At 41.3% G+C, this 288,358-nt stretch overlaps 3 protein-coding genes and 3 long non-coding RNA genes across 9 annotated transcripts; 3 read left to right on the forward strand and 3 right to left on the reverse strand.

Moving 5' to 3' along the window:
* Positions 1 to 44,538: 44,538 nt before the first annotated feature.
* LOC116039332 (inositol polyphosphate-5-phosphatase A) lies at positions 44,539 to 232,945 on the reverse strand. Of its 2 annotated transcripts, XM_031284068.2 has the most exons (17): positions 232,422 to 232,945; positions 174,714 to 174,755; positions 160,668 to 160,768; positions 158,732 to 158,819; positions 122,388 to 122,451; positions 119,839 to 119,942; positions 111,393 to 111,445; positions 110,078 to 110,197; positions 96,289 to 96,373; positions 78,218 to 78,313; positions 77,178 to 77,252; positions 71,082 to 71,155; positions 60,281 to 60,392; positions 56,955 to 57,023; positions 55,977 to 56,013; positions 55,520 to 55,604; positions 44,539 to 44,631 (listed from the first exon to the last, which is right to left on the reverse strand). In XM_031284068.2, the coding sequence occupies exons 1-16, from the start codon at positions 232,497 to 232,499 to the stop codon at positions 55,555 to 55,557; spliced, it is 1,248 nt and encodes a 415-aa protein (XP_031139928.1). In that variant the 5' UTR covers positions 232,500 to 232,945; the 3' UTR covers positions 44,539 to 44,631; positions 55,520 to 55,554. The 2 variants fall into 2 exon arrangements, with proteins under 2 accessions (XP_031139928.1, XP_035847834.1); XM_035991941.1 differs by lacking the exon at positions 44,539 to 44,631 and having other exon boundaries at positions 53,964 to 55,604; positions 55,926 to 56,013; positions 232,422 to 232,944.
* nkx6.2 (NK6 homeobox 2) lies at positions 47,367 to 50,989 on the forward strand. Its single transcript, XM_031284069.2, has 3 exons — positions 47,367 to 48,222; positions 48,923 to 49,095; positions 49,461 to 50,989. The coding sequence occupies exons 1-3, from the start codon at positions 47,784 to 47,786 to the stop codon at positions 49,707 to 49,709; spliced, it is 861 nt and encodes a 286-aa protein (XP_031139929.1). The 5' UTR covers positions 47,367 to 47,783; the 3' UTR covers positions 49,710 to 50,989.
* On the forward strand, positions 177,667 to 193,795 carry LOC118493177. The gene is made up of 3 exons (XR_004895152.1): positions 177,667 to 177,676; positions 180,883 to 180,887; positions 193,687 to 193,795. It is a non-coding gene; the product is annotated as an uncharacterized LOC118493177 (long non-coding RNA).
* On the forward strand, positions 211,985 to 215,071 carry LOC116039335. 2 transcript variants are annotated; one of them, XR_004102375.2, is made up of 5 exons: positions 211,985 to 212,045; positions 213,315 to 213,378; positions 213,572 to 213,645; positions 213,765 to 213,919; positions 214,909 to 215,071. It is a non-coding gene; the product is annotated as an uncharacterized LOC116039335 (long non-coding RNA). The 2 variants fall into 2 exon arrangements; XR_004102376.2 differs by having other exon boundaries at positions 214,935 to 215,071.
* Positions 232,946 to 253,902: 20,957 nt separating the features above from the next.
* Positions 253,903 to 275,387, reverse strand: LOC116039431. The gene is made up of 3 exons (XR_004102394.2): positions 274,400 to 275,387; positions 267,589 to 267,599; positions 253,903 to 253,913 (listed from the first exon to the last, which is right to left on the reverse strand). It is a non-coding gene; the product is annotated as an uncharacterized LOC116039431 (long non-coding RNA).
* Positions 275,388 to 276,169: 782 nt separating this feature from the next.
* Positions 276,170 to 287,791, reverse strand: pwwp2b (PWWP domain containing 2B). 2 transcript variants are annotated; one of them, XM_031284278.2, is made up of 3 exons: positions 287,277 to 287,791; positions 283,342 to 285,066; positions 276,170 to 276,767 (listed from the first exon to the last, which is right to left on the reverse strand). In XM_031284278.2, the coding sequence occupies exons 1-3, from the start codon at positions 287,414 to 287,416 to the stop codon at positions 276,731 to 276,733; spliced, it is 1,902 nt and encodes a 633-aa protein (XP_031140138.1). In that variant the 5' UTR covers positions 287,417 to 287,791; the 3' UTR covers positions 276,170 to 276,730. The 2 variants fall into 2 exon arrangements, with proteins under 2 accessions (XP_031140138.1, XP_031140139.1); XM_031284279.2 differs by having other exon boundaries at positions 283,338 to 285,066; positions 287,277 to 287,788.
* Positions 287,792 to 288,358: the final 567 nt, after the last annotated feature.

Here is a 288,358-nt window from a genome sequence, read left to right on the forward strand (position 1 = left end):
TCATTCAGTCATCCTGCTTACAATTAAATCAAAGAGGCACGTGTAGGTCAGACAAATATAACATAACATTTATAATGAAATAACCACAAATGTCTTTTCTGTGCTCACATTATTATCAGTTTTATTCAACCCCCAAGTGACATTCAATCTTAGTACTTAGTACAACATCCTTTTACAGTTATAACAGCTTTTAAACGTGAAGCATAGCTTAACACAAGTGTCTTGCAGCGATCTACGGGTATCTTCGCCCATTCATCATGGGCAAAAGCCTCCAGTTCAGTCACATTCTTAGGCTTGCGCACTGCAACTGCTTTCTTTAAGTCCCACCAGAGGTTCTCAATCGGATTTAAGTCTGGTGACTGCGATGGCCACTTCAAAATGTTCCAGCCTTTAATCTGCAACCATGCTCTAGTGGACTTGGAGGTATGCTTGGGATCATTGTCCTGTTGAAAGGTCCAACGTCTCCCAAGCCTCAGGTTTGTGACGGACTGCATCACATTGTCATCCAATATCTCCTGGTACTGAAGAGAATTCATGGTACCTTGCACACGCTGAAGCTTCCCAGTACCTGCAGAAGCAAAACAGCCCCAAAGCATGATTGACCCCCCGCCATGCTTCACAGTAGGCAAGGTGTTCTTTTCTTCATAGGCCTTGTTCTTCCTCCTCCAAACATAGCGTTGATCCATGGGCCCAAACAGTTCTAATTTTGTTTCATCAGTCCACAGAACACTATCCCAAAACTTCTGTGGTTTGTCCACATGACTTTTGGCATACTGCAGTCGACTCTTCTTATTCTTTGGAGACAGCAAGGGGGTGCGCCTGGGAGTTCTGGCATGGAGGCCTTCATTACGCAGGGTGCGCCGTATTGTCTGAGCAGAAACTCCAGTACCTACATCTGACAAATCTTTTCTCAGTTCCTCAGCAGTCACACGGGGACTTTTCTCCACTCTACGCTTCAGGTAGCGCACAGCAGTCGAAGTCAGCATCTTCTTTCTGCCACGACCAGGTAGCGTTTCAACAGTGCCCTTTGCCTTGAATTTGCGAATGATGCTTCCTATGGTGTCTCTTGGTATGTTTAACATCTTTGCAATCTTCTTATAGCCATTGCCCTTCCGGTGAAGAGTAATCACCTCTTCTCTTGTCTTCCTGGACCATTCTCTTGACTTCACCATGTTTGTAACCACACCAGTAAATGTCTAGAAGGAGCTGAGTATCACAGTCATTTTCAAGTTGCCCAATTACAAATGTACACTAAATTCCCTAAAACCATTTACAGCATTGGGGGGGTTGAATAATTTTGAACACAACTGTAGATATATATTTAACATTTAGATTTAGATTTAACATTTAGATTTAGATATAACATTTAGATATATATTTAACATTTAGATTTAGATATAACATTTAACATTTATATATATATATATATATATATATATATATATATATATATATATATATATATATAATTTATGTCTCAAATGTGAGGAAAATGCGGTAAATGTGAGGAAAGTGAGCTAAATGTTGAAAATTTATCAGCTAAAAAATTGTAACCAAACTTTTACATTTTACCTTCGGCACCCCATAGATAACAGCCTAATTTCAAGTCCATGTGAGCTCATTGTCAGTCTGGGAGACAGCATGCTCAGAGATCGGCTAACACTGACACTGAAAAGTGGGAAAACAAACAAATTTCTCTGATTTTGTATCAGCGTGCCTCAATATTTGTCTTGAGTCTAAAAGTTTCAGCAGACTTAGAGGGAACTTCAACTTCAGCCCCCGCAGATCAACCAGGGAGAGTTGTTCAGATCAAATTTGCTTTGTACTCCTCACTCTGATTTCTCTTCCTTTGAATGAACACCTATTGACTTTGCAGACCCCAAGTATGTGAAGCAGAGATGACCTATGACAGAGTGTCAATATCATTTCTGCACCTTCTGCCTCAGCTAATTTCTTCCCATACTGCGGACCTTTCAGAGATCAAACAGCCACGGCCCTGACTGTGTGTCTAGTCAGGGAAGACAGGGAGGTGACGGAATAAGATTTTGGCAAATTGTTTTGATGACACTCATCCTGGAACCTTTCTTCATATGCCAGTCCGCCAAATGGCATTACACGTTTCTCTCTCCCAGTTTATATGCAGACGCTCTTATCTGCCACATGAGAGGCCCAGACAACCCCCCATCAGGAGGCAAATGATAATTGTCAGCGCCTTTCCAGGAAAATGCAGGTAAGGGAAATGGATTGGCATTTAGTGTATTGGTAAAGCCGGAGAAGATGGAATCGAGGCTATGGGAAGCTAGAAACAATTTGATTGTGTCTCTCTAGCAGAGTGTATATGACAACCTCAGAAACTTCATTTCTTTCATGAATAATATATGAATGTGAAGGTTCAAATTCTTTCCTTCATGTCATTTTCATACTAAACTATTAGATGTCAGGCTCACCAACGTATGTTAATTAATCTGAAGCGGAAAGTAGCGTAATAGAAAAGTGGGACATACAATGCTATCATAAAGTCACACATGTCGTTGGTAATCAGACCTCAGCCTTTACCCCTCCTGTAGTTACTTAATCATGTTCCTCTGGCACACTTGGAACCTATATAAATGTTAATTGCTCTATTGTAATTGTACACAATGCCAGACGTTCCCTGCACATGCTAACAATATGCCCCATGAAGCTGCAGCAACCTTTACGATCTTACAGATACATGACTTTGGTGTTAAACAGTTTATTTGTTGTACCCTTTTAGCACCATGCTGAATCAAAGAGCATGGCATTATGCTGTTCATTTGGTGTAATGTGACATTCACACAAGCGGGCCTCCACTGGTGTTGCAGTGGCTTGACCTTTCCGAACTACTCTCCGGGGGCATATTTGTAAATGTCGGATCACTTCCTATTATAAGAAAAAAGCTACTCATGTCTAACTTCTTGTTATCCCACTCTTGTATAGAGCAGGTATGTGCAACATGCTACGGTGTGGCAGAATTATGTGCATAAAACAATAAATAAACCCGCCTATGGTCAGTCTGGGGCAGTGGTGGTCTAAAGGTTAAGAAGCAAGCTTGGGACCGGGAGGTTGTCGGTTCAATCCCCAGACCAGCAGGATAAAATCTGGGTGGGGAAAGTGAAAGAGCAGCACTTGTCCCTTCCTCATTAACACCACTGAGGCCCTTAACCCCAACTACTCCATCAGACTGTGGTTGTACTGGGCAGCTTCCAGGTATGAATGTGGAACTGTGTGAATGTGACAGGTCGTCGTTGCAAATGAGAATATGTTCCAGGTAATCGACTTACCTGGATAAATAAAGGTAAAAAAAAAATCTTTGCTGGACATACCTCTAATACAACCCACAGGACCGTTTCCTAAATTAGCTCATCTACCGGTGAAATGGAGTTCTACACGTCCTCATACATAACAGTTGCGGTTTTAAACACACGTGGTAAATGCTGGGAATCGGTCGCACCAAATCGACTTGGTTAGGTTTAGGAAAAGAATCAATCAATCAAAATCAGTTAACGTCATCAGTTACGCTACGTCAGTTTACCGTACGTAAATAAATGACATAGAACATGATGTTTTTCCATTTGTTATGTCAAGTTAAAATAACTACATAATGTTGACAGTTGACTTTTAGTTTCAAACAGGACACGAACACCAGTCAAAGTTCTGTGTTTGTTTGTGTACGCGGTCTTTATGCTAAGCTAAGCTAACCGGCTTTAGCTTCATACTTAATGTACAGATAGGAGAGTGGTGTTCTCTTTGCAAGATAGTGAATACGCGTATTTCCCAAAATGTCAAACAGCTCCTTTAAGAAATTTTAAGATTGGAAAAATTAACGTATTATACACTGTCTGGCAGTATCATGAATGGGTTACTGAATGGACATACCAGCACAGGCCCAGGGGAACTAAGACGACCAGGGGCCCCTAGCCTGAACCTCTGTTTGAAGTGATAAAGTGAATTCTTGTTGAAAAATCAAAGAGTTTGTCAATGTATGGATGTCCAGATCTTTTCCCTGATCCTCATCTAAATCCGTATAAATCGTACAATCTGACATTTTTTATATTATGTTTGTTCATTTTTTCATTACAGCTGGACATTGCTTACTAAGGCTACTAAATTAGTAAAACATGTTAAATATTTGACTATATTTTGTATAGTGAGTTAGACAGCCTCTCTTTATCTTCAGAATGAACAAAAGTATAAAACTATGATAATACGTTTAGGTGTGATTTACAACCAACAGCAGCCCTTTACAGTTGTGGTTAAGCCATTAAATACCACTGATATTGGAGCAAAATTATCCACTGCTGTATGTGTCTGTGTCCAGGGGCCCGTCATCTCACAGCTGTCCAAGTACAGTGTTACTTCAACTCTTCAGTGGAGCTATATACTATAGTATAATTCAAACCCACTGCACATTTAATAGACTTTGAATTGTATACACATTTCCTCAAAATCCAAACTGACACATTTGGTATCTTTAGAAATGTCCACTAGAAATTCAAATAAAGATCTATGGATTTGAACAAAGTTTGGCTACACAGCATGAGTTTGTAATGATTGGTCCACAGGTGGGTCAATGAAGTTTAAGTTAAGTGAAGACTTAAGAGCTTCCAGCATTATCTGAGCTTTCTTTTCCAAATAATGACTTAAGGCTGTGGTCAGGTCAGAGCCGGGCATCAGAGGTGAAAACACTGATTAGAGGAATGTTGCTGTAGCTCCCCATGTGGCTGTTTGGAATACCTCAGTGTTGCTAAATAAGTGTGGCCTAAGGTGAAGAGCGTGATGGAGCAGCTGGCTGGCTGTTGGGACCGTCAGCGCCGCTGGAAATCCAGACTGGATGCCCCTAATGCATGTCTCAGGCCACAGATGATTCTAAAAAAGTCATACAGATTTATTCCCCTGCTGTGTGTGTGTGTGTGTGTGTGTGTGTGTGTGTGTGTATTTTTCTTACATACACAACATATGCTTCTCGTGTAGGCATATGGTGTACTTACTTATGTGCTTTGACTGGCATTTCCTTTTCCTCGTCTTCCATCAGAAAAATTCAAATTTTCATATTCTGGCCAGTATGAGCTAATGTAGAATTGTATATGTATATTTATATTGTTCTTAAAACATACAAATGATATTGCTTTAATTATGTTTAAATAAAATAAAAACTGCAATTACTTTTGCAGAAACAATTGCAGAAAACGAACAAAGCACTTGTCCATATAAGTATTTTGGAAGCAGATGCAAATTACAGTTTTAGTATTAAATATGCTAATTGCACATTTGTGTGCATGACCATATGCTTTGAAAGTATGATTTCTTTTAAAACATATCAGAATTCTTATTGGGTTCAATCTAATAGAGCTGCAAAGATGAATCGATTAATTGATTAGTTGTCAACCATTAAATTAATCGCATACTATTTTGATAATCAGTTTGAGTTATTTCTAAGAAGAAAAAAAGATTCTCTAATTCCAACTTCTTAAATGTGAATATTTTCTAGTTTCTTTACTCATCTGTGACAGTAAATTGAATATATTTAAACTGTGGACAAAACAAGACATTTGAGAACATCATCTTGGGCTTTGGGAAACACTGATCGTCATTTTCCACCATTTTCTGACATTTTATATAGCAAACAACTAATCGATAATTGAGAAAATAATCTAGAGTCTAATAGACAAAAACATCTTTAAGGGTTATCAGCTTCGTAATACTCCCCAAAATGCACCAGAACGATTCAGTTGTAACTTTGCAATTTCAAGGTCACAAGTTTATCCATTCCTTTAATGAGGCGTGCTAACACAAATCACTTCGAGAAGACAGCGGGAAGGGCGAGGCGGGCAAGGACGGAGCTCCAGAAATGAGGCCAGTCTCAGCTGTTCGCCTGGAGACTCGAGAAGGCCAGGGAGATGTTGATCTGTCTGCGCTGAGAAAAACCATGTGTCACCTCAAAAACACATCCCTCCTCCCCCTCCATCCCACTGTGGCCACATGGGGACCGGGCAGACATGATGTTCCTCCCTCTCCTTCCTCTGTATTACACAACATGATCCACTTTGTTCTGCTTATCCAGATAAGATAAGGTCATACTGGTAATGGCTATGCGCTGGATGGAGTCTCTAAAGGCCCTGACACACCAACCAGACGGGCCGACCGTCGGCAGAAAAGCCAGTCGGACTGATCAGTCGGGTCCCGAGGTCCAAAAAATGCCTCAGAACACACTGAGGCGACGCCGACTTGAGCGTACGCGAAACGTAATACGTCTCCATACCAGCAGGCGGCGCTGCTCTGTATTGTTTCCATTAACAGTCTGATTATTTCCCAGAAAATGAAAACCGGCAGCTGATTGGACGAACGCGTCACGTGGTTCTTTTTTCTCCGGAAATTCACAGCCAGACTGTCATGGCGGCTTGTTCAGAATACGATCTCATATTGTACTAAAATAGTTCACCGAAACGTGTTTCTAAAAACATTTTAAGCGAGAAATAGGCCGTGCAGTTTCTGAATCTGTCTTCATTTCAGATTGACAAAGGTCAGTTTAAAAGATTTTCGTCAGATTTTGAGCGGCTCATCCGCTCCCCATTTCCGGGTGAGTCCCGACTGCCCTGTCCCCGACTGAACATGTCGGGTCGGCCCAAATGAAGGCCGACGGCTCCTCGGACGGCCGACGGCACGGAACACACCGCACAGACTCGAGTCATGGACCTCGCCAGACGGCCCGACGCCCGATTATCGAGCTGGTGTGTCTTCTCTCTAAAGGCAAAACATCAAACAACTTGAACTGACTTATGAAATAACAAATTTCAAATATCTTGAAGTTTGTTTTTGTTTGTTTTAGAACATCTGGTATTTTAGTGAGTTTACCTCTCTGTCTCTTGCTGACACTGAATAACCATTAAGTCTGCTGGTGCTAATTTTAACTTTTTTTTTTCAACTAACTACATAATTTCAACTAATTACGAGCCTCTACCAAACGGTATAGATGTCCATCAAAGGCATATTCCACTTGCTCTACTTTTATAAAGTTGGGGGACATGCAAGAGACACATTGAAACAGAATTGTCAAAATCTGTGCAACATTAGGACATCCTAACATGGGTAAAGCTCCAGAAACATGTCCCATATTGCAACTTAATATATCCTCCTAAATGCCCACTTTAAAACTATGAATGTTTTAAGGAGAAAAACTGCATCCCATTCATTCCTATAAAATAAAAAGTCTCTTCATCCTTCCGTTTTTGGCCCTATAGAGCATGCAGTACAGTTCTTCTCTAGCTGAGCATTCCCCTCTGAGACTTCTGCTGATAGAGTCTGGTGAGATCCCCCATGAATGGGATAAAAAAAAAAGCATGTAATTCTTTTTTCATGCTAAACAAAGCATTTCATGCGCACAACAAATTCATTCACGGGAGAATAACCCGAAAATGCGTCGTTTAATAATATATATAGCTTATAAAATAATGCTGCACAATAATGTTTAGAACGTTTTTCAATCGTTTTATAACCTTTTTTGCTATCTTTCTGCACCTCAACGCCATTCGATCGAAACCTTTTTCTGGGACCATACAATGCAATGGAGAGGTGAGTACCATACAATTTATATTGTTCTTGGGTAAATTATTCCTTCAAATACACAACACAAAATGTGCTCTACTAAACGGTTGCAAAGACACAAAAGGGTTAACATGTGATTCCTTTTGTTCCATACCTGTTTTCTATGTGCATATGACCACATTCAGTCTGCAGAACATTACACATGATGTCCAACTGAACAAGTTCATTGTTAGAATACGATGTAATCCACTATCCACCAGGACACATCAGGCAGTTGTTGTTTTGTTTGTTTTTTAACAATGTTTTTATTAATTTGTCATTGCAAATACAATTTTCAACAACCCCATGTCCCAACCCACAACACAAGTTCTCTCTCAACCTCTGCAGTACTACAACAATCAAAAAACAAAAAGCAAATTATATGACAGTATCACAGTAGCAGCTCCCCTATGTCTTTCACAAACTGGTCAAATGGCCTCCAGATTTTCTCATACACCCCCAATTTGCTTCTCAATACATGTCAGTCTCTCCATGGACATACATTGCGCCATATTCTTGATTTCTATGCATTTAAAACAAAGCAACAAACAGGTATATTAATGTTGTATTTATTCAATTTAACAGGAGTCGTTTATGTCTGTATCAGCCAATTATATAGGAGTAGCTTTAAACTAGAGTTTGCTGTTTTTTTTTCTGTGATGTGTCACAGCATCAGGTAGTTTGAAAAGAGTTGGCCTGTATTCATTCTACTGCAAAACCACTGTAGGAAAATAAAAATACATTAGCAGCCTAACAGATTGGTATGACGGGCCAGTGTCCAAGTTAGGAGTTGAAGAGAACAGCTTGAAGGCTAATGAGCCAGTCAAGTGGATATCCCCAGAAAAATATGTCAGGAGCTGCTCTCATCTCGCCGATGTGCTCAACTGAACTATGGCTTAATTCCTCTTTAGACATTCAGAGCCTTCTTGGAATCTTCAGCCAAACGAAGCAGAATAAACCTATTAACCTGTTGGACAACATGTGAAAAATGCGGCATGACTACGTTGAGGCTCCACAAATTAAGGAAACCCCCTATAAAAAGACATAAGAAGGAGCAGTCAGACATGCAGGAATTCATACAAAAAGCTAAGATCATTCACTTGTCATTCAGTGTTACAGAAACAGATTGGAAGGTTTATGGCACCACTGCTCGTTGACCATTTTATTCGGTTCAGTTCTACTCAGCATGTAGGATTTAATATAAAAACAATAAAGTGAATCAAAAAAAGAATGCTCGGTCATTTATCATGGAATTGCAGTTTCGCTCTCCATCGTCCACTGATTAAAATGAAAGTAGAGAGCCTGTTGACACTGTCTTGCAGATAAATGAACAGGAAAGATGTAAACTACCCATAGTTCTTTCTGTCAGTTGTCTGTGCACTCAGCAGAGGTTATATCCTGCTCTATCAGCAGGAAGTCTACCAATTTGACTTTCAGAATACACAGCACATCTGTACAGAACTAAAGTCATAAATAGGTGGTTGGTGTACAAATCAAGTCCTGTGTATGGTTTAAGCACCAAAAGCACTTTGGTTGAGATTAGGGAAAGAGCTTTGTTTTGATTATTTATTAATAAAGTGAACACAATGTGTTTTATGCTTTAAGTCCCTGGAGACTTTATGTTTTAAAGGGCACCTATAATGCTCATTTTTTTAGGTTCAGACTTGTATTTTTGGTTTCTACTAGAACATTCTTACATTCTTTAATGTAAAAAAACACATTTTTTCCATACTGCCAATGGCTTGCCTTCATACGCTCTGTTGTAGAATCTGACTCTTTAAGCTCCCATCCTGAAAAAGCCTTGTCTGCTCTGATTGGTCAGCGTTTACGAGTCAGCCGCATCTGTGCTCCTGCCGTCTCTGTACCGTCTGTCATTGCAGCCGGGGAATGAGTGTAAATGAGTATAGCAGCATTTTCTAAAGTGAAAAATCATCAATAAATGCTTCTAAAGGCTGTGGTCTAGGCCTACTTTTTATATGTAAAGTGCCCTGAGATAACTTCTGTTATGATTTGACACATTTAATTGAAATTGAAGTTTGTTGTGGCATTTTAGGGTTTTATTTTAACAGGACAGCTTTAAACATGAAAGGGGAGAGAGAGGGGGAATGACATGCAGCAAAGGGCCGCAGGACGGAATCGATCCCTCGGCCGCTGTGTCGAGGACTGAGCCTCTGTATATGGGCGCAGGCTCTGCCAGATGAGCTACCCAGACACCCAATTGAAATTGAATTTAACCAAAAACTACACAATCAAACATGTTCCAGCAGGAATGTGATATGAAATTGTTGAGAAATTAACATCGGCAGCCAAGATTTCAGCTTTCCCTGACATTGCATGTAAACTGCAGCCTGGAGCAGATGACCATATAAAGAAATCCAGCACAGGTTACATCAGTTTGAGCCAAGAGTAGAAAAATATGTTGGAAGTGGAGTGTTCAGAACAGTCTGAAATCCAAAGTTTTTGCTCACACAGTTTGTTACACAGAACCATAGGCAGCGCTAGGCTATTTTTAGGGGTGCTGAAGCACCCCTAAAAATTATCTCAGCACCCCTGAAAAATAAAGTCCTTATCATTGTGATTTTGTGAAATCATGTAGTGCTCAAACCTTATTACTTTTGCAAACCTCATTTTAGCGATGGAATAGGATAAATGACGACAGGCTCAGCTCAGTTGTAGCCTAAAGTCAACAGCCTATCTGTGATTCCCTGAACGAGGGCGCCTCAGCCTACTGTTCAGTCTGCGCAGATAACTTTGGGGAATTCGGTCATCAGAGTATGGCTACTTTCAACCACTAAAAAGGTATGGCTAATGGAGTGAAAATCTAAATCTAATCGAATGAACACGTTAAGTAGGCTACAGGTGTAGTATTTGTGGAACCAATCTGTGATTCCCTGATCACTAATGATGGCAATCATATCTGAATTAGCCTAGCTTATTCACCACAGAGTGCAATTTTGTTGTGCAACATTAGACAAAATTGCTAACTGTAGGCAAATGTAGCTTAGGAGTAGCCTACAACGAGTTTTTAAAGTGTGCTATTAATAGCACACTTTAACACTTTTGCTCAAGCCATAACGGCTTGAGCACCGCTAAAAATAGCATAGCGCCGCCGCTGCAGTTACGTCCCTACCAGACACTTTTTTATTTTTAACTGTCAATGCCATTGAAAAATAAATAATTCGACCTGACGGATCATCAGACCCATTCATATCAGAACTAAAAAACTGCAACAACAAACCCTGACTCACAGTCTGTTTCCCCATATATGGATATACATTTCTTTTTTTTTTTAAAAGAAAACAGACAGATTCAGGTGATAAAGTATAAGCCTTTAACATTATCCCACTGCACTGAACAGCAACCCCATATTCACATATGTTATAAATAGGTGAATGTATAACCTTTGGTAGCCTACACGATACATTCTCTGTTGATTAGTCGATTACATTTGCCTTCTGGTTGACAGCACAAAGGAGTGAGGAGAATAGAGAGGGAGAAGGGCAGAGAGCAATATGAACAAGGTGAGAAAATGGCTAGGTAGCCTATAAGACATATATATATATATATATATATATATATATATATATATATATATATATATATATAGTAGGACTACTGTGTTTTGTTTTCTCTTTTATTTGAAGATTATTTTCTAGTTGATTACAAAATGTTTTGTATGTGATTGTCAGTGATATGACGGAGGGAGGGGGATAGAGGGAGAGAGGAGGATGGAGAGAGAGTGGACAAAGAGAGGGACCTGGAAGAACCAGGTGAGAAAGTGGACATATATTGTACGGGCAAAAACACTTAAAGCACTTAAAATATTCCATTCACATTATATTTACATATGCATTTCATGGATTTTTGCTATATACATCCTATTCCTGTATTGCATAATATTGTTTTGTGGCTCATCATTAAAGTTGGTCTTCTCAGATGTATTGATGTCTAACTTATCATATAATGTAGTTGTTGTATTAGAGTAAATGCTTTTATTATCAGACCCAGGCTCTTAAGAAAAAGAGATGTTGGATTTTCCCCATCTGGTTCAGAGGCATTATTAGATTATTCATAATTTAGCTGTATAACCATATCAGTTTCTATCATTGATGTAAATGAAAAAGTTGAAAATTAACCGCAGAAAAAAACATGAATAATCCTGTCTAAAAATATGTTAAAAAATATTTTACCAATTCAAGGTATGTGCAGGGGCGTAGCTCAAAATTCTGGGCCCTGTAGAAAGGCATTTTCTATGGGCCCCTCCCTGCATCCACAGCTATTCATTCTGGCATCTTTTTGGGGTCTCCTCACATGAGGGCCCTGGGTACTCAGTCCCCTTTTTCCCCCCAGTCCGACGCACCTGGGTATGTGCTGCAATAATCATGCTTTGTAGTTGACATCTTTTTTCACAGCAGATGCCTTGAATCTGTTGATAGTTTGTCATAATTGCATGTTTAAAGCTGTCTATTTCTTTCCCCAAATCTCACCAGAAGTTATGATTTAAGGGTTTAAAAAATAATAATAATCGTACGGGGGCATGCCCCAGACCCCCCTAGCTTAACTGCTATCAACTGCTCATTAGGGGCTGAGCCCCCCCAAAGGTCAGATCCTAGAATCGCCCCTGCACAGAACCATCTGAGAAGCTGTCATTGAAAACTGTTTGGAAAATGGCAGGCACTTTCAAAAAATACCTGCCAGGTGATCGGATTAACCATCTGTCTATCCCGTCCACCAGTGTTGTTTTAAACGAAACAGTCGTGGTCGTCACACACAACTAAAATACACCATAGCTGCCAGTAGCTCATCACAGGACGCTGATTGGTTGAACAGCTGGTTGTTTAGACACAAACGCATTACTTGAAGCCTAGTCTCGCATTGCCAGACCTTCCTCCACAGCGCTGCGAGGAAGGTTTGGCGAGTCCACACAGCATTCCGGGATGGGAGAAAAACATACTCTGGTTTATTGGCATTTCTTTAAACCAATCACAATCGTCTTGGGCATTGCTAAGCGCCGAGCGGAGCCACGGTGCTGCTGCAAAATATCCTCGGGAAGGAACTTGTTTTGTTGGGACGGGTGTACGTTCAAAAGTTGTTTTAGTTGTGCAACAGAAAACTCAGATTGGACAGATAGTCTAGCTAGCTGTCTGGATTTACCCTGCAGAGATCTGAGGAGCAGTTAACCATAGTCCTCATAAATCGACCGGAGTTTAAAATTACAACACAAAGAAAGCGGAAGGTGACGGGACATCCGAAAACGGACATTGGAAAAGAGTGACATCCGGCGGAATTTTCGGCAGAACGAGAGCAATCCCAGAAGTGGAACGTTGTGGAAATAGACTACTTGAAACATGACAAGATCAGATTTTCGTGGGATATGTGATCTCGCAATTCTTGTGTAATCTCGCGAGAATCCAGCTGTCGTGCAAGCTAAGCCTGGAGTGTGGTGGAATTTCCAGTTTACGAACTCATGCTATGTAAGTTAAGACAGCGGTACCCAGGTCTTATTCAGGTCAGTGTCCAACATAACCTCATAACCTTTCCATGCAGAGGAGCATTTCAACTTTGTGCCTCCATAGATGACGGGAGACGTAGCAGCTGTATAATAAGACAGTGCTGCTCACCCTGCCAAGGCGATGAGGGCCATGCTGAGATATTTGGACGCCCGCGATATCTTCAGCTAAAGGTTCAGCTAAACTTACCGCTTCCAGCAGGAGTTTCAATACACCTTCAGGAAGACAGGAACTTCAGAAGTTGGGATGGCACCCACACTGTACTGTGTGATCCTAAACTCTCCTCAAATGAGTGTTCATTAAATGCTCCTGTGTAATTCATCAAAGTCTCCCGAATCTTCTTCTTATATGTGAAATGAGTTTTGATGCTCCTGAGTTTTTCCTTAACATGGAGCATCCATTATGGCTAACTGCCTAGTTGCCAGATACGTCAATCAACATTTACTAATTATGTTGATAAAAAAAAATGCGAATTTGTGTTATATAAATGTCATTTCTAGGACACAGGGTTGTTCACACTGTCCCCTTTCATACACAATTCCAGTGTAAGTAAAACTCCACATGCCTCAGTCTGTGCAAAATGCATTCTGAAGTTAAAATGACACTCCAGCAATCTAAGTTAGATGAATCAAGTGGATATCTTCCAAAGTTACAGTTACATTGCCAAAGTCCCTCTTTGTGTTTCCGCACACACTCTGATTCAAGAAAAACTGTAACATTGGAAGACAACTAGCCAACAATTGAAATTGCATTTTGCGTGACACGCAACATTACTTCCTTGTTTATTATCATTCTGTGGGAAGAAGGGATTTAGTCGTTTTCCGAGTCAGTGAGATTTTGGAGCTGGAGCACGGTGGAGGAAAACTTCCTCAGACTGCTGTGTGTCTGATGAATATAGGCAGTAAGTGGCGTCGGGCACACCAGCCTCTTGGGAATTCATGAGGGCAGGGAAGTGGGAGTGACTTTCCCCTCATGGTGACAGCTCTCCTGGAGTAAATCACTAAATGGGCCGTGAGCAGCAGCCCTCGGGGGAGAGAGCTCACCGTGGAGCCGCTGAAACACATCCACGGCTCCCAACAGAGGGTCACCTGGAAGAGGAAATTCAATCTAAATCCTGACATTGTTTCATAGTAAAGCAGGGATAACAGGCAGTATACCTCTGTATCTCAGTATCATTCCAGATAGCTACACTTGCAAAGAAAACCTCAAGGGAGCTGTGGGAGAAAGAAAACAGCAGGGATTAATAGAGGTTCTGCATTGGGTACTTTTAAGACTCTCTGAGTTCTCTGCTGTGGACTGTCACATGCTCTCCTTCACTGCATCCACATGCAAATGTCACCTGGCAAACAGAGCACCGTGTTATAAGTCAAAGTTAAAACCTTGGTTTATCTCTTTGCATTTATGGGAAAACAAACAGCAGCATTTTCCCTTTTTTTCTCTCCCATTAAATCAAACCTGGTGCTGAGGAAAATCCTAACACTGAAGCTGAGGTCAAGCTAATTAATACTACTGTAAGTCATGAAATGATGAAAGTGATAAATGAGATCACAGGAATATAGGAAAGTGGGCTACTGAGGTGCACTGGTCCAGTACTTAAAGCTATAGTGCATAGTTTCTGTCTGCCCCATGAGGAATTCTAAGTAATGACAACAACACTGCATGGTTGCATCCATATGAGACAAGCCTTCTGTGATCACAAACTACCCCCACCCCTTCTTCACGCAGTTGCTTGAGCAAGGAAACATGATGGACTCAAGATTCTGCGTGCGAATGTCGCCGGACTACACCATTTTGTAAACACAGCCATTCTCTGAAAAACAGAGTTTTCTGGAGCTGATAGTCTTAATTAGCTTTGTATCAACTCATTTGGCAATGACTTGAATGTAACGGACGTTCATTATTAGAAAAAAGTTTTGGACTAAAGTTTTAAAGCTGCATGCTTTAATAGACATTTTGGAGACACGGAGCAATATATGCATTAGCTTGGAGTTGCATTTCAGGCCCCCTGATGAATGAAAGTCAGATATTCACTCTTCTTTTAGCTCGGTTTTGGTCTCCACCAACTCCTGAGAAAAAATACTTTTTAGCTGCTAAATGCTCCACTAACGCCCCTTTCCCACCAACTCGGTCTCACGCCAGTTTGTGAAATAGTCACGTTATTTTGATTTATTGATTCGTGTACAGGTCACGATTTTCTCGTTTATTTTGTGTACAGGTCACAATTTTTGAACGTTACCATTTCACAAACTGCCATGACACTGGGCGGCTCTAGGGGACGCAAACAACGGGGCAATTAAATGCCACAACAGGGAAAATAAACACCACACGCCGGCCGCAGGGACACGATCCGCAGTCTCTGTGGCACGCAACAACGGGGACATGAAACGCCACAACAACGGGACGGTTGAGGTTAGGAAAAGAAGATACTGGGAAAGGAACCATCACACGCAGGACACAACGACAACAACGGGACAGTTGTGGTTAGGAAGAGAATAAACGCGGAAAGGAACTGCAATACGCCAGATGCAATCCATGGCTCTCCAGGGTGAAAGTCCTGTATTGTTTGACCCATCCACCACCCCGACCAACCTCCCTACGCGGATTTTCTGCTTTTCATACTACTCCCTACCGTTGTCGTGCTGTGATCACGAAATATGCTTCCCATTTAAATACATTACGTAATCACCACACGAAAAAAACGACATAATCGTGTCATGTTCACGAATCAATAGATTCAATAACGTAACAATTTCACGAACTGCCATGAGACTGGGCTGTTTCCACTGATCAAAAAACACTAAGACCCACTAACATCTGGCCTTTGTCTGCTGTGGGAAAGATTGCAGTCAAAATTTATGCAGGCAGAAACACACACATACACACAGACGCAATGGTGTGCTGTTCATCTGCATGTATATTAACAACAACCATGTATTGGGGAGTTTATGAGCTGATTGATGGGCGATAGCGGAGGTAAAAACCTGTGTCGCGCAAATACATTTTGAAAGGGCAACAGCCAATTGGGAAACACAAACACTCACATCATCACACTTAACACCGACCAATGGTGGAACTTTATAACTCAGTGACAGAGCAACAGCGTTTGGAAGTCCTACGGCTGGTCCCTGTGATCCAGCCAAAGTTAGGTTTTGATAGAGTCAGTGTTTGAACTCAATGAGAGTCTGTGGTCTCAAATGTGCTGAGTACATGGTGTAAGTCAAAGTGTGGTAACCAATGGCCGATTTTAGACCCTTTTTTAGGGGGGCTCTAGGGCTCAAGCCCCTAATCTCAGCCCCTCCCTTTTTTTTTTAAATCAATTTTGGTGCTTCAAGTGAGAGTTTGCGAACTTGTCTGGTAGTGACAGAGGACAAACAATTACAGATTTAAAGGGTTTGAAACAGGTTTAATATCCTGTGTCGCTGTTACCGATGCTATGCATCTGTAACCCCATCAAGAAAAGCGTTAACAGAAACGTAGTTTTGGCCAATCGGAGGTGGTTGTGCCAGACTCCCACCTTTGGCTGAGTCTCTATCTAATCTGTCAGAGGGAGAGCAGGAGTGCGGTTGTAAAGTTTAACGTTGGTAGTCCCTAGAGAAGAAGTTGGTAATTCCATGGCGCAGATTAGAACCCAAATTGAAACGTAAGCAACTAAAATTGCTGAATGTTAGAACATTGTGTCAAATTGGTCGTTATTATTGTGATTTATATAAACGTTAGCTGACATTGTTGTTAAGTAGCTAGCTCAGAGATTATCGGCTAATGAAATTACTGATTCAGGTTTAACACTTTTGCAAGGCACTGTATCCGTGTCACAATCTCATTAGGGACTGAGTCCCCCTAAAGGTCTGATCCTAGATCTGGTAGACTAGTGGCAACAGTGCAGGACAGTTGTCTCAGTCACTGCACATTACTCACTGATTACTGCTCTAAATTATGGAGTCATGTTTTGTACTATACTTGAGCCGTATAATAAAGTTGTATAATTGTCTTGTGACTGGAAAAAAGTGAGCAAGTAGTGTGTATTGTATATGATGTAACTTCAAAGAACAATGCAAGATGTAAATGTGGTTTGATACATTTTTGGAATAATTGTGGTAGAAATTTTTTTAACTTATTTTTATTGAGGAAAATGCTTATCTGTGAAATATTTCCCTGGTTTAAAATGAATCAATACGGTACATTACTAACTTTTCTGAGAAGAATATGCATGTGGCTCTGATTGATCAAGTGTAAAAAGAATTAGCTTTGAAGAAGGATGAGACGAGATATGTAGCTGAACAATGAATCAAAACTGTCTACAGTGAAATCCCTGTTTCGGTATTAAAGGAATAGTTTGACATTTTGGGAAATACTCTTATCCTTGCCGAGGATTAGATGAGAATATTGATACCACTGTAAATCATTGCCCAAAAACTGGGATCAAAGAAATGTCACAACATTTTATTAATAGTATAAAAGAAGGAATGGTGAGACTATCTAACTAGTGCTGTAATGGAATTACAGTATTTGATCATTAACTCCAAGATGTTTTGGTTCTGTGTCATAGCTGAGATTGAGAGTGGTCATTTTTCCTACAGGGCCTTTGAATCTGTAATGAACAAACTCATCAACCTTAAGACTCAGTGTTCATTATGAAAATGACCTTGCAGGGTATGAAGCTGACAGCGCAGCAGGGAGCAAAAGCACTATTATGGATCAGTTGTCATTGGTGTCACACACCCTCCTGTGGTCATTGCAGTGATTACTTAAAAAAGCCACAGGGGAGAGAAGAAACAAGGAGAGTTTACATTGAGGTCTGTGGATTATCCTCCACTGTTACTAGGACATTGCTTCTGAGAAAGATATATATTGTATATACTGTATATATTGTCTAAAAACAGAAAACGCGTGCAGTTCTCTTCATACTATATTGGGTGTCTGTAAAGGGGGCGTATTAACACATTATTGTTGGTGCATATGATCCATCCGTTTGCACCCTAATATGACCGTGTGGACACTACGTGCGGACCCTCGCAGAGATGGGCAGATGATTTTGGAAAAATAAAATCAAAATGTGAGGGTTCATTCGTGAACTAAGACATTTTAGTTTGACAAAATAATCTTACTTCAAAATCAATTTACAAGCTTTTCCTTGAGCTTTCAGCCACATCTCATAGTCTTTATCTGTGAATGGAGTTTACTCAGTTGTCATTGAGTTGACAATTCCCATTAAGTATAAATACGCAGAGGACACATTCAAATCCATTTGCTAGTGAAGAGCATGAGACGTGATTGAAAGCTCTGGGAAAGCTAGCGTGTGGACCTTGAGTTAAACCTGCAATAACTGACCTATTTAGCCATCCAGCAGATACGTAGCGACATAAGCACTTATTCAGAGTCGTGATTCGTTTGTAAGTCCAACATTCACTTTCCTTTTAGCTTGGTTTTGGTCTCCACCGACTCCTGATCTCTGTAATCTGTAATTGCCGCCCTGCCACTAAATGCATCAAAGTCAAGCAATACTTCAATATCAGTTGCACAGTAATGGCAGTTCGTTTGTCTCCTATGTCCTTTAATTTATATGCTGACTGGCATAAAACATTAGGTGAATCTGTTTTCTGCTTTGTGCAGCACAATAAAGTCATAATCAAAGCTTTGAAAGGCGATATGATCTGTTCTGGATCTGTGAAGGAAACTCATCACCCTTCTTTGCTGTCACCTAGAAACTTTTATTTTTCATTATATATTAGCCTCTGTATTCTGAATGCATGATGTGAGCAGCAGCACTTCCATTGTTAAAGTCAAGCAGGATCTTGTTTAGAATATTGCATTATTTCAGTCAGTGTATATTTCAACTGAGGTCTGGATGCTTTTCATGCAGGCACACACTGACAATACAAGTCATTCACAGCGAAACTCAATGAAAAATAATAGTTTCACTGCTGCACTAGAAGCTGAAAAGAAGCCAGGTCACTGTGCGGTTCAATCTAATGCTGCTTTTCTGTTCCTTTGCAGTCAGATTATACAATGAAGTATCTGTCTGAGATCAATGGTAAGAGAATGGAAAAAGAGCCCCCTTGTGACAGGTCCCCATCATCTATAATGCTTTATTCTTGACCACACAGACCTCTATCAGGCCTGCTTCTATAATCAGCCATGACATTAGCGTGTGAAAGCTCATCACCTTACAAAGGAAAATAAGTAGCGCTAATGGCGCTCTAATATGATATTGAATCGTATGTGTTACGCACAGCTGCACATGTTTACACATCACCATGATCACACATATATTGGACATGGATGGAGATGGAAGTTGACAGTTGTTTTTTATCCTTGGCAGCTAATGTGTCTTCATTTGAAGGCTGACATGGGCTACGCTACCCAGGCACCAGTTTTATACGTTACAGTAAGGTGCTGCGACATGCCGTGATGAATGTAATCAATTACAGACAGTGGTGATGGTAGGGAACCTGCAACCACATCACCCCTCCTCTGTTACCCCTCCTGTCTGGAGAAAGCAGCATCTCCCTCTCCCTCTCCTTTAGACTATCCCCACCAGTTCATCTCTATTAGGGAGCAAATGAGCTGTCGAGCTGCTTGCTTGCTGCTAAACAATATTTTTGATGCAAAGTAACAAAAAATAGCCAGTGCAACACAGATGTCTTCTTACTTGATAGTTTTATTACTTAAGGTGCAAAACAGTGACTATTTTTGATGCCTTCCAATCAGGATTTCGACCTCACCACAGCACAGAGAAAGCTCTTGTCAAAGTTTTTAATGACATCCACTTGAACACAGACAGTGGTAAAACTGCAGTCCTAGTATTATTCGATCTCAGTACTGCATTTGATATGGTTGACCACAACATACTTTTGGATCGATTAGAAAACTGGGTCGGCCTCTCTGGCTCTGTACTAAAGTGGTTCCAATACTATTTAAAAAATAGGAATTACTTTGTGTCCATAGGTAATTATGTTTCTGAGCACAAAGACATGACGTGTGGAGTTCCCCAGGACTCTGTCCTGGGGCCTCTCCTGTTTAATATCTATATGCTTCCACTGGCCCAGATAATGAAAAACAATAACATAAGCTACCATAGTTATGCTGATGACACACAAATCTACATAACGCTGTCGCCAGGAGACTACAGTCCAATACAAAAACTGGCTAGGTGCATTGAACAAACTAATGATTGGATGTGCCACAACTTTCTGAAATTGAATGAAGGAAAAACTGAGGTGATCATTTTTGGAGCAAAAGAGGAACGATTAAGAACTAGCGTCCAACTTCAAACAATAATGTTAAAAACAACAGACAAAGCCAGAAATCTTGGTGTAATTATGGACACTGACCTGCATTTCAGCAGCCATGTTAAGACAATAACAAAGTCAGCCTTTTACCACCTTAAAAATATATCAAGGGTAAAAGGACTTATGGTCAACAGGATTTGGAAAAGCTTGTCCACGCCTTTATTTTCAGTAGACTAGACTACTGTAACAGTGTCCTTACAGGTCTCCCTAAAAAATCTGTCAGACAGCTGCAGCTGATTCAGAACGCAGCTGCTCGAGTCCTCACAAATACAAGGAAAGCAGATCACATCACTCCAATTCTGAAGTCTCTGCACTGGCTTCCTATACCCCAAAGGATAGATTTCAAAATTCTTCTGCTGGTTTATAAGTCGCTAAATGGTTTAGGGCCAAATTACCTTTCGGATCTACTTGTTAACTATGAACCGCAGAGACTTCTAAGATCATCAGGGACAGGTTTGCTTGCCATCCCCAGAATCGGAACAAAAAAGGGGGAAGCTGCGTTCAGTTTCTATGCACCACGTATCTGGAACAAACTTCTGGTAAACTGTAGGTCGGCACCTACGCTCAGTTCTTTTAAATCAAGGCTGAAGACCTTTCTTTTCAATAATGCCTTTGTTTAATTCTTTGCACTGCAATGTATTGGGAATTTTATTCTTTTAATCTGTTTTTGATTAACTGTTTTTAATTTTGTATGAATTACTTTTAATTTTGTATTAATTATTTTTAATTGTGTATTAACTTGTATTAACTTCTAACTGTGTTTTAATGTTTTATGTAAAGCACATTGAATTGCACCGCTGCTGAAATGTGCTATACAAATAAAATTGCCTTGCCTTGCCTTGCCTTGCCTTGCCTTGTGGAAGTGCTCAGACGAACAAAGAATGGGACTCAGTCAGTCAGAGGCTCCTGTCACCCCGGTATAGGCATCTACCTTCCAACTCTGCACGCAGAGGCTACTGATGGATCAAAAACCCAGACACTAATTGCTTCTTTAATAAAAGAAAATTGTACGTCTTTAAAAGCTACTTAAAAACATTGATAACAAATGTAGTTCCGCAAACTTACTCATTAGGGTACTTTGGTAATAGCAATGGGAATTGCTCATGAAATATCCCTGTTGTGTGGGTAATTGTAAGTTCTGACCCAGAAACTAAAGCTTAGAGGACAGACAATGACAATAATACTCTGTCTCAGACAAATGTCTTCAAGATTGAAGAATGCTAAATGTTTTTTTAAGGGCAGTGGAAAAGAAAAGTGGTTGCTGAGGCCTTCGGGCTGCTTCAGAGGCAGGAGAACCCTAGCAGTGCTGACCTTTGGGTGTCGGAGCGATCAATCAGACCGGCCTTGTGGGCGCTCCAGCTCTCCTAAACAGCCTAGTCTGTACCCTTGATATCTGCCTAACAGGAGGCATCACATTAATCTCACTGCTGACACTGGTTATGAAAACATCGAGACACTGTGTGAAACTTCCTGGGTGCTCCAGCTCCACCTTCTTAACTCAAATCATCTTGATAACCAAAGAACTCTTTTAGATTCACAAGCCTGCATCCCCTTATGCAGGCTTGTGAATCGGAACGTTTAGTCCCCCTTGACTAAACGTTCCAAACAATTCAGCACAGTCCCAAATTACAAGCAGTTGTCCGAATCCCAAATCCTTTCCTGCTTGTCCCGAATATAAGACTAAACCCAAGTTTTTATTAGTTACAGCCTAATGAAACATTAAATACTGATCAATTTAGAACTATGAAATTATTTTGCACGGGCACTGTTGTCTGTAGCCTACATAATTATGGCTGTAGTACATCAGTGTCAGAAATTGATAAACAGCTATGCATAGTGGCAACGATATGATGTTGAAAACATTTACGGATGAAAATTAAACCATCCTTGGCTGACATGGACTGTGTGTGCTACCTGTGGATCATCGCTTAGATCAAAACAAAGCGTTTTGCAAAGTCTGCAGGAAAGACTTTGGAATTTTACATGGACGTCACTGTTAAATACAACAGTCATTGTGTTGCTTTTTCCTAATGAACAAATATAATACATTTTAGTGTTACGTTAGTTGACACACTGAATGTAATGTATTGGATCTTTTCTTGCTGTCTGTTCCAAAGGTCAGAACTGAACTGGGAAGGAAAAGTCGTTTAAGTATGCTGCTCCCACTACCTGGAACAAGTTAGAGAAATCCTCAAAACTTACTGAGCTGGTCTCATTGGTCGATTTTAAGAGGATGCTAAATGACTTGGAGGCAGACACATCTGGCTGTAGATGTTTTTGATGTATTTATGATTGTGGTTGACTTTTTGCTACTTTAGTTGTTATTTTACATTTTTCATGTTTTTGTGTACTTTGTGTTTGTGTGTATGTGTGACTGTACTGTGCCTGTCTTGGCCAGGACACAGAGATTTTTTTAAATCTCAATAAGGTTTTTTTCTTGGTTAAATAAAGGTTAAATAAAATTAGAGAAGAAAATATGGAGGCCACATTCACCCCCAACTCTCCTGTCCCGAATTTTTGCCCATTCTCATGTGGTCACCCTAAACCCACATCATTTTAATCTTGCTGCTGTAATTATAGAACTCGTCCCTTGGATGTTAATGCTCATGAATTTGAAAATAATGTCTTTTAGATCAATAAAATTGTCATAGTGAACATTTTTTTCCCCCAACTGGGTTAGTTGAAATACTGTGACTCATCAAAAGGACACAGACATCATTTGTTGGAAATCATTGACAAATGAACTTTCAGAATACTCTAAACCATTTTTTTTTCTCCAGGCATTAACATTTCAGGAAAAGGTTAATGTTTCATGATTGACAGATATTTCATTTCAATAAAAGTTAAATCAAAACACCCTGAATCCAGACATCTCGAGGGAACCTGTGTTGCATTTGACTGTTCTGACTAAATCATTGCTGCCTCATAGCTGTTTGGACATTTAAATAAGAGCTAGTGTTAATTAAAAGTGTATCGTGAAAGTTTTCACTTGTATTGACAAACCCACACAGATAACTCTTTACAGTTCCTCACATTTCTACAAAACCTATTAGCCTCTTTTAGCTTTTTCTTCTTTATAGCTATAGCTTATGGCTAAACTAGTTTGATAAAACCTCTGTACACTACCTACCCAGCACCAAATGGCAGACAGAGACAGTTGGAGACTAGCTGGTGAACATAGTGGAGCATTTAGCAGCTAAAGAGACAGATATTTCCCTCAGGATTGGTGGAGACCAAAAATGAGCTAAAAAGAGAGTGAATCTTGAACTTACATTCATCAGGTGAACACAAACATGACTCCAAATGAGTGCTCATGATGCTCCGTGACTGCTGAATGTGTATATAGGAAGTTGTTTGCTAAGACATTGAAGAACTAAGTCTGAGACTGCCCACTGTCATTATCTGATATCTTATTCTGGCTTCAGGTCTCTCCACAGTTGGTCTGCACCTTTGTAAAACTGCCATCACAAAATTGGTTAAGAGTTTACTTTGTCCTTAAAGTACTCCCCCAATTCAGGTGCTATTCACTCTTACTGTCAGTCTCAATACAGCTGATCTCAATGTGCTCCTGAACCATTTACAGGCTGGAATATGTGCTCCAGCACTTTCTTGGCTCATTTCCCACCCATGTGATGAAATGCAATGTGTGGATATCTGAACACTCCAAAGTTACCTTAAAGTTTGGTGCCTGGCCCTTTATAATTTTTCATCCTAATGTTATACAAACAATATTTCAGAGACAAAGCACAACTAAAAAGTTTGAAATTGGTCTCCTTCTGCAAGGACTGTTGTGAGCAACATTTAGTTCTGGAGCAGTTTTCCTCACCTACCATAGACAGCACTGATACACTGTAAGTAAGGTGGGACCTTAGTGAAAGACTGTAACCGAGCAGTTCAACCTCTATATTTATTCTCTATATGCCATCCAATTATATTCAGTCTGTGTGTGTGTGTGTGTGTGTGTGTGTGTGTGTGTGTGTGTGTGTGTGTGTGTGTGTGTGTGTGTGTGTGTGTGTGTGTGAGAAAGAGAGAGAGAGAGAGAGAGAGAGAGAGAGAGAGAGAGAGAGATTGGATGTAGGATCTTTGCTGCAGTGGCTCCCCCTGCACATGTATACAGATTCTGGCAATCCTACCAATCCACCAGATTACGTGTCCCACTCTGGCTAATAAGACCTTTAGTCAGGTTGAAGTTGAGTGGTGCCATGATGGAAGTTACGGGATGTCACCAAACTGAAAATGAACTAATAATGACAATGGTGTAAACTGTCCTGCCTTAACAGGTGCAACACAGTTAACAGGAGAGTGAGAGAGCTGTCAATCATTCCCAATTTGTACACGCCCACAAAGTCCTGGGAGGAGGTCTCATTAGGCAACATAGAAAAAAAACATCTGTGTGCGCTTTAGGTCACTTTTTCTACTGGCTGAGCGTGTGTTTTCCAGGCCAGAATTACCCAAACAATAAACACATTCTTGAATTTGTCACTTAAAGTGGCGCTATGCAGTTTTGGCCATTTCTTCGCTGTTTTCTCGCTTTTTGCTCGCAGGTATCTCTATAGAGCTCCCCCTACAGCTTCGGAATATATATTTGGCAGCTCCTATGTTTACTCTTGTCTGACTCCTCGCTCGGTCAGTCTGCCGTTTCCCCTTTCTCTGTCCCTCCTACAATGCTTTCCTAGCTTTCTGCTTCTTTTTTGCCGGCTCAGCCATGACGATAGTGTGAAAAACTCCATCGCTACCTTGTTAGCCGGTTCCTGAATAGGCATATGTGTGCAGTGCCGTGAAGCAATTCGTTACATCGCGAGACCTGATATCACGTGATACTTCCTGGCGCTGAAGCTGGCGGCTCGCCGGGCGAAAGTTGCAAGGGTGGTTTTTCCGCTCACAGGCGCTAGGGGAGAGCGAGACGACCACCATTCAACTCGAAAAAAGTCATATAACCATTCCAATGACTCCGAAGCTGTTCAGTTAAGGTAAATTAAGCTAAAAAACTGCATAGTTCCCCTTTAAATTGTTTTCAAGTGAATGGGAGGTAAACCAAATATTATTTTGGACTCTGATGAATACACAGTATCTAAACAGTCTGTTTTCACCACCACAAGCTGCAAATGTGTTTCAGTCTTTTTCTTCCCTCTGAGATTTGTTGTCCTTGATCTGAGAAGCATTAAGTTGCACATTGCTGGAAGATGTGTGAAAAAAGAAGCTTTGCACAAACCAAATATTTTGTTGGTATTAGGACCTAAATCCTAACAATGGAGAAACACCTGCAAACAATTGACCAACAAGCATTCAAATAATCAACCGTGATCAGGATGTTAGGCTTTCCAGAACTGTATGATGTATGAACTTTTTAGTAGAACGACCACTGGGTCATTATTTTAGCCATCTTATATAGCACGATTCCCAATTTGTTCCTGACAATGTATCTTTAATTTTCAAAACATCTTTATATTTTACATAGAAGTCAAACAAACTTGATTAGCCAAACAAAAGATTTGGTGGTTGGCAAGGGTTGAGCTGCGCCTTAAAAAACATACCTTTGTTTGCCTTCTTTTCTGGTGCAGGAGTTAGGGATAAAGTATAGTGCAACAAGGGAGGACACACACAAGCACACACAGAGAACCAAAAAAGATATTTAATCTGGATTTTAAATGTTTCTATTTGATATATTACTGTACAGACAGTGAAAAAAAAGTTTTAGTCCATGTTGGACTTTCCTCAGTACATTATGAGTTGCCCTGTATGTGGGTCACCCTGCAAGTGCACCTAGTCAATCATCTAGGGCTTGATTGAACACACATGAAGCCAATTGCCAGCAGGTCACACATTTGGATGTATCAGTATGTGTTTGACAATGTGTCAATGAGATGGATTTGTATTGTTCTGGTATTTGTAATGACTTGACCGGCTGGCATTTGGCTGGACATGGACTGAAACTTTTGCACCTTTATGCCATTTTTTCACTCTTTGTACAGCCGTGTAATGTATAAATCCCATAAGGACTCACGCTGACACTGGTGTCAAACACTCTTTAAATGTTCTGGAAAGTTTCTCATTCAGCTTTATCCTTGATTTTATTTCATTTATTTTTATTTCCTTTGCAATCAAGCAGTACAGTCAACTGTTCAGAGACACAATACAGGCATAAATGTCAGTCCATGGATTTTAGCATCACCTTATCATCCACTTATATTTCGCAGGGATGAGCGACATTCCTCCAGCAACACAAGGAAGAGACAAATGTAAACAATTTATATATATAAATAATAATAATAATAATAATAATAATAATAATTAAATAGTAGTGTTCACTTTTAAGTAAGCTTTCACGAGAATTGTTTCACTAACACTTAGGTTATATTATTTGAAAAAGTATGTAGTAATCAGAGACCATGTAGTCAGAAATACTTCTATTTTTAGTTGTAACCTTGCGGTTATACATTCTATGTGGTATACCTCCTTAACTTTTTCCTTCCATTGTGTTGCCGTGGGGGGGTGCGGCCTCAGCCAGAAGACTTATCATCTTTTTAGCAATTAGAAGAAGGACTCTCAGTAATGATGCCTGACTATTCTCCTCTACATCTTCTGGTAGTAATCCCAATACAAAATAAGATGGTTCTAATGGCAGTTATATTTCCAAACATGTTCTAATTTAATTGTGTATGTTTTTCCAATATCCTGATAGTTTTGGACAGTCCCAAAATATGTGTGTGTGGTCTCCCAAAAGGCCACAGCCCCTCCAGCACTGATCCGAGGCACCACCAAATTTTGATATGACAAGAGGAGTCCTGAAGAATCTCATTTTGATTTTCCATTCGAATTCCCTCCAGACGGGACTATTTGTTATTTTATGTCCCTCTCTGCATGATGATTCCCAGTTTGTATCTGAGATAATGGTGTTCATCTCCAATTCCCATTTTTCTTTAATATCCAAACTATTATTATCTGACTCCTCCTGTAATATCTTATATATATGTGATACAATATTTTTTTTTATAGTCCCTTTAATTATCAACATAAAGAAATGTTCTATATTGGATGGTGGTGTACATAATTTATCCCATTCCTCGTGCTGTAGGTATAAAAAGTCATGGACTGGAAGATCATGTTTATCTTGAAGCTGTTTGAAGGACATCAGAGGCCTGTACTACAAATCAAGATCAACATGCCCTGGATTTATTTCAGTTACCCGGCTTCACCTAACCTAACAACCGTGGTCCCGCATAACCTGTGTCACGATGGTGGTTAACAACTAGTTCAATCAACCCAGGGCTTCCCAATCCAGTGGCGCGCATTCAAATAAAAGAGGCGGTGTTTGCACAGCACGACCAATCGCAAACCAGGGCCGCATATTTTACATAAGAAGAGCAAACTATAATTTTACATAAATATGAAGAACACAGACACGGGTTTACAGGCAAAAGGCAGGAAGGAAAGCTGGCAAAAAAAGTCGACGCTGTTAAGCGTAAATCGCAACGCTTATCAATATCACTTCCCCATCAGTTAGGCACAAGATCTAACCATAATTACACTTTTGCTTTCCATAAACTGTCGTTGCTTTAGCCTATTATAACATCAGCTGCAATCCTGGCAGTGCAGTGGTAAGCGATCGTGAGAGAAAATAAAAAATATAAAACCATAATTCAAACCGATGTGTGGCATTGACAACATATGGCTCAAGAAGCTGACAAATAGCCTATACGTAATTTCCTCCGCTGAAAATCTATATCTTTCATAAAAATACCAATCAGGGAATGTTAACGGGGCTGTCGGTCTCTAAAAGTTTTAACTTTTATGAGCGCACCTCTCTCTCGCCGCGCATCGAGCTCCAAGAGCAGGTTAGGTGTTCAGCATAAGTTACCACGGTGATTTAACCCGGTAACAAGTGATCCACAAAACCCTGGGTTGAACCTGAAGTTACCTCGTTAACGCCAATTCTTGCTTTGTACAGGCCTCATGTCTCCTCCTTCAAATACTGTAACTGACCCAGCATGATTAAACCTTTTTCTCCCCACTTTTTGAACCCCACACCTAATTTGGATGAAGTAAAGTCAGTGTTATGTGCAATTTTCATTGCTCTAGATATTGACATGGCTAATCATAGCTTCTTCCTCATCATAGACCATATTTTTAAAGTGGTTCTTACCCATTGATTGCTATTTTTATTTATTCTCCAGGTAGCCTGATTCATAAATGGAATCATGTCCAAGTGCACTTCTGGGCAGTCTGTCTGTTCCATCTAGGGATGGTCGTCTGGTTAACACCAGTTTTTAGCTGTGACTGTCCTTCCTTTGCCGTACCTGAAGTTGCTGCATTTTGGCTGCTGTCTGTAGATTCCTTCATGCACGACTCGTATTCTTTTGGATGTTTCATACGCAAATGTTTTAACAGCGGTGATGTTGTGTATTGTTTAGGGTCCTTGCCACCACGAGACAAATCGGCATTGCAAATTGAACATGTAGCTCGACTTGAATCGCCTTCTTTGACTGAAAGTACTGCCAAACAAAAAAACACAAAAACACTTTTTCTGCTCACACGTTCCATTTTCACTTTCTGAGAGCCTACTGCATTGAACGGTCCACTACGTAAACACCTTCCCGTAATCAACGGCGGCGTCATTACATCGACCAGCGTAGCGCGCGTAGTGCAAACGTAAGGTTCAGTTCGGTGGAAAAAAAGTCTAAGGTTCAGCAGAAACTGAATCCTGTCAAAAAACTCAATATTCAGCCGAATCTGAAGCCGAATCCTAGATTCGGTGCATCCCTAGTTACATCCCAACTCATATGTTATCTTTATCTTGAGATATCCACGTTGTTTTAAATGTAGAGATAGGGAACTCTAGGGGTAGAGATTGGAACAGAAAGAGGAGCCTTAGCAAAATGTTCATTCGTATTGTTTCCACTCGCCCTATTAGGGATAAAGGGAGAACTTCCCATCTCGTAAGGTCATTTTTAATTTCCCCCATCAATTTTCCATAGTTGGCCTTGAACAAATGTAGCATGTCAGAAGTTATGACAATTCCTAGGTATCTAAACCCTTGGTTAGGCTAGTGGAATTTAAATCTTCCAGTTAGTTGGGTAGGACATTTCCCCACCAACATCAATGCCTCAGATTTTGATTGATTAATTTGATAACCTGAGAGTTCTCCATATTCTTTTAGAGTCCTTATCAGTGAAGGGACAGAAGAAACTGGGTCGCCGATATACGTCAATATGTCGTCCGCATAGAGCGAAATCTTGTGCACGGTCCGCCCATCATCTTTTATACCCTTAATATTATAATTTTGCCCGATTAGAGCTGCTAGAGGTTCAATATTTATAGCAAAGAGCAAGGGACTGAGACAGTCACCCTGTCTGACCCCCCTCTCAAGGTGGAAAAAATCCGAACAGCACCCGTTCACTCGAACACATGACCTTGGGTTTGTGTATAACACTTACACAGTCCACAAACCTGTGTTTTATCCAGAAATTGCCAATTCACTGTGTTAAATGCTTTCTGTGCATTGAAACTGATTAACATAGAGTTTTGCATACTTTTCTTGGCACATGTTATAACATTTAGAGTTCCCTATATTATTAGCTTCTTGTCTGCCTGGGATAAAGCCTGTCTGATCTGGGTTAATCAGTTTATATATAATATTTTGCATCCTTTTTGCCAGGATATTGGTCAATAACTTTTGGTTGTTACATAGCAGGCTAATAGGTCTATATCCTTTGCAGAATATCGGGTCTTTACCTTCTTTGTGGATCACCGATATGATGGCCTCTGACCATGTAGTTGGTGGGTCGTTTTTGGAGAGGGCGTAGTTAAAAACTTTAGTTAATATTGGTACTAGGTCGTCTATAAAGCATTTATGAAATTCTCCAGGGAGTCCGTCTATCCCTGGAGATTTGTTGTTTTTTAGTTTTTTTATGGCCTCCCGTATTTCTGTCTCTGTGATATCTGATATCATTTGCAATGCCTCATTCTCTGAAAGTGAGGGTAACTGTAGGCTTTCCAGAAAAGTCTCAGAGTTATCATTTGCTGTTTTCAATTTAGGCTCTTCGTACAGGTTTTTATAAAACAATGCAAAAGCGTCTGGATCTAAAAAAAAGATTTTGATGACAAAGTTCAGCAGTAAAGTTATAATGTTGACATATGTTGTAAAACAGCAAATTAAAAGGCAAATCTGTGAAACTAAGCAAAAAGACTGTCAAGCTGATGTATGAGGAAATGAGGAAAAAAATTACTCTAAACGCCCAATGTGACATACAGTATATGTCACATTTCATACAGTATATGTCACATTTCATACAGTATATGTCACAATTCAGATCTCTGACACTACAGTTTTTTTTGGGAGGGGTTTATCTCAGAAATGTGTTCTAGTCGGTCTATTTAGTCTGTGTTATGCCCCCCATCATTTTCCTTTAAGGGGGAATAGGTCCGGGTTCTTATGGGATAAAATAGAAACATTTAAAATTAAATCTCTTTTTGGATCTCTGTGTGTGCGTCCTCCCTGGCTGTACTCCATCTTCTTCTCTTGATCTCCTCTTCCACAGGTTGTTGGCCTGTTCTCTGCCAAAGATCCTTGTTGCTGATGGTATCTGGCAAGTGGATGCTCAAGAATCACCTCAGGCAGCTGTTGATGAATGTTAATGGAGCTCAGCGCAAATTCTTTCAGGAAGACTTCTAATCACCGCTCTCTTCCTAAAACTATTAAGCCGTTTAGAGGCGTTCACTTTTCAGTAAACCAACCAGAATTGGCCACGAAGTTCATGCTCCAATCACAGCATGACATCCTGCTTTAAATGTCTTCTCCGTGCTGTCAGCTGTCTTTTCAGGCAAACGTGCAACCCTCCTCCTCCCCTTCCACCTCTGGTCATCGTCTACCACGGCACCCTGAGTCCCCTTCCGGCAGACAACTCCTTTGTTCGGTCTTTGGGTTCCTTCTCCACCATCACCAGTGTCTAGGCTCCATCGGGGGGGATATGTCTTGGCTTCTCTACCCCTTTAAAAATTATTTTATAATGATGGAGTCTAATATCCAAAGACTCTGTACATTTCATATTATGCATATGTACAATAAATCTTTGCATATCTGCAACAAAGTCTCTCCTGATTGAATTGTCATCGTGGTCCTGGTTCTCCTCCACGTCTCTGATCCACAGAGTAGTATGAGCTCCAAAATGTTCTTTTTCTGGATGAATGCCTTGCCGATTCTGACTCTGATGTGTACTGACTAACAGACTATGGGAAATCTTTGTTTTGTTTGATCGGCCACACACTCCGGAAACCAAATACACGCACCACCAGGCAGGCCTTTAGAGGGAATCCCCAAGGCACAAGAGCGAGAGGCAGGCCATAGAACACCCGGCAAAGGGACCTCGAAACTGACATCAAGCAGAGCAGGCTGACATGGAAACAGCTGGAAAGGAAAGCCCAGGACAGAAGACTATGTCGAGCTGTGGTCAACGGCCTATGCCAAATCTGAGTTTTCCATTGCACGACTATAACAACTTTTGAACATGCCCATGTTCCACCAAAACAAGTTCCTTCCCGAGGCTATTTTGCAGAAGCTCCGTGGCTCCGTCTGGCGCTTAGCTCTACCCAACACGATTGTGATTGGTAAACCAGAGCACGTTTTTGTCCTATCCAGGAATGTTGTGTGAAAGGGCCAGACCTTCCTCCGCAGCGCTCTGGAGATAGGTCCAGCAATGCGAGACTAAGTTAAACCTCAATGCTTGAATATCTCTTTTTTTTTTATTTCTCACATGTACAGTATGAGAAGATTAAAAAGTGAAACTCTAGGTAACCAGCTGTCAATCGACTCTAGATCTCATTCAATGCAAATTCCTTGAAAATTCCTTTTTAACTCATGGCATGATGTTACTATTTCCTTCCACATATTCACCCATCAAACTGCATTTGTAGATGTACAGTATATTAAAATGGATTTTCATTTGCAAGCATTCAATGAACACATGGTTTGCTGTATCCAGTAATCCCCACCTGATTAGATCTTTGCACAGATTACTCTGGGCAGCTGGGATGCACCAGGCTGCTTTTCTACGTTAAATCAGTACCTCAAGGTGGCTGGTTTTCCCTTCATCTCCCAGGGGAATTTCATCAAACATAGATCTGTAATATCAGCCACAACATGGGGTGGTGATGGCACAGTGGATATGAGACATGCCTTTGGTGTGGGAGACCTGGGTTTGATTCCCACTGCGATACATCAACTAATGTGTCCCTGAGCAAGACACCTAACCCCTAGGTGCCCCAGAGGTGTGCAACCTCTCACATATATAGCAATTGTAAGTCCCTTTGGATAAAAGCGTCAGCTAAATGACATGTAATGTGACAACATCTCCATTAGTTATGTGAAATTCTGCCTGCAAATGCAAATCAGTGTCATTAAGAAATCATGAATCTGATGCTCTTTCCATTCAGATATTAGGCCCACAACACTGACAGACAGTTTATAAAAATGTGACATCCAACATCAAAAATAGCAGAGCAGTGGATCGAGCATGATCAATTACACCTGCAGCACATTCACAAATATGATGGAGTCCCATTTTGCATTACAGGTTCCATGAAGTTATTTTCATCCTTGTTGTTTGTGTTGCAAACACGAAGCAATAAACTGACCATGCCTTTGTTAAACCAGCGTGCATGAGGTATTTATGGGAAATTTAAACGGGATTACATTCCAAAATCCTCAAATATCCATGAAGGTATGGTTCTCTGCCTGAGGGTTTGGCCAAAAACAATGTTTTTCCAAGCTGTGGTCAATCCCAGCTGAGATGCACCACCCAGCACTTTTATTTCCCTCAAGTCCCCCAAGTTATTGCTCCATGATCTGTGCTGTAATGCAGCTTTCACTCTCAGATTTCCAAATGGCCACATAACATGGAAACAAACAATAACAAGAAACTTTTGTCCTGACAAAAATAAATGAATGTCACTCATCATACGGCAACGTTTACACTAGTTTTAGCAGGCTAATTTCAATGATAAAATACAGTTGTTTACTTTCATAAAATGACGAAGAGAAAAAAAACATTAACTTACCCAGTTTACGCTGGAGCAGAAGGCAGGGAAACATTGTGGAATGGTTGCCATGGAGAAAACTAGAGGACGTGGAGGAAATTAAAAAGAGACGGCAGCAGGCCATGAACCTGCTGCTTAACGGCCTATTTGCAGCAAGACACTGAGCTGTCATGGCATCTAGAAACTCTATAGAAGTTACATCAATAGCACTTCAGTTGAAAAAGGAGGTTGTGCTTCAACAATGGACATTCCCAATGCAGTGCTAAACCCAATATCCAACAGACATGTTCCACAAAGTGAAGAAAAGGTAGCACAGCTCAAGTTCCCAAGTTAAGGAGGACAAAATACTGTCATTTCACTTGTTCAATTAGGTTCACATCTCAATAAATCCACATCTGATTGATTTATTGCTTGATGTGAGTCTATTTTGTCCTCCTTAAATTGGGAACTTGAGATGTGCTACCTTTTCTTCGCTTTTTGGATCAATAACACTTCATTTGGAAGTTCAACTAACTGGAACTTTCATAAAAATTAAATGTGCATTCATAATTTTGTTTGTAAAAAATAAGGTGCTCCTGTGTGGCTGGGTTGGCTCAGTGGGTAGAGCAGGCACACATATACAGTACTTGGAGGTTTATGCCTTGATGCAGAGGTCTAAGGTTCGAGTCCAACCTGTGACGATTTCCTGCATGTCTTCTCCTTCTCTTTCCCCCCTTTTCACCTAGCTGTTGTATCCATTAAAGGCAGAAAAGCCCAAAAATAAAAAAATAAGGCGCTCCCAGTGAAAAAGGCTGCAGTCTGTTTCTTTCAGCCCAAATGTTCCTTTTGTGATACAACCACTAAGGGGCGCTAAAGTCACATTTTCATACCCTAAAGTGGCTTTTATTTTAAAAAGCACAAGCTATTGGTTGTTACATAGACTATAAAGTCTCCCTTTATTGTTCTGTGTTATATATCTGGTTCATACAGAAGTATTTCACTGTCAAAAAAAAGGGTGCAATACTAAAAAAAAAGAGCTAAGTGAAAATGATTTTATAGTAAGAGTTATTTAGTAGCAGTAAGGGATATGGACAACATTGTTGGCTGTGTTAAGTCAGTTAAACAACCTAAACTCCTGTTCATACACAGTCTTAAAGCATGAAAAATAAACGACACAGACTGGGCAAGTTCAACGCTTACCTGCTTTCACTCGGTGTGACCAAGATAGCCTCTGTTGTTTTTCTCCTTCTCTCTATTTTACATGGTACTCACACTACACAGAAACATACAGTATATCATCTTCTGCCCATCACACTTTTAGGAAAAAAAGAAAATGCAGCTTAGCCCAATGTATTTCAAATGATTGTATCAGTATACTTCATTGTCACTTTATTATAAATTAACACTAGAGTGCAGTGGTGGAATGTAACTGAGTACATTTACTCAAGTACTGTACTTAAGTACAAATGTAAGGTACTTGTACTTTACTTGAGTCTTTTCGTTTCATGCCACTTTCTACTTCTACTCTGCTACATTTCAGAGAGAAATATTGTACTTTTTACTCCTCTACATTATTCTGACACCTTTAGTTACTAGTTACTTTACAAATTACGATGTTTGCACACAAAACACATGTAGTTTATAAAATATGATGTTTTATTATAAATTAAACTACCCAACAATATATAGGCCTTCAAGTCCAGCTGAAATGATTAGCAAATTGATTAAACTCTTAGTTGATTGACGGAACTGTTTTGATCGTTTCCAATTTCTAAAATGTGAGGGTTTTTCTGCATTGAGTATTTTACTTTTAATACTTTAAGTTCATTTTCCTGACGATACTTACATACTTTGACTTAAGTAACATTTTCAATGCAGGACTTTTACTTGTAACAGAGTACATTTGTGTGGTATTAGGATCGGAATACTTCTTCAACCACAGCTAGAGCGGCTCCTTGATGAATGACCTGCCTTTTATTTACAGCCTCGGCTCACCACTGACGTACTGTATGTCCGACTGATGGATGACCTCAGGGTGCCTCCCACTCATCTACCCACCACCAGGAGGCTCTCACACTTCCTTGTCCTTCTTCTTGATGCAGGTTGCCATCTAGTGGTTTCACTGGGTCCATTCCTCCACTGTGTTTAATGAGGTTTCACAACACAGATTGGACACTTTGTATAAGGTTTGCAAATGGTATTCCTGTGAATTCAAACAATATAGTTAGTATTTAGATAATGACCAACTCACTCTACACAAATAGTAAAAGATATATCACTAAAACATGTATTCTGTAAAGTAATCACAATGTTTCCCAAGAGCCATTTCAGGCTGCTCCAACATGAGCTCAGCTAATAATGTGGAGTGACCAGTGGTGGAAGAAGTATTCAGATCCTTTACTTAAGTAAAAGCACTAATACCACACAGTAAAAATACTCTGTTACAAGTGAAAGTCCTGCATTGAAAATGTTAAGTAAAAGTATGTTAAGTATCATCAGGAAAATGAACTTGAAGTATTACAAGTAAAAGTACTCAATGCAGAGAAATCCTCACATTTTAGAGACTGGAAACGATCAAAGCAGTTCTCTCAATAGACCTGTTGACAGACATGTTGACATGTCATAGTAGGAAAAGCACAGGTGTATTCAAAACTTAATGATGGCTGCATTCCACTTAGGAGAGGCCCTGGTATTGTGCATGCTGACTCACTGAAATAGCTCACTGGGACACTTGATGGAATTGTGCCATTGTTAAGATTATCAATTTCAGCTGTGCTCTTCCTACTATGACAAATCAAAATGTCCACTGTGAAAAAGGTCCATAGCGGCGCCTGGATTGAGGGTGCGCCCCATTTACGAAGGCTTAGTCCTTACCGCAGCGGCCGTAGGTTTGGCTCCAACCTGCGGCCCTTTGCTGCATGTCATTACCCCTCTCTCTCCCGTTTCACTTCTCAAGCTGTCCTGTCTAATAAAATAAAAAATAAAAACAGTTCTGTCAATCAACTAAGTGTTTAATCGTCTAATCATTTCAGCTGGACTTGTAGACCTGTATGTTGTTGGGTAGTTAGTTCAATTTATTAAAAAGAATCATATCTTATAGACTACATGTGTTTTGTGTGCAAAAATCTTAATTTGTAAATTAACTAGCAACTAAAGATGTCAGATTAATGTAGCGGAGTAGAAGTAGAAAGTGGCATGAAAAAAAAAGACTCAAGTAAAGTACAAGTACTGAAGTACAGTACTAGAGTAAATGTACTCAGTTACATTCCACCACTGGGAGTGAAGCTAAAGTTGAATGGAGCTGTCGAACACAGCTGTCACTAATAACAACACTGATTGCTGCACTGCAACAACAGCTGGATCACAGTGATAATTCATGTTGATTAGTTCCACCTGTGCTTACAGTCCAAATGGCACCGATGGAGAAACAGGAGAGGGATGCAAACAATCTGTCATGGTTGTGTATGTTTCAGTTTCCTGTTTTATTTTGTAGTCTGTTTTTCTCCCATTCAATTCAATTCAATTCAATTTTATTTATAGTATCAAATCATAACAAGAGTTATCTCGAGACACTTTACAGATAGAGTAGGTCTAGACCACACTCTGTAGTTTACGAAGCCCCAACTATTACAGTGGTTGCCTCAAGAGCAAGCATTAGCAGTAGCTATTGCGACAGTGGCAAGGAAAAACTTTTTTTTTTTTTTTGTTAGGAAGAAACCTCGGACAGACCCAGACTCTTGGTAGGCGGTGTCTGATGGCACCGGTTGGGGACCATGTGTTGCTATGCCATGAACTACTACAACTACTATTTCTAGTCACTGTTCCATTATCTTTATTGTGACTGTTATTGCCACTATTCATCACACCCCCAACCGGCACCGTCAGACACCGCCTACCAAGAGCCTGGGTCTGTCCGAGGTTTCTCCCTTTCCTCGCCACTGTCGCACTAAATGCTTGCTCTTGGGGGATTTACTAGAATTGTTGGGTCCTTGTATATTCTAGAGTGTGGTCTAGACCTACTCTATCTGTAAAGTGTCTTGAGATAACTCTTGTTATGATTTGATACAATAAATACAATTGAATTGTTTTACTTCCTGCCTTGTGTTTTCCCACCTTTGTGATTGTCTGCCCCACCCTGATGTGTTGCACCTGTTCCTGAGCCCTCGTGTCACCTGTCCCTTGTTTACCTTGTTACCTGGTGTATTTAGTCTCTGTGTTTTCTTTGTCTGTTGTCAGATCGTTGTATTGTTTTGGGTGTTAGTGTGTGGAGTCTACCCCCTTTGTCTCGGTGTTCCAGTTTTTGTGATTCCTGTTCTTTTGGTTTCCTCTACGTTTTGGAACTATTTTTGCTTTCTGTCTTCAGGACTCCTTTTGTTGTATGGATTTTTATTTTATTAAATCCTCAAGCTCACCACTGCCCCGCTGTCTCTGCATTTCTGAGTCCGCCATTTCCCTAAACCCTAACACAATCAAGATGTATAATCTATTGTTCCTGCAAAAATGTTTAAACAACCAAGTTACACCAAGTGCACCACTCTTTTTTTAAATTGCAGTTATTGACTATTTTTGATATCAACATTCTTCAATGCTGTACATTTGCGTTTAAAACAAAATATAAAAACACAGATTTACCTTTATAGTTTAGATATTATATTTTTGTTAACAATTCACATTTCCATAATTACCAAACTAGACAGGCGAAGAATCTTCACTTTGTATAAAACATCCCGTTGTCACTTTTCTATTCAATTTCGTGGAGTTATCTTGTGGAATGAAAATGTACATTTAATGGATTCCTCTGTCTCATTTTTTAAAATAAAAAATAGACTTTAAAATTTCCCTGCTGTCAAAGTTATTTGGTTTGGGAAAAAAATGATCACTCTTAGTGACTGTTGTTTATACTGTAAATACGGCTTACTTCTGTTTCTCTGCATTTATTTCTCTCTTTTTTATTCTTCAACATGATTTCATTTTATAAGAAACTTTTGAACACTACCACTTCACATATAATGGTGATTTTGTACCTAAATTGTACCTTTGGTGGGTCCTTTGAGTGTGTTTTTTTTATACAAGCTATTAATTTACCACACCCTCACATGGATTTTATATTTCTTCATATTTGTGATATGTATTCATGTGTGTGAAACAAACACATAAACACATAACACATAAATAAACATAAAAAAACAGGTGATATTCACCAATCGAACAGCAAATTTCAGTCAAATCCAATTATGAAGAAGATGATGCTCTGGAGTTTACTGTTACTACGTACCAGAGGTGTCAAAGGTATTCAAAGTAATGTAAGGGGAAAAAAATGCCATTATGGACAAAAGCTTAGGCTGCGCCACAGGAGCCTATAGTGCACTACCCCACCTCCACAAAAAAGGCCATAATGACTATAATGTTATATTAAAATGTTAATGTTGAAACATTTGGGATGCACCTGTTTCAGCCACATTTATGCCCAATGAAAATGAACGCATTTTTGTACAATGCAAATACATTAAAGAACCATGTATGTGTACTACTGAGCATTAACATGTGTTTCATGGAGCGGAAGATACATGACTAGTTGCCTATAAGTATTGTAATGGTTCAAAAAGTCAAACTTCAGAGGCATGTTATCAAATAGCCTTTATTGGAATGTAAATGTACATCCAAGCTTAGCTACAGGAATCTGTGAGGGCAACAGATGTAGATAACAAAACTGGACAAGAAGATTGGTGTACCCAGGGCAGGCTTAGTAACAATTACCCTTGTATGGTTGTCTATATAGGAGTAACAAGGCTATTTTTAAAATGTAAGGAGTAGAAAGTACAGATAGAAGTAAAAAGTCTGTTGTAAAATAATGACTCCAGTAAAGTATAGATACCCAAAAGTTCTATTTAAGTAAGGTAACGAAGTATTTGTACTTCGTTACTTGACACCTCTGCTACGCATAGGAGGCGAGTCTCTGCCAGTTTAGACAAACTTGTATTATTCACTTGCACAACAGAACCTAATGAAAAACACTGTTGAAAAGAAAAGAAAAGTGCAGTTTATTAGGGTTGTATTATTTCAATGAAAGGTTACCAGTTTTCACAGTGTTATTACCAGATGATACCATTTTTTATCTGTTTTTGTCCCGAGCGTATTTTCGACCTCCAGAGGAGATGTGAAAGAAAATAATTGGGACCCAATGAGCAAATGTTATAGATTGATTTGCCATTTTTTCAGAGATCTAGAACCAGGCAACTATGTTTAGAGCAATCAACTTTTTTTTTTACACTTAAATTCACTGACTGAGATTTTGATATCTGTGTGATATATGAGTAATTAAAGGCTCAATCAGAAGGTTTTTGAAAATATATATATATTTGTGGAATATTACATACAACATTTAAAATACTTTGATTTATAGATGAAACATAATCCATTATGTTGTTGAAAAATACAGGCTTTCTAGACACATTGAGGGTGACATAACATCAACTCTATTTATTGATATATTATGCCATATAATTTTATTATAATTTTTGTTTTTTTATAATTTCTTTATTGACATTTTTATAAAAGAAGTGATAACACAAGGGTGTAACAAAAGACCATGTCATTTTAACTTTTTTTTTAACCCCCCAAACCCAACCCTGCATTGCTCAGGAAAGGAAATAAAGACAGAGTAGTGATGGCAATTGCAGTTATAACTCAACACCCAAACAAATAGTAATAATTATAAGTAATGACAGTAGTATTACTAGTAACAGTGATAATACAAGGCAAGAAAAAACTTTATAAAAAAAAAAATTTTAAATTAAAAAAAAAAAACTAGGAATTCCAGTTCAGCACAGCAAAGTCAGGGAGCTAAGGCACCAGTAGTAGCAGGGTGAAGTGAGTTACTTCCTTGCCTATTTAACACCAATGGAAGAGACTGCCCAGCAGGCTGGAGCGTATTATTAAGGTACTGCCTAAAGTCCTTCCAGCAATTTACAAATAGATGAGGTTTCTTTTTGAGATAAAACATAATTTTTCTGAGGCCATATAAGAGGTAACCTCCTTCAACCATAAGGAGACAGGAGGGGGAAGTTCACTTTTCCACATGATAGCAATGAACTTGTTTCCAGCGATCAAGACTAGTTCGATGAAGCGTATATTTTTCCTCCTATCAGCTGGCAGAGCTGTTGTGTCCCCTAACAAAACAAGTCTTGGCGAATGAGGAATTTCGACTCTTATGACCTTTTTAAGTATATCCAAAATGGAGCCCCAATAGTGTGTTAGTTTTGTACAGCTCCAAAACATGTGCATCAGGTTGCCTGTGTCTGTCTTGCACCTAGGGCAGGTTTCTGAGATAACACTGTTCATTCTATGAAGTCTTTCTGGTGTGTAATAAATACGATTAAGATTAAGCTGTAAGAGCTTATGGCGGCTGTTGTAGGAGAAGTTTTGGGCTTCTGCACATATTGCCTCCCAGTCACTATCCCTAAAGGTGTGATCCAGATCCTGTTCTCATGTGACCTGGGATTTTAACACATTATTTGCCAAAAGATCCAACATTCTACCGTAGGTTAGGGACACAAAGCCCCTTAGGCTTTGGATGTCTCTTAAGACGATGTCGGTTGGGGGAGAGGCAGAAGACGTTACGTGCTCATTCTTCTGTGAACTAATAAAGTGTCTGATCTGCAGGTATTTAAAAAAGTGTGTTCCGGGGAGGTTAAAGGCACTTTTTAGCTGTTCGAAAGATTTAAGTATGTTGTTTTCATAGAGGTCGCCAAATGATTTGACTCCGTTCATAAACCACATCCTTGTAAGCCCGTCTCTAAGGGCCGGTGGAAGAGCAGGATTGGTATGGAATGGAGTGTTCCTGTGTAGGGTCATTAAGCAATTGTGGCGGGATTGTATAATGGGAAAACAATTTAGAGGTGTGGTTTATAAAAGGATTACTTGTGCCAGTTTTCAGAGCATAATATGAGCGTATAAAGGGAATACCAGCCAATGATACTTCAGCTGCACGGAACTGCTCAATCTGCTTCCAAGCAGGGGAGTTATCCAATTCCGTCTGCCAAATCCAAATGGCTCTTAGCTGGGCCGCCCAGTAGAATAGTTCAAAGTTCGGGAGCTTTAGACCTCCTTGCTGGGGAGTGTTGTATAGAGTTTTCATTTTAACTCTGGGCACTTTACCCCTCCATAAAAAAATAGATATCATGCTTTCTAATTTTTTAAAGAACTTACTAGGGATCAGTATAGGAAGAGTTTGGAACAGATAGAGGAACCTAGGTAGCAGATTCTTCTTTATGCAGTTAACATGCCCTATCAAAGATATAGGTAGATGCCTCCATCTGTCCAGATCCCTCTCCGCCTTTAAAAGTAGAGGGTTGTAATTAAGCGAGAAGGTTCTATCTAATTGAGTGGGGATCGTCAGACCCAAGTATGTCATACACTGGGCGTCCCATTTAAAGGGAAAGTTTACTTGTGGAAATTGCTCCGCTGGAGGATTAACAGGCAAAGCCACGCTTTTTTGCAGATTTACTTTGTATCCTGATATGCTGCTGTAAGTGGAGAGCAAGTCGATAAGAGCTGGCAGGGAGGAGTTCAAATGTGTTAAAAACAGGATCACGTCGTCTGCATATAGTGAGATGGTGTGGTCTATTATACCATATAATTAACTAAAGGAGCTATATGACAGACCGAGTCCCAAAGTTTGGTTGAAAAAAATAAAGAATCTTACATTTGTTTTGAAACAGCTGGAAGAAGACACTCTCTGTGGTGTGCTACAGTGCCTCCAGTGGTGAACACACACATGTAACTATTCAGTAGTATGCTACATGGTGGCCCAATGGTTAGCACTGTGGCATCACAGCAAGAAGGTTCAGTTCAGTTTATTCTTTGTCCCAGAAGGGCAATTTGTATGCAGCAGGAAGACATCACATGGAAATATACAACAATAACCTTGTTTTGAGCCTGTTTAAGAGCCAAGGGAGTGCTAAAACGTAAGCCAGATGGTAATAACATGTATTCTCCGTACAGAGGGTGAGTGGTGTCCTTGCAGATAGACATGGCTTCTGGGTTTGAATCCAGGTCATTCCGGGTCTTTCTGTGTGGAGTTTGTATGTTCTCCCCATGTTTGCGTGGGTTTACTCTGGGTGCTCCGGTTTCCCCCACCATCAAAAAACATGCACTAGGTTCTCCAGTCAGTGTCCTTGATCAATCAGATCTGGAGTTGGTCCCCGGGCGCTGTAAATGGCTGCCCACTGCTCCCTTGAGGGATGGGTTAAAAGCAGAGAATGAATTTTGCTTTGAATGTATGTGTACGTGATAATCAAGTACCTTACCTTCACCAAACAACAGTCCCCACTACAACAAGTGGTTTATCTTAACTATTACATGCAATGTGTTGAAAAGTTGTAAATGAATGGACCCAATCAGAAGTAAATGTTAAATGGTCTGATTCACTTCATAAGTACACGAGCTGAAGATGCTTTGGAAAGAAAAATAAGACACCTTGTTGAATTCAACAGAAACATGTTTGTCATGTGAGTATATTTTTAAAATGTAACATTGACAAACTGTTATGATTTATTATTCTATGAATTAGGAGGCAAGTCAAACAAGGAATTTAAAGTAAATCTATTCTAGTAATTATTCTGGAAATTCTGTGATGTCATTTAATGAAATAACCAATGCTGTAAAGAAACTAACTATATAGGCCTCTGTGACACTTTGACACAGCGCCTCAAATAAATGACAAAAACACATGTTTGGCTTCAGTGTAACAGAAGTGAACATAAACAGAGAAAATGGGCCTGAAGAGGCCTCTGCTCTTCTCTCACTGTTGCACTCAGCAATGAAAAGAGTTCTGATTTTGTGTCTGTTTATTTTGGGGAGTTTTTTTTTTTTTTTTTATTTACTTGTCATTTTTGCACCTCATGCACTTGAAGACTTAAAGTCTTTTTTGTTTTGTTTTTGTCTTTGGTATATTTGGAAAACAGTTTCCATTCTTGATGAGGAACCAGTGCTGATTTGATATACTAACCTAGTCATTAGAAGGATTAACCCTCTTACGGTCCCTGACATCATTTTGTTTTCACTTGCAGACATTTTAACTCCAAATTCCACACTTAATTTAGGGAGAATTTATCAAATCACAATTTTCTTTCAGGAATACTCATTTTTTGAATGAGATTCTACATCGTTTTCCTTCAGCTTTTATATCGAATTAATATAGAGTCCTAACTCTATATTCTGTCAGCAGGGTTGATGATGAGCATCTTTGTTCAACCAGGGAAGGCTGAGCACGTGTCAGCTTCTGCGTGTTAACAAGGTGGACTCAAACCACCGCAAAAAAAAAAAAAAAAAAAAAAAGCCAATATGAGTTGATTTCAATGTGTGCCACTAGAGGGCGATCTTGGCCAAATTATGCAGCCTTTTATTTGGATGTCCTGTGCACGGACTCATTCACATGTGATCACATGTTTAAAAGGGGGGGTCCCAGTTCATTTTCTTCCATTTCACTTCCCAGTGCGTGTGTAAAGTGAAAGACTATAGATGTAGGCCGTCTGACAACAGTTAGCCTAATACATGTTTTACATTCTAGCTGATCTACTTGTGAAATTCTATGATTGTTTAGAAAATAATAATACGCTTTTATACTAAGTACTTTTATTTTGTATTTTATAAATGTTGTGTAATTGAGATTGAAGCTTATGTATGTGTATGTTTGTAATTTGTGTGAGTGTGCTGCTGATTGTATATAGGCCAGAGCCAGGGCGTAGGTTTAGTTTCAACATGGGGGGCGGGACACACACACACACACACATTATAACCGGGCGGGGGGGCTCAGGGGGTCATACCCCAGAAAAGATCTGAGCGTCAAAAACGTCATTTTCTGCACTGTAAGAAATAAATCCGTGAAATACCAGAAAAAGTTCTGGCAGTTTAATACCCGGACTTTGGCCCATAATAAAAATAATAAAAAAATAAAAAATAAAATAATGTGTGATGTGTGAACATTTTCTGTTAGGACTTTATCAAATTCTCTTTCAAAGCTGCTCAAAAGCGACAAAAACGTCAGAAAAAAAAGTGACGTGAGACTTAATCGCCCAAAATCAATCATATTTTTTTGAAGGGGACAAATCTACCTCTTCTAAATATTGTGTGTGTGTGTGTGTGTGTGTGTGTGTGTGTGTGTGTGTGTGTGTGTGTGTGTGTGTGTGTGTGTGTGTGTGTGTGTGTGTGTGTGTGTGAAATCTATACGCCTATAGGCCAGAGAGAACAGGCAATGAGTGGCGATGAAGCAGCTGGACGCAGGCTCGCTGATTCTGAGCACATAGATCTACTGACTGCATGCAACAAGAGTCTTTTTGTCCAAACATGTGCTTATCTTTCCCTGTCACTGCTCTGTCAATTCCCATTCGGGTCGAGGTTGTACACTCAGATAAGATTATCTTTACGCTGTTTATTAACCCATTTCCCCTCCAATAGGAGGACAAAGGCCCGCGGTAGCCATACGCGCCATCAGCAGGCCAACAAGCCATTATTAAAACTCACAATAGCATCTATACCGCATAAATCAGGCTTATATTCATCTGCACTGCATTATCATGACTTGCTGCGGTGAGCAACAGGTTCACAAGTTACTACAGTGATTTCAATAAATAATAAAAATCAAATAATTTCCTTGCTTAATGAGCTCTTTTATTCTTTATTATTGTCGGTAGACTATTATTTGTTAGTAGTAGTAGTAGGGCCAGCATCATTGTTTTTGTTTATATTATTTTACTAATTAATTATCATTGTATTATCTTAAAAAAAAACAAAAACAAAAAAAGAATATTAATTATGTAGGCTAGGTGTCAATCTCTTGGTCTTTCATCGTAGGAATAAAAGTAATTTTATTGGTTTAATAATCTTTCCTATAATTAGGCAATTTATCAAGATCTTTTTTCACCCTCCATTCGTTTCAGTGCAGCGCCACGTCCTTATTTCTGTAACAGATTTGAGTTTAAGAGTTTAAACTTTAAATTACTCGTGAATGTAGGAGATAAAAATTCAAATCATTCATTATGTTAAATTGCGATTATGGTTTTACGGCGACGGGCTGCTTGGCAGCTCTCGTCTTTTGGCTGCAGATGGAGAAAAAAAAGTGCCAATCTTTCTGTCATTGATCTCACGCTGGGTCAGCGCGAGCGGCCGGATTTAACTCTGTCATTTTGCGAAAAAAAAAAACTAAACTAAACAAAAAAAACCACTAAGAGATTGAGCAACGGTTGTCAGCTTTGCTCTTTGACAAATCACAAGGCGATATTTATTATTTTCAAAAGCTCCTCCTATGATCATTTTAGAAAGACTTTAAAACAAGGTAATAAAACAAATGTATATGCCTATATGATCAGGGGGGAAATACACGGATATGAATTAGAAATAGAGGGCCATTTGCAGAATTAGAAAACGTGTGTATACCGCATTCCCTTCAACTTGAAGAAATACAGGCAAACTTGTGAATCACCTCGCGTTGAAAACCTTTTAAAACCCACAATCTTCCCCCGGTGAGCAAATGGGCAGCAAGGTGCATCTGTTGAAGCCTTTCAAACGCTAACGTGGCCATATTTCACTCTTACAACCTTCTCACATCTCCATAAAATATTACAGCACTCAGAGTGATGACTGGAGCCTGGCGCTTTTTCTCACACACTTTCTCCGTAATAACGCAGTTTATCTCAGAAAAACACTTATTATCTCACTCTTATTAAACCCAGATGTGTCCTTTAAAGTTATTATGATCCACTTCTGTTTTATCTGAAAATCCACTGACTGCTCTTTTTATCCACTTCTTCCAAATAGGCTGCCTGATGTAAAAATATGAAATGATATGAAATAATGGCGATGTTCAAGATGGGGTAAAGTGAGTGAAACTGTAATCTTTTACGAAAAGCATATTACAACGCGCTGGAATAACTCAGTTTATTTTCATTCTCCAAAGTACCGGTATTCATCGCAAAATAGTGTGCAAAGGAAATAAAAAAAATAATAAAAAAAACATGCTGACTGGCCGAAACGCCCTTACCGCATATCATATCAAAGATATCAACAAAAATAAATTAAAAAATAGTAAAAGAAACAAACAAAAAACAATCAAGTAGAATCGGTTTATTTTTTTCCGTGGACTTATCTTTAAAATGTAATCTTCAATCGGCAACCATTAGGAGTCCGTCCTCACCCCGGCCGGGTCTCGTTTCTACTTTAATATACTTTCACTGTCTGCGTTACAGCTTATAATGTAAATGTATATTCTTTGTCATTTGTGGAAACAAAGATTTCCACGGTGTGAGACGCATCATTAACAGCAGAGCTAAAGATCTTAATAGAGTGTGGCCGTTGATGCATTCAGGGTCTCCTCCGACACCATGGCTTCCACAATTTCAAAGTCTTTAACACGGCTATATGAGCAACAATCAAGTGGTTTCAGTCGATGCTGAAAAAGAGTTAGGCCTATAGTTTCTATTTGCTAGCCTATAGCGCAGCTATTTGATTCTGCACAGAAAAGTCGGACAATTGTAGCCTACATCACGCGTGGCCATTTAGAACACATTAATGTGTCAAATATGCTACAAAGGAAGGAAAAACGTGAACAACTTTTATATAGCCTAGGCTAGCCTCGGTCTGAAAATTAAATGAACTATTTTTTTAGGCTGTGTACCCGCTCTGAAACGTCACAGTCCGCAACAGTGAACATATCATCTATCATAGCCTAAATAAATCCAGTCAATCATTAAAACCACCGAGTAGGGTCGTTCATATGCAGTTTAACTGGAAGCTATTATTTCCGACAGCACGTCAAGGCAGCACCCGTCCTGCGAAGACGCACGTGTGAAGCAGTGGAGTTCCTGTCTCCTCCAATCAGGGCGCTGTCTCACTCAGCCCCGTCCAATGGGAATAGCGCGCGTGCAGGTGGCTGCGCTATTATCAGCGGGTCCCGCTTCACCCCCAGCCTAGAGCGAGTCAATTTATGGAAAGACAAGTCGACCCCTTTAATGGTTCCCATCAAAACCACTAAAAACATCATCAGAGCGGCCGACTTCCGCGAGGATTCCTGTGGCGGACGCTTGCAACCTTCTCCCAGCTGACAGACTCCGACCAAAACAAATCCGCGGAGAGACATTTGTGGGAGTTTGACCAAGCTCTTCACTTCCCAATAGAGAAGAGAAGTTCGCTTTTGCTCAAGTTTTTCAACATTCAAGAGTCTGCTTCTTCCTCATCCAGGATACTTTCGCAGAAGGCGGCAGAAGTGGCCTGGCTCCTGAATATCACCAGTCCGCTCTGCGCCTTTATTTACTCTTATTAGGTTCTTTTTATTTCCCGTTTTTATACAAGCGACTTTGGTGGTTCATGTTCACAAATGTTAGCGGTCGGGCAAATGGAGGCTAACCGGCAGAGTGCTTTCGTCCTGGGCAGCACCCCGCTGGCGGCGTTGCACAACATGACCGAGATGAAGACTTCCTTGTTCCCGTATACGCTGCAGCAGAGCCCTGCGGGCTTTAAGGCGCCTCACCTCTCCAGCCTTAACTCCCAGATGGCCGGGGGGACCCCGCACGGAATAAGCGACATCCTTGGGAGACCCATCACCTCGGCCGGACAGCTGCTCTCCGGGTTCCCCAGGATAAACGGCCTGGCCACCACCGCAGCCGCCGCGGCGGCAGCAGCAGCGGGGATGTACTTCACCCCGGCGATGTCGCGGTATCCGAAGCCGCTGGCCGAGCTGCCGGGGAGGGCGCCTATCTTCTGGCCCGGGGTGATGCAGGGTTCTCCCTGGAGGGACCCGCGAGTTCCTTGTCCTTGTAAGTCCTGTCTGACTGGCTCTGTTTGTACACGTTTAGGGGGGAGTTTTTTCAATTGTTAAATTCCGAAAAAGCCACGGCACATTTGTGGGGTTGTATAATGTTTTGTTGTAGAGCTACTTTGCTTGTCTTGTGATTTTAGACATTATTTCGGCCTGTCACTACGTAGCAAACACAGAAAACAAAACAACTCCACTGTATTTTACACAGCCGTCACAGGTCATGTAAAACTATTAGGCTATAATAAACATTAGCTGTACGAAGGGATACACATTACACTGCATGGTTACCATAAAGGCAGACATACTTTTGGCTATCACACTACAAGTTCCTAATAGAACATTTCATTCTAATGTGATACTTGGTAGGACTTTTAAACTTTTAAAAATAAAAATACAACTATAGGCTATTAGTACCATCGTAAATAGTTTGGAGCTCAGACACACACACACACACACACACACACACACACACACACACACACACACACACACACACACACACACACACACACACACTTCGATGCTTTTTAGATTTTTCGAGGCTCATTTTGAGTTAACTTATGAGCATCACATTTCAAATAGCATGTGGACTTTATCAATGGAAGTTTTTAATTTGTAGTTAATTCAAAATAAATGAAGTGAATTGTCTGAACTTCCACTCTGTATAAAACCATAGCTTCTTGTGTTTCTCCTTCCAGCTCAAGCTAATATGATGTTGGATAAGGATGGAAAGAAGAAACACTCCAGACCGACCTTTTCAGGACAGCAGATTTTTGCACTGGAAAAAACCTTCGAGCAGACGAAATACCTGGCCGGCCCAGAGAGAGCCCGCCTGGCTTACTCTTTAGGAATGACCGAGAGTCAAGTCAAGGTAAAAACCTGCTTAATTGTTGGCAAATATGGAAAATATTATTTGGTCGACTTTCTCTTTTTTTTTTTGCAATCTGTAGGCTAAAATTCCATTTTGGCTGCACGCAGAGGGCAAGAAAATACGTTATTTGTAATCGATGACATACAACATGTATTATTCAAAGTATTATTATTGATGTTGTTGCTATTATTATTATTATTAATTGCAATTGTTATTGCTGTTGATAGCCTGTAGCCGATTATTTGAGTGTATCCAGGATGATTTACACACCTGCTGTGATTAGTTTAATGGAGCGTTTCTGTTCATTACGTGTTCATATGTGGACCTGTTGAGCATCTGTGCGCATCTGTCCCCCTCCTCAACAGGTTTGGTTTCAGAACAGGAGAACCAAATGGCGGAAGAGACACGCAGCAGAAATGGCCACGGCCAAGAAGAAGCACGACTCCGAGACGGAGAAGATGAAGGAGAGCTCGGATAACGAGGACGACGACGAGTACAACAAACCCCTGGACCCAAACTCAGACGACGAAAAAATCACGAGACTGTTGAAAAAGCACAAGGCCAGCAACCTGGCGCTGATCAGCCCCTGCAGTAACAGCTCGGACACCTTGTGATGCACTCATTTTTATTTTTTTTTTATTTTTATTTTTTTTTATCCCCTTTCCACCTGACACTGCGAACATGCGCCTGGGGGGTGGGGGGCGGGGGGTGGTCGCATTGTGCTCTGACAGAGCAAGAAAAATGCGTAAAAACCGAATAAGACGCACGGAAGACGCGCTCACCAAACTATGGCCAGAGACGCATTTGGCTGCATCCAAAACCCCCACTCACAGACACTGTAAACACGGAGATATAACTCCTGTCAGCAATGGACTTCATGAAGACTGATAATGACAAGTTCATGTCAGGTGAAAGGACAGAAATATTGGGACAGGAAATTGTTTCGGCGACGCAAATCCGTTTTTACGCATCCAACTGGAGTTTTAAACAACAGGTGTAAATGTAAACAAATTATTATACACACACACACACACACACAGACACAATCCGGATCAGTGTTGGGCTTATTACTGTGACTTATTCCACAAGTAATGCTGCTTTGCTCTACCCGTGCAGTGTAATTCATGACACTTGTTAACATTATTTCCCGCTACACTGCCCGCTACAATGATTAGCAGCCTCAGTCACCTTTACAAGCCAGGATGGCCATTCATTTGACTCTGAATGAGACCGTTGGATGTTCTTTTTAATTGGTTTTCAGTACTCATAATATTTTCATCTGCAGACAAAAAAAAAAGACATTATTGCCAGTCCTTTTTTTCATTCTGAAGTGAAGAAAGTGCACCATGTTATAAAATTCAGCCTTTATCCAATTTTGGGTTTAAAGAAAAGCAACAGTTTGTTTGGTGCAGCTTTGAGAGGTGACTGTAAGCTGTTAGTAGAAGTGATTTATTAGCAGCACAACTCTGATCCGGATCCCAGACGCATGTTTAAAATGACAGGTGTAAACGGGGCCTGTGACGCTTCTAAAGCTCAGTTTAACCAGGGTATCCACTGTCCTAAAAGGCGAGAGAATGACATTTGGTGGGGGGTGGGGGTCGCAGGTTGGAGATGAATGAATGATTTGTGCTGTAGCCTAAAGATGAAAATGTACGTGAGATTGTATATATTTTTTACTGAATAAGTTATGTTGTTTCAACCAGTGGAAACGTGGCAGCCTTTCTCCCTCCGCAGCCCGGACGCGCTTATTGCCTCTCAGATATATCACGCTATCTGCTGCTTTGTTTTTTTTATTCCTGCAGAGTAATGTCGGCCCCTTTTCTCCGCCTTTTACAAATTGCCAATTCAGTACCGGCACACACATGTATAGACGCAAAAAAAAAAAAAAAAAAAATACTGTAAATAATCACTGCAAAGGACAGCTTGTTTAACGACATCACTTTTCTTTTGATTTCATTTGAGAAAGTTTCTGTTTTACCTCATCACACAGCGGAGTAGAAAAGTGCCCCATCGGTTGTGTTGGAATTAAAGAGAGTATTATTACTTCCGGGAAGGTTCTAGGAAGAAAAAAAAAACACTTTGTATTATGAATAAATTATTTAACAAGCATTTTTTTTGTTTTATTATGGGTTTTTGGTATAATGTATGGGCTTAATATAAATTAAAGATAAATTCATGACTATCAATAATTGAATTTCATTATTGGCAATAATGACGCTTTCAGAGGATTCATGGTGATTTATGTTTTAGAAACGTCTAAAGCGGGAAACAAGGAACTCATAATAATAATAATAATAATAATAATGTCACAATATATGTTATTAAGTGAATATATTTTCATTAAACAGTCATTGTTTACTAAAAAGCAAAAGTGAAATTCAAAAGAAGAAATTGTCTACAGGTTGAACTTTTATTTTACAATAAGGCATCCCAACAAGAGCTAAATAATCTAGACAGCATTATTATTATTATTAGTAGTAGTAGTAGTATTGCAAATAGTTCAAAGGTTAGATATTCGAACAATATTATTATTATTATTATTATTATTATAGGCAGATTTTGATGATTTTTTACAAATCAAAACAGAAAATGTCACTCTTTTAATAATGGATTTGGTTTTATTTTGCAGTCATCCTAATTGTTCCCCAACTCAGGATTAATGAACTCATTTATGTCTTTCTGCCTAGCAACAGTATCCTAGTTTAGGCCATTATTCATTAATGGAAGAAAATGATCATGTTTGGTGTAATGTGGAGATCCCTGACAGAAGTGCCCCCCCTCTGTCTCCCTGGTGCTACTACACCGTTTCATTCTTCCCTGTAGTGAGTATGAATGGGAGCTGTCTTCTGGAGTCAGCCAATCAGACAAGAGCAGTCCTAAAATCCAGTCCCACTCAGAAATCTTTGATAAACCATGGATATTATATCACACAGTGAGGCTCTGAACGAAGAAAGAGAAAGATAAAGAATCTGCAACGATACATTTTAATTGCCCCTTTCTTACAGTTATCCTATTGGATAATATCCCAACAGCACGTGCTTAATGATGGCTTTATATTGACTTTATAGTACTTAAGTATTATTTTTCTTTTAAAAACGGTATGTTGGTGTGACTTAAGTATCCTTTATATTAGTTTAAGTTATAAAGGTGTTTGTAGAGAGCCCACCTGAAGGTCACTGCTGAAATTCGGAATAGTTTAAGTTTCAGGAAGGTTCAGTATCAAATACCGTGCTCAGAAAGTCTATTTGTTATTAGCATTGCACAATCGTCTTTTAAATGCATTTATGATCTATTTCTACCGGAATGTCTCTCGCTTCAGCCGGTCGGAGATGTATATATATATATATATATATATATATATATATATATATATATATATATATATATATATATATATATATATATATATAAACTCAGCAACAAAAGAAACGGCCCTTTTTTCAGGACACTGTATTTTGAAGATACTTTTGTAAAAATCAAAATAACTTTAGAGATCTTCATTGTAAAGGGTTTAAACAATGTTTTCCATGCTTGTTCAATGAACCATAAACAATTAATGAACATGCACCTGTTGAACGGTCGAAAAGACCATAACAGCTTGCAGGCGGTAGGCAATTAAGGTCACAGTTTAGTTTAGTTCACAATTAGGAAAGTAAAGAGACCTTTCTACTGACTCAGAAAAACACCAAAAGAAAGACGCCCAGGGTCCCTGCTAATCTGCGTGAACGACAGGACAGCAGATGTGGCCAGGGCAATGCATTGCAATGTCCCTACTGTAAGACAGCGCTACTGGGAGACAGGAAGCACAGCTGATGGCAGACCACGTGTAACAACACCTGCATAGGATCGGTACATCCGAATATCACACCTGCGGGACAGGTACAGGATGGCAACAACAACCGCAAGAACTGGCCAGTCTGGTGCAGTTGTACATGAGGAGGAGATATACTGCAGTACTTAATGCAGCTGGTGGCCACACCAGATACTGAGGGCTACTTTTGATTTTGACCCCTCCATTGTTCAGGGACACATTATTCCATTTCTGTTAGTCACATGTCTGTGAAAACTGTTCAGTTTATGTCTTAGTTGTTAAATCTTTTAATGTTCATACAAATATTTGCATATGTTAAGTTTGCTTAAAATATAAAAGTGACAGGACGTTTCTTTTTTTGCTGAGTAGGCCTATATATATATATGATCAAATTGTCCCTTAAATGGCTCACAAATTGCACATTTTGCAACATTAAGTGGTAGTATTTTCTTAACTGAGAAAACATGATTATGCACACAAAACATCGTACGGGAATATTAGCCAAAGTGGCGCTGCCTACGAAAATGTAAATATATCCTAATTAAAGTCGATATTAGGAACTATAATCCTCTATATAGAATATCATTTTCCGCTGCATGGTGGCTGGTAGGAGGCCCATCTTAAGCCAATTAAATCCGATGTCACAGTGAAGAAAAACGAGCACAGGAAGTGTAATTCTCCTCTGTTGGTATCACTCTATAACACTGTAATAATATACTATATAATCTACTGAGGATACACTGATGATCCCGCGGAAGGCTAATTGATGGAGACCTTTTGAGGAAGAGCTCTTATTGTGTAGTAGTCTACTGAGGTCAAATGAGAGGGAATGAGGACAAACAGCCGTTGAGCTCTAATGGTTTTTTATTGCTTGAGAAGTGCATCACCTACAGTAGAGGCCCAGGCCGGAAGGGGCTAGAATAAAATCTCTTATCTGCTTTTTTATAAGATGGAGTGAAGAAAAAAAATAATTGCGGCTTATATTCCTACAGTATACTCACAATGACCAGCAGGAACCAAAACAAGCAGGCTTTTTACAACAACAACAACAACAACAACAACAACAACAACAACAAGAAAACAACGTTTTGCCTACAAACCCAAATCACACAAGACAACATAAATTCTGCAGCAGGCACAAAATCATTTCCATTTGCGATTGTGATTTAGATAAAAAAAAAAAAGAAGAAAAAAAGAATTCACGTAAGGATCAATGTGACGGCTTCACACAGTCTGAAATCTGTAGTGTAGGCCTAGTAAACGAAATCGATCAAAAAAAAAGAACCGCTCTTATCGCCTCTTTAATGCTCAAATTATTTGCAATGAAGGCTACACACAAAACAAATGAAAAGTCTTCCTGCTCTTTCTCCACGTTTAGAGTTTCTCCCTATTTTTTATTTTTTTTTTACATTACATTACACAATCAATACCTTTACCATCTGACTTAAGTATTTTATAACTCTTACACACTTTATTTCTGTGTAGGATACTTGGCACTGTAATGCAGTAACAAAAATTGACACAGAAAAAAAAAAGTTTACATTTTAAGGATACCCAAGCCTATCTAAAAAATATCACATTCAGAACCATAATATTATAGAAATAAGTTAGAGTAAGAATAATAATGTGAGAGTGCTATATATATATGAAACATTATCTTATATACTTGCATGGTCTATGGCACTGCTTAAACAATCTTGGATAGGCAATACATCACTCAACAGTTTTTTCTGTTTCCTCCTCTCCCACTGACTACTCAAAGGTTATACTGTGGCTGCAGGAACTCCCAGTCACTCTGTCCGCTCACACTTTCAGCATAAACATTTTGGTAAGAATTATAAATTATCTCTTTAAAAAGAACAGTATATAAAATGAGACTCAACGGATGTGTCAGGCATAGCAGTGTGTTGTGCACACAACAACTCAAAAAACAAAAAAAAATTTGTATATATTTATATATAAATTGTTAAAATAAACGGAAAAAAGTTTCTACCTATTCCAACGAAGGGACCACAAAGTTTGGTCAGAAAAGAGAACGGCACTAAAAACCATGAACAACTCTATGTTATACTGTCCAATGTACAAATAAACCTAACAATATAGATATACAACTTTTTTTTTTTTTTTTTTTTGCATTGCACTTTTCTTTTCCTAAAACACCTTACATACTGTGTGGAAAGTAGCTTCTATACATAGAGGCATACCTAAAAATGGCAAGTACGGTGTCTAAAAGTATGTAGTAGGACTGATTTCAATTAGAGTTTTGGCAACGAGGCTGTGGCATGGAGAAGAGTCGTCCGTCCGTCCGTTCTTTTTTTTTTTCTTTCTTTTTCTTTCTTCTCTGGGGAATGGGGTTGCATGGCAACAGTGAGGTCAGCGATGTGTGTCTTGTCTGGAGCCGGGGCCCTCGGGTGCTCGTCCACATCTCAACAAGTGTTTTATGGAGAGAAAACGGCTGGGTTTTCATATGGATGTTGGTGTCACGACAACCGCAACCGCTCAGCACTGCTGAAAAACTTTGGCTAGGTTCTTCAGTGTACGCTTGTGCAAAGTGTGTGTGTATTTGTGTTTGTTTGCATGCAAAGGTGTGTGTTGTGTGCATGCGCGTGTGCGTGTGTGTTGGTGTCCGGTTTGTTTCTCCAGTGTTCTCACAGAGGCGCTTCACGGAATATCTTCTCCCCCCTTTGGCAACACTTCCCTGTCGAGAGAAAAATTGACATTTTTATTCATACGTACCAAGTTATCATTTCAATCAAAGAAAAAAAATGACCTGATCTCCCCCCCCCCACCCCCTTTTTTTAAAAGTTTAAGCACAAGATGCAGTAAGTTTGTAAGTAAATGTCTTAAAATGACCAAAGCATTTTAAGCAAATCATTTTTCCACTGATGATGATGATGATGATGTTTTATTTTTGCAATAAAACTCTTTGAACCATTTGTACAAAGTAATGAAAAAGTCAAGCAAATCAAAGAAACAGCAACAATGGGAAGAATTGTAATAAAGAAAAATTAATATTTACCACGACATCACTGCACCACACAACACTTGTGCTTATTTGCATTAGGTTTACCTGCCCCCGCTGTTATTCGGAAGGACAGGAAGACGGGCTGGCAGGGGGACAGAGACAAACCACAGTTTAAAAAAACAAACAAAAACCAAGACTTTTATTAATGCTCTCTGAGACAAGTGTATGTTCTTTCCCTCTCTGAGCACCCATGACACACAGGTTAAACTCACATAGCAGTGCTGTGCATTTTTGGGCCCGTGTGCTAACTACATTGGACATTTTTTAAACATAGCCAGCTGTGACTTTAGCGGTAGTGTGCGGCCGGGAGGTGAGCGCCGCTGCAGTATCTGTCAGTGTGCTCAGGTCACCTCGCACACACACACTACTGTCTATGTCACACTACGTATTGATGAAAGACCTGACTTAAGGCGCCTCTCTTTTCAGCATAAGACCTTCTGTCTGACACCGCGGAGACTGGAGCGGCAGTGTTAAACACTTTCTATACAGTCCGCTGGAAAAAAAAACAACTTCTCTCCTACTTTCTTCAGGTTCTTTCTTAAATATAAACATCTTTAAATAAGGGGTGACTGCTGGTGGGGGAAATTTAGTTGCAAGATTGAATACTTATGTACTCTATGGAGTAGAGTTGTAATTCTTGATCATAAGGATTATGCTTCAAAATGTTCTTCCTGTCCTATGTGGTAAAGCATCTGAAACAACATTTACACTACTGGAAACTACAACTTTAAAACTTAAAACTAATGATGGCACTTTGAGACACACGTTTGCAATACAATGAATGCATGTGAAAGCCAGTGTAGTGTAAGTAAACCACATCTTATGACGTGAAATAACATCATCAGCGTCATAAAGCTGCAGCACATTAATATCCAGATGTATACAAACAGCTGTTTCCCCACTAGATGCACATGTGTTGAGAGTAGTCCGTCCTTTTCCATTCTAGGGTCAGACTCACAGGATCAGTTTACAGTGAACGGTTTCATCACGACACAGTGAACACAGTGAGGATGTTGTTGTTACCTTGTGGTCCCCCATGCAGACATTGGGCCCGATGTTATCATAGACTATAGACTTCTCTTCATTTTCAGGCTGCAGACACACAAAATAAAAAAATAAAAAACATTGGGGATGAAAATGTGCTCATCAATATGTTTTAATCGTTATATGAGATGAGGGTTCCACACACACACACACACACACACACACACACACACACACACACACACACACACGATGCAGAGTCAGCAGCGCTGTGTTGGTGTTTACACAGTACAATCATTACATTACGGGTGTCATGTTTTATGACACATTCATGGATGAGAAATCAATGTAGTAGCTTCATTAAGCACAATTAGCGGGATTATATTGTTGATTTCAAAATAAAAGTCACCTGGAACAGCACACTGGTGAGATTAAAATATGTCCAAACAGTGGCTATTAGCTTCACTCTTTCTTTCTTTTTTTTTTTTCCGTGGTTGTCAACAATTTGCACATTAATATGAATTGCAAGAATCTGCCAGGACAATCAGGGCTGGGTACAGAACAGAACAATACTTTTAGGCACCGACCGAATTGCCTCCATAGTATCGAGTATCAAAAAATGCCTCGTCATTCAATTACCAAATTTGAATACCTAAGGAGTAAATCTCATCAGCGTCAGTGAGCCAATAAAGCAAGCAGCGTGCTTGTACCAAGATCTAATAATGGCTGTGATTGGCTGTCTAACATAACATGTTGTAGAGGCGTGCAGGAAACACCACGTTACACACAGAGACGGGGCTCACGTGTGTGTGTGTGTGTGTGTGTGTGTGTGTGTTGTTGTATTTTGGGAGGCTTGACTATCTCACATAGGTGTAAAGGAGCTGAAAAAAAGTACTGTAATGTGTTATGTTGTAATTTCTTTTTGTTAAAATGGATTTTGAAAATAGTATCGTTAAGGAACTGGTATCAAATTGACAGTATGGACACCACTATCGAAATGTTTTGAACGATACCCAGCCCTAAGGACAATGACAACGTGTTACAATCCTAAACTATGTGCAGTTTATTTGACATTTGCATAATACTTCTGTTTAATATATATTTATACTGACTCAGCCATTCAGTTTGCAACTTAGTATAAATAGTTGGGGCAGTTTCAACTGCCAAGTAATTAAGTGCTTAGACACTTAGTTAAGAGAATTGTAAGGGACAGTTAAGCCTATTACAGGTAAGTGACCAACAGAAAATGAAGAAATATATTTGTCTCGTTTATGTTTTACGATTGTTTAATGAAACTCTAATGATGCTTGGCTTAATGAATAACTCAGGAAACATCACATGCATAAATCACAAAGCCCTTGCGTTTGTTTTGTTAAATTTAAGCGTTATTACAGATTCTCAGAGAGCCGCGGCACAGCATCCGATTTATGAACAACACGAGTATGCGTTGAGCTGGAGGCACCTTTAGGAACTACGCACAGTTTGTGCACAGTGCAAGTGAGGAGAAATGAAAAAGCAGGAGTAATTTACAGAGTGGGCATTTGCCTCTGGACCAAGTACTCTCTCACTGTAATCTAAGTGCCCATCTGAGGGAATCATGTTTCAATATCACTTTCTGCACACAAAGAAGCTGTTACCCACTCACACATGAATCTGCAGACTGGAGTATAAATCACACTTGTCTGGTTGAACTAAAGACTTTTTAAACTGCCCCCCCACCCCGCCCACCCACACACACACACACACACAGGCTGGTGGGTGCTAGTTGTGACTCGGTGAGCTGCACTGGCGCTTCGGAAGAAAGAGACAGAGAGCTTGAGAATGAACCATAAAGCCAAATCCAAATTAACTTCAGACCAATCCTGCAGTGGAGCGGGGTCAGCACACGGTGTGCCTCCACCTCACTCTACCTTTCCTAGCAGGCCACGCACCGGCACCTCTCTATTTGTCTGGCAGCCGGGACCCCCGCGCCGCTGCCTCCCAAAGCCGGAGATACATTCATCAAACACACACTTGATAATTTACAAAGGCAGCATAAAATTGTGGATTTTCGGGCTGCATAATCTTTAGACAGATAAACAAATTACCCGGGGCCCTCCGGCAGAGAGGGAGCGCTCGCTCGGCTAAACATTCATTACCGGCGCTCCCGGAGCTGGTGCCGCGCCGCACAGCCAGCGGGCAACCTTTGGCGTGTTAGGGCTCGGCAAGCAGAAAATAACATGATGGCGAGTTAACCGACCGTGCCATGATAGATGACGCCACACGCCGGGCTGTTTACGGGCCTATGTCTCAACAATCTGTAATGCTCGGAGCCAGAGAGTGTGTGCTCAGTGAATCACCAGCCAATCTGCGAACACACTAACTGTTCCACTCTGTCCCCGCAATACAAGCAATTAGCCGGTGCTTCAGGGTAAGAAAAGCAAACAACAACCCAGCTGTGGATGTGTGTGTGAATCGCTTTTTACATAATTCTGACACATTAAGTGGGTGAAATAAACTGGGTGTTATACAGTCTTTGTTTTTCACGACTGTAATACAGTGATCAGAGTTGTTGTTCTTGTGTGGCTTCAGTCAGTAAAGAAGAAAGATCAGGAAGGAATTTCTCATTTGTGGTGGACAAAAGAAAGCCAAACTTCCCGAGCAGCCCCCTGCTGGGCTGTACCTGTGCAATACACCGCTTCACACACACACACACACACACACACACACACACACACACACACACACGCGCACACACACACAAAAGCCTGTGTGTTCCAGCCCTGAAAAGACCCAGACCTCGACAGTTGAACTTATCTGAAATGCTTACTGGACTCTCTCTGGTAGTCATGGCAGCTGTTTTCCAAATCAAAAGGAGTTGTCTTATGGAAAACGGGTAACAATAAAATCTGGGAAAACTTTGCAGAGCTGCATGGCGGATCTCTAAGTAATCCAGCAAACAGAATAGGAGGAGAGAAGCCAGAGGTGGCAGATTGGCTGGAGTTTACAATGCTGGGATGGATTTGAAGCTGAGCAGGGTTCTACTCTCTGAGGAAGGAGACAGATCTGTGGCTTTATGAAGAAGATGGGGCCCGCTGGAACTCTATAAGTGCTGGATATATATATATATATACTGTCTGGGTGACTTAGCGCTCCAAATTAATATTCACAGACACCTCATCCTTCCATCTGTGGAGCGACAGAGGGTGGGTAATGTGGATCAAGGACGATAGAGTTGTAGAAATAAAGGGTGAGACATTTATGAACACACCTGTGTTTTAGTTGAGGGAGGAGTGGTGACATTCTGGTTAAAATATAAAGGAATGTGACTTTTAAAAGCAATCAAAACCCACGAATTGGACCAAAAGTGGCAGGTTTAGGCTCACCTTTAAGGCCAGGTCTCTGGCAGAGGGAGACAAGAGGATTCGGTCACACCAGGCAGGGCATCTGGTGTTCATGTACTGCTTCCCCTGACTGCTGTCTTCACTGTACGGATAACTGAAGAGACACACACAAGCAAAACACAATCAGTAAATAGAAAAGAAGTACAGACTCAAACATTTATAGTCATTTATATACGTTTGGTATCCGAGTAATAATGAACTTTATTTCCTTGTAAAGTGCTGCACAGGAAACAAGACAAAGGAGGAAAGCCAATAAGGAAGACAATAAATATGATTTGTATGAATCAACAGGGCTCCAGAGAAGTAATAAATATGAGACGTCACGTCATCTCAGACAGACAGAGATCAAAATGTTTTTTCCCCGAGAAAACAGGAGGTCCATACGTATGACCAATCATCTGAGTCATCTTTTGTATCAACACACATGGATGAAGGGAAAAGAAAAGGAAGAAAAAGAAAAACTGAGAGGGATTTAGTCAGAACGGGCCAGAGGGAGATTCAGTTGCCCATATGTATAGCTACATCCCTACAGGGTCATCAAAAACAGATTAGGTGCGGCAGCAAATGGCCATGAGAGATTGTATCTTGGAACAGAAGGGAACAATCACATCATTTAAGCGCCGGCAGGGCTGGAGTCGGGCGAAGAGCCACGGAGCTGATACAGATTTACATTGTTGAGAATTCAATTTGCGCCTTCGGCTCATCAAACTGCTTCAGATTTACACGCCACCAATCCAATTTGTTTGTCGGCGCTCATCAGGATGTAAGACCGGGCTTACATACTGTAATACCAATCCAATTTGCTCCTTCAGTGCCACACGTGCTAACCGTAGCAGAACACAAAGTGCCTCTTCTCGGAGAACGGTGATGTCCTAATGATAAAATAAACACACACATCGGGCCTTTCGATTCATCACACTTGCCAGGCTCTGATAGCTTAATTGGACTTTGTGCTAAGGCAGAAAACAATTTAGAAGCATTTGGTTGTGGTTGTTTTGTATGTATATGCGTGCATTCAAATCCCTATGTGGTTGCTATTGCTGCAGCTGCAACTATATACTTACACTGCTACAGCTACCGGTACTGCTAGTACTAGTAGCATACTACTACTTCTCTATGTGCTCACAGCTAACCCACATGAGTTCAAGCAAAATGCACCTGACTTGGACTAATGGAAATAGTAAAAATCCAACAATGCTGCCAGATTTGAATGTTTCATCTAACGGAAATGATAAAGACCTGGGTTTAGAGGCGCCCCAGTGACCCAGGGGTTAAGGCGCAGACCATGAACCGCAACGTCCCCATTTTGCATGCAACTGGGGACCTTTGTTTGACTGTCTTCATGTCACCCCTCTGTTCTCTAAAGCGTTACATTACACTGAAACAACAGCTCCAACAGAGGCACCGTCAGTCACACAGCATTTTCTGTAACAGCGCCAAAAACTATTCATTTTAATTTACTACGAGTGCATGTTATAGAACTCAAGACTTACCATTCTGTCGCTAGCCAGTCGAAACGTGAACATTAGGATACTAGCTGTCTGTTCTGCTACCTTGTATTGTCTACTGTGCCATTTGGCGCATATCTGTTTTGTCGGGTTTGTGGATTTTATACGAAATGTCATTTAATTCAATTTTTTATGCTGCCTTTTTAACATCAGGCCAAGGAATGAACATGTGTGTGTGTATGGGGTTAAAGCTGGGGCATGAGGTACCCTCAACTGACTGAAACACACACACACACACACACACACACACACACACAGACAGAGCCCCCCCACCAGGTGTACAAACGGACCTGCAGAGAGCTACTTAGAGAAGTTCCCGCCTCCAATTAGCATTAATAGCACTTAAACCATGGGGGAAATGCATGGGGGTTTTGGTATGCTAATCAGAGAGCTAAAGAAGTGATCCCGGGATAAAAGAGAGCATGAAGAATAGGATGAGTGAAACAGAGATAGACAGAGAGGCAGAAGAGAGGGGATAAAGATGGATCAGACAGAAAGAGGCAAAGTGAGGGTGGAAAAGAGCAAAGTCTTCAAAGGACTGGTGGAGCTGCTCCACTTCAGGGTGGCCTGAATCCTCCTGCTTCCTGAGGGATGGTCCCTGGCTTTAAACAGCTTGTGAACAATCCTCCTATCAGGCACTCTGTTATAGCTTTATTGACTAACAAGCCTGGGGTCATTTTGGTGTTAAAGAGATTGAGAGAAAATCAAGTTTCCCCCCCCTCACCTCCTTCAAACAATGAACTCCTTCCTGATAGCAAACTTCCCCGAGCACTTCAACAACAAAACTTTGCTATCGCTCAATCATTTTTGATGACAGCCAGCCATTGTAAACGCTGATTAAAAATACTCAACAATGGCCATTAAAGGGCCATTCTGCGTCCCTGTGTGTGCAGGTATAGGTTGTTCCCCTTTCGGTTTTATCGCACCCTCCGTTGGCTCCGATACAGATAACAAGTCTTAATGCAACAGCAAACAGTGGAATGGCGCGATGGGGCCAAAGTGATTAATGTGTCAGATTAGCGAGCTCACAAACTTATCGGGGAAAGTAAACGGTCTGAGAGGGTGTGTGGGCTGGAGGCCGCCAACTCATATCAGACCCTTATTGCCCTCAGCAAGACTAATTACACTAATTAATGGGCCAAGCTGATAACTTCAACTATTGGGTACCTGTATAGGAGGGGGAGCTGCACACACACACAAACAAACACACACACACACACACACACACACACACACACACACGAGCAGGCAAACAGCCACATACTCTACACTGCGTTACCAACTCTGGTCCCAGAGCTTATATGTTACACTACCAATCATGATTTGTAGAATATAAAGTTACTGACAGTTGTTAATTAAAAGGACAAGAACAAAAATATTTACAAAATGCAGCCATGAATGACCTTTAGGACCAGATACAAATACAAATATACAGTAAAAATACAGGGTTGATTCATTAAAGAAAAGTTCTATGTCTGAACGAGGGAATAATTTAGTGACAGTCATGTAATTACAGGTGAGATGGCTGACAAATTGCCACTTTGTGCTGGTTGGGATGCTATTGAATCATTGTGTTTTGTTACAGTTTAAGATCCCTTGCAGGTATTTTGGAATTACGTGTACGTCTCGCTTTCTGCACTTAATTATGCACAAATAGTTTAGATTTTTACTGGTGATCCTCAAAATCTATGAAGTTCATATACAATATTCTATATCACGTGCATTTGTTTGTCTTCAGCCTGAACATTTAAGAGAAACACAATGCCACAATACGCAGTAATTAAGTAATTTTCTTTGAAACACTGTTGCACCAAGCTGTGTCCCCAAGCCACACTGCACACTAATTCTAAGCTGGGCTTGAGTACGTAATGTGCTCACATTGTAAAAATGATAAAATCAGTATATATAAGTATAAGTATAATCAAAACAGTCAGCATGTGGACTAAAAAAAAACTGTTTTTGAGTGTGTTGTTGATGGACACTATTCTCTCACAATGAAATGCACAAAGGACATTCAGTAGCTGCTCTCAACTGTTAAAATAAATAAATGAAAAAACTAATTGTGTTTGGTGGTGAAATAACTACAACAGCAGAAAACAGAAAACTGCTGTAACATTTTTGTAAAAAACAAAACAAAAAACAAACATTTGCTGTCTATTTGTTACTTCTAACTAGCAGTGGCATGCATAGATGTTTGATTGATGTATTTTATTATTTAAGTATGTTGATTGTGAAGTAACTGCAAAACCCAGTATACTATAAAGATTAGCATGGAGTATATAATGCTTACAATGAATATGCAGTATATTTATATTTAGCTACCTGTACAAAAGTGACTAAAAGGATCTGCACAGTGCTGCCAGTGCCTTTAAATACCCTGTACATCCAAGAGGCCAAGTTTAATAAATGATACTTCTTCCTGTATTTACAGTACATAATAAGCTTCCATGCTATCAAAGTATTAAAGTGTCAAGAGAAAAGTGTGAGACATCTGACCATCATCAGTGTTGGATAATGGCACTGTCACTGCTGGTGAAATATTGGTCTCGGTCACTGGTGTTTTTACAGCAATCACCTCTTGTGTAAAGTTGACTTAAGAATACTGCTTTCCTGCTTTTTCCTCCATTCTTTTGTGTTGCTGACCACATCACAAGATGACACATGTGTGTGCGGTCGCACATCAAGGCCCTCTAGCACCCATTGAGAGCTCATTCATTCATGCTTGGTTTGGGGTTTAATGTTTGACTTGGCCGCTGACACATTACTCACATGTGTTCCGGCCCAGTGTCAGCTTGTTTGTCTTGCAACAGTAAAAACTGCTGAGGTGAGCGTAGGCCCTACCTATAGTGTGTCACTCAGCCTCACCCAGCAGAGGGAGAGGCCGTTTTTGTGACGTACATTAGCTACTGTATAATCTAGACACTTTATTTAAATAAACATGAAAATGAAAATATTCAAACAAAAAGCTGTGTATAAAATCTAAATTAAGAATTTGTGGGTAGACCAGACTGGCAACCTGCATCCCCAGGACCACACACTCAGTCCTGGCATTCTGCTCCAGCCCACACTTCCATGTCCCACATTCTCTTATCTTCCCATCAAAAGCTATTACCTGGTTCTACATAATGACAAATAAGTGACAGGCCAAACATTGGGCTCAGTATTTAATGAGTGCAATATAAACTTGGAAATATAGGTAGGGCAGGAAGCCAAAGATAAAAGTCATAGTAACAGTGACATTGGGGTCAATGGTGGTAAAAAGCATCATGGGATTGTAGCGTAATAGTAGCAAGGAGGTTGGAGTGGCCATTGCTGGGCTAGGATTCGCTAAAAAGTCACAAACTGTGGTTTTCGAATGACTCGCTGCCTCTACAGCTATGTTTGTTTGCTGTTGTCAGGGGAGGCTAGGCAAAACACCACACACACACACACACACACACACACACACACACACACACACACACACACACACACACACACACACACACACACACACACACACTCAAAAAGATCAGCCAAATGCTATCAATAAAGCTGAATGTTTGCTTCGGTTTGTAGAGCTGGGAGGCTCACAGGCACAACATTGGCATAGCGCAGTACAAACAGAGTGAAATGCCATCACTAGCTCATGGCTGTCAGCCTGCTGGGGTTCAGCTATGACATGGTTTGCCTTTTAGCTGCTCTAAATGAAGACAAGGAGACACAGATGGCATCCATTTCATCCTCTCCGCATAAGATTGTTTTGAACAAAGCCTCCCTCTCAGTGGCATCATCTCAGACGAGAGGCAATGACACATGACAGTGGACAATCTTCAGCTATTATCGCCACAATGGCCCCTGCTCATCATTTCCACAGGCTCTCTAGTAGTTAGAATGATGGATGCGCTGATGGCTGTAAAACAATGTTCCTGTTCAGTAAATCAGCCTGTAGCGCTGAATCCTGTGCTCGTGCTGAGCCCACACACTTACAGTGGCTCGGGCGCAGTGCTTTAACCAAACATTGTCGTTAAAAGTGCGTCTGTGGTGCTCCTTAAATGGAGTCGCACGCCTCCACTGCAGTATAGCATGGCTGTTCACAGAGCAGAGAACAAGAAGCCTGTTCATGTAGGATGCAAACGGCAGGGCTATAGGACTAATGTATGCACAGTCAAACACACACAAATACACATGCAGAGAGGGTGACATCATGCATACAGGCCTTCAGAGGCCAGGGGTGTTGTGTGAAGAGTGTTATTCACAGAACAAGGACAGTTACTGTATACAGGAGAGCCACCTGGGTGAGCACTTCCTATGGGCTCAAAACGAGTCTCGAGGAATTCTCCACTGCTCTGACAATTCTCTCATATGTACTCATTAGCAGTTAGTGAGGAACTGGCAGGGAGCCATTTGTGTCACTTGACCAGAGTTTTCCTCCCATCTGAAGGGCAAAGTCATTCTGCCTGGCATCAGCTTTCAAACATCCCCCTTCCTCTTTCATGGACCTGTGAATGTTGTAGCTTTCCTCAGCAGGTAGGTCACTTTTTTGGCTTGTCCTCACAGCAGTTTTGGCATATGTATGCTAACGTGCCAAAGTTGGTCCCATGGTGCTTTCCAAACAGTGAAGACACAACTGTTTACCAGTTTCTGCCTCCTCACTGGCCTCATCCCCTGACCCCTGGGCCACGCTCTCCCCCTGCGCTTCTTTCCATGTCTAGACTTGACAAACACAGATACATGGGACTGGAGCCATGCTGTTGCCTCTAGCACCTTCCCATCGTTCTCTCTATATGTGCTTAAAGAGAGGTTCAGTTGAGCTTTAGAATAAATGGAAAAAAAAATACAGGCCAGATAGTTACATATGTTTGCATTGTGTTAGCAAATTGCCAGGTTATTGGCAGCATTTTTTTTAAAAATCCAGAACAGTTCATCTGCTCTTTTCAGCTCAAATTATACTTTGTGTTCATGTAGCAGCACCAGTCTGCATGGAGTAAGGTGTCAGGTTATTAATAAACTTTCACTTGAGCTGCATTTGAGTGTATTGATGCGCCATTAGCAGCATTGTGTTGGTCGGTCCACCACTTTGGTCCAGACTGAAATATCTCAACAACTATTGGAGGGATTTGTATGCAATCTAAATATTGTATCTTGTGCATGCATGTTTCTCAGAGGATGAATCCTACCAATTTTGGTGATCTCCTGACATTTTTTGTCTAGTGCCACATCAGGTCAAAAATTGCTAGCATTTGCAAAATGTGTTGCTGTTGTTTGCTGGTGAACATGGTAAACATACCTGTTAAACATAAGTGTTGTAGCATTGCCATTGAGAGCAAGTTAGCATGCTGATGTTAGCATTTAGCTAGCCTCACAGAGCCGCTATCATGGCTGTAGACTCTTAGGGCCCTATTTTAACTATCTAAGCACACGGCGTGAAGCGCCTGGCGCAGGTGTGTTTAGGGCGTGTCCAAATCCACTTTTGACAGCGGAAAAAGTATAATGTAATATTTAGATTTCTTATCTTTTGCATGTTTGTGTGCTGCTGCGCACGAGCCTAGCGGCATTTTACTAATGCACTGTTAAATTAACAATGAAATGCTGCGTTATTGACTTTAGACCAGGTTTTTGTTGGTCAATGGCGCGATCACTGCCTCAAGATAGCAATACGCCCAGAATGCACCTGGACACACCTCCCTGTAAGACCAGCACGCCCATGGGTGCAAAGATGGGCGCAGGTGCATTTGCTATTTAAACGCCGTGGGCGCTGGACGGGAAACTGACAACTGCGTCGGTCTTAAACCAGCAAAGACACTTGGGTCGGGCTTTGCGCTGCTCCAGGTGCAAGATAGGGCCCATAGTCTTGTTTGGTTAAGTTTGCACTGATGTAGTTTTGGTTTTAAGATTCTATTGTTGTATTTCTTGTTACATGTTTTGTTCAATTTCATGTCTAGTATCATATGTGATTTCTTTGCTATGTTGCTCTTCCAAAGATGTATGTAGTGTTTTTAATAACACAAGCTGTACCTCACCAGTAGCCAAATGTTATCTACTGCATGTATGTGTATCTTGGCTCCTCTCTCCACCTTTACAAACAGAACCATGGCACAGCAGCCATCTTTTCTACTCCTGACTCTTCCCATCTTTACCCCCGCCAACGTTGCACAGCTTCCACACCATCTCCCTGCTCTAAAAACGCTCATGATTTGTCCATTGATGGAGTTGTACCGCTGGTCTGATGTCACTCAAAATCTCCCTCAAAGCCCATTCCCAGTAACCATGTTACAGGCAGAATACATTCTTCCACTGCTCCCTCATTGTCCACTGCATTTCCTCCTGGAGCTGGGGTCCCGATTAAATTTTTGCATCGATCTTGTGCAAAAAAAAGGGCAAAGAAATCAGATCAGAGGAGTACTAAAAGCTTTCCCCTAAATCAATCACAATACATGAATACGTTACTGGTGCCTTAGTATGTTTTAGGGGATATTACCTTAGTTATGCCATTTCAAATATGAAATCAAAAGTACCATAATGTATAATAAAACTTACCATTATTTTCAGTCAAATGGCCATGCTGCAGCCTATGCAAAGCTAACGACTGAATGGCTTGTTGCAGACCCATGCATTAAACACAGGAGAAACTAGGTCTAAATAAACTGGCTGATTGGTTTCTAATTTATAGACTCATCTATTCTCGCCCAGTGCACTGGTTGAGAAAGCTAGTACCCATACATGTGCTCCTGTGTATGAGTGTGTATGAGTCGTCCCGCAGCAGCCGACTGGCTCCAGGTCCAACTGTGACAAGGCCCGGGCAAATTCCTCACCCCGGTGCCCAAGTACTTAGACTTGTCACGGCCAACTTTGATGGACGACTTTTTGAAAGTAAAGAGATATGCAATTTACGGCTCGCAGCCTCTGCAGCGCCGCAACAGGGAAGAATTCATGTGTGTGTGTGTGTGTGTGTGTGTGTCTGGACAGAGATGTATGTCTGCCAAAACTGGATGTCCATTCCAAAAAAACGAAAAGAAGATGCTGGTCAGGGATGCTTCAGCTGTAGATACCTGGTAGAAATAGGCTGGAGATAAAAAAATATCTGCATTGAGGCTATTGCTTCGTATGTACATCAGTCACTTTATCTTATCAATCCTTAGTTTAATCCTTGACAGCATGTCTCATTTTGTGACAACTTCTACTCCGCCAGCAGACAACAGAAAGAATTAACTTGCAGATTAAATGTGTGTGACTAGTATTGATTTATAGATTTGAACAAAAGTGAGCCGTGTGCGTGCATGAGTGTGTGTGTCTCAGTGAGGGTGTGTTCTGATGGCCTGCATTAAAAAGAGTAATAACCTCACAGATGGCGAGGGGCCGGTCCGGAGCAGGCAGGCTATGCGATGGAGAACAATCGTTGCGGCTTGATTGCTCAAGGAGCACAAGGCAGACCTGACAGGGGGAGGGGTACCAGTATATGTGTGTGGGGTGTGTATATGTGTGAAGTGGGAGGAGGGGGTTGTTTAAGTTTAACTAGGCCACTGCTACCCATTACAAGACTGACAATGATGTGGTTTGTCGCGCGCACAGAGTAGATCAAATCAAATTTCATATGCTGCTCCCCGGGTTTCATCTATTTGATTCATCATCACCCTGAAGTATGTGGAAATCATTTGTATTCCTTCACAGCGGCACATTCATTCCTCCCTGCGGAGAGATGATTCAGTATTATATGGATAGGTGCAAAAGTCAGCCAGTGTAAAAGGACAATAAATCCACCTGTCACTTATGCAAAGTGATGTAAATGGGGTCCCTGATTAAGACACAGAGTCATTTAAAAAACAGGGACTGGCAGAACCTTGACACATGCACTCACACACACAATCTCAACCTCACACTCAAAGCCACTCACACATACACATACGCTTTGATAGCTCTATGTATCTCAAGCCCACTCTCTCTCACACACAGACACACACACACACACACACACTAAAATCCCCCGCCGCCCTGCGCCTGCCACTAGAGCAGTTTATCAAGTAATTATTGTTTGATTACAGCGTTTCATTATCTGCACTGATTGAGTCACAACCGACGGCAAAGGTCAAGCACCATTAACGCGCTGCTCCCGAAACATATTTCCACGCCGGCCGCGTGTTTGCCCTCCCTCTCCTCTGAAAGGGCTAATTGCAAATGCATTTGTTTGAGGAAGAGGAGAGGAGACCACCCGCCCCAGACTCCCACAAGTCCCACTGAGACGGAATATCAATGCTGCCCAAAGCATTCGCAAAGCGACACACATACACACACCCACACATGCATATGAAAAAACATACGCATGGGAGCAGTTTAAAACCATATCCAATCCCATCAAACACAGATCCAACAGCTTTTATCAAACCATTTTGGACAATAAGGGGTTGATTGACTCCTTCTGAGTCCTTATGGCCAGGATCTAGTCAGTGTAGTAACTGCATTTACCAACATGTGATAGTAGCCTGTGGGTGAAAAGTCAAGCCTTAGGGTTTACTCCACCATTTTAAGACTACTTATTTTTTTGTCTTCATTTTTTATGTGTACAGATTTTATACTTTGAGCAGTTGGCATACAAACAGGCTCTTTTGCATATTGGATTTAGATTGAATTAAATGAATTCCTCTGTGTTACAGGCCAATCAATAACTGTCTTCTCATGCTTGGTGGATGCAGCTCAACCTTTGCACACCATCGCCTCCCACCAGCTGATAATGTACTCGAATGATCTATTTCCAGCTTTTATTCAGGATGTCTGAAATTTTTATTAGGGTAAAAGCTTTTTTTTATCAGTAGCGAATTGTTGGTAGAAAATATGTTCGTGCACCCAAGACCTGCTGCTTTGCACTAGTTGCTGCGCTTCCACGTTTAATCAGAGTTTAAGTAAGAGTCCACAGCCACGTTAGCAGCTCTGTGAGGCCGTAATGCTCATTGTACAGAAAGCCGCACTGCTAATCAGCAACATTCATAAGGATCATGGCTGTCTGCATCAAACTGCATGAAGATGTTGTGTTATGAGATCCCCAATTCAGTAGGATTCATCCTCTGTTGACCACAATTTCATGCCAATCCATCCAACAGTAGTTGCCATTGCCATAACTACAGTAGACGCATTAAGACGCTGCAGGAGTGTCTAAAAAACACTTCTAGACCTGATATCATTGCAGATATGTCAGACAGTGGCACTTTATCAGAGAGTAGTAAAGTGTTGTACTTAGACGTTAGTGTTGTGAATGCTCACTCGTCAAACAAAGCTGTGTGTGATGTAAAATGGCTCCATACCTGGGTGGGAAGGAGATCTCCAGTTCATGCAGCCGATCCTTGAACACCGACAGCTCTTTGTCATACTCTAAAAGCTGTGTTGGAAAAAAAAGAATGGGAATGAGGAGAGAGAGAGAGAGAGAGAGAGAGAGAGAGAAGTTGAAATTACTACTATATCTTTGTTTTTTAATTTTTTTTCATTTTAATTTTTACATTTTTGATAAAAGGGAAATTCAACAGAGCCTGCATGCTCTCTTTCAGCTCTGCCCTGCTTAATGTTCATACAATTCACACATTTCTCACGAAAAGTTGGTGGGCATAAACATTTTATCCGCTGTAGGCCCCAGAGCAGTTATAGGTGCTGCTGAGCAGTTTTGTGATTATGAAATATGGTCCTTACGGTGTGTATTTAGGCTTCAAACTCTAGATTTGTCTTTTGAAAAATAGGTTTTTCCCAACTAACGAACACATGCCAAGTTAATTCAAGGACAATTTGAAGCTTCTTCTGATTCAGACAGTTTAACACAATATGATCTGATATTAACTGAACCAAGAAGTCAATACTCCTTTATCACCAGGCCAAATGAGAGTTTAGTAGAGTAGATACCGTCTTTGGCTTTATTTAGTCATCTCCACGTTCCCCACGCTGGCAAAAATTGACAGCAGTTGACCAGTGTGTGTGTGTGTGTGTGTGTGTGTGTGCGTGTGTGTGTGTGCGTGTGTGTGTGTTACTAGCCCTGTCCTACTGGGGGTCTATCTCTCCATACTGACAGTGCATCCACACACTCTTCATCAATCATGTCTCCTCACCCAGCTGTAGTCACTCACTAGAGTGTACACACACACGTCCCCCAATTTCCCCCCTTTCACAAAACCCATAAATCATTAGTGAAAAGTGCAATTAGCGGCTCCTTGTACACATTAATTATCTGGGAGATGAACAGGTAGCTTGGGCACCTGCATGACTGCCTCCCTGAGAGACTGACAGCGACGTTTCCCAGCAACCCCGGAGGACCTCGCGCTAGCACCACCCTTTCCTTTCAGACAGGAAGACATGGAGATGAAGCCGGGACATGTTTGTTTAGTGGTAAATTGGGCTATTGTACATGTTTCAAACACCAGGCTACAATTATGGCCTGATGAAGACCTCATCCTACACGGTACGAGTCTGACAGCGGCTGTATAGGCAGCTTGACGTTAATGACATTACATTGGTGTTTTACATGCAGCAATATGTTGATGGCTACATGATGAAATATCAGCGAGGATGACGCGGTGCACATGGGTAATATTGGGAAGGACGTCCTCACAAAGTGGAGACATGGGAGGAGGGATGTTATTGTATCAGCAGAAGGTAACTACAGTCTTCCATCTACACTGACATATTTATGTTGTGCATGTATGACCGTGTATGCATTGTTTGTCTTCACGGCACTGTTGAGTACACATGTATTTAAAAAAAAGCCAAAGTCCAGTATGTTCCTTCACGATGACACTCGGTGTGTTTGTGTGTATGTGTGATTATGTGTCAGTGGTGTAGAACAGTGGCCATTACTTGCAGGCAGAGGGGCCTCCCAGTGGAGGAGTCTCAGTGGTTCAAGAGGGCAGATGTGCTGCATTCATCAAACTCACACTGCCGGGGTCACAGGAGAGACTCACACACTGTGGATGAGGGATGGCTGAGCAGGGGATGCAACCCCACGCTCCACTGTACACCCCGTCTCACCATCCACCCACTGATAACTTCCTCTAGTGTGTGTGTGTGTGTGTGTGTGTTGCAGCCTGGCTGATACTGGAGTTATGAGGCCGATAGCAATACATATAACTAAAATCTGATAATTCATTGTGAAATTTAAACTGTTAAAAACAGATAATTAACTGTTCGCTAACACCCCCTAGTTACTGTTGCTATGCCTGTCAAGCTTTCCGTGATAATAACAGTTGCAAATTTAACACTTGAAAATCAAAGTATTTTTTAAAACAATGAATTCCTGATTTTAGACCGAGGTAGACAAAAGCATGATTCTGGTAGAGGGTGCGCCCCATGTAGCCGCAACGGCTGCAGGTTCGACTCCGACCTGCGACCCTTTGCTGCATGTCATTCCCCCTCTCTCTCCCCTTTCATGTCTAATCTGTCCTATCAAATTAAAGCCTAAATGCCAAAACATTATCTTAAAAAAAACAGCATTGTTCTTGTATTGTAGTGTAGATAAGGAAAATGTAAGATCAGATTTTATTGTAGCATAACCCTGTTTGGCTGCTTAGCTATCATATTGGACACTGGTTTGGTTATTACTGGAGGCAGAAAGCTAGTTGGGCTGGCATTCTTTACAAGTTACAAGTGGGAAGTTAGGGTTAGTGTGTGTGTAAGAGTGTATTTAGCAAAATGCTCATACTGGTATAATGGTGAATGTTAAGGTACGTGTGTGTATCATGTTCACAGGTGTGATTCTGTTTGTTCTTTTGTATGTGTGACAGTTAAAACAGCAGGGGATGAGCAACATATGGCTGTGTGTATCTATGGAGTGTGTGCCTTAAGTGAATGTTGAGTAATTCATTCAGGTGAATGAAAAACCCCTGCAGCAACACATTTTACACTACATTTCATCCCGGGTCAATTAAGCATAATGCTCTACTGCTCTGCCACGTCAGTGGTTTAAAAAAAAACCCAAAACACACAGCTTATATTGGTTCAAGGCCTCATGACATTATAAAGCCAGGAGTAGTTTGTCAACCAGAAATAACCTTGGGAGTTGTGGAGGAGGTGGTGCGAGATGATGCAGCTCCGGCAATATCACAGAGGGAAATAGATGAAGAAGTGTCTGGATAAAAACTACCCTGTCATGGGCTCAAATTTCTGACTTTGCTTGGACGATCAGCGCACTCTTAAATCATGGTGGCAGTAATAGTTAAGAGGCAGGAAGTTGAGGGTAAAAAAAAAAAAAAGGAATACGATGTGTTTGGCCCCCAACTGTCCCTCTCACCGTGCTGGCGGCTTGTCCACCACCTGTAATTGTGCTTTGATTTACGCGTTGTCAAATATCCCCTGTGACAACACCTGCTGCCATTAAAACCCATCAATAAATGTTGAGGTGAAAGGTCATTTAATTTGATTTTTACACCTCACTCTTGGCTTTCATTGCAGAGGTCATATTTTTCCTTCTTTTTATGGGATCTCCATTACTTTGTGTGGAAAAACGATAAACTGTCACTGGCAGGGGGGGGGTAGCTGATTGGTGATGAGTGGGACTAACCCAAACAAAACACTACAGTGCACTGCTGGACTCTCATTTCCATGTTCATTATATTATGTAGAGAGGAAGGAAATTAGACAAAATAGACACCTACTTCCACAATAAGGGCACACTTTGACCTTTTTCTACCACTCAGAAGCATTGTTGGAAGAACTATGCAAAACTCAAGTTGAACAGCCATATAACCGTAAATAATACCTGCAGCACATGTATGCATGTATCTATTCTGATAAGGCTCAGTAAGCAGTCAATACTTTCCTGAACCATTCCAAATAAAAGCCAGCTAAACAAAGAGACAACCAGGGACCCAACACGGGATCAGTTTATATAAATCCTATAAGGTCAGACTTCATTCAGCGTGGCTTCTGTATTACCACTTAAGAGCTTTGACAGGTAAAAAATGAAAAAAAACTTTAAGCTGGAGCGGCATTTGTTCTTTATTCTTTTATGTCTTCTCATGTTGAAAACGTCTCCGGGCTTTTGAGTAATGCTGAGGAGTACGCTGCCAGCATGACAAAGAGAGGCCGGCCAGACAGAAAGGTTCATCACTTACTACAGCTAGTACACAAACGCACCCTCCTCTCCCGGTCCCCCATCTGCCGACACCACGCTGATAAAGTTACAATAAAGAGATACTGAAACAAAATCAATGTGGACGGAGGAGGGGGACAGCCCAGCGGGCGTGTGCTCCGGGAGAGGAAGAAATTGTGCAGATCTGCCGATGCACGGCACAAACGTGCACAATACGCATGTGTTCACGCGCATACGCACGCACGCACACACGCACGCACGCACACACACACACACACACACACACACACACACACACACACACACACACACACACACACACACACACACCATGCTCCTCCCATCTCTCCACCGGAGCAAGGCCCCGCGGTGCCCCTTGACGCCACGAGCGCCTGGAAAATGTAATCTTCCCAAATACTCATCAGGGCTCTCCATCGTCCCGCCGTGACAGCACCGGGGATAATTAATTATACAATTTCGATGGGAATATCGACTAAACAAACCTATTAATCATAGCAAAAGTCAATAGGCATGGACACATTCAATCATGTCCCGGCCAATGATTACTCCTCTCAAAATACAATAATTATTTTCAAGAGCTGCCTCGAATTAAATTTCTGTCAAGCTGGTACAAGTCTTGCACTTGATGAAGGATGCAATGGATTTTTTCTTTTTTTTTCTTTCCCTTCCTTCCCCAGTGAAGGAGTGTGAGGAGGGACATTTATCCTTTTGGAAAGGTAGTTTGTTTTATAAGGATCATAACATGGTGTGTTTAACTAGACCATGACCATCAGATTATCTCTGATGCCCCCATTATGTCATCCATCTTGTCAGGCTTGGTGAGGAGGAGGATGTCGGGGGGGGGGGGGGGTCCTCACCCTCCTACAGCTACTGTTACACACTTCCTACACATTTCTGCTGATCAGATTCAACGATTCTGCCCTGTCCACCGGTACAATGTGTAAGGTCAATATCTGCCAGCATCTGAGTCTTTCAAATTCCATCTTTGGTTTAATAGCTGGATAATGTCCCTTCCTGCTGTTTTGGTGAACTACTTATCACTAGGGGCCTGTTTAAATGAATTAATTCAGAAAAATGATCACACAGTATGATATGTTTAAAGATGATTTCTCCCCCTCAAAAATAACCTGGTTTCTAATCGGTAGGTCAAACAGATAGACTTGTTCACACAACTGAAATTGTGTGTCCAAGCGTTACTAAAACCCCACAGAGTCATGCTGACTTTGGGGTAAGCATTGTGTAACTTCAGTGCAGTGCTGAAGCTCATACAGAACACATGACTACAGGGGCTACATTCAGTACACAAGCATAAAGCAGAGCAATGCTGAAAGAGAGCATGTTGAACCATCTGTCAATCAATTAGGTTTAGGCCTTTACAGATACAAAAAACTGATTAAAAAAAGTACAGACAAAAGTAAACATATCATTTTCATAAATCGCTAGATGCATGCTATAAAAAGAAATGTGTGTCCTATAAAATATAAACCAAAATATAACACAATTTAACAAACCTCAATAATAAATGTTGCTATATTATACAATTTCCTTGGAATCAAAGTGTTGTGAAACGATAACAAGATATCATCATGACACAATTCCAATTAAAGTTCATACATTTAACTTTTATTATGTTTATACATTATGTGGCCAACAACATAAATACACTCTATGCTTCCAGTGTAACCAGACAGTAGCTTCAAAGTGTGTGTGTGTGTGTGTGTGTGTGTGTGTGTGTGTGTGTGTGTGTGTGTCCTTCATGTGGTTTTTAACAAGGTCCAACTTTGAACTACCTAATGTAATATATAGCCGTATAAAAGTGGAAGTGTGTACCGGGTGTTTGTCTTCTGCAGACATTTAACACTCACCTCCTCCACACTCTCATCTCATTTAAAAGTTATTTCAAAGACACTTGGCCCCGCAGTACAGACAAAGAGAGTGTGTGTTGTGTGTCGAAGGGATGTGAGGGCATCAATTAAAGCATCTGCAAGACTCAGGTCAGCAGCTGCAGCAATGGCTTGGTTGCACAAGAACATATTTACTTTTACACTACCCTTTCTGTACATACTATCCAAATATGGAAAGCCCTCAAATCAAATTCTGTAGCTGCAGTTAAACTTCATGTTGTGCTCTGTTCCTTTCACAGATAATCAATTTGAAATGTAGTAAACGGCAGCTGTTGTACTATAAAAGTGGAAAAAGAACGTCTATACAGTTGATAAAGTGAATTACATTTGTAATAAACAACTGGAAGTGGAGAAATAAAGAGAGCAGATGGATATATAAAGGGTTAGGAAGCAAAGGGGTGACTTACTGAGGTCCCATTGTTTTCCCGGAAAACGTCCTGGTTGACATAATTAAAAAGCTTCTTTTCAAGTTGAAGAACAACCTGAATCAGTGGCAAGAGAGAAACGGTGCTCTGATTAATATCAATACTAATGTGAACTGCACTTTGTAATTAGAGCACTAATGAACAGCAGTGTGCTGCAGTGGCAGACCGCACAGTTCATTCTCGACGTGTCTCGCCGAGGCATCACACCCCTTTACACTGCATGGTGACACAACCTGCAATAACTCAGGTTGAGGTATTATGACAAATATAGAACTAGAAAATAATTAGTATTTGAAGGTTTATTTACAAATCCACAAGTGCAACTTTCCCTTTTCACCATGCAGTGTAGCTGCATCATCATATTCCTATTATCACGCCAGTGTTTAAAACGGAGGAATTTTGCAACCAAATCAATCCATTCCAATGGAATCGCCAATGCAAATATTTCACGTCAAGTTCAACTTTTTGACACACAAATTCTCACCGTTGACCAAGAGGAAGCTTTTGTAGCTGTGTTCATTTTTATTTAGCACTCCTCTGTTAAATTTGAGAATAAGCTGCTTCACAAAAAATACATGATTTTTAGACAGTTGTAAGACAGGAGTCTTATCTTATATCTTTCTTGAATATACTGTGTGAATTATTGTCCAGTTAGCGATTGAGCAAACAAGCTTACTAGCTAGATCAAAGAGTTTTATTTCCCCCTCTATAACAACCCTTTATTGTATGAAATTATTATATTATGATAAAATGACGACTGAGTATGGAGAAAATAGAGAGAAGCTCTGGGAGGTGTTAAACCAACTAGTCATGTGTGTAGTCCCTATGTCACCAAACATCTAGCACTGCTTATTTCACACAGGTGAATTTTCTGGTATGACTAGGCCTCATGACAAATTAGTTTTTATTTAAATTTGACAAAAAGGTGTTAGAATGACACTATGACTTAAATATATGTTTAATTTAATGACGTTTTGACAAGTCAGTATTGTGACAGGCAGCATTGATGCAGTATAGCTTACCTTTCGGTCGTTGTCACTTTCTCGGAATATTAGCTTGTCGACTTCATTGGTGTCGGCGGCTCTGACTGTCTGCAGGGTGGCAGTGGAGCAGAGACTCTGGGGGGGGGGAGAGGAAGAGAGTGAATGATCCCAAAGAGAAAAAGAAGAAGGAAAAGAATGTAAAGGTTGAATCCTATTAGGTATACAAGCTGGTTGTGGGTTCACATGGAAAAACAAAGTTGCTCAAATGGAAACCACTTATGAATTTATATTTATTTCACTCTGTTACCCAGATGTTCATATACGTATCAAAAGTGTAGCCACCCCCACGCCATCACACATGCACTCAGAATTTGTACAGTAGTTTCTTATGCTCTGAGAGCAAACCATCACTACAGCCCTTGGTACCCAACACCATACACTACACTGTGCCGCATTTGAATGATTTTTAAAGAACCGTCTCACAAACTACCACCTCACTGTCCCTTTCTCTTTATCTGGGTCTATGTACTGACCCCATGGACTGTGTGCATGGTTAAATTCCCCTTTGTGGACTCTTTTAACAATTAGTTAAACATTCGACCATCTGTGTTTGAAGACAGTTGAATGAGGTAATCCCTCAGCCAGAGGTTCCCATACCACACGGCAGAGACCGGGTGACCTGATTGAAATTCAAAGCACAGATTAGATAATCGGGTCAAGCCAATATAGCGCGGAGAAAAAAGCCCTTTAGACTGACATGTCACAAATCAGTCCTGCTTCGGCCAGGAAGAAACGGCACACCAGATTAGAACAAACACCATGCCCTGAGAGAAAGTGGAACAACTCTCTGCAGTTCCACCCTCCCACCTCCACCCCCCACCACTGCCTCAACCCCATTCCTTCATGCTCACCCCCCCTCCTTCCCAAAAGCAACTTTCTAAAGCCCTAACAAACCGCTCCATCTTTCACTCATTTAGGCCATCCAAATGCAGGGTCAATATGGTCCCCTGGCAGCCAAATGCTAATGCGCTTAAGTGCGCTTAAGCAGCTTTGTGCAATGAATAGGCCAAAGAAGGAGCTAGTGAGAAGGGCAAGAGATACTTTCCCTGTCAAAAAGTCATTGTAGCCACAACTAGCAAAGACAACCACGGAAAGTCTTTTTTTTTGGCATCTCTGATTAGAGCCAACTGCATAATGTGGTATACATTCTGTTTAACACATTTTTTTGTGACAAAAACTACAGCCTTTCTAGACAGTGTGTTGAAGGCTGAGAGTTTGATATATATATATATATAAACATTTTTATTTTTGGATTCTACAAGTATATGGGTCTTGTAATTCTTCCAAGCGAGCCACCTTCTGTTTCGCTTTGCAAATCCAAAAGTCAGTCAAGCAGAAATCCCTGGACACGTCACAGCTAATTCTGAGGACAGACGCTCACGCTGCTTACCGGCACAATAAGCATCAATATCACAAGGACAAAAATAGCCCCTCTATTTACGTGATGAAATGATTTGGATAATCTGGTACACAAGCTTGGATCAAAACACGGTCATCACTGAACATGAATATGATATGTATAATATGATGAATATGTCCTCTACATTTGGCAGTGGTACACCTGCATGCATAAGTAAGTACATGCAATTGGATATGAACAGATAGAATACTATACATTTAGGTTTCTACCTGGAAATGAGTTGGATGGAAATAATTGAAACCACAGGTCTCGTATTCATGACAGCCTATAACTTGTGCCAAGACTGTCACTACAAGGAAGACTCAATTAAAAAAAAGAACAACAATTAGCTAATGCTGCCTTTTCTCGTGGGCAAAAGTGTCTTTTCTCAAGAACAATTACCTACTGGATTCCAAGGTGAATTAAACTATTTAGCTTCAGGGAAACTAATGATTCCAAAGGCAGATTTTTGGCCCATTGCAAGAGCGACAAAGAAGTGGCTGAAGACACTTTTATTTAGGATGTGCTCTGTCTAACTTAACAGGATTAAAGCTATTTTCATCTATATTTTTAACAAACTAAACCCTATGTTATACCATCCTGGGCTGGACTGTAGCATGGCGTTGGATGCTGACGTGTGTCTGATTGATCCATTCATAAGCTCATCGACTGACCAATCAGTGTGTCAGTGCAGTTGGTGGTGGCTGATTGCACCCGATTGATCACAGCTTCCCTAGTGTTGTCTGTCTGTGACAAACATCCCCCTCATCCAGCACACGCACACGCACACACACGCACACACAAAAACACAGCCTCCGAACCACAGTCCTTGCTCATCCCGGTGCCTCTGTCATAAGATCTGCCCACCAAACACCAAGATGGGGCAAATGAGAATCCCATGCTGTCACTTAGGACCATATGAATGCAGTGATGTCTCCCTCTTACTGCCAGCAGAGCCCAGGTGCGTGTGCAGAATCTCTGAACAGATCTTTCCCTTCAAAGCTCCTGCCTCCTAAGCACATTACACATGGACCTACACTCACTGACCACAGTAAATGATATTATCATAATTCATTTGGCTGCAATTGGCTCCTTATTTAATACATGACAATTACTGTGAGGGAGGGAAAGGGTAAACCAGGCGATGGGAAAATACTAATAGACAGCTGTCAGGAAAAGCAGCTGTAGTCCAGAGGACAGTAAGGATGTCTTCACTCCTCTGGGCTATTTAACAGATCCTGCAAAGTGACTTGGCATAACATCTCTGCATTATGGGTCACAGGTCAACACTGAGTGTTTGTAGAGGGCCAGAGGCCGGGGGGCTGGGATGAGAGGTTGCCGAGGAAGGCGCTGCCTTTGTGCATCAATGGAGGATAATCTCATGACTGTCGAAGGAGGAAGCGGCTGTTTAAAGGAGCTCTCTATTCCAGCTGGTCTCCTTAGAAGAGAGGTTAAAGCAATCTGTCCCACTTCAAAGAGCAAAGACACACACGCATTCAAGCCTTCTGTCTCTGGTCCTGCCAACAGATGGAGGCGATCCACTGTGCCCAACTTAAACACCAAGAAGCCCAAACACAACCCCATGGCCTTCCTGATAATGTATATCACACACGGGAGGGGGTTTAGATGTCAACATTTAGAAAGGAAACAGACTAATGGGAAGAACCCACAGAAAAAGAAAAAAATAATATTAAAAACAATGAAAACCTTCTCTGTTGATTCTTTTTAACATTCTTGTTTCTGGGGCCAATACAAAGCTGGTTAAGAGATGAAAAGGAGGGAGAAACTGGGTGCCCGGATAGCTCAGTTGGTAGAGCGGGTGCCCATATATAGAGGTTTACTCTTCGACGCAACGGGCCTGGGTTCGACTCCGACCTGCGACCCTTTGCTGCATGTCATTCCCCCCTCTCTTTCCCCTCTCATTTCTTCAGCTGTCCTGTCAATAAAGGCCTAAAAATGCCCCAAAAATAATCTAAAAAAAAAAAAAAAAAAAAAAGAAAAGGAGGGAAAACTGGAGGTTGAGGCTGGTGTTATTCTATATTTTTCTCATTGTCAACAATCCCAGGAAGAAAACAAATCCAGCAATGTGTTAGTCAGTCTCTCAATACTGTCCTACCCTCTGTGGCACTGAGCCCCAAGCCTATTAAGATGTACCAATCTACTTAAGATGTTAACCTTAAAAACAGGTCACATATAAAAACTTTTATTTATAAAAATTTCATAAAACAGCTGGGCACTCTAGCTTTTGGCAAACATTGCTGAAACAGGAGTATATAGTGCATTTGTTAGGGACTATTTTAAGCTGCAGATTAATAGACATTTGGTCCTCTAGTGAGTATTTACAGCAGCAGGACGATGAATCTGGGATTGAGTCCAAATAAACTACATTGTGTGTTCATGGTAATGAAGGAACATGTCAGCCAGTCCAACAGTGTGGCTCACTGATGTTTTTGCACAACAATGGAGCTCTATGGCTCAGGCAAATAAGATATATCAGGCTTCAGATACACATGCAATACTTGTTAGTAGGATCCTTTAAAGATTTGTGTACTTGCAACTCTTTTTCTCAGTATACTATACAGTATATTTCATTAAAGTATATGGTTTAAAGTACTTGCATATTGGCTCTGACAACACCATCCCTTTGAACCATGATCTACTTTTGAAGTCCTGTTGTGACTTAATATCTAATGGTGGTTGGCCATATTTGTATTAGCTTTATGACTCAGTCAATACCGACTCTGATGAAGATGCAGTAGTGTTGAAATGTTAGTAAAGGATGGATTTTTTGAATACAATCAGAATTACAATCTGCCAAGTGTGAACATGTAGCAAACATGTTAGACGTAACAGGGTGCCAGCCGATGCACAATTCTTCCTAACTCCTGGGAGTTTATGCTCCTCCCTCCCTCACCCCAATCCCATGCGATGAATCACACTAAACTGTCATTCCACCAATATTATAATCCATTGAGTGCCTTTAGAACTCAGTGATTAAACATCGATTAGGTAGAGAGAGTGAGACTGTGCGCAGAGGGAGACAGAGGATGAGTGGACAATGAGCTAACTATTCATTCTTCATTACCAGAGGCAGGGGACAGGGGCTCCCCTTTGTGTCAGCGGGGGCAGTGGCATTGTCAGAACGCGCCATTATTTTCTCGCTGCCACGCAAAGCAGGGGCTGCCAGCTGAGTTAAGGTGTGCCAGCGGGGCTGGCAGGTTCATCGTGAATTGCTTAGCACTGCGATCACTTTTCTTCCACTCGCCACCGTTCATCATGGCCATCCCGCATGCATGATTGCGACATCTGCCCTAGCCGGGTAGAAGGGGGCATCCAAAGAAGGCAACAACAAATTCTTCCTCCTGCTTTCGTGCCAGCTACTACACAGGAGAGCCAGTAAATCAGCTGTGACCCTCCCCGCCCGATCTGACTGGACACAAGCCAGAGTTATCCACTCCTCTCTCCCTGTGGCTGGCTAATTTAATGCTTCCAAACACTGGGGATTCATCATTGACACACACAGCAGGATGGGGATTCAACATGGAGGAGAGGTGAGAGTGGACATATCACCAGCAAAGTTAGCCTGTGTGTGACCCACTGGTCAACAATTGACCCTAGTAAACCTTGCCTGTGTCACCCCTAACAGCAAGCGACTCGCACGCAAACCCTCACCCCTTCCCATGAACTTGTTGAGCTGTGTGAGAGCTGACACTGAGGTTTGACGGCAGTGTGTGCGTCGTAGGAGGTCTCCTAACCTGCCACGCCCTCGCCAAAAAAAAAAACGAGCTTGGAGAGGTAAGAGGGCGTGCAAGGTAGTGATAATGTGCCCTATTTATCTCGTGCATTATAACATCTGGGAAACTTCTCTAAAACAATGGCACGCATTGAGGGCTGCCATTCTGGCTTTACCTTCACAAACCGGCCAAAAAGCATTTGTCCCCTCGGAATGGATAATGGACAGGCCACAAATCATTCAGGACAACAGGACGGAGGGGTGTGTATGTGTGTGTGAGAAAGAAACTGAATGTATGTGTATGTTTTGTGTGAGTGAGTGTGTGTGTGTGTGTGTGTGTTCCCCCCTGGTATTTAACTTCTCTGCTGGCCCATTCTGCAGGGCCCCGCAGGACAAATTGCCCTGCATGGTTGTCTTTGAGAGGCAGTGCAGCGCGCAGAGAAAGGGACAGGGCTGAAACACAGGGAACAGGCCTATAAAAATTCATCACTTTGACCCTGGCGACCTCCCACTACTGGGGGGTTGCTTGCTCTCTCTCTCTCTCTCTCTCTCTCTCTCTCTCTCTCTCTCACACACACACACACACCCAAACTCATCGTCAGAGCTGGGAGCAAATGTTCTGAAATGATTTTCAAAAATTTTAAGTAAAGATTCATACTAATACACATAGTAAGTTCAACAAGACAAGTTGAGCCACAGAAATGTACTAAGCCTCCTGATCTCTGTCTCTTTTTATCTCACACATGCACACTAGCAGACACAATGGCCATGAAAAAGCCTTCTACACAGGAAAAGGCCACCAGATGCTTCATTGTGACTGTGTCTCTGTGTAAAGTAGTGGCAGTAAAAAGGAGGCTGGGTTCTCCTGAGGCGTATTAGTCCCACTAAGAGGAGGACTTTGTCTCAGGTCGGGCTCTTGACACATTACTGCCACCTGTACAAAGAAAAGCTAATGAGAGATTTAATCTGAGAAACCTCCCCTGCCACTTTTAGTCAGCACTTTGAAACCAACTGCGGCAGATGTCTGCAAGACTGTTTAACGTACCGGCTTCTCTTAACCTCTCAATAAGGCCATGCATGCTTAAATTGCTCAATAGCCATCTTAATGTGGCATTCATCTGAATGTTGTTAGCTGCAGTTGTTATGTTTCCAAAAGGAGGCTTTGGGATGTGAAGGAGGAGGCTGCAATGCTACGGCCATTCATGTTTTCTTTTTGACGGCTCAGACTTAAAAAGAGCATTTATCCCGTTAATGAAGAACCAAATTCACATCCAACCGCGAAGCAATCATTGTAGCACATTTAAACATGGCCAACAGAAGAGCTATTGATATAGAGTATAAACACTTACTAAGCACCAGGAAACATTGCACTCTCATTTAATTTACCTATTCCACCGGAGCTGTAGCTGGGAATCAATTCAAGGAAACAGACACTGAGGTAATTTGTCGTTGCTGAGTCAATTACAGAATATTGAAGACCCAATCAGTGATTGGTGATTAGTGGTGGTCCAATAGGAATGCAGAGTCTGTCGAGTTCATTACTCTGGTATTCGATAGAGATCAGGACCTAACAATTAATGAAAGTCTAATTCTGTACCCTTTAAAGAGAGCAGGAGCTTGGTTAGCACTATCACCGAGACTACAAATACTACAAATATGCAACTTAGTTAGTCTAAGATCCAGTCACCCAACACTGATTTCACTAGTGGACATTTGGAGTATTATAACATTATTATTACTATCTTTTTCTTGTCCTTAGCAACAGTTGAGCTACCAAAGCAGTTGATGGCTTTTTCAGGCAGGCAGGTGACCAGCCATCTTCCTTCCAGGGGGCACTGGGAGGAGAAGACCCTGGCGAGGCACAAAACCCTCCTCACACACAAGGAACATTGATTCTTTTGAAGCACCACCCTTTAATTTGTTTGCACCATTTCATCTAAATGATGTGCTTGTCCGAGAAAGAGAGAGAGAGAGAGAGAGAGAGAGAGAGAGAGAGAGAGAGAGAGAGAGAGAGAGAGAGGGGTAATTCAGCCAAGGAAAGGGGAAAGAGGAAGGTACAGAGGGGAGGTGGGGGAGGGAGGAGGGGTCTTGACACCCCACCACAGGGCGCTAGGCAACCATCTAGTGGGTGGGCTTTGTGATACATTTTACCAATTTTTCATGCCCATCCCTCTTGATGTGACCCCACTCAGGGCCTTTTATGCCGCTGACAGCTCTGCGCAGGAAAACATGCTGCCGCTCTGATAGCATGAAATCGGGAACAAAGACCCCCAGGGAGAGGAGAAGGGAGCCACCGAGGCACGCTGTGCTCCGGTCCCGCCTGGCTCTGGACACAAACAGATGTTAGGCCAGCCCCGGCTCTCTCTGCCCCCTGAAAGAGGAGGCCCTGTCGGAGAAATGGGCCTGAAATGCATTGTTTTGGGCCTCCTCTAAGACAAAAACAGGAGCCACTCCTTCTGAAAAGGGCCCGGCAATATGGCCGTCACAGATAAATCACACAAGGGGGAGTGAGAGAAAGGCCCATGAATTCTCAATGTGGCCCTTAATGGGCCCTCTTAAATATGATGGGATATTTGTGTGTGGATACGAATGGAGCCCAGCGACTTTTAATGTCAGAGGGCAGAGTTGTTTAAAAGCCCATGGTGCCAACACTGGGTTTACAGCTGTGTTACAATGAGCCATTCTGTCGGGACATCACTCTGCTACTGACAGTAAAGATTCACAGTGGGAAACCTGTGGGTCAAGTTCTTTAAATAATCCTAAAACTTCTACTGGCTTCCTTAACAACAGCACAACACTTTATCATCTGTTCTTTTGTTGTTCTTGTTCATTTTGCAATGGAACGAGCAAACACATAGCATGATTACACCATTAAGGCGATGGTTCCCAAAGTAGGGTCCTTGAGGGGGTTTCTAGGGGGACCCCAGTAAAAAGGGGAATCATTTATTGTCACTATAATTCCATTTATAAATACCACAATGACAGAATGTATGACTAATTTGGTCATGGGTCATCCAAATGCAAAAATCCTATCAGAAATCTTATGAAATGAGGTTGCCGTGGTCTAATTTGTGTCAGTTTAGGGCAGTAATGGAAGAAGTATTCAGATCCTTTACTTAAATAAAAGTACCACAGCATACAAATAATCTGTTACAAGTAAAAGTCCTGCATTGAAAATGTAACTTAAGTAAAGGTCAAGTATGGAAAATGTACTTAAAGTACCAAAAGTAAAAGTACTCAAAGCGGGAAAATCGTCACATTCTAGAAACTGGAAACCATAAAAACTGTTGTGAATCGCATGCTGTAGAATTGCTTAAAAAGGTGCATATGGAATTAAGTCCTTTGATGTTTTTCTTTAAGAAAATAACCTGTTGAATATATCAATACAATGGTATTTATTTTCGTCTAATCAGTTCAGCTGTACTTGTAGGCCGTCATATTGTTGGGTAGTTTCATTCATACTTAAACATCCGATTTTATATACTACATGTGTTTTCTGTGAAAAAATCTTAATTTATAAAGTAACAAAAAAAATAACTAAAGCTGTCAGATTAATGTAGTGGAGTAAAAAGTGTAAAAAAAAAAAGAATTCTCTCTGAAATGTAGCGGAGTAGAAGTAGAAAGGGGCATGAGTTAGTTACATTCCACCACTGGTTTAGGTGTCTTTGATGTGAAAAAAGTTTGAAAACCACTTAGTTAAGTTATTGCCGGATTTAAATAGTGTGAATAACCGTGACGGTGACCAACTTGTTGAGCAGGCTGTGAATTCAGCCATGAGCAGCCGTTCTTACAGAGACTGCTTCTTTGCATATGCATTAGAGCAAACGGTAATGATTAAAATGCTGGAAATAGCAATGGAGATGGTTGTGCGTGCATGTTTGTGCACAGCCCCCAGAGACAACATGTGTTATCTTGGCAACCGCTCTATCCTTCAGAGAGAGAGAGAGAAACAACAATTATTGTGCTCTGCTCTACAAAGGCAGAGGACTGCATTAGTGAAAAAAATAGACTGACATCATACAAGTTGGACACTATGTACCAGGCACAAAGAGATTCCTATCCTTCACAGTTTATGCCACATTTCATCTGGACTAAATAAGAGCATCACTGTTAGCTGTTGCTGTTCCTCCTTGTGATTTCAAAGGCAGGGCTCCATGCTGACCAACAGAAGACGGGAAAAACCATCAATAAAGCAAGAGATAAAGAAAGACCGAGACCGACTGAAAGTTGATTATTCATGGTTCGTAGCGAGATCACGTTGTGTGGTAGATTAAATTAAAAAAAAGACATGGATTGAGTATTGAGTCCACTTGAATTTACAGACTGATCAAATGATTCCCTTATTAGATTTACAATATTTATATAATTTGCATAATATTGGCAACTGCATTATGGATACTAATAAATGCAAGACACAAAGAGACTTATCTCCATCCTTTTAAATAAACTGTACATGGAGTGTCTGGTGTCTTTACACTGATAGAAGGCTAAGGGGAATTTAAGGATGCGTCTTCTGACAAGATTACTAGTTTAGTGTCCATGTGTTTGTAACATACCAAGAGGCTCTAACTAAGTGCACTTAATCTGCTTTACAGAACTGATTCAATACAGGAGGTTCTTTTGAGAATGAAGCTCCTTGAAAGAGGCTAAACATCTTGTGTCTGTTTTTGTGGTAGATCTTTTTCCTGGCCTTTTTAAAGACAATTAAAAATGATTTGATGTAGAGCTGAAACAATTGTCGATCAACAGAAACTTAAAGCGTAACCCTCGCCAAAATGCAACCTAGGGTCTTTTGTGAATGTACCCGAGTCAAACCTTCATTTAAAAGCATATTTAGGACAGAATCGCCACTTTTAAGATTTACCGTATTCTCGTTTTTCGGTCAAATGGCCTTTTGAATGAGGGGCACTTTTATGCTAGCCTCAAAATAGCTATTTTTAAAACACTAAGAAGGCTCGACACAACATGAAACTTTGCCTGAAGTATCACCAGGGGCTCTACACCTTAATGAAAGCATTGACAACATTGTTTGTGTACACAGAGTTTACTAAAAAGAAAGATTTTGAACAACTCACCGTAGTTGTTTCCGGCCGCAGCCATTTTATCAGTCAAAAACAATCAATTTCCGAATGCAACATAGCAGGGAGGAGAATAAAGATGGAAAGCTCCTAACCCTTAGTTCCATATAAATGCACGGATTATTTCTTGTTTTGTCGTTATTGAAAAACAATATTGACCTCGTAGTTGAAAAAGGAGCCTCATATGGCGTCTGTTCATTCGCATTCGGATATCGACTTGTTTTGACTGCCGAGGTGGTAGCGGCCGGAAACAACAAGAGCTACGGCGAGTTGTTTGAAACCTTTTTTAGTAAACTCTGGGTCAATGCTTTCGTTAAGGTGTAGAGCCCCTGGTGATACTTGGAGCAAAGTTTCATGTTGTGTCGAGCCTTCTTGGTGTTTTAAAAATAGCTATTTTGAGGCTAGCATAAAAGTGCCCCTTGCAATCCCATTCAAAAGGCCATTTGACCGAAAATACGGTAAATCTTAAAAGTGGCACTTCCGTCCTAAATATGCTTTTAAACGAAAGTTTGACTCAGGTACATTCACAAAAAGACCCTAGGTTGCATTTTGGCGAGAGTTACGCTTCAATCTGCGATAACTTTGACAATCAATTCATTTTTTTTTAAGCAAAATGGCCAAAAATGTACTGGTTCCAGCTTCTCAATTATGAATATTTGCTGGTTTTCCTGGTTTACTATGGTAATAAACTGCGTTTTGGGCATTTACGTTCGTTGGAGAAAACAAACTAGATATTTAAAAATGTCACTTTGTGAAACTGTGATGGACATTTTAGAGACCAAACGATTATTTGGTTAATAGAGAAAATAATAGCAGATTAATTGATAAGGAAAATAATTATTAGTTGTGGCTCTAATTTGCCGACATGTGATGTGGAGTGCTAAGGTGAGGTGCATTTTGAGCTACGAAGTTGTGCCTAAATGCTTTTATATTTTTAATGGCAGTATTTTGCAAATAACAGACTTGGCTTTTAGCAAAACTTCACTACCCAATAATCATGACAAATCTTTATTTGATGTAACAACTATAAAACTATTCTGCGAGAAAAGAGTGACGGCAAGTCTGGAGTGAAGACATTGGCTCCAGCTGGAGGGGACAGCAGTGGTGAACGATTGCGGGGTACCTCAGGTTACATCCCTGACCGGGGCCAACCTCAGGGGCCTACCAGGCAACGTGCCCTCCCAGGCCCTGATAGTGCCAGGCTCTGCGCTCATCCTTGGCTTAGTTTGTCACGCCATTCCACCGTTGGCATGGTGTTCCCAGCTGCCAGTCACAGTGCCCGCCACCCCCCCACCCCCACCCCACCCCCCCGACCTCCAAGTACACAATGGCAATAGCATGGCTGGCGCCGGGCTCAAACGGCCTGTTGTTAATGAGCAGGACCAACAGAAGCCACTGCTTGTTCTTCATTTGCCAGCGTTTTAATTATATGGACAGCGCTCCCATCAAAGCTGCATCGCTCAAGTTACGCCCTCATAGCTGAACTCTTTTTTTTCTCCTCCGTGTCTTCAGCGCTGTATTCATTAGCATCGAAAAAAAAAAGCAAACAGAGAGAAGAGAGAGAGAGAGAGAGAGAGAACAGGCGCTGTTGTCCAGAGGGAATAGTCTCCCTCTATATCCAGATGGGTTATCTGTGATATAATGGGCCCTCATTGTGATAGATTGGACTCTTCTAGCCAGATAATATGCCTTTATTGTATTGTGAGGAAACATCTCCATTACAGGTTTTGCCCGTGTGGCCATAAACAGGCGGGGGGAGCAAATAGTAGGTGTTAATAAGTCAGTTTGAACCTGTAAGGTATGTAGCAAATCATTGGGTGGGGTTTACTGCACCAGGACAATCAAGGCTGTCAGGTGAGTTGTCTTTCACAGAAAAGTATATTGATTTAGTAGGCTACGACAAACCATGTAAAAGGACTTGTCAATACAACTTGGCCTAGCAATAAAACCTCCTCTCAGTAACGTGAGCTTTGCTAATACTCCATATTCGACAATCAATTAAGAAGGAAGAACAGTATCCGGAAGAATTATGACATAAAACCTGCCAAATGTATTGTAATAAGCTTCTCTTTTTAGTCCAAATCTGATTAAGTACACGAGGGTCTGGTGCGTGTATGTGTGTGTAATACATCTGTGACTCTGGGTGTTAATGCATGGGTGTATCTGGGAAACTGAGGGCAGCCAAGGAAGGTGCAGTCCCTAGCGTCAGGGGTTCCACACAACAGAGGCCCAATCAGTGCTGGCCCGCTGGTTAATGGATGGATGGCCTCCAAAATTAATTAGCCTGACTAATGTAGTGTACACTTAATTACACTGGCCGCCTTTTGATTTATAGCTGGCCAGATACACACATGCTAGTCAAAGCCGGGAATAAAAAGGGAAAATTGTTTACACTTTACTGGTGCAAATTATTTACTCAGACTAGGTTCAGCAGCCAGGACAATGGCCATTGACTATGTGATGAACTCCTGTTGGTTTCAACTACAGGGGCAACACACAGACTGTAGGTAACATGCACAGACAACCTATTTTAAGTTTCCTTCCTGTAGTTAAACGTGACACCTACAGTATTACTGTAACTGGCAAACTCATTACCATTACATCTTTCAAAAACGCCATCTCATCCTTGCACTTTTCTCGTTATACGTGTTGACTGCTGTCAACACGTGTAACGTATAACTTGTATTTTAAATTGCATTTTATGTCCTTTTAAACTGTATGTATGTCTAATAGATTTTATTCCCTAGCCCTTATCTCCTTCCCTTCCCCTATGTGGCTTTGTCACATGTCAGGCTGGCATTGTAAATAAGAAGCTGTTCTTAATGACTTGCCTGTAAAAAGATAGGTGAAATAAAAACAAAAAATAAGGTATTCATATTAGATTAACAAATAATGGTGCTCAGAGATAGTCACTAAAGTCTTTCTTTGGTTGTTTTTCAGAACTTTTTTCAGACTGGATCAAGGCAATGATATTTCTTCCGAAATGTAAATTTAGCATCTATAAATAGAAGATCAGAAATGTCCAAAAATAGCAAAGCAATCCTCCCAGACCCCTTATGTATAAAACCTCACACATTCATGCCGCAATAAACACAAATAAAGAAAAGTCGGCATTCATGACAGAATTTATCTTTCATATGTTTTCTCAGTTGTCATGGGCGTGTGCGTTGCGTAATTCCACAGTGTGAAAAATGACTGATCTATCATGCTGGCCTGTCATTACTGAGCATTTTACAGCATTCATTAGGAGAGGGGCTAGTCTAGGGCCCCACCTTTAATTTCATGCTGCTCAAGCGAGAGAAAGGACACAGGACAAAGGAAGGGAGGAAGATTGATGCCTGGTCCGGCCCTCTGCACTGCCTGCAGACGCAGACAGGGGGCGCTGATCCAAACCTCTCTCCAGTCAGTGAGAGGCCAGCTAGCCTAATGAAATCTGTCCATGTAGCAGCAGATCAGCCCCAATTAAAACAGCCCCACACCATGTCACAGGGACAGTAGATCAAGTCAGCAATTAACCTTCCCGCTGGCCTCTATCAATCCTTAAATTGGAGCAGGCCGGCCAGCAGCACACAATCTCTGCAGATATTAAATTTACATTCTATTAAGTTTAATTAGGAGGGATTTTAAATATACTAGGAGTCCAGGCACGGAGCCCTAGGCCTGTCATCGACACCGCTGATTCATGGCCACCGGCCACCTCGAGGGACACACACACACACACACACACACACACACACACACACACCACTGTACACCTTATACCATCCACTGACTGAAGCATGGAACCCAGAAAAAGTTGTGTTTGCTGTAAGTGTGAATGAGTCAACAACGGTTATGTGACCCGGCGCCATGACTGAGCGCTGCTCAGCTTTGGTCTGAATGGCTGAACATGGGTTTCTATAACAGGATTGTCTCAGGGATTACTGAATTATTACTGTAACCTTGTTGTTACTGTAAACATGACACACATTGGCAGTGACAGGTGTTTGTGTGAGGGCCATTTTCTAAATCACCTGTCTGATCCTGCAGGATTTCGCACCATCACCGCCCATTTTAACATCGCCCTACTCCTGCTTGCTCCCACTGTGATTCGGACCACTTATACCTGCAACAATGCTATCTGCTGTAAATCTGTCTGCCTCGTCACACTGGTTTAAGTTCACATTGGCACATGAACTGGAAACAAGGCTTATTAAATGCCTTTAAAAAAAAATATGTAAGCACATATGTTAATAAATGAAGATGTTCATTTACTAACTGTTAATAAACAAATGAAAAATTGTTAAATGCAGATTCCTATTGCAGCAGCTACAAACCAGATACTGGAGGCTTCAGAGCAGCAGTCACAGGGTTACTGTTCACAAATCAAAGTTAAGTCAGGGATGGCAATTGTATTTAATGATATTGATGTTCATAAAAACAATGGAGTATTTAATGATATTGATGTTCATAAAAACAATGGAGTAAATCTTTAAAAGGGAGACCAGGAAAGAGACAGAATGGAAGTGGGTGAGAAAGACAGATCAAGAATAAGCTGAAACGTACTTATCTTAATTGAGGCATACAGTTCAATGGAAGGAAATGGATTTACATGCATGGTTGAGATCAATAATATCAACCTTTTTACGTTTAAGATGTCATCCAACACCAATCGCGTAGTGCTCACTGCCCGCTTCCATCTTCATATATAATTTGCCGTCCCTAATTTGGGCTCTCTCTTCAAAACTCCACAATCAAGTTTCTTTTATTGCAACAGGTCTGGGGACCGCATGCACTGCATCTTTAGTCAGTTGGGTCACTACTGGCTTGAACATGAGTGCTCCATGAAGGAATCAAAGAAATTGCAGGCTGTGAAGTATTTGATTCGCCAGACAAAACCTTCAAAAGCCATTCATTTTGTGCTTTCCTGTTTTATCAGCACCGATGCAAAGCATGATCAAGCCAAAGCCTGATCCCACCCATGGGAGAGGAGAGAGAAGGTTGGTGGGGACTGGACCACCTCCAGGCTGCTCAGCCCTAGCATTAGTCTCCACGTGGCTGTGTCTTTTGTCTGCCAGTCAAAGGGCCGCTGAATGGGGGTCAATTGAAACCAATTCCCTCTGTCGGACACAATTAATGGGGTTGCCCGGACCGGGCAGGAGGGGGGCGGCCTCAGGCCTTTGGTTACTGATCCTGCCGCACAAGCATGCCAGGAATTTGCCACCTGGAATTTTCCCTGTGACAATATCAAACCCACCCCCTTCCAAACCAACCTCCTTTTTCTGTACACACATGGATACATCCTAAAATACCCCCTGTCCCATCCACGCACCCATAAGGCAGGATGGGTGACAGGGGAGTGGCTAGTGGTTGTCCACAGTCTAGTCACCCACAATGGACCAGAGACGGAGAAGAAGAGAAGTGGTGTAGCGTGCAGCTGTAGAGAAATGTACTGGGGTATTTTCTGATCTAGTGACTCTCAAAGTGGGGCCTAGTGAGCCCCATGGGTGCTTAAGGGGTTGCCCCTTGGTGTTCAACAAATCAAAAAGGCAAGTAGTTTCAATTTGCGATTATTTCATCCACTTAACACAGCAAAAGTATCTATTCATCTGCATAGCTTTTTCGGGCCCTTTCCTATCGATTGAAAAGTGAAGAGAGAATAGAGCAAAAAGTGAAAAAATGAGACTCTCAGACAGTGAGAATGAGAGCCGGCCTCTCGGTGTCTGAATCAATCTTCGGATAAGTATGGACGATCGATCCACCACCAGCCCATCTACAGTTAAGCACTTCAGTGGATGTGCACTAATTGTCCTGTTGACATTAATTGTCATTAAAGGGCTTAAAACGGCCTCCCGGCTGTGAGTTACGTCCTGCGCTAAGGTTGCAACCCATTTGTTTATTGGTGACATCACGGCTCTCTCTGCCACTAACGCAAAAGGTCACTGTTAAATCAGACAGGTTGACCACTGCGAAGGACGGGTTTATATTGAGCAGTGCTGCCCCTCTAACCACGCATTTTCACACAGATGACATCATCAGCCTTTTCTGTTGTTACATTAACCATTAAATGGTCGGCAGGTTTGAGGAACCCTCATTAAGATGGAGGGAAAATGTCTATGTGTGTGTGTGTGTGTGTGCTTTATGCCATAGCCCACAGCTCTAACTTCCTGAGAGGATGTCTGAAAAGGACCCCCAGCATTGCTGTCACACCTCTTTAAATGGGGGTGAATCAATCAGGTTCATTTAGCCTAACAAATTGGTTTGTGTGTGTGTGTGTGTATTCGCTATGGATGTGAATGTGTGTGTGAATGGGGGCCCAAGGTGCATAAGAAAAGGAGCTGTGTGGAGGGGAGCAGGGGGCAGAGATGGGCATTCACCGATGCAAGCCTGACACATCCCTGGAAAAGGGTTCATGACCCCTCCTGCACTCAGACAGCATCTCAGAGTGGTAGAGACATGGAGAGGGTGAGCGCTCACCTACCACAGAGCAGCGCGGACAAGACAGGAAACATGAGGACAGAGTTATCTAGATTAGCTATACGGGAGAAACACGGACAAGCTTCAAAGCATCTCATCTGACTTTGTTTAATTGGATGCTCTCCTTTCAGCTTAATATATCTGTCCTGCCTGCCAGTACTGGCACTGAAAACACATCTTTCTTTTTATAAAACCAAGTCACATTTTATACTGTATATTTCAATGTATAGAACAGAGAAATGCTGATATATAGATATAAAACAGCCTATAACCGCTTTAAAATCACTGTGGCGACCTAAATGTGTGCCAGGTGACATTTAATTGCAAAAAGTTGACGTCTGAATAGCCTCAGTGTTTGCACATCTGCTGTTGTGGATTCTGTACTCGGATTTATTAGCTCCGAAGCATGTTCACATGATCAGTTGGTTAATGTGACCCAGTTACAGACCAAAAATCAAATCTACTGCACAAACTTTGAGGCCATCAATCAATGCGCCTGCCCGGATTGCTGATCCCACTCAGCTGATGGCGGTTTACTGCTCCCCTAGTGGCTGGATGACTAAACTACAAACGGTTTCTTCTTGCGTGCCACACAGAGTGAAGTCCTTCCTAAGTCATTTGAGCAAAAAAATTCATTCAGAAAGCCTTCCCTCCTCTTCCCTTCTGCCCTGAATGGGGCTCTGGTTGAAATGAACAATGCCCACACCTTGAACAGGCCCACTGACTCCAGGGGCCATTGTGCTGCAGAGGAGGGAGAGGATCGGCCAACAAGTGGCTCTCCCACTCTGTTATCATAGGACACCACTGTCTGCGGTGGGCCTTTATGACTTGTTATGCCACTAAACCCCCCCCCCCCCCCCACCCCCCCACCCCCGCCATCTCCTCATGGAGAATGCTGAATGACTGTGCTACCTTGGCTCTCACCGGCCTCATTTGCACCAAGAAAAGGAGGGGAGGAGGAGGAGAAGGAGGAGGAAGAAAGAGGGGTGGGAGGGAGCAGGAGGGAGCAGGAGGAAGGGAGAGAGAAAGAGCAGTGAATGGCACCATAACATAACAATGCACTTGGAGGCTCAGTTGGCAAACACAGCTGGGCCAGCAACAGTGAAGCGTTTAATGAGTCATAACTCTAGAGAGACAGTGGGCTCCTAAAGCACTTTTACTATATTGCAGTCTCTCTCCAATACACACACACACACACACACACACACACACACACACACACACACACACACACACACTTTATATTACTACAAGTTTGATAGCTTAACCACATACTGTATCTATATATAGTATATTATTGCAAACACAAATGTCCCCATATCGCACAGATAATCTATACAATTAATCTTCCATCACTTGTTTGGTTTAATACAAAAAGACTCACCTCAATGACCTGCTTCGAGTCCAACCTGAAGTTAAAGTCCCCAAAGACAAAATATGGCAACTTCTCATGCCGCTGGTCCGTGATCCTGAAACACATGAAAACCGTTTGTCAGAGAATGTTTTAAACAACCACTATAACCTCTGCGATGGGTGCTGGCAGGTCGGGCAACTGAAAATCACCAATCCTCTTAATCCCAAATTCTAAAAAAAAATACATTCTAATTAACAATAAGGACCCTGACATTCTTGACAAACATCACCACTAGTTGCCAAAGACTTTTTTTTCCAAAGCTGTCATTTGATGATTCCCTTGACCTGAGGGTATTTAGTTCGTGAGGGCCACAGCACCACCTGGTGGTCTGAACACTTCAGTTAGAAGATATTGACCTTAACAGAGCTGGGGCGATGACTTTGTTCGGGAAAGCTTTTTGACATCTTTTGTGATCTGACACAATCTTTTGGTACATGAGTTTTATGGCATTCATGATTGACCACAGAGCACACAGGGTGGATGTAAGGATGGGGGCTGATAAAGAAAATGACAGAAACATGGAATTAGAAATGCAAATGTTCAGGAGCAACAGGAGGCCTATGAGAAGAAGAAGAAGAAGAAGAAGAAGAAGAAGAAGAAGAAGAAGAAGAAGAAGAAGAAGAAGTACCTCAAGCAGAAATAAAATGTTCCTATGTTGTACTTTTTTGGAGAGATATCAGAGTGAGGGGGGCTGCCCATGGACAGACAGCATGGGCTCTGGAGGGTTTATAGGTGAGGAGGAAAAATACAGTCATGAGAAAAAATTAGGACACCCATGCTAATGTTGACTAAAAAGAGGAACTAAAAAATCATCTTTAGGAAATTGATCTTAATGCCTTAATTAAAAAAATTAGGAAAAATCCAATCTTTAAGGACACCAATTGGTTTTGAAATGGTTTTATTTCAGTTAGCCTAATAGCATGTTTGATTTGCATTGAGAGATGATTTTATGGGAAGTACCCCATGCCAGTCTCTAGGTATGGTGAAGGGTATGTGATGATGTGGGGCTATTTTAATTCCAAAGGCCAAGGGAACTTTATCAGGATGCATAGTATCCTGGATCCATGAAATAACTGGCCTTTAAAAATCAAAATCTGCCTGCCTCTATGGGAATTTAACATAGGGGTGTACTTACTTACTTATTTTAAGGAAGAACATTTATTTATTTACGATACATTATTGATTCACAAAGAAAATGGGTGTCCTTAAAGTTTGGATTTTTCCTCATTTTTTTAATTAAGGCATTAAGATCAATTTCCTAAAGATGATTTTTTAATTCCTCTTTTTAGTCAACATTAGCATGGGTGTCCTAATTTTTTCTCATGACTGTAGGTTTTCATACTGCTTGTAACCTTGTAAAAAAACAAATATTCTGGACTAATGGTCATTATTAAAACTATTCTGTTGTAGTATTACTTTATTTCAAAGTATAAGTATTTAAATTATATAGCCCAATATTACAAATCACAATACACAATTTGCCTTAAGGGGGTTTACAGCACCCTCTGTCCATTAACCGTCGATTGGATAAGGAAAAACTCCTTGGAAGAAACATCTATTTGCCTTCAGGACACCATGTATTAAGCAAACCTAGTGATATGGCAATTTCCTATGTGCACTATACAAACAAATGAGAGAACGAAACGGCTCAGAGACGGTCTTTCGCACGGATTCAAGTAAACACACTTCAGATCAAACTGTTTGTTCTCAGCTGACACCACAATTCAATTAATACATTTTGACTATTCCCTTTGATAATCTGCTTTGACGGCAAAGAAAATTCACTTTACCAAATTGATCAAAGGGAGAGTGAACCAGCCCCAACCCTGAAGAGCTGAATCCTGCAGATATCCCCTATGTTGGTCCTGTGCCCAGCGGTGACATGGTGGCAGCTGCCTGGGAGAAAGGTAAACTTTCTACTGACTCTGTAGGTTTGTTGGTGGGCTTCTAGGTTTTAGACCGAGATTCACAAACAGACTAGTACAGCTTGAAAGACTCCAGCCACGCAGAGCCTCACTTAGAGTGTAACTAAAGTGTCTTTTGATGCCTCCCAACGGAGTTTCAATCCGGCACATTTTATTGTCCCTTGTCTCAAATGTTCTTAATGTACTGTATGCATTGCTTTTTTTAAACCTGAGAGTATAGTGTCAGAGGATTCATAGAGTTTAGATCATCTCTGTCATGGACAACTTCCAAATCTCCAGATCCTCATCACAGCGCCAGCATCCCAGTGCTTAAAAAAAAAAAAAAAAATGCACCTAAGCGACATATAATTAACTCCTAAGCCTCATCACCTACTTGAAAGTGGCTCTTCTACAGAGCAGAGATAGGAAATTAAGGGGGACATAGCACAGCCTCTTGTGTAATTAATGATTCAGGATGCTTGGCTCACTATCTCCACTAACCGTGCGGATAAATCTCAACGTGGACTTCCCAGGCTCAGATAACAATATATTTATGGGGCCGTAAAGAGAGAAGAAGCCTCTTCTTAGTGGTGGGTCTCGGCTCTGGCCGGCTGTCGTAAAGCATGTCCACTTCTTCTCTATGAGGCAGAGAGAGGGAATGGGCAGGGAGGCGAAGGTGACTGGAGGAAAAAGGCGGGGAACGCAGCTAATACATTAAATAGAGAGTATGTAACTTTGACATCACATTATATCAAACAGAAACTACATCGTCTTTCTATCCGATAGGATTTTCAAGAGGGGTCAAAAGAAAGATGGGGGCCAGCATTTAGAATTTCATCCCCAAAATAAAAACTAAAATGTTTCACAATATGATTGATGTAATTATTAATTTACAAGACCTGACCGTTACATCTATATGATGGCCATCTGCTCCATTCTTTCCTGTAGTTATGCGCGAGTGAATGAAGAACATTTATATCCGTTATTTGAATAAAACGGTAGTTGTAAAAGTGTAGTTGCAATTTGGGCTGCAACTAACAATTACTTTTCTCAAGTAATTGATTAAAGGTATGGTCTATAAAGTATAAAAAAAATAAACTTTGACATCTTCAAATTGCTTGTTTGTTTATTCAGTTACTGTCATAGATTTTTTTAACCCTTGTGTTGTCTTCCATTGGACCATGCACTTGTCGTCCTCCCGGGCCAAACAACGGGTTGCCATTTTACACCTCTTTTTATTCCCATGTATAAACACCGCTAACACCAACTTATTACTAGTTTTACACTTATTTTTGGAATTCATGGTCAATAAACCTCATTTATAGGAAATTATACCTAATCCTTGAGTTAAAAAAGCAGGAAGGATAATCACAGACTGGTATACGTCAACATTCAGTTGGGATACTGTTTCGAAACGTTTCAATTTCTTTTTCAAATGCTAAAAAATGTAACAAAACATCCCAAAATCAATGAAATTAGAGATCCGATCCGTTGTACTTGCGAAGCGCGTTGTATGGAATCGTACATGTTATTTTTGCTTAATTAAAATTAGGAAGTTAAAAAGAAACCCATATTTCTGATATAGACATTTAGAAAATGGGTCAAATTTGACCCGAAGACAACACACAGGTTAAAGCAGCAAATCATCACATTTGAGAATCTAGAACCAGTGAATCTTTGTCACTTTTGCCGTTCAACTTATCGATTTATTGATCGTTTCAGCTCTACCAGCAATACTAAAAGGCCTCTTGTTTGACGGCAGTAGCGGTAAACATTATTGGCAAAGCAAATGACTGATGACGCAGTGGTTTCTTAAAAAGCTTACGGTTACAGAGTAAAGAGGTGGGGCCAAATAGAAACAATGAGGTGTGATGCTTGGGTTGTGTGCGCAGGAGAAATATTTGTGCCTTGATAGGGACTCAAAAACAGACTGGAAGGTGTGTGTGCGAAACACTTGCGGACGTTTATACGCTCTAACACTAACTGGGACTGATGTCATTAATGACCCTTACATCCTGGTGCTAAGAGACTCAGCTCTATTCAAACAGGGTTAGTGGTCAGTTTATCCTATTGGCTCAAACGGAGGGCAGTAAAATGTCTGTGGACGACCGTCAATGCAATTGTTACAGCCGTGGGAACTCCTGTATTCCTTGCGCTAATAGAGAATTAACCGCATCTGCTGCTGTGAGTGAAGAAAATAAGCAAAGGTAAATCTAATAAAATCCAAACTGGGGTTTACTTAGTTTCAGTCAGTAATCTGTACATGTGCAGATCAGATGATAATACAAACACAATCTCCTTAATAGGACTCCCTCCTCTGTCGCCTGGAGCTTTATCCTGCTAACAGCCATGTCTAATACCCGCAGCCTGGCTGTTTTGTCTGCTGCTCCAAGGTATCAGCCACAGGTCAGAAGGTAACACTCTGTTTACACGATCATTTCCTAAAGCACTCATGGTGACCCGCTGGTGTGAAAGTTGACTTTTTTCTTGGCCTTTGTGGTGGGGGGACGACGACGAAGAATTGCAACATTAGCTACAGCTACTGGGCGTGAAAAGAGCCTGAGGGTGGGGGGTCCCGAGCTTGGGGGGCCCGCTTCGCTGACCCTCACCCTCCGGCGGGGGCCCCATTAGCCTCGTCATCACAGTTCATTCAAGCAAACTGTACCAGTGTCAGTGACATTCTCCCACAAAGACGCACTCCTTTACACAGTCTATAAACATGCTTCTGTGGGCCAATTCATCGCGCAGTGACACCCCTGAAAGAGGCTCTTCACAAGGGCCGTTCTCACTGAGGTACGGGCTGGGGCCTTCATCAGGCCTTCCTAGGGGCCACAAAGACAGGGGTCAGACGCTAATTTATAACATGGCCCCTGACTCTGCTCCCAGGCTCCTTAAACCACCAGCACAAAGCAACCACAGCACATTCGCTCATTCTGATTCGATGCTGTCATAGAAGTGAACGCAACAAAAAAAAGAAACCCACCTGTGCACAAGAAATGCTCTTGTACCACACACACGGATATCAAAGATAACACTCAATAACACGTAAAAAAAACTGCCTGCTTATAAATCCTTCATCCACACACAGGCTTCAATCCCTCACTGACTTCTCGCCAGATTACACGCTGTGAGTGACAGCTGAACTGAGCCATAATAGACAGTCTATATGAGATTATGAGGGTGCAACGGGGGGCCATGTCATGATTATATTGACAAGATGACTTACCATAAGTTGGCCGTTCAGATTCGACTTTGCACACAATAGCTGTGCTGAGCGCAGTCATCCATTGTAAGTAAATGTTGAGAATTTGGGAGAATGTTAACATTGTGAAGAATGTGCTGGGTGACGTCTTTCTGAATAGGCCAGGGATGGCCCCTGACGGGACCTTTGACACTGCAGGACAGCCTTTCCCTCGTCTCTCCTGTTAGCACCATAGCTCCTCAGTAACGCCCACCCCACCAAGGAACACCATGCAGGGAAGATAGGGTGCTGAGGGGGTGCAAGGATGTTGCTGCGGTCACACAGAGGTTAACAAATAAGTCAAATAAGTCAACAGCACTGTCAACACAAACTCAAGATGTGGAAGACACCTTTGAGCAAAGGTGAAGCCAACATTGGAGTTAATGTGAGGAGCAGACAAGACAACGTTCTTTAATGGTCACTGAGAGGTGTCTGCTGAATCCATGGAGGTCTACAATTTCTGGAAATGAATACCAGACCAACTTTACTCAAGACTGGATTACCAGCCCGGAAAAGCGAGCACCTGCCCCGGGCCCCCGACACCCTGGGGGCAAAGTTTCCCTTTGTGTCAATTGTTTGTTGGTAATTTGATTTTTGATTTGTTAATTTGTTGCACCACTAAGGTACAAAATCAACTGGGTTATTATGTAATGTTGTGGTTAGGGCTGCACAATATGAACTAGTGCAATATCCAAATCGCGGGGAGGGGGGGGGGGGGGCAAAATAGAGTTTAGATTCTTGGCCCAAGCCCGAGCCCGACCCGAGCCCGACCGGACCTCGGGTCGGGCTCGGGCCGTTATTTTTCTGCCGCATCCTCGGGCCGGGCCGGGCACGGGCCGGACCCTTGATCAAGCAATTTATTTTTTTTTTTTATCCATTACCTTATTATCCTATTTGGGTGGGGAGATAGCTATGCCATAATCAGAAATATTATAAATATATATATATAGGCTATATAAAAGTAACAAAAGTGTACAAAAGTTAGGCTGCAGTTACAAAATGCAGCACGTGTCATGCACGGAGTCTCCTCCTCTCGCACGCATCACACCGGTAGCTTGAAGATGTAAAGAAAAAAAGAAAAACAGGAGAATTACCTTTGAGCAAGTGTGGAGGAAAGTCAGAGGTATGGAAGCAGTTTAAACAAGTCGTGGGCAGTGACAACAATATGTTGTTCATCATTTTTTTACGTTTCTTCATTCAGATCCACTTGCGATCCGTTCCATTCTAAACAAACAGCGCAGTTTACATGCTTCGTCCTTGTTGTATTCTTCTAAACAGATTTCTGTAGTTCAAACAACTCTGAATTGTAGTTGAGAACGTCAGTTATAACGGCCCACGTATTAAAAAATTGTCGGGTTTAAATCGGGCTCGGGCTCATAATTACAGTTAATGTGTCGGGCCGGGCCGGGCTCGGACACAACGTGCTCGGGCTCGGGCAGGTTCGGGCTTGATTTTTTGGGCCGATCTAAGCTCTAGGGCAAAATATGTGTCAAACCATTCTAAAATAAAGTATTGTGGTGCTGCAGAGACGTCCCGGCCTACAAATTGTATCCTACAGACTAAAGAAAAAAAATCTTAGTTTGGTACAGATCCTCGCAAAAAAAAAAAAAAAATCACACTTCAATAATTTTTTTTAAATATATTTTTTCATTGAAAATGAGAATAATGATACAAAAATGATCATTCCCTCCAATATCGTGAATCATATCGCAATGTCAGTCAAAATAATCGCAACTAGATGCTTCCCTCATATCGTGCAGCCCTAGTTGTGGTCCTATCTTTTAGTGCCAATTCACACTAGAAAATGTGATCCAGCGATTTGTTGCAGGGTGGTGGTGCAGGCGGTGGGAGTGTCACTTAAAATGGCCAACGTGTGTGATGTCCTGTTGTGTTTTTTAACCCCAATGTAGAACAAGTATACTTTATATTTCACGATTATTGTTTTCCGTCAGATCGTTGATAGATCGACATTTTCGACCGCACTTGAAGGCAGCTTCTTTTAACGGAGAAAAACAGAGAGAGAGAGAGAAAAAAAACTTTCCAAAAGTTGAATCTGTCTCAACTTCTCGCCGCAGGCCGCTGCTGAATAGAAAGACCAGCGTTTTCGCCGGACCATCTGAAAACCTGTGCAGTCTTTCAACGCAGCCTTAGGGGGGGGGGGGCCCTATGCCAAAATCTGGTTGTACAGTAACACCTTTGTTATTCCGGGGTTTATTGTGACAACATGGTGCTTTTTCCTAAATAGGGGAAATGCACCAAAATGAATTGCGTCTCATCAAACTACCATGAACTGACATACAGACCCAGAGTCAGGTAGTGTTTGTTTCTGGGTCTCTGTGCAAACTATACTGAGCCTGCCATATTGTATATAGTACTTGATAAGAACATGGACACAATAGGGGCCAACAGCAAAACTTCTCCTCAAACTATTTACATTTGGCCATGCCTGTACTTGTTAATAAAACACATGAGGTAATTAGAGTTATATGTAAATGTTTTTCCATTACATGGTACCTGCTCGACTCGCCTCGCCTTCTCTCTACTCGCCTATTTTGGTTTTTCATTATGAAAAAAAGCCCCTGGTACCTGCCAACAGGTACTTTTTTTTAGTATCACCTCCGTCGAGGTTCCAAGTGAGCTGAGGTGATACCAAAAGGTGACGTGAAAACCTGCAGACTACTGATTGGTCGGAGAGAATCGTCACTAATCACTGTGTCATCATTGCTAGCGACAGACGGGGGTGTCCGGAACAAACCCGCCATTTTTAAATAGTTTACCCAGCGGTGGGTTTTTTTTTGCTGCCTCCAGCTTCTTTTGAAACAAAATTTGTCGAGAGTCAAAAACAACACACCTTTGACGTTCTGTGTGTGTCGCGTTAGTTGACCAGCCACGCTCGCCTCGCGGATGAGGCGGTACTAAATCTGCAATGGAAAAGGGAGGACAGGGCACCGCGGCCGAGTCGAGCCAAGTAGAGCTGGTACTGACAGTGGGTAAGCGCCATAACATGGTCAGTTAAATAATACCAAAAGCTGTCCACATACTCTTGGGAAACACTCTGTTTTATTGCTTTAGTTGCTTGCCATGATACTGTATTACTCAATTTGATTTTATACTGTAGATTTCTCATTCATTTAGCATTGTGGCAACACTAAATGACACTATAAATACAAATTGTGAGGATAAGCTAAACAAGGAAAATGTACTTGGATAAATATTTATTATCCCTTATATGTAATGTAAACGTTATATTAGATGTTCAGGTAGTTTTACTTGTTTGGCTAACAAAGGGATTGCATGTCATTTTTGTGTTGGCTGCATGGTAATACAAATCAACAAGAATAAAACTCTGAATAGAACTCAGATATTCAAAGTGAAGAGATACTGGTGGCAAAGCTGTACCGGGCAAATCTCTGAGTGGCCCATGTCTATCTATGAAAAGTAGAAAATGGGGAGGAGGGAGGGGGACATTTATAGTTCTTTGTAGGTGCTGAGAGATTTCTCCATGTCTAACCCCCCAGCAGTGTGTGTGTGTGTGTGTGTGTGTGTGTGTGTGTGTGTGTGTGTGTGTGTGTGTGTGTGTGTGTGTGTGTGTGTGTGTGTGTGAAATAAACAGGTCCACCGTGAGCAGAGAGACACTGGGGAAGATTAACCTCTGCTCCTGCAGGCCTCCCAGGGTGAGAAGGCAGTTTAGAGTCATAGAGTGACACCACACACCCCCCATACACACCCCCCCATATACACACACACACACACACACACACACACAACCTTGTTATACAATATGATTGGAATATAGCTGCTGTATGTCTACATAATACATTTGCTGCTTTTCATTTGGAATGGACACATACTAGATTAGACATGCACACACACACAACCTACTCTGGTTAATACATTCATTCTGGCTTTATGGAGGATCTCCCTGTGATTATCCAGTCCTCCCTCTTGCAGCTCAACATATCTATTGGCTGGAAACTAGCCGGCCTTTCTCTGCTCTTTCAGCCTGTTGTTCTGGGAAAAGCCTAAAGGGAAACATTTAGATTGGAGGGCTCTTTGAGACGCTCTGACAGTTGACTGATGACCGTCCATAAAATGACAAAGCAACGCTGTGTGGTGGCCAGTGCGGCCCACTGCCTCCCCATGGGAAACTAATTGCTTTGAATTGTTAACGGCAACATTATTTTTCTGCCAATCATTGCTTTTCAATGCCCCGAAAATGAGCATGAAACAAGTCTTTTCAGCGAACAAAACAGTTAAATGTCCCCAATGTTGATCAAATTAACTTCAACACTCTGACAATGGACTATATTTGTGTGAAAATAATGGCACGCCACAAAGGATGCCTTTATGCCAGGATTTCACAGTTGTAATGTAAAACTGTTCTCCCCTGAACCGGACCAGCCACTCTGAATGGGGGTTGGAAAAAAGTAACAAACTCCAATACACAAAAGGGATTTTTTTTTTTTTTAAAGGAAAAGGAAAAAAAAAACTGTTGATTTTATCTCATGCTATCATTTCACGGGCTCATTTAGCAGCGATGGTTATCATCCTCTAGAGAGGCCAGGGGTTCCAGCATCACTTTCATTATATCAGCTGTCTCGCACAGAAATAAGGAAACATTTCTTTTACTGCAAACACATGTCTAGCATTCTGTCCCTTAATATAGCACTTTAGAATTATTCCTTAAATTTAATAAAATGTCCAAAGAAATGGTTCTAAAAAAAAAATTATAAAAAAAAACAGAAAGCAAAAATGTTACGTTACATTGCGTGTACACCAAAACTATTAAACCTTGACGTAATGATAAAACAATGATCCTCCACATCAAGGGGTAGCTGAGTCAACAAGGTAAATAATGCTTGATGCAGCCCCCGAGCACATGTGTGCATTTTCAAAGGACAGGAAAACAAGCAGGGGATGCATTTCAAGCAGAGCTTTGCTTTGCTCTCTTGGAAGTAGCCCACACATCAACACAGGCTATAGAGCAGTGCTTTTTTGATGTGACTCAATAGTGAGGCCTGGCTGGCTAAACGCTGTTCCTTCTCAGCATTGTTCCCCAGAGGCCTTGAAGCACTTTGGAGATAAACACCGTTTAGCAGTTAAAAGGGCCACAGAGGAAAAGGCTTATCAGATGTCTTCTCAATGGGCCGTAAGCTGCATTATTAGGCCTGGGCCTCAGATAAGGTGGAGGCTCAAGTATTGAAGCCCCGGCAGCAGAACTGTGTCCCCAGCACTGCTGCTGTGTGATCAGGCTCCTGTTCTGGCTGGCTTATGGATCTCAGCTGGTGATGTGTTCACCCACCTCCCCTCCTCTCTCATCCCGCGATGAGAGATTAGAGCTCAGAGAGGGAGAGAGCAGAGAGAGGAGGGAAGGAGGGGGGGGGGGGGGGTTTGGCTTTAGATATTCCCCCTGTTCCTTTTCCTGCTCTGCTTTCTGGGGGTAGGAGTCAGAGTTAGGACAATGGCCAAAAAGATGGTTCCCAACCAGCCGCTGAATGGGAACACTGTTGGTGGTAGCGCTTCATTCAAAGCCCGGCCCGGGCACATTGTCCTCCCAGATCGGCAGAGGAGAATGGAGTTTGCTGGTGGCTGCCAAAAGGTTAGCAGCCTCTGTGAAAGGACCAGCCCATTATTCACTGCCCTTTACAGAGCCCAAGCACCCTTTGTGCTCCTCCTCCCTTCCCTCTGCACCGCCAGCTTTTTCTCACTCCGGTGCTCCGGATCTGAGCCCGACGGTTTCCCCCAAAGTGAGCGACTGAGGCGCGATGCCACCACTATCCCACCCCTGTACCCCTAGCAAGGAATACCAGGGGAGCCGGAACATATTAACCCCCCCACCACCACCTTGCCTCACACCACTTACCCCTCATCCCCACCCGTCAAAAAAGAACCTTTAAATGATATGGCCCAGAAGTAACAACAAGGTTACCATTCACAACACAAGGGGATTTAGAAAGAGGGAGCGTGGAAACTGCCACTCAGCCAACACAGTTTCTATTCAATCCCCTCAGCCACCCAGCGAAACCTCAGAGACGGCGCTATTTAGGTGTGTTTACAAGGGAAGGGGAAATAAATCAACTGAAAAAGCATGATGAAAGCAGAGGAAATACAATGAAAACACTTAAATGTAAGCAACAACAGAGGTCCTTTTGAAAAGCTGCCATATTCTTTCAACACTGCAGCTTCCCTGTCCATTAAAAGCGGAGCATTCTTACATCAAAACAAGAATGAAGTACAGGTAAAATATGACCTCGTTGAGAATAGTTTAAAAAGTGCCTCATAATTCATGCACATCAGAAAGCCTGGTGATAATGTATGCCACCCATATATGCATGTAGTTATTCAAAGTGGAGGCGTCGGGGAGCCAGGCCGTGCATTCTGATGCCATCTGAATGGGAGGTCACCTGCTGCGAGGCTTTTATTCTGTGTTAGCGTGGCCAGGTATAGAGCAGGGGTTGCACCGTGCACTCTCTCATTCTGCTCCACTGCAAATGGATATCCCATAAATCACATTAGCGTGGCCTGTGAATGGATAACCTGCGCTGTTTGTATAGACGCTTGCTTCACTCAGTGCAGAGTGAAGAAATCATTACTATTACTATTAAGATTCCTAGAGCCTACGCCAGCATAATTAAAAAATGCTAAATTTATTCTAAGGGCTGATCCACTTGGGAGCACAAATGTGCAAATGGCATTACAATATGCCTGTTAGATTATAATAATAATTCATACACTGTGGACTATCTACAGCACACTTTATTTAAATAAGGGCAATCGTTTTGGATTTCCAGTTTACAAAGTTGACAAACAGACCTGGGGGCTGAGCTCATGGAGTGCCCAAAATGGAAAAGGTGCCTCCTCTGGGGAGCATGAATGTGTTCGGTAAAGGTCAAGGCGGTACTATTAGGATTTATCTTTTGGGGAGCAATATTATCCATAATAAATCTCATGTAAATCAAACCCATTTCGAGATACTTCTTGTTTAATTTCAAACTGATTGTTTACAAGGTTATGGTCACCAAAATCCTCCCTTTTAATATCATGGCAATTAGGGGTGCATGATATATCGACTCAATATCGTTATTGCGATATCACGTTGCGCAATATTATATCGAAAGTGTCGCAATAAGTATGCAATATTTAGTTTATTTTGTGGAGCGCTGCGTCCCGTCCGTTGGCTGTGCGGCTTAGTTGTGTTTGATTCATCATGATCATGTTTCATTGGCCAGTTACCGTGCCACTTGCACATGTTAGTGCACGTCAGCGCACGGGTCCACTACGTGACAAACCCTATGGAGCGTACCATGTGACGTGCGTGCATATTTCGACAGAGTGACAGTGTAAATGAAGAAATAGATAGAGACAACAAAACGGAACGAATCATGAGTGCATGGTACTATCCCAAAAAAACCCTGTTGCAGTTAATACGCCAGAGCTAGCCAAACAAGCTAGCAAGTGTTTTTGCTAGTGGCACGAAGTACGACAAGAACTCGAAGAGACATACTAAAATCACCAATGCTATAACGTATTATTTGGCCAAAGATATGATGCTCCCACAATGGAAAAAAAAGGCTTCTGAATGAACTAGACAAACGGTACCAAATCCCATCCCGCACCTATTTCTAATTTTACATATGTTTAAAAATATCTAAATGAATATCAATACCGTAGTATTCATAATCGATATCGCAATATCACATTTTGTCAATATCGTGCACCCCTAATGGCAATGTAGTATTTTACATAGTATTATCTTATATTTATATTGGACCAAAGTGTTGGACAGACACATGTCCCAAACAGACAATCGACAACTACTTTCATCCGTTTTCCTGCCGGTAGTTGGATAAAAAAACGAATATAAATGTAGGATTACACCACACACACACACACACACACACACACACACACACACACAAAAGGAAATGCTGAAAAGTAAGAAGGAGTTAGAGAGAGGGACAGAAACAGAACAGATAAAAGAGAGTTGGGAGTTCACAGACCGTGTAGTGAGTAAGACCCCCTACTTTTACAGACAGATGTAATCCGACTGGTCTAGGCAGAAATCTTCTCCGCTGTACCTCTCCGGCTCCGTCTCACTCTAAGCCTCCATCACAATATCAATACAGGTTTTGCCATGCCAGACAGGACTGGGAATTGTAGATAGCATCCACTACACTTTTCTACATATCCAATTCCCATTCTTAAACATTGTAAAAAAAAAAAAAAAAAAAAAAAGTAGGAAAGTTAAGGTTTTTAAACAGACACAGAGACTATGTAAGGGTTTCAATCCAGAAATGATTGTGAAAACTGCTGACACTATGTGATTCTTAATAGTAGGGATAAATCATAAAATAACAAAAACTATTGCAATGTCGAAAAACCAGCAGCCGATCAGCAACACGGCAATATGTACTGTACGTCATTTGGATGCTTTACATTCTGATCCTTGCACTTACGTTCTTTTTGCACTAAAGTTCTTAATAAAATGAAAAAGAAGTGAGTGAGGCAATGACTTATGGTCTCATCTCAATGAGAAGAAAACCATGTTCAAGAATGCGGAATGGATGAAAAAGCTAAAAGAGAAACAGAGGGGGGTGTCCGGCGTGTACAGTACCTGTCTAAGACGTAGCCCAGCGCCTTCTGCCTGGTCCCAGAGTAGACGGAGGGGCTTTTCTCCCAGGCTACCAAGTTGGAGGCATCATGGAAAAGGTGGATGTTGACCAGATCAAATGCGCTGGGGTGAAAGAACACCTTCTTCAACCACAACATCAGAAATGCACACTCAACAAACATGTGACGTTTCGCATGTAACGCACAATAACAAAAGAATTGCTGGCTTTTAGTTTTTTAATAAATTAATCAACTGCATTAAGACTTTTAACACAGTAATCAGAGGCAACGTAAGCATTGATAAAGAGCTCACGGTGTATTTTTAATAATGTTTTGGAATCCAACTCTAATCCCCAGAGAGAGAGAGAGAGAGAGAGATTTGTGATTAAATGATAAGACAGTAACTAGGATGTATTTTTGGCATTGCCGACTCGGTACACATTATCTTTTTCCTGATGATATAAAAAAAGTAAGGGGGGGAAAATAAGTGCTATCTAACCCAGGCCCACTAACACTACACATTAGCGCAGATATCACTACAGTACATACAAACACTAATCTGCTTTCTTTCAGTTTGTCCTGTCGAGGAAGAGCAAGATAGTGACTGTGTACAGTGATGAACACCTCCGTGCTGATCCTATCAATCTGGGCACTTTTGTTAGCGTCGTGTTCGGCAGGGTGACCCAGAGGAATTGGTCTTATCTCAAGGGGGGGGGTTTCGGCAGTGACATCCTGAACAAATGAATACACGCATGGCTTTGGCTCTCGCTGTCCATCCCATTTCGGATCTGATCTCCATATTCTTCACCAGCCTCTTTCTCTACGGCTCTTGTCAAACGTCATGCCCCTAGTTAATGCTTACCGTTTCAGCTCTTCAGTTTTCATGTCATCCTCCTATTAGATTACAATCCCCCCCCTCCCTCCCAATCCCCTGCTCTGCACACTGGAAGCCAGCGTTTGTATTCATGCCGTACAGGTTCAATTGCATGTCATGTTTTTAGTCATCTGTCATATGCAACTGCTTGACTAACGCGGTTAGGTCTAATCAAATCCCTGCTCTCTTCCGTGGCACACTGTCCGGAGAGGGTTCAGCTATGGAGCTCACTCTCTCTCTCTCTCTCTCTCTTGGTGTGTGCTCTGTCTATGACCACCACCACACCTTCGCACAGCCCACTGGGGCTTTTGGGTAAAAAAGAAAAAGAAAAAAGAAGCCAGACATGACTGACATGGTTAGAGACATAATAATCGCGATGATACAGTGGTGATGATTCAGGGTTGAACAGAGATGAGAGGTGAGATGTGTCGCTGGAGGGACTCACCAGTCAGCCAGGGCCCATCGAGTTCTGATGAATCCCTTTCTGGACCACTTGCACTGCAGAGACGGAGAGACATTGGTAGAATTTGACATTAGTAAGGATTCAGTCAACACAAGGCAAATGGAAGCTAGAATGTGGAATGTTTCACTGTCACGTAACAATGCCCATCATCTGGGAGCACAATTTCACATTTTCCAACACGATCATGAACTATTAGGTTACATTTTCATTCTAAAAATGTACTCTTGTACTGAATTATGAGGGCTTTCATTGAATAAAACTATTGGAAGATTCAAGATTCAATACTTTATTGCCATGCAACAAAGTTGCTAGGAATTTGGTGCAGTGTGCTCATTACAAAAAAACAGAAAGCATTCATAGCAGGACAGTCAATACCCGTTAAGAACACCAAAAGACACATCCTACTTCCCCAATCCACAAATGCATACCATTTAACCCATAAGAAGGTTGTTGATGGATAGATACAGATACAAATTAATATAGAGCTGACTAATAATCTGTTAACAAATAAAACATTAGCAGTGGTGGATAAATAAATAAGTAGATGTAATCAAGTACTGTACTTGAGTGCACGTTTGAGGCACTTGTACTTTACTTGATTAAATACATTTGATGCTACTTTACGCTTATACTTCACTACATTTCAGAGGGTTTTATTGCACCTTTTTTTCCATTACATTTAAAGTATCTGACAGATTAATATAAAGCCAAAATAGAATTTATATAATAGCACTCAAAAAAGGGCCATGCTGTTTAGTAAGTACCTTTACTTTGATACTTAAAGTATATTGTGCTTACACAGTAACATTTTGAGTAACTAAAGTAGTATTTCCACCACTTTATGTTTGTCAATCGACTTTATTGCTCGGCAACTATTTTCATAATTGATTAAATGTTTAAGTTATTTTTCCAGGCTCTCATTGGGGAGGATTTGCTGCTTTCTTTTATGTAATATGTTAAAAGTAAATTATATATCTATCTTATGTTTTAGACAGCTAGTTGCACAAATCTAGCAATGTGATAACATTAAGTTGGACTTATGGTGACATTTTATGGACCAAAAGAATAACGAAATAAATCACCACATAAATCGCTAATGAATAATCGTTAGTTGCAGAAGTATTCAGATCCTCTACTTCAGTAAAAACACAAATACCATAGGCTAAAAAAAACTCCCTTACAAGTAAGAGCCCTGCATTGAAAATGCTACTAAAGTAAAAATAAAGTAAAGAATAATCAGCAAAATATAAGTACCAAATGTACTTGTTATGCAAAAATACTTGTGTTAAATTATTAATAATACATTATATAATGGGATACTAATGTAATGTGTTAATATGCTGTCAATTAGATACTACTACATACACTACTAGTTAGTTTAATGGTAAGTAAGGTAATAGTAAGTCATATTTTATAAGCTCGTCATAGGTTTTGTTTGTAAAATCATAACGTGAAAAGTAGTTAATAACTATATAAATGTATTGTCATAAAAGCGTTTCTCTCTGAAATGTATAGCAAAAATGAGTATAAAGTAGCATAAAATGGAAATACTCAAGTTAAGTTTAAGTATGTCAAAATTGCACTTAAAGCTACATTGTGTAAGAATTTCTCCCATCTAGCGGTGAAATTGTATACGACAACCAACTAAATATTACTTTCTAGCCCCTCCCATTCCGAGCGCATTTTAACTGCTACAGTGGCCGAACCCAGAATTAGCTCTTAATATCGCCATCTTTTACACGCAGCTGTTCCAGCCACTCCAATATTAACTTTGGTCTTGTTGCTTTGCCTGTCGCGTTGTCGTTTTAATTCTCTTTTTTGCTTCCCTGGCGAGTAATCTCCCCCTGGCATTTGTCATGGTGCCAGGGGGAAAAGGCGGAGGTATGTCCCTCTTTGGCTAATGTATTTTAAAGATGGAGGAGCAACGTGGCGGCCGCCATTCGAGCGACTCGTATGTATTTGGAATGATTCTAAATGGCCGATTCTACGCTTACGAGAATACTTTGATTAGTTGGTGGAAGTAATTACACATGAATGAGCACATATTTGTGAAAGAACAAAGGGGTTTTTGCTAAGAATCAACTCAAAAAATTACACAATGTAGTTTTAAGTAAAGCACTAAGTATACTTAGATATTTTCCACCAGTGATACAATGTAGACAGGACGTTTATTTGTTTAACTCCAGCTGACAAAACGGTATTCACTTTCTTCAAACACTTCAAAAGTTAGTTTCCAATTTCTCGTCAGTTTCTTTGCAAAATGTCTGATAAATAACGCAGAGAAGTGTTTAAATGAAAGGCTTCAACACAGAACCCACAGTACAGCCTGCAGGTAAGAGTTATGGAAAACTTACAGCGCATTCAACTCAATATAGACATCCAGTGAGCAGCTGTTTGATCAGATCCCACCAGCCTTGAGTTAATTATCCAATCACAAGTCCAAAGACCTTTCTCAAACAGCACATGATTCACCATGAAGCTGGTTATTAAATGAGAGACAAATTGATGTTGCGAGTGTTCTCCTTCTGAATAGATAAATAAGTCGCTTTCCCTCAGCCCCTCTCCTTTTCTGCCGATCTCTCTCTGATTCTCCTAATGGGGAGTTAACTGCAGTGATGAATAAACTAATTATGGGCCAGGTCACATAATTACAAATTGACTAATTTTATTTAAAAAAACTCAGATGCAAATTAAAAGGCTAAGAGGTATTTGATTGCACCTCACATCCTTCAATCTGCATTAGTAAAAGATTAACTGTATCAAATTGAATTACATTAGCATACTTGAATTAATCCATACGGTCTCGGCAGGATGTATGGGCCCAATCATAACTCGCTGTCCCAATATTGTGACTTTGAAAGGAGCAAATGGAATTAGATGCGAGTGTCACGGTGCGGCAGAACACTTAAAATAAAAAAAAATGTTTCAAACAAACTGAATCAGTACATATTGGAAAGATAAACACAAGCAATGAGTATTGAGTAATTGCATTCATGTGTTTATGTACATGTATATTCAATTACGCATGTAATGTTGTTGCTATGTTGCGTAGAAAATCCATACGTGTGATGAACTGTATGCGTTTGTTGATGCAAAGTTGAGTAAAGAAAGTCTGAGAGAGGGGAGGATGAGGAGGGGCAAGATGAAGAGAGGGGGGGGGGGGGGTTTGATGCTCAGTGCCCATACAAGCTCTGACTGCAGCCAGAGACGTTTAATCTCGATTTAATTTAAAGAGCCATTAACTACAATCGCAGCATTAAAATCCATCACTTCCTTGACACCCGGCCCCAGATTGCCCCATTTCCTCCACGTATGACTGATTGACCCCCTGCTTCTTCGCTTGCTTATAAACATGGCATGGCACGACACACACACACACACACACACACACACACACACACACACACACACACACACACACACACACACACACACACACAGGATCATCCCAGTCAAGTGGAACAAGTATTTGCATTTCAGAAAGTAAGAAAAGAAAATACACTCTGCTGTCTATTTTACCCAATTGGAGTGCTTTTATTTTGTAATGGGAGTCCAGTTAAGATGATTATCTCACACAATCAATCAAAGTGTAGAAGAAGAGTCTCTCTCTCTCTCTCTCTCTCTCTATTGGTTGACATGATGACATCATGATTTGGTTGCTGCAGCTGATATTGGAGCAGAGATGATGACACAGATGCAGTCCAGCCCCATTTAATCTCCTGCTGAAACATCATCATCATCATCCCCCCTCCCTCCACACACACACACACACACACACACACACACACACTCACACACACACACACACACACACACACACACACACACACACACACACACGAAAACATCTTCTTAAAAACAGATGCATTTAGCCAATATATTCTTTGCTTTGCTATGTCACAGTAATTTAATTTAGAACAGAAGACATATTTGGATGAAACGGAGAGGTGACATGTAATCATATCGTATATCAGGTTTGGTGGCTATAAAGAGTCAGTGAGAGGGGACGAGGGGTGGGAGTCAGTGAGAGGGGACGAGGGGTGGGAGTCAGAGGGCGACGGTAAAAGGTCACAAGGCTCGACGTGACATTGGCTGACCGTCCACAGGTCAGCGATGGCGTCTCCGCCCATGACAGTGATGAACGGCGGCTACACAGTGGGTCACATACAGGAGGTGTCGGGCAATGCATATAAGGGCTGACCGCAACACACACACACACACCCACATACGGGATGAGAATGAGACAGACGGAGAGACAGACAGACAGACAGACAGACAGACAGAGGAAATAAGAAAAACAAGATGGGGCGATGGAGGGAAGTAGGACCATCAGATTCACTGGAAACTGGAAACCACTACATAAAACTCCCCAATTGTGACCAATGGAAAATTACGCTCCTATTAAATGTCAGACGTGACACAGTCAACACACACACACACACACACACACCACACACACGAGCCCTTTTCGAAAAAACACCCTCCTGCCACCGTTTCCCGGTCCATCCCGATTCTTTGACCTTTCTTATATTTCTGCTCAAAGTCCGACCCCCATAAATAATATTATGGCGGGGTGAGGGTTGGAGGGGGGGGGTGTGATAGAAGAGTGCAGGGCAGGGAGGGGGGGTGAGGTGGGGGTTACACAAAAGCCCTGTGACAGAAATGCACTGTGAGTAATAAGTAATACACACAAACGCTGATTGATTTGAGCGCCGGTAGACAGTCACATTTATCTTTATTCCATCATCTAGGGGGGGGGGGGCCATCAAATAAGAGAGGGCCTCACATAGGGTTTATATGGCTGAACAGCACGTGTGTGTGTGTGTGCGCGCGCGTGTGTGTGTGTGTGTGTGTGTGTGTAAAGATGCAGCACATGTGCAGAGAGCAGTCTCTTGTCATTGTCACCACTCAAATTTCGCAGTAAACACGATGTAGGAATGCCAAGTGCTTTAAGAATTTATATGGTAAATTCAAGGAGATGAAAGAAAAACGATGGATTTAAACAGCCCAGATTGGATTTTTGCAGTAGAGTTCAGTGGTAAATCAATATAGTTTTCGTGATCCTTCTGTATACAAAAAAAAAAATGAGCGTGCAAAGCCTTCATCTAGCTTTGATTCCAACATTATCCCCTCATTTATGAGCTCTTTGCAGTCTCGTGGATCACGCCTGTCACGGAGAACAGCATCTGTGTCACAGGTGTCTTGTCTGGTGATAAATGCAGAGAGCATTTTACAAGCAATGCCGGTTTAAATGACTTCATCTCCTTAAATGTACGCATCGCATCTGTGAATCACGCACGGCGTTTTAAATCAAAGGAGAAAAACATGAAGGAAGTTAACTTTCATCGGGGGCAGAACTTGAAAGTAATCACAGCCCTGTATCAGAGCTTACTACAGAGGGCACTAAAAGGGTATGAAAAGTCAATGCTTTTATGGACACGCTCATGGTGCCAAACAACAAATACAAACTCATATCGATGTTGATCTACAGCCTGTCCGCTATTGCCTTCCCTTCTCTTTTTTTTTTTCCTCTTCCAACGGCTGTGTAAAACAATCAATAGCAAGGGCACATTAAGGTCTGGGTCGTATACTTTATTTATATAAGGCAATGACAAATCCTTATGATGCAATGGTTTTTTTGGAGGCATGTATGACTGTGCCAAACAGATAAATATATTAATGCCCACTGGGGAGGTGGAGAGATTGACGGAACAACGGGAAACGACAAGCCGTCCAAATCCATCACGGCGACCTTTCAAAAGAAATGCGCCCGCGAATTTGTCCACTTCCTTCTTATTCAGCATTTCAATTAATGTCCCTGCTTTTCTCTCCTCCACTTACAGCTATAACTCAGAGTGGGATTACGGAAAGAACTGATGTTTTACATACGGAGGGGTTGTCACTTAAATCAGAATCAAACTACCGTAGGAGCCGAAAAGGGCAGTAAAAGGAAGTGTGAATGTAAGTGATTTTACCCAATATTTTATTTTATGACATTTGAGTTTGAGCCACTTTTAGAAAGCTGAATTAGAAAGCATGATCTAGGTTCAATGACAATGGCTATTTTCCCAAGCGTTAAGTTATTTAATTCAGAAAGAAAAAAAGACTTTTAATTTCTTCTCTCTTTCCACACTGGTTGGACATTAGTTTTCACCCTCTGCACTGCAGCTTAAACAATTAGTAAATAAATCAATCAGTCAACAGACAGAAACTGAATCTGAATTTGTTTACTTGTCAAGTAAAAAATGCCAAACATTGGCTGGTAGATGGACAAAATTAGAAATTTGAAGACACTGTGGTCAATTAATCTCCAAAATAATTTGCAGTTTAATCGATAATTAAAAAAAAAAAAAAAAAACAATAGTTGCAGCCATACAGTACAGTACTGTGTGAGGATTTCCAAATATGGGCGCACGTCATGTGTCCAAACCACCACGCACCACTCAAGTGCAGTGAAATGTACTAAATGACAATTGGTTTCTCTGTTACACAAACACAAACGATCACACGCGTACACCAAGCCCTCCCGCCATGATGTCATCAGCAGCTCGCTCGGTGACACTTTATTAATGGGGGACTGTAAAGGGAAGACACAAGCGGAGACACATCAGTCTCCCAGCGGCCACCTGAGCTGTCTGCTGTCACTCTCTAACCTTCCTCAGAGGATTCTGTCTGACGAACCGGATGAATTTCAAACACGCATCTTGTTTTTTTCCTCCCATTGAGAATTAGTTATGAGCATGTAAACAAGATACCTGTCTTTGTTGTTAACTTCAAATCATTCGGTTGGGGTATCTTCCCCTGTTTGTTACAATAATTACCCCACACATCTAAGGCTGCATGCCCCATAACTGAGCACTGGGACTCAGGCAACTGGTTTGGGAACCTTGTGTGGCGTTCTGTCCGGTCCAAGATCCCCATGTAATAGGATTCCTCAAAGCTGCAGATGGATGGCAAATCTAGGCGGTTTCATCTACTAAAAGAGGGCATAAATCACTAGCGGAGGAAGCGGGGACGAGGCAGGGGTTATCACCAGTCTGCCTCCCTCCTGAGAGCTTTGCATTAAAGCATTAGTGAAATTAATTCATCTTTCATAAGAGGTTTGAGCAGTATCTGTGATCTATGATAACAACCAATTTCTCACTACGGAGGGGCCGGAGGAGGGAGGGAGGCGGGAGAGAGAGAGAAAAAAAAAAATAAATAAAAAAATACTCTGCGGCCCTGATAGACTACACAAATCTGCTCTTTTTAAATGGGCTAACATTATCTGGAGTGCTGCTCTCTGGAGCATCATCCCAGATTCATATCCCGGCCGGGAAAGAGGCATTAATCACCGGGCAAAAACTTTTCTCATCTGCCCCCTCCCACCCGCACCTCCTTTCTCTCTACATCACTCCCCTCATCCCTCTCACGCTGTGCCATGCCAGGTTTGTTTTGTGGTTTGCTTTACTTGTCCTGTTAAACGCAGAACAATACTTTTGCTGTAATCATTTTAAATGGCGTGGCGCCTCAATCAGTGTAATTGGTTTTAGATCATCTCTAGAAAGGGAAAAGTTGCAAACCTGAGACATGAAGATGTTTGTGTGTGTGGGTGTGTGGGTGTGGGTGTGGGTGTGTGTGTGTGTGTGTGTGTGTGTGTGAATGCATATGTTTGTGAGTATGTCTAGGGTGGCTCGGGGTGGGGAGTCCTGCAGTGTGTGAAAGAGACGGAAATTGGGGGGAAGTGTGTGAAGGGGGCCGTATCCATCTGTTTTGCATATATTTGCGGAGGCGGTCGTCGGAGCATGGTTGACAGATGAGTGGGGAGTGCGGGGATGACACACGGGCGGTCGTGCTCTTTATTACTATATCAGCACAGCTATGCTCAGCTCCCCTCTGATAACACACCACGCCGGAAACCAGGAAACTGAACACAGCGGAGTGAGCAGAGAATTGCTCCGCGGGACACGGCAGACACAACGAGGACTTTCTCCGTTTCAACCATTTGAATTTTTTTTTTGACTGATTTGTCTTCAAATCAGCCATGTGTCCGCTGGATTTTCTTGAAGCAGAAGCAGACTCTAAAACAAAAAGATACATCGAAAATGAAATGGCTTTTGAAAAAGCCATTAAAAAAAAGCAGGGAAAAGAAATCTCTTTTTTTGTATGAATTATTATCTGAAGTTTGGCATTGTAGAACAGAACAAGACTCAGTGGTTCAGATATATCAGAAGAGTTCTTTTGCAATCTTGTTTGAGGAAAAATAAATCAAAACTCATTTGATGATTATTTTTTTCCAGCTTTATTAAACCTGCATACTGCATACAATGCAAAAGAGCTGTGTGTTCATGTGTCATGACATCTCCCCCCCACTCTTACTGTGATATCTGTCAGCTGTCTCAGCAGAAAGCACCATCAGTCAGTCAAGTGTGCTTATCACATTACCCACCTCAGGAAAGTAGTCCTGTGGAAACTTCTCCTTCTCCAGCGAGGGTGTGCTTTCTAGTGTCTCTGAGTAGGTTTCCTTCCCTACAACCTTCTTGAATTTCTTGGCTAAAGTGGAGATGGAGAGGAAACGGACGGAGGTAGAAAGACAGGGGAGAGGGGGAGGAGGGGGAGAGACAGAGCAAGGAAAAGGCAGAAAGACTTGTTACAAACATGGCAGGTTAATTTTTTTGGAGACCCCCATATGTGGGAGTCTGAATCTCCTGATACAATTAGAGCTCACTCAAAGCCAGAGCAACTTTGACTTCCTCAGACAACTGCACCACCTGCTGGTCAGAATGAAGAAGATCTGTATTCAGCTGGAGAGGTCACAACACTGGTCAAATAAAAAATAAAAAAAACGATTTTGGTCTCACAGGAGGACTGCTGAAGTTTGTGAACAATGACTCTGAACATCCAGATCCCTCTGTATTTACCGTAACATAAAGATGAAATAACTGGGCATACCAGTTCCTCTTCCTTTTGACTTTGTACAATTGGGCTGGGCCATATGGAGAAAATCCGATATTCTTGACCAAATACATCAATGTTGATATCGCGGCGATATTGTAGGGTTGACAATTGGTGCTTTCGCAAAATATTCACACAATGAGATTTTAGATAAATAATCATCAGTAATGTGGATATAATGACTAAGTGGGTAAAGGCAAATAAAAGAACAGCTAGAACAGTCTGGCAAGTTCAGAAAATCATCACTTCACTGTAATGTAGCCTTTAAAACCAGGAAAAGACAACACTTACGTCATATTACGATATCCAAAATCTGAGACGATATCTAGTTTCATAACACGATATCGTTATAATATCGATATTTGCCCAGCCCTGTTGTACAGTATAGACAACACCTATTGCACGACTGGCTGCCCTGGAAGGTGGATCTGTCCTCTGTTGGTATGCCTGAGGTTAAAGGGATCATGATGTGCAGCTACTTCTTTAGCCCGATCAGGAGGGTGCTGTGTGATCTATGTTAAGTCTTCTAACGCATGTTGGTCGTTTGTGATTTTGGACAACATATAAATAATGTGGCCGCAAAGTACAACGTATCTCATGTACAAGCACTGCTGCTAAGAGTGATTTGACTAAACGAGTGTAAAGGGAGAACTGGTGTCAGTTCGGGGGTGTACCAATATATTGTTGTGATACAAAACCAGAACATGGCAACATCAACAACAGGATTGCAATATCAAATAAATCTGATCAATTGTTGTTCTTTGGTTTAGTTGTGTGCAAAGGCCAGCTTATAAAAAGACGTGTCACAGTAGGAAAAGCACAGGTGTACACAATAACATGAACGATGGCTGAATTCCATTTAGCTGCTTCGGTTTCAGCTAGAGATGGTCCGATACCATTTTTTGCTTCCCGATACCGATTCCGGTACCTGAACTTGCGTATCGGCCGATACCGAGTACTGATCCGATACCAGTGTGTCATATATTTTATTATGTTTTAACAACTGTATACTACTATCCCTGTATGGATGTGATATTATTTCTATCTTTGTTGTAGGTCTGGCTCAGGTTAAACTCTTTGTGAAACATGAACAATGAACGCCACAGAACTTCCTTTTATTATCCAGTTTGACAGTCAGTTATAACAGAAAAAGAACATAAATAAACTACTTTAATGTAGATTTTCCTTAGGGCTTTATTACGTGGTATCGGATCGGTGCATAAATTCCAGTACTTCCCGATACCAAAACCAGCATTTTAGGCAGTATCAGAGGCAATACCGATACTGGTATTGGTATCGGAACATCTCTAGTTTCAGCGTCCTGGTATTGTGCATGCTGGTTCACTGTCACAGCTTACTGGGACACTTGAATAGAACGGAGCTAATTATCAGTTACGTCGGTACTTTTCCTGCTATCACAAGTCAAGATGTCTGCTGGGAAAAAGGCCTATGACAAAAGGCACAACGCCACACAGAACGTACAGTAGTTTATGTAATTCAGACTTGAAATCAAACCTTTAAAGTGTGTGTGTGTGTGTGTGTGTGTGTGTGTACATGGGGAGTGGTCCTCTCCCCTCTTGACCCCTCCCCTGCCTTCGCCCTGTCCTTCACTGGGGTAACTGGTGCTTATGCTGACTTGGGTCTAATAGGAAGCGAGGCGCCTCCACATCTATATCCCTTCTTTAATTAGCGCGGCCGCCGGACCCCGGGGCCCTCTGACACCACAGCCTGATGAGACCGCCGTAACTGTCCAATAACCCGCCACACACCATTACTGTAGGCCCGAAATCTTATGAATTAAATCCTAATATTAATAAGCATTACCATTCTGTCCCCCACCCCACTCCCTTTACATTATCCTCAAAGCCAATCTTAGCTCGCTGCTTTTTGATGGAAGCGGGAATAGCCTGCAAATGGTTGTGTGTGATATGCAGGGGTGGGATGAGGGGCCACGGTGTAAGGATTTCACTTCGACACAGTGGTCGCGGTGGTGACAGTATGTGGAAGTGTGTTGGAGGGGAGGAGGAGGGGGGTGGTACTCACCTTTGAAATCAAACTGGTGGACGTTTTTCAAAGAGTCGTGGATAAAGTAGAAACTTCCGAGAGCCTGCAAGAGAAAAAAAGTATTTTGTGAGACTGGAAACATTCAAGTGATTCCATACTTTTTCAAGGTATTTATTTCTTTACTGGATCTGGTTTCGGTCGAGATGCATCACTTCACAGATGAGGATTCTCCACATTACGTGTGGAATAAAACCACATATTTCACACCATTTTTGCCAAATTATCCAACCTGTTCAAGAGCTACAATTCATCCCATTAGTTCTGTGGTTTCCGAGAACCCTTCTCACAGCCCTTTCACAATGTTGAGTGTGCAAAGGATTGACCCGATGTGAGAATGCTTGACTAATTAACTGGGCTTAAAGTACAGAGCCTCACTCTTCAACACACTCCACAGCACACTTCCCACAGCTCCGCTCAGTGGGGAGCCCCAAACACTACACACCATCAACTACACAACAACAGGTGCAACGTGCTCTCAGTACAGTACCCTCAGTGCTGTCTCTGCACACCCCATTCTCTGGCTCAGAGTCTTCTAATGTGGCGAGTCAACAATTTGAGCTTTCAAAGGACACATTCAGATGGACTTTTGAATGAGCAAAGATCAACTTCAATAGGCTTAAAATCTTAATTTTCCCTGTGAACAATCAGGAAAACTTTCCCAGTCGGTGGACGAGCCAATCCAAGTCTGTGGGAAGAAGTGAGAGTCGTGCAGAGGGGGGATTTGATGCGGTTCACAGTCCACTACACTGCTTTCTGTTGCCCTCTTTTACATTTAGGGCAAATGGAGGCAAAGCTCAAGCTCAATCCCCTGTGTCTTTGAGATAGCAGACCTTTGGCTCGGGATAATTCGGAGTCTCCTTTCTGCCCTCGAAGAGAGAGGCAGAGGGCGGCGAGTAACTTTTACTACAAAGACCAGAGCGACTAAATTAACCCATAAGAGAGGGAAAATGGCAAAAGACAAAGATAGACAGAATACAGTGAAGATGCAAGGTAGGAGACAACGGGAGGTAAGACTCAGGTACAGTAAAAGAAAGAGGAGTGACGAAGTGGGCTTAGAGGGGTGTGATCAAAAGGAGGAGACATCTGTAGAAGAAAAAAAAAAGGCTCGAGGCGTGAAGAAGGATTTAATCTGGAGGGTTTTCCTGTGTTTTCCTATTGAAGCCGGGTGCAGACGCCTCTCTTCGGCACGCTGGGGGAAGAGTTTGGGCCCGGCCCGGCCCGGCCTCTGCATTATTTATGAGCGCCGGCACATCTTGAGATTAAACATTTGCTGATTTGTCAAAAGCACAAACATGAGGTCCTGCCCATCTCCTTGACATAGAAGTTCAGCCGACGGAAAACGCTGTCGCACATTTAATTGATGAGAACAGCGGCTGGTGACCCGAGCCCCCCTGCCGCGCTCCCCTCCCGCCCTCCCTCATTCCTTCTCCTGATCTGACGGAGGACAGAGGAAAAAAGGGAAGAGGGAGGTGGGGTTGCGAGTATGATAGGGGAAGGCGTTGGGCGAAGGCAGGACTCAAGGTTACAGCTTCCCATTGCGAGAGGGACGGCTTCCAGGAAGGCCCCCCCATACGCACATATGTGCTCACTTGTCTTTATGTTCTCTTTCACCTTAAAGTGCCAACGACAGACTTGGAGACAGAGATGGATCGGAGAGAACAGGCCGAGGGAGGGGAAAACCGTGCTATTTGTCAAAATGGTGCCACTACGCTAACTGCTGCTGTTTGTGTAAATATTTCAGTGGGCAGTCAAGTAAAAATGACTATTTTGAAATATGACACACGGGAAACGATGGAGATAAAATGATATATTTCGCATTATTAGAAATGAAATAGAAGAACTGCAATTTCTCTGGAGAGTCAAAGTACTACCGCTGAAACGATTAGTGGAATGATTGATTAGTTGATGGACAGAAAATGAATAGACAAAAATCCTAATAACTGATTAATGGTAATGGATGGAATGGAAGTGGTTTATGTAGAAAAAAATGTTAAAGGTTCACAGCTGTTCCTAATATGAGGATGAGGATTGTCTGCTATTCTCTGTTAGTATAGTATTGTAAATTGAATATATTTGACAAACAAAAAGTTTCACCTTGGGCTCTGGGAAATTGCGATGGACACTATTGACTGACTTTTCTCAAAACAAAATGATTCATCAATTAGTTGAAAAAAATACTCGATTATGAAAATAATCATCCGCTGCAGCCCCAAGGAGTACACGCACTGATTTAAAGAACTTTTGTACTTGACCCCCAAAACCTGATTAACGACTGCAGGGAGTCTTAAACAACTATTGTCTGCAAAAAAAAAAAAAAAAATATATATATATATATATATCTATCTATCTATCTATCTATCTATATATATATATATATATATATATATATATATATATATATAAATATATAAATATATAAATATATTCATAAATGATGAAACCCTTCACTCTGATTCCAAACAGCCACTGTCTCTCTCTACAGACCCTCAATGCCAAAAAAAAAAAAAAAAACTTAATATGACATCAAACAAATCGGCATGAATCAATTCTCAAATAAATGATAAACAACTATGCTTAAGTGGCTATCCGTGTAATCGCAAAGATCTACTTAACCCTCAACCCTAATAAATATTTATTTGGCATCGGGGTTCAGAAGCTAGCAGCTGCTGGGCTCCTTCTCCTCTCCTCTGCCTCCCTCCTGCACTCTTCATGAAGAAGCTATTATATTAGCAGGGCGCAATTAATCCATTTGTCTCCTTGCATGACAGGCTCAAAATATTCATTAGGGCTGGACTGCGCTGACAGGCCATGCTTATCTTTTACCAGTAGCTTTACAATGGCCTGTGTCAAGCGTATGTTTGTCACGTCCCTCTTTATTGATTAGCTGCCAGATTCACTTGAAATAATTAAAAGTATATTTTACATATTTATAAACCCCACTGCCAAGACTGCTACTTAATTTTCCATTAGTAAAATGCAGTCTATTAAGTGCACCATGAGGGCTGCGGAGGGTGTGTACGTGTGTGTATGTGTGTGTGTGTGTGTGGGGGGGGGGAGGAGAGAGAGAGGAGTGGAAATGAGTAATCACCATAATTGTAGACAGAAAGACAATAACCGCGCCATAAAAGCTGGGGTTTTATGACTCGCTCTGGCAATGCTATCTCTTATCACGAGTTGTATTGGCAACAGCGCTCACAGATAGGGCCACACTAACACACTGTGCTCGATGTGTGTGTGTGTGTGTGTGTGTGTGTGTGTGTGTGTGTGTGTGTGTGTGTGTGTGTGTGTGTTCATACAAGTGTGTAGTTGACATTTCCAAAACCCCAGCAGATATAGGCTGAACAAGTCCCAATAGACTGGCTGGTGGAAAATAGAGACTTGAGAGCTGCAGTACATAGCCTGCATACTTTGCTCCGCTGAATGCTTTATCGATACCGAGGGCTGCAAAAATTAGTTCCGGCCGACGACGAGAAGCAGGAATTCTGTGACCTCTGAATAGATTTTCTGCGTTTAATGTGAAAAATGAGCCATAAAGCAAACATAAAAGTAATAATTTCTCTTCAAGGTCTCACCTCCAATCTGTGCTAAGGGAGAGTGGCCAGTCCCGGGAGAGCTGACACATACACACTCCAGTGTCATCACAGTGTCACTGCACAACTTCCGAGGGTAATGTTCTGCTGTCCCCCAGACACTAGCAAAGTGCAGGCTTATGGCTTTGTGGAGCAAAGCCATGAGCATGTGCATCCAATAAGGGGTTTTAATATGAAAATAGATGATACACTCATAAAGAACTTTAACGATGCTTACTCAAAAGATGTTGGTGTGTGTGGCCAGACATGATTGTTTTCATTAGGATATTATATTGTACATTACAATAGGAACTATTGTTCATTGTACGAACATAAGTTAGTACCTCCCCTTCACACCTGCAAGTGAATGGTAATTCTCAGTGGGGCTGGGTACCGAATATAATACTTTTTAGGCACCGACTGAATTGCCTCTTTAGTACCGAGTATTGTAAAATGCCTCGTCATTCAATACCCAATTTCAATACCTTAGGAGTAAATCTCATCAGCAGCAGTGAGCCAATCAGCATGCAGCATGCTTCTACCAAGATCTAATAATGTTTGTGATTGGCTGTCTAACGTTACACATCGTAGAGACACGCAGGAAAAACTCCACGTTACACAGAGACGGGGCTCACGGAGTAAGAGCTGAAACATTTATGAAAAGATTTGTGCCAAAATGTGTAATATTGTAAATCCTTTTTGTTAAAATTAATGTTATAGAATTGGTATCGAAAAAAGTATCGTTCAGGAACCGGTATCGAAATCCCGGTATTGTTATCGAAAATGTTTGAATGATACCCAGCCCTAATTCTCATTGTGGTCCTGTGATGAAGGCTTTATTAAAAAAAATTTACCAAAACGTGTCAGCATAAGAAATTAGAGTGGTTCACTGAGGCCATAGTAGTGAGTTTTTTTGCTATTTTTGAAGTGCTGCTATCCCACTTCAAAAGTATTTTTTTTAATTTTGAAACTGCAACTAACGAGAATATTTTCATTGTCGATGAATCTGTCGATTATTTTCTCGATTAATTAGTTGTTTGGATTCTAAAATGTTGAGAAAATGTCGATCAGTGTTTTCCAAAGCTCAAATGTCCTCAAATGTTATGGTTTGTCCACAACCCAACAAGATATTAAGTGTATTGTCACAGAGGAGTGAAAAGAAAAACTAGAAAATATTACATTGAAGAAGATGGAGTCAGAGAATTTGTATTTTTTTTCATTAACAATTACTCAAATCGATTATCCAAATAGCTGCTGATTAATTTAATAGCTGACAACTAATTGATTCATCTTTGCAGCTCTAGTTGAAATTCATTCGGTCTCATTTGGAACTGGTACAGCTATGTCAACATTTAGCCATGATTAGGGTTTGTTAAAACTTGGGTCTTGTTTTTGTAGTTGTGGAGTTCATCCCTATCCATAATAATACGTTTGTACTGGGAACATGACTGCATGGAGACAAGTAGGAGCAGTAAAAGTATTCAAGTGTTCAAGTACAGGAGGCAGTAAGATGATCAGACAGGTTGTTAACAAGTCCCCAGCTAACCCACATTATCTAAACCACTTTATTTGGAGAGAAAAAATGAATGTGAGAGCATCTGAAATGTTGGTTGTAATCCCTCATTGTACAGGAAGACTGTGTGTATGTTTGAGCTGATATAGTCTATATCCATGAAGTTCCACTTCCGAGATTTCTCCGTTGCCGCCGGGAATTCCGCCGTATCACACTATTTTCGGCAGGTTATGCTTTACCTTCCGCATTCTTTGGGTTGGAATTCTAAACTCCGGTGGATTTCTGAGGACTACAATCCAGACAGCCGGCTAGACTATCTGTCCAATCTGAGTTTTCTGTTGCACGACTAAAACAACTTTTGAACGTACACGTTCCACCCAAACAAGTTCCTTCCCGAAGCTCGGGGATCTGTCCGGCTCTTAGTGCCGCACGAGACGATTGTGATTGATTTAAAGAAATGCCAATAAACCAGAGCACGTTTTTTTCCCCGTCCCGGAATGCTGTGTGGACTAGCCAGACCCTCGTCTGCAGCGCTGTGGAGGAAGGTCTGGCAAAGCTTTTAGTTTAGTAATCCATTAGTTTACAACCTGTTTGATTGTCTGCCTGTATTCCCTTTGGGCAATGTTGACACATATTCCGAGATCTCAGAAATGAACTTGGTGAATACAGTCTTCATAGTAAAGACAGAACCATGAAAATAAGACCAGTTGTAATAATACAAAATGACCTATTAACAGCACTTCCTTTAAAGTGATACAGTACTTGCGCCGTGGTCAGGGTTATCTCAGTGTTCTGGCTACGGGCCACTTCACAGAAATATCTCCTCAGGGTTTTCTGTGGCATTTCGCCCTCTAGACAGCAGAGACAAAATGGGCTGTTTTCCAGTTTATATCTCATTGCTCAGACATCCCTGGAGTCCCCTCATCTGTCAAACCCCGAGTGATGCCACACTTCCGACATAAACCTGCACATAGAAACATCACCGCGAAAAACAACTCACAAATGTACACGCACGCACGCGCAGTCCTATCGAAAAGGTCAATCAGATATGCTGTCATGAAGAAATGGTGTTGCGATATATCACAAACACATGTTATGTCAAAACAGCTAAGGGAAGGAGGCAGAGACATAAGCTCTGACTAATAGCTACATAATATCCTCATTAGTCACTAAGGACCAGCATTCATACATGGCTACATTCGAAACATCCTCCAACACAAAGTGTAAAGGTTCAGCACACAATAGAACAGCTTGCTATGTGCTCTGACAGCTACTGAATGTAAGAATCCACATATGTGTTTCAAGATTAGCCCTCTATGTCCCAGCAAGGGACCCATTGATATGCAGGATCTGGGGCTAAAAGAGCACCTTCACAGGAGCCTCTCTGCACAAATCTCCAATACTGCACAAACAGCCTGTTTGTCATCCACCGCAAGGAAAACACCACGGCACAAAAGTGAGCAGCATCAATAGAGATGGCTTGACTTTTCCGCTCAGAGATACAGAAGGAGAAGCCTTAGTATTTTCTACCCCTCTTGAGCCCACCGCCCACCAAGGGCTGCCAAATGTGTTTGCCAAGGCCCTCTCCCAGTGCCATTGATTGAGTATTCAGAGTATTGAGCCACAGTGTGTATTATTCATCGGCTGCCTGGAAGGCCTGACTGGATACACAGACAAAACTCTCATTAAAACTTCCTCTGTCACTTCCTGTGATTTGAAAGCGCCCTGAGTGTTGGAGCCATCCGTCACGTCCTGAAGGAGCCCTTGTCTCTGGGGTGGGTGGGTGGTTGGGTGGGGGGTGGGGGCATAGGTAAGGGACAGAGGGAGGAAATTTAGTCAAATACTAAAAGGAAACATGTCAACTTAAATGTACTTGTTTATTTCATAGTAATTAAGATTTAAGTTAAGCTTACTCTCCTTAATGCTCTTCCACTGTTCCCACTAGGGACCTTTATGAGCAAACCTTGCAAGAAAATTGGTTTACATGGGAAAGCAGGACTAGTATTGATCCCTTACAATTAAAACAGAAAAAGCCAATCCAGACCACCTGAGCCTCATTTTGACAGGTATTGTGGCTAGAGTGGATAATATTGACCTGTAGCATCAAAATACAGTATGGTCGGATGAGGCTCTTCATACTTGGACAGTAATAATGTTTGCATCTATAACATATGCTGACAAAACCAACAAGACTAAGAGTCTACGACAACGCTAGCAGCTCTACAAGGCTGTAATAGGTATGGTACAGAAAACGAAATAGATAATAAAGTTAGATAGATACAAAAGTATAACGTATAAAAGTATTTGACAAATCAAAATGTTGACCTGTTGATGAGCACAAATGTCAACCTGCTGGTGGCGCTAGAGAAAAACCCGGGGGATAATCAAAATCGTTAGGATTCATCTTCTGGGGACCATGAATTTCTGTACCAAACATGGTGCCAATCCGTCTTGTAAATGTAGAGATAGTTCCCTGAATAAGTGAACATCGCCAAATATATTGAATGTCTGTACAGAATATAATAGCAATCTTTTAAATAGTTGCGGAGGCATTTCACAAAAAAACTAAAATGTAAGACTCATGGTGGGATTATAGAAAAAGTTAGGGGAATATCAAAATCATTAGGATTCAACCTCTGGGGACCATGAGAGCCTGCACAAAGTTTCATGGCAATCCACCCAACAGTTGTTCAAATATTTTAATCTGGACCAAAGTGATGGAGCGCTGACATTGCCATCCCAAAAACCACTGTATTTGTTATATACAGTATTTCCCAAACCCAATCTCCATCTATCCATTTATGGATTGTCTATTTCAAGTAAACCCACACTGCTGTATGGATCAGTGATAAGATACCTGTATTTCAGCTCTGTAGACTGTGTTTCCGGGCTTCCACTTCATTATTCTAAAATCTCCCAGAATGCAGAGCGACATGCGCCTGTGATTGATCTCAAAACCACTGATTTTATTTTCTTTTGAGGAAAATATTATGGATGAGTCTAAACAAGGCATAATTGGCCAAAGCCACGGCAGCGCCTGACCTGCCAACAATCCAGACCCACTCCCAAGGTTGGCTGCCTCCCTGGGAAATATTGTGCATTAATTTCGTTTAGTCTCCCCTCCAACATTCAATGGTAGAAGTTAATTAAATTGCTTGTCCATTGTGTTCATCCACTTACAAAGTTAATGATATTGTGCCGGGGAATTAAAGAGCGTTTTATAAAGCGCACGGGATGGGAGCTGGCAGGCACTACATTGCCCAGTTGAACCCTGTCAGTCGGCGGGCTTCTGGACCCCCTAATTAGCGGTGAAATGGATGCTTCCATCTGCCAATTTCCTGCCATGCTCATCAGTCGTGCAGTCGCTCCTCTAACCTGCCCGGCAGAGGGGTCTAAAGCAATAAAACCATCACAGCAATGACATTCAACAAAAAAAAAAAACACTAGTATACATAATATGACTCAGACTTTAAAAGAGCTTCTTTATAATGCCTGGGCTTTAGACCACATCATTGGCTTCTTCGGCATAATCCAGATGGAAGAGTTTGATAACTTTGTTAAAAATGTTGGATACATACAGTAATAGCACCTCGTTTCTATTTTCAGAGAGGGTGGTTTGAATAAATGTCTTCTGATAAAGCAATAAGACAGAAATGTGGTGGGGCACATATCGATGTAATACATGCTGGATACTTATAACTCCAGTCATAATTAATGGATAACAATCGAAATTCAATTCAATGCATCACTTCTGCACAGTCCCCAATTTCCAGTGAGGTAGCAGTGGACCTGTCCACTACGGAGAATGATTAATGCTCATATATATTCCAGCTGCATATTTACTAATACCATGTTGCTACTTCAGCAGCTTTTAACGAGGACATAAAAAACAGGATCAAAGTAAATGGGATTACACCTGTGGGGCCAGTGCTGCTGTTGACCTCTTAAGGAGGCTGGGCAAAATGTCCTTTGCATGGCAGAACAGTTTGTAAATTCATAGTGAAAATGAATTAAATGAAGCCATGGTGAGGGCTTTTTGCTTGCAGCTTGACACACGTGCAACTAACGTTTGAACTGCAGGCTCAAAAGCAGAAAACGGCTAAAGATGATGTCATCAGGCTTGTCTCTGTTTGGGTGTGAGACTTAAACATTTACAACACAATGCATGCATTACAAACTGGAGGTGTGGAGTTTGGAAGGAGCAGGCATTTAGGAGGCAGAGAGGATTTAATGAAAGATGCTTTTGAGTTGCATTATGGGAAGCGTAGGATCTTGTGTGTCTGGAGCTTGACCAATACTAGAAACAAAAAGCCAGAATATTTTGGCCTGTGCTGCTTCGATGTCGTCCGTTCTGTTTTAAATTTGTCTTGTGAGTCCTTCAAGTTTATGGAAAAGCGATCCTAAATCACCTGAGTACCTCTTTTACATCGAGCCAATTTTTTATCCAGAATTCTTGTCACATTTTTAAGACTACCCCTAGGCCAGACATAGAATATCTACGGTACGGTATGCTTATTTTGGAAAATCTTCAACATGTTGCAGTTTCTTGATGTTACCTCATTTTAACTCAGAAATACTTAACAATACATTGTCATTGACTTAAGGGGTCAATCAGGACCTTGAATGCCAAGACGTCAGAGAGTACTCTGGCTCTGGTGAACAGCTGTTGACTAGAGCAGTTTAATAAAGCAAGCAGAGCACTTTAAGGTCACCCATGATTTACACACAGCTATGTTAGGATTGTACTGTAACTTCATAATAAAGCTCAGGTCAAAAAACGGCAGTGCGCAATTTAATCAAGACACAAGCCCAACTAGTACTAAAACAGAATGAAACATCCATTCAATGACACAAGAGTGAAGAGCAATATGTGGGACAATTATACTTCTAAAAGGGGAATTTTACAATGTCTGTCCCCGCTAACAAGGTCAACTGCTCGAGCCTAAGTGTATTAGACATCTGCAATTGGGCCTGAAAAGACCTTTCTTCTTTCTTCACAGGAAAAGAATCTTTTTGAAAGCAATCTCCAACTAAACCGTTGATCTTAGAGGCAGAATGGTAAATAACCGCTTCCTTTAAATAACTACACTGTCTGGGCTTGACAAAATCATCGTTTTAAAAGGGGATATGTAGATGATGAATATTTGCCTTATGAGATTGTTCCCTAAAGATGAAAAATCAAAGTCTGAACAATTGAGGTAGCCATTAGTAATTAAAGTGACATTACCTCCTCTATTTTCTCCGGCCTCTGCCTGGTTGCCAGAGCCATTATTCAATTGTTTCGGATGCTGGGGGATAAAATGCCTTTAATATACTTATGCTCATTAATGTAAATCATATTTGGCTATGGATGTCCAATAATCAAAAAGAATATTTCAACTTGTAATTCCCCGCCTGTAAAAGTATTCCCATTAGGGGAAGAGGCCCATGCAAATGACAGGTCTTTGAGCTCATTGATTTTCTTTTTTTTCATGTCTGCATTTTGGAAAGGCCGCTAATGTTGTCATGGACTGTTCATCAATCTATATTATTATCTGATTTAATATTGCGCCTATTCATGTGGCCTCATTTGTGAAAGAACTGATTAAATTAGGATCATACAGGCTGAAAGGAGAATGGAAGCAATATCATTTTAACGGATCGCTGTGGTTGAATGAAGACTGTAAAGAAGATTAAAAAGTTTTTTATTGTACATACATAACTTGTTTACTTGCCTTTAATGGCCACTTTTTAAACATTTGAAAGCATTTGTAGAGGTGACGCACATGTGCACACACACCTGTCAACATGTGGGGCAAAGTTACCAGTGACATAAGCAACTTTCGATGTCAAATAGTAGAGTAGAGTATTAGGCAAACTCAACTCTCCCTAAGGACACTGGCTGTCAGAGCTGTGATGTCAGCTGGAAAAGTAATCAGTCAGCTTCTGTCCAGAGGCAGCTTTGATTCGGTCCCTGTTCCACGCTGCCTTGTGGCTTGCTCATGTGGCCTTGTAATGACAAAGTGGCATCCTTGGCTGCCCAGTGAGATACAGCTCTATTGCAGAGCCCCATCATGAAATATATTAGTTTGCTGCATCTAAGTGGCATTACTTTGTGACTTGTGAGAAGAATTTATCAGGAAGGTCCTCATATCTCTGTATCAAGAGCCCTTCCTCCTCCCTTAGTACAAACACAACTCTTCCTAAATGAAGGCAACATCGTCTAGATCATGAGCCATCTTGTGAAACATCTATAATATATGACACATGGACAATCGATGGCGGTCTACAGTATTTCCGTGGGGCCAGAGGCTCGAGAGCGCTCCTCTGAAGATCAAGCTGAGAAGTCACCCCATCAGAGGACAGGGTTCAGTTTTGAGGTTGCATTCAGAAAATCATTTTTTTCCCCTGGATGTATAAAAAAAAAAAAAATAATAATAAGCAGCTTTCTGTCTGTGTTCTGTCTGGGTATGAGCAGAGGCGTTCTCGGAGCACAACAGTGACCACAGGACCGTGAAGCTTTAGAGGAGTCTGCAAAAACACACGCAGCGGCTCGTCTCAGGCTAAGACGCCCGTCCGGTGGCTCTTTGTGGCCTTCTTTGTCTTTATGTAAAAACCAATGCTCGCCAATGATGTGTTATGTAAAATTCCCAGAGGCTTGATTTAAATGGTTGGATATCCTCCATGCTAGCTTAGTTATACTCCAGTGCATCGCCCCTAAGAGCACATGGACGCTGCATGAAAAGCAAATGTAAATGCAGCCTCAGCTTCTTAGATAACAAGAAATTATGTCATGGGGTTTTTTCCCTCTTATTGTATTATTATAATAATAAATAAAAAAGGGGCGAACAACGGAGGACTTTTCTTACGCAGATGTTTCTTTTTATCCCTACAATCGCAGCATCCGGCCTCTCCCGTGGCCCCTCTTAAAAGACAGCTTTAAGATGTGAGTGAGCAGAGGTCCTGTGCCAGGGGCAAGAGTGGCAGCAAACCCACGTCTGCTCTCCTGTAAATATCACACCCACAGAAATGTGGGAGGAAAAGAGGATTTGGAGGGGCCCATGCAGGTCTGCAACAAGGCTCCTGGGTCGCCCCTTTGGGTGCTCGCCAGATGACCAGGTGGTACTGTATTGTATATAATTAGGTCACATGTCAGTAGAGAAGAATACACAAAGTACAGCGCATCTGTTACATCTGAGAACAAATCAGACTCGATCCGAGACATGACTTTGGCTTTGCAGGTGCCACCAGAAAGCTTTAGCAGAGCAGTGGCTGTGCACAAGCAAGGGCAAAAACATTTACAACCAAGCTTCAGCAGACAGCTTTGTTACCACTTTGACCTGTACATATTGTTGAGGAGAGGTGTAGCAGGTGAATTACATAATATTACTATAGCAATGATTCTATGTGAAAGTGCTATTCTTAAAGGCCCAGTGTGTAACATGTTTAGTTGTTCATTATCAAAATCTGTGTTGCCCGTTAACAAACTTGTCCTTTTTCATGAATATTTACCACCACCATCAATTCCAAGTATTCCTATTGGCTTGACATTTTACATTTGCATTCGCATGAACTGGGGTAGACGCTCTATATTCATGCGCCATCTTGAAATACGTTAGCCGGTAAGGGACATACAGGACATACTGCTCCGCCTTTCGCGTTTTCGCTGTCACATGATAAACTCACAGGTGCTGCTAATGGGTATCGTAGCTGCCCGGCCGCGATATTACGAATCCCGGCCCCGGCAAGTTTGAAGAAGGAAACATGGAGGACCACACGTATTCAAAATCCAAATTTCAGGAACAGGAGTCTTCTTCTTCGCCCAGAAAAAGAAAAAGGATATTGAAAAGAGCAAGAGACCGGCTTTTTGAAGCGTGAAGGCTACCGTAGCTGTAATACGTACTTTGAACTGCGTGGCGCGAGAGAGCTGATTGCGATATATGATCTCAATGCTAGATGGGAGAAATTCCTACACATTGGACCTTTAAAACTTCTTCTATACAGAATGCTTATAAATGTTCTGTGAATCAATATGTGGAACTAGGGCTGCACAATTAATCGAATTTTAATCACGATCACGATTTTGGCTTCCCACGATAAAATTCACATGATCGAGCGATATTTAAAATGCTTCATTCAGTTCATAGAACGCTCTGTATCAAAGTTTTTTTTTTTTTTTCAAAGCTCCGTAAACCACTCTCTGATCATGTGCCTTCATGAGCCAATCAGAGTTGTTCCCTGCACCGCGCAGCTTAGTTTAGATGTAGACAGTCACAGAGGACAGAGAGTAACGTGAGGAAAATTCCACAACAGATGGTGGTCGATCATAAATTGTCACGAGGTTTACCAGTTTACCAGTAAACGCAACATTTTGTCATGTCTGTGTTGTTTTTCAGACAACAGCAGTGACCAGTGCTAGTTTGAGTCTTTTAGCTCATAGCTTTAGCGGCAGACTGTTCCAGTATTACTACTGTAGCTAACGGTAGGCTAACGTTAGCTGCTGTGTAACGTGTTATTAGCGTTTACTAGCGTGACATGCAGCGATGTTTCTGTTGCCTCTAACGTCTGTTTGGAGCATCAGAGCGTAATCCGCGTTGCTATTTCGTCCGGTAGATGCCCTATTGGCACCGGATTTTAACATGCGCCGTTAACGTAAACAGAAAATTGCGTTGCCTGTATCTTTTCACGGCAAACGCGCATGTGTGAAAAGCGGTCGCACAACAGCTGATATGGCATACTCCTTCATAGTATCCTTCAACAAAGGAGGAATGTAGCACAATATGGATGTATTGGCAGGAATGTAGCACAATATGGATGTGAAAGCAGTTATAATTAGCCTATGTGACAATAAAATTTGTTTTGGTTAAAATCAACAAATAATCGTGATAATTAATCGTGATCAATATATTGATCAAAATAATCGTGATTATCATTTCGGCCATAATCGTGCAGCCCTATGTGGAACTCCTTTCCACCGGAACTCAAGATGAGTCAAAAACGGGATCATTTCAAACCCAAGTTGAAACAAGTTTTTACAGAAGGATCAGACATGTACTGTAGTCGTACAAAATCCCTTGCATTAACGTTTTGGTAAATAGCTTATACTTTTATTGTATTACTGTTTGTGTATTGTCTGGTTTAGCAAGTGTTTTGCTGTTAAAGCTATAGTTATAGTTTCTGTCTCCCCCATGAGGAATTCTAAGTAATGACAACAACACTGTCGGCGCGTCTACATGATACAAGCCTTACATGCTACCGAGCCACCATGGTAGCACCAGAGAACACAGAGGATTAAAAAACATGATGAACTCTTCAGAAGAGGTAATTATCTCTACTAGTTTCTGCACGCGAAAGTCACCTGACGACACAATCTTCTGAACATAGCCATACTGAGAAATACAGAGAGAGTTGTGTGGAGCCGATAGTCTTGATTAGCTTTGTAGCAACTCATTTGGCAATGGCTTGAATGTAACCGACGTTCACTAATATTAAAAAAGTAAACTTAAAGCTTTAAGTTTTGTGTATTGACACACTAACAGCCTCTCGCCCTTATCTACTTTCCAAAAAAAAAAAAAGCTTGAGAGTCAGCTAGCTAGCCACTGGTTTTAGTTATTTTATTTTATTTTTGGCTAACTATCTAGCCTTTCTGGCATGCATCTGGTGTCAAAAGACTACAACCCACTACTGACACTAGCTCCTACTTGATTTGTTAGCTAGTACGCAGTGCAACTAAGTGTTTTGCTGTTAAGTTGTGTGTACTGACACACTAACAGCCTCTACTTTTCCAAAAACAAAAAAAAGCTTGAGAGTCAGCTAGCTAGCAACTGGTTTTAGTTTTTTTTTAGCTAACTATCTAGCCAGTAGGCCATTCTGGAATACATCTGGTGTGAAAAGACTACAACCCACTACTGACGCTAGCTCCTACTTGATTTGTTAGCTAGTACGCAGTGCAACTAAGTGTTTTGCTGTTGTGTGTACTGACACACTAGCAGCCTCTCGCCCTTAACTACTTTCCAAAAACAAAAAAAAGCTTGAGAGTCAGCTAGCTAGCCACTGGTTTTAGTTATTTTATTTTATTTTTGGCTAACTATCTAGCCTTTCTGGCATGCATCTGGTGTCAAAAGACTACAACCCACTACTGACACTAGCTCCTACTTGATTTGTTAGCTAGTACGCAGTGCAACTAAGTGTTTTGCTGTTAAGTTGTGTGTACTGACACACTAACAGCCTCTACTTTTCCAAAAACAAAAAAAAGCTTGAGAGTCAGCTAGCTAGCAACTGGTTTTAGTTTTTTTTTAGCTAACTATCTAGCCAGTAGGCCATTCTGGAATACATCTGGTGTGAAAAGACTACAACCCACTACTGACGCTAGCTCCTACTTGATTTGTTAGCTAGTACGCAGTGCAACTAAGTGTTTTGCTGTTGTGTGTACTGACACACTAGCAGCCTCTCGCCCTTAACTACTTTCCAAAAACAAAAAAAAGCTTGAGAGTCAGCTAGCTAGCCACTGGTTTTAGTTTTTTTTAGCTAACTATCTAGCCAGTAGGCCATTCTGGAATGCATCTGGTGTCAAAGGACTACAACCCACTACGCTAGCTCCTACTTCATTTGTTAGCTAGTACGCAGTGCAACTAAAATGTCTGATAAAAGATAGTAGGAGGCAGTTAGCTGACTTGATACACTAAATAAGCTATGAGTTGTTGTTTTTTTGTTGAAAACCACATACCTAAATAGTACACATATAATTTACAGTTTAGAAACGTATCACATGTGATCTTTCTGTATTTCTGTTGAATTGTTTAGACTGGTTTGTTGACTTCCCAAACTTTCATGCTTGGGACCGAAACTGTCATGTTCCCATTTAGAAATCGTTTTTTGGTTTTTGTTCCCAAATAATACAAAATCACAGAAGTATTTTTTTTTGTTTGACATGTCATAGCAGAAAAAGCACAAGTGGTACCAACAACATAAATCATGATTCCATTCTAAAAATGAAGTGCAGCATTTCTATTCAACTACACATTTCACTATACATTTTGCCATTTCCAAACTAATTTGGGAACGTTGGGAATAGGCATGCATCCTTTTTGGGAAGACAGTCAATCAGCTGTTGAAACCTACTTTTGCCCAAAGACTTCCAATGAAGCCACCAGAATGAATGCTACATTAGCTGAAATCCCTCTATTAGATCCTCAATATCAACAAATAAGCTAATTTCACTGATTTATGCTCCTCAACTCTCAAAGATACAGATACAGAGTAACTAAACATACACGAGAACCTCCAGTTCTCTGCAGCTCAGCATTCTGAGGAATGCTTCATTTACAGTTGGCAAAAGAGTGCTTTGAAAGTTTTTTTTTTCTCTTCTGAGAAATGTAATTAGGCAGTTAAAATTAAGTGCTTGAATTTAACAGAAAGAGCATAACATCCAATCTAATTAGAGGGCTTTTTAATGAGCTGGAAATTAGCTACAGCATGGTGCACACAGGGTGCCATTGTGGCTTGAACTTGTGCAGGGACCCTGCTGACTGGGTCACCCTTTGTGTTAGATTGGTTCCCACTTGGAAAACATTACTCACTAAAATAGGGTTATGCTTTGCTTCATAACTCTCAAGACACCACTTGGGTACAGTATGTTCTAAAGTGAAGTTTTAAATGAATTGCCCTTTTACCTAAAAGTGTAAGTGTTTCTCTGCCATTAAGACAACAAACAGAAGAACGTACAACATAAAACAAGGGCAACAAAGCAACATTGGGGTGAGTGAGTATAGTCAATAAATGGGCATACATATTTGCTTGGTCAATCATAGCAGATGCATTTTTGTGTGTGCATAAACCAGCACAGAGACAATACATCAAAAGCTATTGCATGCTCCGCCCTCGAACAAACCCACAGTAAGTTTCATCAGGCAGACTCTGGAGGTCCCGTAGCGGCGTGTTGCCTTTCCGTTTGCACAGCACCGCCCCTCATCTGCTGAAGCCCGTCTACCTCTGACCTCCAGAACCTTCCAGCGACTGCATTAATTTTCCTAACAAAAATCAATCGGCCGAGGAATGGGACAAGGAGGAAGGCCCTCGTTATTACACCGGGCAGGACACACCCTCTCACTGGAAGTGTACGGCTGTTTTTATAGGTAATAGTTTAACAGGGGGTGGCGGCTAGAGGGACAAAGGGATTGCTCATTTCCCCTGACCCCACAGATGACTCATTCCAAATAAACTTACACGTGCAAAATTTAATAACATTAGAAAATGAGGCCTTAAGACAATTTTGGGGTTATTTGAATGAAATTGCTCTGTGTTAATCACAAGAGGGGAAGCATATGAGACTCATTTGTTTGAAAAGATGGCAAAATAATACATTCAGTCACGGGCAAGAGAGGGCATATGACTGTAAATCCCCAGCCATGGGACAGTTTCATTTTTGTTTGTCTATTTATATGCTGGCTAGCCCAACAGACTGGCAAACATTCCCCAAAATCAGATTAGGAAATTATGAGCCCTATAATTAACCGGCTGTTTCAGTCGAGAGCTTCGGCTTCCTATTTTCTAATGAGGAGCGAGTGAAGAATGATTTAATAATGCAACAAATGTGCTTCATGAGCTATTAATATGTAGTACATAACATAAACATGACAACAATATTGGCTACACATTTTAAAGTGAATAAACTGCCCACGGTGGGCAGAGTATAGAGTTATGACAGTTAAAGAGGAAAGGCAGGCGCAGCATGGAGAGCTTGTGATGCCATTACTGTGACAGCAAGCAGGGATCATCAGCCCAGGGAGGGAGGTGGAGTGACTGAGTGTGTGTGTGTGTGTGTGTGTGTGTGTGTGTGTGTGTGTGTTTCAAACGGTCTATGTGTTTAAAATGTGCTGCACAATACCTGCTAATTCTATTAAGTGCCTCGGTGGTGTGACTGTGTGGTTATGGGTTGATGTAAATGGACGGCTGGTTGACTAAACAATGCAATAGCATTAGAATAAGGTGATTGGATGACAGAGTGGAGTAGAAGGCCCAAGCCCAGCCACCTCGGGCCTTGCCAAGTCCATTACGTGTATTGGAGACATCTTGATATCAGTCATGGGGAGTTGCCAGCCAAGAGATAGAAGAGGTTGTTGTTTGTGTTTAGCCTTCATTGTCAAGATGGCTCCAACCTCGCGGCATCCAGGTGTAGGTAATGCAATCAAATGACGACCTCACAAACAATCCCACCCACTTTCAATCTGCTCCGGGACCTTTGGGCTGTTTTAGGGAAACGCTGGTAGGCCACTGGCTCAAGGACAGGCATAGACTAGAGTTCTGTTTTGACTTTGCCACCAAGCCATCACTGTCTGATTTCATGATGTGTACCTGTTTCCATAAATCATTTCTAAAGCTCCTGACAGCTCAGAGTGGAGAACAACAAGAAAGTAAGAGATGACGATGAGAGCTTGCAAGAACATACTACTGCCTTAATATATGGAGGCTGATAAGAGTTACCACCATGATTGATGTGAGTTGTCTAATATATTTATATAGATGTATACTCTGGCTACAGAACATTCTTAATGGTGTCCATTGAAAGGCAGGTGTTGGTTTGCAGTTCTGAACTAATGCGCAATATTAAACTGATAGTGAGGACATCGACAGTGAGGCTTAGCATAAGAGCATTGAGCCTGTGTTATTTGTAGGGCTAGGTATCGTTTCAAAAATGATGATATCAGTACCAATACTAGTACCCTTAAAGTGATACCGATAGAGTACTTCATTTGAAATAATCCTGCACTGTATCATATTGTTATCAGACGCCACAGGCGTGTAGCATGGCCATACTACATCAAACGCTTTGGTGGCATCTCGGCACGCTGGACTGCTAACTCCGTCAAATACACTGCACTCGACTTCACCACACCCCAGACTGTGTGGATTGTACCTGCTGCGGTAAAGGGACAATCACACATTGCATTAAATTGAAGAACGCTTGCTTTGATTGGCTGCAAGCAAAACCATACAAAAATAGTATTTTTTTATTTTTTCTAGATCTGGGTAAAAACATATTTTAAAACGATATTTGACTTGTGATACATCAATAAATCAAGGATGACAAGACTTTCATTACTTACAGTTGCTCCATTCACACAGGTGCAACTATTGTCCCACAAAATTAAGCTTTGTGTAATGTAGTGAGTGCTTTAAGTGAGTAAAATGTGGAGCAGTGATTTTCAGTAGAAATGTGTCATGTCAGACACAGCACATGAATCGGAAAATGTGTCTTCCCTATGTCTGCACGCTGCCCTGGCTTTATTCTTATCAGGCCCCTCACTCTAAGAGCCTGTCATTAAAAGCACTTGTGTGGAGTGTGATTGTTTGAGTGTGTTCACTGGAGACAGGTGTCAAGAGGTTGTTTTTACTGCTATAATTACTCCACGGCGCAAGCGCTTACACACAGGAGCCACAGGCTTTCTTCAAACTGCGGAGAAATTGCTTGGATTTAATGTAACGATTTCTCCCCTGATATTAACCAGCCGTGCGTGACACCGGGCTCCAGCGAGGAGATCAATTCCCCAGGAAAGTGTTGTCCTCTTCAGACAGGCCGGCGAGCCAGGATGAGAGGGAGAATCACGCAGCGGCACTTCCACCACTGGGGGGGATGTTTGGATTAGGGCCTGGTGGCTCGCTGTGCCTCAGCCCTGCTCCCTCTCCACCCTCACACCCTCAATGGCATTCCTCCTTCTGTACATGATACCGGGTATGGGGCAAGGTGCTCCCGGAGGAGAGAGGGGATATATATATATATATATATATATATATATATATATATATATATATATATATACACTTAGGTGGGAGAAAGGTCAGGCAGGCTGAATGTGGCAGGCAAACAGGCAGTGGGGGTCTGGGGGCCTAGGGATGAATCACAGGAGAATTGGTGCATGGCAGTGAATGAATAACCCGCCATGGCTCCCCAAACCCCATTATTTCCCTCCTTCTCCAGCGGGGCCTGAAATTCATGTCTGCGCATGCTGCCAGTTCATTAGGGGGAGGATGTCATTCCTCTTCTGGCTGCGGCAGGACAGGCCAGGCGGGCCCCAGGAGGACCCGGCCCTGTTTAATTCCACATCAACCGCTCCACTGAGGGCCTTAATCTCTGCTTGTGTGATCAATACTATATCAGTGTAAATTAAAATGACAATTTTAAAGTAATTAAGCCTGTTAATGCTCGATTCAAATGTCATTATTTGCACGAGGAGAAGCAGATGGTGGCTGGATGTGTATAATGTGTGTGTGGGGGAGTTTTTTTTTCCTTTGAAAAAGGGGGGGGGGGGAAATTACGAGCCATGTCCGCAGTGACAGGTAAAACGCTTTAACTGGCACAGCCCGATGTAGCCGCCGCAGCCACCAAAAGCAGGGCTTAACAAAAGCAGATTAACTCTCCACCCATGCCAGCCCAGAGACCTCTCCAATTTCAGAGGAGGATAACCCAATTGCTTAAATCTGATTTGTACAACCAAACCCAATTATGGCCATATTAGATGAGAAGTGGCAGGGAGAGAACGCTTGCAGAGGGAGGCAGGAAAAATAGAGGGGGGTGGGAGAGGTGGGAGAGGGTGCATGGGGGAAAAAAAAGAAAAGAAAAAAAAGAAACGTTACACAATAAAAATGCACTTAACTATTGAATGAAGCCAAGCAGTAATTGTGTGATTCAATTATTTTTGTCTCCCTCCTCACTCCGCTTTTGAAAGGCTATTTAGAGTCATTGTTAGAGTGAAATAAATGGGGCCCAACGTTAACCTTGTCCCCGTATCTGTGTCTGTGTGTGTGTGTGTGTGTGTGTGTGTGTGTGTGTGTGTGTGTGTGTGTGTTTGTGTGTCCTGGCTCATGTGAAGTGAGGTGAAGTGTAAGTGAAAAGGAAATGAAATGATCACATTGTTGGTTGTTATTATGACAGGCTCACAACCCCTAGCTGGCGACCCTCCACTCCTCTTAGACCAGATTCACCAATTACACCCAATCACACCGGTTGGGGGGCCAATGCAGGCCAGACAACCGCACTTCCTACTCCAGCTGTTGCTTTGCTGAGACGGGGCCTAACATCATTAAGAATCAGACCCGCAGTTTCCACTTTCTGTTTCTTCATTTTCCTCAACGCTCTCCGAGATACACACCAATTCCAAATGACAATTGAAAACGCACTACGATTATATAAACTGTCACTGGTGACGAGCGGTCCATTTCAGAAGGCTGGACTCAAGTCTAGTGAAGCAGCTAACGGAACTTCCCTCTGTGGAATAGGCCCGTATCTCACAATTAGCAGCTAATAAGGCACGTGGTGACAAAACAAGAGGAAGTGTAGTGATTAAAAGGAAGTCATTAGCACAGCGCTACAGATCAGTCATGGATGTGTCCGTCACTGCTCAGCTCAGACAGCTCTGTTGTCATCCATGTTGAACCACCTCAGTGACAGTAGTGACAGGAAATCGCCTCAAGCTGTAGTTATTTGGCAGCTCTATAGCAAATGTCCCACACTAGTGTGTTTGCCTGTTCAGAAGATTGAAAACAATAATAATAATTCTTATTATTACTAATATCTTTATCCTACATGATCATTAGGGGTTGGGGGGGAAAAAATCAATACAGCATAGTACTGCCATACACTGACACTTTTATTCTATAAATTGCACATTTTTGCAACATTTATACATATATAGATAAAACAGATGTTTGGGGACATAATTTGAAGTTGGAAAAAAAGGTAATAAATTGCAACATTGCAACATGTTTAAAATCGCAATAATATCGTATCATGAGATAAGTAATCGTGATAATATCGTACCGTGGGGCCTCGGCGGATTCCCACCCCTAATGATCAGCATTTACGATGTTGGTTTAGAAACATTAAAACTGAACAAGTTCATTTGCATTATGCGTTATGTGGTGAGCTGTAAAACCACTGAAATCTAACTGAACTTTATAACAGTGTGCCACGGTGTAGCACAAACCCTAAGCACCGTCCTCAGCCCTGAGCCCCCATGAATTATTAAATACATGCCAATAGTGGACAGATAGAAGGCATCCCTGCTGAAAAACAAGGGCAACCTGTGGGTATTTAATTAGCAGGGTGGCTGCTCCTATGCATGCCTGATCATGCAGGGTAAAGGACAACCAGGGGCTGGAGAAAAGCTTGCCATTGTATTGGTTTGCATCCAAGCTGTCCAATCCATCTTGCTGTCTGTTGACTGGTGTTTGCACAGCCAGCCCTTATTAATTATCAGCTCATTTGGAGTGTGTGTGTGTGTGTGTGTGTGTGTGTGTGTGTGTGTGTGTGTGTGTGTGTGTGTGTGTGTGGGGAGGAGGAGAGAGGAGAGAAGCGAGAGAGTGGGTGCTAGGTGGTAGGTCCTCTTTGATCAATGCAAGCAATCGCTCCAAGAGAACTCTACTGAGGGTGATTAAGGTCAATTTGGCCTGGCACACTGGATGTCTCTTCCAGGAGAGGATGAGCCCCTGGGATGGAGATGTGGGAGGAGGATGTGTTAGCTGTAGGTAGCTGATCCACATCGCTGTATCCTATTGGCATGCGTTAGTGACAGCATTAGTGATTAGTTTTGGGCCTAGCGGGTTAAACACACATGCATGAATGAGAAAGAGAGAGAGAGAAAAAAACACTAACAGTGTAATAGACACTTCAACTCAGTTAAACAGATAATTGCTGCCCGTTTAAATGTTGTCCACACACACACACACACACACACACACACACACACACACACACACACTCACACTCGCTTAAATATTTAAATCTCGCAGCTCTTTAAAGACTTAAAACTGCTAATAATGAAGACGTCTATTCATCTAGTAGGCATAACGAGGACCTGGGTCCTCCATCATTACTATGATGGGGCTGTAAAAGACAGTTTTTTAGATATCAATGAAAAAAAGAATTCATGCTCAACAAATCTGTATTTGTCAATGTTGACGTTTGATCATGTTCCTTGTGTTGTGCCTTCACGCTCATTTTGATAATAAGGGGAACTTTTAAAGAGACACCAGGGTTCAGACGTAATCTTTTGTCATATTTGGTAAAACTGTCAGCGAGACAGATAATCTGTGAAGAATACCGTTCCTCTGCCTCCTCCTAATGCCCCTAAGGGCATTTGCAAGATTTCACCGTACCCGGAAAAAAAACAAAAAAAAACAACCAGAGCCGAGGAGTCGCTCAAACATGAATCAAGATTCTGTTACTGTATTGTCTATTTCTCGTCTTGAATGTTTTCAGAAACATATTTTAATGTACTGTTTAGCTGTAAAATGAGCCATGTTGAAAACAGCCGATCCAAAACCAATGCTTTACTGACGTGATTACTATGTCAATGATGGGGGACAAAATCCATAGTCTTCAGTCTGTACAAAAATGCCATCTATATTTTTTAGTACAACATTTTCTCTTTGTCTTTCCAATGTTTCCCTACTGAGCCACAGTGTAGGGATTGTAATACAAAGGGGCAGTTTTGTGCTAAAATCCAGACTGCTGAAGCCTTTAACAATCCTCTCTGACGCTTCAACAATCACGTTACGAGCACTAGTCACAACATAGTTCATTACAACATTTTACTCCACCCAGCTGTATTTAGATTCGGATTTTACACTCAAAACATATGATCATTTTATAATGTATGATGCAATGTCGCAGATTTAAGCACCCGGCAGTATGTAAAGTAGTTCGAAATAACTCCACTTTGAACAGCATTAAACCTCAAATGCTTACATGTAAATGCATCATTAATAATAATCCAAATACCCAATATATTCTATATATATATATTCTGCATTATGAGTACTGTTTCTTTTACAGTACATTTTGTAGAAAATACTGAAATGGCTACTTTTACTTAAGTAAAAGGACTGAATACTAACACCACTGCCACTAATACATACACAATAATATGGCATAATAGGGCATCATTGCAGTGTATAAATCTACATATGTATGTATGTGTATGTGATGCATGTTGCTGTGCAGAGTTTTGGAGAGTAAAGTGACTGGGGTGGGGAGATAGGGGGTCTTTCTTTCTCCTTGGAGAGTGGGACTGTGAGAGCTGTGAGGGCTCTCAATAGACAGAGGATTATGGAAATCAAAGCTGAGAGATTAGCTAATGGGAATATAATGGCCACTGACTGCCTGGGTCGGCCGGGCCATGCAAATGAAACGGCTATAGCCAGTGGCGGAGGAAGAATCGATACGTATGGGGCAAAGTGCTGGCCGGAGATGGCCTTGTATCAGTAATGCTGCGAAGGCATACACATACAGAGAGAGTGAGGGCCTGAAGCCAGCAGACAGGAGTGAGCTTTCAGCAGCAGGACCCAGCTCAAGTGGGGAACGGGAGATATCGCCAGCTCCGGCCCCGCTTGCCTCTCACTGATGTCAACAGGCAGCATGTGATTCACCCCGACGCCTGGCTCTCATCCCCACTCACACAGCACTGAGACGCAGATGCTGGTCCAGCCCCGCTCTCCACGCTCCATCAAATATCTATTCATCCCGCCTTGGCCCCAAAACAGAACAAACGTCCTTGTAGACAATCAATAGTGCTGCTACCAGGACAGCCAAGTATTACGCCAGCATTCAGATACACTAAGTAGTTTATTTTCCTACAGACTCTGGACAATCTGACATCCACTGTTTAGGATGTGTGGGAATTAACCTTCTTGGGATGTATGAGGTAAAGTGGGTGTCGTAAAATGCAATTGACTGGGACACATGACTGGCCTTCATCATCAAACTAAATGGAACATCGCCTCTCTTATATATCAGAATACCAATTTTGAGCATGTCAGAAAAATTTCAATTTCAGGTGGGAGCGGCGGGACTCCGGCTCCCCGTGCCTGGCCTCTCCCCTCTCATTTTCATTCCTGCCTGCTCGGCGCGGCCATTCATCAGGACCCGGGCAGAGGACACCTCCCGCCTGCTCACAAATGCATGGAGCAGGCAATAAAATTAACCTTGTGGCAATTGTTTTCCCACCCGTTTGATGGCCCAGTGTCAGCTCATCCATTACAGCGGGAAGGAATGAAAAAGTCAAGCGCGGATGTGCAAAAAATTATGACCATGGGGGGGGGGGGGGGAAATGGAGCCGAGATTATGGAGTCAAAACCCGATCAATCAGTGTTAGGGAGTAGCTGAAAGAGATGGTCGCTTGTTGATCTGTGTCTGGGAACAATAAAGAGCATCAAGAGCCCGGTAGGTGGTTATTATGGAGACTACTGAGCAACAAGATGGTGTGATATTCTTGCAGTTCAGCTAGCCACCGTCCCCGACCCGGCCCTTTCACTGGGCGGGGAGGGGCAAGACGGAGAAGGGTGGAGGGTAATCGGGGGGGGGGTGGGGGTTGGAGGGGAAGAGGGGATAAAAATCCTTCAGAGGGTGTTTATTTGCTCTCAACACCTCCTAAGCGATCAATATTTTTAATTTGGGTCCGAGTTATTATTTTTCACATCACTGCGCCGGGGAGCAGAGTAAAGTGGCTCATATTTTAGCACTAAAAAGATCGATATGACAGGCTCACCTTCACTCTGCCCCCTCGGTGGCTGGGGGGGCCGCACATCATAATGGACGGTGGCGAGGTACACCAGGCCCGCCTCATGCTGGAATCACATCATTATCTGTGGCTGGAGACCCCCACCCCACCACACACACACACACAGCACCACAAAATCCCACCCTCTAACACAGGACAACAACACCTCCCACACCACCCCTCGCCTAGATCCCATCCACACACACACACACACACACACACACACACACACACACACACTTCATCAGAGCGCTGTTTATGAGCAGAGGCTTGGTGTGTGTTTGTGGACGTCTATGTGTATATGAAAGCAGCCTGTGCTCAGTGCAGCGAGGATCCAGGAGGGCAAAAGGCTCACTTCACCCAGATTTGACTCCTTGTAATAAATACATCAACTTCTCCACCTCTTTACACAATCTATTAATTATATCTACATTTTCAGTCAAAATATTTTGCACACAGGGAATGCCCACTCTCTCTACCTCATAACTCACGTCTGATGGCAGATTCATTGATTGTCGCTCAACCCCATGTCCTGAGTGTGTGTGTGTGTGTGTGTTTCAACGTGTGTGTGTGTGTGTGTGTGTGGGTGTGTGTGTGTGTGTGTGTGTGTGTGTGTGTGTGTGTGTGTGTGTGTGTGTGTGTGTGTGTGCTTATGTCTGCCCTGAGAGTATGAGTGATGGCCGCGGAGAGTTATGGCCCGGCCATATTACTGTGCTGACATCTACTCCATTCAAGTGGCCTCGGTCGGTGCCGTACTTCTCACCATATTGAAATAAGAGCTCTCACAGATTTAGTTTGCAATATTTTAACCTGCTTATAGGACTGCTGCGGCCGTTTTAAACACAGAGCTGAGAGGTGGAGGAGGGAGGGAGGGAGGAAGGGAGGAAGGAGGGCTGCTTCTGCTAGTTAACCTCTGTGTGTAAAACCAACAGACTGTACACAGAGACCCCTCCTCTTTGACCCCACTTTCTCTGGAAAGTACATAATCTCTGTATGCAACCTGATTTTGTTTCATCATAAAAAAAGATGGAACAGGGGGGTGTTATAGGATGCAGTTTAAAAAAAAAAAAAAAAAAAAAAAAAAAGAGGCGATAAATGCGAGTGACACGCATTTCTGGTCAATACCGTAAACACACTCAGGCTGAGGCCCTGTCAGCACAGAGGGACACTAAGTGTTCATAAATTCCTGGCCGAGCAGAGCGGTACTGATGATTGCATTACAGCACGCTGCCTGGAGGAGAATTAAGGACTCACCTCTGGAGCAGAGTGAGGCAGGGCTGCTGGCAGCTCCTGACAGGGCCGCTCTACTGACCAGAGATCAGACAGCAGCTTGGGCAGGAAAAGCAAAGATTAGGTATTTAGCTGCTGCTGCTGCTGCTGCTGCTGCTGCTGCTGCTGATCATTTTGTCGAAAGCCTGAAGTTTACAATGTGAGACGTGTACGTTTCATACCAACCGAACCTGACTAACCAGCTACTTAAAGTCCACCTCGATAAAGACTTTTTTGTCTGCAGCATTTGCTTAACCTGCATGGATCTGTTACTACTGTTAGTCTACACCAGGGGTCACCAACCTTTTTGAAACTGAGAGCTACTGAGTCATACGAAGGGCTACCAGTTTGATACACTCTTCTGAAATAACTAATTTGCTCAGTTTGCCTTTAGTTATATATAATTATTAATGATTAATGATACTCATCTATGTGAAGACACTGATCACGTTAATGATTTCTCACAATAGTTATCAACAATCACTTAACAAGGTGGGAAACAGATAATATCAATATTCAATTTTCATTTCATATACTTTGTGTCTTTTAAGGCTGCACAATATGAGGAAAATATCTAGTTGTGATTATTTTTGACTGATATTTCAATTGCGATATGATTCACGGTATTGTAGGGAAATGACCATTTTTGTATCATTATTCTCATTTTCATTGAAAAATATTGAAAAAAAAAAAATAAGAAAATGATTACAGTGGGATTTATGTGAGGATCTGATTTTTTTCTTTAGTCTGTAGGATAGGATAGGACCTCTCTGCAGCAGCACAATACTTCATTCAGAATGGTTTGACACATATTTTGCCTTTAACAAATATTGCGCCCCCCGCCCCCCTGCGATTGGGATATTGTCCAAATTGCGATTTCGATAAAATTGCTATAATTGCGCAGCCCTAGTGTCTTTTGATAAAGGTAAACATTCCCTCTAGTTCCGGCACATATACTGTATCTACATTTGGTCCTATTGCATTCAACATTTTATGTACCTAAAGTATGGAACAGCTTATCTGCTGATCTGAGACCTGCACCTACAACTTGAGATATTTCTATTCAGTTGAGGATTCTCATGAAGTATTTTTTATTTTTTACTTCATTCAGTATTGTTTTTATGTTTTTAGTTTAATTTCTGTGTCACGCCGAACATTTGGCTCATCCCACATGGGAACACTAACACTTACCAAGCATCAACAAAAATCTACTGGTAACAAGAATACAAATCACACAGAGGAAAACATTCATAATAGTTCCAATATTATATATATGCTTCTGTATTAGAGGTGTTGAAATTAATCAAATAATCGATGCATCGAATCGTGGACGTGGACGATGCTGCATCGATAATCGGCCAGGCCATAATCGATTATTTCTGTTTACAATTTAATGTATGCCTAACAACCTTTCTGTTTAAATATCCTATATGGCTTTAATAGAAAAAAATGTATTTGATGCATCGTGATGCATCGAGATATCGAATGGAAGACATGATAATCGTAATTGAATCGAATCGGGAGATCAGTGAAGATTCACACCTCTATTCTGTATACTTTCAAATAACTTTTTTATGGGAAAAATTCAGATAAATTGTACTCAAATAGCAGAAGAAAGAATGTAAGCACTACAAGCCTAAAGTTTATCCTGATAAAGAGCTTGTTGTTATCCTCAGCTCCCTGGCTTTCTCCAAAGGACTTGCTAATTTAAATGTTTCGTGTGTGAACAGCCAACTCAGTCTTTGTGCATCATCCATATTTATAAAACACATTTCTGTTTTTATCTTATAGGATTTAGTTTTGTGTTTCTGCTGCTTTTGGTTCTTCTGCTCTTCTCTATTTTCATTTTTCTCTAATTATGATATTTCATGTGATTGTTTACTTATTGTTTACTACTGACAAAGCCTAGGTGAGGTGATCTAAACTTTTTTTCAAGTTGGGATTGACGCTAGACTGGGGCTGCGCAACATATACTGTTTTTTATCGTTTGTTATCAACTGGCGCAATATACACATCGCAAAAGGCTGCACTCAGAAATTTTTTTGTGTTAGTTGAAAGGAAATGTCAGTAGAAAGCTGCATTTTAAAATGTAACTGCCATTCTTTTTTTTAGTGGTGCCTTTTCGATTCAACGTTCAATTTGTTTAATAATTCAACAGTTTAAATTCAATAAGCAAGTTGTTGTAGCAGAATACTGAAAGCAGCAGAACGGCAGAATGAAGTACACTTTAATATGTCTCTTTATTAACTGCAAGTAATATCGTTATCGTGATATTCAACAACGTTAGCACATATTTTCCTCACGTCGTGCAGCCCTACGCTAGACTGTGGCTTTTCATCAGAAGTCTTTCACCATTTGCAGTTTGTATACGCTCTAACATCAGACACTGTTCCCACGATGATGAAATCAAAGACTGCAGACCTCTTGCTTTGAGCGTTTTAGATCCATGACACAAAGTGCTCAGACGGACTGCTTGCATACTATAACACTATCTTTGGAAGTGAAGTAGGTACAAACACACAGAGACACACACGCGCGCGCGCACACACACGCACACACACGCACACACACGCACACACACACACACACACACACACACACACACACACACACACACACACACACACACACAGGGTAAAAGGAGACAGCGGTGTCCTGTCAAGCCACAGAGCCTGATTTATCCTCTGTCGCTGCTCTCATTCCTGTCCTGCAGACCACAGACATGAGGGATGCCTTTAATTTCCCATTAAAATGCCCTGGAACAACTGAGGGCTGAGAAGGCAGCGTGTGTGCCGCTGTGTGTCACTGTCTGTGTATGTGGATAGCTTGATTAGACCGTGTGACAGTGGTGGGTGTGTGTTTGTGCGTGCCGGGTTTGGCCGGCGTTTCCGTTAAGCCGTACAGACACCAGAGTACGAGTGCGTGCGTGTGTGTTAGGAAGCTGTAACATCATTCCACATGACATGGGCTGCAGCTCCAGGGCCAGGCCCACGATAAATATTAATGGCCAAGAACGAGTGGATTGGGAGTTGAGTTATCAGGGCGGGCCTTCCTAATTGACATTTTACCTGCTGTATACCTTAACAGGGCTGTAAAACACCAGGCCCGGGCTCAGCCGTAGGGGGGACGTGTCAGTCAAGCTCTTCCCCAGCACTGCCGCCTTCCTCTGGGAGGGGAGAGCCGCTCCAGCTCGCCCAGACTTCTCATTGTTCAGATTCAGCACCAAGGCGTTACATGTAGCATTTTAACATCAGGGCAATTATTACAGTGTCATTTAGAGAAATTAAGATGCAGTAAACAGACAAGGCTACAGCTTTCCTCTGGCCTCTATGCTGCATTTATCAGCAGGTTGGATTTGGGGGGGGACATCGATAAGATTTTTTACAAACAATTAACTGTTTTTTGCGCAACAAATAACATAAAAAGGTTCATTTCAGGTCCACTTTTTCTGACTAAATACCCATTTTCCTTTCAGCTGGATCTAGAATTTCAAACTTTCAAAACCTAAAAGGGGATTTTTTTTTTATCTATTTCTACACTATTTGAAAAAAACATTCAAAGAGACCAAAGTCCACTTCTTAAACAGATATTTATGTTGTGTTTTTTTGGATCATTTCTTCAGATGTAAGCACAGTTAACTAATGATTACGTACATCGCTAATTGTATGCTGAATATTTTCTCGATTCATCTTCTAGTCCATACAACGACAGAACATATTAAGAAATTCAAATTACTTGTGTTGTCCGATTAACGCTCCAAAACCCAAATTGATTCCATTTACTATCATAGACTAAGAAAACCAGCAGAAACTCATATCTGAGAAGGTGGAACCAGTGAATCTGATGGCACTTTTGCTTAGAAAACCTAGTTGCTGATTAAGTTTGTGTCGATCGTCTAATTGATTCATTTTTTTCAGCTCCAATCAAAGTTGCAAAAAAAAATTAAAATTAAAAAAATAAAAAAAAATAAAGGGGGTCTTTCTCTCAAACAGAATTTCACACATTCATTTATCAATCACATTCCTCTCTTTCACTGACACGGCGATGCAGTTCAAACACACTCTCACACTGGGCAGGCATGTAAACAATCTCTGGCCTTTACCATACACTCGCAACATTACTACACTCCAACTCAGCCAAAACATTCACTTGTCTACTTCCAAAGAAACTACACGCACATAACTGCATACACAAAACACAACACACACACACACACACACACACACACACACACACACACACACACACACACACACACACACTGGTACAAAGTGGAAGCTCTGGGCCCGGGGAAAGTGTTCCCACTTACATTATCTGAAAATTGACAGGCGGGGGGCAGACAACAAACAATTATCCCCGGAGCACGGGGAGGAATCGAAGATTGAGAAAACAAACATGGCTGTCGTCATCGAAGCTAAATGGCAAGCCCTGTGTGAGAAAGACTGAAGAGTCTATTCATATTTACTGTTGCCGGGATTTCAATATCAACATCATTGAAAGCGCATCAGATGTGGTTTTTTTCCCTTTCCACTGACTGAGTCACAAAGAGAACCACAAAGTGTCATCTCTGTTTGATGAAAATGAAAATACAACAAAAAGGTTAATCCATAGACAAACACCATTGAATAAATAGCTCATAATGCCGGCATATTAGCGGCACTTATAGGAGATGGCAGATAATTATATTTTCTAAAGGCCAATGTTTGTAATATTTTTTCGAAAAGAGCAAATGTGACTCGGTGGTTGCTGTGATTTATGAGCGTTTTGTGGAGGGGCAGTGTAGCGTGGTGATAGCGCCAAAAATCATGGAGGAGAACCAAAAAACACACACGACTCCGTGATCGCAGACACACTGGCAACAGTCCATATCTCAATATGTTGTTCTATAGTCCGGTTTTTTTTTTTCTCTCCACCTAATCTCCAGGGAATGCAGAGATGATCATATGATATACCTGTAGTCAATTAAGCATTAGACATCAAAGTGCACTTTTAAAACCATGTTTCCTTGTGAAGCACCGGATGGTTACAGAACACGGAGCTGAAGTCCTCTGCTGCTGCTGTTAGGTCTGAGTATCTGGCTCCACCAAGAGGCCATTATACCAAACATCTATTCAGCTGAGGAACAAGAAGGCTAAATGAATGATTGAATCAGTGGGTCATTGACCAAGATTTAAGCTTCTAATTCCATACATTGCAAAATGATATCCTAAGATGTTAGTTTGATTGATTGATTTTTCTTTTCTTTTGTGTATAACATGGATGAATTTGTTCAATGTATGACGCATGATTGATGTGTTATCTGCTGCCACTCGTCCTCTCCCCCATGCCCTTATAGGGAACACAATGGAACTAAGTCTTTGGGCTTTATTGTGTCATCCCTGACTATTTATGTATTTTAATGTATGACACAGAGTACTGTTGCATATTTTATATTTAAGTGGTCCAATAAAATCAATTAATCAATCTACACGTGCCGAATCCGGCCGTGCCGGATCCAGCCCTTCGCAAATTTTGATCCAGCCTGCATATCAATTTAGGTTTACAATGAATCGGAAACTGTTTTTCTAACTGCAATTACATGACACTCAATCAGATATCCCTATATTCTTGACCAAATACCTCGATATCGATATTGCGGCGATATTCTAGGGTTGACAATTGGTGCTTCAACAAAACATCTTCACACTTAGATTTTAGATAAATAATCATCAGTAATGTGGACATCAGCGTTGGGAATCAGCTCACTTTCTACATGAACTAGTTCAAAGTTCAGTTCACAAATTTTAAAATGAACTAGTTCAGTTCATAGTTCATACTTCAACATTTTGAACTAAGTTCACAGTTCCAAAAATGAACTAGTTCATAGTTGTTTTTTTTTACGGATTTTCTTTTTGAAAACCGGCGGGCAAAGTCTGCCCAGAAATGTAAGATTTTTCCCATCCTCACCGACCTTGTCATAAAACTCGTTTAAATGATGATACGACGCCTCCTTGCTGCTTTGTCGCCTACATGCTGCTTTTTGTTTTGATGACGCATGCAAAAATATGCAAATATGCAAAATATGAACGAGTTCATGAACTATCTATCGTTCAATGAACGCATTCAGGCACAACACTGGTGGACATAATGTCTAAGTGGGGAAAAGGGAAATAACAGAACAGCTAGAACAGTCTGGTAAGTTCAGAAAAGTACATCACTTTACTGTAATGTATCCTTTAAAACCAGACGATATCTAGTCTCATATCACGATATCGATATAATATCGATATATCGCCCAGCCCTACGACTTGGAGACGCAAACATTCACACAGAACCAGTGAGTTTGCATATTTAGGCTGTGAAACAGGTTGGTGTGAGTCGGCGGTGTGGTAGCTGCTTTTAAAAATGTAATCATTAGCCTCTTTCCGACCAAGTAGTTACAGGAACGTAGTTATAGGAACAGTCCACTTCTAAACAGTTCTACTAACTACTCTCCCCCAAAACCAGTTTTGCCATTTGCATTCACACTGGCCAAGTGGCCATAGGAACTGACCTTTTGTTATTATAACACAGCCATCTAACCACCACTATGCGGAAAAGACCCTGCCCTGAAGTAGAAGCTGAAAGAGTTACAGGAACTGTGGTCAGAGGAACTTAATAATCCCCAAATTGGTCCAGTCGGAACACAAGAAAAAAAGGGTTCTAGGAACGTTATGTTGTAGGAACTGCAAAAATCTCTCCGGTCGGAAAGCGGCTATTGTTTTGCTAACCCCTACTATGGCTAAGGAACTTTTTTGCTGACTTTTTTAGAGCTTTATGTCGACCAAACTGTAAATGAGAAGACTATATGAGACAAGCAATAATACAGTCAAAGATATTTGACTTTTCCGATTTTAAATAAATAAAAGCATGTCAATAAACTATACATGTCTGGCCCTTGATGTGATTTTCATTGTTCAGTGTGGCCCTTAGTGAAATTAAGTTTACCACCCCTGTGTTAGTATTAGGACGTGTCAGTTAAATAGGAAACTTATATATCAATATATGAAGATGATAGCATAATAAAATGCATCTTTCAGAGGACATGTTATCCCATTCTTGGACCGGATACGTTTGCAAAGAAAATGGACCAATTCCAATATTTGCGTTGAGTTTTATTACTTAGGCCAAGGTGTGTTTAGCCTGTGTATCTAGCTATTTAATAATTAACTGTAGTGTATTTAAACTGTAAAGAAACGAAAGTTCATGCTAAGGAATCCATGATTTGCTAATAAATCCTGATAACCAATAAAGAAGCAGTCTCAAACTATTTGGAAAGTTTTAGCCTAAGCTCTGACAGCAGAACTAATTCCAAGTATCTACTGTCATCTTGTGGCCATTTGCTGTCACTACACACTGAGGGAAAAGTGGCAGGCAATGGTACACTACAGTATATTGTTATAGATTATATTAAGATGGGATTTTAGTTGAGTTCACAAAAAAATTATTCTAAGCAATGCCCCTATGTGCACTGGGGATGCACAGAATCCAGATTTTTGGGGTTCGGCTGAATACCGAATCCAATGGTTAAGATTCTGCCGATTCCGAAACCGAATACCTAATCCTACCCCCATCCTCAGTCCATTAACACAGTAAACACATTATTGAAGTGAACAACGTCCACAGCAGTGTATTTTTTGTCCTTTTCTATCCTTCCTTTGCCGTACCTGAAGTTGCTGCATTTTGGCTGCTGTCTGTAGATTCCTTCATGCACGACTCGTATTCTTTTGGATGTTTCATACGCAAATGTGTTAACAGCGGCGATGTTGTGTATTGTTTAGGGTCCTTGCCACCACGAGACAAATCGGCATTGCAAATTTAACATGTAGCTGGACTTGAATGGCCTTCTTTTGACTGAAAGTACTGCCAAACACTTTTTCTGCTCACGAGTTCCATTTTCACTTTCTCACAGCCTACTGCATTGAACGCTCCACCTACGTAAACACCTTCCCGTAATCAACGGCGGCGTCATTACGCCAATATTCAGCCGAATCCGAAGCCGAATCCTGGATACGGTGCATCCCTAATGTGCACAATACAATGAGTAGATCCCATGAAGTATAAGATAAGATAAGATAATACTTTATTGTCTGTTACACGAGGGTTACAGAAAATGTTCTTTGACAAGGCTCCAGTCACAAAGAGACATTCACACAGACATAAAAACAAGACATGGGGTGTTGAGGTATCAGCTGACTGTGGTGTTCATTTTGTGCGGTTCAGTGTGACTATTGCAGAGGGGATGAAGGATTTCTTGTAGATGTTTTTGCGGGCCAGTGGTACCTATAGCTTTGTCTTTGCATCAACTAACAGCTGCAGGTCTGCAGCTTCTAAAAAAGTGGCATGCCTGTAGTCCGTCCGGGGGTCCATGTTTATGCTGTACTCATTGTAAGCAAGACCAAACAGCATGCTCAACGTTTTCGACGGACTTTGGCTGCATCTGACAAAAACGCTCGGCCTTTACACACCGAACATGTGGGCACATAGTAGATGACAGTTTTATCTTCTGTCTAGAGCAATGGAACACTGCAATTTCAACCACAAGCTAAAATTCCACCACAGTGTCCCAATTTAAGAGCTGTGATCGCAAAATGACTCATGTGATGACACATGATGACTGGCTGAGAAGTTACATGGTTCAGAATTCAGAGAAATGGGGGTCTGTCAAGACTTAATAGTGTAACAATAAAAGCATTACTAGGGCTGCAACTAACGATTATTTTCATAGTAGATTAATCTGTCGATTATTTTCTCGATTAATCGATTAGTTGTTTGATCTATAAAAATGTCAAAACATCAGTCAAAGGATCAGTGTTTCCCGAAGCCTAAGAGGACGTCCTCAAATGTCTTGTTTTGTCCAAAACTCAAAGATATTCAGTTTACTGTCACAGAGGAGAAAAGAAACTAGAAGATATTCACATTTAACAAGCTGGAATCAGAGAAATCTTATTTTTTTTAATAAAAAAATTACTCAAACGATTAATCGATTATCAAAATAGTTGGCGATTAATTTAATAGTTGACAACTAATCGATTAATCGATTCATCGTTGCACCTCTAAACATTACTTTTGCTTCTTATTTTAGAACAAGGTTAAATACATATTCATGCCGTCTGTTTTCCACCTTCTAGGACGATAATGTTTTTTGTTTTTTTCTCATGTCATTCTAAATTTGATTTAATGCGTATACAGATTGGGCTCAACAGTTCCGAATGAAGTCCTGGTTGTTGAAAAAGATTGACCCACGAAAGAAACCAATCTAGAACCGAATTGCAGACTTGAAAAATCTAATTGAATGAAATCACTGTTGAGCCATGTGATTCGTCCCCGATTCCACACATGTACGCTTGGATTCCGAGAGTTTGTGTGTACTTTCCCATAGAATGTGAGTGCACCATCGGAGCATCAAACAGCACTTACTGTGAAATGCTCCTGGGATTTGTAGTTCTCATCGAGGTAGACGCGGGCTCTGTTGTACTCCCTCATGGCATCACTGGACAGCAGCTCTCTGATGGACAGAACACACACACACACACACACACACACACACACACACACACACACACACACACACACACACACACACACACACACACACACACACACACACACACACACACACACACAGATCAGGAAATGTCAGTCAAATCCAAAAGCACCTTGGTTTTCTTCCAGTTAAACCACATTTAAAAAAAAAAATATCCTGGTCCAAGATGTATACAATAAGGCATATTCTTTTGAAAGAAAACATATTTTGCTCTGCTGACGTACAGCTGTGATGCGGCCAGTGGGGGGAGTAGTCCGCCAGTTTAAAAACAGACAAGCCCTGCATGTTCCACATCAAGGGAGTGTTTCCTTATCATATAAACTGCTCATCTTAAAGTGACTATATGTAACCTTTTAGTGTTTCTGAAGCTCTGTCATATTTCATATAATGGTCTTAAATGACCTGTAACAGCAAACAAGACTAACAGTGAAAAGAAGTAGTAGGCAATTGGCTAAAACAATTAGTTCTAAGGTCAAGCCCTACCTGCTACGCAAAGACTTTGAAAGAGTCATACATGCATTTATTACGTCTCGATTAGACTACTGTAACTCTTTATATGTTGGATAGGATCAGTCATCCCTTCGTCGGTTACAGTTAGTCCAGAACGCAGCAGCTCGCCTTTTAACCGGGACCAGAAAGCGTGACCACATTACACCAGTTTTGGCCACGCTCCAATGGCTTCCTGTCTGTTTCAGGATTGATTTTAAAATTGTATTGCTTGTTTTAAAGATTTTAAATGGGTTGTCGCCTTCTTATTTATCGGAGCTTTTACATGTCCACACACCTGTCAGAGCACTGAGGTCTTCCAATCAGATGCTCCTCGATGTGCCCAGATCCAGGATAAAAAATAAAAGGGGACCGAGCCTTTGCAGTGGCTGCTCCAAACCTCTGGAATAGTTTACCTATTCATATAAGAACAGCTCGGACCGCTGAAACATTCAAGTCCTTGCTTAAAGCCTACTACACACAGAGCCGATAATCGGCCGTTGGACAGTCTGGCGAGGTCAGTGACTCGAGTCTGTTCGGTGTGTTCCATGCCGTCATCCGTCCGAGGGGCTGTCGTCCTTTATTTTGGCCAATTTGACATACAATCGGCGGGGCGGGCACTGCCGGCAGTCGGACTCAAATGACCCATCTGATTGGTAGAGTGCTAACCCGGAAACGGGGAGCGGAATGAATGTTACTAGAGTCTCTCAAAATCTGACGAAAATCTTTTAAACTGACCTTTGTCGTTCTAAAATGAAGACAGATTCAGCAACTGCATGGCCTATTTCTCGCTTAAAATGTTTCGGTGAACTATTTTAGTACAATATGAGATCGTATTGTGAACAAACCGCCATGACAGTCTGTCTTTGAATTTCCGGAGAAGTCAGACCCACGTGACACGTTCGTCCAATCAGCTGCCGGTTTTCATTTTAGGGCGACAATACAGATTAGCGCCGCCTGTTGTTATGGAGACGTATTACGTCTCGTCGCTTTGGTGTGTTCCGAGGCACTTTTTTGACCAACTCGGGGAGACTGATCAGTCCAACTGCCTTTTCTGCCGAGGGTCGGCTGTCTGGTCAGTGTGTCTGGGCCTTAAGCCCCACTGCTATTCGTTGGCTTTCAATTCAAGTTGAGCTTTGATACCTTGACCTTTTTCTACTGTTGGTTATTTTGCGTTGTGTATTGTGTATTGTTTGTGTATATTATCATTTGGGGGTTTTTGAGCTTGTTAAGCACTTTGGTCAACCATGGTTGTTTTTAAACGTGCTATATAAATAAAATTGAACTGAACTGAAATGACCACACCATGAGCACAACACTTACTTGACAAAACTATCCACGTGTGACATGGAGGCCTCATAATTCTTCCCACCCACCTCCTGGCAGTGCACTGCCAAGAAGTGAGGCTTGTGTGTCTGTACGGTCTGTAAGGGAAGACAGAGGAAAGAAAACACAGGTGAAAAAGGAGGGAAAGAGACAAGCAGTTCCACGTTTTCCGTGCAAGTGCACCCTAAACAGCTGTAACAACCCTACAGTAAGCCCATTTGCTCATAATGAACAAACCTTGAGTTGAATTATTCAGTCGAGCGCAAAAACCTAAATGAGCGCGGCGCCTGGGCCTCTCTACAATTCTTCCGAACTCAACTCTTTGACATGCTACTATATTTACACAAGACAAAGTGCCTTGCTAATGTAGGCAGAAGGCACTTAGTGAGCTTGTTCCACAAGCATAACGCGGCGCCCTCTTCATTTACCATCAGGGATGTGCCTGCAGCCCAGTATGTATGGCATGTATGTTGTAGATGCTCATGCGTCAGCGCTTGTTCTGACACATCACTCACTATACCAATAACAACTCCACTGCTGCAGGCATATGTCAGGGAGGCTTATTAGAATGTGGGAAAGACTCCAGCAAATACAGAAGTTGCATGCACGTTCTGTAATTAATACAAATTGGTGGTTAGTGTTTATAAAGTGAAAGTGGTAAGATTCACTTTTATCGAGTCGATGATCCACGATTCCAATATGATCGATGCAAAGTGAAAACACCGATACATATCATCAGTAAGATGCCCCTTTATTTTATATTCCCACTTCATATTTATTCTTTTTTATAAAAAACAAGTTTGTTTTTAATTTAAATGTCTGAAGGAGCTCACTAATAAAATTGTCCAATCATATTTTAGTTGCTTTTTTTGATTGCTTAATGTAACTGTTACATGGGCATATATCACCTCATGTCGATCGCAAGCCCCTGAATTGAATCAAATCGAAATAGCATGGTGGCAGGCTTTAAGATATCAGCAAATATCATATCGTTGTCCAAAGAATCAATATGATATCACATTGTGATAAAAACCTGTGATTTACACCCCTAACTGCAAGCTAGTCCATCCAGACTCACGTGACCTCATGTTGCTTTTACATTCCCTCTTAAGCATAGCGAGGTGTTTGTGAGCACCCTGTCAGAGGTGTTTAGGGTGGCTGACCTCTAATGGAAAAATCAATACCGCAGGGTGATATACAGCACTCACAAGCACTCACAGGGCCGGGCCTATGGATCTAGGCAGGGAACATACATCAATGTCACTCGGTGATGAGAGGAGCGACAAATGGTCCCTGAACCCAAACGGAGCCCTGCTACTTCCCCCAGCACCCCACCCCGGCTCGCCGTTGCATTATGCTCACTACAGGCCCAATCAAATAAAAGTAATGTATGGCAATAACACTATGGATTTTCCATCAACCTATGGCTTGTCACTTAGCCCGATGACCCAAGAGCGGGGACCTACAGCAGCTCAAACTTGGAAAGATTAGTGGACCTATCAACTCGCGACGGAAAAGGTCACAGTCTCAAGGAGCTTGCAACTAATGTCAGGCACGAATAGGACGTGCGGGACGTGTGTGTGTGTGTGTGTGTGTGTGTGTGTGTGTGTGTGTGTGTGTGTGTGTGTGTGTGTGTGTGTGTGTGTGTGTGTGTGTGTGTGTGTGTGTGTGTGTGTGTATCTGTGTGCGCACACACTATCATGCACGTGCTTGCGTTAATCGACTGCATTCTATTTATCTTTCCAGGCTGTAAATCCAGGTCTATGTTGGCAAACAGACACTGTATCTATGTGGTAATTTCATTACCAGAGTCACCAGTGCTATCAGCCCAAAACCAAACAAGCATCAACCAGAGACCTTATTTTACTTTGGCAAAGAGCAAACCTGTGACCAGTATCCAATTAAATAGGTACCACTGTTAACACGAAATTCTCTTGACATTAGGGTTGAGTAGTGGCTGAAATGTTGCATCTATAAAACGTGATTTTGTGATGGGCAACAACAGTGATCCATGATCCCTGCTGTCAGATCTAGATTAGAGGCTGAAGTAGCCTACAAGAACCTGCTAACGAGAGACTTCTGTAATGGCAATACAATAAAAAATGGACCAACGTATAATCGAACACAACAAAGGCTGTCACTTGAATGGCGTTTTGAGCCAATGCTAGCAATCAAACAATCATAGATCGCTAAAACGTTTTTGAAATGATTTCAATCTTCTGTTATTGTTTGTAATGAGAACAGTTTATTATTTTATGGATTTCACAAATTTCAGTATGACACAGGCGGCGCAACTCACACACACTGCACTCGACTCACATCGGGGTAGTGACAATAATAATTACCGTTTTCATTTAAAATATCATTATTATCACGGTGTGGATGATTGATTGAAGGATGACTGATGTTAAGAGTTGCACTTTTGATAAGGTTTTGTCTATATTTTTTTGTATATTGTATATAACAAACACTGTTACACTTTTTGAAACTATTTCAGCTTGCGTAGGTCTAGCAGTGCTTTCTGAACACACTTTTAAAAATAATAATAGCGATAATACCGAAAACCGTGATCATTTTGGTCACTATAACCGCGAGGTTACATTTCGATACCGTTACATCCCTATTTACAAGGATATCAGACGCTGATGTGTTTGATATGGAGGTGTGTCCTCTTTGTTTTTCTCTTTCCATTTTACCATGACCTTATTCGTGACAACGTTTGAATTCCAAGGAGGTTCCCGTTTGTCTAAACTACATATTTGTCAAACAGACAGATGAGGCACCGCCCTACTAATATCTAATCAAAGTCAGTGTCTTCCAAATTCACAATCCTTTACTCAGTCACAACAGCGTCCTTTAGTTCTCTTAATCGGTGAGAGAAGACCGTACTTCATGTGACACGTGTATTAAAAAGAGGCGTAACAAACCTCAAACAAGTTTCCTCTAACTAGAAAAGGCTGCATTTCTGAAGAAACGTCAAGTGTGCTCGCTGCTGAAAATGTTGTCAAGTTAGTAGTAGAAGTGATGCAGCGGAATTACGAATACTTAAAAGGAGTTGAATTAATTAATTCAAAATGGAAGAGCTGAAAGACGTAGGAGTTTCAGTTTAACAGTAAGCAGTTAGTTCAACATCAGTTGAAATGAAGTGCTGAAAATCACCCATGCAATAAGGGATAGTAATCCATCCAACATTACGCATTACACACCAACACTGACTAATTAGTTCACATTCTCAGACAGATAGCACTGTTTGTTGTGTGTCTGCCTGCATGTGTAGGAGTGTAGGGGACTGATAGAGAAACTAACAAAACATGTCACTTAGTTCGCTTTCTTGCCTGCTTGCTTGCTTTTTGTGGTTGATAAAGTTTTTTTTTTTTTTTTTTTTTAAATAGGCCAATTTAAAATATTTAGGCTCTGCTACATTCCTTATGCGGGCGCTCTGATCAAAGAGAAACTTTTCAACGACCGGCAGAACACGACGGCGCCCCTACAAGACACTGGAGCTTCGTAGCTCCTCAGCTCACCCACCGGCACAATTTTGGCGGGGGATGCGAGACACGTCGGTGTCGTTCTGCGTCATTACCCTATCTACTAGACAGAGAGGGCCTTTGAGGAGGACTAATCAGGAGAGCCTGAGTCCTATTTCATGGTTCCTATTTAGAGGTGGAAAATAATCACAGGGATGAGAGGAGTCTGTGAGAAAGCTTCTTTGCTTTACTGTCCAAACTGTGGAGTCACTCAAACAAAATCTTCTGATAACATAATATGGAGAAAATGAGGCTTTGGTTTACAATCTGGAGTTTACTTTTTGGAGTAATAGTTTTTGCTACTCAGAAATATAACATTAAAGCAAAAATGTTTCAATTCCAATAGTGTCTATGTCAGGCAGGCCTGGGGTTTCAACCGTAGACTGTAGCCTATACAAAGATGGACGACATGTGTGGCCGGGTTAGCTCAGTTGGTAGAGCTGGCGCACATAGAGGTTTACTCCTGGGCGCAGCGGCCGCGGGTTCGACTCCGACCTGTGGCCCTTTGCTGCATGTGATTCCCCTTCTCTCTCCCCTTTCATGTCTTCATCTGTCCTGTGGAATTAAAGGCCTAAAATGCCCCCAAAAAAATGATCTTTCCGGATTAGTAAGGATGTGACATGGGCCAAACAAAAAAAAAAATCAAAGTACACATCAAAACTCTCTCAAAGATAGTTTCTGTCATTTAAGGTAGCTCTTATCAGTGATGTTTGTTCAAGTGTTCATTTTCCTGATCATGTTGGTTGTAAGGGCGGCTGTGGCTCAGCTGGTAGAGCGGTCGTCCAATTCGCACCAGTTGAAAGGTCGATGGTTCGATCCCTGTCGAAGTGGGCGAGACACCGAACCCCGAATTGCTCTAGATGCTGCGCCATCGTTGTGTGAATGTGTGTGAATGTTTATCTGATGAGCAGGTAGCACTTTGTATGGCAGCCTCCGGTGTATGTATGTGTGACTGATTATGCAAAAGTGCTTTGAGTAGTCCTGAAGACCAGAAAAAAAAAAACTATATTTATGCAGTCCATTTAATTAGTTATTTGATGCTATAAACAAGGGGCTGTAACGTCTTGATTGTCCTCGCGATTAAGTCATGCGGAACCGCTTTACCGCACGATCACTACTGCACAGTCTGTAGCTCCAAATGACTTTCCCGGACGCAAGATGGCAGGATATTTGGCTTCCTTTTTTGTACAGTGGAAGTGGTGAAGCATCCGCCCTCTTGATATACAGTCTATGGGCCCTATCTTGCACCTGGCGCAGCGCAAAGCCTAGTTTAAGACCGACGCAGTTGTCAATTTCCCATCCAGCGCCCACGGCGTTTAAATAGCAAATGCACCTGCGCCCATCTTTGCGCCCATGGGCGTGCTGGTCTTACAGGGAGGTGGGCCATTGACCAACAAAAACCTGGTCTAAAGTCAATAACGCAGCATTTCATTGTTAATTTAACAGCGTATTAGTAAAAAGGTGCCTAGGCCCGTGCACACTACTGTATGCTTGTTACACACACAGGGACGCGCAGCAGCACACAAATATGCAAAAGAGAAAAAATCGAAATATTACAATGTGAAATAGTATTTTCATATGATCTGCTCGCGCGCTTTCACTTCACACACACGCAGATCAGTTTCTTCTCCTGAAAATCTCTCCTTCCTGCTCAGCAAATCCGCCATCACAATAGCAATGCTCCAAGGTACAAACACGCCTGGCTTTTAAATGGAATGGGAGATGACGCTCTGATTGGTTTATTGCATGTTACGCCCAAAACACACCTATGAATGAATGAAGACACAAAGTACAACCCTTTTGAACCATGCGCCTGGCTTTTTTTTTTTGCCGTCAAACTAGCAAAAGTGGATTCGTACACGCCCTAAACGCACCTGCGCCAGGCACTTCACGCCGTGGGCTTAGATCGTTAAAACAGGGCCCTATGGTTTTAACAGAGGGTTCAGGAGAAAAATCAATTGACTATCTGATGACCTTACTTTGCAATTTACAGATCACAAGACTGGATGTGGGGATCTGACACCATCATTGGCCTGTGACGTTCCAGAGAAGTTTCCAATGCAAATTGGCTGTGGGATTATTCAATTCAGCGTGGTGCAATGCAAAGCACTGTTTATATGACAGCCGCAAAGCCGGATTCCAATTTAACCCAGTCTATTGGCCACATGTGGAGCAGGCAAATGACCCTGGTTTGCTTATGTGTACATGACTGGGATATCCTGAGACAGGGCGAGAGTCCTGGATTTGATTGGACTTACTGGCACGACAAGTAAGGAAATGAGAAGCAAAGGCCCTAGTTATTACATGTATAATGTGCCACTCAATAATAATAGTACCAAATAGTTTAGCTTTTTCACTTCATTTATTGTCATACGCTCAAATAAAATGTAACCAAGGGCTAAACCCAAGTCCCATGAAATCACCCACAGCTTGTTCATTGAACAGAGTAACTTGTGATCCCAACAATTAAACTATTTTTCTTGCAGTAAGTGGGAGAAGTCAAAAATAGCCCTCCCTTTAACTGTAACTAAGCCTGTGGGATGCTTCTGCACTCTTTCCTGTAAAATGCCGTCTCAGATATTCATACCAGTTAAGAACACATGAAAGAAAAGCTGAATGAGTAAAAGCACACATTCTATCTACATGTATGAGTAAGTGCTGACTGCCAGATGTCAATATCTGTCTTTACACCCCTAAAAGCTTACATTGAGAGGTAGATTGTGTAAATGATGAAGGTTACATTCTTACAGGAATGCACTGCAGATCTGTTAGAAAAGACAACTACGTTTACAGTTATCTTAGTGCAGTTCAGATGGTTCTAATAAACTAAAATAAGCGCGTTAACACTGCAGAGTTTGTCATGCTCTTTCCTTAGAAGCCTGTAAGTCAGCAACAGTTGACTGATTGTGGAATGCATACAGTACAGTTGCCTTGGAGCAGCGATGACCGCAGCATTTTCGGGCGGAGCTACGGTGTGAACTGGCAACACCAATTTCAAGTTTTTCTTAAATGTTTCCTGATGACACGATGCTCCAATATGATTAATGTGCTGATTCAACTGACTGGGTGTGAGGCCGAAGATTTTCCTGTGTGAAACAGCCTTTGGATTCTCGCCAAGTCAACTCAAAGCAGAAGTCATAATGCTATTTAAACACACTACGTGCATTTCTTTTTCACATCCACTGAGGTTTTCCGGTGAAAAACAAATCATAGTTTTAAGAGTTGACAAACCAGAAGACTGAGCGCATTGTGTGCGTGGGTGGGTGGTGGGTGTCATGCTCACACAGCATGGCTGATTGTAGTTCACTCTAGCAGTCACTGCTGGTTGTTCCCAGCCGCGCCGAGTTCAGAGTCTGATGCTTCTTTCCATGACGTCAGCCGCAGAGAGCTGGCATGAGGCTACACACCTCTCTCTCTCTCTCTCTCTCTCTCTCTCTCTCTCTCTCTCTCTCTTTCCCTCTTTCTCACTACACACACATTAGCAAATATGAAACCTTCCTCTAACTGCGCATGCCTGCTGCACAATGCAAACAGAATTCCTCAACATACGTAACCAGGACATGATGACAGGACATTCAGACACACTCAGACACTCACGCACTCACACATGCTCTATGCTCATGCTAAACAAAACAGTCAGACTGGAATCACCTGGCAAAGGACATGTTTTGGCACGCCAGTGACAAATAATTACAAGAAAGACTATGCAAAGTTGACAAAGGCAGGAAAATCAGGCAGCTGAGCAGATGTTTGTTCATGTGTATTTCCTACTTCTGTTACTAGCTGTACAGTCTCAAATTAAGTGAAATTAGCTTGGCATAAAAAGGCCCTTTTAATAGATTTACATTAGTTGAAGTTCACGCAGCATTCCGGGATGGGAGAAAAACGTGCTCTGGTTTATTGGCATTTCTTTAAACCAATCACAATTGTCCACTGCAAAATAGCCTCGGGAAGGAACTTGTTTTGGTGGAACGTGTACGTTCAAAAGTTGTTTTAGTCGTGGACAGATAGTCTAGCTAGCTGTCTGGATTTACCCTGCAGAGATCTGAGGAGCAGTTAACCGATAGTCCTCATAAATCCACCGGAGTTTGGAACGCCAACACAAAGAAAGCGGAAGGAAACGGACATCGGCGAAAATACATGCATTTGGCGGAATTTCCTGCGGCATCGGAGCAATCCCGGAAGTGGAACGTCGAGGATATAGACTAGGTCCTCCCGAATGTTGAGTCTGGAATGTTGTAAAATTGTAAGACGGGAGCTTACGTTGCTAATGGTTATTAACCAACACTATGCTGTATCAATATTTGCAGACTACACATGGTCATGACGTTCAATCGTCAGTAGCACACCACTGAAGTTGGCAGTGTGTCTCCAGCTACGCCCGCCCTCAGACATAGAGGGGTATAGAGGTAGACATAGCCACCAAGTGGCTCGAAGCTAAGACACTGTTTCCTCAAATATGTCCAAAGGGGGTTTTAAACACTTGAAAAATGGAAAATGATGCACAATGCCTGTAGTATTATTTAGAGCTGGGCAATATATCGATATTATATCGATATCGTGATATGAGACTAGATATCGTCTTAGATTTTGCGTATTGTAATATCGTAATATGGCGTTGAAGTGTTGTCTTTTCCTGGTTTTAAAGGCTGCATTACAGTAAAGTTATGTCATTTTCTGAACTTACCAGACTGTTGTAACTGTTCTATTATTTGCCTTTACCCACTTAGTCATTATATCCACATTACTGATGATTATTTATCAAAAATCTCATTGTGTAAATATTTTGTGAAAGAACCAATAGTCAACACTACAATATCGTTGCGGTATCGATATCGAGGCATTTGGTCAAAAATATCGTGATATTTGATTTTCTCCATATCGCCCAGCCCTAGTATTATTATTACAAAAAACTGTAAAGAATTCAAACTTCAACTTTAGATTAGGCCTAATGTAGGTACACTATGTAACTGCACTAGTTAGTGAAATCTAACTATTGGATTGGGACTCAGTAGGAGCAGGATAGACAGTATTACAAGGCTGGGAGCAGAATCGTGTAGGAAAACACCTTTCGGGACATTCCTATGTGGAATGCAGAATTTGGTTGCCTGTAAATCCTACTGTATTCAAACTATCAGCTAAATTTACTTTCTGTTGAGTGAAAGAAAGTTGTCACTAAAGTCATTAGGCAAGTTCTCATGTTTCAGCTCGTAACATGACTGCTGTTGACATAAAGAGGACTTACTGAAAGTCATTAGTATAGCAATTACCAGGAAACCCAATCATGCACTAATTATCATGCATCACATCAGTATGCTACGTATTCAGTTTATATGAGAACATCCACGATGAGTCAATCCATTACAGAGAGAGCATTTGACTGCAGATTCACTGCAGTAAAATACAGATCTCAAATGCCACAGACTTGTACTAAAGGTCTTTGACCTGTACTGTACTAACAAATATAATTCTTAAGGCTAGAAGTATAATTTTTGATGTTCTTGCGACAATATTTGAATGTAAATGTGACAAAGTATTCTTGTATACGCTTGAGACTAAACAGAATGACGACTGTCAGGTTGCGTGTGCGTGTTCAGGGTGAGTCTGGAATTTTTGCAGTCACAACAAATGGATCAGTGCTTCCTGGTAGTTTTGTTTCACAGTTTGTTTGAGGTGTTGCTTAACTACTTGGTTCACATACTGCTCTGAACTAACCACCTTTTCCAGCTAGTCCCCAACCACTGTCACTCTGTCCACACAGAAACAGCGGAAGAATCATCTCATGTGAAAAAAAAGTGAATATATATTTATTTTTGTATGCATAATATGTGCACAAATGCAGGCATTAAAGCGTAACTCTCGCCAAAATGCAACCTAGGGTCTTTTTGTGAATGTACCCGAGTCAAACTTTCCTTTAAAAGCATATTTAGGACGGAAGCGCCACTTTTAAGATTTACCGTATTTTTGTTTTTCGGTCAAATGGCCATTTGAATGGGAGTCCTAGGGGCACTTTTATGCTAGCCTCAAAATAGCTATTTTTAAAACACTAAGAAGGCTCGACACAACGTGAAACTTTGCTCCAAGTATCACCAGTGGCTCTACACATGAACTACACCGGTGCACAAGGGATATACTAAATCTGTGGCTACTTGTTTTCATATCGACTCGTCTTGACTGCCAAGGTGGTAGCGGCCGGAAACAACAAGAGCTACGGTGAGTTGTTGAAAACCTTTCTTTTTAGTAAACTCTGGGTACACAAACAATGTTCTCAATGCTTGCGTTCATGTGTAGAGCCCCTGGTGATACTTGGAGCAAAGTTTCATGTTGTGTCGAGCCTTCTTAGTGATAGCTATTTTGAGGCTAGCATAAAAGTCCCCCTAGGACTCCCATTCAAAAGGCCATTTGACCGATAAAAACGAGAATACGGTCAATCTTAAAAGTGCCGCTTCCATCCTAAATATGCTTATAAATGAAAGTTTGACTCGGGTACGTTCACAAAAAGACCCTAGGTTGCATTTTGGCGAGGGTTATGCTTTAAGAGCCAACAGAAAGACAAAAAAAGCTTGTACAGGCAGCTACTTCTCATGTAAAATTAAAAAGTAAAAAGAAAAGTACCAAGTTTGCCTGCATTTGTACACACATTGAGCATACTAAAAAACATTTTTCACTTCTCTGCATTGAAGAGCTCCAGCATTTATTTTAGGAAGTTTATCTGTGTTTTAGGCCCCCAACATCTCTAGGATGTTGCACTAGGATTAGGCAATGGTTATGGTTATGGTTATGTTATGGTTATGGTTATGTTATGGTTATGGTTATGTTATGGTTATGGTTATGGTTAAGGTTAAGGTTAAGGTTAGGGTTAGGGTTATGTTATGGTTATGGTTAAGGTTAAGGTTAAGGTTAGGGTTATGGTTATGGTTAGGGTTATGGTTATGGCTAAGGTTAAGGTTAAGGTTAGGGTTATGGTTATGGTTAGGGTTAGGTGCCTTGAAGTCAACGGTCGCAGCGCTGCCTGGAAGGAGACATTAGGGGCTTGAACACCATCGAGCTATTAGGAACACTTGAAACAAAGGGTGTGTTTGACTCATGCCCACAGAAACACATTTCCCCAAAAGAACTACTACATTATGAATGAAGTGTCGATAAACCAGATAATGCAACATCCTGGAATAGAAAACCATGGCTGTCAAAGTGAAGCACTGTGTGCCTCTCCATGAGTTTTCTAAATAATTTCATGAACATATAATGTATCCTTACCTCACTGGCACTGTATAATATATAGTATAGTAACTATGCCCTCAGAAATGTTATTGGACTTTTTATTTTCTTTCTTACTTTTCTTTTCACTGAGCACTTTTCCTTCAGTAGTCCTAACTACAGAGTAGGGCTGCACGATATAAGGAAAATATGCAATATGTGATAACATCGTTGAATATCGTGATAACGATATTACTTGCGATAAATAAACAAATATTAAAGTGTACTCAGTTCTGCCTTTCTGCTGCTTTCAGTATTCTGCTAAAATACAACAACTTGGTTGTGGACTTTAAAACAAATGAAAGGAAATCATTTCCAACATTCTCTTATTGAACAAGTTGAACATTGACTTGAATATAAAGAATGACCGTTACAAGTGCAGTTTTCTACTGATATTTCACACAAAAAAAAATATCTCAGTGTCTTTCGCGATATGTCGCAGCCTTTCGCGATGTGTTTATTGCGCAAGTTGATATCGCGATGACGATTAAAAGAAAACGATCTATTGTGCAGCCCTACTACACCGTTAGTTATTACTGCTGTTTTAGAGTTAAAATGTGCCTTCTTAACCTTACATGGCTCTCTTCACATTGCACAATGTATTACTAAACCCTTTTCTCTCACTTATCACTACATCTTGGTGTAGTCGACTACGCTGTGTGCATCTGGACTCCACCCAGGTAGGACCCTCCTCCTGTTGGGCCTGTCTTGCTGTATAGCCATGCATTGGCGATACATCAACAGGCTACAGACATTCCTGGCTCTAACGCCTCTTGGTTGGCACTGGCACACTACGATCACTGAAACACAAATCAATACTGGGCTATTTAACATGACAGCAGTGTTGAGTATTGCAAAAGAATGGCTCAATTCCGGCCGTCCTCACTGATTTATTTGGAGGTGCAGCTAATTTCATTCGGTGCGTCTTCTTCTCTTTCTACATCACTGTTTCTCCTTGGGTGTCTTTCATTTCATCTATCTTCTTTCAGAGTTTCTATTCGACTTTCCTTTTGTGTCATTCTGTCTGTTCATTTATCAACTGCTGCCACATGTGACTTTGACTAGTGAAGTGACATTGATGGACTGACATTTGAGTTCTTCTCACTTTTCTGAAGGAAATATAATATTTAATAATGCTGCTGCTTTTAAGCAGATTCTTTTTTGGAATTTTCCAAAGAGGATACATTTGCTTACTGACATTTTGGGGGCCAGCCTTGTCAACAAAGGTGCCCAAAATGTATTTGGATGGAAGGCCACGGGCCAAAAACAAATGTTAATGTTAAAGAATTCCGTAATTCTTTGCAGATAAAACTTACATATTTAACTGAATAGGGAAGTTCACAAGCACTGTGCTTTACATTTCCGTAAAACTCAGATGAATTACTTTTTAGCTGCACCAAATGTACGTTTTGTTGTCATTACGGTTAGGATTTTACAGCACTTTCAAAAAGAGGAAAAAAAAAAGCTAGATAGCATTAGCTGTCTTTCCTTAATGGGTCCAGTTGTGGTGGCAAATATCCAGACTGTCACATTTAGTCAAAAGGCTATTTCAGTCTGCAGTACTAGAATAGAATGCCTTTTATTGTCACTATACACATGTACAACTAGATTAAAAGCAACTCCTTTTTCCAGTGCCAACATGTACGTAAAAGAAATGTAACAACATGGAATAAAATAAGTAGTGCAAAGTTTGCACAGTTCTGAGACGATGTATATAAAAAATGTTTTTTTAAAAATGGTTTTATATACAGTGTAATATGCAGTGTGGAGTAATGATATTGCACAGTATACAGATATTGCACAGTAATGAAATTGCACAGTATTATCAATATTATCAAAAGTATTAAATATTAAATATTGCACCGTAGGTGGGTAGAAGAAAGTCCGGGGGTTGGGGGGGGTAAGACTGTGTAGTCAGTGTCGGAACCAAAAAATTGCATTCACATTATTGTGAATTTTGAATGTACACACATTCATGAGTGTGATTACATTACTTGCCCATCCCCCCCAAACGCTGTTTTGCTTTTATTTCAACGGCTCCAATCTGCATAAATAAGCCCTCTGATAGTGGCACTTTAATAAAAACATCTTGCAGAATGTATTTGTATACTGAAATTAACTTTTAACAACCACGAAAAATGATCTGTCTTTGCTCCATCTCTCTTCTGTCTGTCTCTCACTTTCAGATGTTCTAGCGGCCTCACTTCCCTTACCCCAGTGGAAAGAGTTGTGGTTAGTCAAGGGTTCCTATGTAGATGAAAAGGTAAGATATGAAACATGACTGAGCTCGAGCTGTTGCTCTCTGAAAAAAAAAAAAAATACATTCAGAGGGGTGAAAATAAGGTGAATAAGATCCAGCGGCTGAACACAAGATTGGTCTGCTAGTTTTTTTTTTTTTTAAAAGACTCCCAAATAAGATCAGTTCAAAAAAAGCATTCATTTTGTTAAAAATGACATTGAAGTACTTGATCGAAAAGCAAGCGCATCACAGGTTACAACTAGATTTAGATTTTCTCTTTGCGAAGAAAAAGGATGTTAGTAACTGTAGGAAGCACAGGCTTAATCTACAGAGCTTCAACTGAAAAAGATCACAGTCCCGTGACAACAGCTATAGAAACGTACGTGCACTGTACTACTAATGTAGCGAATCAGGAAAGGATGATGTGGAAATACGTAGGTTACAATTCTGATGACATTTTGCAATGGTAAAAAGCTGTAGTGTAACATTGTACATAAAAAAAAAAAGTGTGCTTTAAGTCTGGATTGAATATAAGGACCGGTGGCTCTTATCTTCTCAATGTGTGTGTGTTCAGAAAACAAAAAAAATGTTTTAAAATAATATTTCGATGCCCTATTAATTACAATCTGTCGTATTCAATTTAAACAATAATTGTTCAATGTATTAATGGCATCTCATTAGCGATAACAACCATTTATAGAATACTAAACACACGTTCTGATACATATCTGTAGACAGAAGCTAAGACGTCACTCTCTTTGGTCAAATCATAAAGCCTTACTGTACAGTTACAGCGCTGCAGGACACAGCTTTAAAGACTCTAGGGGTCTACAGTATGTGCTACTGTTTATGATCAGATGAACTCATCATGTTGGACAGTAGCAGTGAACTGGCCATGTGGAGTATCATGAGATCAGCAGGCGAGGTGCCAGGGAATCAGTGGAAAGAGCCCAAGCAGTAATATGTTACTTGCTGGACTACAGTCATTACATATTTGAGGCTGTGCACTGTATCACTTACCTGGTAAAACTCCCTCAGCCATGTTTTCTGTAGATTGTCAGGCTGGAAAGAGAAGACAGGCGAGATGTTAGTGACATTATTAAGAGGATTTGCCGGCAACATCATAAGATCCAAGTGTGTGTTTGAACCTAAATGCCAGATGGGCTGCGCGGGATCACCTAATTTGCCAATCAGGTAAAAACATACCAAACTGACATCTAGATACCGTCTTGATAAACCCAACACTGATGCTCTAACCTGACACATTTTCTCAGACAAAACATGTACGATTTCTCTTGATTAACAAACACATTGGTGTGTATGTACAGTACAGATATCTAATACATGTACAAGCATATGCTGTTGTTTATGCATCTACTGACATCTTCTCTCTCTCTGTGTGCTTTAAAAGGCTATTCCCAGACCTGGACTCCATTTGGTTTGTGCAGTGGAAACAGAGGCACGTCCCTGGGTAGTCTACCATTTAAGGAGAGATCTCCCTATGTCGATAACTAGGTCTGATGAACAGCTCTGCGTGTGTGTGTGTGTGTGTGTGTGTGTGTGTGTGTGTGTGTGTGTGTGTGTGTGTGTGTGTGTGTGTGTGTGTGTGTTGAAGAGTTTGTCCTAACAGAACTACGTAGTCTATAATAAGAATACACCAGGGATCTGCAGGCTCTGTGGGTATCTGTAACAAAGCCCTAATGTATTACAGAAGTAGGTACAGTATCCTAGGATGGCATCAGGGCACAAAGCACACCAAATACCTCATCAAAACATTTCATTTATTTGACAAAACAATCTAAATTATTAAATATCACTTACTTACACTCTGAAATTTGAGTCGATCTCGAGGCACACACATTATAAACTTGCAGATTAACAGGTTTTACTTTAAATAAGACCTAAGCGTGAGAGTAGTTAGGATCACAATCACCTCTTCAGATAAAAATGATATGAAGCATAACTGTTAATATATCTACGTACCTAGGTGTCCAAAATTAATTGCATACCAGTGTCTCTCAAAATGTCCTACTGTAGTTTGTTGATGATGAACCGTTGACATGATAATTGTTGACCGATTAATATAATTAATCAGTTAAAAATAATATTATTGATTTGAGTTATTAAAGTTATTTAAAAAAAAAAGTGCTCGAACATACGCTCCGCGGACAGCTGCGGACATTTACCAGACGCGGAAGCAGGACAGTCCCAGTCCCAGTCCCAGGACAGTGGCTGCATGTGTCCACGACAATGCACGCAACATCGTGGCTACACACAGGGGGAACAAGTCTGCAGTTGTCCGCGCAGAAAGTATGTCTGAGCATCCTGGAAGGGTGAACTGGGACTCTGTTGCCTGCTTGTCGGTTAATGGTTAATGATCGGTTAGGGCTCCTGCACACTGGCTGCGTGGCGTGAGTGTGTCAGCTGCGTGGCGTGTCCGTTTTTATTTCAGCTACCATGTTAACAGGTTAGAGCTTGCACACTGCCTGCGTGACACGCACGTCTCAGGCGCGCCTCAAGCCGCGCCAAAAACACGACAAAAAACGCATGCATGCTAGAAATAGGACCGACGCCTATTTTTGGCGCGACACGCAAGCGTGTTGGAAGCGTTTCTAGGCAAAATAGAATAGGAAAAGCTGTTTATATGTCATTTTATCACAAATACTGACACGGACGCTGTCCCCTTCCATAAATACATTTAATAAATGACATTTTGATGTTTGAAAGTCTCTAGGTTTTGACATAAATGCAGATAAATAATAATAAATAATTAGCGATTTTCAAATATTGCATCTGTCAATACAGAACGAAATATTCTGTAGCCTATTTTGCCGTCAATACTGCCGACGTTGTCTTTGCTGTAATCAAATCAGTATATATTTATCAATGGGAAACATACACGTGTATACAGACAAGGCTAGCAGCAGCAGACACATTTCTGGTGTGCAAAGACATAGCAAACGCCACACAACTGACACGCAACAGAAACGCCACGCTCACGCCACGCAGGTAGTGTGCAGGAGCCCTTAATGAGAGTTAGCAATCGGTTATCGGTTATAAAATGTGGATCAGTGTTTCCCAAAGCCTAAGATGGGCGTGGACAACGTGGACTGTATAGCCTACAGAGGAAACCAGAGGTGTGTGAACTTTGTAAAAAGAAGAACTTCGGGTTATGATGTTTATTTACCGGCTTGTGTCCCTCAGGCAACACACAAGTTACTTTTCATTTGTCGCTGGTTTCAAAAATATTCACGAGAAAGACAAAAGACGGTAAGATTAGAACTTTAACATATCATTCGCTACATGTATATCATTTTATCTGCCAAATGTCAACACCAACTGACCCAGACTGGAACAGACCAGATCCAACTGGGTCCGATCAGTCGTCCCGCCCATTTCATATTGGCCTTCCATGTGATGTGTAGAATACAGGAGTTAAAATAGACAGATCTGCACTCTACACAGATTAATTAAGAATATTATGCCTGATATACATTGACATTTCCAGGGGCACCTAAATGTCTGAAGATTTACCGTGTGTGTGTGTGTGTGTGTGTGTGTGTGTGTGTGTGTGTGTGTGTGTGTGTGTGTGTGTGTGTGTGTGTGTGTGTGTGTGTGTGTGTGTGTGTGTGTGTGTGTGCACGCGCACACGCGCACCATCGTCCCAGACTCAGCCAGATCAGCCAGAGCATAGGTCTATATAAGGACATAAGCACTGGACCTTGTCATTAGTCGCATGGATGGAGGAAGAGAAAAAGAGAGCGAGACCGAGACAGAGGAACAGAAAGACTTAAACCAGAGCTACCACCTGACCATCCTGGTACTATAGGGCCACAGACAGTCAGAAGTATACATTGACAGGTCAGACGGATAGGTGCAATTTGCTGTTTTTAACAGTTGGGTGTGTGCCTTTCGGAGTTGTATGCAGTGCGCGTTTGAGTCAATGGCTTATTGGCAAATGGTGCACCAAAACCACATTTAAAGTATGTTTCTGTGTACTTTATCCTCTGAAGTGTGGGATCCCAGTGACAGTTCCATCCAGTAAAATAATAACCCTTGACGAATCATGCAGATATTTTTAGCTCTTTCCATTGGTTGTCTCTCTCCCAGGACCACTGTTAGCTGCGCTCTCAATTTCAAAGGTTTCCTATGTATCACACTCACATCACACAGACACTCACGGGGTGCGAGGGCGAACAAATTTAATCTCTCGAAAATCTCCTTTCAAGTGCGTAAGTGGATTTAGCATGAAACAACGCAGCAGATGCCAATTTGACGGTAGGGATGACCATGAAAATGAGGCAATAACACCATACTGTTGGCAGATTTACAAACAAGCCTTTAAGTATCTCATCTGGGGGAATATGTGTCCTAGATCGACTCCACGTGGAGCAGAGAGTGGAAAAGAGAACAGCGTCAGCAGCTTGCCCGTGTTGAAATGCCTCCAGAGCTTTCTAGAGTGCTCAGATTTAGACCCATCTCGGATGCGATGGTTCTGCGGAACAGATGTTGACCCTGCCATGGTGGCTCAGAGAAGGACCGGCGGGCCCTCGGAGGCCCGGGCCCCAGAGAGAAAGTCTAATAGCGGAAGGAAAGGGAACGTGACCCGAGTCTATATCCGTAGCCGCGGCGCTTTGCCACCCACCCTCAGCTCATCATAAGTTAATTTGCAGTTAATTAGAAAGTGGGGCTATGCTGGCAGAAAGGTAAAAATAAACCCAAAGCCTCCCCAGCCTCTTCCTCCACGTACACCTCCTCATCCTCCGCTGGCACTTTCACTCGCTTAGCTCTCTCCACCTCCTCTCTCTTCTTCTGCCCATGCGTCTGTTTTCGATGGCCTACTTTTGAGACAGCGTGGGGAACTCGGAGACTCTGCTTGGGATTTTTGTGGAAAAGAGTAAGCGTCAAATTTGTTTATCATTGCTATGTATGAATTACCTTAACATTATGTAGAGAAATGGGACTTTCAATATGACCCACATCTCTACATTTTTAGTTTGATCAGACAATGAAACAACTTTCTTACAGCTCATTTCTTTTTTTAATCTTTGGGTGCTGAGTGTAGGTATGACTATGTTGTGACAAGATATTTGCTGATTGCAAATGCCCAAACTTTGAATTTAACAAATACCATGCAAAGCACTGTAGCTGGGCATGCTTGCCAACATGTGGCATCGCACAGAGTAGAATTTTACTAGGCAATATTTTTGAGTAGATACACGTACATGTATTTTTTGGGTCTGTTCATCCAAATATGTTTTCACTTACCCCCAGGGTGTGATTTGCTGGGGGGGGGGATGCTTGGGATTTCCCCCTTTCTGGTCTACATATCCCTGCCTCTGCTGAATTATTTTTATCCATATACAAAATGTATCCCACCCTCAAAGTGATCAATAGACCAAATACTGTGTACCTAAAATAGAAGTATTTAAAACTAAGCTAAAGCTAACTAAAGCTCTGTAATGTGAACAGTGCGATAGAACTATAAAATCCAATCGGCAGTTGGTAGATGTGTTTAGCCGCTACAGAGCTCCGTCGTATCAGCTGCAGTTGGTAGATGTGTTTAACCGCCAATAACTGCGGGCCGGCTACAGGCACCGCCAGATGGCGGTCCTTTCAGGGGCCGTGGTAGTGGAGTTTAGCCAGAAAAAGTGAGCGTCATGCAGCGTCGACAGTTAGTTTTGGCACCAAAACGACTGGTTAAGTTTAGGAAAAAGATCATGGTTTGGATTAAAACACTCCCGAGGAACGAACACTTGTTTCCTGGGTCAAAGTATTTTTTTTTTTTTTTTTCAGACGGGAAGGGAACTCCGCTCCCTGTCGTGAAAGAACTGTATTTTATGTTGAGCAATTTCATTTTGAGATTATTTTCCATTGAATATTGAAGTTCATAAGGAAGTGTTTTGGCATGCCTTGCCGAGTGGCACTATCCATGGTATTGGAAGGGGGATTTCATTCTTGCATGTTTTGTTTTGTTGTGCATGATCAAAAAACATTTCCCTGCTTGTTTCACAAATCGCACCCTGCTTACCCCTAATAGTGTCAAGCAATGTGCTGAGGTTATGTGATTTCAACATATGAAATGCATTCTGTCCAGTGAAGTCGAAGTAATAGATTTTGCTGTGAACAATTTTTATTGGAATTAGTTTCTACATCATAAATAGTCCATTGAAATGTACTGACAGTGGTGTTTGTGTGTGTGTGTGTGTGTGTGTCTGTCTGGAGCGGACAACAAGTTTCAGCAAAAAGTATCTGTATGACTAACACCCCCAGACGTGTGAGAAAAAAAAAAATTGTGTGTGATGGGTATGACTCTAACCTAAACCACAAAAGTGAGGCTGCAACAGGAAACAACATGCTATTTTCTCTAATTAGGACTGTAAATTGCCCCTATTTGCTAAAATTAAATTCCAGTGTAAAGTGTGGTGGCCTCTATGTCAACAGGTGATGTGATACAATTTGTGTGCAAACGTTTTGAGAAGTTACCTCAGATTATTCTCGCAAGTTGTAACCGTTATACTAGTGGGAATGACATCCTCATGTAGTCAGTACTCTAAATGCTGACAATTTAATGCAAAGTGTACAGCAGTGACCAATTTCTTGCTTTAAATATGGCATAATATACCGTTTTCACACCCAATGGGAAAACCTGCTTAAAGTAGGTGATAAACTCCTTTCCAATTGCCAGTAGATGAGTATGCCTTTCGGTTTTCTTTTTCTAGTGTGTCACGTTCTACGTAAAGAAGGTGCCAGAAAACCGGGTTAGTAAACAGTGGAAAGCAGTAGGGAGGCCAGTGACACATCACGGTGGTTACCTATTTTTTTTATATCTGTTACTTATTCAGTCTCTCCGTCAAACAAGGTGCCGACTAATTTGGAACTTTGTATGAATGCGGGGCAGACAGACTAAATTTGTGGCTGACGTGCGTCATAGCACCGTCAAAAAGGGGCCAAAATTAGCGTGTCGAGCCGGGTGTCATGTTTTCACCACTCGGAGACGGAGCCGAGAAATACCTGTGACTACTGCAGTCATTTGTCCCGGCAGTGAATGCTAATTGTAACCTTTGCCACTAAAATAACTAAATCCAGATGTTAGTGGTTTTTTTGTCCACTGAGAAAGGGGGACTAAACCGTAACATGAAGTTCTACGAGTTGATGTCACAACCTTAAGGCTGCCACAGAGTCTCAGAGGTTGTGACCTGAAGTGCACCAACTGGTCTTCCTCTAATGGGCCTTCAGTGAGGCATTCTTTGGCTAATAGAGTGGCAGCATTCCTCATCCCATCTTGGTATCACAGCAGGCCGTTTAAACTGCGGCTGGTAGGGTAATTACATCCAGGCCCGTCCCGTTAAAGACCCCTGTGGCGATCTGCTGGGAACACATGGACACAACATGGGCGTTTTCCCTTCTCCACTATCTCCTTATACTCCAAGAATTCCTCACGCCGTTTCCTCTTGGCCTTCATTTCAACTGAAATATTTTCATAAGGTAGTGCTGTTCTCAGGGCTGGGACCATATGCTTTCGTCCCGATTCGATTCTTTCAAGATACATGGGTACAGATTTGTTTTGTATTGCGATTGTCATTTATTGCGATTCTAGAAGTATTGCGATTCAATAGGATTGAGTGTTGCGATTTTCTTTTCCTTCGTTAACAAAAACAAAAGTTGAATAATAAACTTCTAGAGACAATATTTAATGAGACATTTCTAAAAACTAATTGTTTTCTAAAAAAAAAGAATGCACATCATATGTCAGTCAGTCAGTCTGACATTTATTTCATTTATAAAGATGTACATATCATTGATTTTCTGCATTTTCTGCTTTCGCTCTTTTCTTTGCTGGAAACAGATATGATGTAGTTGGCGGCGATACCGTATGAACAGAAATATTTAGGTGAGTCATTGGTTAAAAAAAAAAAAAAAAAAAAACGATACACAATTCCGATTCCGGGGAGGAGAATCGATTTTAAAAATCATCGCAAAAAACTAAATCACGATACTAGGTAAATCAAGTTTTTTTCCCACCCCTAGCTGTTCTCTAGAAGTTTGTCCGTCCTCCCGTCTCAGCTGGCTGTTATTTTGCTTCTTAGCAATTATGCTTTTCATCCGATTCCCAGCAAGCGTGCCCAGCTCTCACTTTCTCCGAGCAGACCGACATGGGGTAAGAGAAATATGGTTAAAAAAAAAAAAATCTTTGCTCTGCAGCATGCAACCTCTATAAATGAAAAGGAGAGAGTGGAGATGAGGAGTCTTAAAAAAGCAACGGTTGCTTGGTTACACCTGGCACTAATACCAGACGCACACACGTCTACCACAGGAAAAAAAAAAAAAAAAAAAGCCACATTTGAGGTACGACTTATAAACCAAGGTACAGCACAGTACGGCTCTAATGTGGTTGTCTTTTTACATCTCTGTCTCTGACATACAAAGAAGCGAACTTCGATCTAAAGCAAATTAAAAACACGACTGAAAATAAAGCAACCTTTTTGCCCATGTGTTAGAGTTCCTTCACGTGTACAGTAATAAGCATCAATAGCACAAGGTTGACGCTTTCATCTGGAGTGGCTGACACTGTCTGAATGATGTGGGCTGATGAAGAGCATTTCTGATTTCTCATTGCTACACAAAACACAGCAATGAGGAGGAAAAAATTCAAGCATGTGTGTGTACAGTCTAATGAATATTGTAGATCTGTTTGGATTAAAGGAGCCGCCCATAATTTGTTCATATAAATACACTCATTATAGCTCATATAATTTTTGGTATGGGTGGCTCAGAAGTAACCAAACACACATTTGCAGTGCAATCACCCTCTGGCCATTCAACTTGTCTTCTTGTTTGGTTTGAAGCAGCCCGTCTCACCTCCCAAATTATCTAAAAGCGGAAACTTCCGGGCCAGAAAAATGAAGCCAATGCTGCTTTAAAAAGTGCCTTAAATCTGTATTCTATCCAGGCGACTCCACTGGTTCTGGATAGAAGTCCGATTGTATGCAAGTCTATGGGGAAATTACAATACCCTACTTTTTACTTCATTTATTGCTTCAGTACACATTTTCATTCATGTTTATGGTCTCAAACGCTACTTTCAAATCTTCCTACTGCCTAGAGCAGCAAAAAGTCATCAAATTAAATGATTAGTTGTCAACAACTACATGAATCCTACATAACAATTCTCTGATTCCAGCTTCTTAAATGTGAATATTTCTGAGTTTTTTCACTCCTCTGAGACAGTAAACAGAATATTTTTGAGTTGTGGACAAAACAAGACATTTGTGGATGTCATCTTGGGCTTTTGGGAAACACTGATGTGACTGACATTTTCTCACCTTTTTCTGACATTCTGACAACTAATCCATTAAGAGAAATTAATTGACAGATTAATCGACAATGAAAATATTTCATAGTTGCAGCTCAAGTACTGCCATCGGTGCAGATGAACGGTGCGTGGAGGTCCCCATCCTGCCGGCAAACCGTCGCTGGACGACCCTCGTCAGCCGGTTGAAAATCGGCAAGTTTCCCTCTTTAGCGTTTAGCTTACCGCAGCTCCATTGAAACCATATACTACACTGGCTTAGCCACTAACCTCCCCAGCTCCACTCTCTTGTCCAAACATGGTCACTTCTGGCTCCAAAAAACCAAGATGCCGACAGCCAAATGCCAAACTCCTGGCCTCAAAACATTAGTCCACTATTACCAATGGGTGACGTCACGGATGCAAAGCCCATTATTTTTTACAGTCTATGCTTGTGACTTTTTGGCTTTTCAGAGAACTGAATTAAAAACCGTAGTCGTGTCTAATTTGAGTAGACAAACTATGATAGCTAGGAATGATAAGAAGAGATGGATCCCTTTTCCGAATCATGACCACCTTATTTGCCATGCAAAGTGAGAGAATAAATCAGTGATGGCCTTTTCATAGTAGGAAGGCTTCCACAAACAACCACAGCTCACAAAAACAAAGAGAACCTCTTCAATGCTTTGATATTGTTCCAAGCTCAACTGAACATAGTCATCATCTCTTAAAGTGCTCATATTATGCTCATTTTCAGGTTCATAATTGTATTTAGAGGTTATATCTGAATAGGTTTACATGGTTTAATTTTCAGAAAACACCATATTTTTGTTGTACTGCACATCGCTGCAGCTCCTCTTTTCACCCTGTGTGTTGAGCTCTCTGTTTTAGCTACAGAGTGAGGCATCTCACTTCTGTTCCATCTTTGTTGGGAGTCACACATGCGCAGTAGCTAGGTAAAGACTACTAGCCAGTCAGAAGCAGAGTATGAGGGTGTGCCATGCTAGCAGCTAGGTGAGCATTATAATGTGTGTTACAAAGTGATGAACGTTTGTCTCTGAAGTAAAGGCTGGACTACAATAGAGCTGTTTGGAGCAGTTTGTGAACAGTGTTTTCTGTTGGAGATGGTAAGTCCCTTTGGGGTGGACTTTGGGCTTTTTCACTTAGTAAACCTATAACGTGCACAAAAAAAGATATATAACACAATAAAGGAAAGGGAAAAAGCCATAAAGCATAATATGAGCACTTTAATAACAGGATTTTATTTCCTTGCATCCAACACAAACAAAGCACATTAATTAACAATGACAAAAAACTCCTAGATCCCAAACACTAATCTAGATAAAGATGGTAAAGACAGCAGTGGAAGTGGGCATGCATCAGAGGACCACCTTATGCATTGTGTCTGTGTGTGGGTGTGTGTTAGGGCTGGGCAACATATCGATTTTATATCGACATCGATTTATTAGACCAGATATCATCTTCAATTTTGGATATCGTAAAATCGTGATATGAGGCAAGTCTTTTTCTGGTTTTAAAGGCTGCATTACAGTAGTGATGTCATTTTCTGAACTTACCAGACTGTTCTAGCTGTTCTGTTATTTGCCTCTACCTGCTTAGTCATTTGATCCACATTATTGATGATTATTTATCTAAAATGTCATTGGTTTGTGACAGCACCAAAAGTCAACCCTGCAATAATCGCGGCAATATCGACCATCAGCGTTTTTGGTCAGAAATATCGTGATGTTTGATTTTCTTGATATCGCCCAGCTCTGGTGTGCGTGTTGACAGACCGTTAGAAAGGAGGTTATTGGCTTTAAGGGGAGCAGGCGGCGGACTAAAAATACCCTGCCTAGATGGAGGCCATTGACTGAGGGAGGGGATCTGAGAGGAGAGCAGCGGAAGAATCACCGGGGGTGTGTGGTGTGTGGTGTGTGTGTGTGTGTGTGTGTGTGTGTGTGTGTGTGTGTGTGTGTGTGTGTGTGTGTGTCTGTGTGTGTGTGTGTGTGTGTTTGGGAGGGTACAATTGGCTGGCCCCGTGTCCTTCCAACAGGTTGTCGCCGATGTCACTTTTTCTAAGTACTCTCCTTCACAGTTATTCGGCGGAGGCTTGATGACACGGAGATGTGTCCCCTCAGTGTTTTATGTAACTCCACATCAAAGAAGCTCATTATGGGATTAATTAGAGCAGGCCCACTCTGAGAAAACACTGAATTAGACCTAGGATGGCTCCTGGGAGACGTCTTCATCTTTCTAGAGGATAACGTACGGAGCTGTGGAGAAGAGTGAAGGTGTGCTTCAAACAAAGTGTCTGTCGGATCATGTAATAGCGCCTGAAAACCCCCCCCCCCCCCGTGGCCCATTTCTCGCCCCTTATCTAGCACCAGTCAAACATCAAATGAAAGAAGAAAAAAAAAAAGGGTGGGAGAAATGCAATAGAAAATGTTTATTTTTGCATTTCTTTTTGTTTCATGTAACAATTTTGCGGTCTGTTCATCGGTCCACGCAGATCTGATGTTTTCCTCTCCCGCTACTTAACTTTAATAGAGGAAACCCTAGATGAGTAACTTCACTTTTCAGCATTTAGCAGCAAATGAAATCTGACAGTGACCGCTACCTCAGTGTGGTTACAAGTTTTATCTCATGTTATTTTTTTATCTAGAAAGTATTCCCCAACTGAGGCCCATATAACGTCTGTTTAAGCTTCGGTTTAGTTTTTCTTTCATGTTCAACTGCTTATTTTCGTGTGTGTGTGTGTGTGTGTGTGTGTGTGTGTGTGTGTGTGTGTGTGTGTGTGTGTGTGTGTGTGTGTGTGTGTGTGTGTGTGTGTGTGTGTGTGTGTGTGTGTGTGTGTGTGTGTGTGTGTGTGTGTGTTTGCTCGCTCTCTAGTGCCTGTGCATCCCAGGATGAGTTCCGAGTGTAAAGTTCTGAGAGTGGACACTGTTGCTTTACTTGAAACTTGTTGTGGGTACATATGCATGTAAACTACTACTATGTAAAAAAAAAAATTAAAAAAATCCATATTGACATTGTAGTGCTTTACATGGGTTAAGAAGAAAAAAAAGAGAGAAAGCTGACAGAAAAGAGTATATACTCCGCATGAAGAGAATGGTAGCTGCAGGGGAAATGCAGCAGTGGAATAAAGAACAAAGGATAACATGGAATTCATAGTAATGTACGCAACCCTACCCCTTTTAGAGTGAAGTAGCGGTACAATCAGCTGGGATTTGTGTAGATTAAGTGGCCTCAGAAAACAGGAAATGACAGCACTCAGAGCAACCACAGCCTTTTATTCTCACTGCATGAGACTGCAGCACACACAATACCATTCAAAAGGCGCTCACACCTTCTATATAGAGTATCTGATGAGGGTGACGCAGTACAGTAACGGAAACACTGCAGTGCATCAGCAGCGCAGTACAGACTTAAGGCTTGTTCAGGCAAAATGTCAAAAATGTCTTCTGATAAATTCTTCCATCTTCATTCACAGTTTGCATTCTTTCTTTTTGTTAAAGTGCTCATATTATGCTCATTTTCAGGTTCATAATTGTATTCAGAGGTTGTACCAGAGTAGGTTTACGTGGTTTAATTTTCAAAAAACACCATATATTTGTTGTACTGCACATCGCTGCAGCTCCTCTTTTCACCCTGTGTGTTGAGCTCTCTGTTTTAGCTACAGAGTGAGACATCTCACTTCTGTACTATCTTTGTTGGGAGTCGCACATGCGCAGTAAGTACTGCTAGCTAGTCAGTTGCAGAGTATGAGGGCGTGCCACGCTAGCAGCTAGGCGAGCATTATAACGTGTGTTACAAAGTGACGAGCGTTCGTCACAGAAGTAAAGGCTGGACTACAATAGAGCTGTTTGGAGCAGTTTGTGAACATTGTTTTCTGTTGGAGATGGTAAGTCCCTTTGGGGTGGACTTTGGGCTTTTTCACTTTGTAAACCTATAACATGCACAAAAAAATATATATAACACAAAGGAAAGGGGAAAAGCCAAAAAGCATAATATGAGCACTTTAAGATTAGTTGTTGGGGCTTTTTTTGCCTTTAATTGATAGGACAGCTGTAGACAGGAAAGGGGGTAGAGAGAGGGGGAGACGGCAAGCGGGGTTGGAATTGAACCCGGGCCACTGCGTTAAGGACTGAGCCTTGGTACATGGGGCGCACGCTCAACCAGGTGAGCTCCCGAGGCCCCCACACAGTTTGCATTCTAAGGCAGATAAAGAATCAAGGACATTTACATTGATCTTGGTTTCTTTTCACCTAGAAGTCCGTATTGAAAAGTGTATTCATTGTGCAATACACACTAAGCCCAAAGGGAGCCCAGCAACTGACAGAGCTTTGCTACTATCTGAATAGAGTGAGCTCTCCCACTCACACCTCTGCCATGTGTTACTCAACACAGGCCGCAATCTCCCTACAACAACATGATGCACAGAGCTACTATAATGCACTCAAATACCTCTTTAGTGACATAAGTCATACACAGGAATCCGAAACATATGGTAGTGTCCTAATTCAATGTGACTGATTGACTGGGTTTGATTGCATTACCGACGCTTAATAAACCCATATTTAACTTATCAAATTTGCAAAGAATTAAATACCCAAACTGTACTATGTTCCTTTGAAATGACACAGCAAAATCTGACACGTATAAACCATTAACTTTGTTTCATAGTTACAAAGCAACTAAAACTGCAATCAAGTGCGTGCAAAATTCCTGTTAATGATTCCTCATGCTGCATTAGATTAGATTAGATTAGATGCAACTTTATTGTCATTGTGCCAGTGTACAATGACAATAAAGAAGTACAGAAGTACGAAGACAGCGAAATGCATTAATTTCATACCGATCGTTATTGTATGATATTGCAACTGTTCTGCGGTCAAGGTGCATCGTAGGTTATGTAGGCACCGGGTTTTGACAAGAAAGGCAGCACGGTGGCTCAGCGGTTTGCACTGCTGCCTCACAGCAAGAAGGTTCTGGGTTCGAATCCAGGTCGTTCAGGGCCTTTCTGTGTGGAGTTTGCATGTTCTCCTCCGGGTGCTCCAGTTTCTTCCCACCATAAAGACATGTGTGCTAGGTAATTAGGACTACAGTTGAAAATTAGCCGACTGGCTAACACTGGCGCATTTACAGAAATGTTGATTAATGTGCATTGTCCTAACCAAATAAACTTACAAATGCATGGAATAAAAAAAGAGCTGCATCTATTTTGACCTTTTCTTTCTGTTTACTGTCCAACAATGTTATGAAATCAGTGGAGTACTATTTTAATACATTTAAACCAGAGTGTAGTGACAGAAGCAGAAACTAGCATCCCAGCTCAGAAACTGCAGAACCACATTGGTTGATTTTGGACACCATGCATTTTACATTGTTCAATTTACCATGTTCAATCTAGAGTTTTGTATTTCACAACAGATTGCAATTGCGTTACATCCTTATTAAATACATGTAGTAGGGGTGTGCAAAAAAATCAATTTGAATCGAGATTCAAGCTTACAGATTCAAAATCGATTCATAGAATTCCAAAAATCGATTCATATTTTTATTTTACTTTCGTTTTGACACTACTGCCCTGAAATGACATTACCTCGCCATTCCCATAGATGGCGCTGTGTCGAATTCACACTGACGCCTGGGCACTCTTGTCATAATGAGAAGAAGAACGAGTGCAGCGGAGGTAGTTTAGTCGACGCAAACAATCAGTCCTTCCAGAAAAATGCAGAGGTTTTTTGTGATTGTTGCGGGCAAAAATCCTTGATTATGCGGCACGTTTTCTTAAAAAATGCGATGGAATATGCGGGATATTTATGCAATTTTATGCGATGAAATTGTGGGAACTTGCAAAAACTGCGGTTTCATCATGGCTTCATCGTGGGGTTTGCAGCTTTTCGATGAGGTTCACGTCGTGTAATTACGTCACTTCATAACGTTCCCATGGCAACAGGGGAAAATGGCTGCTCTTGTGTGACGTAAACGCAACATTTTTCAACTTTCTGCTAAGATATATGGGACTTTTTTGAAACGAAAATGCGGGGATTATGAAATCATGCAAGCCCCGCATATTTTGCACGGAAATCGGCAATTTATGCGAGGAAAGTACGGCGTATTTGAAAAAAATGCGGCCCCCGCATAAATATGCGGACTTTGGCTGATTATGCATTGAATTATGCGATCGCGTAATCGCGTTTTTCTGGAGAAACCTCACAGAAAGAATGAATGAATGAAGACATAAAGTAATATCAAACTACATTTCATTTGTTGTGTTTCTTTTCTTTTAACTTGTATGTCTACTGCAATCACATGGGAAAAGTAACTACATTTACATACTGTGAATTGTTTTTTTGTTTTTTTTAATCGAGAATCGTTTTTGAATCGAATATCGATATTGAATCGAATCGTGAGCCTAAAAATCGGAATCGAATCGTGACATTTTCTGAATCGTACACCGCTAACATGTAGGCCCTCTGGATACAAAGCAGTCACAGCTAAATGTAGAAGTTCTTTCAACAATGCTCTTAATAACACAAGGGAATCTATGAATCACCTTTTCTGTCCTGCATCTCTGTGTGACAGAATAGCAGGGAGATCCTGTACACCGCCACTGAGAGAGGAAAGGAGTGTCTGGTGTTGGAGATGCCACCCAGACCCAACACGCTAATTATGAGTCACAAATCAAGCAAAGATCAAGGCTATCCATGCTGAGAAGGCCTGCTGGTTCTCCTTTTGATCCACACGCAGGCTTGTTCACATTACCGCCTGTGAGAAAGCTGAAGGCTGCTTGATGAATCTCTACCGTTCAATAAGGCTACAGGGAAACCTGCCATAGTGAACGTGATCAAGATACAACTGACTGACAGATACTATTCGTCGGTCTCCCCCTGGCTTATACAGTACAGTACCCAACGGTTTCTGATGTGGTGGTCACAGAGAATAACCTAGAACAATCATTTCCAAACTCAATACATTGCATCTTGGGCGGGGTGTCCTCCTGTATGGCTATAACAGACCTAGTCAAAAATTAACTACTTATGGAGATAAGAAGCGTTTCATATCGGCAATCAGTGCAAAGAGGGCCCACCCAGGACCAGCTGGTGGTATAGAGCAAGGTTAGCCCTCATGTTGCAAATTTATCCTGAGAAACAAGGATAGAGTAACGAAAAATAAGATGGAAATGAATTCTGCTGTGTATTGCTATAGTTAAATTGCTAGATATCTTGGTGCTTATTCTGAATTCAAGGCAAAGGTTATGGTGGCAGCTCCAAGTAGATTACTAGGGCTGCAACTAACGATTATTTTCATAGTAGATTAATCTGTCGATTATTTTCTCAATTAATCGATTAGTTGTTTGATCTATAAAAATGTCAAAACATGGTGAAAAATGATGTGGATCAGTGTTTCCCAAAGCCTAAGAGGACGTCCTCAAATGTCTTGTTTTGTCCAAAACTCAAAGATATTCAGTTTACTGTCACAGAGGAGAGAAGAAACTAGAAGATATTCACATTTAACAAGCTGGAATCAGAGAAATCTTATTTTTTTTTTTCAATAGAAAAATGACTCAAACGATTAATCGATTATCAAAATAGTTGGCGATTAATTTAATAGTTGACAACTAATCGATTAATTGATTCATCGTTGCACCTCTATAGATTACATCTTCTTTTCTTTCTTTTTTTAAACAGCAAAACTGTCTTTTACAACAATGTAGGAGACATCGAAATGTATATGACAGAGTTAATGGCTCTACTGGAAATTGTAAGTCACTGAAATTTCAAGACCCGTACATCCTCCACAGAAAAAGGATCAAATAACTCTGACCAAATTAGTTCATACAGCACTTATATTTTCAAGTGCTGTATATATTTTCAATAAAACAAATAGATTTGCCTTTGGACAAATGTGATTTTAATTGTAGATGACATATTATACCTCTATCAGCTGATTGGCATCTTGTCCTTCATGTGGTGAAGTGCAGTAAAGCACAGCTCTTTCACGCTTCCAGTGAAGTAGCTCATTAACAGTGACAGGCTGTGGTTGTAAAAAAAAAAAAAAACATCCACGTCTGAACGAGTGCAACTTCTCCAGAATGAAAATAAAAAAAGGCTCAACTTTTACAAGCACCAGACACTTTCCTGAAGAATCAAACACTGTTCCACGTGGCATCAGTGATCGAGAGATCTAATAAAAACGCTGTACAGGCCTGGTTACTGTCACTGTAAGAAGACGTCTTATTCACTCGAGCAGGGAAGCAGTATGCATTATTGGAAAAATGAGAGAATGTGCTAAGCAAAGGTTTTCTACGGTGCATTAATAGATCAGCAGGACAGCCGCGGAGAAAACTGGGAGGACTCCTTATCATTTTGAGCTCAAAATGGATTCTATCTGAGATTTAAAAGCTGTGTCAAATGCAGTGCTGAATGTTAAAACCTGGTGTTTACTTTGGTCCTGCTGGAGTAATTCAACAGAGGGGACAGAGATAGTAGCTATGCTGCAGAGTAAGTCACATCGTCGAGGAACTCGACAAAGAGTCTTTCGGCGCGATATTTATGATGCACAGAATCTTGCCTGTGTTTTTCCAGAAATAGCTTTGTTGCCGTTATCGGTTCTTTTCCCAAGAACCTTTGGGGATTTCCTAAAAAGTCACATGAGAAATATGTATCAACTTATTTTGCAGCTCGACTCATTTGTTATTCTACTACAGAGGCATTACTTCATATTATTTCTAAGTGAAGAACGCAAACATGTCAACTCTGAGGAGTTATTTCAGCAGTTGGTGAGGTTTGTAAGGTACTAAAGTCTTGAAGGGTCAAAACTCAACAACTTTATTATGAGACCAACACATTTCTGTCTTTGGTCTTTCCTTATTCGGGTCACCAGTGTGGCCTTCATCAGGTGACTCGCATTAAGACCGCAGGCCTCACCATGAAGTGTTTCTAAATACTACTAGTGTTGCTGATCATTCACAGTTTCAGTTTTAGATTGTTTAAGCCAAAAAAAGAGCACGTGACGAGGAGCAGGGAATTCCCAACAGTCTCAAAATCCACAAAGCTGTGCTACTAGGGGCACACAAATCACACTTCTGTGAAGATACTAGTGAAGCCACAGGAATGAACACTCTGAAGAAAAGTGACTGACAGAAAATCAATTGGCGGCCATTTTCATTTATTGATTATACATATTTTATTATAAAACGTGAGCCATTCTCTCCCCGCAGCTTCTCCAATGTGTGGATTTGCCGGTTTTATTTGTAAACTGAATATCTTTTGGGTTTTGGACTGTTGGTTAGAGATGTTCCGATACCGATACCAGTATCGGTATTGCCTCCGATACTGCCTAAAACGCTGGTATCGGGAAGTACTGGAGTTTATGCACCGATCCGATACCACGTAATAAAGCCCTAAAGAAAATCTACGTTAAAGTAGTTTATTTATGTTCTTTTTCCGTAATAACTGACTGTCAAACTGCAGAATAAAAGAAAGTTCTGTGGCGTTCATTGCTTGTGTTTGTTTATGTTTCACAAAGAGTTTAACCTGAGCCAGGCTGCCAACAAAGATAGAAATAATATCACATCCATACAGGGATAGTATACACTTGTTAAAACATAATAAAATATACGACACACTGGTATCAGATCAGTACTCGGTATTGGCCGATACGCAAGTTCAGGTACTGGAATCGATATCGGGAAGCAAAAAATGGTATCGGACCATCTCTACTGTTGGTCGAACAAAACGAGGGATCTGAAGTTGAGAGGTGAAAGTTCTGATTCATCAATTAATCAAGAAAAATAATTCGTAGAGATATTGAGAAAATAATTAATTAAATTTAAGTTTCACTTCTTCCTACTCCTTTTTGCATGTGTAAATAGAGGTCTTTAAAGAGTTTTATTTTTGAACTGTTTTTGATTACTATTTTTTTCTGATATATAATAATAAAAGATATCTGCAAACATTGGGATGTTAGAACTGGGAAATAAGATGGCCTTCAATGTATTTTTGACATTTACTATTTCTACTGGCTGAATATGTCAATCATGTTGTCCCTTTGTAAGCAAGATCAATAATTCCCACCTTACGTAAACTGCGTTCTTTTGACCCCACGTATCACAGCTGAGTTAAGGCTCTGACACACCAACCCGACGGCCGACCGTCGGCAGAAAAGGCAGTCGGACTGATCAGTCAGCTCCCGTCACTCAAAAAAGTGTCTCGGGACACACCGAAGCGACGCCGACTTGAGCGTACGTTCTGCACATGCGCGAGACGTAATACGTCTCCATAGCAGGCGGCGCTAATCTGTATTGTCGACCTAGTAAACACAGAGCACGCGGTCGTCAGTCATTGTTTTCATCAGAGAGTGTTGATAGTAGTCAAGAAGGAGTTTTGTTGTCATTACTCGCTGAACGGAAGAAAATACGATGGCTAGTAATAAGAACATACTGGCGTTGTCAGCTCTCGGGCTTCTTCTTGTGGAAGAAGCACTGATTCGCTAGTCGAGGGCTAGCACTCCACCAATCAGATTGGTCATTGAGTCCGAATGCCCGCCTTCCGATTCAACAAGTCAAATCGGCCAAAATGGATGCCTACAGCAAATGTCAGAGCCTTTAAACTGCTAAGTGCCCTAAGTAGCCTGAAAAGCAGACAAATCTGCAAGCTCATTATGATGTATTATCAAGCTCATCACATTCAGTTTCATTTGCTCCGGCAGATACGTCTGGCGCCCCCTCACATTTAGACAGGTTTCCAGCCGACCAGGCCCTGGACGGGCCAATTACAACTGGTTATCTCACTTGGGATTAAAGACGATAACTGACAGAGGAGCGGCATGCTTACTAACCTAGTTACCGAACGATACTGGCGTGCTGCACCCAGCGCAACGCACCAGGCTCACGAAACTCCGATCAAACTAGACGGTTCTGATCAAATATCAATCAAGATTCCGTTACTGTGCTGCATATTGTTCGCCCAAAATGTTTTCAGAAACAGATTTTTTTTCACCTTGTTTCGTTGCTCTGAATGTTTGTATGCCACATTGCGCTGCTCTGAGTGGTTGTAGTTGTGTCTGTCCAATTGCGTGGGGTCCGTGCCATTGATAGCGCCGCTTGGAAGTCGAGGTTCCAGACCAAAAAGCATTTGCAAATTAGCTTTGGCCTGAGGTCAATGTTCTTTTTTGAAGATATAATTTAAAATGTCAGCCTTAAAAGACAATGTTTATTGCCATATTGACCTTTGCTTCTATGGATTTCTCTCTCAATAAGCCATGACAAGACATTTTACAACACACACAATTGACAACTGAATGTTACAACACATATTGCAACACAGTATTTCTGCACAGCTGCTCAATCGTAATTCTGTCGACCAAAACTCCAAAAGTTCAGGTACCGCCTAAACAACTGGCGAAGTGCTTAGTGCTCGGATGGCCCGAGGACATCCGGAGGGACATGCTAAAACTGGTTTTACTCACACTTTCAAAAAGAAGGATTCAATCTGCAAGAAGGACATACTTAGAAACTTATGTATAATTTAGCAACGGAAGAAAGGGAGGGAGAGAATTAGGCTGTCACAGATTCAACATAAAAAGCCTGCTCTACTTTCTCCAGCTTTGAAAAGTCCCTCACATGCCTCCCCTCTGTAGAGGCATCTGCACAGAAATGTTTGATGAGGACGGAGATGGGTTTTGAGCTCTGTTTTTTTTGCATTTTTCTTCATATATTTTTTTGTCTGTGTGCGTTTGTGTGTGTGGTTAAAAGTCTAAAATTGATTCTGATATTGATTCTGGAGTTTGTGCCTTAGGGGTGTCAGAGACCAATACTTGTATCGATTCAACAAAACCAACAAAAGAGAGACTTTTGGTGTTAATCTTCAGAGCTAGCGAAGAAGACAAACGTCACAGCAACAGCAAACCACAACCTAATAAAATATAAATATTAGAGTGTACTCAACTTCTGCATGTCTAATGCTTTCAGTATTCTGCTAAAATACAACAACTTGCTTGTTGAATGTAAAACTAAATGAAATCATTTCCAACATTATTTTAAGGAACAAATTGAGCATTGAATTAAACATAAAAGGAACCACTAAAAAAAGAATGACAGTTACATTTTAAAGTGCAGCTTTCTACTGATATTTTCTTTCAACTAACAAAAAAAATCTGAGTGTCTATCGCGATAAGTTGCAGCCTTTCGCGATGTGTTTATTGCGGCAGGTGATATTGCGATGACGATTAAAAAAACGATATATTGCGCAGCCCCTATTCCGGTGATGTGAATAACTGTTAGGCTGCTATTGACTGTTGCTATTGGCTGATAATGTCAATCATGTCCCCTGTAAGTAAGATCCCATATTAGGGGTGCATGATATATCGACTCAATATCGTTATCGCAATATCACGTTGCGCAATATTACATCGGAAGTGTCGCGATAAGTATGCAATATTTTTTTATATTTTTTTTATTGTTTCTAATACAGTGGCACTCATAAGTTTATGAACCCATGCTAAAGTTGACTAAAAAGAGGAATAAAAAAATCATCTTTTGGAAATTGATCTTAATGCCTTAATTAAAAAAATGAGGAAAATCCAACCTTTAAGGACACCAATTTTCTTTGTGAATGAATAATGTATCGTAAATAAATAAATGTTCTTCCTTAAAATACAGGGGGCATAAGTAAGTACACCCCTATGTTAAATTCCCATAAGAGCCAGGCAGATTTTGATTTTTAAAGGCCAGTTATTTCATGGATCCAGGATACTATGCATCCTGATAAAGTTCCCTTGGCCTTTGGAATTAAAATAGCCCCACATCATCACATCCCCTTCACCATACCTAGAGATTGGCATGGGGTACTTTCCATAAAATCATCTCTCAGTGCAAATCAAACCAGCTATTAGGCTAACTGCAATAAAACCATGCCAATCTCTAGGTATGGTGAATTTTTTTAATTAAGGCATTAAGATCAATTTCCAAAAGATGATTTGTTTATTCCTCTTTTTAGTCAACTTTAGCATGGGTTCATAAACTTATGAGTGCCACTGTATGTCCTGTTCTGTTGACATGCTCTTTATTTATTTATTTACTTACTTTATACTATACAACCAGTACAACATGTCCTGTTTGTAGACATGGTCCTTATTTATTTATTCATGCTGGACCAGTCCAATATGACTGTCAGTTGAAATAAACCTGGTGTTGTAAGAAAACTTGTTTTATTTGTTATGAATCTATTTTTGATGCGTTTTCCCGTCACTTTTGTAATTTTACATACGTTTAAAAATATCAAAATGAATATCGATATCGCAATATTCATAATCAATATCGCAATATCACATTTTGTCAATATCGTGCAACCCTATCCCATATTTACATTTAACGCCAGTGTCTGAATGTGTTTTTAGTTTGATGTATGGTGTCCAATGTAAGCCTGGAGGTGTGAGAGTGCATGTAAATATCTGGACAGCCATAAATCAGTGGTAACCCCAACAGGTGGAGAGGGGTTAATCAGTATGGAAAAGTTCAAACAACTTACTTTAAATCTTAATCAAACAAGATTTATTTTTTTGTCGTGTAAGTGTAACGTGTCTTTCAAAAAAACTGGTACGGTATTTCGGGGTTTAAGTTGTTGGAATAGTACATCAGAGTAGAGGTCGACCGATATGGGTTTTCTCTGGCCGATGCCGATCTTTAGAAATCAGGGTCAGCCGATGGCCGATTAATGCTGCCGATTTATTTTGGCCGATATTTGGCCAATATGTGCTTGTTTTTAAACCTCTATTTGAAAGATAAAATGTAATACTAATATACACAGAATTTCTCAACAAAAACATTTATTGAACACTTCACCAATCTACACTTGTATACTTCAATTAAAAATGTATAATGTAAAAACATACTGTATATTGTATAAATAATGTATGAAAAATATATTAATAGAAACAGGTAAGAAGAAAATAAACTTTGTCAAATAAACTTTTAAATGAAAAAAATAAAGTTTAGTGCACTTAGCAGCATTTATTAAACTGAGAATACAAATCTGCAAGCTTCACAGAAAGTGACATGTTATTAATCTCAACAATATTACCTCCTAACTCCTGTTGAATCACATAAGACTAGGGCTATCTAAAGTCAGTTCTTCTTCACCTTGTTTGTTAGATCATTGTTCATTTGTTGAAGTGTTTTATCTGTGTTTTGGGGACCCTACTGTTACATGTCCTGTTGACCTCATTAGATCTTACCTGAGCAGATTTCTGTCATTCAAACAACTCTTAGTTGTAATTTAAAACTCGTCCAGCCAATTTAATAAAATTAAGGGTTTTATTTGTGCTCAAGTCCATAGATGCAGTTAATGGATACAGGCACGGAGAACTGAAGACTCTGTTAGCAACGATTAGCTCCGTTAGCGGTTAGCTCCGTTAGCGGTTAGCTAGCTCCAGTTAGCTCCGTTATAGGAGTGGATGAGACTGCCACGGACAGGGGTAACAACCAGACTCTGATAAATGACATTCGGGGAGCTTCCACAGCGGTGTGGCCGCGGTGTTTTGTACGGTTTTATTAGTACAGTTAATCCCAAGGCAAGAACACCAGCAACATGCTACTACTAACAGTAGCGTCTGAACCTGAAGTGGCTGCGCGAGACACACGGCAAGACTTCCCAAGGGGAGGGGCTGGAGGCAGCTGGTCTGGGTACGCTGTAAAAAATGTCGCCTATTCATGTTTTTAACACTAGGCTGCCCGCAGATGCGCCTGCCTATTAATCGGCTTGATATACTGGGATATTGGCCGATGCTGATTATGTTAAAAAAAATGCCAAAAATCGGCCGATAATCCGATTAATCAACCGGCCGATTAATCGGTCGACCTCTACATCAGAGCATTAACAGGACTCTTTGTTGAGTATAATCATGTTTTAACGCTGGCTCTAAAGTTGACATGACAAAGTGAGCTCAGTAGATAAATCCACTGAGAGCGAGAATAATCTGGTTTAGTGGGGGGGGAAAAAAGAAGATATAATCCCCTGTAATCTGTTTCTGGGTGAGAATAACATGCGATTACACCTATCATACAAATCCCTGTCGCCGGTGTCTGTGCGCAGACCGTGGGATTCACCAACGCCGTGTACCTGAGCCTTTTTTTATATTCTGCTACAAATGATGATGCAAGTCAACCTTTCATTTCCTTGGTAATTTAAGTCCTTGTGAACTTCTTTCTAGCAAGGAAGCAACAGGAAATGATTACGAGTAGGAGGAGGAGGAGGAGGAGGGACAACACAATGTCTGTAGCACAAGTTGTGTTTCCTTCAGGTGGCGGCGCATACCCTTCTACTTCCTGTACAAGAATCGCACTATTCTAGTGATACTGTAACTGTACTACTGCTCTGCTTCTGTCTCTCTTGGGGTCATCACATCATCTCTACATCATCAGTCTTCCAGCTGTTTGTTCCCCCCCTCTCTGTCCGTACTGGCCTCTGCCCTGTTGGTTGCCTTTTTTTTTTTTTTTTTTTCTTTCCCACTTGCCGTTGTGTCTGTTCTTATCTCGCGCCGCTCTCCTGCACACAGCATCCTGTTTGCACTGGGGCAGGACAAACATTGTCTCTGTGTGACGCCGAAGACATTTCACAGGCTATCACGTTTTCAGCATGGACCCGATATCTCTATAATTGGGTTCTTCCTGCTGTGGGAGTGCTTGAGAGAGAGTGAGAATGGGGAGGAAAAAAAAGAGGGCAGGGAAAAAAAAAAAAAAAAAAAAGAGTGAGGCGGGGGTGGGGGATCAGTTACCATTTCCACCAGGACCCCATTAAAAAGTCTAAAAGTAAAAAGCCCTGCAACAATTCTTTCTGTCATTGTGTACTATGTTGGAGCAGAAAGATCAACATGGGGATCTGCGTCATACAAAAATAGGTCAAATCCATCGCAGTCCGTCAGGCAAGCCCAAAACAGGACAAACCAGACTCTTCCCTCTGCTCTTCCATCAGAAAACATGTACAAATATGTCAAAATGAAGAATATATCTCCCAGTGCACTTGATGGCACTCCCTCATCATTGACCTTCACAGAGTGCCAGAAAACCAAACTTCCAAAATAAACAGTGGAGAGAGCGCTGGCTTTCCACAACACAGTGCCCTGGCCCAGACCTCAACCAGACCCAGAGGGGAGGGAGGGGGGGGGGAACACCGCAACAACCCTCAGTGGTTAAAACCTTGGCCAGCCGGAGATGTTGGACACACGGCAAGCCTGTTAAAAGATGACTCACCATCTGCTGGAGCAGCTGAAATGTGTAGTGAAGTAAGTAAGTGAAGGCACCAGCTGTATGTCAGTGTTTGGGTGGAGGTATTTAGACCACCATGACGTCGCCCTATAGCTGAACTCTCTCTCAATCCTTCTCTTTCTTCTCGCTTATTCTCTCTTCTTGCATTTAATATTCTCTGTGGCTCCTCCCTGGATATTTTAAGACATTTCCATTTTTGCCTTTTTGGGCAATTACAGCTCACAACCTTTTATGACACAATCACAATCATTTCACAATCCAGTTTTGCAACTTTCTAAAGAACTGACATCACAGAGCCACCGTTGGGAATGTGTTCACACTAACCTACATTTCAGAGGAAACTTCTTTCACAGTTAAAAAAAAAAAACTAGCCTAGTGACATATGAAGCATCTTTAGTTTGCCATGGCACTGTAAGATGAAGAAGTGTCCTGCCATATAAGAATTGGCATAGTGCTTATGAAGTCACATGTGCACCCAAGGCTACAATCACACTAATACATTTTCATGCATTCGTTGCATTTTTTTGTTTGTTTTAAACGATCTCGTTCCACACAAGCATTTAGGATCTGTATCAGAAATGCAATCCGTCCATATTAACACGTCTGACAACGCATTCACATGACCAGTCACTGGGCGTTTGCGTGCCGGTGTAAACAGGAAGCGGATTGTCTGACGTTAACTCTGCGGTTCGAAAATCACGGATGTATAAGTTGAATACACAGCAAATACTTTGGAGAAAGAAAGACAATGGTGAAAAGTACGCCCAACGACAAGATGGAACCGTTACTCAAACGGAATGTTAAGCCTACCTAACCAATAAGACTGACTGAGGTGCATCGTTGTTTCCAAAGGTCTCCGTTTTTCCCCGTCTAGACTACTACGATTTTTGGCGTCGGCCCTTACCGACAGGAGTTCCCAAATTAAACAGTTTGGCCTAATGTTGGCGCTTAATGGAAAGGCAGGGGATCACCAAGTCACTTAGATTTATCCTGTGGGCAAAATAAATGTCTGTACAAAATTTCATGGCCATCCATCTGATAGTTGTCTGTGCCTGGGACAAAGTGGTGGACCGACTGGCCACCCAAGAATGCCACGCATAGCGCCACTGTACACCGGTCTTATTGTTGAAATCTTATTTACTCTCATCCAAAGTCTTCACACATCTCTCTAGATACTGAGAAATGAGTGCAGTCCACATATGGAATGAACATTATACACATACTGCTGTATCATATAGATGAGTGGGAGCTGTGAGGTGGGCAGACACTGAAAACAACTAGGATCACCTGAACAAAGGCAAACCGTTTTGGGCACAGTAGAGCGGACTGCAAAAACTGAATCCTGACCTGCCTGAGATTTATTCCCAGATCCGCAAAATGACTCACTGTTTTCAGGCATTAATTCTCTGCACCAGTGTCTCTCGAGCTTAGGAATGGGCCCCAGGGGGTAAATTTTGAAAGACCGGAGCATCGTTAAGCTCCGACGTTAGCGGTTTTGCTATAGGTACTGGAGGAAAAAAAAAAAAGTAGCCTATTTGTTGCTACATAAAAGCAATAATAATTTCATCACAACTCCAATTTCGTTTTGATTTACGACGTTCACCTACGATGCATTTTTGCTATTCCCTCTCCCTCTCCCTCTCCTTCTCCCTCTCCCCCTCTCTCAACCCGTGTGCGAGGGGCGGGGGCAGCTGAGCTCAGACACGTTGCTGCGCGTGCACATCTACACACGCGAAAACCTGTTTTAGCGATGGCGGAAAGAACTAAACTAAACAGAAGTGTGGCTACACTTTACTAGAATTGATGCTGACAAATAACCCTTGTTGCCACAAGTGCAACAAGTATTTAGCATTGTAAGGGCGGAAACACGAGTAATCTTTCAAACCATTTAAGTAAAGTCCATCATATACAGACGGAGAAATCCACAGTTTTTGACCATCTAAATCTAGCTAGTTCATCTATCGTTTCCCCAGGTATGTTGTACGCTAGCAGCCTGGAGCCCACACACAGAGTTAAGTAAATTATACAACATGAGTTAATGATTACAAGTGAATATTAGCCAGCTGATTGTTGTGGGCGTGTTCATAAATTCAATCTGAAATGGTCAGAAAGTGTAATGGTAGTGAGCTGCAGGGAACACTATAAGCGAGGAGAGGTCCCGACTTCTGCCAGAGAAGGCAAACATGTTGATCTTTTCTCCAGAAGAACAGCTAAGGACTGTTAGGCCTTTTGCAGCCTATCTGCATGTCTCACCCGAGTCAAATAACCATATGTTTTTCAAAAGAAATGCTGTTTCCTTTGCTGTAAAAATGTTTATTTTATTTATTTTACATTTCTATAATCTGCTCAAAACAATGCTTTTGTAGTTTGCTACTCAAGAATGTTAATTGATATACACTACATATGAGAAAATAAAGCAGCGTCAATTCTGTTGTTAATTAGTTTCTTTTTTCCTTAAAAAAAAAAAAAAAAAAGTACCGATAAGGATACCGTATCGATAAGCAGTATCGGTAAGAGTAGTAATACCGTTAAAATCTTAACGATACCCATCCCTAGTCGAGCTACATCTCCCTTTGGAGTGCAGTGGGTCTCACAAAACTCCCCCTCAGTGTTACAATGTCTATTTACTTCAGTCTGTTCCCATTCGTCATTTCATACAACTAATCACGTCTCCCGGGGAGTCCTGTCACTCTCTGGTGACCTTCCAGCAGAATAAAGGCATACAATAAGACAGGACGAAATGGGGAAACTACACACACACACACACACACACACACACACACACACACACACACAGGATAAGGAGTGTAAACTGGTCATCATTAGAGACGCGTAAACAGGAATTGAGAGACAAAGTTCTATGTAATCTCTCTGTTCCAGATGTGAAATTCATACAAACTCACAAACACCCTTTGGCTAGACACACACACTGTTGTCTCTCACAAAAACTAAACCATTTGGGATAACTGATGTGAAGGAACTCCACTGAGTCACACAGACAGGAGCAAAATATTGTGCGCCTAAACCCACCTTCACTTCCCCCCCAGGTGAAATGGATGTTAGTTTAAGGCCACACAAACACACACTGGGCCTGCCTGTGCACTTCTGATATGAAGGGTTGAGCCATCTGGCCATTGTTTTTAGTTTTTAGGTTGATTCACACGTTAAAAAACTCTCTTCTCTTCCTACAGCAGCGTGATTAACAACAATGAATAACTGGGTTCCAGTTACAAAAAAAAGAAGTAGAATGGCTGCATCTGGTCTTCTGTTGGTTAATGTGATTCAAGTTTGATCTGCTTGTCTTTCTCCTAATGGCCCTCTCACACCTGCTAAATCAATTCATTTCAATAGAAACGCCACTATAAGCGTGAATCTTTGATGTAAAGTTAACTTTGATGAATTCTTGTCAAGTGAATTCATGCCGTTGGCCAGTAGCATAGTGTCTTCACTGTGCTGTTGTTTGACTGGCCAAATGCATTGTGCCTAAACAAACAGTACTATTATACTCATTACAGTAATTATAGTTAACACACCAATAAGATTATGTTATCTAGATTACTTGATTTCATTTCAGCTCTTATAAGAACAGAGGATATCAGTTATATTGTAGGAGACAGTTAGCCTTTAAGAAAAAGACTGCGGCCATTGAACCTAAGAGCAGTAACTAAAAGTCAACCAAGGGTCAAAGGGCAAAGTACCCCCCATATGTATTTGCCATAAAATCTATAAAAATACTTCAAAAAAATAATAATAACAGTCAGTGCAGCTAACTACCCTGGCATTGGAATTGTGAATATTCAAGCACCATGAAAAAGCCTGTGTTATTCTGCCATGTCAGATGTTGGCACGTTTTCACAGGGTTTTCTAGCATAGAGCAGAGAGTGGAAAATATGACGGAGGGGAAAGGCCAAACCCAGATCAGCATCACCCGGCCACCGATCCTCTTAAGTGTCCCTTTACACACCACTTTAACTCTGTCAGCAGCCAATCAGATAAGACACTCACTCTGCCTCTCACTGTCGCTGTGTTGGGATCCATGTGTGCAAAGAAGTGCCTCACTCAAGACCAACACCCAATGTGCTAATGTAGACCCACTCTGAGAATGCAAACATACAGTAGCTTTAACTCCACTTGCACTCCACTTAACCAATCACTTTATCCGGAGACAGTCAAATAAGCACACACATTTTCAGAATATTTAAACTGAAAATAATACACACAGACACTGAGCACCTCCACTGGAGGAGTGTTTTGCTCAAGAGCAACTTGGAAGTGGATTTGAAAAATTGAGTGATCGCAATTGACATTTGTTTCATTCACTCTGAAATGTAATTTTTATTGTCTGTTGTCCTTATTTACAAAATTGATCAAAACGTACTTGGATTGCAACAGGCCTTTTTAACTGAGGACATTTTGACATTGACACAGTAGGGAATAGTAGTGTGACAAAAATAAAAAAAAAAAGTATTCATTCCAGAGCTTTCTGCCATATCTCATGGCCTTCATACGCAAACAGAGTTAGCTCAGTTGTAATGGAGAGTAAAAAATGATTCATAAATATGTTTAATTAATAAATATAACACATATTATAAAAAACGGTTTGTGTATTGGTGCCAAATAACCACCGAGCAATTCCACTGGAGGAGCGTTTTTGCTCAAGGGCATCTCGGAAGTATATTTTTACAAACTGTGTGATCCAAATCAACAGTTCTGGCCACTAGCACACTTCTCAGACTTATACATGTTTGAATGAATCTTGCATCCCTGACTGATGGCTCAGTCTAATGCATGACAGTGAACGTGGACTGACAGGCTTGTGGCGTGAAAAGCAACCCCTTGCTTATTTTCAGGTAATAAAAGCCGAAGCGGAGACTAGTGAACAAGCAAAAAGGGCTGCTGCTGAGATCTAACTAGAGATGCTGCTATTCGGAGCAGCGGGGCAGACAGGCTTAGACACCCTCTACTACCACCTCTGCTCATTATAGTTTGAGCACTGAGGCACCAAAGTCTGTGTTTTGTGTCATTATACAGACAGGAGATACTTGACCATGCGGATACTCTTCCTGAGCCGTCTATAAGACTTGAAGTATTATGACATATAGTTACAGTCTTACTACAGGTAGATATCTGGATAAAGACGAGTGCAACAGAAGAATATAGAACGAGGCCAGGGCTGTAAGGGGTCAACAGCACACTGCCAGTAAAGCAGATGAATGTTCCTAGAATCTATATCTCTGTATCTCTGGATATAAAGCGCACAGCCAGGCTATGGTTTTTAACTCATTTTACAAGGAGCACAAACCAGATGCCAGACCTTGTAAATCTTTGTTCTGCTTTCAGTCTGACAGTTTTATGTCTATTTGACAGCTTTTAATAGCCAAAGCAAATTTATTTTATTCCTGCCATACAACTTCAGTAGCACAGTATAGCTAGAATGTTTCTGCAACCCAACTGGCACACAAAGCAGGACTTGTGCAGGAACATACATTTACACATTTTACTTACACAATTTAACAAGGTTACCATCTGTCATCCAGAAAAAGCAAATACCTATAAAAGCTACATTATGAACATTAGCAGGTGGATGAATGTGCTCCTTTTTCACCGGGCATTTGTCCTCTTATTCTAACTACCCTCTCGCTGGCCAAATTGGCTAATAAAAACCTGTGAAGCAGGCAAGGTGGGGATGCTACCATCTGTCCAGCTGGTATGTGGACAGGCATTTCAAGGCTGGCCTGTCCCATGGAGCCCGAGGGATGAACAGACACTTGTCTGAAGGAGCGCTGACAGGCTGCAGGCAAAAAGCCAGGGCAACCCTTTAGACAAGTGTGCGTGCAGGTGCCAGACTTCTTCCTTTTATCGATGGCCTGTCAATTCAATGACCACTTAAATCGCTGCTTAACTGGCCGTCTTTCTGTTCAAATCTATGTTACAAACAACAGTTTACTGCTCCAGGGACAAATCCTAAGCTCTTTCATCAATGTATCGCACTGAAGCACAGACACCATGGCTGACATCTCTGATATAGCAGAGGTGTAGATGAAGCAGAAGTATTGCTACTGCAAAGTATTTCAACAAATAAATGAATAAATGAAATGTGTCCCAAACAAAACGCCAGGAAGAGCATTATTTAGACATTCCACTTGATTTATTGTCTCCTTTGCTAGCTTTCTCACTGTTTTTGCTACTGGAAGAGGAAATGTGGGTGAGGCTAAGTAGGCCTACTTAACTGTCACACAGTTTCCCGGGCCAAGGAACGTGGGACCTTTTTCCGGCAACAGCATAAAGAAATCATAGGATGGCTTAGACAAAGACAAACTTGTGGTTGAGGTTTATATATAGCTGCCAGAAGAGAGGCAGAAGTGGTGGAGAGACGAGGGAGGGTCCGCGTTGTTCGAGCTGTCCGCAGTGGAAACTTTACTAAGTGGAAGACCAAGTGATAACCCTCTGCAAAGGCCAGGGATGATAAGGCAGTTAACACACAACACACGCTCTGCACAAATGCACACAAACAGTGTGTGCTGGAAAACTGGCAAAGCCCCAGTGATAATTTCAGAAACAAAGGGGAAACCATTGGGGAGTGGTCACACTCCCACCCAGCTGTTTACGACTCAGGCACATCAGCACAGTCAACAACAGAGCTGCAACCCTCCCTGCTTTTTAGCTTAGGATCGTGGTCACTATCACTGTAATAAACACAATGTTCTGTCTCAAGTCTGGGTGACTATATATATATATATATATATATAAAAATTGTTTAATTCATTGTGAAATTACATTTTTGTTGTCTGTTGTCCTTATTTACAAAATTGATCAAAACATACTTGGATTCCAACAGGTCTTTTTCACTGAGGACATTTTGACTTTAACACAGTAGGAAATAGCCTAGTAGTTTGACAAAAAAAATCCTAAAAATATTTATAAATATATGTTTTATTTATTAATATAATACATATTATAAAACAAGTATTTCATTAATCACTAGGGCTGTAACGGTTGGTGTATTGGTGCAGAATCGTCACAGTATTATTATATTGATTGATTGATTGGTTGGTTGGTTGGTACAGGGGGGGGGGGGTCACGGTCCGACTGACGCATGTAATGCGGAATCAAAGTTTACGAGCGCGAGTTACACCGAGAACTTTTAGGTTAGCACAACAAGCCCCCAAGTCACACTATGGCGAGCACAAATGAAATGCTGAAAGACACGCCTGCGGGTTCCCGGTCAGCTACAACAGCAACAAAGAGAGAGGTGTGTATAAGACAGTGTGTATAAGACAGTGTGTCAGCGTTGGCCCATTGTTGTAGGGTATGTCACCTAGATGTGCCGAAAACTGGGATGAGGAAAAAGCAAACCGGAGCCCAACTCCTTACCCCTGTTGCTTTTAAGCAGCCTTTAGACACAAAAGGAGATCGGGACGGCATGGAATACAAACTGTAAATGTTTGGTTGCTTTGAAAGTTTAAATATATTGTATCCATGGTGGTACTAGTTGAAACACTCTTCCTAATGCACAAGTTTTATTTTTTAATGATTCTATTTATTGTATTGTATAGCCTAAGAGATGCTTATCACTTTTATAGCCTATTGTGACCGGAGTCCTTTTGGGAAAGTGTTTGCTCAGTGTTGGTACAGTTTTCTACAGAAGTGCTTGGCCTGTTTTTCAGGAAATAAAGGTTGACCAATAGCATTGATTTTTGCTTTCTGCCCGACAGCAAAGAAATGCTGTACACTTGCATTGTGCTATGTATGCCTAGCATGGAGCACATTTTATACATGTTGGTGCAAAGACAGAGGGAGACAGATTGTCGCAGTTCAACGTGCTTCACTGTTGTGTCAGTGTTTGTCTAAAATGTAGATTTTACTGTTTTAGAATACAGTACTAATCTGATGTTAAGTACTTTGAAAAAAATAAAACGTAACTGTTCTGTGACTTCATCTTCTCTGAGGAGGCTGAGAGTGGGAGGACAAATGATGCAGTAATTAAAGTAGGCGCCAAGCTCCAACACCACAGCATCTTGCTGAGGAGTACCACTCAGTACCACCCCATTGCAGCTGGCCCTCTATTTGCCTCTCAAGGATCAAAACAACATATAGCCACCAATAGCCATATAAAAAAAGAAAAATCCATGTACTCAGTAGTACATATCTACAGACACTACTCCACTTTCTCAAGTATAATAAATGCAAAGCTGAAACTCTTTGGAGTGCCATGTGACATATAACAGAAGCTATCAAGCTATTTCAGTAGTGATGGAGTGCCAGTAGCGAGTGTATATTACTGTGTGTGTGTGTGTGTGTGTGTGTGTGTGTGTGTGTGTGTGTGTGTGTGTGTGTGTGTGTGTGTGTGTGTGCGTGTGTGTGTGTGTGTGTGCGTGTGTGTGTGTGTATGTGTGTGCCTACATCTTGGCTTGCCTTAAATGGGAACCAGAGAGTGTCAAACAGTCAAATACTGATGTTCATCTGGCAGGAGTTTTCCATTATGGCTTAGCAAGTTGTTGAGAGAAACCAGACGGCGTTCTAAGTGATTGAAGATATACTTTTTGAACAATGTAACACTCTGATTGATGCGTGAACTGAACATGCTTTGTAATTCACCAAAAATGTATATTCATGACCAAATCATACCAGATATTTATAGAAGCACAGCACACGGTGATACCATCCAGGTGCTCTGGCCAGCTGCATGACTCCAGAGTAGGGATCGACCGATACGTCTTTTTTTTTTACGGCCGATGCCGATAACGATTATTAGTAGTTAAAGGTGCTGTAGGTAGGATTGGGAAGATCCAGGACTTAGCCAAAAAATTTGAACATTGACAACTTCTCAGTCCCTGACCCCTTTCTGCTAAAGCCCAAAACGGTCTCCTAAGCCCCTCCCCCCACAAGTGAGAATGAATGCGTGTGCATGAGCAGTGACTGACATGCAGTTTGACACCCCCCCTGGCCATGATTGGTGCATCTGAACAGGGAGTGGTGGATTTTTGCAAATCGCACTACAGGCTGTAGGTGGTGCCAGAGGAGCCAGATTTTATTTTAAATGACCTGCTTCATTCATTCAAGTTCTACTGGAACATAGGGTCAGTTTCAGCAAATATGACAGAAAGTTAGTTTTATAAGGTTTACCTACTGCATCTTTAACGAAACCAATATTTTGGAACCGTAAAATGATAATCTTTTAGTCAAAATTAATATTTTGGAAGGTTTTTTTCTCTCCTACTCATCTGTCTATTAGGCGTAATGAACCAGCACATGAATTAATCAACGTTTGCTAAGGCGTTCAAAATAGCTGTGCGACTCGAGGTTATGGTTGGCGAACGTTGCATTAACATGTAAAAACATTGTCTCGTACAGATGAGTAATGTTCGATTTGCAGGGTGGAAGCTTAAATAAGTCCCTGTTGCATTGGAACTAATGTTATTTAAAGATGGAGCAATAGTTACATGTTTCATCTTTAAATAATTATGTTGATATTAATAAACTCCATTAATGCTAACGGTGAAGTTACAGTAACACTGCAAGCTAACGCTATCACCACAAAAAGTTCATTCTGGCTTTTTAGGTGACAGGCTTGTCATTATAGAAATAGATCACAGAGTTGGAGGTGTTTTAGCAACTTTAGTGTGAAGATTATAATGTTTTTAACTTAGGAGATTCCTGCAGCCTTACCTTAGAAGCTTAGCGGACGAACTGCACTGAGAATGAGACGCTTCTGCTCTAGGCTGCTGCATTTCAGCTGTTGTGAGGTTGATGAGTGTTGATTGGCTATTACTCGTATAACATCTAGCCAATCACATGGTGTTGTGGGCGGGACATTAAGTCAGACTCAGTGGTGAGTGAAACCAAAGAATTTCTAATAAGGGAAGAAGTTCCACTCTCTCGTTACTTCCAGCTTCTGAACTGGTTGCAGTTCCACCAGAGTTCCATATAGGGGGCGCTCACAGGCCAGTGCAGAATGAATGGGACTCTATGGAGCTATACCCCTCAAAATCCACTTTTCTCAGGATATAATTTTTTGTCTAGTAATTTGAATGTTGCATTTGAAAGGGGAGGCTAAGAAAATACACACTGCTGGGTGTTAGATTTTTTTAAAGTGGCTTTTTTGTTCTAAAAAGCCTTTTAAAATGTCAATGACGTCATACACATATACGGCCAGAGATTCTGCTTTACGGCAAGCTTTGAGTCGCTTCCTTTCTTCTCTCGAGGCATCGACAACACAGCTGACAGGTTAGACTCTCCCTGTCAATACACGTGCTAGAAAGAGGTTTGCTAATGTTTTAAAGACCACCCCGAAATATTCACTCTGACATTCTGGTTCTGCTTCGGATGCCGTCAAGCGGGATCTCCGATCGTAATCAGTCCTTCACTGACCAATCAGCATTCATTAGCAGAATGCTAGCGTGTTATGGGCAACAACGACTCAACCTGTAACAAATCGAAAGGGCATAAGTACTTGTTCATTCAACTTTCGACCTATAATCTATGTTGAACTTGCAAAAACTAAAATCAAATCTGAGATTTCTCATCGACAATCAGGCGAAAGAGACAAATTTAGCCGTCTAGCTCCATAGGGTCCCATTCATTTTGCACTGGACCGTGATCACCCCCAGTGGAACTCTGGTGGAACTGCAACCAAAGTAGGTACAATGGGGCTTAATAGGGAGTGGAACGGCTTTCCGTAGACGGGCTTTGGTGAAACCGAAGCAGAGGGACAGACACAGAGCTGTAGCAGAGCCAAAGTAGCGCACTTTTTAATAAATTAACTTTATTGGTTATCAGGCAAAAAAAACACTGATACAGATAAATCAGCAAGCTGCCAAAAAAACGGGCCGATAATCAGTCAATCCCTACTCCAGAGCAGGAAACCCGAAAGAGCAAGAAGCCAAGGGGAAAAGAATAGTCACTCAGAACGAAGCATAGTCAGACCATCAAGCCCTGCTTGATGACTTGGCCAGACCAGCTTGTACTTTTTCAGGCTGGGGCCACGGTGGAAAGAAAACAATGGCCTTAACTGGGAACTATTCTCCCACCGACTGTAGGTGGACCAGAGACAATAAGCACTCTCCATCAAAGGCTTAGGGTTAAATAAACACCCGTCCTGCTGGGAATGTGGGGCTGAGTGTGTATGGGAAAGAGATAAAGGGAACTGGTAAGTGTAGAGATCTCTGCAGGGGATAAAGGGAGTGAGAAGAAGTGCAACCTTGCTGGAGAAAGCCTTTTTCACTAGATTATTAAACCACAGCAGTAACACAGTAGATGCAAAGAATCGAGACATCGGGAGAGACTGCAGCTTGTTTAGCCTTGATAATAAAGACCTTACAAGTGTCAATAGTATATTTTTTTTTTGTCAAACTGGCAAAACAAGTTCATCACAGCATGTCTGATACTTTTTTGTAAGATGTGGGTATGCAAGGACAGATAATAATTCAATAATAATTCAATAATTAAAAAAATAATGGCAAAGGCAAAGAGAGAGCTCACAGTAATTCAGAAGTAAGATGGCATTGGCAGCAAGAGAGCATGGCTGTAAAGGCTCTGACACACCAACCCGACGACCGACCGTCGGACTGATCGGTCTTGCCGAGTTGGTCAAAAAAGTGCCTCGGAATACATTGAAGCGACGCCGACTTGAGCATATGTTCTGCACGTGCGTGAGACGTAACACGTCTCCATAACAGCAGGCGGCGCTAATCTGTATTGTCGCCCAAAAAATGAAAACCGGCAGCTGATTGGACAAACGCGTCACGTGGGTCTGACGGCACGTGGGTCTGGCTTCTCCCGAATTTCAAAGCCAGACCACAATAGCGGCTCGTTCGGAATACGATCCCGTATTTTACGAAAATAGTCCACCGAAACGTGTTTCTGAAATCACTTGAAGCGAGAAATAGGCCATGCAGTTGCTGAATCTGTCTTCATTTCAGATCGACAAAGGTCAGTTTAAAAGATTTTTGTCAGATTTTGAGAGGTGTTCGTCACGCTCATCCCGCTCGTCAGTTACGGTAATTGGTCATTGAGTCCGACTGCCCACTGGCTGATTCAACAAGTCAAATCGGCCCAAATGAACGCCGACGGCTCCTCCGACTGACGACGGCACGGAACACACCGCACAGACTCGGGTCAGCGACCTCGCCAGACTGTCCGACGGCCGATAATCGGGTTGGTGTGTCAGTGCCTTAAGGATGGTAGTGTCAGTCAGTCAGTTAGTTAGTTAGTTGGTTCAAACCACCAGCTGGGTTTAAGATACAATTTTACCTCTGGCATAGCTAAATATGAAGTGATAAATGTTTTGTGGTCTGTCCGTAGCTTCTTCACAATACCCACTTTGCCCACTGCCAACATTATACACACTTGCTGATGCACGTGTAACTGGTAGATGTAGATGAAATGAAGTACACTAAAAAAATTGAATCAGGGGGGTTGTGCACTTTAAATAGTTGTTTAATGTTCAGTTTACTTAAAATGCATGTCTTTGTTAGGTTAAAATGTTATTTTCAAGTAAAGTCCATGTAATTGTGTCTATTGTTACCTGTAAAAAATATTAATGTGTTGATAAATCCCAAAACATTTAATTAAAGTGAATTAGGATTGCAATACTTGTTACATCCTGAAGACGGCAGTATAAAACACCAGCTGCCATTTAAACCAAAAAAGGAGAAGAAGACTGAGATGCGTCAGACTGCGCATGCGTATAGCTTTGAACTCCTGACCTGACCCCACCTGACCGTCCTTCGGTTAATTTCGGTAACGGAAAAGTTGCAGTTGGTGTTTGGTGTCTTATTTGGAAAAGGTAGGAGGACATTTTCTTTCACTCAAACCTGTTGTGTAATATTTTCATGTTGAGCATGTACTTTGTGTTTGTGATGCAAACTGCTTGAAAATCAGGTGGGTCTTCGACATGTTCGCTAGCAGACTTAGCTAGCTAGCTAGCTAACGTTAGCTGTATGACCCAGGTCGGTTTGCTGTTTATCCAGCAGGGCGCTGCTTAGCTATATCTAACGTGTGTTGTAGTGTTTCTAAACTTGAATTTAGTGCTGGTGGCCCAATGTAATTAGCTCAGATTAGTGGTTAGCACCGGTCAGCTCGAGTGGAGCAGAGGGAGAGGGTGAACAACCAGAAAAATGACGTTCGGGGTCGCTTCCACAATGGTGTGGCCGCGGCGCTTTCGCGGTTTATTAGAACAGGTAATCCAGCAGGCCACAACACCACAAGCAGCATGCTGCTACTAACGTTAGCCTCTGAGCCTGAAGTGAATGTTGTGGCTGTGTCATGCTCGCTGCACGCTAAACTTTCTGCATTTAGCTAATACAGATAAACTATAGAAAAGGTGCCCATTTGTGGAGTTGACCCATCCACTTATTTGTGGTGAATTTGGAAGTTTACTTTGCACATTTATTTAGAGTATAAAATATATAGCCCCCCCAGCCAAATCATTAGTTATTTTTTCATTATTTTTTTAATTGGGTTGAGTGTGTGAAAGTCATGCTAAGGAATGATGTAAAAGCAGGCTTTAAGGACATTTTTGTCATATTGTAGCTCAGCAACACTATGTAACTACAGCTCGCGCTACCCTCCACTTCGGTCCCCCTACAGGTTGTCTCATTGGAACTACAGCTCGCGCTACCAGCCGCTTCGGTCCCCCTACAGGTTGTCTCATTGGAACTACAGCTCGCGCTACCCTCCACTTCGGTCCCCCTACAGGTTTTCTCATTGGAACTACAGCTCACGCTACCAGCCGCTTCGGTCCCCCTACAGGTTGTCTCATTGGAACTACAGCTCGCGCTACCGTCCACTTCGGTCCCCCTACAGGTTGTCTCATTGGAACTACAGCTCGCGCTACCGTCCACTTCGGTCCCCCTACAGGTTGTCTCATTGGAACTACAGCTCACGCTACCAGCCGCTTCGGTCCCCCTACAGGTTGTCTCATTGGAACTACAGCTGCAGCTAAAAGTTGCATAGTGTTGCTTTAAGAACCATGTAAAATGTGCCCCAATAATTGATCTGTTAACATCTTTATACATTTGTCTCTTTTAGTAATCATTATGTTGCAACATTTCAGATCCTGAACAATTGCTTCGTTGATGATTTGTGCTCCTGTCTGGATAAGACCTACTCATAAAAAGGTAAGATCATAACTAGCTACCTAATTACTGCAAAATCGGGTTTTGCATATTTTTAGGAACATTTATTAGATGACAGCTTCATTATCTTGTTCTGAATAGATTTTTTTATTTTTATTTTAAGGTATAGCGCTCTCTTAAATGCAAGTAATGCATTTCAGTAGTTGATGGCTTCTGTTAATATGTTGAATTTCAGATCCTGGCTGGGATAGCCTTTGTCAGCTCCCTCCTTATTGATGTGTTATAGCTGGACTGCGGAGCTTGCATGTGGTACGTTATGGCAGAACATAGAAAAACCTTTTTTATGAGTTATTACTAAAATAATGAATGTTGACTGTTTTAGTAGTAGGTACCATTAATATAATTTGTGTTTGTGGACATGTTTTCAGATGGAGGCAGAATTTGTCTTACTACTACTACTCCCCTTCTCTCAAAGTTCCTTACACAACTTGACCAACGCACTGAGCAGCTCATGAAAGTGTTGAAGAACAAAGGAGGCTCTGCAGGGAGCAAAATCAGGATCATTATGGCCCCAATGACACAGGTGTGTTTTGCTGTTGGTAGAAAATATTATGGAATTATAAGTTGATGTTGACTAGTGAATCTGACTGACTAGACAGTATCTGTGAATGCATCCTTAAGAGTAGGCTATAAAGGTGGGTTTTGATAGTTGCCTGAACAGCAACTCTTGTGCTTCTTTCAAATAATTTTTTATTTGCAGCCACCTCTGAATATAAACACAGATCAGTCACTGTAGCTGTGTTTAGGGATCAAATGTATTGACATTTGGAATTGAATTGATTGGAAAAAAGTTTGCTTCTCAACATACAGCACTGATCACACAAACAATTGAGGCCGGTTTTCGGGTTTATCTATTAGTGAGTGTTGTGAGAAGGTAAGGGACAAAAACTTCAGTTTTCGTACGTGAAAGAGATTTAAAACAAACAAGATTCTTTACTGTTTTTTTCTTTCCCTTCCCTGTTAAATGTGGACATCTACAAAGTGGTGGTAACCTTGTTTGAGATGTCATCCAATTAACATGTTTATAGAAATGTGGGTTTGTGTAAGCATTATTGTTTTAAACTTGTACATCTAGAGTTTTTTTCGGACATTAACAGTAAGGTGATAATTTTACTTCCAGTTAATTAGTGAGGTTGTAGTGGGTGTTGGCGGTGTACAGTTTTAATGTACAAATGTTTTAGTATTGTCTACCTACATGAGAATATTAGGAACACAATGTAAACAAAAACAATGAAGATGAAAATATCTAAGTATAGTTAAAGAGAATCTATAGCAGAGCTGTTGGATTGCATTAGATTGCCCTACCTAATAAAGTGCTTAGTCAGTGTATTAAATGTAAATGATAAAAATGATCTCTAGTTTGTTACAGTCACCCAGCATTACTTCATCTTATTTATACACATACTGTTGGGTGATGCTATTAAAATTATTATATACAGGTAATCTGAATTGCATAGGTAAAACATTTTCTAATATAATTGTTTTTCTCCTTGCTCTTTCTCCTCTGTAAAGGAAGCCGATGCTACAGCTGTTGAGAGGGAGCTTGAGAAGTCACCTTTGGTATCTACAGCATCAATGTTAAGGGAGGTGATACCACCACTCCTCCAGCCGTTGTTGGAATTGTGATTGAGGGTGTTGAAGTTCTGCACGACTTGGGAGACTTTGCCTCTGCATGTGCCCTCCGTTATCCTAACGGACTGAAAGCCTTCTTTGAAGTACTTCAAAAGCTCTTCCTTCAAATGGATGCTTGCAGACTTTCAACCAAGGTACAGCTGCTCAAGAACTAACTGTACGAATGAGACAATCACTTATGTGGGTGCTGAATGTTCCATAGAACAGGAGAAATATTTTGGGCCGAAACTGAATAAAATTATTACCTGTTTGAAAATAGAGCAGAGAAACTTCACTTGAGGAAAACAACCAATTGTTTTGCAAACTTTTGAAAAACTTTTACCATACATGAAAAGTGGTAGTTGAGTGGCACTACTAGAGAAGTGATGTAGAATTGAGAGACCATGCTGCGCAAAAACGGTTGATATATAACTATGGATATTTTGTGGATGTTTTAACACTAAGCTGCATCAAAAACAACTGCAAGGAAGTTCAATCATCAGACCATCTTTCATATACCCGTTAAAGAAATACTACTTTAACAGAGAGTGGATGTTTGTTAAAGTGTTAACATCTAAAATAAAGTTTCCAGTGGAAAGGCTGTTAGATGGAGAAACTATTATTTTGTTGTAAACAAATTTGAAAATTGTAAAAAGTATTAATTATTTATTAAACCGTAAAAAGTATGTTATTTATTAAAAAGTGTGAATTATTTATTAATTGGCTATCAATCAATTGATTTGCAGCTGTAATTCCATATTACAAATGTGTACATGCATTTAAATGTTACTTTATTGTATACAATGTTACTGTAGTGTATAGAATTGCACCAAAATGTTACTGAATCACTGCTGTGTTGGTGAATAAAGGAAATAAGAAAACTATGTTGGGTGTACCAAATTCATTTGTGTGGAACCTGTTGACAAACTTAAATTATGTCAAAGTAAATAGTAAAACTTATAGTAGATGAAAACCTAATGTTTTCATTAACTGAAATTAAATGTATTATTTAATGACTACAAATAAGATATATGCTTAATTGACAAATGTAAAATATGTAGCCTGTACATATATTATTTAGGTTAATATAACATAACGGACTTAATTTGGTTAAGCTTAAATATCTCTTGTTGATCAGAAGTAAAACATTGTAATTAGCTGAATTTACAATCATTGTGTTACTGTAACATAAGTTAGTTAAATTAAATGACCTTAATATTTTTGCTTTTAACTAACCGAATAAAAATACGTGGAACCTGTTGACATAATAAATTTAATTAAAGTCAATGATTCAATTTTTTCAGTGTAGGGCTAAACTTCTTTTAAGAAAATAGTGCAACATTTGGGAAGTACGCTTATTTGCTTTCTTGCCTTTAGTTAGGTGAGAGGATGGATACCGCCCTCATGCCTGTACCAGTGTTTCCTCTATGTTGATTGGCAAGTGGCGGTCCGCCACGGTTAGATTAGATTTCTTTTAGAAATGTACAAAAAGCCTTCTATCAGCAGTGATTGTTAGAGAGCACGTCGGAGAATAGCGCGGACACGCGCTTCACAACGCGAGTGGGCATGCGTGCCACTCGGAGAAAAGGGAGAAAGAAAAGAAGAAAAGAGACAGGCTGTCCGGAGGACCCGGTTGAGATGGCATGTGTGCATCCTTGAGAACTCTAAGTCGTATAACTTATATTGTCAGTTCATTTAAGCCTGTATTAGTCTATAGTTCTTGCACATTTTTAGTTTCACCTTCACCTGCTAGCTAAATTGCACGTGGCTGTTGATTCAATACAATGCCCTTGCTCACGTTTGTATTTTAGGTGCATTATTTACATGCTGAAGTAGTTACACTGCATTAAGATACTGGAAGTGCCGGAATTCCATAACTACTAGAACTGCCATGAGCAGTCATTTTGACCAGATTCCAAACTCTATAATCTCTCATGATAAATACCCAAATGCGATATTAATGCATGTATTAGAATTAAGAAGAATTAAGAATTTTCTCTTTTATTGATCCCCAGTGGGGAAATTACAATTTACACTCCGTTTGTTAGAAATCACTTTTTGCCTTAGGATATCTTTAGAACATCGTAATAACACCGACATGTACATTTTAACGATTTTAATTATACTTTTGAGTAGTAGCCTAATAACGTGTTTCAATAATTCATATCATGGCATAGTAGGCTAAACCGTGATTATTTCATACATTCATGTCCCGAAACATATTAGGGGAAATTCATTCAACATAATTCATAGCCAAATAACAATTAAAAGTATGTTATTTGAACATTTATAACCTAACCTAACCTGGCACTGCCTCCGTTTTGGGGTCTGCTGTGGTGCACAGCGCTGTTCGGACCGTGCGCCGCTTCCCTTTTTTTTCCTCCATAAACTCCGCTCTCAGCTCCTCTGCCAGTAGCTGCATGAACTTCCTCCGGGACATTTTACAGCTGGCGCACTCCTTGGAGAGGATGTGTGCAATGATTCCAGCCAGTTGTAGCATGTATAGAGTTATATGAACACGTAGACAGCTACTGGCCATCTACGTCTACCGCCCCTTTCACAGAGTGAGCGCCCGGTGCTTTTCTTCTGATTCTACAGAGTCCATCCACGCCGTAGTAGCCTACGTTACCGACTCTGGCTTTGCCTTTGGCCCATCGGTGATGCCCACACTTGTTACTCGAGACCGCTAGTTACGTTTCTCTGACAGAAACTATGATTATTACTAAGCAACCAAGATGCATCTTCAACCACGCAAAAGATTAAAAACAAAACCGTGAAAATCCGAGCGGTCAATATGACCATGTATGGCCCAAATAGGTAAAAGTGATCGTATTTTCTTTGCCTTTTGTGTAATGTATATAAAAACAATTTTAAATGAAAAATACAGACTCTTTTAGGAAAAGTCAGGTACCAGCAAGATTGTATTTTTTTTATTTAGCAAAGTTATTACACATATAAATTTCAAAACGGTCAAAATGACCGTCCTGGCCGTTCTAGTGTTAAGGAACAGGCCACAGGGGGACCATCTACAGCATGTATGCTACTCAGCATTAATGGGCCACCTCTTTCTGAATTCCCCTATAACCGAGCCTTGGAGTTATTTTTCCAAAAGCCAAGAAAAATCAAATGCACACAGCAAGGCTGCCAACTTTGCCACTGAGGCAAATATGCAATTAGTTTCATTATGAATGGTTTCATACTATAGCCTACTTTGGGTTTTGGTTTCCCTATGAAGAATTTCTTGTAAAATTCATTTTGTAGACCTACAGTTCCTCAAAAATACAGTTCAATCAAAACAAAATGAAAATATGCCTCATTGTGTGTGAATAAATATGAAGCTATAGTCAGCAGCTGGTTAGCTTAGCTTGGCATAAAGACTGGAAACAGGGGGAAGCAGCTAGCGGGGCTATGTCCAAAGTATCTACGAAGCTAACTAATTAACGTGTAACGTGGAGAGTAACGCATGTGCATGTGTGACTATGACGAACACAGTCAGAGGTGTAAAACTGACATCATCACAACATATCATGTATGTCAGGCCTGCTGTTGCTAAGCAAACTCTTTAAAACACACACACTTTGGGTTTACAAGGCGAAAGTGAGCCAAATTCCTCTGATAAACAACACTGAGGCAAGTTGAAGTACTGGACATAAACCGTGCACAGAATTCCAGTTATAAATTCCCACACTTTCATGACACACCATTAAAGACAGCAGCACATCAGCAGCACATCTTTCTGCAAAGTATCTGACATTCTTTACTTCTGTTTTTGGTTTTTAAGGGCATCATAGCTGTAACAAAACCCACAAGGGTCAGCCTCAACCGGAAAGTTTGGTAAAAAAAATAAATAAAGTGAGAATTACGCAAGAAGCCGCAAACCTTTCAGCACACATGAACGTGAACAGAGGAACAAGGCCATGGTTCTCATCATGCATGGACAGAACCCTCCCTGTACAACATCTACATCAAACGGCTTACAGAGGAGTTAAAAACCACTCACATCTCTTCGCCATGTGCTGTTATCTGTATAACATTAACCTAACATGACACGCAAGACAGAGAGCAGATACTCACCATCAAAGACTTTTCTAAAATCACACGCAAACTTACTACACGGTTGTCGAGAACGAACCTGCCACAAGGTAGGCTAATTAACCGCCTGGTACTGCACCGGTGGACATCCAGGGTGTGGAGACATACAAATATCTGGGTGTTCACCTCAACAATAAACTGGACTGGTCCAAAAACACAGACGTCCTGTACAAAAAGGGCCAAAGCCGTCTCCATCTGCTGAAGAGGCTGAGGTCCTTTGGTGTGTGCAGGACTCTGTTAAAAGCATTCTATGGACTCTGTGGTTGCGTCTGCAATCGTTTATGCAGTAGCTGGGAGCACAGAGAGGGACAGGAAAAGGCTAAACAGACTGGTGAAGAGGGCTAGCTCTGTTCTGGTCTGCCCTCTGGACACCATAGAGGAATTGGGGGAGAGGAGGATGTTAGCCAGGTTGGCATCAATCATGGGCAACACCTCTCATGGGCAACACCTCCCCAACCCCACCCCCCTACGTGAGACTATGAGTTCCCTGAGCAGCTCCTTCAGCAGCAGACTGCTGCACTCTCAGTGCTACCGCAGGTCCTTCATTCCAGCAGCAGTCAGACTCTTTAATGCAACATCATAACGTAGCACTGCTAGCTGTTTCTGCAATATGAGCCATCACTGGACAATATCCTGCACTACGCTTTATTATTTATTACTCTGTTTCACCTCCAACTGTGCAATATTTCATTTCATCCGCACCTTACTCATCTGTACATCTGTGTTTATAGAAGGATGTTTATTGTGTAAATATGTTTGATTTATTACTATTATAACCAATTCTATTTTTTCTATTTTTTTACACTTAATCTATATATTTTTTTTTTGCCTATGTGTACTTAATGTGTATTTGTGTTATTCTGATGTGCGTACATTTTTTTTCTTTTGAGCTGCTGTAGCACAGGAATTTCCCCAGTGCGGGATTCATTTAATTTTATATTTAATTAATTAATAAAGTCTATCTTATCTTACCTTATCTCATCTCTTATATGCCTTTGAAACTTCAACCTGCACAAGATAAATGTAATTCTTTACATTGTATTCTCAGACACGGCTATCTCAAAACCTCAACAAAACTATCTGCATGGCTAAATACCACTACAGTCAAGTCAGATTTCTTTGTGATTTGTGTGAATGGAACCGTTATTAAGTTAATAATAATAATTTTAGTAGAACCCTCTCTTTCATTCTCTATGTGACACACATGAGGCAAGGAGCTGGTCATATGGGAAAAAAGAAAGAAAAGAAAAAAATCAATGAACATTTGATCTGAAAAGACCATAAATACACTCAACATTTACTAAACACACAACTTCCATCCTCAAATGTAATGCATGTCGGGACATGGAGGTACAGCTTGGGAAATCCACAGTGTAATGTAAATGGCCTGTATCTATATAGCACTTTTCTAGTCTTAACGACTACTCAAAGCACGTATACATAGTACAGGAACCATTCACCATTCACACACAGGTGGCCGAGGCTGCCATACAAGATGCTCATCAGATAAGCATTCACACATATTTACACTCCGATGCATCGGGGGCAATTCGGGGTTCGGTGTCTTGCCCAAGGATACTACGACATGGAACTGCAGGGCCAGGGATCGAACCACCAACCCTCCGATCGGTAGACTCTTACCACCTGAGCCACAGCTGCCCCCTGTGTGTATTCTGGCTTGGAACTGAGACATAGAGAAATCCTTCAGGTAACTCAGCTCTGCGTATCTACTAACATTCAGCATGTGCCGAAGGGAGACGGCTGCTGCTGAAGCGCCATGGCTGCAGGGCTCTAAGGTCTACGCATGCAAAACCGTAGTGCACTGTGGGTTTGACATATGACAGCCCCTTTAAGGTTATTAGCACAGGGCAATCCTGTTTTTAACCCGGTTACTCAAGTAACCTGGTTTTGTGTTGATACATGTAAATGTCATAGGGTAAATAGGCTAGAACAACACAGTGACAGCTTACACACTTACTTTCGTATTAAACGCGTTAACCGTTGGTGCAGAAACTTTCAGCACTGTGTGGTTGTTAATGTCTGTGAAAATCACACTTGCACCACACTACATTTTGATGGCAACAGAAAGTGGCGGCAAGCAGTAGGAATCAAATATTACTCATGAGAACTAGCTTAGAGCTCGTAAAGTCTCCCATCGTTTGCGTCTGACTTTAATGAGCCTTGTTAATTACTATGGCCAATGCGACAATGGCTGACGGTGGCTTTTACCTTTCGTACTGAAGATCTAAAATGACCAAAATAAATGTCTCGGATAAAATTGACAGCTGAGAGGACCATGACAACGTGAACCGCCGCTGTTGTCTCTTCAGGGAATCTTACGGCCTTCATCAGTGGGATGAGTAGGGGGTGCTCCCCCCCTCCCCCCTCTGGCTTCCCCATCCTGGATAATTACTGCTCTTGGAATGAACCAACTAACTGTCACCCGTTCGCTTTATTATCTTTATTACCGTTGACATGATTTGTTTTCCCTTGTGTTGTTTTGATTTTTACATATTCTATTGTTCTTGGCATATACTTGCAGCCTCTGTTATTTGTTGCTCATTTGATTATTTGGTAACTGATTTTATCATCTTAATGTGATCTTGTTTGTTTTGTGGTCTCTCCGCTTTGTTGTAAAGGACTTTTGAGCTACACTCTCTGTATGAAAGGTGCTGTATAAATAAAGTTTATTATTATTATTTATTATCAACCCAAGCTTCTCTTGCTCCGTGTCGGCACTCCCACCCTTATCCCAGTTCCTTATCTGGGCCCAGTGGGGCCTGGCTGTTCATCGCCCCGCCCTGCTCACACACGCATTATCAAATCCTCCTGAGAGGGGTCAATGAACTGAAAAAGTTGGCTGTGTCGACCCACTGTAAAGTCCCTGTCTCATGTTATATATTACTAAGAGTCCGTCTCCAGATTCACATATGTGAGACGGTGTCTGTGAGTGCGTCATTTCCCCTGAAAGACCCCCACTATAAAGTCTCCTGTCTGGTTCAGTAAGTGACTGTTTATTTGAACTGGTAAAATCAACAGCTCGGGCCAGCTGGGGAGGGAGGGAGGGACGGGGGGAGGGGGGCACAGATGGTTTCTCCACATCAGCAACATGATCATGTCCACACCTCTGCTGGTTTGGGCCTGAGCAGAGTCTTCTGCTCCGTTCTGGGGCATGGTGACCTGACTCAGCACCTGGGAGATACAGCTCAGAAAAACAGCCAGATAAGCTAGATGTACCAAAAAAAGATCCATCCAGGACGTACGAGGATACAGCGATGCTCTACCTTCGATCATTCATTCATTGCATGTGTCAGATGACTTAGGAGACAAACTTGAGGAGAAATGTTAACATCTGCACAACATGAGGTTGTTCTTACTGAGAGCTCTCCACAACTTCCTAATTTGGAAGGGTTAGGGATGAATCACATTGAGCATCTATCTGCAGTGTGACCTCAGTTCTGTCCTGTTTTGGAAATGCGCAAGCTGTTAGACCTCAGGTTCATCTGATGGGAGGCACCCTCAGACATCCACAAAGAAACCTGAAGCAATTTGTGTGACGTCAGAGAGCCACCTGACTAAAGAAAGGGCTGAAGCCAAGACACGTGTACATTTGATAACGGAAAGGAGGATCATAAATGGTCAATCACTGATAGCACGTAGGCAACCTCAGTATTTTGACTTGCTTTGAAAGCATTGTGAGATCAACATGACATCATGACTTCGCGTAAACATGCACGGCCACTTTCTTAAGCCAAGTGGCGTGTTATCTCCACGTGGCGTGTTATCGTGAGAAGAATGCGACGGTTGAGTTTAGGAAACGTGAGACGCGGGTTGGGTTTAAGGAAAAAAAGAACCGGTTGGGTTCAGGAAAAGAACAACGGGGTTGGATTTAGTAAAAGAAGGAAAGCGACGGTTGAGTTTAGGAAACGTGACACACGGGACACGATCCCCCGGGTCTCCTGGGTGAAAGTCCTGTGTTTGACCCATCCTGCGTGATCTTGTGACATCACGAGAATCCAGTTGCTGTGCAAGGTAAACTATTGGCTATGGGCTAGTTGGGACACTACTGCAGCTGTAACACACTAGCCAGCTGGGAACATGTTAGCACTAGTCAGTCACAACAACTTTCTATTTTCTCTGCGCCGTTTACTCCCACTTGGCATTACCGTTTGCACCGTTTATTCAAAAGACGTAATTTATCCGTCGGTTCTTATCTCATAACTTAACATAATCTGCAAACCATTCCTCTTTTGAGAAGCAGTTTATAATTTATACTCTTCCCTGAAAAATAAGGTCAAAGTTACGGTACCTAAAGTTGAACTCAAAATGTAAAATGTGCGCCCCTGCTAGCGAAACCACTGATGGCAGCAGTTCTATTGAAATTAATGCATTTTGCATTGACTTTTTGCCATTTTTAAATGTTGGCCTTTTCAGATGATTTCAGATTTCAGATGAATGCTAAAAAAAAAAAAAAAAAAAAAATGCAAAATAGCTGGTAGTGGAAATGGTGACATCGAAGCTATTTGCTATCATTACCCATTTATGTAACCTGATCAATTTGTATGGCATTTTGAGAAAGCTAACTTGTTGACTGATGTGCAGCTGTCGCAGTGACAGGCTGTAACAAGTCAGTGAAGCTGGCATGTATTCTCTCATGACAGCAACTGGCTGTGTGAAGAAAACACAAAGCACTGAGTGACACAGACAACGGGGCTCACCTCTCATGAGTGGGCCCTCAACTTTTACCCCCAGTGACAGGCTGAGTGGTCGCTGTAGGCTGGACTCTGTGCAGAGTAGCCTATAGCGGCAGGGCTTTCCTTTGACATTTGAACACATACGTCATACTCTGCTGTGGCAAGATCTTCCCACTTCCAAAATGAGGTTTAAATGCAAATGATTATACAATATACATGAACATTATACAGTAGCACATGACATGCAAAATCTACAATACTCTCTGTATTCTGTAGTGTTGTTTGATTGGCAACATATTGCAACACTCATTCAACCATTCTTGCATTGTTATTATTGCCAATCGAACATTCACAAAGTGTGATTCAAGGTATATGTGGCTAATCATTTCGCAATACCATTGAATTTTCTACCATTTTCTTACCATCTTAAATGATAAGGATGTTTTTTTTCAGTACTCTTAAAAGCATATATATTATAAATATATATATATTAGAATTATAAAGAATTAGCAGTGATGACCAAATGAAAATACAAGTTTGAATATAAAGGTAACGGTTTGCCATGAATCAAGACTTAAATACATGAATCAAATAATCAACTGTCAAATACCATCACATACTGTGAAACATACTCTGTATAACTCATTATACTTAATTATTAGATATGCATTTGCTACTGTAGGATGATGCATACTGGTGAAGAATATCTTTTACTTACAATTCTGACTTTTCGTTGCCTGCTGGTGGCAACATTCAGCTCTTTCCAACGTCTTTTCCTTTTGAAATTCTAATTCCGTGTTATGACAGGATAGACAAGGGCAGAGCAGGGAGAAAACCAAAATAGCATCATCTGATCTTTCTTTCATAAACTTTTCCACTCCTGCAGCAACACACTGGAACAGACTTTGGCAGAGGAAGAAACGCAAAATCAAGCTGTCAGATGAAGTATTTGGTCACAGTGACGGATATTAAGCTTCTCCTCATAAAACTTGAGCCCCAAAAAACATGGGAGAGCTGGACACAAAGTAAAGACTTGATATTAAGAATGAAGCCATTCTCGCATTGTTTGCTTCCCCCCATTTCAACCTCGACACAGCATCACGTCTGGTATCACGTATTTGCACCACTATTGCCAACCCTATAAATACACATCCTGAATGCTCAATTACATTACACAGTTAGGGAATTCACTACCAGCAGCCACGTGAGTAAAGGCTAAATATAGTTTCTATGCTGGCTGCAGTAACATCTTCACATGTTTACCATGAAAAAATACATTGGAAGCACACTGCTCCTTACCACTAATGAGATGCAGAGGAGTGTGCTTGGTCATAGCAAAGACACTCTCACAAACCTCACAAAGACAAAACATTGGGAGCCGTGTGTGCATAGCTTCCAGGTTTCAGGACACACTGAGTCAGGCAGGTAGTTTTTTTCCTGCTCTGTACTATATTTAGTGGTGTAAATATGGCAGCTCTGTGGGGTCGGGGCTGTTGATAGCCTGAGCTAATGAGCTGTCAGTGGACAGGAGAGAGGGAGACACAGAGGAAGAAACAGAGAGACATGGTGAAAAATAAGTTGGAAGTCCAAACCCACAAGGGGGGGAAGCTATTCATAGTCATCGCATCACCATATGGTCATCTTGGCTTAGCTAACAAGAGGTGTATGTAATCAAAAACAGAGTGGTTGTAATCAAATGAAAACCACGGCCAGTGACCAGTGTTTGAGAGCAAAGGAGAATGTAGAAAGCCATTACTAGGATCATATGAACAGGGAGTAGTCTACACACAGAGCCCTGGAAAGCAGAGCAACACATCAGCTGACATCCTCAGCAATACAAGTTGGCTGGAGAGTTGACTTGGCATCTGTCAGATTGTAATCATTTGGATTAATCCAACTGGAGCTTTCCACTGATAAGTCATGATACGATCTCTGTCAACAAGCCCGATTTCACTTACCAACAGAGATCACACACACCCTTTTTCCACATAAATTAGAGCCAAGGTGCAGTGTTTGTTTTTCTTAAATAGTTGATAGACTTCTTTTCCCCATTGCCGACTATAAACTTTCTGTTTTTTGTCTCAAGTAAACACTAGAAAGCAGTATGAAGGCCAGTAAAATTTGTTTCGTGGTTGCTTCTTTTTCAATATCCGTTACTTATTCAGTAATTCAGGTCATTTGGAACAATGTTTGAGCGCTGCTTGCATTTAGACTGACGGAATTTGGGTTTCGGGTTTGACGGGCTCCACAGCATCGCGCCAGACAAATTAGCTTGTCCTCCCCGGTGTCGTGTTTCCATCACTTTATGAATTCATTTGAATTCATGGCTTAAGGACTATGTTTAGAGAATAATACTTCGCACATCTACAATGCGAGACAGGTGCGTCGGAGGAGGACAAGCAGGTCAAAAGTTGGAAAGAAAACCCCTGCACACTGTCTAACCTGCAAAAAATATTTAAAGTTTAACAATGGGCAATGTTTCGGTACTAGAAGATGCCTTGCCTGAAGATAGTCTAGTACCGAAACATTGTTATTTAACTTTATATTTTTTTTTGCAAGTTAGACAGTGTGCGGGAGTTTTCTTTGGAACTTAAAAATGAAAATCGCTTTTCACTTTAATGTGGGTAATTCCCAATATTTGTTAAAGGCAAAATATGTGTCTAACCATTCTGAATGAAGTATTGTGGGGGCTGCAGAGACGTCCTGGGCCTACAAATCCTATCCTACAGACTAAAGGAAAACATCTTTATTTGGTACAGATTCTTGCAAAAATCACACTACATGACTGTATTACATTTTTATTTGTGTTTCAATGGAAATGAGAATGATGTTCCCAAAAAATGGATCATTCCCTCCAATATCGTGAATCATACCAGTCAAAATAATCGCAATTTGACATTTTCCTCATACCGTGCAGCCCTAAACAGGAGTGTAGAAAATCGAGTGTGGTCTAAACAAAAATCTGAGATTTTATTGTGATGCCATAGTGCACAGCCCTACCGGTAATGAATTGGAACCTTTCCCACTAAAAGACAAAAGCCAGATGTTAGTGGGTGGGGTTTTTTTTGTCAAGTGGAAAGGAATTATAGTGGACAAAGGCACTCAAATCACACGTATAGTTTGTTTTCTCTGGACCGAAACATAGTGGAAAAGTTTACTTTGTTACTTTTTTTTGTTGGCTTTATTTAGGTTCGGACTGCACAAATGCAAACAAAACCAAGGCCTGTAAACATAACTGACGAGAACTTCTAAGCGCTAGAGATTTGGGGTGGTGGAACATGTTAAATCAAGGGGATTAGAGTAACAACATAAGTAAACCACGATGGACATACTGTACCTGCACAGGCTTGTCTGTCATTTCTTAGATGTTCATGTCGGGGAAGGAAAACATAAATAATAGGTGGTAGCTAGCATTCAGCAACTGAGCTCTCAGGCATGAATTTCAACATCGAAACGTTCCATTTCAGAGTCGTGTCCCCGTAACTGGTTTGTTGATACAGCAGATTACTTTTGAGACGTCAAGACCTACACCTCTGTCCTCTTTCAAAAAGAAACCTGTGCCTCATGTGTCATGGTGCTGCTGGTTACATCTAAAGTCCAGCCAGCAAGGTGTCTACCTGTTTAAACAAACCAACACCAAAAAGGAAAACACTCCAGAGCTGTCCAAACGTGTTTGACGTAAACACACTGGCGTGCGTTTCCAACCACAGTTCAACTCACCTGGAACTGTTAACTAAATGTTGGGACTGTATTTCATCATCCACTTCAGGTTGGTGCAACAGGCTGCCACGGTGTGACTTGTGTGTAAGGTACCACAGTGGCAATTTAATGGATGTCCTGAATCAAGAAAGCTATTATTTATTTATTCACTCATTTGAGCACGTCCTGTATTTGAGTGTTTTTGTAAGGGTAATAATAATGACCCAAACTGACCCTGATCAGAAAAAAATCTATACAATCATATCAGATTTTCACAACCAATACAACCCTAAAGAGAAGTACTAGAATCGCCAGTGGCTCTACAGTACATGAAGTGATCTCAGAGTGAACGTGCAGATCTGTTTTTGCGACACGACTGAAGCGTGGCGTCGCAACGTCATACATCCGCGGGTTGATCGCTCCGCGCCCTCAACCGGCAGGTGATTGGACGAATGCGTCACGTGGGTCTAGCTACTCCTGAATATAGTATATACTATAGTATAGTATACTATAGAAAATAGTTCACCGAAAACGTGTTTCTGAAAACATTTTAAGCGAGAAATAGGCCGTGCTGTTGCTGCAATCTGTCTTCATTTCAGATCGACAAAGGTCTAGATTTTCATCTACTTCTATTGGATAGTGGCGTCGCATTCAACGGATTCATCTGCATAAAGATGGGCATCGGCCAGCTTTTTTGACGCAACAGCATTTTTTCCCCAAATGCAGCGCCGCCTTCCCGAGATGCTTTACGGGCGCGTTGAGTCAAGTCGCTTGACGTCACCCATAGGAATAAAGTGGAGCGCGGCGCGACAGAAGCGTCGCACGGCCAGGTGGATCTGCACTGTGAGTCTCATTAAATGTTCCTGACGCATTAAGTTGCTTTTGTCAATTTAAGCTGGCCCAACAAGTAGCACTTACTGAATTCAACAGTCAAGTCAATGCTCAAGTTAGGGTAACAAGAATGACTTACTGCACCATACACGTCAGTACTCTTCAGCCAGTAACAAGACCTACGAGGGCTGTTGTGATTAATTCAGGAAACCCTGGACGTCCAAGGTCAGCAAAACTAGCAGGCGTTGACAACAGTTGTCGCTTAAGCAAAATCATGAATTGGTTTCATCAATGGTGAACTGTGTACTACAGGCTGACTTTGGATCAGAAATCCTGCATGACCCGTGGGAATCCGGCAGTGCACTCCCACTGTGTCCCTTCAGGATGGGAACGGATAATGAGACCAGGCCTGGGGAGTAAACGTCCCAAGGCGCGGAAGGACTTAGTGTAGGATAATGTACAGTATGTTTCAGCTTCATCGTCACACGCGGTTCTGTGGTTTCCGTGTCAGCACAAGGTCAACATGTAACATTCTTTGCTCGACAGAAATTACGAAAATGTGTTTTTCAACCGTGACAGTACAATGGATGGAGTCTAAACATTATCACTTGAACATTTGAAACTAAAAAGTACTGTCCCGCAAAAGACCGTCCACACTCTACACTCTACACACTAAATGCGATTATTTAAAAAGAGGAGACAGGTTTGGATGAGAATAAAAGGAATTAGGACTAGAAAGAAAGGGGACTTCAGTTCACATGTACGACACTGCATCTTGTCATACAGGTACATCTGAGTGGCAGCATGCTGCTAGGGATGTAACGATTACCGGTGTAACGGAAAAACATGATAAAAATGTTGACGACAACAATTACCATTTTCATTTAAAACATCATTATTATCACGGTGTGGAAACCGTGTGTTTAATTCTTCCCAGCTTCATCCGAGTCTCCTGAAGTTGCCGCGCGGGCGCACTGCATACCTACAACGTGCGTTTCTTAAAGTTGGAATCATGGCGGAAGGAGGAGAGATGACAGCACTCAGGACATTTATCAGCCCTCTAAGAGGACTAAGTCTGAAGCATGGGCATATTTTGGTTATTATAAGAATGCCAAAGGACAGTTGATTGAAGATAGTTATCCTGTCTGCAGAACGTGCGGGGAAAAAGTTGCTGCTAAAGGCGGCAATAACAAGCAACGTATACTGAAAACTCTTGATGGCTGTTTTAATCAAACCAATGTTTGCTGTCATAATGAGATTCAGAGGATGGCTCAGAGGGCCAACAATGGAAAATTACTTCAACTGCACGATGGTTGTTTGTCTTTTGCTTTTAGTAGGTGTTGTTCAAACAATAACTCATAACTGGAGTCAGAGAAAATTGTAATTGGCTAAATGACAAAATGAGGCTGACCGGCAGCATAGCCGCTTTAACATCAAGGCATCACTTTTAAATCACCATGCACAGGCCACATGACTGTATTTAAAAAAACTGCATGATATATTAGAGATTACTTTCCATACGAATAAGTAACAGTGTGAGGGAAAGACCCAGACCGATAGTATTAGAAGTGTTAAAAAGGGCAAACCTGGACATTTAACTGGAACAACAGCACTGTGTGACTTAACAGTTGAAGGACACACTGAGACTGGCAGAGTTAGGGTTCCTGTTGGGCCACCTACAGTATACAGTTTGCAGACACAGACATGCAGCTGTGATGCAGTTTATAAATCAACTATCTAAGACACTGTATGTTTGTGGTAAGATGCTTAAACTGCTCAATAGCAACTTTAGCTACTGAGCTTTATTCTGTGGGAGTTTCTCCATCGCTTGACAAATACGTTATAACTTTTAACAGCAATGAATCTTTAAATAATAAATGATATTTGATCAAACTTAGGAGAGGGACAAACGATCAAAGAAAAAGTAGCTTGCGATGCATTTGCTTCACTGTTTTTTTTTAGTTTTTTTTTTTTTAATCAAAAGCATGTGTTTTTAAAGTACACAGAAATACGCTTGTTTGTGCCATTTCTTCTCCGACAATTTACACAGTCTTCCGTTTAATCCAAAGTACCCATACTAGCTCAAAAACTACATTTCCAACAACTTACTTTCCCACAAGGCAAACCCGTTTCAGAAACCACAGAACAAACTGACTTGTGTCCAGTGTGCTCTTCGCCTGCTCCAAATGGATGCTGCTCACACATTCTATCTGCGTCATTCTTGCTGCAACCTGCAAACCCGACAGTCCAAACTCCCAGAGGCTTACAGCCTATGATAACGCATCCAACGTCAGCCGATCTTAAACCTATCGATCAATACGCGACATTTGTCCACAGCCATCTTGTCCACTTCATCTTAAGATAACCCTTTCTCCTACACCGTTAATCAACAAGAAACACATATGTGTACACTTTACCTTAAATGCTTCAATCAATACTTGCGGAGAGGCATTACTTGTTCAAACACACCATGCGGAGGCTGTTAAGAGTGTGTTAACATGTGTAATGGCTGTAAACACAGGAGCCCGCAGCCATGTCGTTTGAGTTGCAATCAGCAAAGGAAAGTTTCAAACTGCATATTTTCCATCTAGAGATCAAACTCTATGAGATGATATTGGAATATACCTTCAACTTTAAAAGGCCTGATGCATTTCATATTGTATCTTATATAGGATCAGGATCGGGCTATGACACAGAATTGTCTACAGTGAAACTAATACTGTTAAAAGCATTACAAGCAGTCCACAAAGACTTCATTGAACTCATATGTGCATCATAAGGGGTGCTAACACACTGCAGACTACAGATAGCCTCCTATATGACAAGCACACACATTCATAGAAAGGAAACATGCTCTAATGTGAATTTTGGCTCCTGTTAGAAGTCTGGTTGAGAGAAGAAGAAAAAAAGACAAGACAGAGGCAGGCTATTAATAGGCTTACTCCAGTGAGGGAGACGGATCTTCCCTCATGTTTGGGATCAGCTCTTCACACGGGTAGAAGGAGGGAGAAAGAGGGGGACTCTCTATTGACACAACACTGAAAGTGACACAAACTGTTTCTTGAAGCATTTAATTGAGCAGAAACACTTTCCACCATAATGTAGTGCCATTAGGTGCCAAGTTACAGCCTGATAGGAACAGCTAGGAGTCCAAATACATGATAACAACAGCCATAGATAGCATTCAACAAACTGCACAGACACTCCTTAGGTGGCTTGACACACCTTTTTTCACACATAGCATGCTTTTGCTTTCTTCAGCCAAGCAAAGTGAATATCTGAATGCAGTTTGTTTTCGTAATGATGCAAATAGGATGTTGGTGAGTCTACAATCTCAACTGGCATAGGTGTTACTCGTAGCACTGTCTACTCTAGGAAATACCCTACTTCTTGTTCACTAAGATACTGCAGGGAAGCCCTGACATGAATGAAAAAAAATAACTAGAAGGTGTGAAACATGAATGTGTGGCAAGCAAGCAGCATCTCCAGTGACACCACAGGGCAATTAAGCTACCACAAATAAACTTTACAATTTGATAGCGTTATATGGTTTGTGCTTCCTAAAAAAAGAAACTAATTGAACTTACATAAGTTTGGTTTTACTTGCTGTGATGCACACACGCAGATTCACATCAGACTAAAAAGGTGGGTGTTCTCTGCAAAGGTAAACCGCTTCTGTATGTCCAAGTTACCGATTGGCTCATAGAACATATATAATAACCATTATGGCCATGGCAACACCGCAGCAGTAATAATGTTACACGCAATGATCAATACCCACATCTTTACATTGCCATTCATACAGAACAGGCAGAGAACATGAGAGAAAAAATAGGCCACTGCATGTATAGAATACATGACCCTTGACACATAGAGCTAGCATGTGTCTTTATGGGTATGTGAGGCCCATGTGTTTATGATAGTATAACGTTAGGTGTTAAGGCTACCGCACGCGACTTGACACGAGTCGTGACCAGCTGAGACGTTATTTAGCATAACATGAAGATGGAGTTGGCGGTATGAAAAAATAAGTGTAAACACAACATCAGCGTGAACAGACACCACTGACAGACAACGTGTATCAATGGAGAAACTCACATCCTCGAAGAGAGATCCAACGTTGGCTGTCACCAGCAGTATTCCTGTGCCTTGCGCTACTGTCAGCTTCCCTGCCATAATTCTCTTTCGCAGGTGGGTCGGGGACTTGTACTGCGGACTTTATAGGTAAGGAGCGGGGAAAAAAACAAAAACAAATAGATGCCGGCGAATGTCTCACGAAACTGGTTATAACACTGGTAATTTGCCACTGAAGCCGGGGTTGAGGCGGCTCGGTTGGAGCATATTTTTCAGCAGTGGCCGTGCATCTACTAGGACTAGGAGTTGCTTTGCAGTAGAAGGTCCGTTGGCGGCGGCGGTTAGCGTGCTCTGTCTCTCGTGCTACTTTTTCACGTTCACAGCCATCGTAAAAGTTTCCGTTTAATCCACGGCGAGTGCCCGAGGGCTCTGGTTCATTTCAGCAGAGAGGGTTTCCCTAGCGTTTGTGCAGTGTAAAAGTCTCCCTCCGAAAGCAGGACTCTCTGCCAGGACCATTGCTTTTTTTACTGTTTAGAGAGGATAGGCTGGAGCCCTTCGTGCTCTGACGTCACCGTGCCAATGGAAACACGGGCTGTCTTAAAGGGCCAGCGCACCGTCAACACAACAGCTCTGTCCCTACCGCCCCAGCGTCCATTATCGGACACAACCGGGCTGTATGGGGCTGTCCCGTGGTAAGCGTTCGTCTGTATTCTCTTAATCCACCTAAATTGTCCTTAACCACAACCAGCAGCTTTAATTTGTTTAAAGATCAAGCAACTGTCTTTTGTTTATGTAAACAATGTCCACGCTTTATGCCATTACATTTATTACAGTTATGTTTATGGCATGAACTGGTTGAGTGATTTGCATGAAAAAAGGTTGAGGTTGAATCTTTTTGGACTTTAAATCAGGGGTGTCAAACTCAGTTTCCCTAAGGGCCAGACTGGAAAATGAGAATCACATCAAGGGCCAGACATGGAGAGATTATTGACATGTGTTTATTTAAGAGGAAAAGTCAAATATTTTGACTGTATTATTGCATGTCTCATATACTGTAATCTTCTGACTTACATTTTGGCCCTCATAAAGCCCCAAAAAAGTTAGGCAAAAAAGTTCCTCAGCCAGCGATAAATGGAAATTGGAAAAAGGCTGAAAAAAAACATCAAAATTGTCTGAAAAAGTGACAAAAACATCAAAAAGTGACAAACACTTCTGAAAAAGTGACAAAAACATAAAAAATTGACAAAAAAATTCTGAAAAAATGGCAAAAACTTCCAAAAAAAATGGCAAAAACTTCAGAAAAAGTGGCAAAACATTGAGAAAAGCATCCAAAACTTTAAAACAAAGTGCCTAAAGCATTGAAAAATACACATAAACTGCCGTAAAAGGCATAAAAAATGACGAAAAAAGCACCAAAAATTGAAAAAAATAAATAAAATAAAAGCACCAAAAACTTTGGAAAAAGCGACAAAAACTAGGTGGGCCTAAATTTATTGTGAACCTAAATTGAAATCCAAAGACTCTTCCGGTTACCTGAGTAAGACACCAAGCTGATCCCCGGATGCGGTATGTATCACTGCTCCTATTACTTAGGATGGGTTAAATGCAGTAATTGAATTTCACTACATTGTGCTGTCATTGTAAGTGACAAATTAAGAATGAGGTTTTGCATGATTCATATCAGGCACCCATACTGTATGCCTGTTCTGCTTCACTGGCTAGGTGGTTCACAAAAGTTCACCTGAAGCTGTCCCTCAATGATGCCTTTTTTTAACTTTAACGTGGGCAGAGGTGAAGTTTCCTTAACCACTACTCATTTACATGAGTTCAGGCATATAAGTCTAGTTACAAACCATGAACCAGGTGAAACTAGGGTGCAGGAGAAGTTTACAGGCAAGTCTGTTTTGCTTGCATATACTGTTCAGGATTATTATTTTTCTTTGCATTATCCCTTCTTTATTTGATAACGTATAATGTTGTAATGTAATGATTTATTTTTCAACTGAAACATCATCTGTGACATGGAGTATCATTAAAAATATGGTACATTTACTGAAACATATTCCAAACCCCATTCCTGCCGCTTAGACCAACTTGTCAAGTTGCACCTGTCCAGGTTAACCTTAGCCAATAAAGTCTATTCAAATCAGCTGTAACGTAGCGTTGAACAAACTAGTCACACCCCCTTTTTTATTTTTTTAAAGGTCCCATGGCATGAAAATTTCACTTTATGAGGTTTTTTAACATTAATATGAGTTCCCCCAGCCTGCCTATGGTCCCCCAGTGGCTAGAAATGGCGATAGATGTAAACCGAGCCCTGGGTATCCTGCTCTGCCTTTGAAAAAATGAAAGCTCAGATGGGCCAATCTGGAATCTTCCCTTTATGTCATCATAAGGGGAAAGGTTACCTCCCCTTTTTCTGCTTTGCCCGCCACCCGCAAGCTGGTCAAGGCCACGCCCCCACCCTCCACCTTGCCCCGCCTCTCTCCTCCTCAATAGCATTTAAAGCTACAGACACAGAAATGGCACATCCTGAGGAAAGCTCATTGTGGGACTGGCTCTAGTGGCTGTAATTCTGCATGAAGGCTGAATTTCAGGAAAGAGACTTCAGATACAGTATTAGGGGACCACTAAGGTCTATATAAAAGCATCCAAAAAGCAGCATGTCATGGGACCTTTAAGAAATGTTACATTTGACATGTCACAGTAGATGACTGAATTCCATTTAGCTGCTTCAGTTTCAGGGTCCTTGTATCGTGCATGCTGGCTCACTGTCACACTGTCATGGCTTACTGGGACTCTTAAATAGAACGGAACAATCAATAATGCTATTAGCAACACCTGTGGTTTCCTACCATCACAAGTCTCCTGTAAAATGGGTCAATAAGCTCAGAAGTATTACGCTTTAGGCAGGCTGATGACAAATAAACAGCAAACCTTGGCAAAAACACCCACAACTTCACCATCTAGCACAAACAACATTTCAAGATTAGTTTGTTGCATTTTAAGCCTTTATTTGATAGGACAGCATACACACAAAAGGGGGAATGACATGTAGTAAAGGGCCGCAGGTCAGAATTGAACCTGGGGCCGCTTGGTTGAGGACTGAGCCTCTGTACATGGGGCGCACGCTCTACCATGTGAGCTACCCAGGCACCTCGACAAACAACATTTTAAATACTTAATGCCATGTGGTGGATTACAATCTACAGTGTGATTTATTTCTGACCACTGGGGGGTAGAACGACTCCAAAACAAACTATTTATTACTTACACATTCAGCAAAAAAAGAGAAATGCAGACATGTCTTTGCAGTGTCTCTTCAAATGTTCAGCATGTTAGCACTGTGGTCCCTTTAGCTTAAATAAAGGTTTGTAATTACATTAAATAAAAGATTGCTAGATGTTACACTTTCTTCACCAGCCATTTCACACTAGGCAGGTTATGTAATGTAATTGAGCTTGTGGGCTAAGAGGGAGGCTGCACATTACTTTAAATAAACCATAGCTGCTTTTGCAACCTAAACACCAAAACTGTGAGGTGAAAATGGCTGTAAATTGCAAAGAGCTGTAGCCTGAAGTGTTGGGCTCAGCAGTACTAGAAACTCTATACAAAATCTAATAAATAACAGAGAGTAATTTAATTCATTCCAATTATAGAATAATGCAGTGTAATGCATCTTTAATTTGTGCCTTAGACCTCCAGAATGCACCCTAAGGATATGCATTTCAAATGGCTCAGTTTTAAAACAGCTTCTCACAAGCTAAAACAAAAGCAGTAGTTCACTGGAGTGAACAATTTAAATAGGTATTAATGTAGTCTTAGTGTGGCTCAACGGAAGTAGCCTACATTTCCAGGATAATTGCCTGACATGTCCCTCACCTTCCACTCTGTGTTGCATTCTCAAATTCCCTTTGCTTCGGAAAACACCAACAACCTTCGAGCTAACTTTTTTTAGCTCGAAGGTTATTTTTATCTTATTTATTACTTCTAGTATATTTTTTGTATGTGTGTGCCCTTGTAACTTGCTGCTGTAACACAGTTATTCCCAATATTGGGATTAATAAAGTCTATCTATCTATCTATCTATCTATCTGTCTATCTATCTATCTATCTATCTGTCTATCTATCTATCTATCTATCTATCTATCTATCTATCTGTCTATCTATCTATCTGTCTATCTATCTATCTATCTATCTGTCTATCTATCTGTCTATCTATCTATCTATCTATCTATCTATCTATCTATCTATCTATCTATCTGTCTATCTGTCTATCTATCTATCTATCTATCTATCTGTCTATCTATCTATCTATCTATCTATCTATCTATCTATCTATCTATCTATCTATCTGTCTGTCTATCTGTCTATCTATCTATCTATCTATCTGTCTATCTATCTATCTATCTATCTATCTATCTATCTATTTATCTATCTATCTATCTGTCTATCTATCTATCTATCTAGCAAGCTACACGCTGAAAATGGCAAGTTTTGAAATAAATCTGGATTGCTGTTTGGTTCGTTCGGGGAATGCTTGTAAAAATGCTTGTAAAAATTTACAAAGAATATGTTTACGATATTTACTCTCTAACTGGGACGTTTTGGGACCGACTGGTGGGATTGCTGTGGACGAAGAACACATGGCGATACACTGGTAAGAGCAAATTACGTTTACGTAACATTTATCCAGCTAATTTAACTAGCTCACGTTACTGTATTGTGTTAACTTCATTTAATTTTCACTTTTGCGGGGTGCAAATGTTCCACCAAAACAAGTTCCTTCCCGAGACAGAGCCACCGCCGCTGCGTCCGGAGCTTAGCGCTGCCCGAGACGATTGTGATTGGTTTAAAGAAACGCAAACAACCCACAAACAAGGTTTTAAAACAACATGGTGTGATTTTTATAACTATGGATAAGTCCTCATCATATCACACCTCTGATTAGCCTTTACAAAAACCTCCAGTGGATGCCTCACAGCAGATAGCTATGTAACTGGGCTCAATCAGCAGCCTTTGGTAGACAGCTAAAATGGTCCAGACCTGACACACATGTTGTGCTTCAGAAGTTAGACTATAATTGCCCTTTCCACTGCGTGTGCAATCTCTGCACAGACACCCTTTGCCAAAAATCGACATGCACTCTTCGATCTAAAGGTTTTCTACTAGGCTTTTGGCAGGAAAATTTTGGAAAATGTGTGTAGAAGACTGTAAACCAAATCAGTATGCATGACTGGATTTTGCCAAGGGTGCTCAGAGACACAGCCAACCCCATGCGTAAGGGATTATTGTGAATGAGAATAGATTACATCTGCCTTTTCCTGGCTTCACAAAACCTGTTTGTTGACAAGACATTGCTCATCCAGCATTAGCTCACCTGTTTACTGGCACACTGCTTGGGACTGATCTGGGAAAACACGAGTAACGTCAAGCGAAAATGTACTGATAAATATTAGTTTAGACTGAGGAGTACACCTAATTACACCAAGCAGAGTTCAAATTGATTTAGTACATCTGTACAATAAAGAGTGATGTGCATCTGTCTGAATGCAGTAGGCTGGCAGTTGTGGTCATCAGCCAAATTGTGGGAAGGTAATGATCAGTGATGTTGCTTCCTGTCACCTTTTTGCCTCTGAAACCCAACATCTGGCAGAAACACAGTGTGACTCTTCTGCATCATTCACATGACCATCATGTATTAATTACAGACGTGCTTTTCACGCAGCGTGGTGCAATCTCCCCTGATGGTTCTGAGGGAGCCTGGAACCATAAATAGCCCACTTCAGTCAAAGGTAGTTTGAGGTCAGCAGAGCAGGGCAGGCATATGACACGCTGGGATTCTGTTCCTAAGTGGACAGATGCGGTAACAGAATCATAGTGAGAGCTCACTTTAGTGAGTAAGTTAAATAAATGTTTAGGCCTCTCATGTCGCTATATTGTATTTTGTGTGCATTATACTGCATGTCACCACATTCAGTGAGCGTCCAGTTGTACAGAGATGACAGGAGGGATCGGTGGCAATCCTCAAATGGCTAAAGGATGGCTCATGTAGCTGTCATGTTATTAGCATCAGACTAGTGTGTGTGTGTGTGTGTGTGTGTGTGTGTGTGTGTGTGTGTGTGTGTGTGTGTGTGTGTTTTGGGAGGAGGGCCCGGTCACGAAGCTAAGAGATTATTCCCAAAACGAGAGTGCTCACAGCTGTGTCTGGCATGGGGAGAGAGAGAGAGAGAGAGAGAGAGAGAGAGAGAGAGAGAGAGAGAGAGAGTGTGTGTGTGTGTCTTTGTGACTCCCATGATGTGATTATGTATGCTTATTTGCATGGTGTTTTGCCATGTTCCATATGTGTGAATAGGATATGCTACAGAATATCTCTGATCAGTCATTCAGACACGTGAAGAGGATAATGGTAACATTCAAATGGGAGGAAATCCGCACCAGTGCTATTGTGTGTTTATTTTGCTGCATACAGTGCTTTCATTAAAAAAAAAAAAAAAACAGATCAGACCGCCCTTGCAAACAATCCAAGCTAGATAATATCTCTTTTTACAGAATGTTACACTCACCACCACCATCACAGTAAACCCATTAGAGCTGTGTTAACAGCGTGGAATGTACTGGAACACTCTTAGTTCTGAATGACTAATGTTTATCATAACGTTAACATTTTGTTACCGTATGCTTACAGTAAAGTCATGCTGGGTTTGGATGACTGAGAGTTAATAGTTTTGCTCAGGAGGAGGCCAAAAGAAGACAAAGCTAAAAAAGAAAAACCATTAGCGGTGCCCTTAATAGGCACAAGAAGACGGAAGGAAAGGAGGGACGGAGGATTAGGAAGACAAAGGAGCGAGGGGAGGCAGATGAAGTTGGTGCCTTGTTAAATGTAGAGACTCTGTATCCCCCCACAAAAAGTATTTGTTCTAGGTATTGTACTTCATTCCATTCAATAAAGAATTTATTGAAAAGGGAAATAATCTCTTTAAGCTAAATGTCTTGCTAACTCTACGTACCAATCGACTCCTGTCTCACAACTGTCTGTAAACCATTCCTCTTGTAAAGGATTGTAAAGGAGTAGTTAGATACTTTGATAAATATGCTTATTCGCTTTCTTGATTGATTGATTGATATGTCTATATGGTAAATCTGCGCTTCTAAAGTTGCTTCTACAAATGAAACGTTATATCTTGTTTGTTTAATCCGTACAAAAGTCTAAATGTTACAATTACATGAAGTGGTTTTACCAGCCTGATATCACAAAAATACGTAAAAATGAGCATGACCTCTTAACACTGCATGTGTTTGCACTGCCAGTAGGATCCTTTGTCGTGGTCAACCCGTTCTCACTCCGAACTCGTAAAATACGGACGCTTGGGCAGTGGCTGTCAGCGTCAGATACGACGCAAAAAGCACCCTTCAGCGTGTGTGTAGAACGCACCGGGCAAAACAGCAGCTACACCGCGCTTGAAGATGACATAGTATTAAGAGCGACAATGGTAGCGAGTAGTATAAAAGCCCGAAAATCCGCGTAGGGAGGTTGGTTGGGGTGGTGGATGGGTCACAGGACTTTCACCCAGGAGACCGGGGTTCGTGTCCCGCGTGTCACATTTTCTACTGTCGCTTTCTTCTTTTACTAAACCCAACTGTCCCGTTCTTGTCCCGTGTGTCATGGAAACGTACCTTTTTATAAGCCCACCCACAGCCTTTTCCTTAACCTAACTGCGTCAAAAGTGACGCCAATAGTCCCGACCAAGCGCGTTTAGATATGACGCTAAAGGAGACTTTTAGCGTCAATAACAACGGCAAAGGCACCTGACCAAGCGTCTGTATTTTACGCGACGGGAGTGAGAATGGGTTGTTGTGGTGGACACAGGAATTCCCTGGTTCAACAAAGCTGGTGGTACATTTCTGTTTGTGTAAACCTTCTCCTGGCTCTAGATTTATCATTATTGCACGGACATGAGAGTTCTATCAATCCCCTCATAAACCATCAATTCCCAGACAACTGTATCCCAGCTGTGAGATTGCTTTTGCTAAGGATTGCATGCCGCCACTTTTCTTCCTGCTAATCAAACATCTTGAAGGGAGAACAAGTGGAAATGGCCCTAAAAATAACAGGACAAATATGTGTGGAGCTCTATGTGCACCCAGATAACAACTCAGGTAATGTGTTCCATGAGGGTCAGTAAATACTACACCGTTAGCTCTAGGCAGGATTTCCCACAGGAGGGAACGGAAGGAGGGGGTAATGAAATGTGTGTGTGTGTGTGTGTGTGTGTGTGTGTGTGTGTGTGTGTGTGTGTGTGTGTGCGCGTGTGTGTGTGTGCGTGTGTGTGTGTGCGCGTGTGTGTGTGTGTGTGTGTGTGCGTGCGTGTGTGTGTGTGTGTGTGTGTGTGTGTGTGTGTGTGTGTGTGTGTGTGAGTTTCTGCTGCTGATAAAGAAGTTCTACGCACTGGCCAGAAGCCCCTCCTTCTGCACTCTGGGTAATGGAAAACATTATGTTGGAATTCCAGACTGCAAGCAAGTATGTGCACTTTGACCCCGATCTCTACTGCTTAAAATCTAAAAATAGGCAAACCTGGAAATAATCAGGCTTCTCATGTCTCCAAAGGAGCAGCAGGATTCAGATGATGTATTAAGATTCGCTTGACATGAAATTTTATCTGCAGCCTCATGTAGACCTGATGTATGTATCCCAAGAGAGCCAGCTTTGTTAGCATGGGAATTTAGCATGAGAAAACAGTTGCGTTAGTAGAAGAGAGGTCTGTGTGTGTGTGTGTGTGTGTGTGTGTGTGTGTGTGTGTGTGTGTGTGTGTGTGTGTGTGTGTGTCTGGGTCATTCCGGAGACAATTTATGTCTCTGAGCATATTTCCATATCATTTGAATAAAGTGTTTGCCTACAGTACTTTCAAATTGTTTGAACAAAACTATTACATGTTTCCTTTAGTGAACCATAATTTGTATTATCTGAGGATGTAGTTCATTTAATGCAGAAGTGTGTTCATTCAACCTCAAAAGACTTGCACCTCAATTTTGGCATTTTGGCCGTCGCCTTCTTGTTTTTTTGGAGCCAAAAGTGATCATATTCGGACGAGAGTTTGGAGCTGAGTTATCAGCTAATGCTAGCTTGGTTAGCAAGATGCATCCGTAGTTCATGCTAACTGTGATATTGATTGGGATGCTAATTTTAGCGAGAGAAAAAACAGGCCTAAAACAAAATTAAGCTTACCAGAAAAATGAACAGCCAACTCGTTAGATTGTAACTTTTCAGACCTGGAGGCTATACGTGTATGGTTTGTACATGCATTTCATCACATGAGGATTATTAAAGGCCAGAACAAGCTCGAAATGTCAATCCTGTCAGGTCATCTTATCTAGTGTTACCTTGTGCAAGGTAAAGGAGTTGACGTGTACATTTCTGTAAATACAGTATTTATCATACATGAGTCAAACAGGTGAAATTCAGTATTAAAACATTTATAATTTACAATTTCCCAATAATTATAATTGATATAATTCTAAGTGAAAATAAATTTCCGTTTACATATTCTTAGTAATATCTTACTTACTTAATATGTTCCATTTCTGACTTCTTTTTTTTTTGTTTTTATGAATGATTGCTAGTTGCTTGAAGAAAGGAAAAAAAAAGATGTAGTTTGGGTTCAAATCAGTACATTTGTTTTTTACTGTGTTCAACCTGACTTCCGGTTACGTACTTGACAATATGTATCATAAAGAGTTATTGTTTAAAAGATGGGAGGATAAAGTATATATAGGCTACTATAAAAAAATCTATTTATTTTTATGAAATTTTTTTGACAGTGACACAGTGCATAATTTATTCCTACAGAGCTTTGCTCAAAAATCTACAGGATTAATTCACAAGGTAAATGTGTCTTTTTCAGCAAAAAAAAAAGAAAGAATAACCAAAATTCCCACATTTCAAGTAATTCCTCTTCACCTGCTTCATCAAATTATAGCATACGGGGAAAACATACTGCCCCCCACAAAAACCCAAGCACAAAGAAGTGGACATGCATGGCCATGATAAGCTGGGGGCTTCAGTTAACCCTTACATAGTATTTCAGTTGGGTCACTTAACAGAGTTGGCCTTTTCTGCCTGGACTGTAGCCTTAAATCTCTGACATATTTCTCCACCTCTCTCTGTTGGCCAGAGTGGATCCCACTGCGAGGAAGCCTATTTTGGAGCTCCCACTGGGTGCCTTATAATATCGCCCTGTACTAATTTATCCTCCCTTACCAATTAATTTGGAGCACATTATTCTACTGGGACAGAGGTCAGTTATTTTCTGAGAGAGGCTACTCATGGCCTAAATAATGTTTAGTTCGACGGGGACTGACTCGCAAAACTCATTGCTTATACTATTTTCAGAACATTTCTTATCATGTGACTTTAAAATTATATGGAAACATAATACTCAAACTAAAACAAATAAAGACCTGTGTAAAAGTTTTTTTTTTTTTTAGCTACTTGGGGGCGTGAAAACAGGCAGAGAGAAATATTAGCATTACTTTTTATAGTTATTTGTTGTTCACCTGATGAATGTAAATCCAATAGTCACTCTCCCTTTTCTCTTTGTTTTGGTCTCCACCAACTCCTGAGGGAAGTGTTTGACTCTTTTGATGATATGCTCCTCTATGTTCACCGGCTAGTCGCTACCTCTGGTGCTGGTGTTGAACAGGTAGCGTACAGTAAGTCTGTCAGAGCTATTTCATTACCGCAGCTTTAAAGCTGCACTAATCAATATTTCCACATTAACATGTGAAAGGGGTCACTCATAGTGAAGAACACATCATATTTTTAACTAGACCCTATAGTTCCTAAAACTGAGGCGCCAGACAGAACCATCTAAGAAGCCGTCATTGGAAACTGTTTGGAAACGACCAGGCACTTTCAAAATACCTGGCAGGTGATTGAATCAACCTTCTGTCTCTTGCCGAAGCCAGTCAGGAGAAGAGCCAAACGTTATTTTCTTTTTTTATTTAAAAAAAAGCCTTCAGTGCCATTCTTTGTTCTTCTTTCAATGAATACATACTCTCCATTTTTGATATAACTGATGCTATTGCAGCACACACTAACCTCTTTAGGAGTTGTTTTGAATGAACAGTCGCCTCTCCATGTTGCTACACATACCTAAACCACGCCCGTAGCTGCCAATAGATCCTCACAGGACGGACGCTGATTGACACAAACGCATTACTTGGAGTCTAGTTTATATTGACGGCGTTCCACTTCCGGGATTGCCGCCGGAAATTCTGCCGGATGTCACTCTTTTTGGCCGGATGTCCGTTACTTTCTGCTTTCTTTGTGTTGGCATTCTAAACTCCGGTGGATTTCTGAGGACTATGGTTAACTGCTCCTCAGATCTCTTCAGGGTAAATCCAGACAGCCAGCTAGACTATCTGTCCAATCTGAGTTTTCTGTTGCGCGACTAAAACAACCTTTGAACGTACACGTGCTATTTTGCAGCGGCACCGTGGCTCTGTCCGACGCTTTGCGCAGCCCAAAACGATTGTGATTGGTTTAAAGAAATGCCAATAAACCAGAGCACGTTTTTCTCCCATCTCGGAATGCTGTGTGCTGTCCCACCGCTCTCATAAACTCTGTTCCCAGTTGGAGCAAGCAGCTGTTTTCAGTGAAAAAGTTCAGATAAACCCACTGTACATTACCTGTACAGCACCAAAAGTCAGACAAACAAAGTAACTACTACAACAACTATAGCATGTGAACAAAGGCATCTAGTAGCCAGATATTTCCTTCAGGAGTTGGTGTAGGCCATAACACAGCTTGGTGTGGTGGTGTGCACAAAATGAATGCTAATGTTGCTCCGTGTTTGCTGAAGGTGTAAATAGCCAATTTATTTAGTACATTTGGCATAAGTATTTTCTTGAGATAATTGTATGTCAATGTTGTGTTTACAGCTTGCCCACAAGAGGCAAAAAGAACCCCACAAGTTTAAAGTGCCCATATTATGCTCATTTTCAGGTTAATAATTGTATTTAGAGGTTGTACCAGAATAGGTTTACATGGTTTAATTTTCAAAAAACACCATATTTTTGTAGTACTGCACATTGCTGCAGCTCCTCTTTTCACCCTGTGTGTTCAGGTCTCTGTTTTAGCTACAGAGTGAGGCATCTCACTTCTGTACCATCTTTGTTGGGAGTCGCACATGCGTGGTAGCTAGGTAAGGATCACATCAGCTAGCTAGCTGTTTCTCTAACTTCAGTCAGTACAAGGCAGGATTACCCGGGAGACTTAGAGGGCGCACTTCCAACTTTGCATGGAATACCTGCAGAACAGGGACATGTAAATAGTTCTTTTGTAGATTATTGTGAACTCGTGTGTGTTGTAGCAGTGTTTTGCCATTGAAAACGAGGGGGCTAGCCCCCTTGTTTCGGCTATTGACGTAGAAAGCCCTGCAGATTTTGAACAGCTCACCCAAGGCAGGTTACATTCAGAAACCCGTATCTCACTCAAAACAGCATGGATGTTTTTTTTTCCAAGTTTGTATGCGTGTGGAAGCACCAGAGACACAAAATAACTCCCCAAATCCCAGAAAAAGTGATTTTTTCATAATATGGGCACTTTAAATGACAATGTTCTCTGTATGAACTGTTTTAGGATAAAACATAATGCTTTGCTCACACTTTTCAGTCTTGCATGTCCCTTCTGGATCCTATTAAGACATCTGAAATGTAGCTTTTTTTCATCATTTAAACCAAATATGTAACCGGACCTATTATCTTCTTCATTTGCAATTCAAATCTTATCTGCCCTTTCATACCTGAATCAAATGATGTCACACACTGATAGGACATGTTAGACCTAAATCTGTCAATCATGGAACCATTATTTTCCATTCCAGGATGATTCTGTCTGTGTTACTGCCATCTAGAGGTGAGTTAAAGGTCCAGTGTGTAACGTGTTTAGTTGTTCATTATCAAAATGTGTTGCCCGTTCACAAACTTGTCCTTTTTCATGAATATTTACCACCACCATCAATTCCAAGTATTCCTTTTGGCTTGAAATTTTACATTTGCATTCGCATGAATGAACTGGGGTAGACGCTCCATATTCATGCACCATCTTGAAATACGTTACCCGGTAACGGACATACAGGACATACTGCTCCTCCTTTCGCTTTTTCGCTGTCACATGATAAACTCACAGGTGCTGCTAATGCTGCTAATGGGTATCGTAGCTTCCCGGCAAGTTTGAAGAAGGAAACATGGAGGACCACACGTATTCAAAATCCAAATTACAGGAACAGGAGTCTTCTTCCTCACCCAGAAAAAGAAAAAGGATATTGAAAAGAACAAGAGACCGGCTTTTTGAAGCGTGAAGGCTACCGTAGCTGTAATACTTACTTTAAACGACGTGGTGCGAGAGAGTTGATTGCGATATATGATCTCAACGCTAGATGGGAGAAATTCCTACACATTGGACCTTTAAGCTTACATAAAGTTTCATCCCGTGTCTTACTTTGACTAGGCAAAACTTAATGAGTGAGGATATATTTAATCAAAGCAGCATTGTATCAAAGGCAGGCTTGTTTTCAGTAAACAGGGTCTACTCAGAAATAGTCGTGCATTCACCCAACCAAAAACATTTCAGCAACAGCAGCCCATCCAAAAACACAGAGGAGATTGCCCCGCTCAGGGCCAAGATCACCTCTGCCACTCATTCCTCCATTCATTCAAACCATAACTGGCAATATGTCAAGCCAACGACCCTGAGATTCAGACTCCTTGTAATGAGAGGACTGTACTAAATATAAACCAAGGGGGATTAGGCCATTTTTTTCTGCTGCTTGTCAAACACAAAGCTCCTGAAGGTGCTGAAAACAGGCCTGTGTGTATCTAGGAAACGGCCGCTGCCAAAATGAGAAACAAACCGCGCTCTGTGCTGCTCTCCAGAGCCTTATGTAAATGTCCCGGGCCGAGCAAGGCTTAATTGACATCAACCGGTGGCCGCGGCCAGACTGAAAATGATGAAATTGTTCCACCTTGTAACCAACAGATGTTTGCTTTCAAGATCATAACTGAGCTTCCTTGTCTGACCTGTTTACATGTTGGCAGTCGAGTCCCGTTAGAGTGTAAACGATCTACCAGAAATGAACATTTTTGTTGAGTAGAATCACACAAACTGGTTAAACAAACCAACCCAACCAAACTAGACTGTGTGCTGCACACGTATCCAGAGAAGGAGCTGAACAATTAAACCCTCTCTTTTAAATACAGAATCATGGGAACATGATGATAATACAAGCACAAGGAATAGAAAATGTTACACGTGCATTCTTGTTTATTCCAGGAGATGGCGGCAGAGATGAATGCTGTTAAAACATGCTGTAGCATTGATCTAATTCGACAATCTTCATCTTGTATAGTGTAAGAGGATGTAGGAAAATAAATGCGTCAGTCTTTCAGTCATGTGAAAAGGCTGTGCTGTGGTGATGCCTGTAAGAGAGGGATATGACACCTGTAAGGACACTTCATATCCTGTTGTAGGCTACAGGATGTTTGCCTACACTGTTGTCATTATATTTACAGATAGCCCTATGTAAGCTTTGTTTTTTCTGCCTGTTCTTTCGTGGAATAATATGCTACGTATCTAATGGTGTAGTTCGGTATTTGAGGAAAGTGTGTTGTCTTCCAGTCGACCATGAAGTTGTGAAAATGGTTTTTTTGGTGCATTTTCTGACGTTGTAGTCACATTTTGTCCACGCTTTTAGCGCTTTTTTAATCGTTTTTTTCAACGCTTTTTGTCATTCATGGTGAATGCACCTAATTTATATAACATTATACCAGAAATTATGAATTATTTTGACTAAAAGTTAAGAACAGAGGATGTTGAGTGGATCACAGACGGGCATCTGTCAAAGTTTAGTCAGAACACTGTTTTTCAAGTGCTACAAAATTGAATAAAACACCCAAAAGGCACTGAAAGTAATCATCAACTTTACCTGCGACATACATCGATGCATCCATGTTATTTTTGGGCAATTTGGTTGAAAGAAACCCATATTTCTGATATAAAAAAAACTTTGGAACAGGGTCAAATTTGACCCGAGGACAACTCAAGGGTTAAAGGCCATTTCATTTTGAATGTGTCAATATGTATTTATTCTTGACTAACCACATGGCATTTGCCTCTTATATCTTCATCTATATATCCATATATAATTTTCCAGGTCTTTATTGCCACACAGACTATTTGTCATAATTTTATAAAATGCTGAGGATGGGTATGCTCGACCAAGGCAAATTAAGATAGAATAATACTCACATTTTCACTTCTGTAACCTTCTATTTTATATTAAATTGTCGTTAAGCTTTAAAATATTTTCTCTATACAAATCACTGACTTTTCTCATCCAATCACAATTACCATATAGGCTACTTTTCTCTCAATTTAAATAACCCCTAACCCTCATTTCAAATGGACAAATATCCTTGCTTATATTGAAAGATATGTGATTAAAGTTTAAACAAGTGCAGTTCAGTACTGTCATATCTAATATTGTAATGTTATGACAGCATTGGTTGTAATACTAGCAGAACTTTATTGAACCAACAGAAGGGAAATGCAGCAAAAACATAACTGATCAACTGATAAAATGCATATATAAAGGCCAATAAAGCCACTTTAGTCTAACAAAAAAAATATTGAAAATTGTGTTTAGTCTCGTTCACAGTAACACCCTCAACCTGTAGTTTGATTAGCTTAGCACTTGTTGGCTGATCATCCTGATGTCATTTACTAACTGTCAGTTACCTCTGAAGTACCACTTGGTGGCAGTGTTGGACTTGTTTTGACTTTGTTCATTGGATAATAAAGGCTCTTCTGTTTGTAATGGCAAAGACACATGACATTGTTATAATCTAATTTAGTTGAATGCTAACTGTACCAGTTTATATTGTTTGGATAATTTAGCCTGGTTAGCATTATCCGACCATGTGATCCTACAGTCAGACGCACCATCATGTGATCGAGTATTGAAAATCATTCACTTGTCAATTAAAGACAAATGATTCCTGAGGCACCTTCGGTCTTTAGTCTTTAATGCATTTTGGTTCAAAACGACTTAAACAGCTTTTGAAGCTCGTCCCATGAGAGTTGTGGGTGGTGTCCAAGAGTCACTGTGGACATATCTGGCTAATGCCCACTCCGACCAGAAGCCCATTATCCAGTCCAGATGAGGGGGCATGATAACATCCTGAGTGACAGGTCTGTGGCAGCTGTGTGTTGAGGGAGCCCCCCCCCCCCAACACCACCACCACATTCCACCCCTCATCTCCGAGTGTCCGTTCACAGAGGGAGGCGTTTGTTACTGTGACAGCTGTCACGGCCCCCTCTCTCGCCCTCACCCCTTCCTCCAGCACAGCTTTCCACATCATTACCTCTCACCATAACCTGCTGTCCCTTCAAACCTGTCAATAAAAAGGAGACATATCTGCATGTGAAGAAGGAATTTGGTGCAGTGATAAAAGTCGGTCCATTTAATGTGTCTGGGCGATTAATGGAAGCCTTTAAAATTAAGCGCTTTGTTTGGGATGAACAAAAAAGGAGTGAGCATTAACCAAAGTGGGCGACCAAGGAAAAAAGCAACATCTGCAGATGTTCAAACCTTTTCAACAGAAAATCCAAGATACAAAATGTCACTCTGCACACACTTCAGTTTGATTGACAGATGACACTTGGGGAGTGCAAAAATACCTCAGCAATGAGCACTTTTTGGAACATTTTGGAGCCTATGGAAAAATCCACATTTGATGAAGACTAAAAATGGACACCTTTGCCTGAATGGTCCAAAGATTTTAAGCAGATCAACTGTAGGCTATGTGTAAGACTGACAGAAACAGTGAATGGTGATCATACTGTAGGCTAGTGCTTCCAAACAGAGGATCACCATGATTAACAGCTTCTTCAGACTGTACGTAGGCACGGTGGTGCTTTGAGCTAAATGCTAACTTTAGCAAGCTGGAATATATTTAGCGGGTATAACGTTGTTTGACCTGCTGGTGTCGCTACATGGAAAGTCAAGGGATCATCGTCGTCATAAGGAATCATCCTCTGTTCCTGTGCTGCCTCTGTTTCACCACATTGTGTGGTGAAACGCCTTTACATTGTGTGTGCTGTAATATGTTTGCATACTATGTTGCACATCCCTATATTAACCAGAGTCTCATTCTCGAGTGACAGCAGGGGGGTTGGGTATGTTTGATGTGGAGTAGGAATGTTGTTTTTTTGTTGTTGCCGTGTGCTTAATCCATGTATGTTGTTAAATTCAATAAAAAAGAACTATGAAGAAGAGGAATCATCCTCTGGGCAACATGAATATGTCTAACAAATGTCATGACAATCCATCCAATGGTTTTTAGATATTTCAGTCTGGACCAAAGAGGTGGACTGACCAATCGACCAGGCGACCGACATTGCCATCCCTAGAGCCCTAGTGCAACTAGCATGGCTAATAGATAAGAAAGAAAAAATACTTATGTTACACAAAATGATATCTATTTTTTCTCACTTTTCTCTAATTAGTTTCCTGTGAAATACTGGATTTTTTTTTACCTTTTCAGGCTGCTAAGCTCTGCTTGCTCTACTGTTAGGCTATACTTTGTGGTTCATTTTAAGGGGTCAGAAAAGTTAGAAACCACTGCGGTAGGTTTTAGTTCTCTTGTCATGTCCACTTTAGACAACTGTACAGCAAAATCCTAAGCCTACAAGAAGGCACAGGCATCCTTGAGGCTATATCTATAGGTTGTACATGTACTGTATTTAACTGCATCCATGTGGAGTTATATGAAAGAAATCTGCAGAGCAGAAGATCACTGAGGTGGTGCTAAGGAAGTTTTGCAATTTCAAAGAAAGCAGATGTGGCTTTTTATTACAGGAGGAGTCATAAATAAGCCCATTGATGCGTCAGTTCTTCTGCAAACATACTGTATAGCGTGGCTATATTTCATAACATAGCTATTCAGGGTTGGGCAATATTGGCTTTGGCTTCAATGACAAACAGAATATCTTCCTTTTATTGTCATGCATCCCCAATGTGATGACTATGACACAGCTGGATTTTTTAATATTGAGAAAGTTCACTTAATGTCCACATTATTCTAATGAAAACATACTAAATAGGAGCACAAAATACTTCTTTTAGTAGCTTCACTCTAGAAGTACAATTATTGTTATTGGCTTTCAATAACCTACGTCGTTGTTGTGAAAATGGTTTAATCTTTCATTTTAAAGAAGTAATCAGTGAGACGGTTTATAAGAGAATAAACGTCACCACCCAAGGCTGTAAATGCTGTGTGGGATTCTAGCCGCAGATGGACAATGACTTTCTGATTGCCAGAACAGACTGTACTGTGCTTCACCACCACTCAATTATTCTGTAAAAGAACAAATGAATGTAGTACAGAATAGACTGGGAATCGCAGCATAAATTCCTGATTCAGCACAGCATAGAAGGTCATAATCAGAGATTAAATCTGCAAAATGGTGTGCCTCTCTTCCAATAACCAAACTCATATCTTTCAACTCTAAGTTCAGCTATATGAGAACATTTCTTTATGTAAACCACTGCCACATAACACGTTCATTTGGGAAAGAGCAAGCAAAACTCCATTGTGAACTATCCTCTCTATTTCCTCACACCCCGAGCAGGTTCATCATTGACCGTATTAAGGAGTATTTAAAGATTTTAGAAGTTGTTGATGAATACGATCCTGAATAGTACAGAAGAAACCAGCCTGTCTGTCGGATGAGTCACAGGACGAGCTGCTAATTCAGGGAGGAGGTTAATCCAATGATGGTAATGACACAGTCCTTCCTGTATGTACCACCGTCCTGTTGATTCATGGCCTGCTTTCCGCAAAGGCCCTGGCGCTGTCACCTTATCACACACACACACACACACACACACACACACACACACACACACACACACACACACACATTGATTGATTGAGTCACACATTACTATATCTCCAAAAATGTATTGAAAAAAAATGCTGCTGAAAAACAGCTACTGAATCAGACGAACAAAACAAAAAAATGTAGCTCCTTAGCCTACTTGCGTTTGTCAAGCTCAAGCTAATTACAAGCACAGTACAGATTTTTATTTTAGAAGAAGTTGATGTGTGAGCTCTACTGAACATATACTTGAGAGGACTTTAGCAACAGTCATTTTATTTCCAACTAACAAAGTAAAACTAACACTAAGGAATATTTGTTTGTCTTTAACCCTCACCATTAAGCTAATTGTTAGCTTACATTAGCCAGCAAAATGGCACTATAGAGCACTTCCATTATTCTTTATATTTGTGAGGAACATCACCTTAAGACTAAACCAAAAAGAACACACACACACACACACACACACACACACACACACACTTTTAGACTGTGTTCTATATGGGTTAATTTAAAACTAGATCCACTCCAGTGAACATAGCATCCGTAACAGACAGAAGGTTAAAAGGCAGTACAGACAGGGGTGATGCAGTTGAAGTTTGAGTTTGTTCCTGGGTCCACTGGCTGTTGTTTCTCTCTTATTTTTCCCACTTTAGTCTACCATGCCTTTGTCCCGTATAACTGCTCTCTGCATGACTCACCGAGCTGGCATCAAGGTAGTCTGGCACTGATTCTCTCCAAAAGGTTACACCATTGTGATTCAGACCCTGAACCAAGCTCCTAATCTCTGATGCACATGCTGCGTGTTTGTGTGTGATTGAGTGTGTGTTCACTTAAGCATTCTTTGTGTATTGTGAGAGCAGTAGCCTGTGCACCAGGGGGCATTACATGAATATATTCTATTTCACCTCAGCTCTAAAGGGAAAACATGGTGGATAATTATTTCTTTTTTTTTTTTAGATCTGATATCGAATTAACCGCAGATTGTGCCAGATTTAATTGGGGGGGGTAATTAATTGCTGCTGTGATTAAGGGTGACTCACAGCTACATTCATTCTGGCTGACTCATTTCAACACATGAAGCATAATGTGTAACTGTTGAAAGGTCTTACTGGATGGCTTTAGCAGAGATGCAGTGCCGTGCTCTTTTTTTTGTCAGGAGCCATTGACTTCTTCTATGCTGATAAGCCTGTGGTGTACAGTGTTTGTGTGTATGTGTATCACTCATCTCTGTGCTGGGAGCTGTCGATGAGATGAGTGGAAAACCTGTCAGAGAGTGACGTGGCAGTACAGCCCTGGGGAATTGTGGGTGAGAAATGTGTTGCCTCTCTGCTGGTTTTCACTGGCCTCCTCCAACAACGATGACGGTGTAAAAGGACCTGTTTATATACCAATAAATCCGCTAATCTCCATTCATTTTTAACCATAGAGTTTTTATTCTTTTTTTTATGAGAAGCAGAAACACGATAGTGTTTTTTTCTGCCCATATTTTAAGTTAAATATGCATCTCCTTCTATACTGGATAGCAGCCAACCAAGATAAAAAAAAACAGCCATTTTGTTAGCATTCAACTACAGCCACCTAGCTAGTGGCACTATCAAAGCCCCAACACTGCCGTAGCTGTTGAATGCTAACAGAAAATATACCCTACTTGCAACATAGCTGAAATTCCTAATAAGGTCACAGAATTTGACGGGTGACAGAATTTTGTGTACACCGGGATATTATAAAGTTGAAGGGTTTGCTTCTGGTGTTTATTCATATTTTGCTAGTCTATACCAACAGTATACATAAAATGATTTGTTATATCAATGCCAGGACACAATTTCAATATAATAATGCATGCATATTTGTGGGGAAGTTGTACATCCTTCATACAGTAGTTACACTGACCAATCTTAGTGATAACTTATAAACTAGCTGTATGGAAAGCCCTTCATGTGACTTGATAACGTGACCTTTACATGTGACATAGCATTACAGATTATGTATTTGGGTCCCATTAGTAATATTTTTAAATGCAGGCAAATTTAAACCATGCTGCACAGGTTGCAGCTTCAGTTTTGGAATGAAATGGTCAGTATTTAAAGGTGCAGGCACTCGTTTTTCCAGTTTTCGGAACAAAAAGGACATATTTAAAGATACTGTGCAGGTTTTCTCTGTTTCAATTTGAGGCAAAGAAATATCATTATCAGCCTTCACAAACTAATCACATATAGCATATATCACTAACCTGAGAATCTATCTAAACCTGTCCATGTGTTTGAAGGCCGTAACACCTTAAAAGTGAATACCCATGGATGCAACAGAATTTCAAGAATATCAACTGTAACATTGATTTAATGCTCAAACGTACTTCTCACCAGTGTATTTTACATTGCAAAATCACTTCACATATTTCTTCATTGCGGTAATATCATATCTGACCTTCATCCAAAGTATCTATGAACATACCTAGAATGCACCAGAGGGACCAAAAAAAAAACCAACATGAGCTGACGCCCTGAACCACAAAGCTGCGATTACAGACAAATTACGCTTGTTATCGCAAAAAGTACACTTCGCCTTTCCTTTGCCTGGAATCATGTTGTTTGATGTTTCATATAAGTGAGAGAGTCCTTGATGAGGCAGTGATACTGAGCCCTCTTTAAAATGCCTGTGTTTCACATGGAGAGGCAGAGATAATGACTGTGCAGCTATGGGTATGAACGCACGCATTGGCATTTCCCCCCTCCGGAAACACAGCCAGCAATCATCGCCTGAAACACTGACTCATCAAGACACATACTGTAAGGAGAGAACCAGAGAGCCAGAACTTGTCATTTGTTCTGCATATTTATCATTTCTTCAGTGTCAGATGTTACCTTAATGAGAGTGTGTGGGACATTTCAAAAGGTTTAACGTGGTCCCATGGTGCAGATGTCAGCGTGCTTTTCCAGCTGTAGGACCGAATATGAAGTGAGAGAGTTACATGATTGGCTTCTTTTACCACTGTCGAAAAAAGGGCGGTGGCGCGCAGAAGACTTTGCGAACTGTGATTATTATTCTCCTCTGGAGCACCAACTATAGCTGATCTGCCATACAAGGCCAAAGAATGTCAAATATGAGGGAGGGCAGGGAGTGTATGAAGCAAGCTCGCTCGCTTTCACATCGCAGGACGCACACGTTTTACTTCACATGCACAGTTGTGAGCTCGCATGGAGGCAAACGCAGACATCCACATGTGCACACGCACACAGAAATATGGAAGAATCAACACTTCCCAGGCCTCAAAGGTGGAAGCTATGCAAACTCAGCTGCTCTGATTTACAGTAAGCAAGTAAGCTCCTCGGCTTAACCACAACCTGAGTACAGACCTGTTTTCTTTTCTTCCAGAGAGCTGAGCTAAGAACATTTGCACAGACCCCCAAGCACTGGAGATAAATGCTCTTGTGCTTGTACAATGTCTTATGATGTGATGTTTATCTACATGAACTATTTGTGTTTGCACCAAAGGCTGCAGTCCCTCCAGGCCTTTAGGGAAAGCTGTTCATATATTAATACCATTTAAAACAGACAGGGATTGGAGAATAAGGGCTTTGTCACAGCAGCATTTATAACAACAACATTTAAATCAGTTCATTTAAAAATTGAAAAAGAAAATGGGGAAAAAAAAGCTTTGGCAGTAATGACCTTAGAGGATACCGTGAGACTTTGTCAGTCAAAAATGAAGGAAGCTATCCTATTAGCAGTGTCACACACAATCCATTTTAGATGACCCTGCTCTGCTGCAGTGTAACGGCTCCGTAAATTGATGCGGCGCGTTTTTTTAAAATGTGAGAAAGCAGTGGTTTAACTAATGTTGAATTAAAGAGGTCCATGCTTTTTTTTTCCAAGTTCAACTTAATTCATCTCAACACTCACATGCCCATATGGACATTGAAACAACATTTGGTTGCTGTAACAATTCTTTCTGTCTCCATACTGGCCATGAAGAGATCCCACTTAGGCAAATTAAGTGGTTATCACCTAAAGTTTTTTGTGTACAATTCTCTCCTTTTGTGTCTCAGGACACTGATCTGCAGGAGGGCGGGAGGGGGGGGGGGTGGGGAGAGATAGTAAGACAAAGAGGGAATTGTATGCAAGAAATACTGTAGTGGAAAATAACCACTAGATTTGGCTACATCAGACTGCTGAAGCTTCATGCTAGCTTCGCCTGGACAGCGTTGGAAGAAGTATTTATATATATATATATATATATAATTATTATTATTAAAAAAAAAAGTATAAAAATGCAACTCTATAAAATATACATTGTTAAGAGTTAAAGCCCTCTGTTCAACTTAAATACAAGTACAGAAGTATTATCAGAAATAAAGTATCAAAAGTAATCACTATGCAAAATGTTCCCAGAGGATTATATTAATATATATGTTATATCATTGTATGTGTGCATCACTAGTCACGTTTCCATCTAATTGTCAAGAGAATTTTAAGCAAACTTTAACTTTAAAATGTCGCAAAAAAGAAAATGTGTGTGCGTTTCCATCAACTGGTTTGGAGCGAATAACTTAGACTACGCAAAGCGTAGTTTCGTCACAAGTTGACGTTACGCATGGTTGTAGATCGCAAACCGGCTTGCTAAATCAAAGAGCTTAGAAGCTATGTTCTTTGGCTAAATGGAGAGAGGTAGCATTGTACAAGTTGGCCACTTGTGCAGAATACAGGGTTGTGGCTGAGACATTTGGTGTCAGTGAGACAACCGTTCACCGCTGTGTGTACGCGGTGTGCAGAGCCATACCATTCAAGCTGTTGAACCAATTCGTCAATTTACCTGACGTGGCTGAAGCACAGGCTATAGCGCACCGCAACTCCGCTACGCACCTTGTGCCACAAGTGTACGGCGCAATGGATGGGACCCATTTCCCGATCGTTCCCCCATCCGATGGATACCGGGACGCAAATTGACGAATCCTACTATGGCCACACCAAGACCCGCCCTACGAAGCAGCTCGATTGGTTGGGGCTAGGCATCTGACCTCGAGTGGTTAAGGTTAGGATAGCCGATTGGTCAGGGGATAGGACCTGTACAAGGGTTACGTTACCTTGCGTAAGCATGGACGCCTGGCCAATAAATGCTATTAAAGGGCGGGTCTTGGCGTGGCCATAGTGGGATTCATATTTGGCAAAGCTGTTTCCATCTCCCATTTTGCGCATTAACTTTTTTTTTTTGAAAAAAGGCAAAAACCACCTCAAGTGAGCGTAAAAACTTTTTTGCGAGTTGGAGGAAGTTCTTTCAAACTTTGCCGTTTCCATCAACATTTTCTAATGCGATACTTCATAATGCGCATAAAAATACGTTGATGGAAACACGACTACTGTCTAAATATTGTAATTGATCAAAGTGCAGATCATATTATTAAAACATTACATACTGCTGTGTAGGTAATCTATAAAAATACATAATATTTTTTAAGCTGATTATGTATTGTTTATGTGAATTCTTCCTCTAAGTAATTTCGAGCTGTCAAATGTAAAAGAAAAAGAGTACAATGTTTCCCTCTGAAATGTAGTGAAGTAGAAGTATAAAGCAGTATAACATGGAAATACCCAAGTAGTACACATATATCAAAATTGTACTTAGTAAATGTACTTTCATTCAACCACTGACTTTAAACACATTGTTGCACAGAACTGTGAATTGTGTCCTCCATCTCTTACATTGTGTTAGCAAGGGATCTCTTTAGGGAACAATTACATCGACCAAAAGCAGTTTCAGTGGGCGTGTGGGTCTTGTTTTAAGATGTACTGTACTTAAAAAAAATGTATCCATCTATATATCCTTTAACTGTTTTAACTAATTGTGAAGTAAATCATTAACTGGGTTATTTTAGTTGAAGTAAGGTCAAAATCAGTGTAAGCAACATTTGATTCAGGAGACTTGGATTTTGTTAGTCACTTATTCAACATCTTATTTTGTGTGTTTGGATTCTGCACCACAAAGGTTGTGGAGTGAACTGGTCATATGTTGGTGTGAAACAAAACAAACAGGCTCGTGACAGAAATAGAAATCAATTGAAAGTTTTCAAGTTTCAAACCAACAAGTTCCTCATTTTGTTCTCTTATTTTTCTGCCACTTGCTTCGATGCAACTTTCCAGACATGACTCTGATTATCCAACACGTCGTCTAAAAACCAAACAGGTTAATCAGGTTGTTCACAACAAATCACTGCAAAGTGTGTGACTGTATTTGATGTTGGATGTGAACAAAAACAGAATATGGACATTCTGATCTAGAGTGTGAACATAATGTGGTGATCCTGGCTGAGGCCATTTTTATTTTGGCACCTGTAGCAGCCCAGCCTCACCTCATTATCAAAAGGCGCTAATCCACTGGATCCTATTAACTACACACACACACACACACGCACGCACGCGCACGCATGCACGCATGCACGCATGCACGCATGCACGCACGTACATACGTACACACGCACGCACACACACACACGCACACACACACACACACACACACACACACACACACACACACACACACACACACACACACACACACACACGCACACACACACACTAGACCCCTTTACTCGCCCCCTCCTCTTCTGAGTTAATTAGATTGCAGTCTGTTCAGAGGAGAGAGTTTTTGGATCTATCCGGGGCTCCAGTAAGCGCCTGTTGTGGTGCTGCAATGTTAATAGTCGTGGATTAGTGAGACAATGGAGGTGGTGCTGGGATCAAGCTGTGAGGAGGCAGGGTTCACAGATGGGATCAGCATAGCTGCTGGGCCCGGCTGGGCTGCGCGCATACACACACACACACACACACACACACACAAAAAGTCTACAAAAGAATAAACATGTACGTGCACACGTTGCTGTTATGCACATTTACTCCACCGCTAAGGATCACATTGTCACATCGCACAGTCACAGATCAAAACATTCCAGCCTCAAGGCTGAACACACACGCACATAAATTATCAAACGTCTTTCCATTTTTTACCGACTTCACCTCCATTGTCACGTATCACATTATCACATTGCACTATCACAGACAGACACATTTTTGATTTTTGGATCCGTGAACCAGATTCCATAGAGGAGAACACAATCTGTGCGTGTGCGTGTGTGTGTGTGTGTGTGTGAGTGTGTGTGTGTCATTTAAATAATAGGCAGTTAAAGAAGACCAGAGCAGCCAGAGGGGCACACATGGACTGGATGATAACTTTAAAAGGCAAACAACAAGAGATACCAGCAGATAAACGATGCAGTTAATACCACCACATGTAAAGGATGTACAGCATGTGTGTGTATTGGTGTGATTATAGAATACCAGCAAGATGAGGCATAGGAGATGACAGATGGTTTGAAAGGTTACATATTAAGACACACTGATCAAAGCATGTGCCAAGAAGCCCCACCCCCCCCCACCCCCAATGTACACAACAACACCCTCCCACGCATATCTGGTTAATATGTGTCAACCTGTTACAATGCTAATATAGCTCTCCAGAGAGTCATTTCATTGGCACGCAGACTTCAGAGGAGGTTTGGGAGGGGACATTAAATGTCCCTCTGTTAAGATGTGAATCCATAATCAAATGTAGACCTGAGACCTTGAAATGTATTTACAAGTCCTGCCCGCATTTGGTGGGTTATGGGTTAAGGTTAGCTCATTACAAAATACCTCAAATGGAAGAGTTTAAAAGAGGAATCTTTCTCATATTTCTGTGACTGGCAGCTCACATGATATTCATAGGTAAGTACTGTCAATGACGGGAGAAGACTAAAGGCCAATTCAGACAGAAAGTGTTTTTAGAAAGTCTCATAGAACAGATACGCAATCATTTTATTAAATGTATCAGTCCACATGAGTCCCCCCCCTCCCCAGTTTTATTTTTGTTCTCCTCTCCACTTAGTGAAGCATAACCTCCACAGACAAATATTCCTTTGTTTACATATTGGGAACTTATTGAAGGTATCTGTAATGATTGATCGAGGCTCCCAGTGTCGCTATAGGCACATTCCCCCAACCCAGGTGGGCGGGAAATAAAATAAATAAGCTTAATCAATCAATAAAAAAAAATTATTTCTTCCCATGGAGCCTACATGAAAATATTTTTGTTTAGTAAATGTGTATTGCTACTGCTACGTCAGTGTGATTACATTTGCCAACTAATGCTAATGTCAGCATGCTAACATGCTCGTAATGACAATGCTAACACACTGATGTTAAGCAGGTATAATGTTTACCATATTTACCATTTTAGTTTATCATGTTAGTATGATAGCATTTGCACACAACGAAACTTCAGCTGAGATTGATGGGAATTGGTTTTGCAGGTACTTGGTCACAAGTCTGACCTGATTGGTGCCAGATAAAAAAAGTCAGGGGATGACCAAAGTTATTACCATTCATCCTTTGGAGACATGAATGTTACTACATTTCATTCGACATTCTACCCAAAACCACACATTTCAATTTGCTGGCGGTGCAAGAGGATAATTCAAGGGATTACCAAAATCAGAAGGAATCATCTTCTAGGGACCTAGAAGATGATGGCAATCCAATTGTTGCTGATATATTTCTGGACCAACGTGGTGGACACATAGTGTGTCTAACAACACTAAAATGTTCTCTCTAAAATGTTTTTTTAAGGAACTTTACAACTTGTTTGCACAGGCTCACATAGCATATTGTCTTCACAATGAGCTGACCCACCCGACAAAACCCCCTAAAAACCAGGGTCTTGAACAAGACAGTTGATATGTCTCTATTTATTACTCTCTGTGTGGGACTGTTACTGGCTCTTGGCGACACGGGAGGAGAGCAAACACAGAGGTGTGGTAATTTATGTCTCCTTAAATTTCCTGTTCTGAGAACACACTAGTGTTACGTTCAAGAGTGAGTTGTTATGTAGATGATGGCGTAACCAGACTTGTGTGTTGATTTGTGGAGAAGACAAATGGCCAGAAATGGTCACACTGGCAGAACACCAGCAATAGTTCTATAACTATAGTTAGGATTATAATACAGGCAGTCTGGTGGCTCTGCATTTTATGTGTTTGCAGTATCTTCGGTAAGGCTTTAGATTGCAGCCCGCAATTTCTTACAGTGTAAAAAAGTATAACAAAAGACTATTTTGTAATGACTCTGTACATATTCAATATTTACAGGGTACAGACAGGTTAAGCCTACAGTACGCCCTTTTGCATTAGCAATGTCATGAAAAGGAGTACATTTAAAGGACAAATTTGAGGTACTCTACTTGAGTATTTTTGATTTCACACCACTCCCTACTTCTGCTCCACCCCAATTCAGTTTAGTATTCAGTAAAGTATTTTTAATTCCAATTATTTTGTTACTAGTCGCTTTTTGACCATCAGTTTTGATCGTCAGATAGATCCTAACACTGGACCTCACAACTGCATGAATGCAATTGTTCCCTTTTCATTTGATCATCATTTAAATTCTTTTTTTTTTTTTTAAACCCATGAACTTAGCTATTTTATAGCTGCAGATGTACAAGTACACCTTGCTTCCCCAGAAACAATAATACACACAATATTATCTATTATAAGCACTCAGAATACATTTTTCACAATGCAATTTCCCAAAGCATTTTTTAAGCACATACTGTATATGTTTTGTTAAAATGTTGTCATTATGATCCCATTTTACCACTTAATTCAGTCCTGCTTACAGTATCAATATCACTGTACCCCTGCAAATATTCAGGTACTCAGTCATTTAAATAATACATAATGACAGGGTCATTTATTGAAGTTACCTCCTTATTTGCAACCCTCTTGTCTTCTTTCCTTGTACTCACACACAGTATTTATCCCGGTGCCCAGTAAATATTTTATCCACATAAATTAACATATATGCACTAAATAAATACTGTGGTTCGCCTTCAAATGTGACTCATTACCACCACCTTATCTCATTCCTCATCTTGTTCAACCTTTTTCAGTCTTCAGTCACATCGCCTTCTGTCTGACAAAGCAGACATTATGTAAAGTACCCTTAAGGCGCTGACACACCAACCCGATAATCGGCCGTCGGACAGTCTGGCGAGGTCGGTGACTCGAGTCTGTTTGGTGTGTTCCGTGCCGTCGTCCGTTGGAGGGGCCGTCGGCCTTCATTTTGGCCGACCTGACTTGCTGGGTCAGAGGGCGGGCAGTCGGACTCAATGGCCAATCTGATTGGTGGAGCGCTAACCCGGACGAGCGGGATGAGCCTCACTAACGCCTCTCAAAATCTGACAAAAATCTTTTAAACTGACCTTTGTCGATCTGAAATGAAGACAGATTCAGCAACTGCATGGCCTATTTCTCGCTTAAAATGTTTTCAGAAACACGTTTCGGTGAACTATCTTCGTAAAATACGAGATTGTATTCCGAACAAAGCCGCCATTATACCCAGTTGTAAAATCGGGGAGCAGCCAGACCCACATGATGCGTTCATCCAATCAGCTGCCGGTTTTCATTTTTTGGGCAACAATACAGATTAGCGCCGCTTGCTGTTATGGAGACGTATTACGTCTCGCGCATGTGCAGAATGTACGCTCAAGTTGGCCGACTGATCAGTTCGACTGCCTTTTCTGCTGAAGGTTGGCCGTCGGGTTGGTGTGTCAGAGCCTTTAAAGAAACAAATCACACACAGAGACATTCACCAAAGACAGAAATAATTTAGTGAAAGCTTCGAAAGTTATTTACAGTGCTTTCTTATTTCTGTGTCTTCACCTAAGCTCAAACATCACTCATGCTTGATCCTCTAGCATTTTAACATTTAAGATACAGCATGACCTTTTAACTACTCTACTTTTTCATGCTGCATTTCCTCCACAAAGTACATAAGCTTTCTTGGCGTAGATGCGGCATCCGCAATGGGCTGTTATGCAATCATTAGTCAGCCTATGTCCACATTATCCTGTCATTTTGTTTTTCACACAGACGCCACAGACTCTCTTACTTCCTGAGGGTGACACTGGCACACTGGTGGTTTAAAACCCCTTGAGGATGTTTCACCTGACTGTGGCTTTGGTAGAGAACAGCCAGAGGACAATGGACGAGGTGGTAAACAGGGGGTTGAGAAAGAGAAGGCCAGATGGGAAGACACATAGGAACATAGGACAAAAGGCTTTAATAGACCATCTACTTTTGAAACCATTCGGGAGAAAAAGACAATAGATCTACATGAGGATTCATGATTCACCAAGTCCACATCTTTAAAACTTATTTCATGAAGAGATGCTGAGGAATTGCATCTGATTTCTCCATGTTATATATGTCTGTGTATGAGTGCCCATCCCCCTTTAGTCCCTGCAGTGAGAGCAGGCAGGCTGGTGAAGTTGGGGGCAGGGCGACTCTCTTTCTTTCCCTCTCTAGAGCAGGCTGACAGCTGCTCGGGGAGGCCTGGGGCCTGCTTCTTACTGCCGGGCAGAACCACAGCCACATCCTGGAAGATTCAGAGCAGAACTCATGCATGCTCACGGCCACGGCCCGACCACAAACTAGAGAAACCTAAAATAAAGACGGCCTTGACAAAAGAAGTCCTAATGTTTACTCAATCCGTCCGCTCGTGTTAATATTTGAGGAATCCCTGTGTGGCTGCATGGGCTGGGAGAGAGACGTGACACACAAGCACACTGTTTAAAGGTTTAAAGTCCATCATAACTGAAGGCTGCTTCCTGTCCGGGCCCAGACTGAGATTAGCCAGGTCAGCTTGACCTACAGGCTGTCATGGGATGTCAAGCGGAGCTGCACCCAGGTCCTTGAAAAAATGTAATAGACTCTTCCTAGAATTGCGTGGTGGAAAGTTTCGGAAACGCTGCATAGTTGGCAACCATAGGAGGAAAAGAAATTTTAAAATTGCATAATGTGGCTATTGCTAAGGAACATCTTAACGCCGCAATGTCCTTAATCAGAATTAGAATCCCATTGATGGCCAGCACGGTCATTTTACAGCACACATTTCAATACTTCTTTTAAACGATTTCAATTAAAGGAAGAAAATGACCCATATATCAAGTATTTATTATCCCTATTACATTGTAAAGGCAAAGATTAAGAGGGGGAGGCTAGCCGCTACCGGATGTAAATGAGAGACTGAATAGATCAAACCCCAAATGATTAACTTGGATCAATAAAACGACCCAAAGCCTGGCCAGCAAACTCAGGGTGTCGATACAGATGACAGGAGTGAGAAATGACTCGGAGGCATCAAGGACAAAGGACATGTACATGCACAGCTCTGCTGGATGCGCGCCAAGGCCTGTTTTTGAAGCCACTCTGCCATTTGCCTAGCAACTCCACGGACAGGTGGAACACGTTAGATAAACAAAAACGTGTACGTCTGGATGGTTTTCATTTCCCTCATGTCTGTAATGATAGAGGATCATATTTTAACACACTAAGAGCAAAGGCATCCTCTGGGGTAAATAGAGTGAAAAACATCCTTGTGTGTGTGTGTGTGTGTGTGTGTATGCGTGTGTGTGTGTGTGTGTGTGTGTGTGTGTGTGTGTGTGTTTAATATGGGTTTTTCTATGTCTAATGAGTCCAAGTGAAGAGTATGTTGTGCAAAATCAGTGTTTCCGTAGGTCACTTGGCTACGGAAGCCCATTTTCACCAAAAATAATTGTGAAAAGTTAGTCAAGTTAATAACAAATATTCACAAGCTGAGTCAATCATTTCGCTTACTTATTCTTTAGTCAGTCATGATAAAAAATAAAAATGCTGATGCATGGTTGACTTACTAAGTCAGAATTGTGAAATACAAAGTCAAAATTTTGGATTACAAAGTGAATATTTGGAATTATTATGTCATAATTTTGATTTATTATTTAAACCTTTGACTAAGTATGTAGAGATCTTGTCTTACCATGAGTATTTAGTATTTTTTTTACTTTTACGAACTTAACCTGGCAGAATTAGGCTTCCATGCCAACATCCAGTTATGCAGTAACTTGCTGACCTCCAATTCAACCAGTCTGCCTTCACACACCGTCTTGAGTAAACCCAAGTTTAAAGCTAAGTTCCGGAGGACAATTCTGTCTAATATCCGCATCATGTTACTGCTAACACGGGACCACCCAAAGGGTCTAATCTGGGGTAGCAGCCATGTCATCTGAACAATGTCAAGGCAGGTTTGCTTTCTTAGCCTTGGCTCTCAGTGCTGCGCCTGTTCCTGTGAGCATCTCCTCACACACACACAGACAGGCCAGGCTTCCTCCAAAGTTAATTACGGCCACAGCTTGCATGGGTGCATATCATTAGCAATAATTGCACACAGTATCCCACTGCCATGTGCCTCCCTTTTTTTGTCCCAGATTTACGCTGCACTGATCCATGAAGGAGCAGCATAGCCCTCCACATGCTGCGAAAGGGAAACGTGGTGGACGGAGGGGAAGGAGTGATGCAACTCCAAACCCTCCGTGTGCGAGCATGTGCTCACATCTATCAATCTAAGTCTAGGACTGGGTTTCAAAGAGGGCGGGGTAAAAAAAAAAAAAAAACGGCACATGTGGATGGATGGTGCAGCTCCATGTCAACTCCAGGAAATGCAGGGATTACCGAGAGGCAGGGCGTGTTTGTTATGTAAGCATGTGCATGTGTGTAGGTGTATGTGTTGTTATATCAACAGGAGCTGTTCCCTCCTGCTTGGTTATGGGACTGGTTGGTACACGTCGAATCAAGAACTGTACATTTTCAAATCGAAATGCAATTAGCCTGTTTCCTCTCTACAGCCTGGGCAGGCAGATGGCTAAGGCCCACTTTAGAGAGGCCCACTTTTTTTAAGTAGGCTGCTGCAGTACGCCACTACACCTGTATGGAGATGAAGCTCTAGGCTTACATAACATCTAGTGCGTCTCTGTTACAGTAAAGAGAGGCGAAGTCCCTCCCCTTCGGGTGGACCTCATGAGACCTTATATCGGAAATAATAAAATAAAATATCTTTTAAATTGATGAACATCATACTGTATGTGTAATGCATGGCACACTTCAAACAGGATAAAAAAAATAATTTTTCTTTCCCAATTTACTACGGTACATATTATTTCTGAAATGAAGGTCCCATGGTGATCCAGCGGATAGGGGAGGGACTTTGCCTCTCTGTTACACTCTATGGTGGCCCTGAGAGCTCCGTACACTACAATTATAAGAAATCATATCGTTGCTGTTGGGTGAAAACTTTGTTATTCCAAAACCGTTGTTTTTCAGGGAATGAAAAAGGCAAATTTGAAAACATTTTTTTGAGCTATTTACCTTAGGCGGCGCCTCGTCACTGTTTAAATATTTGTAAAACCCACAGACAGACGTAAACGGTGACCAATAGCATTGATTTCTGAAAACAAATTGATGACAAATTACAAAATATGGGGATACAAGGTTACAAAGCGACGAAATGCAAATAGACAAAACACAAGCAAATGAAGAAATCATCTCCGACAACTCGACAACTCGACAACTTGTGCGCAGCATGTAGAAAAATACACTGCAAAGTCATAAAATGTGAGCAAATTGAGACACATTGACCAATTTGAGTTCACATTTGCAGCATTGCAAACACAGAAAACGCAACCAAAAACAAAATCACGTTAAAGTCCACTGTCTGTCAACGGTGTTGGAAAGCTGAAAGTTCAGTTTTAACATTTGGATTGCTTTATTTAGATATTGTGAGGATATCTGCTATACACCTAAGGTTGCTTTCACACCTACCTCTTTTGGTCCGTTTAAAACGAACACTGTAGCGTTTGGTCGGATAGTCCGGTTCGTTTGGGGCGCTGTAAAAGCTCATCCGAACTCTTTGCGGATCAAACAAACTGAAAACGGGGGTCTTAAGGGATCATTTAAGGGATGATAACTTTCATATTCATAAGCTGTTCTGAGCACACATCGCTGGTCGTATGTGTGACATCATCATCTCTTTCTTTCATTCGCTGTCTGTCAGCTGCTCACATTGTTCGCCTTCTTCTAAAATATTAGAAACACTAGAGCAGAACCAGAAAACCCCAGAAGTATTGACGAGTTTCGGATATTCTGTCCAATTAAAGGACAATTCCAGCGCAAAACGAACTTAGGGGTTATTAACTGATGTGTACCCACTCTGTCGCTCTCTGGGACATGTTTTCATGCTAATCGAATGAGTTTGGAGCTTTAACGGGGCTACCGCGGACCGCTGGTTAGCTTGAAATGCTAGTATTCGGGGCATGGGGACACTCAAATTAAATCGCTATTTAATACCACTAAAAAGGCTCGAAATATCACGACACTTTAACGTTAGCATAATTAGGGTCCCTAAATGTGAAACGAAGCATTGACAACGTTGTAAGTGTACATATAGTTTATTAAAAAGATTATAAAGACAGTCGCGTACATGTTTACTTGCGGGGAGCCATCTTGGAACGTTGTCAATGCTTCGTTTCACATTTAGGGACCCTAATTATCCCCATGCCCCGAATACTAGCATTTCAAACTAACCAGCGGTCCGCGGTTGCCCCGTTAAAGCTCCAAACTCATTTGATTAGCATGAAAACATGTCCCAGAGAGCGACAGAGTGGGTACACATCAGTTAATAACCCCTAGGTTCGTTTTGTGCCGGAATTGTCCTTTAACGAGTGACCGTTTCAATCGCGTAACGTGTGTTTACAGGATTTGGTGCGTTTGACAAAGTGCAGTGTGAAAGCCAAACCGAACCAAATGAAAAATGCAACGTTTGGTAACACTTTATTTGAAGGTATCTACATAAGAGTGACATGACAGTGTCATGAACACATGACACTGTCATGACACATGAACTCTAAGCCTAACCCTAACTTGTCATGACAAAAAACATATGACACTTACTAAAAGTTATGTCATAAACGTTTATGACTTGTTTATAATGTTTATGACATGTTCATGACAGTGTCATGTCACTCTTATGTAGATACCTTCAAGTAAAGTGTATCCCAATGTTTCAACTTCACCCCCGAATCGCACTCCCATGTCTATTAGCACTGCAGTGCACTGAGCATCATGATTAACATCATGAATATCCAAATAGCCTACTAATTAATAAAACAAGTATCTGATCTCAGAACTGTAGATACTGTAACACTGGGATATTAATGCCAACATTGTGGATAAATTGGAACAGACATTTGCCCCTTCACAGCCGAGGGATCCACAGTGGAAGGCGATGTTGGCGCCACTTCAGTAAAAAACTCCCCCCCCCCGGCATGATAAATCTCTCCACAGTGGTCACTGCTGTCCTGCCTGCAGGTCTCCCAGCAAACACAGTTTCTTTGTTTCACACATCTCGTTCATGTGTGTATGTTTATTCGTGTGTGTAGCACAGCTAGGTTTAGAAAATGCGGCGTGCCTGTCTGGATGCCTGCCCCAGCCTCCCCTGCACAGTGTGCTGGATCGACATTAGCAACAGCCACTGAACCAAACACAGACTCAGATGGCGAGCATTTGCCTGCGGGAAGAACAGACTTAACACAAAGTAGAAAAACCAACACAGCTGTAATAAACAGAGCCAGAACCAGATGGGTTTATCTAAACTGTAAATCAGAGGTCTATTTCCATGGGGCCGACACTGGCCTTTTTATATTTGAATGTGTAAATATGAATACCAGACAGTCAGACAACAATCTAAATGCTTTACAAAAAAAACACAGATGGGAATCAAGTGGGCTTCAAGTCTTATGTAGTACAGTATCACGCCCTCCCTGTCTTGTAGCTAAAATAACCAATTATTGTGAAAACAATGGACATCCAGGAAGCAAGACAGACCAGCTTCCAACTATGGCATCAGACCTTCAATGGGCAGCGAAGAAAACAATAGATCTAAAAGTGTGATCATTAAAGGGGCAACTTCGCTGACTTCAACCCGAGAAGTGGACAATACTCATCGTCAAACCTAAACCCCTTTGCAGATTCTTCCTTATCATGATCATTTTGTCAATCATCTTCACAAAAAGCATAGAATAATTGTTGGTTACACTTTACTTGAAGGTATCTACATAAGAGTGACATGACACTGTCACGAACGTGTCATAAACATTATAAACAAGTCATAAACGCTTATGACATAACACTTCTTTTAGTAAGTGTCATACGGTTTTTGTCATGACAAGTTAGGGTTAGGGTTCATGTGTCATGACTGTGTAATGACAGTGTCATATGTTCATGACAGTGTCATGTCACTCTTATGTAGATACCTTCAAGTAATTCAATCAATTGTTTTTCAAAGCAGACTGTATTAAAATGTTGTTTCCTAGCGTTATTTATAGTTGTCCATAGTACAGCCTCACTGATTTTGAGCTTGAGTAGCTTCTCGCTGAAACAAGGAAACACAGGTCTTCAAAACCATGGGAAGTGTTACACAGTATAGTCAGACATGTATTTTTACATTCTAAGGAAAAGTGTCACAAAACAAATTTTCTATCAGACTTTATTGACTTTATTAAGGCAACAGTTGGACATGTTAAGCCCCTTTCCCACTGGAGAGAGACACCCACTAACACCCACTTACATCTGTCTTTTGTCTGCAGTGGGAAAGCTAACAATCTGCATTCATTCTCGGGACAAATGACAGTAGTCACGGGTATTTATCAGCTCCAGCTCTGATTAGCAGTGATGAAAACATGACGCGCTAACACTTGGACAATGTGTCAAATTAGTCGGCACTGAGTTTGAAAGAGAGGCTGAAAAATGCAGGTATGAAAAAGAAGTAACCACAGTTACATTTTCGTCTTCCTTCACTAACCCTGTTTTACGATGATTCGTGATGTCGAACGTGACGCACCAGAAAAAAGAAAGAAAGGCATACTTGTCTGCTGGCAATGGAAAAGCAGTTTTTCTTGAGTTTAAAAAAGCTGTACGTGCTAATTCTGGTGGGAAGAGGGTATAAGAGAAAGTTTGATGAGGAGATCGATACCGCTTTCATATCCGTAGGCTAAATGCAGCATGGTGGCCCAATGGTTAGCACTGTGGCATCACAGCAAGAAGGTTCTGGGTTCAAATCCAGGGTCTTTCTGTGTGGAGTTTGTATGTTCTCCCCATGTTTGCGTGGGTTGACTCCGGTAAAAGTATGTAAGTATCATCAGGAAAATGTATTTGAAGTATTAAAAGTTAAAGTACTCAATGCAGAAAAATCTTCCCATTTTAGAAACTGGAAACGGTCCAAACTGTTCTGTGTTTAATCAGCTAATAATATCAGCTGGACTTTTAGGCTGTTATAGAGGTTTCTGCCTAAAAGGGAGTTTTCCTCGCCACTGTCGCACTAAATGCTTGCTCTTGGGGGATTTACTAGAATTGTTGGGTCTCTGTAAATGCTAGAGTGTGGTCTAGACCTACTCTATCTGTAAAGTGTCTTGAGATAACTCTTGTTATGATTTGATTTGATTTGAGCCGGGTTGGCTCAGTGGGTAGAGCAGGCGCACATATGTTTAGAGGTTTATGCCTCGACGCAGAGGTCCAGGGTTTGATTCCGACCTGTGACGATTTCCTGCATGTCTTCCCCCTCTCTCTCTCCCCTTTCTCACCTGTCCTGTCCATTAAAGGCAAAAAAGCCCCAAAAAATAATAATAAAAAAAATTGAAAGCTGTCAGATGAATGCAGTGGCGTAAAAAGTACAATATTTCTCTCTGAAATGTAGCGGTGTAGAACTAGAATGTGGCATGGAAAGAAAAGACTCAAGTAAAGTACAAGTACCACAAATTTGTACTTGAGTAAATGTACTTAGTTACATTCCACCACTGGCCAGGAGATGGTTAACTTAAGCTGTGTGTGTAACTAAAGATACAACTTCTTTAGAGGTGAGCGACAGAGCCAGCTGTCTCCCGCTGCTCCCAGTCTTTATGCTGAGCTAAGCTAACCATTTCCTGGAAGTAGCATCACATTTAAGTGGCAGACAGGAGAGTGCTGTCCATGTTCTTATCCTGCTTGTTCGAGGATGTATCTCAGAGACAAAGTCAATAGCAACCGAGCGTCACAAACATGCCTTTTATCAGAGGCATGTTTGTGACGCATGTTTGTGAGAGTAGAGGCATGATGAGGCATGTCGGATGATTGTGTGAAGTATACATTTAACCCTTGTGTTGTCTTCCCGTCCACCATGAACTTGTCCTTCCAGGTCAAAATTGAAAATGAACTTCTTTTCGTGCTTATCCTGTCGTTTTTGTTGCTTCTTTTTTTTCAACGCTTTTGACATTTTTTTTTAAACATTTTTGTCAATATTTTCAATGTTTTGTTTTTTATTTTTTTTATTCATGGTTAAAAAACCTAACTTACATGACATTATACCTATTTTTTTTTCTTAAGAAAAGCAGAAATTATGAATTCTTTTGACTAATAGTTAAGATCAGAGGATGCTGAGTGGATCACAGACTGGTGTATGTTAAAGTTTAGTCAGGTTTTGAAACCATTTAAACATTTTTTTCAAATGCTATAAAATTGAGTAAAACACACAAAATTCAATGAAAGTAATTATTCATTTTACCTGCTAAGACATCCATGCATCCCTGTTATTTTTGGGCAATTTGGTTGAAAGAACCCCTTATTTCTGATAGAAAAAAACTTTGAAAATGGGTCAAGTTTGACCGGAGGACAACACAAGGGTTAAAAAAAAAAAAAAAAAGGAGATTTACCTACTTTTTAGAATGGAGTAACTGCTCCATTGGACGGTATATACTGTATGTCCCCAGGGTCCTATGTTCCCCAGCTCAATATCACCTTAATATGACCCATTAATGAGACATTTCAAAAGGTTTTATGTTCTCAGCAATGTTTTTCTTTAGGTCAAATGTTCAATGTATGTTTCCCTCAACCTCAGTTGTTGAAATCCCCCACCTAACAGTTTATAGCCTACTGATGTTCTACACCTTGAAACTAGGGGTGTAACGATACATCCATCTGGATCGACATATCGATTCAATCCTCAATGATTATTGATACAAAGTGAAAATACATACATATCGTCATCTTTAAGATGCGCCTTGATTTTGAAATGCCCACGTTATATTTATTCTTTTTATTAAAAAGAGTAGTTTGTATTTAAGTTAAATGCCTGGAAGAGCGTAGTAATGAAATTGTCAAATCATATTTTAGTTGCTTTTTGTAAAAAAAAAGAAAACAAAATATATATATATATGTTAAATGGTCTTATGTATCGTCTCGTATCGTTTCCATGCCCCTGATTTGAATCAAATCGAAATCGTATCGTGGCAGACTTTATGATATCAGTAAATATTGCATCTTTGTACTAGTAATCAATATAATACTTAATCGTGACAAAACGTCTGATTTACACCCCTACTTGAAACCTATGCTTTTCGGACAGATATTAGACATTGATATCAGCACAGGCTGAATGGATTTTTTTACCATTCAAACTGCATATTAAACGTCCATCTCCCTTTGTTATTTTTGCAATTTCATCTGCAAAGATAGCCCTTTTCTACTCTTTCACATAAAGGACCCTGGGAACATAGGAATGACCCCTACTGGACTGCATTGTAGTGAAATGTTGCAGTAGAATGCTAAATGGAGCAGTTGTGCTAGCATAGTACTGTTATGGCCTCGTCTATGTGTTTGTTTTACCCACTGCTTGTCTGCTTTTTATGTTGTTGTTTCTTGTCTTCGGTGAGCCGAAGACAAATGTCCAACCTGTTGGACAATAAAGTAAAGTAGTAAATATATTTGATTCTATTTCATTAAACTCTTTAAACTAGAAGCTGTTGTAGTGGTAATGGCCTTTGACACCCAATCTGGTCTATTTCTAGAGGGTCATTTCTCACACAATTTTTGGTTACACTTTACTTGAAGGTATCTACATAAGAGTGACATGACACTGTCATGAACGTGTCATAAACATTATAAACAAGTCATGAACGTTTATGACATAACGCTTCTTTTAGTAACTGTCATTCGGTTTTTGTCATGACAAGTTAGAGTTAGGGTTAGAGTTCACTCTTACGTATATACCTTCAAATAGAGTGTTACCTAATTTTTTGTCCTATCCCTGTTGAATCAGTCAGTCTGCTTTGGGGCAGCTTTGGTCCAAAGGAAACACAGTGAAGAGTTATGAAATGTCTGACAGCGTAGACAGTCAGGTTGCGTATGAAATGAGAGCAGGCAAGGGGGGGTGGGGTGGGGGAGACTACAGTTGAGCCTCTATAGCAAAATGATCTGATCAGGATAGCCAGACGAGAGTCACCTCACCTTGACCGGCCTATCCACTGATCCGCAGACGCTAGTTACGCAACAGCTAAACCACTCCTATTGGCTACAAATCAACGCACATGGCATGGCCATAGCAGCTGAGGAAGAGGTGAAGAGGGCAGACAGGAAGGAAGATACAAGGAGAGATTTTCATACGGGAAACATAACATAATGGATCTGTTTTTAGAGTGCTTTGTGTGCCAATAACCTTGCTAGATTTAGCTCCATTTCCACTCAGAGATGCAAAGGTGCAGCCGTAGCACTGAAGGGTGTGTCTGATTATAGCCTCTGGGAATTTCTAGTCAAAACAGATTTTAAATGGTTCTTACAGCAAAATAGAACAGAAAGGACCTAAAGCGGCAGCAGCAGCAGCAGCTGCAACATTTTAGCAGTATGGACTCCCCAAGTGGATACCATCCTTCTTCTTATCTAACTAAGACTCATACAGGAGGCTTCTAGGATAATACATTGATAGAAGTTAACGCATTCATCAATCCCCCTTTAAATACATAAGTGGTGATGACCAGACCCAAAGGGAATCTGCAGTTTTTTTGTTTTCAATGGTGATCCAAAATAAAAATCTGTGGAATTTAGCCGACTGCTTTTGTGCTGGGGGGGGGGGGGGTTGGAGATGTTAAGATTCTAAGTTTTATTTTGAAAAAAAAATGTAATTAGTGATGAAATAAAAAAAACTCTATTTTCTACACTTTATTGTATTAAAAAGGACCACTCCAGCAATGTTGTAGTACACTTCAAAGACTGGGGACTTGTGAGGGACGGATTCAAAAAAGAACCGTCATAACTGACGCGAGGCCGAAATATCCTGACTTTCAGTCCCTAGTATAGGCAAAATCCTAAAACACTGGATCCTGCATTTCCCACGATGCAACTGGATAGCATCTTTCATTAGACCCCTCCCTGGTTGGTTCTTTAAAACCCCACACCAACAGTTTACATGCTTTCAGTTCAAATATTGACATCATGAGCTAAATCCAATATTGCCCCAAGTTCATTTTTTTTTTTTTATATTATGGAACGCTCCCTCCAGTTACAGATGCAATTATACAACTGTTTAAACAGGCCGAGTAGTACTCCTCATGATGAGTTAACTGGGGTATGAGTAAAAGGGGCATTTTACTGATTTTGCACATGAAGATAGAGGTTTAAGGTTGAAATGCCCCTTAAACAAGACTTAAGAACCTGAATATCATAGGCTGCTTTCCCCCTCTTCAGCAACTCAATCATCAAAAATAACAATCCAAAATATGGACACTAATAATCTGAGTTCCCACAGTAACGCCAACTCTCCTGATCATCGATGACAAAGTCACCCATCCACAACAGTGCAGGTATTGCTTTATATTTTATTTTTATGTACAGTACATGTAAAAAAAGAAAACAAAAAAACAAAAAAAAGTAGCCAATAACATTGACCAAAACGTGGGCAACAGTAGATAGCCATGTTGCTCGTACATGGGGACAATCCTGACGACCGTTTCCCCTCTCAGGCATACAGTACATACATTTAGACTCTCCCACTCCTCGTCGTGTAAGGCTGCCTGGAAACTAGCCGGGCTTGACCGCAGATTACCGAAATGGGAGAAGTGCGTTAACCTGCTCCCCCCTGATAAAACACACTTCTCCCATTGACAACCAACGAGCTAGTTCCCAGCCTCCATCTGAACAAAGTGTTCCCAGACAGGCGGAAAGGAGACGGGCTGGTTTTTTGCTGAGCGCGACTGTGTGCAATCTTCGGTAAGTTTTTTTTTTTTTTTTTTAATAATAATGCTGTGCTCGACAGCTGTGGTCTCTTGCCTCCCCCCCCCCCCCCAACCCCCCCCCCCAACCCCTCCCCACTATTCCAACAGCGCTGCTTTCAACACAAAAGGTCACTAAAGGCCAGCGTTGCGGTCTGCTTTTTGCCAGATGACTCAATAACTGCAGGCTCCGACTAGTAGCGAGCTTTTTCTTCAGCACACTCAGCAGTTGAATTCACAGTATCCTTACAGCATGGTATTATTTTCCTTTTCTCCCAAAGTCACTCATAAAGCTTTAACTGATAATGCATAGGGGGCTTTGACACATTTGTTCACCCATGTTTCTCCAGTGGAAAGGTTAAAATGTGGATTGTTGTAGAGTGTGTGTGTGTGTGTGTGGCAGATAAGCTAAGAGAGAAAAGCACCCAAGTCTAATGCGAGAATACAGTGTACACAACCATCCGTGTCTGGTGTCTGGTGTCCCCCCCCCCAAAACAAAAATCATACAACAAAATAAAATAAAATAAAAAAAAATTGTTTGTTTTTTATCTCCAAGGCTATGGATAGTCAACCACAAAGACTTCTGAACTCCCCTGCTGCCTATCAGGGCTGTATCTCGCAATAGTGTCTCAGACAGTGAGCTTACAGCAGGCCACCAAGGTACAGATAAAGTGCTTCTTTTTTCCTTTTCTTTTTTTTCCTCTTTCTTACTTAAACGTGACGCTTTAAATAATTAAAGTGAAAATAATGGTAGGTAGGGGAAAGGGGGGGGGGGGGGTTTGCTGACATGATGACACTCCTAAAAGTTTAAAAATGAAATGGAAGAAGACACGACATGATTTCTGGAGAGGAATAGAGTTCAGTATAAATACATCCACAAATCCAACTAACGTCGCTTGAAGTCGCTACGAGGATGGAACGCTGGTCTCTAGAAGAGCTGGAACAGTCACTGCTTTCTCTGGATGGAGCCGTTCACAGTTTTCAGAAGTAGGAGGATTCAGGGTAAGACTCTTTTTTTTTTGGTAACACTTTACTTGTCACTTTACGTAAGAGTGACATGACACACATATGAACCCTAACCCTAAAAGCTGTTACACACCAACCAGACGGCCGACCGTCGGCAGAAAAGACAGTCGGACTGATCAGTCGGGTCCCCGAGGTCCAAAAAAAAAAAATGCCTCCAAAACACAGAGGCGATGCCGACTTGAGCGTACGTACGCTCTGCGTGAAACGTAATACGTCTCCATAGCAGCAGGCGGCGCTTCTCTGTATTGTTTCCCAGAAAAATGAAAACCGGCAGCTGATTGGACGAACGTGTCCCGTGGGTCTTTTTTTCCTCCAGAAATTCACAGCCAGACTGTCACGGCGGCTCTTTCAGAATACGATCTCATATTGTACTAAAAGTAGTTCACCGAAACGGGTTTCTGAAAAACATTTTAAGCGAGAAATGGGCCGTGCGGTTGCTGAATCTGTCTTCACTTCAGATCGACAAAGGTCAGTTTTAAAAGATTTTCGTCAGATTTTGAGAGGCTCATCCCGCTCGCCATTTCCGGAGTCCCGACTGCCCTGTCTCCGACTGAGCGTGTCGGGTCGGCCAAAACGAAGGCCGACGGCTCCTCGGACGGACGACGGCACGGAACACACCGAACAGACTCGAGTCACCGACCTCGCCAGAACGAGAATCGGGTTGGTGTGTCAGCGCCCTAACTCTAACTTGTCATGACAAAAAAACGAATGACACTTACTGACAGACGCGTTATGTCATAAACGTTTATGACTTGTTAAATGTTTATGACACGTTCATGACGGTGTCATGTCACTCTTATGTAGATACCTTCACGTAAAGTGTAACCCCTCTTTTTTTTTGTTAAACCGCGGTCAGGCGGTTAGTGTCCAAGTGGGGCGGCAGGGGGGTGTTGGTTTGAAGATGCCGGCGGCTTCTTCTGGCCGGAACGAGCCAGACCTCGCAGCGAACACATCAGCGGCGCAGACCGTGATAATGACAGCAGCAGACTGGGAGGTTGGGTTTTTTTTTTTTTTTTTTGCGAGAGTGTAGTAGAAGGGTGGATCATAATAAACCATGACAGATAATAAATACATTTGGATCCTTGTAGTGTCGTTATTCGGCTCTATCGAAATGATTAAATCTAGAAAATAAAATTAAAAAAAAGGAATAGTTCAGTCCATAGTAGACCATGAGATGCCTGGCCTTTTTTTTTTTCCTCCTCTCTTTTTTTTTTTTTTATGCATCCTTATTCAGTCTTCAAAAACACTCCACCTTGGCGGCCATTTTTCAACCAGCCTTGTGGTGGGGGGGGAAAAAAAGGAAGAAAAAAATAAAAATAAAATAACGGCGTATAAATAGTAGCCGTGGCAACCGCACGTACTCCCTCCTGGGACTTGATGACACAGTCTGAGAATTCAGAAAAACCTTGGAGACCTCTCTTCAGTCCTCAGCCTGTAAACAAGAGGAAAAGAAAGGAGGGGGGGAGAAAGAGCACAAAGTAAAGACTATGAGCAAACAAGGCAGGTCATTTTATATATATATATACACACACATACACATACACACACACATACATATATATACACATATATATATACACACACATCAACATGTCATGGTAGTTATCAGTGGGAAGTGAACATCAGGTCCTTTTCCAGCCTGCTGAAACCTCCGTGTAGCTGACAGAGCAAGAAACACGCTTCCCTTTATGAGCTCTGGAAAAACAGTACCATACCAAATAAAGGCCTGTCTTAACTCCTTAACCCTTGTGTTGTCTTCCCGTCGGCGGTGCAACTTTTTGTTTTTCTGGGTCGGAATTTAAAATGTTTTCAATGTTTTTGGTCTCGTTTCGTTTTTGTTTTTTTTCACTTTTTCCAATGTTTTGTCGATTTTCTTCTGTATTTTTTTTTTTGTTGCCATTTTTACCACTTTTTAATTTAACGTTCTTATATTTTATTTTTTTCCAAATCATTTAAATTCGAATAAAACACCCACATTCAATGAAAGAAGTGAACTGATAATTCATTTGACTTGTGAAAAGTAATGGTTTTATAGAAGCCACATTTCTGATGAAGAAACTTTTTTGAAAATGGGACAAATCTGACCCGATGACAACAGGAGGGTTAACTGTGTAGGCTATATTCTCAACTACACCCAACAATCTTCTTGGCTACTGTAGTAGGGCTGCACGATACGAGGGAATATGCGATAACGTTGTTGAACAAACTCTGCTTTCAGTATTCTGCTAAAATACAAAAAGGAAATCATTTCCAACATTCTTTTGACTGAACAGACTGAACAATGAGTTGAATATAAAAAAGGCACCACTAAAAGAAGGACAGTTGCATTTTAAAGTGCAGTTTTCTTCTGACATTTCCTTTCCTTTTCAACTATAACCAACCGTTGGTTATAGTTGAGAATATAGCTTACAGTATGAACTTTAACTCATCTAGGACACTGTTCATGATGTGTTAACAATTGACTTTAGTTTTGGCCGTTATTAATAAAAACAAAATTGTATGCGGGCCAGTAAAAATTGACTTTTGGGCAAGTCGTTTTTCTTCTTCAAGTGGAAAAAAACCTTAACGTTGAACCCTGCAACCTCTTCTTGGCTACAGAGCCCATAACAGAGTAAACAGAAGGGTTGGGAGAAGCCGGTCTGTCCCCTCATATCAATCAAAAGACAATATTTAACCTTTAAGTGTGGTGTTGAGGGCCGGCTGCTTGGCTACACGGGGAAAAATGCACTGGGACACCAGGGGAACAAGCTTGGCATAGCCCCAGTATGATTTGTGCTTGATGCTTTTGAGGAATAACAGAAAACCTATTTTCATGCACTTTGAACTGCATTAAAAGGAGAAATCCGGTGCAAAATGAACCTATGGGTTAATAACACATATGTACCGAGTCGACCGTTCTCTGCGATTTGTTTTCATGCTAATTGAATGTGACCAGTTTTAGGGCAAACCGCTAATTAGCTTATAACGCTAGTCGTTGGCGCTCGAGGAAAGTAAAAAGAAATCGCTATTTCTATACCACTAACAAGGCTCAAAATAGCACCACACTTCCACGGTAGCATAATGAGGGTCCCTACATGTAAACCGAAGCATTGAGAACTTTGTAAGTGTACAGACAGTTTATTAAAAAGATAGTTTAGAAAGACAGTAGTAGAGCTGCGCAATATATCAATATTATATTGATATTATATCGATATCGTGATATGAGACTAGATATCGTCTTAGATTTTGGATATCATAATATGGCACAAGTGTTGTCTTTTCCTGGTTTTAAAGGCTGCATTACATAGAGTGATGTCATTTTCTGAACTTACCAGACTGCTCTAGCTCTTCTATTATTTGCCTTTACCCACTTAGTCATTATATCCACATTACTGATGATTATTTATCAACAATCTCATTGTTTAAATATTTTGTGAAAGCACCAATAGTCAACACTACAATATTGATATTATTGAATATTGGTATCGATATCGAGGTATTTGGTCAAAAATATCGTGATATTTCATTTTCTCCATATCGCCCAGCCCTAGACCGTACATACAGGCGGGCGCCATCTTGGGAAAACGGTCACGACCAGTCGAACGACGAACGCCGTGCTTGAGCTATGTTACTGGTTACTGGTTACACAGCGTTCGTCGTTCGACTGGTCGTGACCGTTTTCCCAAGATGGCGCCTGCCTGTATACGTGAACACTACTGTCTTTCTAAACTATCTTTTTAATAAACTGTCTGTACACTTACAAAGTTCTCAATGCTTGGGTTTACATGTAGAGACCCTCATTATGCTACCGTGGAAGTGTGGTGCTATTAGCGGTTTGGGCTAAAACTGGTCACATTCGATTAGCATGAAAACATATCCCAGAGAACGGTCGACTCGGTACACGTGTTATTAACCCTTTGGCTCATTTTGCACCGGATTTCTCCTTTAACCCTTGTGTTGACTTCGGGTCACAATGACCTGTTTTAAATTTTTGTTTTATATCAGAAAATATGGGACGTAGAAATAAGCGCTGAAAATGTGTAGAAGAAAATTTTTAAAAACGTTGGGAAAAAGCAAAAACAAACGGTGAAAAAAAAGGCGTCAAAAACGTCCCTTCAACCTTTTTTTCAAGGTTGAAGGGAAGACAACACAAGGGTTAATTGTGCTAAAGCAGTACTGTCTATTTGGTGGCCATTTTACCAAGCTGTTCCTGTTGAAAGTTAAAGCGGGGCAGCCTGTGGCTGCTATAAAGCTAGTATTAATGTTTGTCGTGCTGCTTTGAACACAGCAACTCTTTCATGACAGAAATGTGGCTGGCGTCCCTCGGCTGGCACGGCAGAACTAAATATTTGTTTAAATAAGCAGGTTGATGCAGAATGATGTTCACTCAGCACCCCCCCTCTACCCCAAGGTTTAAAATCAACACCATCAATTAAGCTATTTTAAAAGACGTTTAAGAATAGGGCTGCGTAATGTATTCACAACTCAGTGATGAGAATGATACCTTTACAAACCCACTTGGTCCTTGCAGTGAACGTCTTGCTAATCGCTGAAGATTAGGATTCTTTGCGTCTCTACCGAAGTGAGGAACATTTTAAGGAAATGTGAATAACACCTTTATGGTGTCTCATTCAACCTGCAGGGTATTTTAGGGGATGGAATGCCATGAGGATATCAGGGTTTTACAGTGTGAACATGTCGAGCGTGTGTAACTCTGACGTCTGACACCTGAGCTGGCAAATTACACATTGGCTAAAGTCAAATGTTAGAATATCTTTTTTTTTTTTTTTGTCTCCCCCCCTCTCTCGGCTCTCTTAGTAGCAAAGAGCAGTGTACAAAACATTCAGGTAGCAGTTTCTCATTTTTCCACCAGCACTGACCGTCACTTTCACGGGTGATCGCGGCCGGTCATATCAGCTGCCGCTTATTAATGTTCATTTAGGGAGTACGCATAAACCAAAAATAAAAACGTGCCTGTCGTCTGGTTTGAGGGCTCTCTGCAAGCCGCTGTCTGTAATCAGCCAAAGATTATTTGTGAGGGAAGCAACCCAAAGTGTTTTTGTAGTTTTCGGTTTGTACTTCGATCCGCTCCACTCTTAAAACCCCGGGCAAAACCAGTATGCTGACATAGGGCTGGGCGATATGGAGAAAATCAAATATCACAATATTTTTGGCCAAATACCTCGATATCGATACAACAACGATATTGTAGCGTTGACTATTGGTGCTTTCACAAAATATTTACACAATGAGATTGTTGATAAATAATCATCAGTAATGTGGATATAATGACTAAGTGGGTAAAGGCAAATAATAGAAGAGCTAGAACAGTCTGGTAAGTTCAGAAAATGACATCACTTTACTGTAATGCAGCCTGTAAAACCAGTAAAAGACAACACGTATGCCACATCACGATATTACTATATCCAAAATCTAATATCTAGTCTCATATCACGATATATATAATATCGATATATTGCCCAGCTCTATGCTGGCTTGGCTAAGCAATAGGGTTAGACTTAAAATGGCCTTAGATTAAGGTGGATACGTGGGTCTGTAGTGATAGGTTAGGTCAAACAGAAATCGGTTAGAGTGGAGGCAATGTCAGACTAAAGATGGAAACAGAGCCCAACAAGTTGACGGTTCTGTCTGATATCAGGCAACAGTGATACAACTTCTCCAGTAAAACGATCTGGCTTATGGCGTCCCATCAGTTTCAGGAGTCAGAACATCCCAGTTGAACTTCCATTCACATCATATCAATAACTGAAGCTGATCGACGTTATAGTTTGGAATCAGCAGCTTCTTATTTGGATCAAGTAGCTCGTAAACGACGAGGAGACTCCAACTGTTATTTCAATGTGTATGATAAATATTGAATCAAAATTTCATATCCTCTGCTGCTACACTTTTTTTTAAATGTATTTTTTATTTGTTACCATGTATAATGAGCTCATCTGACAAAAGTTTATTTAGGAATGAATGAATGAATTAGAATGGCACTCAAAATCTGTTTCTGGCTCTTCAGCCTTGACATTTCATCTGAATCTCTCCGCAGTCCTGAGACTTTAAGTTACTTTCAAATTTTCGTTAAATTTGATACTGGGTTCCGATTGGATAACACGCGGTCACATTTCAACCCCAACTGCAAAGCCAGGTTGTCCTTTATTAGGTTCAAAGTACACCTTAAGTTTCATATCTCTTAGTTAAGACAGTCGGGCCACTGCATCCTATGCATACTGTATGTTTAATGATTAAAAAAAAAAAGAGATGCATTAGGTTATTTCTTTAATTAGGGCCACCTTAAATAAATATAAGTCCAGATCCCTGCAAATGCCTGTGTAATAGACTGCTGCATCTTTTCTTCTGGGCCATACACACTTCATATTGCATGTCATCAGCTGACGGAGCAAATTGCTAGTGCTTCCTTTTGTAGCCGCAGCTATTTCCCAACAGCATTTGCATTACGCTTTGTTTTGCTCTGTATCAGGTTTACTAAGGCCCAAGTGTGCACACCACCGAGATGGCATCTAGCTTTTGTGCCAGCTCTTCCACATCTGCCCTGTTGACATTTTTTTTCCAACACTTAAGGAACACAGCGACTTATTGGGACTTTGTCTTATTCACCGTATCCCCCAGAGTTAGATAAGTCCCTACATACCCTTCTCATCTCCGTGCGTGTTGTAACTCTGTCTGACGCACCCACCACTAGCCTAGCTTAGCACAGATCCTGGAGGTAACCGGCTCCATCTAGCCTACTGCTCCCAATAAGTGACAAAATAATGCCAACATTTTCCTATTTACATGTTGTGATTTGTATAGTCACAGCGTGTACAAATAACAAGGTCACATGAGACACAGCCATCTTCTAACCGTATACAAACTGGGAACTATATTCTCAGAAAGGCGAAGCACTGCTACTCTCTGCTCCTCACCACGGGGCTTCTCAGGTGCTGTGAGCAAATCACTCCGCCCAAGAAGAAGTAGCACTGCTTCGTCTTCTGAGAATATAGTTCCCAGTATGTATACAGTTAGAAGATGGCTGTGTCTCATGTGACGTTAATTATACACGCTGTGACTATACAAATGACAACATGTAAATAGAAAAATGTTGGCGTTGTTTTGTCACTTACTGGGAGCAGTAGGCTAGTTGGAGCCGGTTACCTCCAGGATCTGTGCTAAGCTAGGCGGTGGGTGAGTCAGACAGAGATTATTATTTTATTTATTTATTTATTTATTTTTTTTTTTAAATCGTATTAATCGCATGCCGCCATTTATTAATTTATTTTCACTTCACTCGGCTTTGCGTCGTGCCTAACAGGCTACTATTTTGCCGTACTTCCTCGTAACACATCCTGCTGCTGCAGGAATAGCAACGCGGATTTCGGTGCCTCATTCTGTGTCACAAATTCTAGTCACAAATGTGTGACTAGATTAAATATATAATAAACAAATACAAATCTTAAAATCAAGTTCATAAAGTAATTTTCTTTGCATTAATTTGATTCCCAATCAAGATACACTGGTAAGAACGGCTTTCCATTGTTAATATGTACTTAAAAACAGTTCTGAAATGCAAAATAATAGAATTTTAATCATGTGATAAAACATGCGATTAATCGCGATTAACTATAGAAATTCAACGATTAATCGCGATTAAGAAAATGTAATTGTTTGACAGCCCTAGTATGGACTTATCTAACTCTGGGGGATACGGTGAATAAGCTAAAGTCCCAATAAGTCGGCGTGTTCCTTTAAGTAGTTTTCTGAGTTAGCCTGGGCACTCTTTGTTAATCACCAAACGGTTTGTTGTTTTACTTTCAGGTGCCGTGAAGGGGGCAGCTACAGCCTGTCAGAAGGAGTTAATGAATCAAACATACCGGCATTACTTAAATTAGGCTGGTGAGGGTTAAATAATGTAGGTTTTGGTCAATTTTCAATTCATTACCCAGCCCTATTTTAAGTCTTGGAAAGCACAGAGGCACATTTATCTAAAACAGTACTCTTAACTGTGTCAACTAACCTACGTGTCAACGTGGGAAAGCAGCGATGTAATCTCCGGGCCCATGTGGCCCACGGCCTTGGCTGCCTCCAGGATGGCTCTCCGGTACATCCCTTTCTTCTTGCGGTTGAAGCGGGACCTGAAGAGCTCCCTGAAGGGCGACAGTTTGGCAACGGAGAGCTGGGAAGTGGTGGGTGAGCCAAACCACGCCACCTTGGCCTGGGGCCACTGGGCCTCGCAACTGGCCGTCTCCTGTTTGCGGATGCCGCTGATGCTGAGGACGCGTGCTGGCCACCAGGGGAAGCCGTGAATCTTCCCCCACACAATGTCGCCCACCGCCACGGCGTGACCCTCTTCCGTTACACACTTTGTCATGCTGCGGGTGTGAAGCCGCACTGTAAGCGGCGGCACTGTCTTGCAGTCTTCCCGTGAGGGTACAGAAGATGAGGTTACGGACAGGTCTTCACCTGGGGCCAGATCGCACAGCTCTGGTGAGGTGCCGTCAGAGCTGAAGGACTTGGACTCATCAAGACTGTCGCTGCTGCAGACCGACAGGCTCGAAGAATCCGCTTTACGCTTACGGAAATTGATGAGAAGGGTGAGGTCGCTGTGGCCGCGCTCCGCCTCCTCTCCTGAACTCCCCGACCACAGCTCCAGGGAGTTTTTACCTTCCCCTGAGTCTTCAGAGTGGGGGAGGCAGGGACCGGGAACCCTGGGGCTTCGTCTCCTGGCGCCTCCTACGAGTTCTGCCTCATACTCGACCACACTCTCCTCCCCTTCCCTCTGAGGGGGTCTCAAGTGGATCTTTGGAGAGGGTAGGTCCTGACCCACGGTTGTATAAGGCCGGGTTAGTTTGAGTTTGGGAATGGAAACGGTGAGGCCAGACCTGGTGGCATCTAAAATGTGCCGTTGCTCCTTGGTGGGATCAGAAGGCGTCTTGCCATTTTCTCCCACACCATTCTGCACCAGTTGTTTGGGGCAGAATGGCTTGACTGAACCGTGGACTCTCGCGGGGATCTTCATGACCTCCCCCTTGCCCTGTGGAGTGCTGTAGGAGATCTTTATGACAGGACTGTGGGGGATAACGTCAGCTCCGGGGAACTTTTCCCCTTCGGCTTCCCCCCTTTTGTCCTTCCTGAGGCGCTTGCTGTCAAGGCTGGTGCCGTTTTCACGTCTCTTAGTGTCCTTGGTTGCAACTACATCCAATTTCCTCGACAGCTTAGAGGGGGTATCCTTGTCATCGCCGTCGTCGTCGCTCTGTAGCGCATTCTCTTTTCGTGAAGTCTTAGTGTTGCTCATGCCATCTTTGCTGTCCTCGTCACTATTCAGTGTGTTCTTGCACTTTTCACACAGTACCTGCCGTGGCCGCAGACGGATAGTACTCATGGTCATGCGGCCCGGCTCTCGTGACCGCCTCTTCTTTCTTTTGATTGGTCGCGGAGGGGGCTGAGGTACCCATTGGCTGTAGCTGTGGCGCACCCATAAGGGCTGAGGGAAGGGGGCTCCTTCAAAATAAGGAGGGTAAGGAGTCTGTCCAGCTGGCACTGGTGTGGGTACAGGGCAGGGGAGAGGGGCAGTAGGTATGCTGATTTCTGGGAGAGTGTTTTCATCCTTTGGTCTATACGAAGCCTGGCTGGGAGATTTGGAAACCGGCTCCTCACTCAGAACTTCTGGGACTTCACAAGCCCGTGTAGATATCGGGCAGTCCCCAGGTTTCGCTGTGATATCTGGTAGACAGAATAGCCCAGTCCTAAAAATGAAGAAGAGAAAAGAATAAATGAATAACTGTGTGCCTCACTGAGCTTCACTAGAGTGCTACAGTGAAGTTTATGCAAGCCAACACAAACAGTCTTGTTACACATGACAAGCATTTCTTGAATTTTTTTTGTTGTTGACAGATTTCCTCAACAAGAACATACTGTTCTGCCGCACTTGTATTTCACCATGTCAGATAACTTAAGGCCTGTGGGATAGCACAAATCAAATACCTTGCTTTTTCAATTAAGCCAAAAGAAAAAAAGAGCACCCAAAGCTGTTCAAAGCCTTCCCTGTAGATGGCTTACCACACAACCTGTTTTACCATTTATTTTGCTTTGACTGGACAAACTGATACCACTCTCTCTGTCACCTGTATGCTAAAAATTCTTTACGTGTGGGGGTTGGGGTCTGAGAGCTGTCCTGCTGCCTTAGGCCACAAAAATGGAGCAGTAGTATCACTGACTCTCTGAGTGATTTTATGTGTGCTTTGTTTTTTTATACTCTAGGACTAGCAAACATGTCCAAAGAAGGCCCAAGTGCCAGGGAGACGTATAGATCTGGCAGGCAACAGTAACACGGCTGTGCTGCTTTAGTCAGGAGACAGCAGACAAAGAGACTACAGGATGCCCAGGAACCCCCCCCTCCCCAACATCAGACTGAACAAAAACAATCCCATGAATCACTCGGGATTCAGAGATGTAGGGAAGGAGCCAGGAGATTTCAGTTTGTTTTTGCATCCGTGTCTATTCGGGGCTTATGGGTGGTGATATTATTAATTAGTGCACATTTGGGGAGCCCGTTTTCCTCCCCAAGGAGAAGTACCTGGCAGTCACCTCCGAATAAAAGTCTCCCGGTGTAGCGTGTTCCTCTCACCTTTTTACATGTGCCCCTAAAGCAGCCAAATATTTGCCTGCACAGTGATTGACACGGCACAAACACGGCTGTGTCAGGGAACAGGCAGTGCTAGTTAAGCACAGTCCAAGGACACAGCATATGACCAGCCATGATTCCCTGTGCCGTTGCCATTTCACGGTGTGTACAGTGTAACTAGATGCAGAGATCTGCCTGAATGATAGGCCTAGACGACGACATAAAACAAACCTGTGGGAGACAATGACAGGAAATACATTTCCATGAGCTGAAAAGGAAGAAGTCAAATTTTGTCAGTGACAAGCCTGAAATATAGGCCTATTTGAAGTTATTCCAAGGCCTGCCTTTTACCATTTGGGTGGGTTATTTTCAGGCCAGCTTGAGCTCTCACATAAAAAAACCCATCTAAGCATACTAAGGGGCAAAGCTAGTCAGATACTGATTCTGCTAGTCTATAAATAGTGTGAAGCCAGTGGCTTTTAAGGTGCACACCAAGGAAACACAAGGCTTACATGCGACACACGCACTAAAAGAGGCAGATAAGACATGACACTGATACATGTCAATTTTTACTGAGAAGGTTTTCTCATCTGCACAGTATTGTGTTTTCTTGTTAACTGGCAAGAGTGGGCCTTTTCTTGTCAAGTACAGAGCCTAAGATGGTCACTGGATCTGATCACAACCAGGGTGAAAGAAAAGGCATTACAGTAGAGATTCATCAAATCCAACATGTATCTTTATTGCCATTTTCCATTGTTTGTGCAGATCAAAAGTGACTGATTATGAAGAGCCATTCCTCAAAACAGCAACTGTATTTTTGAATCATCACTCCAGAAAACTGCACAACGCAAGGACATCTATTTGTATTTAAACACGGCAAAACATAACTGATATACAGAATACTGTTCAGCCAAGGCCTAACGTTACCCTTTTACTGAATACGTGTTAGCTGCTCTGTATTTGATTAGGCTAACAATAAGCTATAGATGAACCCGTTGACATTAGTTATTGTTCAAGAGAAGTCATTAACATTCTCTGTAGATAGGGACACTATCTTGGCATACAGTATGTCCCAATAGTAAAATAAAGTATGTGACCATCTAATTATGAGCTAAAATTAAACCAGTTTGCCATTAGCCGACTAGCTAGGAGATAGCTACCCTGTCAGCTACAATAACCTACGAGTCTTTTGTATGGAGGCCCAGTCAGCTAATAGCTAGCTACCAGCTAGCTTTGACTCGTTAGCATCAAAGGTAGATTAGCCGGTACCTGAGTTTAGCAAATTAATTTCAAAGACAAATGCATAAAGGGAACACACGAAATAACACTCACTTTTTGTCGCAATCAAGTAATATCCCCGTATAGCTTCTTTCTCGGTAGGTCAGCGTCACCACCAGTGTATCGTTAACTATTTGATCGATAGTGACAGGTACCCGAGAGCCGGCCCGCAGCTCCTCGGCCACAGCCTCCATGTTTCCAGGCGTGTAGTGTCCGGCTCGGCGGTGCTCGATCCCGGCCAAGGGAGCCACGGTCGCGTCGGCTAAAGATCCGTCTCCCCTTCGCTATTCGAGCAGGAGGCTACACCAGGGCATAAAATGACGCCATCACCCCCACCAAGTCAATTACAACAGTACTGCCACCGCTGACATCACGCTCCCTTTGCTAGAGGAGCAGAAATCTCTCAAGACAAGGCCTACCCTCTCTCTGTCTCACTTCGACTTGTTATATGCCATTCATTAGTGCCGACTTTTACCTCGGGGATGTCTCCGTTTTTCATAGCAAGAGACTAATGGCGTTTTGGATGTATGGATGCATTTTCCAACATGATGTTAGAGATATGGTCGTGAATTTCGACAAAATAGGACCTCTAAATACTCATCATAACATATACAGCCATCAATCTAAACTACAATTCGTTATATTTTAACAACGGCATTAAATGTGCTATTTGCTAAAATGCCCTAGCTTAGATCATTCAATTTGCTACATAGCCTATTTTAAATGTACCCTGCTGCAAATCTACCCACTATTGATTTGAATTATATTATTTATGTCAGCCTAAAAAGGTAGGTCGGTCATGATCTGAAAATAAATGATGGGTGGATTGAGGTCAGGTGTACCTTTCTTTTACAATTTGTAATGTATTCCCCTTATATTTCAAGCCTTGTTTAACTGACATTGTGTGGTGGTATTTTCTATAATTGACACAGGGAATATGATCGATATATGTCTGGTGAGTCAATGTAACATTTAACAACTGAATAGCTTCATTTCACACAGTAAATAAGTGGCAGTACCATACTTGCTTTGTACATATTTGAGGTACTAAATGACAATAAGGTAAGGTAAATGGAGGTATAATGGAGAGGGTGTCTTGCATAAGTCTAGGATAAAGAACATTTCAAAACACTCCC

Source organism: Sander lucioperca, chromosome 15, assembly GCF_008315115.2.
Source record: "Sander lucioperca isolate FBNREF2018 chromosome 15, SLUC_FBN_1.2, whole genome shotgun sequence".
NCBI lineage: Eukaryota > Metazoa > Chordata > Actinopteri > Perciformes > Percidae > Sander > Sander lucioperca.

Excerpts from the sequence above, each read along its gene's own strand:
- nkx6.2 (XM_031284069.2), top strand. The coding sequence starts at position 47,784 with ATGTTAGCGGTCGGGCAAATGGAGGCTAACCGGCAGAGTGCTTTCGTC. Across the intron at positions 48,223-48,922 it reads CCCGCGAGTTCCTTGTCCTT|CTCAAGCTAATATGATGTTG; the intron begins GTAAGTCCTGTC and ends TTCTCCTTCCAG. Across the intron at positions 49,096-49,460 it reads TGACCGAGAGTCAAGTCAAG|GTTTGGTTTCAGAACAGGAG; the intron begins GTAAAAACCTGC and ends CCTCCTCAACAG.
- LOC116039332 (XM_031284068.2), bottom strand. The coding sequence starts at position 232,499 with ATGGCAGGGAAGCTGACAGTAGCGCAAGGCACAGGAATACTGCTGGTG. Across the intron at positions 78,314-96,288 it reads ACTCGAAGCAGGTCATTGAG|AGTCTCTGCTCCACTGCCAC; the intron begins GTGAGTCTTTTT and ends CCCCCCCCCCAG. Across the intron at positions 57,024-60,280 it reads CCAGAGACCTGGCCTTAAAG|CCTGAAAATGAAGAGAAGTC; the intron begins GTGAGCCTAAAC and ends GTGTGTCTGCAG.
- pwwp2b (XM_031284278.2), bottom strand. The coding sequence starts at position 287,416 with ATGGAGGCTGTGGCCGAGGAGCTGCGGGCCGGCTCTCGGGTACCTGTC. Across the intron at positions 285,067-287,276 it reads TTACTTGATTGCGACAAAAA|GACTGGGCTATTCTGTCTAC; the intron begins GTGAGTGTTATT and ends CTTCATTTTTAG. Across the intron at positions 276,768-283,341 it reads CTGCTTTCCCACGTTGACAC|GCTGAGGACTGAAGAGAGGT; the intron begins GTAGGTTAGTTG and ends TCTTGTTTACAG.